At 36.6% G+C, this 247317-nt stretch overlaps 1 protein-coding gene across 1 annotated transcript; it reads right to left on the reverse strand.

Annotated features, from left to right (window-relative positions):
• Positions 1-61675: 61675 nt before the first annotated feature.
• On the reverse strand, positions 61676-174730 carry LOC150100480 (protein Wnt-11-like). Its single transcript, XM_090402663.1, has 6 exons — positions 174418-174730; positions 142066-142099; positions 114971-115209; positions 110641-110918; positions 101832-102124; positions 61676-62662 (listed from the first exon to the last, which is right to left on the reverse strand). Exons 1-6 carry the CDS (start codon positions 174728-174730, stop codon positions 62488-62490), a joined length of 1332 nt encoding a protein of 443 aa, XP_090258789.1. The 3' UTR covers positions 61676-62487.
• Between the last annotated feature and the right edge of the window lie 72587 nt (positions 174731-247317).

The raw sequence follows: 247317 nt of genomic DNA on the forward strand, positions 1-247317 counted from the left end.
TATCATATCTCCATTCTCCTTTTCTATCAAAACTTTTGTAACTTACAAATCTTCAGTCTCCCCTCATAGGGAGTATTCCATAGATTTTCTCATCTCATCTGTTTCCATAAAAAGGCTTATAAAGCAGTATAAGTGTAATACTTCAGTAATCAGATAACCCTGTGAGCACTTTTACAACCTGTCCTCTGAACTTCAGGCTCTGTCCACCAGCACCCCTCAGATCCCTAGCATTTATTTCCTGTAGTCCAATTCTATCACTTGTAGTACACAGCTAGTAATTGTTTTTATCCTAAAAATGCATAGCCTTACACATTGCCACACTAAACTGGCAGACATTTTTCTTTGCTCATCCTGCAAGATCTCCATCATCATTATTAACTAGTGCTTCATCGGCAAATGACTGAATATTTCCCTTCAGGTTATCTTTCTATTAAGGTACAACTTAGATAGTAATTGACTCACTTTTGAAGCTGAGCTACGATCTATCCTTCACAAAAGCATTCTGTACCCCATACAGTATCTTATTCCTATCCACCCATTTGGCCTTAACTTATCCAATCATTCCTGAAATGCTGATAGGTCTGTAATTTGCTACTTCTGTCTTGGAGCCTCCTTTACTAATAGAAGTATTTTGTCCTACTTCCACTCTCCTATGACTTTACCAGAACTGAGACTCATTAAACATCCTGGCCAGAGGTACTCAGTTTTCCTTGCATATTCTTGTAACATGCTGGTGACTATACCATCTAATCCCACAGTTATATTAGGATTCTGCAATATCATAAGCACTTCCAAATCATACTGTCTCTTAACTCACATCAGTTCCTGTCAGATCTCATTGCAGTATCTTTGCCTGGATGATACACCCTTGCAAAGTGATCACTCAAGTAACTCAACTTTTTCTTCTGCTTATGTCACCTCTTTACCATCAGCATTCATTAGTTATTCTTCCATCTTCATTTTTTCATTTAGCACACAGCAAAAGAATGGAATTTCCTTTGGCCTGCTCAGTTCTCCTCTCATATGATTTTGCTCTCCTCACTTTGGTCACCCTTTTTGCTTCTAATATAAATTAAAGATGCCAAAAAATTATATTCTTGGTTTAATCCTTTATCCAAGTGTAAGTATCTTGAATTGCATATGAAGTATCTTCATGACTGAGCAACTTGTATATAGAGGCTAATGACTTCACATCAATTGCTTTAGTATCCCTTAATGCAAAGCACATATCCTTTAAAGTGTGTATAATGCTATGCATTATGGGGAGGGCCACTACCCAGACCAGTTCACTACTTGTATATGGGAAATAGGGCTTCTGCATTACTTCAACCTTGGTATCCCTTCTGGTTGTGGCTTCCACTAATGAGACCTCAATAAAGGTTAAAACCTGTTAGTGGCCCTTCCCATAACGCATAGTATTATATGCATTATGGGAAGCATACACTTTAAAGGGTGTATGCTTTTCTTTATGGAATATTAAGGCACATGATGAGAAGTCAGTCCTCTTGATACAAGTAGCTCAGTCATGAAGATACTGCGTGTGCAAGCTTTCTTTGCCTGCACTTAAATAAAGGATTAAACCAGGGGGGGGGGACTTTAATTTTAAAAATATTATACATTTCCTAAATCTGTTGTTTTCTGATCACCCTGTATATTTCACCAAGTGAAATATACAGGGTGATCAAAATTAAAGAATCCCTGTTTAAGGCTGTATGCAGCGCCATCCAGTGACTGACATTCATTGCTCGAGTGCAGTTGGCCATGGATGATTTTGTCAGGAAATGAGGCTCACTTTCACCTGAACAGAGCTGTAAATATCCACAATTGCTAGGTATAGGCTACAGAAAACCCACATAAAATTTAACAAAGTCCTTTGCATTCACCCAAAATTACTGTCTGATGCAGATTTACAGCTTCATTTATCATTGGGCCATTCTCAAGGTGAATCATATGAACTGCTCACAATTTTGTTGTGCCACAGCTATGGCAGTACCTGTGCCATGGATTCAGTCATTCTCATGCATGATGGGGGCCCCTTCCCACATTGGTCAATCCAATTCGTATAGGAAATTCTTCGAGAATATTTCACAGAAGTCAGTAATCAACCATGCGTTTTCCACTGCATGGCTGCCTCATTCACTTGATCTGACCCTGTTACTTCTGGCTCTGGGGATTTTTCAAAGATGGGGTTTATTGAGATCATCCTGATAACTTGCCAGCACTGAAAGACGGCTTAATACAGCATGTGCACAACATCAGTCCTGACCCAGCTGCATTTTGCCATTGAATATACCAGTGATGGCGAACCTTTTTACCCAGGTGTGTCAAACTTTTTTTTTTTTTTAAATATTGACGTTAATGTGCCACTTGCATACATGTATTATAAATGTAACTACATAATCATAGATGGTCACTTATACGTATCATATTAGGCTATTTATTTAATAGGACATTGATATAAAATCTATGAATTCATATTATGCAATTAATTTAATAAACTGAAATTACAAACATACATTACATTTAATGACTTTTCTGTTGCTGACTACTGGTAGAAAGTTCTTTCAATGAGCAAACCTACCTTCGCCTTAACTAAGAGTGATCTTACATGATTGATCGCAGTTTTTTCACCAGAATACCAATATTTTTCAATATCCAGGGTGTGTCACCTGAAACCCTCAAGTGTGTCAGTGCTGATATGCGTGTCATAGGTTTGCCATCACTGGAATATACTGTGCAAAGTTTGTGACATACTGGGAAGAGCAATACATTGAACAGTATAGCATGTAAATGCATAATGGAAATTAATAAAAATATTATTTATGTTTGTGTTGCTTTCCTCCTTACAAACACAGAAAAATGATTTCATCTGTGTTCAGTACATCATAGTGCCCGTGGTGGTGAATTTTGGAACTCCGCCCTCCCCATCCTATATTTTGTCTCAGTCGTAGAGATGTCAATAGGAATACAATATTAAAATTGTGAACGCACACATAAAAAGACAAAACAATAGGTGAAAAAAGTTATGGAAGCCTAAAATCCCATTAGGGGGCACCCTCTTTGGATACTGTATAGCAGGAGGCCTAAAAATAAATGTCTTAATCTGGGGAAGTTTAGCACAACCATATTTATTAATATTTAGAACAAATTAACTGCTTCAAATACCTTGTTTATGCTTGTAATGTATGCAAAAGAAGCTGCAATTTACATCAAAATTTCAAACTTTCTAAAGATAACAAGAATAATCAATATTTTCAAACCTAACCAAGTTCAAAAGCATACAAGAATAAGAGTTTATAAAGTTTTAACAAGACCTCTGCTGTACAGAAGTGAATTATGGACCATAAAAACTGCAGAAGAAAAAAAGAATAGAAACTGGTGAAATTCCTGTAAAGGATAGCAGGCTATACTCTCTGGCACAAAAATAGACTCAATATTGGACAAAATATATGAATACCAAAAGAAATGGATTGACCATATTGAAAGAATGGACAGTTTATGACTACCCCCCCCCCAAAAAAAAATACTCCAATACTCTAAATACCTCCCCCCAAAAAAATACTCTAATCCTCCAATTGGAGGATATAGAAGCCAAGGACAACTAAGGAAAAGATAGAATGAGACCAGAACAGACCACGTGGCCTAAATCCCTGAAAGGATGATGATGAGGTTGGTTTTTTAAATTTGCTGTTGATTCTAAAAGAAGTTTATATTTGTTGCAGTGAAACAGTAATTTTTATTTGATTCTGTGCAAGGCATCCAAATTTGGCATTGGCAGCAGAAATATTTTTTATGTTCGTCTGGGCCTGTGATTAGAGTATCTAGAAAAGGCAGGATATTATTAGTTCACTATAGAAAAAGCAAAGGAGTTTCATGTATCTTAGCCGGATAGAAGGTTTGAGAATATCAGTATTAAGAGCATCTGATGTTAGAGGCTTAATGGAGTAAAACAGCACATAAAGGATTAAAAATAATATTTCATTCTTCCAATATTTCATCTCAGTCACAGAGATATCTTCAGGGAGTATAATATGACATCTGCAACACATACACACAAAGACAACACAAAACTTACTAAAACAATCTTAAATAGGTGAAGCCCCCCCCCCCATCCCCTGTGGACACCTGTTAACAGCCTATGTTGTAAACTGGGATCTCTTAGTATTAGTCTTTCCCATATTTTGGGAAATTCTATATTAGTATTTCCCAAATATGGGAATACTAATACTTCAAGATCCCAGTTAACATCCTAGCCTGCTATCAACATATATGTATACTGCTTAATTGATGCTGATTCTACCCAAACACAAAAAAGCACTCCAAAAACTATTAGACAAAGTTTGATCTTGGCTTGAAATACCCAAAAACTGACATAATGCTAGACCATCTGAGATTTATGAATTTCCAATCATATCCTGCAGAAATCTCAGGTGGTCTAGCATTATAATGTCAAAGTTGTTGGGTAGGTGTTGGTTAGATATAATATAATAGGCTTGTAGAATGGTCACTGGTATAATTGAGAAAATAGAGAATGAGGAGAAACACAAATGGAGGGACATGGACAAAGTGTGTGTGTCTGTGGGAATTTAAAGTAAGAATTAATAGAGAAAAGTAAGGGAAGAAGCATTTGAGTAGTCATAACAGGAAAGTGGATAGTTCAGTTGTATTACTCTCATCATATTCAGAGGATATTTATAAAGTGATGTAATCAGTTTGGAAGATTGGTTTATATATGATATATGATGCCCTCAGTGCATATTTACTTCTGATGGTTTGATGTTGGTTGCAATGGTTTGCAAGCACGTTAGCTTACATATATTGGGTATGTCAGTAATTTCAACATATTTGATATTTGGGAGAATTGTTTCCATTCTCTGGATCCCAGTACTTGCTGTGATTGTATTCCAGAAATTATGAGCATCCCTTTACTGAGCAACTGCACAGTAAAAGGATGCTGGGCAGCCGCTTATTTTTTTTTTTTTTTTGTACAGGCACTTCCATGGAGTCTGAAGACTCATTGCAGGAGACCCAAGCCATCCACACAATCTGTCGTACCTCTCCTTGAACCCATTAACAGACAAAGCACTCACAATTGACTCTGGCAACCCATTTCACTCATACACAACTCTCCAACCATACCTTTATTCAACTTCCAGGGATGCCCCCTTGTTCTGGTCTCTCTAGCCAAATGCTGAAACATTTCCCCTGCATCAATCCTAGGAAACCCTTTAAGCAACTTAAATGTTTCTATCATATCCCTTCTTTTTTTTTATTATTAACCAACTTCTCCAATCCACACACCCTCAATTTATCCTTATAGGGAACATTCCACAGATCACTTACCATCTTAGTTGCTTGTCTCTGAGTCTTCTCCACAGCTTCCTCATGCCCAAGAAACCTAGGTGACCAGACCTACACACTAATCGAGATGTGGACATCTCAAAATCTTATAAAGAGGAATATTAACTTTCTTATCTCTATTTGTTAATGTATTCCTCAATAGCCAAGTAATCTTATGGGCTACCTTAGCAATATGTCCTCTAAACTTGAACTCTCTACCACCATCACCTAAATCTCTAGCTTCATCTATTTCCTGGAGTACAGTTCCATCAGCGTGATACACAGCTTGTAATCTATTTATCCCAAAGTGCATAACTTTACATTTCTTCACATTAAACTAATACCCATTATCTTTTGCCCATACTAACAGCCTATTTAAATCGTCCTGCAAGTTCTCCACATTGCCTTGATTAACTATTACTCTACCTAATTTTGCATCATCAGCAAACAACTGAAAATTTCCTTTCAGATTATTTCCTATATTATGTACAAATTAAACAGTAGTGGTCCCAGCACTGAAACTTACAGCATACTACTAGCACCTGTTTTTTTTCCTTGATTCTGCCCCGTCCATATACCACTTTCTGATATCTGTCCAGCAGCCACCCTCTTATCCATATAACTGGTATCATATCCATCTCCATTTGTTCTAATTTGCATAATAGAGTTCCAGGTGATATTCTGTCAAATGCCTTGCAAAATCTAGCAGAATCATTATGAAGCCATTCTTTTATCCAACTTAGCTGTTACTCTATTATAAAAAGTTAATAAATTACTAAGTTATGACTACCTTTCACAAAGCCATGTTGCTTCAAGAAATTATTAGGTTTCTTCCCTATTAACTCCTGCACACATGCGCAATCAATTGGCTATAGGGCTCAGCAGCCAATGTAGAAAATTGACTAACATAATGTCACTACCACAATAACCTCTAAATATTTCTTTGAAAGGTCAGTTTGTTAGCAAGCATAAGCATTATCTCTATTCTGAAATAATTCTTACTTTAAACTGCTTCCCACTTTCATGCCATCCTTTTGTGTTTCCCTACATTTATATATTGAATATACCAACAAGCCAGTGACCTTTAAATAAGCCACTAGTTTACATGCATCTCAAAAACGAATATTTAAATATGTGTTGTGGGGGGGGGGACAAACTGAAGCCTTATCAAAGAAGAATGCTTTAAGCTTGCTATCCTACAAGGAATGTAAAGAATCAAGTAAAGTGGTTTATGGCCCAATGTCCAATCCTCATCTTCTCACAGTGTACCTTATTTATTTAATAACCACTTGCATAATGAATAATTTATTTATTTCATATCCAAACACAAGTGGTACAGTAGTAAGTAAGTGGTAACATTATTTACAACAAATTAGGATACATTACAAATGAGAATGGCTTAAATTTGGTAGGTGAATTATACAGGGAATAATAATTAAATATGAAAAAAGGAAACTATACATAACTTATATACAATAAATATGGTCAGACGTTCCTCCAGTATCTTGCACAATCAACTGCTCTTTCTGTGCAGGATATAAGATCCTCTTTTGTGCAAGGTGATGGAAGAAAGGGACAAGAAAGAAGGTGTTCCATGGACTGGGTTGCCTCACACTCAGTTATCTGGGCCAGTGAGGTAGCCCCATTTGATGAGGTTTTGTTTGCAGCGTCCTGTCGTTTGAAGTCTGTTGAGACTTTTCCAGGTATTCCAGTCAAATCTTCCAAGTGGGCACCATGTGGAAGATGTTCGGCTGTTGGAATACCAGTATTAATTTCAGGATATAGTGCAAGCCATTGTTAAAGTCTTATCTCTGGGAGATATTTAGGTGGTTCAACAGTTTCAGGAAGCTATGTCGGGACCTTAGTCTTTGGGGCACTGCAGTCTGGCCAAGTAGTGGGTGGAATTCATCATTCATTTGTCTGCTTCTTTCGTCAGCTGAGAATGCAGATCTTCGAATTGAAGCAGGTGCAATACCAGCCAAAGTATACAGGTCTTTTAATGGTGTTGGTTTCAGGCATCCTATAATTAAGCAGCAGCTTTCATTCAATGCTGGGTCAAGTTTTTCAGCATGGCAGGATCTGGACCATACTGGGCAGGCATATTCAGCAGAAGAATAGCAAAGGGCCAAGGCATATCTCAGTGTGCTAGGTTCTGCATCCCATTTGGAGGAGGTAAGCTTTCTTAGTATATTGTTTCTTGCATTCACTTTTGCCTTTGTTTTTTCTGTGTGTTTTATATGAGAGGGTGCGATCAAGAGTCACCGACGTAGATTGGGTTCCAGGAATGTTCTATATTAGAGTCTTCCCAAGAAATCTGTAGCTTCCTGTTGGCTTCCTTATTGTTAAGGTGGAAAAGGCCAGTTTGGGTTTTCAAGGGGTTTGGTTTTAGTTGATTGCGTCTATAATGTGGTTAGACTATTTAAGGCAAGTGATAGAGTAGTTTCAATGGACTTGAAATTTTTTGATTGAGTAGCTATGGCAAAGGTCATCAGCATATATAAAATTTCTAGTTCCTGGAAAAATGGGGAGATCACTGATGTAGATAACTTTTTAACAGCTTTTAGTGACCTCTGGGATAGGAAGAGCCGCTGGCATCTTAAAAAAAATGGCATCCCCCCTGATAACACACTTCCCTGGGGGAGGCCATTTTTTTTAAGGTGCCAGCGAGCCGCTGGTATCATATGCTGCAGTTAGGTCTACAAAGACTGCTCCTGTGGCTAGTTTTTGCTCATAACCATTTTCTATATATTTAGTGCAGTTGAGAATTTGTGATGTGCAGGATTTGCCTGGTCTAAAACCAGCCTCCTCAGCAATAAGATGGGATTCGATTAGGGGTTGTAGCCTATTCAAAATTAATCGGTCATAGAGTTTAAAGAGGTTGCTGAGTAATGATAAAGGTCTGTAATTTTTTGCTTCTGTTGGAGTTTTCACTGGTTTCAGAAAAGCCACCACTTTGGCATGCCTCCAGATAGTTGTTGAAAGTTTATTTTTCACTTGGTTGGACTATAATAAATTTAGTTTAATCCTTTATCAAAGTGTGAGCAAACAAAGTTTGCGCCTGAAAATATCTTCAGGACTGGGGCAAGGTAGTACAACACCGGGCAACTCATAACAAAGGTGGACGAAGCTAACGTCACTCCTATCTCGGTATCTCCCATAATGCAAAACACGTCTCCTTGCGGATATGTATAATAATGTTGTACTACCTTACCCCAGTCCTGAAGATATTTTCAGACGCAAACTTTGTTTGCTCACACTTGGATAAAGGATTAAATTAAATTTATTATAGTCTAACCAAGTGAAAAATAAACTTTCAACATCTTTCTCTAAATCCAGAGTAATTTAATAAAATGGTGGCACACCTTTTGGCAACTCCTATAGGTAAAGATGACCTCGCCATTGCTTCTGCCTGGTATCTCCACTTCTGGGCCTGGCTCCCACTGAAGAGACCTCAATAAAGGTCGAAACTAGTCTGGGTAGTGGCCCCTCCCTTAATGCATAGCATTATACATATCCCCAAGGAGATGTGTTTTGCATTATGGGAGATACCGAGATAGGAGTGATGTTAGCTTGGTCCACCTTTGCTACGAGTTGCCCGGTGTTGTACTACCTTACCCCAGTCCTGAAGATATTTTCAGGCGCAAACTTTGTTTGCTCACACTTGGATAAAGGATTAAACTAAATTTATTATACTCCAGATAGTTGGTATCCTTAGGGTTCTGAGGCAAGTGTTGTATAGGTTTAATAACCACTCTTTAGTCCTGGTTCCAAAATGTTTAATCTGTTCATTACAGATATCATCAAGGCTTGCAGATTTTCTAGGTTTATAGCAGCGTTGAGTTCGGTGATATCTGAGTTAATCACATTTTGTTCCTCACTTGGGGTTCTAAGCAGCTTATTTTTTGGGTGCTTCTTAGGGAATTTTCCATTTAGCAGCAGCTAAATGAAATTGATTTGATTAGCTGTTACCTCCGGATGCTCATATGGTTTAGTGAAATTCTTCCTAATTCTGTTGATAAAGTCCCATGCCTTTCTACTACTATGGGTCATATCAAGGGCTTCTATTTCTTTTTTCCATGAGGAATGCTTTTCCTCTGCCATCTTGGAGCATAATTTTTCTCCTGCTTGGATAGTCTCTTCTAAGAAGGGGTTGGTGTTGTAAAGCTGTAAGTAATCAGCATACTGGGCTTGTATGTCACTGGAAAGGCCTGGAATGTAGTTTGTGCAGCATCCTCGGGGGATGTGTTTGGTGGAGATTTTCCTCAGTATTATTATGAATTCAGGATACTCTTGAGGATTTGGAGGGACTTGTTCTATGGAGCAGTCGAGATCTTCCATGAAACCCTTCCAATTAGCTTTTTTGGAAATTAAATCGTCGTCTGTAAGGGACTGTGTTAGGCATAATGGCTGGGTCGAATCGAAGCATTATAGGTCTATGTTGAATGGATTTAAAACCTTTTTAACACAAATGTTGGATATTTTTGAGCTAACAAATATGAGGTCAGGGTTTCCTCGCATCCATCTGCCACTGTTGAAAGATTCAGGGAGTTTTGGATTATGTATTAGGTTTAGAGAAAGGTTTTCAGCCCATTTTTCAACAAATTTTCTATCTTTGTTGGACTTTGTGTAACCCCAGTTAACACTATGGCTGTTAAAGTCACCTAATACAATATTAGTCATGTATGCATTATTATTGAGGAGGATGTCAGGGAAGGAAAAAGCTTCTTCTGGTGGTTTATAGACTGAGGTGATTGAGATATTTTTAAATGTGATTGTAATAATCTCAATGTGTCTGTTGTTCGTTGAGTCAATGGACGATGGAATCAAGTTTTCTTTTTTAAATATTGCACTACAATATTTATCGTGGGGTATTTCTTTGATGAGTTTCATGCCATGGATGTACGGTCTTGTAGTACCTTCTCTGTGAGTTTCTTGTAGGCAGAGCTCATTGCAGTCATTATCTCTGCAAATATTTGCAATGAGATCTTACTTGACTGGAGACACCTTCAATATTAAATATTATTTTTAGTCCTGGCCCCAGGTGGGATCCTTTAGGGCAGGAATTTTGGAGCATTTTAGTTCAATCACTTGCATTTGGTTGATAGTAACTTTAGCTTCCCTAATGAGTACTAACAGGATTCAGGAATGAGAACCTAGCTGCTGCGCATCCTGAAAATGGATACAAAATAAATAATGAAGGTGGGCTGAAAATTTGAGATACAGTTGACCAAAGTACATTATCTGGTCTAAATGCATGCTTACATGAGGGAACCTTATGTTGATGTGTTTCTAGAACACCACCAGTTGTATTCCTTAGTGAAAAAACTATGGGGAACAACAGGTCTAAAGCACAGAGGGAGATGAGAAGTTGATTTTCAGTAGGCTTGAAACTAGATAAATGGATGTTGACTAGCAGATGTTTGTGTGTTCACATGTTTATGGAAAAGTGATGAAATTTAACCAAATAGTACTCATCTGTATTAGCAAAGCATTTGTAATTTGTTTTATTTATTTATTTATTTTTGTTGTGGGGGGTCATGTTTTAGCAGCCTACTTATGTTCTACATAGTGACAAATTCACTCCGTATCAGAGATTAATACTGAGTTGGAAGTATATGAGGAATTACATAAACTTCGCAACAATAAGGCATTATAACTTAAGATGTGTCCAAAAGGAATATGATTGTTAATGGCACACTTGGCATATCTATTTAACATGAGTCTTATATATAGAACAAAGTCCCAAAGGAATGGAAAGATGGTAAAATTGTTCCACTTCACAAATGGAGAGATAAGATTAAGGCTATGAATTATAGGCTTGTTTGTATAATTAAGATATTGGCGAGGGCTACAATTCAGAATTTCGTTAATAAGAACAGTGTTCTCTGTGAAAAGAATGGGTTTGTTGTGGGGGGGGGTCATGTTTTAGCAGCCTACTTATGTTCTACATAGTGACAAATTCATTGTATAAAGGAGATGCATATATACTTGGATTTTTCATAGGCCTTTGATACACTGCAACTCATCAAGCTGGTAACTAAATTGGAACAGATGAGATTGGATAGGTGATTGGTATTAGCAGGTTATGTATGGGGAGTGGATCCCAAAGGCCACTAACAGTGTGCTGCAGGGGGTCTGTTTTGGGAGCACTGTTGCTTAATTTGAATGCTAATGATATTGGGACAAACGTAACAAGAGATATGCAGCTGTTTGTAGATGATGCAAAGTTGGGAAGAAATAAGGAGTAGAGCAGATTTGTGGCCTTACAGAAAGATCTCAATAGACTCTGTAAGCAATCAAGTGGAGCTGCCAATTTAATGTTACAAAGCATAAGGTCTTGAAATTTGGTAAGCAAAAATATAATGCAGAGTATACAATTAATGGAGAAATTTTGAAGGAGGTGGAAGAGATTAGAGATCTGAGAGTGGTGGACATATGTGAACTTCATGGGTAACATTGCTAGAAGTGTAAGAACATTACAGTAGATTATGGCACTGATGAAGAGGACCTTGACATGCAGAAACATAGACGTTATGGTTCCCTTGTAAGGCCTTGATCAGGCTATATGCAGACTACTGTGTGCAGATCTGGTTGACTGGTTTTTTAAGAGGGTGAAGATATCTTAGTTTTTAGAAAAGATTCGCTGTTCAGTGCCTGATCTCTGACAGTGGGATATGACAACAGGTTAGGGGAATGTAAACTGCAGAAACTTGTGAATGGAAGGAGAGTGGATATGATTGATCCATATAAGTTGGTGAGGGGGTTGTCACCATATTGTGTGGAAGAGATTTTTCATATAGTAGAGGGAGAAAACAAGGACAGAAGAAGAGGCCATCCATGGAAGCTATATAAGAAAGGTATAAGAAAAGGAGTGTGTTTTTTGAATGGAAAGTGATTGATGAGTGAAACGTCTCAGAGTCTGGTGAGTGCAGAAACTGTGAATGGGTTGAAGGGATGATTCAATGATCTTTTTGCATGAGATTTTGGACCTACTGCAATGAGTCTTGGAATGGAGGTCTGATGATAATGTTTTATTTATTTCGTGTGCGAACTATAGAAAATGTGAGATCATACATACAAGTGATTAAAAGCATACATTAAAAGAAAGCGGATTAAAAGCATACATTAAAAGAAAGCGGATTAAAAGCATACATTAAGAGACAAAAATGCCACTCACATAAAATATTACACAAAAACATAAAATGTCAAATTTCACTCATCTAGTGATTAATATACTTTAAAGCGGTTTCATTACACTGCATTAAATCTTCTTGGGTACATATATTATTAATGTCTATTAGGCAGCATTGCAGAAGATGATCCATGGTTTGTGTTTCACCACATTGAGCAGCTGTCATTGTCTGTGTAGCCCCATCTGGCCATATTCTGCTTTGATCTGCCCATTCCAGAACAAAGTGTATTCAATATCTTCCATCTTTGCCAGTCTAGATGTAAGCCGGATGGAAGAGATTCGTTTAAGTTCAGAGCCTCTGGAGATTGTTCTTGCCACATTGTTGACCTTGTGGCTTTTATGGAATCAACCAGTGGTTCCACTGAGTGAATAAAACTTTTCCTCGAGTTTAGCCTCCTATTTACTGGAACATGTTCATACAAAGGATGCCATTCATCATTTAGTTGTTGTTTCCGCTCATATTTCTCTGTGTTTTTCTTATGATATGAGGAGGTGCAATACCAGACAGTGAGTATAGATGGTCAATTTTTGTAGGCTTAAGGCAGCCGGTAATGTGCCAACACATTTCATTTAGAACTTTGTCAATAATTTTGGCATGTGATGGGCTAGCATACTCGGCTGTTGAAAAGCAAAGTGCCAGTGCAGAGGCAGAGGTGTGCAGTACTTGTTTGCACCCCACCGAGATTATGTTAATCAGCACAGGATATTATTACGTGTTTGAATTTTAGCTGCTGTCTTCTCTATGTGTCGCTTATAATTTAAGGTCTTATCTAGTGTGACACCTAGGTAAGTTGGATTTTGATAATTGACCAATTTCGTGCCATTCCATTCTATATTCAACTCTCTCCTTGCCTCCCTATTATTGAGATGGAAAAAGTCACATTTGAAGTTTACTGGGATTTGGTTTCAGTTGGTTTTCCTTATAGTAAACTAAGCATTTCTAGTTCTTGTGTGACCTGCTTCTCGATGTTATAGTACCCCCACAGATTCGAGACCCTTCGACACTTCTGCACATGTGAAAAGAAGGAGAATCCATTCCGATTATAGGATAATCAATCCATCTTGTGGGATAGGTTGTTTATTACTACACTTCGGAAAATTAACTTCTCTTTTATGGTCATTGTAGTTTTTAAAGTGGTAACTATTTTGCTTATAACAGTTGGAAAATTTTACGTATAAAGCTAGTAAATACACTTGTTGGTGACCAATTTGTACATCGCCTTATTTCTTTTTCCCCTTTCAACATGAATGGACTCTTCTTGGCAGCTTGCCAGCGACAGCTCTCTATACCGTGGACAGACTGTATCAAAGGATTTTGCTTGATAAGCTATTGCCCAGTCATCTGCATATAAGAAGGTTCTTGAGTGTGGGTTTATGAGTTGGTCGTTAGTCTATATCTTGAAGAGGAGGGGAGAGAGCACACTTCCCTGAGGTAGACAATTTTTCTGAATACGCTATCTGCTCTTTTTTCCTTGAAAATCAACAAAGAATCTCCTGCTGAATATCTCCACTAACCAATAGCTGTTGTCATTCTGTAAATTTTGACTATAGGCTTTCTAAGATTTAGTGTCATATGCTGCTGTCAAATTTATAAATACAGCTCCTGTTGCTAACCCCCTTTTCAAAGCCATACTCAATAAAATGTGTTAAGTTTAATACTTGTCCAGTGCATGATATTCCTGGTCTAAATCCTGCCTGTTCTTTTATCAGAACCCCCTCTATTTCTGGGCTTAGTCTGTTTAAGATTAACCTCTCATACAGCTTCAGTGTTGTGCATAGGAGCTATAGGCCTGTAGCTTTTTGGATCCTCAGCAGGTTTAAACGGTTTCAGGATCGGTATTACTTTCGTTTGCCTCTATATGCTGGGTATTTTAGCAAATTTCTAACAAAAGTTGAAAAATTCTAACAACTACTCTTTTGTCTTTTTTCCCAGATTTCTTAGTATCTCATTTCTGATATCATCTATACCAGCAGCTTTTTCTGGTTTTAAGACTAGGGCATTTTCTAGTCCTTTTTAGTAAACGGTTCTTCGGAGAGATTATTTTCTGAATCCCTAATTTTTTTAATGTAATTTTTAGGCATTTTAACTTTGGTACTCAGTTTACCATTCAGAGATAGCTGAGCTGCAATTTGGTTTGCATTTATATTAACTTCAGTTGCTGCTGTTGTGGGGTCACCAGATAATTTTTTGAGTAAAAGCCAGGCTTTCCTGCTACTGTGTTTCATATCTAAGCTTTTAATTTTCTCTGCTCATTGTTGACTTCTTTTTTCAGACAGTGCTGCTGCTATAAGTTCCTCTTCTGCGTCAATTGTTTCTGATGAAAATGGATCTTTATCAAATAGGTCACAATATCTTTCATATATTTCCACATTGTGTTCTGTAAAACTTGGAATATAACATGTTCTACAACCTCTTGGGATGTGCCTGGTAGCAGACCGTCTAATAGCTTTGATGAACTTTCCGTAATTTTCTGGTATGGGTGAAATGTTGGAAAAGTTTATGTCTAATTCTCTGGAGAACTGTTCCCAGTTAGCTTTTTTAAAATTAAAGTGTCTTCTAAGTGGGATATCCTTAAGTCAGACTGTTTGGAAAACTTGCAGCATTATTGGTCTATGTTGTCAACTTGGGATTGGTGCAAATACCTGTTTAGTACACAGATTAACTATTCTATTACTAACAAATCTAAGGTCCGGGTTATATCCTCTTTTCCATTTTCCACTGTTAAATGATGATGGCTGTTTAGGATCATTTATAAGACTCGTTTGATTACTTTCAGCCCACTGTTCAACTAACTCTCCATCCTGATTTCACTATAACCCCTTTTCACTATGATAATATGTGAAACCATATAACACAGATTCAAGAATTTTCAACGTTTGGAGGTGTACAGATGAGAAAGGACACCTGGTTTCTGGAGGTAGAGGATGCTATTAATATGCTTATGCCAGGAGTGGTTGAAGATGTCAGTCCAGAAAGAGGTAATGTGAAAGAGATCCCAATATTATCAATGGTGAGAGGTGTAGTGTGGGCTTTCTTGTATGAAATAGGACAGGATTGTGTTCTGGTGGTATTGAAGTTCAACAAAGTTGTTCTAACCCCACTAAAATATGACAAGGCACCAATTTCAAGAAATCTTGCATACACTAAATTTTTCAAATATATTAATCATCTAGTGCTATCATAGTATTCTGAACACCCCTTGGGGATACATATCAGGAAATTAATGATGATATATAGGATTTGACATAGTAATAGAAGGTTATTTATGAATAGGAGAAAGAGCACGAATGAAAGTATGAAACGCTTAGAGCACTCCAGCACCGGTGGGGAAATTCTGAAGAAAGGAAGCCATATACTATGATACACAGTTAATAACCAGACAGAAAACTGGCAATCCAATTGCAAAGAGTGGATGGTAGATCATAAAATAGTAATTTAACAAGTAAACCCTTATGCTAGACTCAATCAAGTACCATGGAAATGGCAAAATGACTATATTGGTTTTATTAAACCTTTCCATAATTTAAGTATTGATAGGTGATGATGGCATGGAGACTTATGTATATGGTGGATTTCCAGCAGGTGGTGAGGGAATTAACTGTTAAAGACTTTCTTCATAGTACTATTTATGTTGACTTGCTTGGCTGTTTTATGGCAGGAAGGAGTTAGAGTTGAGTCATGTAATGTGGGTGAAAGACTTGGAGGCATGCCTGCTCCATAGAGCACTCTGTCTCCAATCCATTGCACACTCCAACATTTTCATCCTGCATACTATTATACTCAAAATGCCCTCCAGGCATTACCTAGCAATAAGTGGCAGCTTGATTTTTCACAAGGTGCTTGGGAAGTCTCCTTCTAAATACTGGCAGGTTTAATTTCATGTCATATTTAGTGGCCAGACTGTGGGAACACTGTACAACGTTCAATTGTACATTGAGGATGCTGCAGTTCCTACCAGCAAGTTTGGCATATCATCGAGGCTCTCATCCACATAACATCTAAGAAATTGGGGGGGGGGGGGGGATTAACTTCCTACCTTTTGGATCAAACACAGTAATGGCTAGTTCAGGCCTTCAATAAGGCTATATTTCACCATGTGATGAGAGCCATCTACTATCTAGTCTCGTTTCTCCCTCCCCCACTCTTTTTTTTTTTTTTTTTTTTTGTTTGCAGCAGTACTTGCCAGAGTAAGGTAGGTGTGGATTTGCTGGGAGGGGCTATATATATTATCTTTTAAAGACTGAATTATATTCTACTTGACAGGAAATCAAATTCCAGTTTTTCTTTTTTATCATATACATACTGGCAGATGACATCACTTCATATGAATTGTAAAACCACATCTATTGTTGTGGGGAGATGTGGGAGGGGGAGGGAATTGAAGGCTTTGGTAAGTTTGCTTTCCCCCCCCCACATTTAATTATTTTTTATTTGAGTTTTATGGTTGCTAATGTGGGGGAGGGGATACAAAATAGGTGTGATGGATTCCTCCTAAGCCACACCCAGAAAGAATTACACTCAACTCCTACTGTAAACCATGGTCTCAGCTGTGCTTCTCTCATATCATTACTTGAACTCGAGCCAGGCATACTAGGCAAAATAATAGCAGGAAGATTATGCTTTAGCTTGCCAAGAGAATATCTTCCTGTAGATGAATAAACCACAGAGATACAGCTTTAAAATAGTTATTCTGCAGAATAGATACATCTTAAAGCTGAACCCTTGACAAGAAAAATGTTGGGTAACTCAAAAAACATCATGCTGGAGAAAATAAGAAAAATCATATTTGAACATCAGTGTCTTGGCTAAAAATCATGCTGGGACTCCAAAGCAAACATACTGATGTTCAAACATGGTTTTTAGGTACCTTAAGTAAATTGGTTGGGGAGATCAGACTCCTACCAGGCGCATCCCTTGGGTGGCAGAGAGGGAAGCCCCAACGGGTTGCTCTGAATAAAGAATAAGAAGCTGTGGACCAGAGGAATAGCAAGCTGGCCACGCTAAAATGCCAAAAACTTCCATGGATTACACTATTGCATACAGGGTAGCCGATGAGCCTCACATAGTGTTGGTGAGAAATCTTCTATGTGGTCAGCATAATGTGACATTTACAGTATATAGCTACTGTAAATATCAGATCTCTATACAAAGCAAGAAAACTCTAAACTCTACAAGAGAATCTAAAAAGGATAAAGTGGGATATTATAGGAATCTCAGAAGATCATTGGACAGGAGAAGGATGCCTAAACATACCAGAGGACAAATTATTCTATTTGGAAAGAAGAGACAATGTACATAGAGAAGGAGTTGCAATTCTAATAAAACAAAATCTCACTGCAAGTATAACAGATATTAAGCCTATCTCCTCCAGAATAACAGGAATTAGACTAAAAGCCAAAGAAAAAGGACTACATATAAAGGTTATTCAGATTTATGCAGAGGACAAGTCACAATGAAGAAGACATCGAACTATTCTACAATGATCTCCAAAAAGTAACAGATAATATTAACTCCAGAGACATCTTATTCATAATCGGAGATTTCAACGTTAAGATCAGAACTTTCAGAGAAGAGCTGAAAGATGGGATGGGGAAATTTGTAATTGGAACTGAAAATGAAAGGGGAGAAACTATGCTCAATTTCTGCAAAGAAAACAACCTTGTCATCTCAAACACATTGTTTTACCATAGACCTAGTTTTACATACACCTGGACCTCACCAGATAGAGAAATTACAAAATTGTATAGATTATATCCTAATTAGAAATAAATGGGAAACCTCAATCAAAAATGTAAGAACACTCAAAAGCCTAGAGCTGGATACAGACCATGAACTCCTCTCTGCAACAATGTGAGTAAAACTCAAAATCAACTATAAAATAAATAGAATTAATAAACTCCACATGGAATTTATTAATTCTATGTTGATAAATTCCATGTGGAATTTATCAACACAGAATTAATCAAATAAGATTAGACTACATTAGGAAAATTGAAGAAATAAATAGGACTCAAACAGATGAAAGCGAAAACCTTTGGAAACAGGAAAATAAATATTAATTAGCTCAGCAAGGGAAACTTTAGGAATTTATAAGAGACCCAATAATAATGGATAACATCTGAAATTTTAGAAAAATGTGAAGAAAAAAGAAAACAAAAATAAACAGACATACCTCAGAAGAAAGCAAGAAGAAATACAAACAACTCAAAAACAAAATTGATAAACTCTGCAGACATGCTAAAGAAAACTGGCTAACAAAAAAGCAGAAAAATGCAATGAGGCATATAAACACTATAACTCAAAAACATTACATAACACAAAGAAATTACAAAAAACTTTTCACCACTACCTCTAACAATGATCAACCATCGAGGCGAGGAAACAGGAAATCCAAATGCAATAAAAGCAATATGGGTGGAACACTAACAAGAAACCTTTCAGAAAGAAAGCAATAACAAAGCCCTACACTAACTCAAGACATTGCATCTTAATGATCCTTCCATCAGAAGTGGAGAATATTCTAAAGCAAATGAAATATGACAAAGCACCTAGGATAGACCAAATTTTATCAGAACTCTGGAAAGAAGGAAACCAAACAACTTTAAAATTCCTTACCACACTTTTCAACAAAATCATTAAATCAGGAGATTTAATGCCAGAAGATTGGAGAACAGGAATTATCATACCAATTTACAAGAAAGGTGATAAGAACAATTGTAAAAATTACAGACTAATCACATTACTCGGCCATGCTTACAAAATATTTACAAGAGTATTACAGAACAGAATAAAGAGTGCATACAAGATCATTCTTAGTGAAGAACAGGCAGGCTTCGAAAGAATTACTTCACATTGGATCAAATCTTCATAATACAAAGATAGCAGAATTATATTGGGAACATAACAAAAGTATCTATTACTATTTTATAGATTTTAAACAGGCATTCGACTCAATAAACAGTAACTTTATTAAGTATATTAAAACAGAAACAAATCGATGAAGATACCCTAGACTTCTTAGAAAAATATTATAGTCTCACAGAAGCAATAATTAAATTCAACAGTATAATAACAGATAAAATAAACGTCAGTAAAGGAGTAGCCCAAGGATGTCCCATGTTCCCATGCCTTTTTAACATCTACCTAGGGGATATGGTTAACCAAACCTTGGAAGGAGAAAAAGGGGTCAACCTAAATGGTAATAACCTTAATAACATAATAAAATATGTATACAGATGACATTGTAATGATAGCGAACACAAAAGAAAAAATGGTGAACCTAATAACCAAACTAAACAATATGCTAAAGAATACAGCATGACCATAAATAGAGACAAAACAAAAATCTTGATAATTGGAAAAAATGAAGAAAAAATAAACTTCTCCTTGAATGGATCAACAATTGAACAGGTAAAACCCATAATTCAACTATTTAGGAACAGTAATAACAGAGCACTTAGATACCATGACCACTATTAAACATAGAATATTGACTGCAAGGTTGTCATTTAATAGGCTAATTAAAATCTGAAAAAATAAAATCTCTAAACCTCTAAAAATAAAATTATATAATGTAATGTATAATACCCACTGTGCTATATGCTTCAGAAACTTAGACACTCAAAAAGACAGATATGAAAACTGGAGGCTTTTGAGATGAAATGTCTCAGAAAAATAAATAAAACGAAATGGACAGAAAAGAAAACAAAGGAAACTACAAGACAAGACCTAAAATATACACTTTAATAGAAAATATCAAAGAAGACGACTTCAATGGTACGGACATGCCGAGAATGCCATCAAAAAAGGCTACCCAACCTTGCTCTGTATGCAAGATTAAAAGAAAAAAGGAAGAGCAAGAACTAAATGTATAACATCAATAACGGTCAACTACGGATTAAAAACATATAGACAGCTCACCAGCCACGCAAGAAACTGAGACTCCTGGAGGTTATTGTGGAAACATGGAAGACTTAACCCGTCCCCATAAGTAAATTGGTAAAATAGTGGAAATAACACCAAGCCATGAAACTCCTCTACTGCATAGTGGTTTGGCTTTGCCTCCATTCTGATTACTTAATGCTAACTTACTGAAGGATATACTCCAAGCTAATAACAGGTCCACCAACAGGTAGGTGTAGACAGTGGATTTAGTTGCTGTGAACTGAATGGACTTAACTGAAGTTTCATACACCATATTTTAGTGGGATATGAATATCAGTTCCATTAGCATTTTAGGCTTTCAACTTTTAGTCCTAGACCAGCGGTGGGGATAGGCACTGTAAGGCCACATATCACTTCATGGAGTCCTAAGGCACACTTCACATATATATATATATATATATATAGCAATTTGTAGTATTAACTCGGTACTGGGATATGTTCATATTTATATATACTGACTATAACTGAGACTAGAATAACAAATTAATTACGAGGGAGATGTTAAATCCCGTTTTATTTTATAGCCGGGTACGAAACGCGGGTCGAAATCCATCGACATCCATAGAGTTTCAATGCCGAAAAAACTACCGGCGGAACCATGTGTAAATGATCACTTGGATAGTAAAACAATATATTTACATCTCTTAGGAGCTGGGTTTTACATTATGAAAGAATATTAAAGTTAGTGAGGGAGCTCGCTCCACCTTTGCATGGAGTTGCCCTGATGTTGTACTATCCAAGTGATCATTTACACTTGGTTCCGCCGATTGTTTTTTCGGCATTATAACTCTATGGATGTCGATGGATTTCGATCCGAGTTTCGTACCCGGCTATAAAATAAAACGGGATTTAACATCTCCCTCTTAATTAACAAATTCGCCGGTAAAATAGCCTTTCGGCTTATTATCGTTGTAGTTAACAATTAAATTTATTCAAAACGCAACATGTTTCATCGGATTGTCCGACTTCTTCAGGCGTGGGAACATAGAAAGCAAGTAAACACTATAAGAAACATCGTATCACTATAAAACGACTATTACAAAATCAGTTAGCTTTGAATTGTAGCTACAGTCCGTGTTGAAGTTCTATTGTTAAGTAGCTGCGTGCGTCTGATTTCACGCGTGTGCCAATATCCATCCTCCTACGTCTAGAAGAACATCAGAGAGACATTGCCTACAAAAGAACTAGAACAAGTGCCCTGTCAAGCCATGTACTGTTTTCAGTAACCACAAATGATGAAGGCCGTCAACATGAGATAAACTGGATAACAACCTCAAACCTTCATAGATGCCGTGACGAGGTGGAGCGACGCATAGTCGAGTCTAAGGAAATTGTTATGGACCCTCATCACATAAATAATAACCTCAGCTATAATCTACCGGACTCTTTCAGCTCTGCTATCCAATATTGGCACACGCGTGAAATCAGACGCACGCAGCTACTTTTGAACTAAATTTGAACCATGTATGGAAATATCAATTCACAATAGGTTGTGCTGAAACAAGACAGCATGTTGATGCATGCTGGATAGTCAACAGCATTGTTCTGTATTTCAGCATGATCTTCCTTGCTGTCAAATAAAGATTTCAGAATATTGTCTTCTGAGAGCTCAATTAGCTCATTTGTAAATTTTCAGGTGCACTAGAGACATCAACCAGATGTGATTGGAATCACATCTGGTTGATGTCTGGATCCAGTTTAATCAGGATGGGATGCCTGGAATCACAGCTGGATCCAGTTTTAATGTGAGATCATGTTTCTCAAAATCTTTAAACCTGTCATTGTATTCTTCGATCAAAGTCTAAGACATCACAGTATTCGTTAAAACCACAGTTTTTTAGAGTTTTATTAGTGCGCTGTTCTTCAACCCCTTTTCCAGTTCAGGAAAATGTTCAGCTGAAATTTTACAGATTTTGAAAAAAAAATAGACTACAATCGAATCAGCTTAAATGCTCGAATACTCCGCCACATTTATATTGATTTAGTTTTGCCTTTTAGACAGTTTATGAATGCCACCCCCCCCTCCCCCATGAAAGGTTATTTGCAAATCTATGGTACAGATTATTATTATTATTATTATTATTATTATTACTGTGGGTGGGCTAAGTATTTTTTGCTATTTTCATCAATTATATATACAGTCGGGTCTCTTTTTATGCGGTAGATACGTCCCACAGAAAACCGCATATAGAAAATCGCACAAAAAAGACCTAACTTACATTGAAAAGAAATTAGGGATATGTTCCATAATTTTCTAAAACCGCAGCAATGAATTAAAATAAACCTAAAATCGCATAAAAAAAGTTTATAAAAATTCAGGAAAATAAGAATGCCTAAGTTTGTTTTAAAGCTTTATTCATTTAATTTTATTGAAAAGTAATTTTTTTTTTAATTTTTTCATCAGAATGCTATTAGACAATGTTCGCGAAGTGGAGCGAAATAATTTTCATCACCAGAAGATGTAGTCCGAACATCAAATCTGTATGGTAAAGGTAATGGTTCTTCACAAACAGAATTAGTTTCACCCTCGTTCTATGCTGATTTTTTTTCTTCTGACAATGTAATCAGTGATTAAACTTTGCGATGATGATTTTACTAATTTATTTTATACAGCTTGCGATATCCAGACATACAGTTCTTCAGCTCTGTTAGAATTTAATGGCTCGTTCAGAATTTGTGTCATTAACAAGAAAACGATTTTCCAATTTATTTCACAGTTCAAGACCTCGAATTATATTCGCAGTGAGGGAGGGGGACAGGTTTTTCTTCCGCTTCACTATCGTTTTCTAGATCCTCTACTATATCTAAAGTTAATCGATATCCAATAATATCGTTGTCACTTAAGGCATTATCCACAAGCAATTCGTCTACATCATTCTGGCTAAATGTATCAAAATCTTCTCCACCAATTTCATGTGCCAAAGTAATGATTTCAGCTGATAATGTAGATGTTTGGAATGTTTGCAACACATCCAGGCCAAGCTGCTTTCCAGCAGGCATTTAAAGTTTGTGGTCTTATTTCAGCAATAGCAGATGCAACATGATTTAAGCAGTCCAAAATAGAAATTTTTTTTCCAAACGTCAGTTACTGTTAATGATTCATTTTCTAGTTTATCCAATATAAATTGAAAAGTGTGCTTAACGTAATATTTTTTAAAAGTAGCAATTATGCCTTGATCTAATGGCTGAATAATGCTTGTTGTATTAAGTGAAAAAAACACTGGCTACACATTTGGATGTTCTAAATGCGGATGACTTGGTGCATTGTCAACAATTAATAAAACTTTTAAAACTGAAAGTTTTTTTGCTTCATATATGTTTCCACTTCTGGGACAAAGCAATTATTGAACCATTCAGTAAATACAGCAGTTGTTATCCAGGCCTTTGTATTAGCCATCCAATGTACCAACAGCTGTTTTAGATCTTTTCCTTTTAGAGCACGTGGTCTTAGAGATCAATTTACTAGGAGGTGTTTTAACATTCGATCCCCTGATGCATTGCTACAAAGTAACAACGTTACTCGATCTTTGCTTGCTTTAAACCCACTTGCTTTTTTCTCAGACTTTGCGATGTAAGTTCGACTAGGCATTTTCTTCCAAAACAATCCTGTTTCGTCAGCGTTAAACACTTGATCGGGACAATTTACTAGGAGGGGTTTCAACATTCGATCCCCTGATGCATTGCTACAAAGTAACAACGTTACTCGATCTTTGTTTGCTTTAAACCCACTTGCTTTTTTTTTTTCTCAGACTTTGCGATGTAAGTTCGACTAGGCATTTTCTTCCAAAACAATCCTGTTTCGTCAGCATTAAACATCGGGACAATATCCACCATCTCCAATAATTTTGACTAACTTCTCTTGAAAATTTTTGGCTGCTGCTGCAACCTTGCCTGTAATCTTCATGTTATGAAGTACATTCCATTTTTAAAAACCCGGTTAGCCATCCTTTGCTAGCCGAAAATTCTTTATCAGCCTGAGAAGCAGATGCTCTAATTCCTTCATCTGTTCAAAACCGAAGAACTTTTTATTTAATTAAATAACCACTTATAGGAATTCTTATTTGAGTTAATTCTTCAATCCAAATTACAAGCGCTTGTTCCGTTTTTTCTGATAAAGCATCTCTTGAGTAAGATGATAATTTGGCACTTAGTTTTGTGCCAGAAATGACAGATTTTCTTATTGTGACTTCATTCTTTTTTTAATTGCTCTTATAGTAGATTCGCTTAAATTAAAATGTTTACCAATTGCCGTAGATCCCTCTCCTTTTGCTAAGCAATCTAAAATTGCAATTTTCATTTCCAAAGAAATTGCTTTTCTTTGATGCTTTTTTTTTCTCCATTGAGCCAAATTAAATCTTTAAAATAAAAATTAGCAAAATTTAGACTTACGATAATGAAAAGACAAACACAAACTTACTCACATGCAAAATTAAGCTTCGCGGACACTCACTGTTTACACGTTAATCATGTTACCCCAGAATGTGCTGCAATATGCTGTTCATTATGTACAACAGTACATAACTTCAAAACTCCATAAAAAGAGACCCGAGTGTATATATATATATATATATTTTTTTTTTCCCACACAGTCTGGAAATTATGCTCTGGAGACCAAGCATGAAACTTTTTCAAGCCTCCAATAATCAGAAAAGTGGTCTCACACTGGGCAATTATATCCATGCCCATTACGGGATTTGAACCCACAGCCTGTTGGTTGGAGAGTGGGTATGCTAATTACTCAGTCAACCAGGCTGGTAAAGCTGGTTTTGTTTTGGCATTAAGTCATAGTATTTCTGCAGAAATTCTCTTTAGAAAATTCACAAGATTTATTTTGCTCCATGTAAAAATTTGTAACATATTTTCATAGTGCTAAAACATTTCTTTCCGACAACCAGCATACTTTAGAGTGTTAAAGAAGATCCACACTTAATGTTTCCTCATCAGTTTGAAGCACATTGCAAAACTGATGATTTCTTAAACATTTGCTCTAATATACTTAACAATATCAATAACTTTGCTTGTGTCTTTTAAAAGAGTAGATTTAGCACAAAATTTATGTTGAAATAATATACATTGAAATGAAATCAAGTTATCAGAATTTTTTATTTCATTTTGTAGCCATACAACAAATCCATCTTTTCTTCACATAGAAAGAGTACCATCAGTTCACACACTAATTTACATACATTAAGCTTTGCTTCCTATTTATTATTATCCTAAACACCATAGAGTGTCAAAGGCTCATCATTCTATGCCTTAAACACATTCAAATTCTCTGCAGACACCACACTCTCAGGCAAATGTATTGCAATCATTTACAACTCTCCATGCAAAAATCCTCCTCAAGCAAACAAACAAAAATATATTGTTAAAAATAAGAATGGCCATTCTCTTGGGAAGAACATGTGGAATTGACAAAGTTAGTAGTTCCTCATAACACTGAAAATCTGCAGTTATAATGCAAATATAAAATAAAACTTGTGCTGAGTCAGTAACATCAGTGGACTCATCTAGGACAATAAAAAAATAGTATCTTCATTTTGGCAAATTTCTTGAAGCTGTTCAGTAAAATTGACAAATTCAACACATATTAGGTTATAGTTCTTCATGAAAGAGGAAGTTTGTATTTATTAACTTTACCTGAATCCAGACATGCTACAACTTCGACATTGCATTGTTTTATGATTTCCACATCACTATGTGGCTTACCTTTTCTCCTGATTGTACACACTACTTTATAAGCTATTTCGGTAATTTCATTACTTCATCCTATCAACATATGATATAATCTGTTTTTTCAGCTTTATAAGTATAGATTTTCTTGATTCTCCCTTTCATGTCTGTGGTCCTTATGTGTACCATGATGCTAATGAGCATTGTATCTATTCACTGTTGAAATCACAAAGTAAACACACCATTTTATCTTTGACTGCAAGCAAGTAGTACTGCAGCTCCCATTCCTCATTAAATACTCTATTCTTCTCAATTGTTCTTTTCTTCATATTTGAAATAGCAAAGAAAATTTTAGAAAATTAATAAACAAACTTCTATTCGTTCAGCTTGTTATAAAACAACAACACATATGATAGCACTGCAATATAGCAACATGTACAAAATTAAACTGCTTTTTCAAATCAAGCTGACACAGTGCCGAGCTCGTAGTGGCCTCTAGTGACAAATTAATATATGATAGTGCACTAGCCATTGAACAATAGATAAGGATCAACTATAGAAGAATGGTCAGATAGATAATAGCAGTTGTATTTTTTTAACACTGTGCTTTAAAAATAGTGTTTTTTTTAAAATATAATTATATAATTAATTAAAATACATGTCATTTGAGAATGTACAAGTTGTAAACAATATGTGAAAAGGCCACACTGAACACCTCAAAGGCCACATGTGGCCTAAGGACAACAAGAACCCCCATCTCTGTTCTAGACACTGCAAGAGTGCACTCTATCTTACCTGCTCTGGAGGTAAGTCAAATAGCAGGGAGCTAGTCAAATTCTCCACAAGGAGAATTTGAGTAGCTCCCTGCCTTCATAGCAGAAAACCACTCCTCTATTTCCCCTTTGCTCCTTTCACTCAACTGGCTAAACATTTTAACAAGAAATCATTCTTGTTTTAATCCTTTATCCAAATGTGAGCAAACTAAGTTTCATATGAAGTATCTTCAAACCAGACTATTTTGCACATGGAGACAAATGGCTCCATGTCAAATTTCCCTAGTATCATATAATGCATAGCACACTTCCTTTAAACATGTATATTACTATGCATTATAGAAATTACATTGATCCATGATTTACACATTAATTTATCTCTTAGAATCTCCATTTATGGAGATTCTAAGAGATAAATCCAGCTCCTCACTAGTGAGACCTCAATATAGGTGGAATGAAACCAAACTAGAAGATATTCATAACTAGATTACCTGTTTAGTTATGAATATCTTCTTAACTAAACAGGTAGTCAAGTTATGAAGATGATTCACATGCAAAAAAACTTTTTTGCTCATGATTGAGTAAAGGATTAACATAAGAAAATAATTGCTTGTCTAGTATTGCACTCTTTGTACAGTTTACAGGAATGACCTTTCACTAACTTATACATCTCAATCATATCACTGCCTTCCTCCTATCTGCCAAGCCATGAAGACCACATTCCCTCAATCTGTTCTCATACTCTGTTTATCCCAGAGTCTTAGTTATTTGCCTCTGCACCCTCTCCGGGTTTTTTTTTTTTTAATCCCCAATATAGTTAACCAGATCTGAGCACAGAAATGATGCCCTGCACAGTGGAAGTATCACCTCCTCATCCATGTCAGCATTTTTTTGCATTTTAACAGCAATTTTCTAGGTATCCCTTACAGCTTTGCAAATGTATCCTCTAAATTTGAGTTCCCCTATCTACCAAGATTCCATTCACTTGCCTCCAGAATCAAATCTCATCTAAGATGGTAAACTTCATTCTATCTCTCTCTCTAATCAAAGCGCATAACTTTATACTTAGCAACGCTAAAATGACACTCCTGTTCTTGAGTCTAAAGCCAAATCCTTTTCTAACAACTTCACCTGAGAATTTCCTGACATTGCTCTTCCTAATTTAGTATCATCAGCAAACAACTGAATATCTCCTTTCACAGTGTGAATATGACAGCACTACATGAAGTTTACATTATTAACAGTTTCCTTCAAATTAGTCCATTACTTGCAACCACTCCAATACTGTCATATCTAACATTTTGTGCTTCCAAGGCCCTTCTGACTGAATCAATTCACATAGACCTTGATCTTCTGGGTCTCTTTCCTGCCATTTTGGCATCAAACACCAGGTTTGCTAACTGGACATCACCCATTTTATTTATGTGGGTGATGCATTCTTGAATGCTAACAACAAGTTCTTTATAATATTTTTCTTTTTAATATGATTCTGCTATTGCAGCTATCAGTTCACTCCCCTAATTTTTCTTAGAATCCTGATATCTGTGTCCTCTAGTCTTTGATCAGTTGCTTTATTTCTAACCCAACCCTCAGTTCCATAACACTGGTTTGAAAACTCTCTTGTGTACTACTAGTTTGGTGTTTTCATTAATCTGTTATTCCTCTCTTATTCCATATAAATTTATTCAGCTGGTTATCCACTATACCATCTTTGATTATTCTGTTGTCTATTTCCAGATTTAACCTGATATCTTAATTAAAAAACTGTTCCTAAATAGCTGAAATATTTTACTCGTTCTGGAGGATCTCCATTCAGAATGCAGCTGAAGTTTTCTACATACTTGGCTACTTTCATAGTTTTGGTCTTTTTATTGCTGATTTTTATGCCAAATTGGTTACTACTTTATTCAGTTTAGAGAATACTGAAGACTTTGCACTGGATGTGTTTAAGAGTACAACATCACCTATAGAGCAAAGAAGTAACTTTGACATGTTCAGTTCTAATATCAGGCCTAATGCCACTTTCTTTCATAATGTGATCCATATAGATGATGAATAAGAGTGAAGATAATATGCATCCTTGTCTTATCCCTGATTTACATCAAACTGTCTTCCTGTATTTCCTTCAATTCTAACTGCTGACTGACAATTTAAATATAAATTGTGTTGCACTGTATAATGTTTCATTTGCACCATATAATTGTAGTGTTTTGAAAAGCTTTTCTCTGGGCACCTTGTTGTATGCCTTTTCCAGATCAAGTACATATTCCTTGTCATATTCCCATGATTTCTCAACTGTTTGTCATAAAGTGGAAATCTCATCTTGAGAACCTCTATGTGGCCTGAACCAAGATTGTTCTTCTCCAAGTTTCTCATCCACAATCTTTCCCAACCTCTTTTCAAGTATGCTTGCATAAATCTTACCTGGAACACTTAGTAGAGAAATTCCTCTGTAATTCTCACATTCAGCTTTATTTTGTGGATGGGAATTATGAGAGTTCTACTCCAATTATCTGTTATTCGACCTTCTGACCAGGCCCTCTGAATTATGCAGTGTAGCCAATGCAAAAAACTTTTATACCTGCATACTCCATACCTTCTGATCAAATGTCATCTACTCCAGCTGCCTCTGCACATTTCAAGTTAAACAGAAGAACAGAATCCTGTGTTCCCCCACTTGTTACCTTCCTTTCTCAGGACTGCATCTCCATACACAACTCGCTGGCTCCTATCAGTCAATCATCCTTGTAATCAAGCTACAAAATGACCACCTATCCCCATCCTGTTCAATTTCAGCAGTAGTCCATCATGCAGTATTCGATCAAATGCTTTAGCTAAATCCAGATAAATCAGTATATAAGCATCTGCTCGGTCCAATACACTTGTCACTTCATTATAGCACGTAATCAAGTTATTAAGCATGACCTCCCTTTAAAAAACCCATAATGCTCTCTCTCTTGAAAGATTTCCATTCTCATAAATCAAGGTTTGCATTATAACCAGCCTGTCTAATCACTATACAGTAGTATCGCGCTAATCAGAACAAATAATAAAAACCGTGATTGTTCGGATTAGTGAAAAGTTCAGATTAGCGAATATCCCCCCAAGAGACAACAATAACTAGCATTTAAGACAAAAAATAATCAGATTCTAACGGTACATCAATTTAATTCTGTAAATAAATGAAGCAACTGATAGAAAAAAAGCTACTGTACTGTAATGTAAAACTTAAAAAATAATATAAGTTTATTTTAGTAAAAAATTTAGTTTGTATATATCTGTATTGTTGAGGATTTTGATTTAATAAAATTGCATAGTTCAGTACATAACTTAATTTGCATAAAAAATATCACTTTCTTGTACACAACACACAAAAAAAGTTTCACAAAATAACACAAAAAAGTTTTTTTTTATTTCTAATTTAAAAAAAGTCACTGATTTTCTTTTGCTTCTTGGAAGCTAAACTTTTTTCGAATGCGTCTTCTTGTAGCAATAAAATCAGCAATAAAATTTTGTGGAATGGCGTATCATTCTGCTTAGCCTTCTATTATATTCTATACACATATTAAATTGTCTACTGCCTCTCCATGTTTTACTTTTTTTTTCTTCGAGTTCTTTATCATCATCATCATCTTCTAATTCATTCTGTATCGTCATATTTATAATTTCAGCATCTGATTTGATTTCGAATTCACTTTCAGTTCTACCTGTAATCCATTCCTTAACATCTGTATTTATATTTTTAACTAAATTATGCACGTTTTGAATATTCTTTTTGTATATCACCATAGTTACTAGAAGGACACAGTTTTTTCCATGATGCTCAAATTGCTTCAGGTTCAAGACTTTCCAAGCAGCAGCAACTGAGAATGCTACATCCTTCAAATTTCTATTTGTTATTGATGTGGTAACATCATAATTTTGGGAAATTACATTTAAAAGCAGATCTTTACAATGTATTATGTTCTGATGCATTGGTTGCAACAATAGAGTACAGTTTGGAGGCAAAATAATAGTACACAAAATAATAATAATAATAATACGTAATAAATAATTTTTTTTTTTTTTTTCAAACCGCAGTTCGTATTACTGGAGAGTTCGGACTAAAGAGGTTCGGATTAGCAAGATACCACTGTACTTGATATACACACTGGTCTGTAGTTTGACATTACTGCCTTGGTGTCATTATTTTTCCTTCTGGGACTGTTCCTGTTGTCAGACTTCTGTTGAATAATCAAGTCAAGGGCAATACCAGCTCTTTTCCTGTGATACATGTGGTAATATACTATAGAGTCCCCCAGCCTTATTAATATCGAGTTGTTTAATATTCTAAACACTTCCCACTCACGAAGTCACTCTTCTGTCTTCCTTCCTATTGCTCTAATTTCAATAGGAAGGAAGACAGAAACTAGACTCTTAATCCCTCCCCCCCCCACACACAAAAAAAAACACTCACTAATGAAATGCTCATTGAACATTTCCATTATATTTTTAACAGATGTGACTCATGTTTCACCTCCAGCAACTAAAGTCAGTTCTTTCATATTCATTCTATTTTCTACTAGCAACATAACTAAAATTTTCTAGAGTTTTACTTTACTACTTCACTTCACCCAATCTCTTTTCATATCCCAATTTCTCTTTCCTTACTACACTCGTCACCTTCATAGCTTGCAGCACCTTATACTTCTCATGACACTAGGGGGGTATCCTGTTCTTTATATCTCCTCCCTCTTTCTCAGAAATTCCTGCATAATTCCATGATTCATCCATTTCACACCTACTTTATTTAGCCTCCAAACCTTTGAAATATAATCTGATATTGCCACAAGTAATTGATTCTGGATTAAGTCAGGCACTGCTGATTTCTCTCTGCAGGGAAGAAATCAGATTAAGCCATTGCACATCACAAATCAGTTTCCTGAATTTATCATAGTCCCCCTACAAAACCATGCAATTACATGCTTACTTCCCCATTGGTGTCATCATGATGAACATCTGTTATCATGATGACACCAATTGTTCCATGAAGCTTGTACCTGCCTGGCCACTCCCTCACTTCAAAACCACACAATTACATGCTCACTCTCCCCAATTGGTGTCATCGTGGTGAACATCTGTTATCACTGTATATGAGACAATATTATTAAATCTAACACTTTAATTCCACCTGTTGCTTCAACTACATGCTGCATAAGATGTTGCACCTAAGTAGCCCAAATAACTTGGCCTCCTTACAAAGATATCTCCTGCTTCCAGTCAATGGCTTCCATAGTTAAAGTCAACCGTTATTATCACCCTCCTGTCATTCACCAGTCACATCTGTCCTGAATGTTTCAAAATCATTTCCCTCTGCGTTCTCTGGCCTGCAGCAACATCCCACTAAATATCTAAAATTTGTGTTAACTTCATCTTCATACCAAATTGCCTCATTTCTGAGGCAATTTGGTATGAAGAAGATCTGAAATCATCAGTAATACCCAAATTCTCTTGTCTTTTCAAAAAATGCTATAACCATCACATTCTATTCCCATGATTATGTCATCCTCCGTTAAAGGCTGCATGACAACAATGAAATTTAACTGTAATAAATTGGCATGAAAATCAGCAATAAAAAGCCCTTACTATGAAAGAGGTAGGAAAAAACAAAAGTATACTAAAATATAGAACCTAAAGACTTCAGTTTTGCATTGCATAATTAAGATATTAACATGGAGAATATTATGGATCCAGCCATAGTTTATGGGCAAATATAAAAAGAAACTTAAGCTCTCTGGTAAATTTTCAAAACTTTATGAGAATATAACCTTTGGCATTGGAGTTGCCTTGGTATGCACTATTTAAAAGACACGAGTTCTGCCCAGGAGCTCATATGTTCATCTTGTTCATGCGTTCAGGTTTCTTCCAGGTCTTCTGTGAGATCCCACCAGTTTGACACAACTGTCAGTGCATTGAAACCTAATTGAAGCTAAATCTGATCTCAGCTTAGTCCACAATCAAAGTCACAGAAGTAATAAGGATATTTCAGTTTTTGTAAATGCGCAAAACATATACGGTAGCATGAGCTAGTCAAACATTAAATTAAACTGTGTAATAATAGAATATTTATATACAAATCAGCCAGTATAACAAACTCTGCAATAACATTATTTTCAGAATAACAATTTCTTGTATTTGAAAAAAAAAATTACTTACTCTGTAAAATTTATTAACACAACAGATCCCTTTATAACAAAAACAGAATTTCAGTATAACAAATATTTATCACTGATAAAAAAAAAAAAAATTGATTAATTAATTGCATACCTGTTAAAAGACAAACATTACATTCAGCTAGCTTTGGGCTTGACAGCATTGCCAAAAGTTGTTTAGGTGTTACTCAAAGTTCATAAGATTCAAGCTTTAGTGACTTTTAGCATGTAGTGTTTACCTCATCTGTCCTAATATGATGATATTAGGATAGATCAGATGGTGCATGTCATTGGTATTTGCATATGTTCTCTGGAGGCTGGTGATGTGAAAGTTTTTTTTCCTTGAATGAAATTTTGTTTATTTTTTGTTGCATTTCTGATGGCAGCATCACTATTATTTACTTTGTCTTCTTTCATGGCTGAAAAAGATGGGGGGAAGGGAGGGGGTTGCAGCAGAAGAGAATTTGTGCATGTACCTCCCACACAGGGAGTGCCCAGATTCCAGTCCAAGCATAACCTCAACAGTGTATCCTGCACACTTCTATACTACAACTCCCTCCAGCCATGATATCGCAAGAGTAAGCAAGCAGCAGCAGCAGGTTTATTTTCCAGTTGACTGGAAGTCTCCAGGTGCATTACTCTTATGTTCATTTCCATTACCAGGTCAAGACAATAACTCTCCTACTAATCCATGGCAAGTAGCTGCAGACAAGACAAAATAGAACATTTTGTATTTAACAAATAAAAAAACAACTTTCTGACCAAAATCTTTTTAACTTAAAGAAGACACAGATGCAACACCACTAATCACTTTATTTCAACTCCTATTGACTTATTAGAATGTAGGGATATATCAATGAAAAAATGGGGGAGGGTGTCTTCGGTATTTACTTTTTGCATGATGAATAAGTTTATTTATTCAAAATTAGTTGAGCCCTGTCCCTTATCGATAATCTTATGCAATAATTCACCTGTATCTATTTGATAGGCTGCTCTCACTAGAGCAGCTTATCAAATATGTCTCAATAATATTACCTTTCCTCTTATCTACCAAATGCTGCAGGACCATATTCCTTTAATCTGTTCTCACACTGAAGGTTTTTTGAGATACTTTCAGGTCATTTTTCTCTGTATACTCCTCAATGTTTCCCTATTGCCAATATAGCCAGATCTGTGCACAGTAATCCAAATGAGGCCAAATTACTGCATTATACATTGAAATTACCACCTCTTTATCCAATACTTGAATATTTTCATATTATAGCAACAACAATTTTATAGATAACCCTTGCAACTTTCCATTATGTCCCTGAACTTCAATTCTCTATCCAACAAGATCTGGAAATCTTATTGGATAGAGAATTTCCTTCTATACCTTCTGCAGCAAAGTTACTCCAATATGATAAACCCCATTCCATCTTTTCTGGCCAAAGTGCATAACTATATACTTAGCAACACTGAAGCGATATCCCCCTTCTTCAGCTCATAGCACCTACCTATTCAAATCTTGCAACAGCATCATGTCAGAACTTCCTGACATCGATGATAATGCTAAATTAGGAAGAGCACAAACATCTGAATATATCCTCTCACACCCTGAATATATCACCAGGGCCGATGCTACTGTTTAGGCAAACTAGGCAACCGCCTAGAGCGCAATCCATGAAGGGGCACAAAACTTCAAGCTATGCTTTATTCATACTTTACTAAAATATCAAAATTAAATAGTGATATATGATTTAGGTATTGATTCTTTTTCCTTATCCCTCACACATCACACTATTTTACTATTTAACTCTTGGTTCTTTTTTGTTCCTTACCTAAATGATTTGAACTTATTGCTATTTAAAATTCAGTTAAGATAAATATTTTAAAACGTTAACATTTTAAAATATTAAAGTTCGGTATTTTATAACTAACTTTTTTTTTTGTAAATGAATTATAACAGAGAATTTTCAAATTAATTAAAAAAGAAAAAAAAAAAGCCTTATTAATTATCTGTTAATTTAACCTGAAAGACAATTTTATTTTGTTTAATTAAATTTAAATGTTTCAATTAAATTAAATTAAAGTTTAAATGTTTCAATTAGAAACATTTTAATTTATGAAATAAGGGGTGCACTTGTAAACCTTGCCTAGGGTGCAAAATAATCTTGCACCGACACTGTATATCACTGATATAAAAATTAAGCAGAAGTGATCCCAGAACAGAACAATGTGGTACCCCACCTTCCTTTATGGGAGGCACTACATCCCCATACTCAACTTCTATCAGTCAACCGTCCCAGTAACTAAGTTATACCAAATGATTAATCATACCCATCCTGCTCAATTCCAACAGTTATCAGGTGGTACTCTATCAAATGCTTTATCAAAATCCAGATAAATAACTGTATAAGCATCTCCTCTGCCCAATTCACTAGTCATTCTATTATAATAGAACTGAGTTATTACTAAAGCAAGATCCACCCCTTAACAAACCCATGCTGCTCTCATGAAATATTTCATTCTCATCAATCCAGATTTGTATTCTTAACAAGATAAATAGGATAGTAAATGTTTGCTAATTTTGAATATTTTCCTGACATTGGTCACACAAATTGTGCTCTTTTCAATTCCTCCTAAACAAACCAATTTTAAAGTCCTAGCAAAGGTGAAGAAAAATTAAACAGCTTTATTCAAAATTAAGTTAAGCAGTTTCTTTATTATTTGAGCATCAAAATTTAGGAGGACATAAAGCCATTGCTAAAATAATATTAAAGCTTCCACCTGTAGCAACTGAATATCTTTGGCTCAGCAGGTACACATATATTACATACAAGGATTGAAGATGGCATGTTCTATACTTACCGTTAATTGTTCATATTTTATCCCATACTATTTTTGGATTGGTTATTGTGATCGGCAGATTGTGAGGAGTTTCTATAGCACAATTGGTTTAGCTGAGCCTTTTGGTTAGAAAGACCAAAGTTTGAATCCAGTCTATGACATGAGAACCCTTATCAGGTGTTTTCAATCAAACTGCAAGTTAGCTAACAGACAAATCAGCCCTATGACCACACATATCTACAGACATAGGATAGTATTTCCTAGATAGATAAAAGAGATGAGAGCCGACCATCTTCTCTTTCCACTGCACATTATAGATATGAAGTAGAGATCCATAATAGTTGACCTCCTGGGTGGAGATGACACAGGAGAAAGATGATGTAAATTGGATCTGAGTAGGTTTTTTTTGTTGTTGTTTTATGCCTAAGCATGCTTAAATGCTATTGGAATTTCATATAGTTGGATATATACAAAATATACCCTATGCTCTATTCTAATTTTTTCCCCTTGACACCAAGCATTATGATAAGATATTAGTTCAGTTTTTAGTTACAATTTGAATTTTTTCTACAGCTACTTTATTTCTTTTGTGTGACTCCTGCCCACAAAAGGTAAACCCATAATACATTAGTATGGAGTGGGCTGAGGATTTTTTTTATTTTTTTACATAATGCAGGACCATACTCGTGAGACCAAATGTGGAACTCATTTCAAGCCACTACAGGCCTCCAATAAGTATGGCAGTGAGTGGACAATGGGATTCAAAGCTGCATCGTTTTGGTTGAAAAGTGGATATGCTATGCTAACCAGGCTTTCAGAGCAGAGTGCTGTATGTTTTATTTTGAGTTGTGAAGATGCTGGCTGGAAATCTAGTGAACTTAATAAATTATATATTTATTTTATTCTTCTGGTGTTGTTCATAATGTGAAACTCTGCTATGAATGGACACAGCATTCCACAATGATTCTGAACAAAGTTGAAATCAAGAGAATGTTTTTGAAATTGAATTATCACTGCCTGCACAATATAGTCTGCTGCATACATCACTGCATCATACAGATGTTTAGATGACTGTCTCAGGACACAGGAGGTGTGTCCTGTGTAAAAAAAAAAAAAAAGTATTCCCATTCAGCCTGATCAATTTTCCACCTTGGCATCTGTGAAGGAGAACTATGTTCCCTGACAGTATACTGAAAAGCATAAGGGAGTGATACTTTCCATCAAGTGTTCTCTTCAGCATCTCAAACAGTGAATGAATAGCAGGTAGTATACAAGATCTATTGCAGAATATGAATGGGTATTACTTTATTACTTCATTTAGTATTCCAACAACATCCAGTCGTTGAAATACCAAACTTCAAGTGCTTGAAGAGAGCTTCTCAAATTGGTATAAATAATGCGCCTTTGGTATCGTTTCTATATTTATGTAATTTAACATATTTATGTAATTTAACACATGATCTGGTGTATGCTGCTCAGAAGTATAGTTGATAAATTATGGTTGACATGGGGAAGACAGTTACAGACCCCACCAGAGACCAATTTTGAACTGTTGGTATAGACAGGCACAAAATCAGAATATGTTGCTCCATGTGTTTGAAAGAGTTGCTTGTAGGCAGAAGTTGGGGTAAAATGTTTCATTAATCTGCACAAGGAATTCAGTTGTGCCCTGATGGTCATGCAGGATGGTCTGATACAGATTTTATTTTGGTTGAATATAATAAGAACAGTTGCCGACATCAAAGGTCACAGAGACAGTTCATATGCATCAATGTAAAGATCAGATATACAGTAGATGTTTGAAATGTGCCAAATGCAATTTTGATAGTTTGATGGTGGATTGGATCCTGCCATTAAAGCATACTCTCTCTCTCTTGCAGAAGCATAGACTTCAGACCTGTAATTTATTTCCTGATCTGATAAGTTTTCAATATAAATGAAGCAATGAACATCTGTCTACACTCCAAGAGGATGTAAAGGATCTCACAACATGTAAAAAATCTCACAACTGATTACATAAGGCAGAATATCAGTTTTTTTTTTTTTTTTATTGTTATCATCATGAAATATGAATTCCCAAAACCTAGCTTCTGTTATAACTGGGATTACAGTTTGTTCTAGTCTTAGTTTTGGATCAGGATGAAGACTGTGTTTGCTGTTTAAAAAAAAAAAAGCAAACATTTTTCTCTGGTAAAAATATGAATCCATTTGAAAGATGGTCAATGGCTTACTGCAGATTTACAAGCAGCGAGCTTAGAGATGTGCATGAAAAAAAGATGGTAAAGTCAACTAAATAGAAGGCGTTATTTACAGTTGGAGGAAATTATTTTGTTATTGAATTAACTTTGATAGCAAATAATGGGATACTTTAATACAGAACATTGTGGAACTCTCTTCTTGGAGGAAGGGTTGAGAGAAAGTTAGTCTCACTCAGATTTGGAAGACTCAGTTTTTTATGAAGAGAGGGAGATTCCCTCTAAGAGCTGTGGTCATCGATACAAACCTCAAAATTATGTTGTATGCTTTCTCCGTGTAAAAGAAAATCTATACAAAATGCTCACATTTTAAAAAAAGATGCTTCCTTCGTGAAATAATCCTGTGTATAATAATGATTTTGGGAGCCAAACTGCATCTTGGATGAAAGGTTTTTTCCCAAGATTTTGCATGAGCAGCTCGTCAGAGCAATTGGACAGTAATTTGTTAGCATTTTTGATCTTTACCTGGCTTTAAAAAGGATAATACTACTGCTTTTTGCTACAAATTCAAAAATTCATTCTTACAGAAAATTCTGCCAAATAAGTAAAACCAGTATGAAATGCTCAACCATTTCATAATGGATATCATCTGGTCCTACAGCAGTTGATCAACCTGGAAGTAGAGTAACTTCCATTCTTCTTTCTTGAAATGCCAGCTGTAGTCTTCCAGACTGTTCAGGATGTCCCCTATCCTGTCCATGCAGATGACAGCGGTGTATTGCAATGTAAGCTCCTCACCAGGTCTCACATCTCTTGCAGTCAAAATCACAGTGGTATTTATGTTTCTACAAGAGAACCTTGATGTCATGTGTATGTTTGATAGAATCTGCAAATCTGCCATTTCTGGTTGTTCAATTTGCTGTTATCAGTGTGGGAGTTTTCCTCTCTAGTAGGGAACTACTTCATATAGGGCACTTGGTTTTTTTTTTTTTTCTCTCTCTGAGAAGTGGATGGAAGAAGAATCCAACCCATCTATTATTAATGTATCTGGAGGCATGATTTGTTATATATATATATATATTTTTTTTTTTTTTAACCAGCAGATTTCAGTACAGTGGAACCCTTGATGATGTATACTTTAAAGCCATATTCATTTTATTCTATAATTCTCTCTATGGAGATTGCAACTAAATTATATCTCTCAGGAATGATTTACAAGAGTAAACATCCCCTTTGACACTGTCTTAACTGTTCCCTTCTCAACACAAGATGGCTTCCATTAGATGTTGTGGTATGCCTCTCGATATGGTATTTCCGCATCTTTGAATCTCCCTGTTATCAACCTTTGGCATGTTCAGAAGTAAGCAGATATTCTCTCTTGCAATTAGCACATTTGGGTGTTCTGCACTTATTCTTTATTCTCATGCTCTTTACTGCTACGCCGAGTACAGATAATTCTCGTAGACAAGCTTATACATTACTAAATCACTTAAGGAATTGACAACGTATATAAGAATATATGTATACGCATATAAGAAATATTGGAAATATTTATTAAAGTGTTATTTCATTTATATTCTTATATATGTTGTCACTTCCTTAAGTGATTTAGTAATGAGCACAGATAGTAGAGCCATGAGGAGCAGTCTGAGCATGGTTACATTTCTGAGATATCCTACTTTAGCTAATGATGGGGGTTTAGGGATATTAAATGTAAGGATAATATTCCTGTTTGATAATAGCAAACCATCCCTACATATGAGAATTCTGATAGCTAGTATCACTCCTTGGTCTTTTAATTTGGAATAAATCTCTTGATCAGGAACATCAAAGTATTACTTTCTGAGAAAAGTTGTTTAATGGGGATTACCATCCTTCAATGATGGTGCATGAAGGAGTTGCTCCAGATGTTTTGACACAAATGTTCCATGAACAGATTTTTTTCTTAGTTTGGTTAGGCTGTTTTTTCATTTTAATTTTCAAATCCTAACAACCTTTTCAAATTCTTCTGGATAAAGAAGGGCGACATTTTTTCTGTACTTAGTAATTGCATAATAAGAGAAAATGATACATTTGTATGTTTCCTTATCCTTTTTTTTTAGGGGGGGGGGTGCACCTACTCTACTACTCTCCATCTCTACCAACTGCATCTACCTTCATCATCTACACCAACGCCATTTACCACCACCATAATATTTTCACAGACAATCACAACCATCCATGCCCATGGCAGGATTCGAACCTGCAGCCTTTTGGCTGGAAAGCGGATACGCTAACCACTCGTCAAGCTCAAGTATTCTTGTTATTACTATTACTGACACTTCCAAGAAGTCCAAAGACTCGTCGAGGGAGGGCACCTACTCTGCAGCTCTTCATCTCCATCACTCAATGAACCATCTACACCAACGGCTAGTATTTTCACAGACAATCACAAACATCCATGTCCACAGCAGGATTCGAACCTGCAGCCTTTTGGATAGTGAGCAGATACGCTAACCACTCGGCCAACCAGGCCGGTTTAATTAAAGTTTAATTACCAACTTGTCATGTGGCATCCTATCAGAGGCCAGGCCCTTGCAAAATCTAAATATACCACTGTATGCATATCACTTGCCCAATGTATAATTTATTTTTACATGAAACTCCTGAAACAGCTACGAAGATCATTTTAGAGCCATTTCAGGAGTGAATGCAGTAATATTCCATGTTAATTAATGCACTCAAAAAAAAAAAAAAAAAAGCAGCATTCAAGATTAATGTTCAGGTAAGTTGGAATTATGGAACAGTAGGATACTCATTTAGATGTGTGTCTCTTTTGATATTTGCCACTCTCTCAGCATAAGGACTTCCAATACCATATCAGGTGTTATAGTAGTTGTGGCAAAATGCCTCTTTGCATTCCAATATGAGATGTTCTGGTTTGTTTTGATCTTTTGTATCTCTTTTTCATCCTTCTACATTTGGCATGCTCAAAAGTAAGTTGAATGTTTTCCTTCACAGTTGGTGCATTTAGGGTTTATTTTATTTATTCATTCAGAACAAGATTTATTATCACTCTTTACTGCAACATCAAGCACAGATGGTAAAGCAATGCAAGCAGTTTGAGCATGCCTATACTTGGAACATTTAAAGCATATAACTGGTTTAAGGATACAGAGCCTCAATGGATTGAGTTGCCCTGCTTCTGCTGATATAGGCAGGACTTCAAAAATTTTGTGTTAGTTCACTAGTGAAGCGGTTATTTCACTAGTCAGGTGTCAGCTTGGGTGATACTCCACTCAGGCTGACTAGCGAGATATTTGCTTAATATATCAGTCACATGTTCCTTTTTCAAACCTGGTCAATGATACCCTTTTGTTAATGCTATAACTACCTTTTACCTTGTGCATCTACCAATATTGAAGCAAATATATTAACTAATATGTTAATGTGTTTTTCAGTGTTTTGACACTGAAGGGGAAAAAACTAATTTCATCAGTGATATATTACTATTTATTATTCATTACTGGTACTTGATCATTTTCACACACATTTTCAGTTCTAATGCTTATATGTCTTGAATCATTCTTTTATGAAAAAAAAAGTTGGTTTCTTCTGTGCCATTGACAAATAATGAAGATAAAAAAAACATAAAAATACAACCCTTAAGTCTACACACATTGACTAAATTAACAGATTTAGTGAATTCAGACCAGTTTCAAAACACTGTCAGACAGACAGTGCCAGTGATGATATATAATGCAGCAGCGACTGACAGATCAACTGAAAAACATATAGGTTACGTTTATTTATAGAATCAATATAAACAGGGCTTGAAAATTACACTCATCTGCTTGTCCATGATGATTGAGAATTTTTAGTTAATGAGTAAGAAAAATCAGAAGAATTTTGGTTTAACCTTCAGTTTATTTTAATTTAATAACTGATATTAAAACTTGGAAAGTTGAAAAAAGTATTTATTTCTCCCAAATAGTTCATTGTATTCATTCTAAACTAAATGTTTCTCAGTTGTTTCTGCGTTGCCACTGTCTCACATAATCACTGGCCCTGTCAGTCCAACAATGTTTCAGAGCTACTCAAAATTCAGAAAAACGCGTGTGCGTTTGCCACATTTAAACAGGAAGATTTTTCATATGGTAGAACAAGTGAGCATCTCTTGAAATTGCGAAAGAAAGTAGTGAGAAAAAAAGAGTTTTTTTGCATGGAGAGTTGCAGGAGCATGGAAAGCATTGCCTGAGAGGATGGTGAAAGTGCAAATGGCTAATGAGTTTAAGGAGTGGTAATATATTCTTTATATATAGTACTAATCTCCCAAGATGAGTCTTTTGACCCCATGGAGGTCAAGAAAATAACAGCAAAGTTTGAGTATATACATCTTCTACCACTACAGTAGCATGCTGCCAGAGAGAAGACTGACAACCCAGTTGCAGTCAGAAGACTGACCAATAAAGCTAGAGGATCGATATGCCTTTGTTGCCACATCTGATCAAATGCCTTAGTAATAAAGAGCAATCATCACTTGAGTTTTTCCAAACATTTCTATGGTATTTGGGTGCCATAAGCAAGAAGATTACTATATGAAATTGCAATCCAAGGACTCAAAGATTTGTTCAAGAACAGCAACAGAATCTGTACTAACTATTCATTAGTTGCAAGTTCTTCAGGGATAGCATACCTAATCAGCTTTCTCAATTCATTACTTCAGAAATGTTTGATATGAGAGCAACAGGACAGTAAATATGATGGCAAAGATTTATTGCTCTTCTTAGGAAGCATTTCATATATATTATATATTTGATGCGACAGATTTACTTGGTTATATGACATAATTAAATCAATTTAATGACTAAAAGCTGAGAGATAGCAAAATAGAAAAAAGTATAGTATGCCCACAGATAAGATATCCTTCAACACTTCTGTGCATGTCAACAAAAGGAGAATCCATTCCGATAATAGAGTAATCAATCCATATTGTGGGATGAGTTGTTTATTGTTACACATCAAAAAATTAACTTCTCTTTTATGATTATTGTAGTTTTTAAAGTGGTAACTATTTTCCTTGTATAACAGTTGGAAAATTTTACCTACAAAGCACGTGATTTTGCGTGTTGGAGACCAATTCGTACATCCTTCATATCTTTCTCCCCTTTAGTATGAATAGGCTATTCTTGGCACAAAGCCAAGAGAAGCTCTAGAAAGTGTGGGCATACTATACTATTTATTATTTGAGTGCACAGCTAGTTTCGTCTTCTTAGAAAACTTCGTTGGGTGTTTAAAATGAAAACAGCAATATAAAAATATACATTACAAGAGAACAACAGTTATAAATCAACTTGCAAATGTATTTCTTTATTTTGGTATTTCTTTATTTTGGTCAGCTTCTAGTCATTTAATTACACACACACACTAGTGTCCAAAAACACAAAGACGAACACCATTTCTGAAGATTGCAACTGCAAATTCAGATGAATCAGCTTGTGGCAGTTTGTATAACTGACAATTTCAAGTAGAAAGTGGGTACACATTCAAGTTTTTGAATTGTGTGCAAAGGGGTGGTAGCACTCTCAACAGAATAAAAGTTAAAAGGCTGTGCTAAGTGAATTGTGTTTGAAAGAAGCTCTTTTCATGAAAGAATAAAGTCTGCAAACGTTAATGTCTTGTAATGTCTCAAAGACATCACCAGATGATTTCACGCAGGGAAGAATTATTGGAACGCATGAAGAAAGCTGCAGAATTACTGATATTGCCAGAAAGTTTGGAATCTCACATAGCATTGTATCCATGCTCTGGGTAGTGTTTCAAACCAATGGAATGTGTTATTCCTAACGTTTGCTAAGAGGTCATCCTCACTCTACCATGAAGCATGAAGACAAAATTGTGGTTATAACAGCAAAACGTAACCAATGCAAAATGGCAGGTCAGCTTGCAAGTCACCATTCAAGCACAGGCACATAGATACGTTAACAAAGTGGCAAGATGTTTGAAAAGTAGGCCTATATGCCCAAAGGCCATATTGCCCTGCTTAAAAGCCATACCTTGGTTTGGGAAGAACTTCTTAACAAAAAAGTCAGTAGTAATGGGGAGTTAGTTAAGAGATTTAATAATAAGAATGACAGTTTTATTCATTAGGTGAAGAGGATTTAACCTTCACTCCAACTTAGGTTTTGATTGAAATAGACGATTTTATGGCAGAGTTTAAACACGCAGATAAAGTGCAGTTGTGTGAAAAAGTTTTAATGCTTAAACCAGGAAGACGTGAAGCATATAAGAAAGGGAAAAATTAGAATCTGAGGAGTGCAGTGTTCTCCTCCTCAACTAGCTACATAATGAAAATCTGTGTACTTTCATTCATGTGGCTAGTAGGAAGAGGAGAGACAATGATCTTGCTGGATGAAGAACATGACTGGATGACATTGTAGAACTGTTTAATGATCACTATCAGAGTATTTCATTCTGGTGGAAGAGGTTTTATTCCTAGAGCGAGGATATGAGTGAAGAGATTAAGTGAATGAAATAGATGTATTTTGAAGATTAAGTTCTTTGGATGTCAATAAGACCAGGCAAAATTTAAGCACAAATTTTAAAGGACTCTACTAAAAAACTGACAAGGTCCTTTGTCTGTTTTTTGTTGTTTTTTTTAATGGAAAGTCTTGCAATCAGTCAACTCTCTAGGGAGTGGAAAGAGGATGAGATAATGCCATTGCATAAAGATGGTGTAAAATGGAAGCATATTTTAAACAACAGACCAGTTTTCATTTCTTCAGAGATAGTTAAGATTCTGGAAAAACTGGTAAGGGCTTCTATACAAAAATGGATGTGTGTGAGGGTAAAATTTTTTATAGAGGCTTGCATGGATTGGTTAAACATTAGTAATTTGGTTGCATTCTATAATAAGGTTACAGTCATAGATGAGGGGAATATATTATTATTATGTGACACCTCCAGGGAGTCCAAAGACTCAGTGCCAACAGCATCTAACAATTGAGTCCCTTCCAACTACTAACTGCACTCAAACTTGCTTAACTTTTTGGAGGAGCTATTAATAGCAGAGGCTCTACCAATCGACCAACATTTGCTGGCTGCATTAATATTTTTCAACTGCACAAAAGCATTTCATAAGTTGCCACATAAGTTGATATTTCAATTGCAACAAATGAATTTAGATGATCATTAAGTGATTTTGATTAGCAATCTGATTGTGCAAATGCAGCCATTATACTTTAACATGATATTGTGAATGGATTGCAGGAGAGGAGATAAGGAGAGCTAAGGAAAAATAGTGCTGCGCTCTTTAGGAAGTTTTTAATAGGCTGAATATTTTTCAACCTAATCAAAGCAAGGTTGATGTGGCTAGATGTAAAGTTTTAAACTTTACAATTCAGAGGTGGAAGGCTATTGTTCTCTTTGTAGGACTGAAGGAGATGAAAAATGCAAGGAACTGTAGGATAATTTGATAAGGTGGTTGAATTTCAAGACCTGCCTGATCAAAGATCGGGTAGGTCTTTATACCTGCTGATCTTTGATTTGACAAACTTTTCCAGAAATAATACCAACAGATATGGTTGGTATTATTTCTGGAAAAGTTTCCATGTTATTCCGCTAAATAAATATTAGTTTTTTGGCTATTTTGCCTATTTTTGTTTAGGAGTACCCTTCAAAGGGATATTCCTAAACAAAAAATAGCCAAAAAACTAACAGATAAGGTTGCTTGGATTTCAAGGGGATAAAGAAACTTTGGCAAGACAGAAAATAGATAGAATAGGCTTTGGCATGACACCCATAAGGACAGACTGAGGAAACTGCAATCCAGTTTAGTGGATATAAGTGGATATGACTGAGTCAATAAAAGTTTGGAAAATAAAGTACAACACAAGGAAAAGGCAGTGGGAAAGGGTTCATTCCTGAACGTTATGTAAACAGTGAATGTGTGTATGGGGGGATGATCAGTATAGGAATATCGGCGGTAGTTGAGTCTGCAGAGATATATGGGGTAAGTGTTGATAAAGGTGAGTGGGCAAGCGTGGTGTAGAAAATCACAACCAACAGATGGCTTGGGTAGGACTGATTATAGACTTAAAAGTGAACTGTTGTGATTATTTACAAATAATGGAGATGAATTTGTTTCACTAAATGATATCCAGGCAGAAATAGAAATGGAAAAGTACAATATTTAACTAAATAAATATTTAGTTTAACTAAATCGCACTTGCTGGGTGCGAAATTTAATGATGTAAGTGAGAGTATTAGAGTGCAAAAATAGAGGGTGAAAGAATTGATAGTTGTGGCGGGTATGAATGAATTGAAAGGAGATAAATTTTTTATGAGAGAGGACTTGAAAGTATTGTTAAAGGTAGCGAAAGAAAAGAGTGACAGAGTTAGGATGGTGAGTCTGTTGCTGCAGTATGACAGAGAGGAGTTTAGAAGGAGGGCCATAATCGCAAATGACATTATGCACAGGTTATGCAGACGGTGTGGTGTGGAATTTGTGGACATGTGGAATGAATTTGATGGGCAAAAGGATTTGTATAAGAAGGATGGCCTGCATTTAAATGGATTTGGTGTGCGGAGACTGGAAAAAGTGTTGCTGAATGAAGTGAAAATGGATGTGCAGAACCAGGGAAATTAGAACTATCAAGGAGGGGGGGGGAGTGGATATGCAGACATTAGTGAGACAGTTGAGTGTAAGAATGTATATAATGTTCCTGAGCCAGCACTAAGGACAAAAAATGGGAATGGGACATTTAGAATAACGCATCAAGATAGGGGTGGGACAAAGGGATCGCTGCATTTCATGTATACTAATGCCAGGAGTATTAGAAACAAGAAGGAAGAATTTTTGGCCTTGGTTGGCTCTTCCTGGCCACAGGTTATTGGCGTTAGTGAAACATGGCTGACGGAAGATGATATAGTTAGTGGGATAGAATGTGTAGGTTATAATGTGTTTAGGCGGGACAGAGAGAATAAAATGGGGGGGGGTGGAAGAGTGTTATTGAAGATAGCTGATGAACTGCAGCCAAGGAGAATAGAAGTTGTATTGCAGAATAGTGAAAAATACAGGAATGGATTGATGAAAATCAGATACTGTATGGGGAACAACATGGTTTTGTGAAGGGTAGATCATGCCTCAGTAACTTTCTCAAGTTTTATAACACAGTGACAGCTGAACTGGATAAGGGTAATGGGTTTACAGTGATACTGCTGGACCTGCTAAGGCCTTTGACAGGATACCACATGGAATTCTAATCCATAAACTGCAACATATGGGAATGGATAAAGGGTTGGTGAGATGGATAGGAGGGTGGTTGATGGAGAGATATCAGAGAGTAGTTTATTCAGGAGTAGAGTCCAAAAGATGGCCTATGACTAGTGCTGTGCCACAGGGTTCTGTTCTTGGACCACTGCTGTTTAATTTGTTCATTAACGATATAGGGAAGGATCTAAGAGGAACGGTTCGTTTGTTCGCTGACAATGCAAAGTTGGGTAGGGCAATAGTGAATGCAGAAGATGTCAAAATCTTGCAGGATGATTTGGATAGATTGGAGGTCTGGGATAAGGAGAATGGATGTCAATTTAATGTGACAAAATGTAAGGTTATGCATTTTGGGGTGAAAAGATTAGCAGCAGTATACCACATTGGTGGAACTGTACTCCAGGAGATTGATGAGGCCAGGGACTTGGGTGTGTTGGTGGATAGGGAGATGAAGTTTAGGGGGCACATTGCAAAAGTGGCTAAATCAGCTCATCAAATTACTTGGTTGCTGAAGAATACTTTGACGAGCAGAGATAAGCAAGTTATTGTTCCTCTGTACCGAGCCTTGATAAGACATGAGGTCTTATCAAGGCTCGACTACTGTGCCCAGATTTGGTCACCTAGGTTTCTTCTTGATGGGGAGGAGGTTGAGAGGATCCAGAGGTGAGTGACCAAGATGATAGCAGGTCTATGGAATGAACCTTATGAGAACAGGTTGAAGATTTGTGGGTTTACAGAAATTGGTTGATAGGTGGAAAAGAGGAGATATGATTGAGGCATTCAAATTGCTGAAGAGTTTCTATAGGATTAATTCAGAGGATATTTTTGAGATCAGGACTGGTGGTGGGAGAACTAGGGGACACCTATGGAAGCTGGGCAAGAATGTGGTTAGTAAGGGTATTAGAGTGGGTTCTTTACTTTTAGAGTGGTAAATGAGTGGAATAAGCTGCCAAAGTCTGTTGTGGGTGAATGAGTTCAAGGCAAGGTATGATAGATATGTGAGAATGTCGAATAGTTGTGTGTACATGATGTTTAGGGCCTCCCTTGATGAGTCTAAGGACTCCTTGGAGTTGCCCATAGTAATAATAATAATATTTTTTGCAAAGATAGAAATAAAACAAGAAAGCATATGTGGGGAGGGGCTCATGTTAGCAAAGTAATTATGTCCACATAAGATGCATTACAAGAGGGAAATAGTGGAAATGGTTTTCAGGCAGTATGATTCGATAGGATAAATATTTAGCTAGATGTTACTATAAGGCCAGGGAATGAGGAAGGTGGTGAGAAAATAATGTATAGGCTACTTGGCTGAGTGAACAGGAAAAGGGTGATCATTATAGGTGATTTTAATTATGGTACTATAGACTGAAATGAAGAGTAGGGAAAATGAATTTGAGTTCTTGAAAGACAACTATCTTATCAGTGTATAAAGGAAAGCACATGAGTAACAAGAGTTTTAAATCTGATCATTTTCATCAGAGGATGTGGTTATGAATAGGGTTAGGGTATTGCACTTCCCTCCAGTTCGTGCAAATGATCATGAATTGTGGCTAGCCATATGAAGACCTCTGTGAGGAAAAGATATGTGGAATTACAAGGTTGGTGATTATGAGAAGTTTAGAGCTATAACATGGAATGAGAAGTTATGTGGGAATGAAATAAATGCTGCTTGGGAACTTACAGAGATGCTCAACAGCATCAATATGTGAACATATTCTGAAGGTGAAATGGCTAAATAAGGTAAGCCAAATGGATGGTTTAAGCATGAAATTGGAAGACAAAGGTGCTCTGGAGACAACATAAGATAAACATGAAGAGAATAAAGAGCAGACCAGGAGGGTGACTCAGTTTGTAAGGATAGCAAAAGTGCAGTACAAGCAGAAATTAACAAATGAGGCCAAGAAAAATCTTAGGGAGTATTTTCAGTGGCAAAGAGAAAGACGAATGACTCTGGTAGCAGGAGAAACTAAAGTGTAGAAGAAATGGTATATCATATCATCATGTGTCTTAAGGGAATGTTCCAGAAAGTTAGCACCTGCTTAACAAGAGAGTCTTGCAACAGCTCAAGTCCCAAAGGAGGAAAGAAAGTAAAATTGTTCTCTCTTTCACAAAGGTGATGATGAAATTATAGTTAAGGTGTTGGAGAAGTTGGTAAGAATTAGGATACAATAGTGGGTTGATAACAATTGCATTCTCTGTGCTTGTTACATCATGGATTTGTTAAAAGGAAGTCATGTTTTACCTACTTATGTACTATGAGTGAATGTAGTGGTAGATTAGAGCTGTGCTAAAGAAGTATTTTTAATCAGTGTTTAGTATGTCTTTTTAACACAAGTTGTGCACCACTTTTTTAAGTTTGGATACAAATATCCTTCAATACTGTTATTGGAATTTTTTTGTTGTTTATTTTGTGTTTTCTTATTACTTCTGCTTCTGAAATAGACGTCCATAAAGAACCACACATCAGCGGCATGCAAAGCTTCATTACAAAGATTGAACTCTGCCTTCGATTTGGCAGTGAATGCATTGTCAAAATTGTTGTATGTACGCACCAAAAAATGTGAAACATTTGTGAACTGTTTGGGTAAACAAAAAGAAGGAAAGCATTAATGTACGTGAAAAGTGATAGTTACAGCTATTAGAAATGGGAGCAAGAGTTAGGACCATAGTAGAAGAGCACAGATAAAAGTAAGTGAAAATGAAAAGTGAAATGAAACATCTGGAAGAGGATATTAAACATCTAAAGTATAGATTGGCTGATGAGAATGAAGAAACTGTCAAAGGATAGTTGTATATCATTGTGTGGGGGACTCAATCATTAGAGGTGTGATGACAAATTTTTGACTGTGTTCAGCATGTGAAATTGCAGGAAGTAATGAAAAGAATGGGTTTTTCCTCAACACACTATCAGGTTGATGTCAACTTGTACAGGAAACAAGAAGCCACGGTAAGAACAGGGGCTGGATTGACTGATTGGCTTCAGGTTGAAAAAGGAGTTATGCAAGGATGTTTACTTTCTCCTCACTTGTTTAGTATATATGCTGAGAACATCATGCATGAAGCATTGGATAAGGTCAAGACAGGAATTAGGTGGTGGATTGATCAGTAATCTGTGGTATGCTGATGATACTATACTTCTCTGTAATGATAATGAAGAACTAGAACAAATTCTTGATAAAGTTAACAAGATCAGTAATAACATAGAACTTCAACTCAATCCTAGCAAGACAAAGATCATGGTTCTCAAAAGAAATACAAACAGGGAAGCTCTTGAGAAGCAAGTGTACCTTAATGGAGAAAGAATTGAGGAAGTGAGCAAGTTTGAATACTTGGATCCATCATTAATGCGAAGAATTGTTATTCAGAAGAGGATTACACAGATGGACAAGATATTGCAGTGAACTATATAAAAATCAACTAAATGATACTGCAACAAAAGTAATCAAAGAACAAAAAGCAATCTCTCCACCAGCAGAGATCTTTGAAAATGACATCTTGGAAGAGGAGGTGAATAAGGCTATAAAACATCTCAAGAACAACAAGAGTCCTGGAAATGACAACATAATAGGTGAGATGCTAAAATATGGGGGAGAATCAGTTGCAAAAGAAATATATAAGCTATGTAATGAAATATGGAGATCAGGGTATGCCCCTGAAGAGTGGAAAAAATCAGTCTTGGTTTGTCTTCATAAGAAAGGCAGTGCTTTAGAATGCACCAATTACAGAACTATTGCATTAATGAGTCATCTTGGCAAAGTGCTGATGAAAATACTAACAGAGCGGCATATGGAGGCACATCTTCCGGATGAGCAAGCCTAATTTCGACAAGATTAAGTACAGTGCAACAAATACTCGCACTAAAACTAATAGCAGAGAAAGCTCGAAGAAAGAACAAAAATATATATTGCTGTTTTGTGGACTTCCAAAAAGCATTTGATAATATTGACCAAAATATAACATGGGCTGTCTTAGAATCCTATGGTGTGGACAATAAATTGATCTGCCTGCTGAAAGATATAAACAGCCAAGCACAAGCAAAAATCAGAATAGTAGGCGAGACTGGAGACTGGTTTGCCACTAGTCAAGGCACAAGACAAGGGGACCCAATATCACCAATCATCTTCATCACACATCTGGGAAGAACACTAGATAAGATTAAAGAAGGAGGTGGAGGCATTTCAATAAATGGCATGAGAATAAACTACCTCTGCTTTGCAGATGACATCATCGTGATTGAAGAAGACGCAGCAAGGCTGGAACAGACATCGCAAACACTATACACAGAAGGAAAAAGATACGGACTAAATGTCAACTTTGAAAAAACTAAAACAATGATATTCGGACAACAGGAGTTACTGAACAGAGTTACGATAGACAGATTTACTGGAAAATGTGGAACACTTCACATATCTTGGAGGCCACATGATGCATGAGTTGGACCCCAAAAAAGAGATAAAAATTAGAATAGCCAGAGCAACAACTATTTTAAAACCCATGGACAAAATATGGAAGAGCCGCGCTATAAAGATGCAAACTAAACTGCGCATTGTAGAAACCTGTATCTTCAGCAGCATGCTCTATGGATGTGAGGCCTGGGTACTCCTGAGAGAATCTGAAAGGAGGAGATTGGCATTTGAGAGGAAGTGCTACAGATCTTGAGAATAAGCTGAATACAGAAAGTGAACAATGAGTAAATCTACAGATGAATACAACCAAAAGAAAACCCGATCCAGAAAATAATCAAAAGGAAACTACGTCTATTTGGCCACATATGTAGAATGAATGATGAGAGAAAATTAAAAACATTGCTGTTTGGAATGATTGAAGGAAAGACCAAACAGAGAATGGGGCAATGACATCATCAAATGGTGTGGAAACTCTATACACAAATTGAGTCATCTTGCACAAAACAGAATGCAATGGAAGAATCATATCAAGATGGCAGCAGACACCTACAGGCACTGTACCCATGGTTGTTGTTGATGATGAAAACAACAGTCAGAGACTTGTCTAAAATCCAGAAGGATGGATCTATCTCCATGGGAACAAATTTGGATGCAGTTGTTTTTCCAACAGCAACTTAGAACCTAAAGAAGTCAGATAAGAAAAGGATAGCTGCTTTCGAGATGTGGTGTTACAGAAGGCTGTTGAGGATATCATACACTGAAAGGCGTACAAATTAATGAGTGTTAGAAAAGATCAGTAGCACTTTAAGGCTCCTTTAGGATATTGACAGAAGAAAGTTAAAATATTTTGGATACATTGAAAGGATCGAAGGAGGACTTCTCAAAACAGTAATAGAAGGTAAAGTTCCTGGTAAAAGAGGAAGGGGTAGACCGTCAATAAGGTGGATGATGGTGTGCGGAGTGACTGATCTGCAGAGAGTTGAAGCCTCCAGAAAAAGCACACAGCAGGACTTCATGATGAAGCCTAGTGTGGCTGATCACGAAGCAAAGGAGTGACCATACAGCATCTGTGGATGCCCGGTGATCTTATGATGACAAATAAAGTGCACAAAACATGCTTTCCTGGTGGAACAATGAAAGAAATAACTGATGCAGTGCAGAAAAGGAAAGACTGGGTGTCAAAATTAGTGGTAGCTATGGGCACAAATGACTTAGTTGGAGGAAAGAAATGTCAATAGGGACTTGATGAAGTTCTTGCAGCAGGTAAAGAATAATATTGTTGTTGGAAAAGTCATTAAGTGTGTTGCCCAGATACAACAATAGTTAAAGGAGAAGGAGAGCAGAGATAATGAATAGTAAGATGGCTGAGTTGTGCAAGATAAAGAGGGTTCAATTTGTAAATCTATGGAGTGAATTTGAACGAAAGTGGTTTAAAGTTGATGAGTTATGTTTGAATGGTTTGGTGTTGGGCATTTAGAAAGGCTATTATTTTCTGAGAAGGCACAGAGTCAAGACGTTAATGTAGTAAATGATGAGAACCTACTTGTTAAGCAGGATAGCACAACTAAATGGATTGTACAACAAGAGGAAGATGGATATGAGGTTTTAAGATGTGGTTGCAGCAGCACAAGGTGATGGAATGCATAAAGGTGAGGATGAGACAGATAGGAATGGAAATGAGAGTGGTCAGACTACAGAGAGAGAGAGAACGAGAGAGGTGTGTTGTATAGCAACTAGAATAGAAAATGTTGGTACTGGTAGAATGTCCTCTAAGACAGGGAATGTTATGTTTGACCAAAAATGTAAGGAGTATTCGAAACAAGAGAGCTGAGATTGTCACATTGATTGAGTCAGCGTGCACAAAGATAACTAGAATAAGTGAAACTTGGTTGTCTGAGGAGGATGTGCTGTTGGGAATACAAGTTGATAGTGCATGCACAAATTTTGAATCTGTGTGGCGTGAAGTTGAAATAAACAGGATAGTATATCTGATAGGATGCTGTTATAATCCAGGGAATGTAAAGAATACTGATTGTGAAATATTTAGGCAAATTGGTTGGGCATGTAAAAAAGTGGTGATCCTGATCAAAGACTTTCATTACAGGAATACAGAATGAAAGGAGATAGTGTATGGGAACATGGAGAGTTTGTTGAGTTTCTGAGATAGATATCTTGAGCAGCATGTGACTGAAGCAACTAAAGGCGTTAATGTTTTGGATTTATTGATAACTACACAATGATACCAGTTGTTAATGGGGTGTTGACACTGCTGCCAGTTGGTGAGAGCGATCATGACAGTAGTGCACTCAGGATTTAATCTTGGGAGGGGTGGGGGGGGAGTTGAGTAGACAATTCGAGAATACACACTACACATCACATACGCCCTATGACTGAGCATCTTCAACAATCGCTAATTCATAAGTAGTATAGAAATAGAAGACATGACATTAAAAAAAAAAATTTAATTTGAAAATTTTCTAGTGTTTTTTCCCCCTTTTTTTCTTAGGGGGAAGGGCCCCTTGTCCCCCCTTTGGATGCACCACGGGATCATGAGATACTTGTTTGAGAATTGGCAAAACAAGAAAAGGTTACTGCCAAAAATGGCTATATGTGTAAGTGGAAATATAAAGCAGGTGATTATAAGAAGCTCTGTAGTCAGTTAGTATCAGTTAGGGGGAAGGGCCCCTTGTCCCCCCTTTGGATGCACCACGGGATCATGAGATACTTGTTTGGGAATTGGCAAAACAAGAAAAGGTTACTGCCAAAAATGGCTATATGTGTAAGTGGAAATATAAAGCAGGTGATTATAAGAAGCTCTGTAGTCAGTATCAGTACATTGGGTAGATGACCTGAGCAGAAAAGATGTTGACAGTGCATGGAAATGCACAAGGCAGTATCTGACAAAAGCAATGTATAACTGGATACCAAGGGTTAAGCAAGTGAATAGAGCAGGAGCAAAATAAAGTAACAGTGAAATCAAGCAAGCTGGTGTTAGAAAAGAAAATGCTATGGAAGAGGTACAAGACAGTTGGTAGTGATCGGATCCATGAAGAGTATATCTTCATGGATCCATGAAATGCAGGCTAGGAAGGTGATGAGCATGGTAAAGAAAGAAAAGGTGCAGTATGAGAGGAGATTGGCTGGTCAGGCCAAGGTTAGCTGAAGGGAATTTTTCTGCTATATGGCAAGCAAGAGAAAGAATTTTGGCAGCAGAATAACAGTTGCAAAGGATTTAGTGGAATTATTGAATGAGCACTTCATCATACTGTGTATATCATACTGGTGTAAATGATGCTGTGCAACATATACAAGAGAGGCAAACATTAAGAGAATTGGAGGTGAAAATAACAGAGGTGTATCATGTGTTTATTGGATTAGATGTTAATAAGCCTGTGGGAATGGATGACATATCATCAAGTATTCTTAAGGAATGGGCACAACAGTTGCTTATGCCCTTGACCTGGTTATTTAATGAATGCAGTGAGTACAGTTCCTAAGGAGTGGTAAGAAGGCAAAATAGTACCATTCCACAAGTATGGTTCTAGGACAGAAGTTTCCAATTATAGACCAGTCTGCATAATTGCAGTTGTCAAGTTGTTGGAAAGATTGGTTAGGAATAAAATACTGGATTGGATTAATGGACATAGCATTCTTTATGATCAGCATGGATTTGTAAAGGGTAGGTCCTGTTTTAGCAATTTACTTGCATTTTATGATAGGGTAACAAGTATGTTAAATAAGGGAGAATCATATACAGTGATATTCTTGGAATTTGCAAAAGCATTTGATAAATTAACACAAGTTGGTGTGCAAGCTACAGAGGATGGTTAGATGGATCAGAGATTGGCTCTCTGAATGATACCAGTAAGTTGTGTGTGTGATGTAGCAGTTTCAAAACAGAAGGGTAACCAGTGGGATGCCTCAGTGTTCTCTTTTTGGAGCCCCTATTACTAGGTTACTGTGGGAGAAAGGAGTAGAACAAGGAGGGGTCCATCCCTGGAAACTGTATAAGGATATTCTTTACAAGGAGTGTGGTTAGTGAGTCGAATGCATTGCCTGACAGTATGGTGAATGTAGCAACAGTGAATGAGTGTAAAGCATGGTTCGATGGATTTTGTGTGTAATATATAAAATATATTATTATTATTAACATCTGATCTCCATGGAGTCAGCGACTCATCTTGGGAGGTACACACTATCGCACACAATGTTCATTCAACTATGCCTTAAACTGATTCAATGTATCTACATTCACAACACACTCGGGCAATTCATTCCATTCATCAATCACTCTCCATGCAAAGAACCTGCTCTTCACTCCTCTGCTCACACCCCTCATACAATTTCCAGTGATGGCCTGTTGTTCTACCCCCCCCCCTCATTCTATGAAAAAACTCCTCTTTGTCAACCCAATAACAACCCCTGACTAGCTTATATAGTCTCAATCATATCCCCTCCCTTCTCCTCCTATTCATTCTTTCTTTCTTTCACTATGCGTTATTCCTGCTTCCTATGTAGGGTCCGCGTGTTACTTAGATGCGACTACTTGTTAGTACCACTCCCAACCGACCTGTCGCTTGGGGGGGGGATATATTTTTGGCTGTAGAAGTGTATGTTCGGGGGGGGGCAGTTTGCCTGCTTGCAGGATGAAAAAAGACAGATAAAATGGCAGAAAAAACCCTACTGCCCAAGACCGGCTCGCTTGGCTATGGCTATGCCTGAGGAAGATAATTAAGTTCCTCACGTCTTCGATGGGAATCGAACCTGAGACACTCCTTCCCCAGGCATACGGTTGCGAAGCGCAAATTCTCTCAATCTGTCCTTGCAATCTACATTCCAAAGACCACTGGCCACCTTTGTGAATCTTCTCTGAATCCTTTCCTACATATCCTCATCGCCATGAAAACCCGGCGACCAAATCTGCACAATAATCCATACAGGGCCTGATCAAAGGTTTATATGATCATAACCTGTTTCTGAATGTCAGAGTTCTCCACATCATTGCCATTATCCAATGTGACGTCTTCACAACTTTTGCAATATGTCCCCTGAATTTCAGGTCCTGTCATCCACCACCATTCCCAGATCTCTCATCTCTCTCTCTCTATTTATTTATTTAATTTTTTCTTTTTGTGGTTCCCACACACAAAAGCTTATTAGTAAACCTATAGTACATTCATTCCATGAGTGGGCTAAGGATTCACCCCTCTTTTTTTTGTAATTTTTTTTTTATTTACATTGTCTGAAAACCCTGCTCTAGAGACCAAACACAGAACTTTTTCAAGCTACTTCAGGCCTCAAATAAGCAGGGAGGTGGTCTCATGCTGGGCAATGAAATTCATCTTCCACCTAAAGACAATCACAAACATCCATGCTCACAGCAGGATTCTGCGACCTGGTGGTTGGAGAGTAGTTGAGCTAACTACTTGGCCAATCAGACCAGCACATATGTATGGTCTAAATCAATACAAAACACAATTTACACAATTTCATCAGTTATATGTCCCACATCAGTCAGGATCCAGTTAGATACTCACCAGCAGAAGTACACCACAGGAGGACGATACTATCACAAGTCCTGGTTATTTGCATTCTTTACAGGCTCGGTGGAGGTCTACTCCCAGCTTTTACTCATAAGCAACACAAAAAAGTTATTCATAAATCAGTTCCTCTGTGAGAAATGCTACTTGGGAACTGACAAAAAAAATATAGAAGAGCATCAATATGTGAATGTATTCTGAAGGTTAAAAGGCTGAATAAGGTAAGTGTTAAATGGATGAATGAGGGGATTGAGCATGAAATTTGGAAGAAGAAGAAGCCACTCTGGAGGCAGCACAAGATGAATAATGGTAATAATCAGTTACACGAAGAGTGTAAAGAGCAGGCCAGGAGAATGACTCAGTTAGCAGGGACAACAAAAGTGCAGTACGAGCAGAAATTGGCAAATCAGGCCAAGAAAAACCTTTGCGAGTTTTCTGATATGTAACAAGTAGAAAGAAGAATGATTAAGATCATCTTACTATAATAATTATTATTATTATTATTATTATTTCGTGACACCTCCAAAGAGTCCAAAGATTCATCGAGGGAGGGTACCTACTCTTCTACTCTGTCTCTACCAGTTCCATCCTTCTCCATCATTTACACCAATGCTATCTACTGCCCACCACCACCACTAGTATTTTTATTATTTTTTTGTCTGTAAATTGCATGCGTCCTGAAGGCCGATTTGTCTGCATGCAGCATGAAAAATGAGTTTCTGGGAGAAAAAAACCCTGCTATCTCCATATGAGATTGGCTAACCCATTAAAAAACCCATATAAAGATTCTTCCTGTCATGACAAGAATCAAACTTAGGCCTTTTCCAATGAAAGGGCACAACATACTATCATTCTTCCAATTGTGCTACAATAATCATTACGATCAAAGTGGAGATTGGTAACTGCTGAATACCTTTACTGCTGTAAAGGTATTCAGTGCATATCACCACGTCTTAAGGGAATGTTCCAAGTTAACATCAGCTTTGGCTATCTGGTTAAAAAGAATCTTGCAACAGCAGAAATCCCCAAGGAGTAGAAAGAAGACAAAATTGCTCCACTTCACAAAAGTGGTGATAAGGCTAAGGAAAGAAATTATAGGCCCATCTGTATATCTGAAGTTGTAGTGTTAAGATACTGGAGAGATTGGTGAAAGATAGGATACAAAAGTGGGCTGATAACGCTGCTATTCTTTGTGCTTTTCAGTACAAGTTTGTTAAAGGGAAGTCGTGTTTTACCAACTTGCTTATTATAACAAGATGACGAATGTTTTAGATAAGAGAAATGCATATACAGTGATATATAGTAAAACCCCGAAGTTACGCGGTAGGTAGGAGCAACAAAAAACGCGTAAGTCGAATTCGTGTAACTCGGGGTATAATTTTGCATGTAATTTATATATACAAACATACAATTGGGACCAAAGGTTTACAAAAACACGTATATTTTTTAAGAAATATAATCATAATTGTAGTTTTTCGTACATAAAAAAAAAGTTATTTCGATGTCAATGGTTTCATAAAATCTAATAGATTCGTCTGACGGCATAATGTCTTTTTCTTGTCACGCAAAATTTCTTCATAGCAAGCTAATGATTTTTTTATTCCTTGCCTTGTGGCAACAATTCATTCCTCGTTAGAATCTATGTCCTCCAAAATCTGTAAACCTTTCTTTTATGATTGTTTGTACTGTGGATCGAACTTCTTTGCTAGCTCACAAATTTTCATTCCGCCTTCAAAATCCTTAATAATGTTGAGTTTTGTTTCCAAAGTCAATGTTTTCTTTTCTTGCTAGCTGTAGAAGAATCGGACTTGCTTCTTTTGGATGACATTATTATTTTTTTACGGGATAAAATTTTTTATCAAGAACATAACATTAAACAATCGCAAGGTTAGTAGACTATAAAAATCGTGTATGAATGGAGACCGTGTGAAACACGTCAGTGCTTGTTCACAGCATGTGCGACACTGGCGAATGCAGCCGGTGCCTGAAAGATACGACTAGTGGTGAGGCGTGAAATGGGATGGGAATATGTACATAAAAGAAACCATGTAACTCCAGATTCGTGTAAATCGGGGTAGCGTAAGTCAAGGTATGACTGTACTTAGATTTTGCAAAAGCTTTTGATAGATTGCCACATGGCAAGCTTTTAAATAAATTGAAATGGATGCCATTATATGATAGACTAGTGAGTTGGATAGGTGACTGACTATCAGATAGGTATCAGCAAGTTATAGGGGAGGAGGATTACCTCCAAAGAGAAAAGTCACTAGTGGCATGCGACAAGAATTAGTTTTAGGACCATTGTTATTTAATTTGTATATTAATGATATTGGGATGGATTTAACTGCCGATATACAGCTGTTTACAGATGATGCAAAACTGGAGAATGATGAGAATTAAGCAGATGTAGCCTTACAGAGGACCAATAGATTGTATGAGTGGGCAACAGTATAACTCTCAATTGAGATATAGTGCCAAAATGAGTGAAGATGAACTGAATGCTGCTGGTACAAGTTATGGTAATAATAAATGAAAATTAATGTTTGTGAATATTTTTATATAATAATATATTTTTTCTAAATTGTCTCATAAATTCGGGGTGCATCTTGTCGTCTGAAAAATATGGTATACACTTCGCAGGGAAATTTTTGAGGAAGTTGAGATCTTGAAATGGTGGTGCCACATATGGATTATTGTACACGGATTTGGTTCCCTGGTTTTCATGGTGATGAGGATATAATGCAAAGTGTCCAGAGAAAACTGACTAGGGTTGTAACTAGTCTTTGGAATATGAACACAGATTGAGACATACCTCAAAGCTACATAAGGAGGATGTGAGCAGGAACATATTACAGGAGCAGGTTCTTTGCATGGAGTGGTTGGCAAGTGGAATGTGTTGCCTGACATGTGGTGAATGCAGATACATTGAATGAGTTTAAAGCACAGTTCAGTGGGCTTTGTGTGTAACAGTGTTGGCCACCCGTGATGAGTCTAGCCTCCATTTAGGTCTAGTGTTAATAATAATAATATAAGGTGGGTGTGAGCAAGGGGATGAGAAGTAGATTTTTTGCATGAATGGTTTTGAGTGGTGGATGATAGGAATGCATTGCCTGAGAGTGTGGTGGGTGCAGAGACAGTGAATGCATTTTAAGTTGAGGTATGATGAGGTGTGCATATAAGAGTGGGACCACCCACAAATAGTCTCTTGACTCCATAGAAGTCTGGTAATAATAAAATAATAAACTGTTCTGCATGCATGACTCAAGAACATAATTTAAAATTTTTTCACTATTTCTTTACATAAAGACTTTGATCACACCTCATCTTCATGAATGTGCACATACATTTGGCCATTTAGATTATTGGACCATCATGATACTATGGAAAGGTTGATGTATAGATAATCATACTAATATCCAATAAGTAGCACAATTATTTTGCACTTCAGTTAAATCAGTGAGGGGATTCTGTGTTACAGAATTTAAACTAAAGAAGAATAAGAAATGTAGAGTTAGAGATCAGTATGGATTATCATCATCAGACCTCCATAGAGATCACTTAATGAATGTATTGATACAACAAATTTAAGAAAAAGGGAAAGCATGAGTCTTGGAACCATGTAGGGCTTACGAATCATCCAAGTATAGAAATACTGTTGTTTGTTTATGCTTAGGTAAAGGATTAAAACAACATATAACTTATTTTGCAACCAAATAGAAAAAACTTCTTACAACTATTTTCAAAAGTAATGTATTATTAAAATCCGGAAGGTGTTTTAATAACATGGGGATTTCTGTACTAGCAAAATACAGAATTGTAACATTTTATTATATATGGGGGAAGGCAAATATGGTTAAGGATACAGAAAGAACTTGTAATATGGAGGATATTAAATGTAATTGGTCTTCCCCCCATCTCTCATATGGAATGGTTAGGTGGGAGATAGCATGTTGTTCTCAAGGGTCACCATATTCTGCATAATTCTGCTTTCTTGCATCATATTAATACTAATACTCCTGTATAATACACACAACTTCTATTTCATTCTACTATCAAAGAGCAGCTTTTTCCATCAGTAGTATTGCCTATCTGCTAGGAGTTACCAAATTATGCCTCATTTATATCTAAGTTCTGAAAGTCCTTTATCTTAATATAATATAATTTATTATCCTTTAAAACTGATAAATGATAAGCACACTGTATTCACAGATACAAACTCAAATAGCACTAGGGATGCTCCTTCAATGAATATTTTATGCTCTACACCCAAAAAACATTTTTGTTAAGTTTTTATCATTATTAATTAATCTTAACCAAAAACCAAAGTGATCATATTTTATTCAATAACATGAAATTAGCTGATCCATAATAATCACTAATAATGTCATGATTGCTGTCTCTGACAAATAAAGGGCAGGTGCTCATCAGTAAATTCCCATACTGGGCGTGGTAGCTGACTAGTTCAATTAGCCAACCTAGCCAGATCTCAACGAGATCAGAAAAATGAATAACTGAAATGTTTTTGAAAAAGAAACAGAAAAATTGTTACTGCTGTCTTCAGTTTATAAACAGTTTTTATCATTTGATTTATTTTGCTTTGTTACTGCAATCTAAAATCTGAAAAGAAAAATACAGCAAATATACAAAATTAAAACATAACTTTCTTGCCCTCAGGAACTGACCATACACCAAGTAACCTGTATTTACAAATATAGTCTTAAGCACTTACCAGTTCTTATTCATTCACATAATTATATTCAAAAATTCAGTCAAACCTCAAATCCTTTTTTGCTATGCTGCTGTATGTGAATTCTTGCTTACATAATGGAATGTCAGGTAAATGATGAATGAATAAAAATACAAATAAATGAGTAATGCAATGTTGTCACAACCAAGCCTTGAAAAATTTCAAAAGGCTGTAGTACTAGTTTGAAATGTGATTTCCTGAATGTATATATATATATTTTTCCTTGTATCACACATAGAATAAAATTAAAAGTTCAAGAAATCATTCTGTCCTTTAATGCAGTTCACTACCTGAGGTTTCCGTGTTTAAACCACTTTTCTAAAGAGCACAATATAATTTTCAGTTCACCATAAATAGTATTCAGTTTCATTCATACTGCTACATTGCTGTATTTTGTTAAGTCAGTTTAGTTACATTCGTGTATATCCACCCACCTCTGACATGTTTTGCACTTGACATAGCAACACCAGTAATATTTACAGTGACATCGATCTAAATGTTCCACAGTGTATGTGCTGTATCCTCGGCCACAACACATAGAATCACAGCTATCTGTGCCTTGAGAACTTGCATTGCATGACCTATATTTAAATTAAAGAAATGTTAATATTTGTTCTCTATCTTAATAAAAAAAAAAATAGAACTTGTGCAAGTAAACTTGAGGTTACACAAATATAGTGAAAACAGTGACTTCATTATAATATAGGTGGGCGTGTATTTTTATTGACTACTTAACATACTAACAATGTGATGACAATAGAGAGAGAGAGAGAGAGATGGAGCAGAGGAAGATTAGTATATATCTGCAATGTAGGATAACAAAAAAGATATATGATGATTCAACTTTCTGGGAAATGTGGTCAAGGATTGTTTACCAAGAGGATAATAGAAAGGTTCATGCTGGTGGGTATGAAAAAAAAAAAGTTCTTTTTTCCCCCCTATTTGTGAGTAAAAGGAAGAATTATGGAAGGATACCAAGTGCCAATGGTAGAGAGAGGTAACAGAAGCAAACAGCTGAGTTACTGCACGATCATTTTGCAAGTGGGTACCATCCAGATTGAGATATTGTAGTGCCAGATGCAACACTGACCAATGTGATAATAGATAAACTGAAGGTGCCTGAGATATTACAAAATCTTAATGCAATACATCCATGGGATAAGATGGGATATAAGCCCACATGTTATATGAATGTGCAAGGGAATTTGTAGCTCTGCTGACTTGTTCTGAGAAAGTTCAGGGGAATAAAAAGAGAACAAAACAGTTCCATTGCATAAATGAGGCTCCAAGACAGGGGTAGAAAATAAGACCAATCACTATATTGAGTAAAGTGGTGTTTAAGATAATGGAAAAGTTGGTAACAAGCAAAATTCAGAATTAGGAAAGGGTGAACAGGACTATGGTGCTCAATAGGGACAGTATATAGAATTGTAAAAGATAGATCTTGCCTTGGTAATTTGCTCACTTTTTGTAATAAAGGGACAATTGAGTTGAATAAAAAAATGGTTACTTTGTGATACTGTCAGGCTTTGCTGAAGCTTTTGAAAGAATACTACACAGAACTCTGTTACAAATAGGTGATACAGATAAGAGAATGGCTGATGGATAGACATCAAAGAGAAGAGGGAAATGAATCCAGAAGAGAACAAATAACTAGCAATGTACCACAGGGTTCTGTACTTGGGCTACTGCTATTAATAATTTGTACAGAAATGATACAGGAAATGGTTTGAGGAGACATAACTATTAATTTGCCAATAATGATGATGCACAACTGGGAAGAGTGACAGTTAATGAAGATGATAGAGATCTTAGAATGACTTAAATAGGCTGGTAGGCATGGACAGATGTAAACAATGACTGAAAGTCTCTAAGTTACAGTTACTTGATAAGCAGAAATGAAAGACATTGATAGAAACATAAATTGTATTAGAAAGGTTTCACAGAAGTGACAAGAAGGCTTCCTGCCATGTTGTGGTAACAATCATGGCTGGAAGTAAGAGATCTCAGAGCCAAGCCACCCATGGAAATTATGAAAGATTGTGATTAGCAAAGGTGTGGGGACTAGATGTTTCTTGCTTAGAGGGTAGTGAATGCTTTGTCAGTAAATGAGTTCAAAAAAAAAAAAAAAATGCGATGGGTACTGTGTGAATCATAGTGCAGATCACCCACAATAAGTCTTGAAGACCCCATGATGATGCCCGAGAAAAAATAAATAATTTAAGAGATAATTAAAAGTTAGTCACATGACATTTTAAGAACGATTTATGGTGCAGCTGAAGGATGAGAAGCTGAGGATTGGTTGGTTGACTGATTTGTGGTATATTCAATATTCAGCAGAATTTCCATAGAAATTGACTATGCAGTTCAGTATAGCACTCCAGCACAACCCTTCATGGTTATGATTGCACTGAATCTTCTTGAAAGAATCCATTTAAACATGACAGTTCATGCACAATTCTTTTAAACACTCTAATATCCCTTTCTGTCAGTTGGTTATTATTATATCAGCGCCTCCATGGAATCCAAAAACTTATTATAGGCAGCCCAAACTTATACCATTATCAAAATACTTATCATACCTGTACTTGATCACTGACAAAGCACTCAAACCCACCATCAATGGTAATCAATGGTAACCCATTTTAGTAATTCACCACTTCCCAAGTAACAAAATAGCCCTTCACACCTTACCATATTCTTACAAAATCACTAGCAGTGATACCCTGCCCTCTACCTACTTGTCACATATTATAAACTTTCTTCTCTATCAATCCTATAAACATCATGAATAGCTTCCTGTAATATCCCTTTTATTCCTATCAACAGAACTTCGAAACTCAATCAACTTCACCCAAACTTTTGCATCTTCAATCCTTTGAAATTCACCCTATCCTCATGGAAAGCATTCCACAGATCTTGGTCACACACTTCTGGATAATCTACCTGTTTGCATCCTATGAGAAACTGAGACTACTAAAGCTGCATTCTGTCAAGATGTAGCCACATCAAATCTTATAAAGAGGGGTAAAAACTTCCTTATCAGTATTTATCAAGCTTGTTCTTCAACTTCCAAATACTCTAGTCAATTATTGTGCCCAAACTTTTGCATCTTCAATCCTTTGAAATTCAACTCTCTGTCTACCACAGCTTCCCCCTTTCCTTCAGTCCAGTACGTCCAGAGTGTTACTCTTTTTGCCACATTAAACTAACTAAACAAGTCACTACCAATCTATATAATTTCTCTTTCAGGATTTCTACATCATCTTTATTAACTACACCCCCTCCCAGTTCTGCATCATCATCAGCTATTAGTTACAGTTACTAGTAGCTATTTCTAATGTTTTGTCCATTGAGTGTATGTCTGAGAGTGAGAGTTCTCTAAATGCATCTAAGTGAAGTACTAGTGACCTAAATTTAACTTCAGAACCAACAAGGAAAATGAAGAATGAACAACTTTTAAGTTTTTAATCCCATGCACTAAAACAAATACTTATAAGAGCTTATTTATCTGAAAGTGAATCATATTGAGGTTTTTACAGTAGTTAAAAAAAAAAAAAAAAGTGGTTTTCCCATTTCACAGTAGTAAACCAGAGGAAAAAACAGTCAAAAAAGTCATACAACTAATAGACATAACAAAACTAACTAGCAGCTTTAATGCCTTGCGTCATGCCATATCACATCATATTAAACAACATCCAGGCCAACACTCTGTACCATTTTGGTGAGCAAAATTGTCAACTTAGTGGGAATATTCACTAAATTCAATCAGCATAACGGCTCTTCAGAGAGTAATACAGTAGTGCCTCGCAATTCGACATCCCACAATTTGACAGTTGAATTTTGCAGGCCGGCACATGCGCGTGCATGGAATTGTGCGATGTCATTTGTTATTTGTCATTTCTTGTTGGGCTGTGTTGATGTTTGCTCGTATTGTTTGTGCTAATTTTCAATTCTGCATTTTTTAGAAAGTAAAAATTTTGTGCACCTGTGTTATTATTTTTTTTAATGAAATTTAAGAATGGGTCCAAAGAGAAGTGAATGAACAGAGGAATAATTCAGGAAAGAAGCACACTTGTTTGAGCATAAAGAAGAAAGAAATTGTAGATAAAGTGCAGAAAGGTAGAACAATTACAGATGTAGCTCAAGAGTATGGCGTTCCTAGGTCAACTGTGGCAACTTTTTGGCAACAGAGAGAGAGAGAAGATTATGGGTGCTATGGTGTCTGCTGGTGCAATGAAGATTTCTGACAAGAATCGATCTCCACTCAATGAAGGGATGGAAAAGCAGCTTATCACCTGAATTAGAGAAAGACAGATCAAGGGAGATCCAATAACTCGGGCAATGATCTATGAGAAGGCTAGGTTAATTTTTGAAGAATTGCAGAAGAAAACTCCAGGTTGTATCTCAGATCAAACTGAGGAATTCAAAGCAAGTCGAGGCTGGTTTCACAGATTCCAAGGTAGAACAAGCATCCATAGTGTTCTCAGACAGGTGGGAAGCTGCTAGTGCAGATAAAGAGGCTGCAGAAGTTTGTGAAAAAATTTGAAGATTTAATTAGGAAGGAAAGCTACCTACTACAGCAAATTTTTAACGGGGATGAAACTGGGTTATTTTGGAAGTGCTTGCCAAATCGAACTTACATCACACAAGAAGAAGTGAAGCTCCCAGGACATAAGCCTATTGTTGCCTATTATTGGCAGCAAATGCAAGCGAAGACTAAACTAAGGCCATTTCTGGTCTACCACTCAGAAAATCCTTGGTGCTTTGGGAAGAAAATCATAAAGTCCAAACTGCCAGTGATGTGGAAATCCAGTGCAAAAGCCTGGGTAGACCAACAACTTTTCAAAGATTGGATTTTTGAGGTGTTTGCCCCAAGCGTGAAGAAGTTCCTCACTGACAACAATTTACCTTTTAAAGCACTGCTGATCCTCGACAATGCTAGTACCCACCCTCAAGACTTAGAGGACATTCTTGAAATTGACTTATAAGTCCAGTTCTTACCTCCAAACACAATGTCACTGATCCAACCCATGGATCAAGAAGTGACTGCATGTTTTAAAAAACTTTATGCCAAGGCTTTGTTCTCATGGCATTTCGACGTGACTCAGTCTTCTGACAAGACACTGAAGGACTTCTGGAAGACCGAGTTCAACATTCTCCACAGCATTTCCTTTATTAAAACTGCCTGAGATGGAGTGACAGAGAACCCTTCATGCATTGTGGAAGAAACTCATTCCTAATTTTTCTCAGGATGACAACGTGCAGACCAAGCAGCTGGAGAATCAGAAGCAGCTGCAGCCATGCAAGAGATCATTTCGACGGCAGAGAATCTCGACATTGAAGAGGTTGATGAGGCTGATGTAGAAGAGCTTGTGGAGGATCACGATGACGAACTGACCGTGGAAGAACTCAGAGCACTCAGCAAACAAAGGAGAGAGAGAGAGGAATTTCACCTGAAGAAGAGAATGGCAGGGAAAAAGAGCTGATGCCAACAGCTGCCATTAAAGAAGTTTTATTCCATTGGGAGAAGACGTAGTCTGTTTGTTTGGAATCATGCATCACTTCAAAACCATCTTGAAAAAGAGGGAGAGATAGTCCACCCTTGATCCGTTCCTCATCCTTGTTCAAGCAAAGAGGAGATGAGAAGAGGCAGAACAGGAGAAAGAAGACTCCCTTCCAACATCTAAAGCTCAATAGATTGTATGTATTGTGTATATAATAGTGTATTTTATAATTTAGTGTGTTATACAATAGTAAAATACATAAAGTAAATAATATGGTGTATTATTTAATTTACACCTAATTTACACCATATTAATTCGTTGTCAGACCCCTTGACCCCCTATTCAGTCATAGGGGTCTGACAACGAATTAATCAATTTTCCATAGACTTATATAGGAAATATTGTCCCGCAATTCGACATTAGTTCGGCGACGGATTAGTGTCGAATTGCGACAAATCTCGACCAATAGTTCTGCTAGAAAGCTGTACATGTTTTACATTTTTACCAGAAAATGGTATATCAAATGATCCATCAACTACAAAATACATGTAGCTAGTTGTTGTAGTCTTTTTTTTTAAGAATAATAATAAGATAAAATATTTACTGTATGAACTTTCATTGTATTTTACAATGAAGGTTTAGTACAGAAGGATATCCGTGTTTTGAAATTTCTTCCAAACAACTTCAAACCACAAAAATAAGGAGAATGAATTTCTTGAGTTCTCAAGGGACAACAACCTTAGGTGGTATGTAACCAAGGGCACACAACGATTACAAGTCTTAGATATAGTTACAGGGTGTTCGGGATAAATTTGACAGTTTCGTAAGGAAAAAGAAAATCTTCTTTGTATCTATTAAATTTAATGAATTGACAAAAAAACATTACAGGCAGAGTTAATTACAATACTCTCAACAAGATTTACTCAAAATAACCACCATTAGCATCGATCACAGCTTCAATTCTGCTTCGGAACCTCGAACAAGCTGATGCTACAGTCTCCCTGGGAAGGGCCGCAAAAACTGTTTTAATTTTATCCATTAACTGGGCTTTTGTATTACTGGAAGTGCGATTGGTGTCTTTTTCAACTGCGCCCCATACAAAATAATCCATGGGGTTAAGGTCTGGGGAGTTTGGAGGCCAAACATTTGGACTGGTGAAGTCGTAGAAATTTTCAGACAACCATTTTTGACTTTTCCCAGAGGTGGCAAGGGGCCGAATCCTGCCTACCATTGGCTACCCTTGTTATCCAGGGCTTGACTACAGTTAGCAACTCCACGAACAAAGCCCGAATTCCAATGCCAGGGTTCTTCAACACCTGTTCCTGCAGATTTGCGAGGAATTCTGCTGTACGAACGCAATCAGATCGTCTGCTAGGGATCTTTCTTCTTGCTACATCCTCGTAGTCACCATTGCAGGTCTCTAGTTCATGCCTGATTGTTTTTACTGTATTCAGGGAGCATTGGGCAGCAGTCGTAATATCCTTATTTTGATGGCGGGCACGAATCATCATGATACAAGTTATTCTCTTCCATGATTCAGGTGGGTTCCAGCTATCCATCCTTTCTGACATCTTGTATATGAATGAAGAAGGGTCCAAACTTTTAAATGAAGAGAAGTGTGTGTTAATACATGTAACTTACGGAAAAATATAATTAATTATAAATATGTCAAATTTATCCCGAACACCCTGTATATCATCAGAGAATGTGATTTTTGAATGGGAAATGCACAAATCACATCCCTGGTTGGTGAGAGTGACTCATCTTCCTAACCCCAGTTGGTGAGAGTGACCATGGAACGATTGCCTGGTCAACTTCTGTTGATATGTGGAACTACAAGGCTGGTGATTATGAAAAGCAACTAAGAGCTATAGCAGAAAGAGGAGTCGAATGGAAAGGAGAGAGATTCTGCTAGGCACTGATCAAGAGCTCTTTAGCAGCAATCATGTTTGAGTGTATTCCAAAGGTGAAATGGCTAAATAAGGCAGAAGTAAAATGGATGAATAAAAAAATTAAACATGAAATCTGGAAGATGGCACTGTGGTGGAAACGCAAAATGAATGTTGATAACACAGTCCAACACAATTTTTGCTGACTTTTATATGAGACTTGTTTTTTTACTAATTTGGGTGCGCTCATTTCAAATAGCAAACCCATTTTTCTCTACCACGTCAGGGGCATTTTCTTTTTGCTAATTTGTAAGTTTTTGATAGTTTTAAGGAGGCAGTACTATTCAGAGGTCAAAAAAATCGATTTTTTTTAAATATTATTTTCGGAAAGTATGTACTTTTAAAAATCTGTTCCTAACTTTTTATCAAGAAATTCGAAAAATTCCCGAAGATATAGCCTATTATTCAGAGCGGTGCGCAGATCAGAATCGGAGCGCTCACCGCTCTCGCTTGTTAGTAAACGAATAAATGCGTACAAACCTGCCGTTGCAGGTTCTTACGCATTTATTCGTTTACTAACAAGCGAGAGCGGTGAGCGCTCCCATTCTGTACACGTACTGGCGCTTTGAATGCGAGAGAGGCCGATAATTAGATACATAACTACTTAACAATATTCATTAAAAATTACAAGAATATTTATTAAAAAAATAACAATTTTACTTACACATGAGTTTCAGAGAATAAATTTTTGTTTGTAGCAATTTCTGCTGTGTGTTCTGTTTTGCCAATCCCTTTGAATACTCCAACAGTAGTCGGCCATCATGTGAGAATCCCATCTTCCTTGGTACCGATCTTCCATAGTTTTTGAGTCTTGATGAAATCTTTCGCCTTGTTCATCGCTTACAGTACCTAAATTCTCGGGAAATCTATCAAGATGATTGTATAACCTAGGCGCTGGAAATTTTCAAGCATTGTTTCCACTAGATCTTTGTAATTGCACGCTTTTTTGTTTCCAATAAAATTATTCGCAAATGAAGTCCATGCCTCTTTCTCAATTTCGTTCATAGAGTTGATGAAATTTGGGTCTCTCATTAAAGTTCTAACTTGCAGTCCATCAAATACACCAGCTTTACTTTTTTCATAACTAAGTCGTGGAAATTTTTCACATATGTATTGGAAACAGTCACCTTGTAAATCTAAAGCTTTAACATACTGCTTCATAAGACCTAGTTTGATGTGTAGAGGTGGAAAAAAGATTTTTTTCTCTGTCGATTAGAGGTTGATTTATAACATTCTGTTCTCCAACATTTAAGGATATTCTAAGAGGCCAATGTTTCTGACTCTAGTGTTGGTTTCTAGCTCGACTATCCCAGAAGCATAGAAAACACGGAAACTTTGTATATCGTCTTTGAAAGCCAAGTAAAAAGTTCACCATTTTAAGATCCACACAGATGATCCAGTTATGGTCTGTATATTTTAATAACTTCAGAACCTTTTTAATGTCCTCATATGTTTCCTTTAACTGGACCGAATTGCCAATAGGAATTGAGCCATATACATTCCCATTGTGTAGTAAGACACACTTGAGACTTCTGCTTGAACTGTCGATAAATAAACGCCACTCATTTGGATGATATTGTACAACACTCATTTCAGTTAGTAAACCTGACCCATTGTTACAGTAAACAAACCCACACTCGTGTTTAAAATATTGTACAAGATGACTTTCCCTGCTACGATAAAAAGTTATCTTCGTATCTTGCTCCAGTAAGTTTTTGTCATTTAATCTTCAAGCTAACAATTCCGATGATTCCTTTGATAGGCCTAAATCTCTTACTAAGTCATTCAATTCCGCTTGAGTAAAACGTTGCGGTCCAGAACTAGAAATTAAATTTTCATTGTCTAAATCAACATCCGGGTCTTGCTCCTCAAGAACATCTGGCATATCCCGATCATGCTCGTTCTCAAGTAAAGGAAGCCCTTTAAAAATTGGCACGGCTATTTCATTGGAATGAGCAACTGGCCTTGCTGAGTCGAGATTTGGATACACAATTTTTTTTCTTATTCTTCTTATTATAACCAGAAGTCTGAACTAAACAAAACTAGCAATCATCTACGTGATTTTTCGGTTCACGCCAAATCACTGGAATGCCAAAAGCTAATTTTTGGCGTTTTCCCTTGCTCCACTGTCGTAAATTTGCTACACATGACTTACACACTTTATTTGGAGCCCATGAATTGTCCTGATCTGCAAGTTTTACGTCAAAGTATGTAAAGTACACTTTCTTAACGAAATCAGTGATATTTGACCTTTGACTGGGAACAGTAAAGCTGCCACAAATGTAGCAGAAGGAATCTACACTATTGACACATTTTCGAGTAGTAGACATGATGTATTTTCTTCACTGCCGACTAACATGCAATTAACAAGACAAAAAAAAAAACAGAGACTTTATTTAAACGTTATAAGCACTCATCATACTTTCACGATCGATTAACTGATTTCGATCGTTCTTTGTTCGCTATGACGATAGTATTCATTTGTTTTAGGCAGTTGTCATCGCCTACTTTTCATCACCTAAATGTATTAGGTCGGTAAATGTATTATCGGCCTCTCTTGCATTCAAAGCGCCAGTACGTACCGTTGCAGGTTCTTAGGCATTTATTCGTTTACTAACAAGCGAGAGCGGTGAGCACTCCGATTCTGATCTGCGCACCGCTTTGAATAATAGGCTATATCTTGGAATTTTTCGAATTTCTTGATAAAAAGTTAGGAACAGATTTTTAAAAGTACATACTTTCCGAAAATAATATTAAAAAATCGATTTTTTGATCCTCTAAATGGTACTGCCTCCTTAAAACTATCAAAAACTTACAAATTAGCAAAAAGAAAATGCCATAGAGGAAAAACCTGACGTGATAGAGAAAAATGGGTTTGATATTTGAAATCAGCGCACTCAAATTAGTAAAAAACAAGTGTCAGATCATAATCAGCAGAAATTTTTTTTTTTTTGTTGGCCAGTGTAATAATCAGTTGCATGAAGAGTACAAAGTGCAGGCCAGGAAGGCTATTCAGTTAGCAAAGACAGCAAAAATGCAGCATGAGAAGAAATCAGACACTCAAGCTCAGAAAAATCCTAGTGAGATCTTTCAATATGTGGCAAGTCGAAGAAAAATGACCATGAAAGAATGATGCTAGTCGACACTGGCAGACTGGTAACGAACACAGAGGATATATTCAGTGAGCAGTTAGTGTATTTCATTCTTATGAAAGCATCATGAGAAGCTGAGTAGAGGGTATAGTGGAGGAGGAACTGATGGTGAATGAGCAGGAGGTATATGAGGAATTAAGTGAACAGGGTGTTAATAAGCTAGTAGAAATTGACAATATATCACTGCAGGTCTCGAAAGGAATGCTCTAGAGAATTAATTGTGCCTTTCACACACCTGTTTAAATGGAGTCTTTCAACATGGCGAGTTCTAAGCAAATGGAAGATGGGAAAAATTGTTCCACTTCAATGATAACAGTATTGTTCGTGATGGGATGGTCAGCATGTGATTGTTGGGGGGGAGGAGAAGGTCATGCTTTAGTAATCTGCTTATGTATTAAAGTGACAAATTCACTGTATAAACAAGATGTATATACAGTGGTATACTTGGATTTTTTCAAAGGCCTTTTGATAGACTACCACATGACACGCTATTAAATTGAAACGGATGAGATTAGCCAACAGACTAATCTCAACAGACTAATAGTTGGATAGTTGATTGGCTGTCAAACAGGCATCAGCAGGTTGTGTATGGAGGAGTGGGATCCCAAAAAAGGAAGGTCATTAGTGGAGTGCCACAGGGATCTGTTTGGAGTCCATTATTGTTTAATTTGTACATTTACAACATTGGGACAGGCTTATCTGGAGATATGCAGCTGTTTGCTGATGATGCAAAGTTGAGAAGAACCACAAGAAATAGAGCAGATGTTATGGTCTTGTAGGAGGATCTCAATAGACTATATGAGTAGGAAAAGGATTGAATCTATCAGTTTCATGTTGCATGCAAGGTTTTGAAATTGGAATGCAGAGTATACCATTAATGGGGAAATTTTGAAGGAGGTGGGAGAAATCTGGGGGTGATGGCAGACAGTTTAGGGTTATATTGTTAAAATATCAGAATGGATTGTGGCAATAATGAGGAGGATACTGACATGCAGAAACAAAGAGGATAAGATTAGGCCACATATGAACTACTGTAAACAAATTTGGTTTGCTGGTTTTCAAGGGGGATGAGGATGTATTGGAGAGGTTCAGAGAATTTACGGTCAGTGTAAAGTCTATGAAACATCAGATACAAGGAGAGATTGAAGGAATGCGAGTTGCAGAGCCTTGTGAATAGAAGGAGAGGAAATGGAACTGACACAAATAAGCTGATGAGAGGTTGTTACCAGATGAATGTGGAGAATTTTCATCGAGTAGGAGGTAGAACAAGAGGCCATCTCTGGTGTATAAGGAAGGAGTGAGAGGTAGGTTCATTGCATGAAGAGCAATTGGTGAGTGCAGAAACTGTGAATGGGTTTAAGGCATGGTTCAATGATTTTTTTTAAATTTTTGCATGAGAGAATATGGACCTCCAGTAATGAGTCTTTTGACTCCATGGAGGTGAGATTTTAATAATAATCTCAATCTAAAAAGGTTAGGTTATCTAGAATTATGGTGGAAGGAACTCTATATATGAGGCTAGCATATGTGTGTGTGTGTGTTCTAGCTGTTCTGTAGGATGAAACCCATTTCTAGGGGGGGGGGGAGGCTACCACCACTTGAGACCAGCTAACTTATCTTCAGTTGAAAATCCTTATAATGTTCTTTGCATCCTAGGTGGGATTCAAACAATGTCTTTTGTCCTGGGTTTGAAATAAATACCTTTCCAACCAAATGGCATCTATAGTTCATTCTATCAACTTCATAAAAGCCACTATCAGAAAACTCTTCTCTTGTCCAAATGTTAGCCGTGCCTTCTGGTTCCTCGCAAAAGCCATCAGATGCAACTTCTGCTTACCTGCACTTCCGCCTCTCTCTCTGGCATGACTTTTACAACACCCAAAGAAAAAGCTGACGTCCTAGTATCACTCTTTTCCTCTAACTCCTTCATAGATGACAAAGGCACATCAATTGAACCAATACCAGCAACTGAGCACCATATGTCTCCTGTGGCCTTTCAGCAGAAAAACATAAGAAGAATATTAAACAACCTGAACACTACAAAGTCGTCTGGTCCCAATGGTATATCTCCTACTGTACTCAGATTGTGCTTCAGAGTTAACACCTGTCCTCTATCATTTCTTCAATATTCAGTTGGCACCTATCTCATCTCATGAAAACTAACATACATCCAACTCATTCCAAAAAACGAGTGACAAAAGCCTACCATCCAAATACTGACCAAATGCCATCACCTCAGTCCTCCCCAAAATAATGGATAGAGTTATCAACAGTCAATATCTTCACTAACTAGAAGCTCACAAGTTAATCAGTGACCACCAGTATGGATTCTGCCAATCCAGATCCATGGCCTACATCACTCACCACTGGACATGTGCTATGGAAAGGGTTGGAGAAAATGTGTGCTATTGCCCTTGACATTTTCCAAGGCTTTTGATCATGTTTGGCAACAAGGCCTGCATTTCAAACTGCCTTCCTTCCTTCAATCTACCCACCACCTTCTATAACTGAATAGCCAGCCTTTCTCTCTGGTCATTTACTGCATGGTGAACATGCAGGAGTACCTCAGGGCTCTGTTCTCTCACATACCCTCTTTCTCTTATACATAAATGACCTACCCTCTCAGTCACTACAAATTCTATCTATAGTTCTGTAAAGTAGCACTCTCAACTCCTTTGACACACTATGTAGTTCCCAGACATCCTTATATTAAGATCAGTATTTAAGGAATTGGTTGCAGATGATCTCCATACCATCATTCAGTGGAGCAAGGATAACCTAGGAACTGTCAATGCCACCAAGCTGAGATCCCTTTGAGATCCAAAGGGATCTCAGCTTGCTTTCTGTCATCCTCAGTAACACACACACATCACCAGACATGAGGTAAATGTTGGAGGTAAATGTCAGTCCTTTCCTTGGACTGACATTTACCTCCAACTTCTTGTAGCACAAATCATATCACAATAGCTTTCTCAACTTCTAAAACTAGGCAACATTTTACACTCATCCAGCTCCTAACACTATATAAATCCAAAATATAAAACCCATCATTAGAATGCTACACACACATTTGGGGTGATGATGCACCTAAAACAAAAATTCGATGATGCTGTCAAGAGGAGAGCAATTTAGCTCATAGATGACCCTTCCCTCACAGGCTTACTTCAACCTTCATCTCGCAGATGCTGTGTTTCCAACTCTGTCTCTTCTACAGGCACTTCCATAGTCACTGCTCCAGTGAATTGGCAAACATCATTCCTCCAACTGTTGTTATGCCTGTTAAAACAAGCGAGGCTGCTGTCCAACAAACCTTTACAGTACAGCTGCAAACTCATTGAACCATTACTTCTCCTCTTCCTCATTTATTCCATCTACCTTTGTCCTCTGGACAGCCTTCCTCATGATGTGTTTCCGAAAAATTTCAACCTATAGATCTTTAAGAAGAATGGTAATAGGTTTCTTCTTTCTTAACCCTCATCTGCATCTCACACATGGCACTGATAGGCTACAGATTCCTGTACCTCTGTGTGTGGGATGTGTATATAAAGTTTTTTACCTTGGGTGTAAAATACATTAAAGATACCAAGAAATTTTAACTTGGTTTTAATCCTTTTCCCAAGTAAGCAAAACAAAGTTTTGTGCGTGAAATATATTCATGTATGAGCTACTTGTACATAGAGGCTAATGACTTCATATCACTTGTCTTGGTATGTATCCCATAATGCAAAGCACACTCTCTTTCAGGCATGTATAATGCAATGCATACACATTTTGCATTATGGGATACATACTAAGGCAAGTGATATGAAGTCATTATCGTCATTAAAGGAGTATTTTTTGTTTACTTGGGAAAACGATTAAAACCAAGTATAAAATTTCTTGGTATCTTTAACACACACACACACACACACACACACACACACACACACACACACACACACATATATATATATATATATATATATGAGCCATGAAGAGTAGAGAAGATATTGTGGCCTTACAAGAAGACTTGAATAAACTGAGTGATTAGGCACAGAAATGGGGGTGTGAGTTCAATGTTGCAAAATGTAAGGTTTTAAAATTTAGAAAACAGAGATAGGATGCAGAATTTATGCTTGGTGAGGATATATTGTTGGAGGTGGAAGAAATAAGACCTCTAGGGTTGATAGTGGATAAGGATCTGAAATTTAGGGGACACATAACCAAAATTGTGAATACAACACAAAGGCTTCTGGGAATGATGCAGAGGACACTGACTTCCATTGTATAAGGCTTTGATTAGGCCACACATGGACTATTGTGCCAAGATTTGGTCACCTGGTTTTCAGAAGGATGAAGAGATGTTAGAAAGGGTCCAAAGGCGACTGACTAAGGTAGTTTCTGACCTCTGGAATGTCAAGTATGAGGAAAGATTGAAAAGATGTAATTTGCAGTCTGGTGGACAGGAGGAAGAGGGGGAGATATAATAGAGACCTACAAGTTGATAAGGGGTTGTTATAGGATCAATGCTGGAGAAGTTCTACAGAAAATAGTGGGAGATTGGGGGAGAACCAGAGGTCATCCCTAGAAACTGTATAAAGAGGGTGTGAGTAGGGGAGTGAGAGGCAGGTTTTTTTCGTGCAGAGTTGTAAATGATTGGAATGCCTTGGCTGAGAGTGTGGTGTCTGCAGGGAGTTTGAGTGTGATGATGAGCTGTGTGTGTGATAAAAGGACCTTCCAGATGAGTCTTTGACTCCATGAGGTCTTCGGGTAATAATAATGATAATAATATATATATATCTTATCTAGCTGATGATGCTATCAAGAGTAAAGCGATAAGGTATAAAGGCCTCGCCTACTCCCTATAAGGAAATAAAAGGCTTTAACAGAATTGCAGAGTCTTGTTGAAAGAAAGCAAAGGAAAACAAATGTTTTCAAGAGGAGGAGGATTAGCCATCTTGCCAGGAATTTCCTGGCAATATTGTTTTGCATATGTGACACAGACACTGTAGGTATTATTAGAATTATGTTCCTCCATGAACTCAGAAGACTCATTGCTGGAGGCCCATCTTAGACAACACATAGACAAGTCTCTCATACCACTTCTTAAACCCATTCACCGCCATATCAGGCAATGAATTCCATGGGCCAACTATCCCCATGCAAAAAAGCCACTTCGTGCCCTCCTACTCACCATTCCTTTTGCACCTAGGAATGACCTCCTGTTCCAACTTTCCTCTTTCTGCCCCATGGCACATAAAGCCAAGATCCATTTCTTCCAAAGAGATAATGGGATACAGAGGAATCCCAGTATTTCCTTCTTCTACTATGTGAAAAATCATGTAAATACCTCTCAACAGTTGTCTCAATCATGTCATCCCTGCATCTTCTATCCATCAACCTCTGTAGTTTGCACAACCTCAGTCTACTATACTCATAACATTGTTGAGTCCTGATATTATTTTTGTTATCTGCCTCTGTGCCCTCTCCAAGGTTAGTTTATCCTCTTCAAATCCCATTGACAAAATCTGAGCACAATAATCCAGATTTGCCTGATCAGGGCTTAATACAATGGAATCACCACTCTTAATGCGACTGATCAAATTACTCAGTTTTTCAGTAATCCTCTGAGTTACCTTTGCCATGTTAGCAATGTCCCCTAAACTTCAAATTTTTTTTTATCAACTATCAACTCAAGATCCCGTGCCTCCTCCATTTCCTTTAGAATAGATCCACCAATAGAATATGCAGTTCCCTATTGGTGGATCCTAAATTTCAAATCTTGACATTTAATTGCTATCCCATTCATTCATTCATTCATTCATTCATTCAGTCCATCTGTCCAGCTTATTTAAATCATCCTTAAAGGCACATCAACATTATTACTAATAACATTGCAAGCATCACATCATTTGTAAATAACTGAACATCCTCTGCAACCCAGTGACAATATCAATGACATAAATGTAAAAAAAGCAAAGGTCTCAGTACTGCTTCTTAATGCAGCTTCCTTCCTATATACAACTCTGATACCTGTCAGACAGCCAATTTCAATTCTAACCCCATGTGCAGCATATTGTATATCAACTTATCATGTGGCACCCTATCAAATGCCTTTGCAAAAAAGCAGTATATGACTGCTCTCTTCATGCTTATTATAAAAGGCAAGCAAAGTACTGAAAGAAGAGTGCCCTATATTATCCTCATCTGTCCAGTTTTTGTATACAATCTCTCACTGATTTCTCCAAAGTCTTAATTACAAAAGAAATACAAACTGGTCTGGCACATGGCACTTGCATTTTACCACCCTCTTGTACAGTGGTGCTATCTTACTGAACAGTTTCCCAGTAGCTAGATTGTCATTTTCATCCAGATCAATAGAAGTTTTATATGAGATTATAGAAATCTGTAGATATACCATAAAATCGTTAATTTTAAGGCAATCATACTGAGAGTTTTTGTATGTATAAAAATAAAAAAGTAAGACGGACTATTCCTGTTATCCAACTGGAAAAATTGTTAAATCTGAGATTTTTTTTTCTTTCCTTTCTGCATGTATGTATGAATGACTTTTTGAAGTCCTGTAGTACATTATAAAAGCTACATTAATAAAGTATAGGTGTATTTAATAATGCCTCCGTAGCACAATGGAATAACGGAACATTGTGCACTTCAGTTAGAAAATGCCTCTGTTTGATTCTCATCATGACAATATCTTTATATGGGCTTTTTCAAATGAAGATAATCAAATAGCTGATCTCATACAGAGGAAGTAATGTTTTTCTCCAGGAAACTTGTTTTTCATCTCACGTATAAGGAAATTGGCCATGAAAGCATATGCAATTTATAGACAAAAAAATACTATTGTTGTGGTGGTGGTGTGGTGGGGGTGGTGGGTGCTAGATGGCATTGATGGTAGTTGTGTTGAAATTGGAGAATTAAGTAGTAGGAGAGATGGCGAGATGTATGTAGCAGAGTACAGTAGAGTGCCCTCCCAAGAATCGTTCTTGGAGGTGTCACAATTTAATAATAATATCTACAAATCTGTTAATTTGCATAAACCTCGAAATGGTTATATTTAATACAACTTACTATCAAAAGAATATTTTTGTTTTGCTTGGTTATAAAGTATATTATACTTGACAAGAAAGTTATGCTCTTGTTTTAATCCTTTTCCTAAACATAAGTAAACAAAATTTTTGTGTGACATATCTTTACAAGTGATCTACTTGTATATACAAACAGTTTGTTGACTTTACATCAACTGCCTTGGTCTCCCATAGTGCAAAGCATACTTTCTTTCAGACATGTGTATCCATATTATTAAAATACTTTGGATCAGAGATAATTGTAAAGGTTTTTCCACACTTAGTTAAAAAGCATATTACTTGACAATCGGTATTTGCCATGTTTTAATAGTTAGAAAAACATTTTATTACTTGTGCATGGAAAATAGATGACTTCTTCATTTATTTAACCTAAATATCTTTATGGATTTAGTTCCCACTTATGAGACATCAAGTAAAGGTCAGAATGTTCTGGATAATGATAATGTAAAAAACAAATACGTGCACCTGGCTATAAGGCTATAATACTATAGACAGGTATAAACCAACATTTGCCTTTGAAACTTTCAGTGATCAAGAACTTAGAAGAATACAATTTTTTGCATAAAAGTTGTCTTGGTATTAACAGTAATTAAAAAAAAAACATCTGCTCAGGATATTTATCAATTTCTTTAAATAATTTTTGAAGCCAAAAGAAGTCCTTCAGGCTTGATTTATGCACCAATTGAGAATAGCATATGAGAAAACAGCTTTCACCTCTGGTATTCATTTTTGCATGGACTCTGATAACCAGCTGTCAGGACAATAAAGCTGCTAAAAGAAAAAGTGGATATACAGGCTTCTAAATCAAATTCATTAAGTAGTTCAATAACAAGATAATTCTTTGGCCAAAAGTGGTATCATATGCTCAATCACTTTCAAAACTTTTAACCTTCATAGGCCAACATTATGTTGGAAATTTTTCCACTTGGTTATACTATAAATTTAAGATGTCAAGAAATTATATTCTTGGTTCAATCCTTTATCCAAGTGTATGCACACAAAGTTTGCACCTGAAGTAGTTTCAGGACTGGGCAAATGGTGACTTCACATTACTTGCCTTAGTGTCCATAATGCAAAGCAGGTCTGGCTCCTACTGAGACCTCAATAAAGGTTGAAAACCAGTCTGGGTGGTGACCTTTCCCATAATGCATAATGTTATATATGTCTGTAAGGATGTACGCTTTGCATTATGGGATACTAAGGCAAGTGAAGTGAGGTCATTAGCTTCTCTATATTTGATGTCTTTCCTTTGTGCAACTCTGCTCTCTGGTTTTTAATATTAGCACACTAATAGTGTCATGTCAACTTATTGCAACTAGAAAGCACTAATAGTTGAAGTGCATCTATTTTTCCCAAGACACTAATTTCATATTTGCTAAATCACTATACTATAGCATAGTACCAGGTTTAGCAGTTCTTGTTTTATAACTAACATGATAATGAGATCAGGTATTTCATCCTAGTTCTGAACAAGTCTGTTTTTCACAGTGAAATTATTCATTATTTGCCTTTCTTTAGATGGGCCATAAAGCAACTTGCCAAAAGAAGCCCAGTACTGGAAAGGACCTCAGAGATTATTATTATTATTACCCAAGACCCCATTGGAGTCAAAGACTCATCTAAGGTCCTTTTATCATATACACAGCTCATCATACCATGCTTTAAGCACACTCTCAGGCAAGGCATTCCAATCATTCACAACTCTGCATGAAAAAAACCTGCTTCTCACTTCTAGGTAAATTAATTTTTTTCTTTAAGCAAGACATCCAAATCAGTCAGAGCATCAAAAAAATACTTGCATTTAGTACCAGGATTCCATGTGATAATGAGATCTTGAAGTTTTTTGTTTCAGGTTTCATTATCACATACTCACACCCTCTTGATACAGGGATGACTGGTTCTCCCCTGATCTCCCACTATTTTCTGTAGAACCTCTCCAACATTGATCCTATAACAACCCCTTACTAACTTGTAGGTCTCTATCATATCTCCCCTCTTCCTCCTGTCCAGACTCTGCAAGTTGCATCTTCTCAATCTTTCCTCATACTTGACATTCCAGAGGTTAGAAACTACCTTAGTCAGTCACCTCTGGACCCTTTCCAATATCTCTTCATCCTTCTGAAAACCAGGTGACCAAATCTGGGCACAATAGTCCATGTGTGGCCTAATCAAAGCCTAATCACTGATCTTAAACTGGTTCAATAAATTCTGCTCACTAACCACTTTCCATGCAAGTAAGTCATGCCACACACACACTCTTATGCGCCACACCTTTATACAACTTCAAAGAATGACCTCTTGTCTCTATCCCCTTCCTTCCTTCAACTGTTTGAAAAATATCCTGGGTGCCTATTTGGTAAGCACCACAATTTATATATGTCTCAATCATATCATCCTTCTTCCACCTATTGACCAAAGTCAAATTTATATTCTCTCAACCTGTCTACATAGTCAGTATTCCACAATCTAGATACTGCTTTTGTTATTCACCTCTGAACCTTTTCCAGAACTTGCTTTTCACCTAGGAATGCAGGCGACCAAATCAAAAGCCCAGATCAGTTTACTGGTAATAAACTGACATCCCCACTTGTTAGCCCACACAGTCACTTATCCAAATCGCTCTGAAGCACCAGTACATCTGCATCATTTCTAATAACTTTTCCCCAGCTTATCATCTGCAAACAGCTGAATATCAGCTTGCAGACCACTCGCAATATCATTAACAAACAAATTAAACGGCAATGGTCCTAGAACAGAAACCTATGGGACTTCACTGGCAACTTTCCTCCAGAGAAACATGGCACCTCTATACACCACCGTTTGATATCGATTAGAAAGTCAGTTTGCTATCCAATCAACCAACTGAATTTCCGATCCCAATTGCCGTAACTTATACACCAGCTTATTATGTGGTAGCCTGTCAAATGCCTTTCTAGAAGGTGAAACATTTTCCCAAAGCATATATCTTAAATATACCAGGATCTGTTGCCAGTTTCTCACTGAATGCCATTTCCCACTGAATATAACGCAAAATACGAAAAAAATACAAGTATCGGAAACAAAAAAATACGCTAGGACATGTCTTGTTTCGGGGGGTGGGGAGCTGTTCCCGAAAATCAGGAACGAATGGCCACCATAAATTAACATCAAGTATGGTAAAGGTTGACTGGTGCCTTAGAAAAAAAAAAAAAAAAAAAACTATTATGCTACTTTCAGATAAAAATGATACAGGTATAATTCTCACCGAAGGTGTTTACATATATATCACAAAGTATTTAAGTCTGAATACTTTGTACTAACTCTAGATATCAAGCTTCAAACAAATTTCATGAGCACACATCGATGAGAAGGAAATCAGAAGAATATGTGTTGTACTTCCCTGCGTATAATTACTGGCATGTAATGGCTTTATGGAGGGCAAGGAAACGTTTATTTTAACGCCGATTCCTGTTGGATAGTCGTGTCTTACGCATCAAGGACAAAAAACTTAGTCACGCACTGCATGTTTTCAACAGGTGGGGCTGCCTGCTACCTTTAGCCTTTTATTAAGAAACAAAAATACTAATCACAGCGCCCCCAGCACGGAACTCTGCCTTGAAATGACCTTTGACTTTTCTATCACAGCCTGGGTGGTAAATGGTTCTCTAATACAGCACCTCTCCTCTGTGTTCCATTTGTCTCAATTTTTCTGGGCGCTCACTCGACGCCCTATGTTGGGACTGTTTCGTACCCTTAGGCAGCAACGCTTCTGTAGCAAGTTCTCCAGCAGGGTCAACAGTTGTGGAAACGACAATCACTGGTTTCAATAACTCATTATATATATATATATATATATATATATATATATATATATATATATATATATATAATACCTATCTAAAGGAAATATTTCCTTTCTACAAACCGAAGCTTATTTCACTTAACAAAAATGTAAGGTGTTTGGGTAATTCTCTGATGATTCTATAAATTCGCGCTTGTCAGTTCACTATCCTCACTATAGGCAAAGCAGGGGAATTGCCTACAGTATGTAATACAGCCAAGATTAAAAGCTATCCTTTCTTCGGCCATATGTTAACAAAATTCCATTACTTATTTCTTTAGATTTATCGACTAATTTCTCTGGAGTGCACACAATTTCAAATAACATACATAAAATAATGCCGATGAGATTTATGGGATTTTTTTATTTATTTTTATTTTTTATTAGTAATAGTCCATACTATTATCTGAAAGATTCGTTTATATTAAATTATAAGTTTAATAAAATAAATAAATTATATTTCAGATGGTTGCAGGAGCTCAAACCCTGCCATCATCCGAAATTAGTGATATGTATCCTTTTAGGAAATCTTTCAGACGCTTGTGATAACCGCACTACACAAGCAAATGACCATTTTTAAGTCCAACATATTAATACTAAGAAAATGAAAGTGTGCATAATATTTTTTTCAGTTTCAATAAAATATTCTTAAGTTAGTGCACTTACTCCAAAGATGATAACTGAACAAAGTGCTGCACTATAGCCTCTGAGTCAGTTACTATGCTTCTTACGACGAAGAGGACAATCCGATCAAACGTGTCGTTAATTCTGGAGCATTACAGATTCCTTGATAGGAAAATCACGAAATCCAGAATTCAACGAGGCATTCGCTATGAGACGTCTTACATTATCCGTTACAGCAATTTTATTCTTTCCCACGAATTCTACAACTCTGTTGGTGTATCTTGAAAGAAACATGAAAAGGTGGCATCAAATGCAAGCATCTACAAGCAAAAATAATTCCAGGACGAAACGTGTTTGTTAGGAATGCATGCAGTAACCAAAAGCTTATTTATAATATCAAAGCGACAGTAATTTCTGCACAATTGCGTCGAAAAGCTTCTTAGCTCGCTCCAAGTAGGTATCTAATGCCTAGTTGCTTTCCTCTTCAATCCAGAACCATTTTTCCAACAACTGGTTATACCACATGGCTCAGTTGGATGCGCATTTTTTTCTCTGTTTCCTTTCCATAATAAATGGAACTGAGTTCAACATTATACTGTGAGCAGTTCTCATTTTGACACTTGCTCTTTGTCCCCATAAAATGAAGCGAGTTTCTACATTCGTAAATGAAAACTCAATAATGCTTTTGCGTTAATTTACAAAATAACTTTGCTATCGGTAATAATTCTGTAGGTCTCGCTGTTTCGTGAGAAGTAGTTATCCTCTAATTCAAACAAGAAAAACATTACTGTATAAATGGAATGCATACAACTAATATATAATCAGTAAGGGGGTACACATAACTAAAGAGGCTTAAAATATGGACTCGTTGAATTAAGCAATAGGACAATAGGAAAAAAAGGTAAATTACGCAGGCACCTCAGTAGTGCCTGGTCCTCCTTTAGCCCCGATCACATTTTCTCCACAACTAAATCTGCGGTCGACCAGTGTAATAAGTATTTTGGATCATTCTATTTGAAGTGTGACCATAACCCATTGGTAATTCGGTTATGCACCAGACATTTTAAAGCTGGTCGACCTCCCTCAAATGAGTGTCGGTGGCCTCCCAGGACGTTATCCTGCTGTGGTGGCACCAGGGTCGGCGCTACCATTTAGGCAAAGGGCGCAAGCCTTCAAGCTATGCTTTATTCATACTTTACTAAAATATCAAAATTAAATAGTGATATATGATTTAGGTATCGATTCTTTTTCCTTATCCTTCACACATCACACTATTTTACTATTTAACTCTTGGTTCTTTTTTGTTCCTTACCTAAATGATTTGAACTTACCGCTATTAAAAATTCAGTTAAGATAAATATTTCAAAACGTTAGAATTTTAAAATATTAAATTTCGGTATTTTATAACTTTTTTTTTTTTGTAAATGAATTATAACAGAGAATTTTCAAATTAATTAAAAAAGAAAATAAAAAGCCCTATTAATTTAACCTGAAAGACAATTTTATTTTGTTTAATGTCAATTAGAAACATTTTAGTTTATGAAATAAGGGGCGCACTTGTAAACTTTGCCTAGGACGCTAAATAACCTGGCACCATCAACTTTTCATCTAAGAATGACATAAGATGGTGGATTTCGGTACACTGAGCCGAGTAGCAATGTCACGGACAAAAAGACCACTGATGTGACACCCAACTACCGACCCATATTGGAAATTTTCAGTTCAGCTGAAAATTTTATTATTATTATCAGACTTACGCCGACACTCCCTGAATGGGACGTAAGATGTCCAAATACTTTTGTCAACATGATGTACGTATATAATCTTATCTATAAATTGCGTATGTTATCCTAACTGATTTGCCCGGTTTCCAGCTGAAAACCTTTCTACCACCGTGAGAGACCGACTAACTCACCTTCCATTAAAAAAACCTAGTCCTAAGTTTTTTGCAACTTTACTTATAACTAGTCCCAGGCCAAAGGACTGTTTATAAAGATCTGGGTCTTTATAACCATCTCATTAGTCTAAGTACTTCCGTTGGCTGTAGCTGCAAAAGCAATGCTGGCCAAGTGGACAGTTTGTTGGTTCGAATCCCGCTACGGGCATGGATGTTTGTAAATGTCTTCAGGTGGGAGAATTTCATTTTCCGGAGTCAGACGACCGTCTCGCTTATTGAAGACCTGAAATAACGTGTAAAAATTCTGTTCCTAGAGGTGAGTTTCCGGATTGTTTTGGAAAAAAAAAAAAAAAAATCTTTACCCTACGGCACTAACCAAGGCATTGGCGCACCCAGGGAGAGGGCCAAGGGGTCCTGCCCCCCTCCCCCCACCAAAAAAAAAAGAAAAAGGAAAAAATACTAGAAAATTTTCCAAAAATCTTTTCCTAATTAAAATTCTTTATTTTTTAATTTATGTTGTGTCGTGTCTTCTATTTCTATACTACTTATGAATTAGCGGTCACATAAGGGGAATACCCTCTGGCTCTCGGGGAATCACGGCCGTTGTGAACGCAAAGCGAACGAAGTTGTGCTCGGGCAATACTTTGCCCGAGTCGGGCCAGAGATCACGGGTATCATGTATTGGCTATCACTGCAGATGCTCAGTCATAGGTCGTATGCAATGCGTTGTGTGTACTCTCAAATCCTCTACTCAAATCGTTCCCACCCCCCCAAGATTAAATCATGAGTGCTCTTCCCCCCTCCCCCCAAGATTAAATCTTGAGTACTCGGCCGCCTCCAAGATTAAATCCCGAGTGCGCCACTGAACCAAGGTTTACAAACTTTAGTGAGTCACAAAGCACTTAATGCACGATATCCATTTATAATGATCACAACTATTATTTTCATTCAAATTAATGGCTTACGGAAGCAATTTTAGATTCTGAGAAAACACTGTTAGAGATCGAGATAAACAGTGACTAAGAAAAAACAGGAGAATCAAATTATTTCAAAAATTTGTTCTGTTTCGATTGACAACTCTGCGCATAAACAGACATATCTATCACTTCTTATCAGTTTGATAATATCGCACCCTAAGATGCAAAACAGATGTCAGCGTTTCCTATTTTTCAGTAATTTCTAAGATAGGCGATATAGTATGGCCTTTTGATTATAAAAACCATTTTCTTTATGGTTATTTTAAATTAATTGAAGTTCCCTCATGTATACTTATGCGTACTGCGTGGCACAGTTAACAGACTTAATACGACGTCGATAAGTTGTGATAGCAAGGATGTATGAGAAATTAATTGAAGTAAGCAACGATTATATTCACTTTACTGTAATGAACTGAGCCCAACGTCATGTTCTCAATGTGAATATTTTGCCCTATATTATCACTCTACACTGCACTATTCAATGTCTGTACAAAACCATCCACTGCACTGTATTTATTATTAAGTGTGTGTGTGTGTTCATTTGGTTTGGCAGGATAATGTGCTACTTCGTAAGAGATGGGCTAAATCACAATAAGTCGTAAAGCCCATATACGAATCCTCTCATCATACCAAGAATTGAACTCAAATCTTTTCCAGTCGAAAGGGACATGTTCATTGTTTCTTTCAACTGTCCTACAGGAATATCGTGAGTGCGAAAATAGCCGTTATTACTTGCCGGGTGGCTAACCGTACTTCTTGCCATTTGTCACGCGTCCCGGAATTAATTAAGCGAGGAATTTAAAAAAAAAAAAAAAAAAATTCGTAAGCCAGAACCTGTAAATAAAGTATTAATTCGTTTTTGGGTCACTGTTGCTACTCTGTTTTTGGTTGTTACATTACAGCAATGGACAGATCATCTTTATAAAAGTCCAAGTGATTCATTCAATTTGGGTTCTAATTTCGCAGACCGATCGAAGGGCTTCTGACTTAATTTCCAATCCTCACCTTTTCGTGGTACACCCTGTTAGGTATCTACCTGGATACTGAACGAACAAGGACGGACTGACAATTTGGGATTTAGCCGACCGAATTATATTCTTATTGGCTTAAACCACAATATAAAATTATGGTACAACATGACAGAATTTCATACCAGCTGGGGCATCGCCCGGTTAAAAGCCCCCCAGTTGTTTTTGCCAGGGAACCAGGACGAACAGCTAAAATCAGCTAGTGGAACAAATCCTGAAACACACCCCAACTCAACACTAGAGTTCAAGATTGGCACTATCAACATAACAAGCCTGAATGGCAAAGAAATGGCGCTAGCTGATGAATTGGAAAGTACCAGATCGACATAATAGGGATGACTGAAACAAAAACAAAAAAAAAAAAAAAAAAAAATGGGAATATAACAAAGATCTTTATTTAAGTTTCATAGATCTGGAAAAGGCATATGACAAGGTGCCAAGAGAGAAGCTGTTCAAAATGCTACATTTGTATGGTGCCAATGGGGCATTTTATCAAGCAATACTTAGTCTTTATTTGATTCGTAAGTCAGCAGTTAGAATTAAAGCACGTACAGGAAGGTGGTTTAATATTAAATCTGGTGTCAGACAAGGATGTACATTATCTCCTCTGTTATTCATTATCTATATGAAACACATTACGAAGGAAAGTGGTATTAAACGTGATATCAAAATTGGAAATGTTAATCTCAGCTCTTTGTTTTATGCGGATGATGTTATACTCATAAATAAATCCACTACAAGTCTGCAAGATTCCCTGACTAAAGTGAATAACTGTTGTAATAGATAATGTATGAAGGTCAGAAATAACACGACAAAGACAATGAAAATAGGCAGAAGCATTGAAAATATCAACTGCATTGTGAATGGAAAGTCTATAGAACAAGTGAAAATATTTCAGCTACTTAGGCAGGATTTTTAATGAAGATGGTAAATTAAATATCGAAATAGACAACAGAATCAACAAAGCTGGTATGGTAGGAAGTCAACTGAATAAAAGAGAAATTAGCTGTATACAAGTCAGTGTTCAAGCCAATTTTAATTCATGGATCTGAGGACTGGGTTAGAAATAAAACACTTGACGAAAGACTAGACACCACAGATATATATGAGTCCTGAGAAAGATTGGGGTTGAGGGGGGTGAACAGATGACATAAATGTCAGTTATCATATTCAAAAATAGGATATTAGGAAAGAACCTGACATTAGCATCTAGGAATATGTGTGTGTTAGCAGAGCTAATCTCAGATGGTATGATCACTTAAACAGAATGGAAGAGGAAAGATTAGCAAAACAAGTGTTCTCTGCCAGGTTTGCAGGAAAAAGACCCAGAGAAAGACCAAGATATAGGTGGATTGATACAGTAAAAAGTGCCTTAGAAGATAGAAATATAAAATCTGATAATGTTGGAGGTTTGACAGGTAACAGATTGATTTGGAGTAAAATGATAGACAGGAAGTTAGTAATGATGTAACTTTTCATGTAGTACTATCATAATATCCTGTACCCATTGAGGGTACATGTCAGGAATTTGATGATGATGATTGCACTTAAAAATCCTTACAAGAATGTGTCAAACTTCCTCAATCTAGATTCAAATCGGGTCGTTTAGTGGCAAAACGCTTTGATACATTTTATTATTTGATTTTATTACACAGAGTAATAAGTCCGCCCCAGGTTCCTATCTAGAATCTGCCGAGTCATCTCAATTTTTATTTCAATCGAATGATTTTTATTGTCTGAACTAGATGGAACGATATAAAAGAATACTAAATGAATTGCGTCCAGTTTAAAAGACAACAAAGGGTGGAAGACTTGTGTAGTAGTATTCTTGTATGCATTTGCCAAAAAACTGTACTTTTTTTTCCTCCGGTTAAAAAAAAAAAAAAAAGAGAGAGAGAGAGAGTAAGGAATGGATGCATTTCTTCTTCAGCAAATGAAAGAAAATAAGGTTATCTAGACTATTTTGAAACCCGTACGCAGCGGGTACACGACAACTGGGTGATTCACAATGGGCGACGGTTAACTGGGTGACCGTCATGTGGGCGACATCAACTTACAAATTTTTGCACGCTTAGCAGGTATACGATTTGGCGGATTTTTTTTTTTTTTTGTAAAATATATATAAATATAAATATGGTTAAGACTTATGAGGTATGAACTATGAGTTATGTGTTATTTCCACATAATTGAAAAAAAAAAAAGACTAAAAATAATCCAGACCTAACAAAAATTTGAGCAAAAGAGGGAGAGAGAGTAAAAATGTGCCATCCACAAATAATTCATTCATTCTTTGGCTCCACATTGCATGCTTTTCACGACCAAAAATTAATAGTCATTATGATATTAAACAAAAATATTTATTAACTAGCGAACTCATTTTTTGCATGGGAAATTTAATATAACTTTTATACAAGTTCGTAATTCTACACAATAAAAATAAACTTAATTATATGCGAGAATTTTATGTTTATACCGTTCTTTTAACTCGTTTCTCAAAAAAAAAAAAATTATTTAAATTTACTGGGTAGTAGATCAATAGAATAGCATTGCATATTTGTCTACTATTTTATCGCCCAGATGTCCGGCGTCCACTTCGCCATTGCCCGGTTGACCGTGTCCCTACGCGGCTGGAGTGTTATTTCAAAAAATAGGATGCTTCATCGACTGTGTTTTGCATCGCAACATAGTTTTATTAGTCCTCCAAAAATCGCTTGCCAGTTATTTTTCATGGGGAGATTTGTTATTATTATTTTAACGGTGTCTCCATGGAGTCAAAAGACTCATCGCAGGAGACCCGACATCGACACACTAACCATTATTTACACAATACTTGTCATACCTCTCCTTAAATTCATTCACAGTTGAAGCATTCACAACCACCTCTGGCAAAGCGCAAAGCATTCCACCCATTCACAACCCTCCAAGTAAAAAATCTAGTCTAACACCCTTGTTAACCACACTCTTACACAATCTCCAGGGATGGTCCCTCCTTCTCTCACATCTTGCACTGGTCTTAAAAATATCATCAGTATCAATCCTGTAAAATCCCTTTAACGATTTGAATACCTCTATCATATCTCCTCTCCTACGTCTATCAGCTGGTTTTTGGAGCCCACAGATCGTCAATCTATCCTCATAGGGAACATCCCACAGACCTGCAACAATCTTTGTAACCCGCCTCTGAATCCTCTCCACCACTTCCGCATCACCAAGAAATCCTGGCGACCAGATCTGTGCACAATAGTCCAAATGCGGCCTTATTAATGCCTTATAGAGTGGAACAATAACTTCCCTATCCCTGCTTGTTAGTATGTTCCTCAACAACCATGTAATTTGATATGATGTTTTGGCAATCTTTGCAATATGCCCTTTAAACTTAAGTTCTCTGTCCGCAATAACTCCCAAGTCTCTTGTCTCATCAACTTCCTGCAGTTCAGTTCCGTTAATATAGTAAACAGCATGCGATGTCATCCTCCCGAAGTGCACCACCTTACACTTAGCCACTTGAACTGACAGCCATTTACCTCAGTCCATACCGTCAGCCTATTTAAGTCATCCTGTAAAATATTTACATCATTTGAATTGATTATCGCTCTTCCCAATTTTGCATCATCAGCAAACAAGTGGATATTTTCATTCAAGGTATTTCCAATATCACTGATGTACAAATTAAACAATAGAGGACCAAGCACTGAGCCCTCAGGTACACCACTAGTCACTTGCCTTTTCCTGGACTCAGCTTCCCCGTAAACCACTCTTTGATATCTGTCCACTAGCCATCCTTTAATCCAAATCACTATCTTCGGATCCATACCCATTTGCTCTAATTTATGTAACAGAGTTCCATGTGGAATCCTGTCAAAAGCTTTTGCAAAGTCAAGCAGTATCACTGAGTAAGGATTTCCTTTATCCAACTCCACTGTTACTTTATTATAGAAAGTAAGCAAATTACTTAGGCAAGACCTACCCTTCACAAAACCATGTTGCCCCTTATAAAGTATCATATTGCTGTCCACCCAGTCCTGAATTCTAATTTTAACCAATTTCTCCAAAATCTTTACCACCACTCCAGATATATTGATTGGTCTATAATTTGCAACCTCAGTCTTAGAGCCGCCCTTGTGCAACGGAACTATTTCCCCCTCTTTCCACTCTTTTGGTACTTTACCACTACTGAGGCTTAAATTAAACATCCTGGTTAGAGGAGTTGCTAATTCTCTTGCACATTTAGTTCTGCATTTTGCTTATCTTCATTTTATAATGGGGTTTCGAGGGGCTTGATCACAACTATTGCTTGTATGCACGTGGGGAGAAGCAATCCTAGTATGGATATTGCTATCGTGTATATTCAAGGGAATTACGTTCATTTATTATGAATATCCTTAATTAAAAAAAAAAGTTGCATAAGATAGGAGTTTTCTCCTCCCCCTCTCCCGCCAAGCTCCGTAGCAAAGTTTATTTTCGGGTATCACTCATTCAAATACGAAACGAAATTTTGTAATAACTCTTCCAAGCCATGGATACCCGTCAACGTTTAAGTACACCAGATGTTTGGCACTAATTCTTCAAATCATTGTTGCATTACAATGACGGGAGCTGGAGGAAACGAATTCACCAAAAAAAAAAAATTATTTTTTGTTTTATTTTGTTCTTCGACTTAACTGTAGCGAGGAAGGGAGTACCTGTAAAGTGTAGAGATGTCGGGTGAAATTCTTATTCTTCGAAATTTTTCTTTCTACGTGAGCAGCTTCTGCAAGTATACATTTGTAAAGAGAAATACTTAGGAGCTAACAGCATCTGCAATTGGATGGACTACTTCAGTTTTTAAATTTTGGTGCCCCATACACGAGTGGGGTTAGATGATGTTTTGGCGTAAATCCGTAAAGCAAAGGCGGGATCCGTCAGCATGTACACAACTACTGTGGCGATGGCAGTCAAAACGAGTTTATGAGGTGCTTTAACAGCATGCGATGGTCTCGTATTTGTTTTCTCTCAAAGTAGGGAATTGAATCAGAAGCAATTATGTGCGTTTTTCAACAGAATTCTTCTATAAAAAATCCTCTATTATAGGAAGTAAACTTAAAAGCTGTTTCTGAGTAAGTACCTATTACATTGGTTTTGTTCGACTATCATTATGCAATTAATTTAAATTGGGCATCCTTTAAAGAGTTGTCACTTTCGTTATTGTTGTTTGGAATTAAAGCTGAAACAGCTAACTATGAAACCGTGTACAGTGTTAAGTGATGTGTTCTTCTGGTTTGCAGGATAAAAAAGGAGGAATCTCCTAAGGGAAAACCCTCCACTTACTTATGAGAACGACTAACTCACCTTCAGATGAAAGCCATTATTAAAGTTTTAAGAGTCCTAGACGAGATTCGAATCCACGTCTTTCCAACCAAGGACATCGTCGATATCGACAGACAAGATGTGGTTTAATTTTGGAGGCGTAATATTAACAATTCAGACTAGCTGGAAATTGCCTTTTTATGCGAATTCTATCATTGAAATGTTAGTAGGGGTTCATATTTAAAAAAAAAAAATAAAAATACAGTAGGTGGCTAAGGATTAGATAATTGGAGAACTGTGCAGAGACGCCAAATGGACGCCTTTTTCAAGCCTATAATAAGTAGGATAACGGTCTCACACAGTGTGAGGCAATTCGTCTTTCATCTAAAAGCATTCCCAAACATCCATGCCCATGATTGGATTTGAGCTCACACCTTGCTAGTCAGGATACTGTTCACCCGTACAAATCTGTTAAGTCATTTTCATCTGCTCTCTTATGGGGTGGAGGGGAGAGAAAAGCGCGATGAATTTTGATGCATTTCATTGGTATTACCACACAATAGAGTTCGTTGAAAATAACATGTATCACTGACTAATGGTGATTCTCACGAAAAGAAATATAGACAATCCAAAATTCAACTCCGAACAAATTGACTGTGTGTGTAAACGTTATAAAAGCGTAAATTTAAGCCTAATCTTTAATTCCGTTTTTACGAGGGTGGTCTGAAAAGTTCTCGGCCTAAGAATAAAAATTTAAAAAAAACTTTAATTTTTAATTTCAAAATTATTTTTATTTTTCAATATAATCTCCCTTATGACTAATGCATTTATTCCAGCGATGCTCCAGCGCCATTATCCCATTTCTGTAGTGGTTCTCAGTAAGACCTGCAATCACCTCTTGATTCGAAGAAAAACGCCGACCAGCGAGGAAGAGTTTTAGTGTTGGGAAGAGACAGAAGTCTGAGGGAGCCAAATCTGGGGAATAGGGTGGATGTTCCAACAATTCGTAGTGCAGATCCCTTAATTTTCCCCATTGCCAAAACACCTTTGTGGGCAGGTGCATTGTCCTGATGAAAGATTATTTTTTCCCCTGCAAACCCAGCTTTACTCACGAATTTTTTCGTCTAATCTGGTTAAAAGATCGGAATAATATTCCCCGGTTATTGTTTTACCCTTTTCAAGATAATTAATAAACAAAATTCCGATGCCATTACCTTTACTGCTGATGGAACCGACTTTGTCTTCTTTGGCGCTGAACAACCGGCTCTTCTGTCCACTGTTTTGATTCTGGTGGATCCAAGTCTCATCAATAGATTCTCATCTCATCAATTCATACAAAATATATCCTACACGTTCTTTTGAAATGCCTATAGTCTCAGCAATTTCACGCACTTTGACTCGTCGGTCATCCAATACAATATCGTGCACTTAATCAATGATTTCTGTTGTTGTTACACTTTTTGGACATCCTTCAACTCGGCAGCCCATTTCTTAATTGTCGAAAACGAAGAAGAAGAGTGGCCCATAAACTTTTATGAACTTCAATTAATTTCTTTTGGCGCCAAACCTTCTTTTACAAAGAATTTTTATAACTGCACGATCAGGGGCGGCTCGTGCATAGGCACTGCGGAACTGCAGCACCTCCCAATTTTTCTCGATATGTAAATATATATATGTAAATATATATATATATATATATATATATATATAAATTTATTTATTTATATTTGCTTTTAATATTTAATTTTATCATCAACAATCCTATACAATTCAATTTATTTTGTATAAAAAATAATAAAAATCCATCTTGTAGCACTTAGGAGGGCGAAGGACGCTAGCAGCACTGTGTTTACCACAGTGTCATATTGCTACGCGCGCAAGCATATGCACGTCATAGTGAGATGCGAGCTATTAGCATAATGCGGCACTGTCCGTCGCGCAGTTCCACTGTTGTTTATATGCAGTTTGCGCCAGTAGTAGAGGGTTCGTAGTGCTTATCGTGTTTACTCTGTCTCTTTAAATATTGGGACATTACAATTAAATGATTTAATTGTAATGTCCAAAAATTGTAAATCCATTCCTTTATTACAATTAAAGGAATGGATTTTATTTTTAAGTAATTTGAAGTATACCAAACTGTATAATTTTATCGATAATAAACAATATTTTTTCATGCTTAATTTTTTTTTAAAATTTTACCATAATTTTGATATTTTATCCAAACACGTATACACTGTATTTACAGTGTGTATGTATATTTCGAAAGTTGCAGCATCCCCACGATTTCAAGCCACGAGCCGCTACTGTGCACGATACTCAATTCTATCCATTTCAAGGGATACAGACAACACTTTTGCTTCAGTAGCTGTATAAAACAAACTACAGTACTTGATAGAATGACTTGCAATTTCACATGGATTATTATGACAGATGTACCAACTTAGAAAAAAAAAATCTTGCCGAGATAGTATTGTCGAGGCCAAGAACATGTCAGACCACCCTCGTACTGGTAAAACGATTTTCTAATCGTTTCAGCTGATACCATTTTAATAGCAAAACCATGTCTGCAGTATTTTTGTGCTACAAACGGCTCTGGATTGTGAAAATCTTAATTGTTTCTTTACTTGGGACATAATTTTATCTTTCCAAATTCCTGTCACTGAAAGTGATATGACTCCAAAAATATTCGTAGAAATTTTTAAATACCAAATCGCATGAAATTCCATTTAACTAGATATTATTATTAAATTTTCCGTGCAAAATAAATATCGTCCGACTGAAATTAAAAGACAACTCATTTGTGTCAAAGTCTAGTAGATAATCTAAATACTAAATTTAATTAAATCTCGTACTTTCGGAATGTTTTGCTAAAACGTTCAGTGTCATTGAGCTACTAATTTTTGTAGAGATCCTAAATATTTATTTTTAACATAATATACGTCCAGCTAAACCCGGAAGGATAACAAACGCGAGGGCGGACGATTAATTTTTTATTGTACATTTTTCAAAACACACATTTAATCATGATGTAAAACGAAGAGATTCTGAAGTATCAACAACAAAGAATTACACTGACAGAACTTGGTAAGAAACTCAGCTTCAAATCATTGAAATTGAAAGAGAATGGCTGATTAGTTCACGTAATTATTTCTAATTAGTTCAATATTTTGGCTATAACAAAGCGATCAATTGATCACACGGAATGCAGAATCACCGATGAAAGAGTATTCCACCAAACTACACTTCCGAAATCCGGATAAGGTTTACTAGTGTTTATTTGCCATACTGCTTGTCACACTCTTACAATACACACCTGACCCAGTTTTATTACCGATGGTTTGAAAATAACTCCCGCCTTGTTGATTTGTTTATGATTCTTCGGTCTACTCACTCCAGTAATTAGCTACATATAAAACGAGTTTTTGTCGTTAATAGCCAAACATTTCTCTGAGGAATTTTAAGATAAAATAATTCCTAGATAATTATTTATACGGCAATTTTAGCCTGTTTTCGTTTAGGAGTGTCCCTTATTTTAAATACATTGGCTTTTTACTCAAGAATTTTTTTAGGGCATTATAAGTGTCTTTTAGAGGTAAATATATGCAGACCAATAGAAGGAAGAAATTTTGCGCATACCTTGTTTGGATGTCTTCGTTCTCCATACTTCAGCTGTTAGGCCGTTAAGGGGGGGGGGGAGAGTAGGAAACGTGGAGGGGTTGTTTGAGGCAAGGTGAGAAATATATATATATTATATTTAAGGGCGCTTCTTTGGAAAAAGGAAAGGATTTATGTGAAACAGGGCACAGCATACCATTTTTAGCCAAAATGATATTTTTCTATCAGATTAAGCAGATATAAACTAAAACAAAAAATATCAGGGTATTAATTTTCACTTTTCCTTCTTGAATTTTGGAATCTGTAATATTTTCCGGTATGGAATTAATAGTTTTCTAAAGGCTTTATCTCTACTTCTGAAAACAGTTGACACTCAGAACTAACTTTCTTTGTCATGTTTAATTTTAATTCCCTATATGCTGATGAAATCAAACCGCCACTCGTATTTTTTGAAAAGACAACCTCCAGCAGGTATTTTCCATCTCACATAATCTTTTCATTAACATGTTGAGTTTCATCAATTGCAAGTTAAGATCGAGCAGTTTGGCTGTCTGCCAATGGCGAGGGATGAAAGTTTCCGAAAGAAAAGCCTCGCCTGGATGAGGAATGGGACCTTCAATACGGGCTAAGTGACCAACTAAGGTTGTGTTCTTTTTTTTTTTTTTTTTAATACTTCTTACTTGGCATCCAAGGAGGGGGTTGTTTTTCGAATGCAAGTCTTCCCTAAGGTCGTGGTCGCAAGAAGCTTCCATTTTTCTATATTTTTGAAAAATTGGGAATAAAATCCTATAGTATCTTGATGAAAGATGCCTGCATACCCTCGTTAGGTCGGAAGAAAGGAGAAAACTATTATTGGTTCGATTCTAGTCCCGGACTAGAGAAATTTTTCTATGCCAGTTCCCAAATTAGTACATCACTGGAGCAGATTAGCGGTGTTTTCTTTCTCTCAGACACTCGGCGTTTTAATCTTGCAACTTCCTAAAAATGTATCATAGAACTCACAATGCTTTACACAATAATATTATTTAGGTTTAAGGAGCACAAGATGATGGCAATTATTCGTGTTTTCGTCTAAGCACGCCTGCTACAAATATCAAGTACTCTGCTAGCGATGACTGGATGTCAACTAATCTACAAGTTAGGGATAAAGTGTGTGGCCTATTTTCCGTGTGCCATTAAAAGGCAGATTTATTTTATTTTTGTTGATCTTAAAAAAATCTCGAGCTAATTTCGCTAGTTACCATTAATTAATTAATCAATAGTAATAAATAAATTAATATTAATTACATCATTTCAACAAAATAGCAGAAGTTTGTTCTGATGTCCTTCAGTAAATGAGTGAACTCCTAGTGAGAGTTATTTGTAGGTGTGATTATGATGTTAATCGCGCCTGCAAGGAGAAACAACTACGATCATAAATGGGGATAAGAATAAATAATAGTTAATATAATTATTAATTAATAATTAGTTAGCTGGAAATGCAAAAATGAACTTCTGCAGTTTGAGCGCGTGAATTATCAGCGAGCGTTCTATCTTCATTCTTACATGGTAAGAGGAATCTTTAGATGTTTTTTTTTTTTCCCCAATTGAAGACGATATTGCCGATCTCATACAAAGAGCAGGGTTTTCCAACTCACCTACAGGCAAATCGGCTAGAAAACTAAAGCAGTTGACAGACAAAAATATTGGTGGGTGGTAGATGGGTGATTAAGTAGTGAGATGGCGAGTTGTGTAGTGTTTTTCCGCGATGGATTCTTGCAAATGTCATATAACAAAATCATAACGAAATCAGGAAGTGATGATTCTTTTTACTGAGTTTTTACACCTGGAATGGCGAATTAAAAGATTGGTAACATCCCATTTCAAATTAAGAGGAATAACTTCAGTAGGTAACTAATCAAACTGTACTCTGAAATCCAAGACAGCAAGCCTTGCACTTTTATTTTTACGTTTACATCGTAGTTCAGCAGCACAAGATTTCAGTTAAAATGCATAACAAATAAAGACTTATCAAAAACCGCGTTCATGATGAAGATTGGCACAAACGATTAAAAAAAAAAGAAGAAGAAGAAAGAAATGGTTCAGTAACATAAAATGAAATTAAAAATCAAACAATAATAATAATAAAAATATTTCACAAAATTATCTACTCGAGGAGAAGCAAAAATTTAGGATTTTGCGAGATGTGATACATCGGTTGCTGGGAATAGCGAAACAATACTAATCGCGACACATGAATTGAAACACAGATTTTCTCAAACGAGTACGGGCAATAGCAGGAGATAAACCTTATTAAACATTTTCATGAGATTTGAAATATTACGATCTCGAAATGTATTTGCTGAGGACATTATGAAGTACTAGGTTGAGTTCTACAGCTTTGAGTCGCCAGTAAACCAATGTTCAACCTTGCAGTATAACAGACAAACATTAAACTAGCATAAATCCCGCCCTGGTTCCTGTTAGACTGACACTTTTCTGGTGATTTTTTTTTTTTTTTGTTAACTTCTGTTAGAAAAGTTTTCTCGTTAAAACGTTAAAATGATTGGTCTACATTCAACAGTAAACTATAAAATATCTTGTATCATGTAATATTCATGTTATGCATGCACAATGAGCTGTTTTCAGTTCTGAAAAAAAAAAAGTTACTGTCATCTCACTTTTTTTTTCTTTTCTTTTTTGCAACATGCAGATTAATACCTTTCTTCCCAAGGCCTACTGACGAAAGAAACAAGCGAAATCAGATGCAAGATCCCTAAGCAATTCATAGACCCAGCGCGACTAATCGTTAACGCCAAGGCTGGAAGACCTGGCTTCAAATCATGGAGAATTTAATTGAAACTAAATCAGGATATATGAAATTGACAGATATAGCAGGTTAGATGGATATGATTAATTTCCCTCTACTAGCACTAATTAGGTTTCTATGAAAAACTTAATTAGTGCTATAAGGGCAGTTTCATGCTCTCTCCCCCATTAAATCACGACGTCAATGTTTGCACATTCATATTTCTGAATAACGTTACTTTATTATACATCTATCATACATCTGCATGCAAAAACAAATGAGAGATAACTTGTTATATTCTGTGAACCATATTTTAAATTACGAAATTTGATCTGTAATAGTTGATAGTTCTACTTGTTGTAGCAGTGCAATCTTTTAGTTAGCAAGCAAAACAGCAATAGAAGACTACAACAAGTAGAACTATCAACTATTACAGATCAAATTTCGTAATTTAAAATATGGTTCACAGAATATAACAAGTTATCTCTCATTTGTTTTTGCATACAGATGTATGATAGATGTATAATAGTCTTTGTGGATAAATGTGCTTAATAAAATTCCTTCATACATTTCTGTTTCGACTTCATTTGGGTTAAATGAAGGCCGTCAATATATCAGTACGCTTACAACAGGGTAGTCTTGGTATGTTAGAATTTTCACAATGGTTTTGAGATCTTTGCTAAAAATTGCGTAATCAGTTTTAATTTAATTTATAGAATTAAAACCAAGTAATTCATGAAGGCAGACTGGAGATTTCTTGATATTTTTATTCTGTTCTTGAGACATTATTTTGCCTTTTCACGATACAAAAAACCAAGCGAAACGGGTAGAAATATCAAACCAGACGAGGGCATTCAAATTCAATAATATTAGTAGAATTATGTGAATTTATATTCACATAATTCTACTAATATTATTAATTAGAAGAGCCTCCAGTCGGTATAGGCTGAGCTACCGACCCTTTGGTCGGTAAGACCTGGGTTTGATTCCCGTCCATGACGTGAGAAACCTTTATCTGGTCTATTTCGACTAAAGGTGAGTTAGCCGGTCTCAATACGATGGTAGAGGATTCTTTCTTTCACCAGAAAACTCTTGTTTTTTCGTCCCTCAGAACAGGCAAACCGGTTCAGTGGACACACACGGACTTGGTCATAAGGTACATATACATATTAATCCCACATTGTGTGGACTCAACCTACCCCCCCCCCTAATGGGACGGAGAAGAAAGAGGGGGGAGGAACCCCATACGAATAAAATAAAATAAATGAGTATTATCGATAAAATATACGATGTTAAAAGCATTAAAATGTATTACTTCATAATGTTCCTCAATATGAAACCTAAGCTAAAATTAAACTTAAAAATAACATCAGCCTTTTTGCCATTTAACTGATCATGTTTTATTCTAACATCAACCACTACGACTGTTGTGTTTATCTAAATTTAAAAAAAATAATAATAATCAATTAAATATAAGTTGCAATGGAACAGTCAAATATATCCAATGAGAATGTTACGTTAAATAGATAACGTATGCAATGAAATAAATGTTAAGTCAAACTATGATTGTTAATAAGTAATACAGAAATGATCCAAGAATTATAACACAATGGATCCCGAATCCCGTTCACTGTTTCTTTCTACTGCAAATTCCAATCCCATCTAAGGGACGTATCCTTATAAAGTCTTCTTTCTCTAGGCGAGTTATAGACTCAAAGCGTTGTACAACTTTATACACAGCATTCAAATAGGACAAAATAAACGAAAACCGAGTGATAGTCAAAGTAAAGTGGCACTGATTTTATTAAAATATGGAAACCTGTGGCCTAAAGACATCAACTCTGGATGATGTAATGAGCTGATTAAACAGAAGTTCTAACTAGTGCAAGATACGGCAAGAATAATCCCCCCCCCCCCCAATACACACAATTTTCCCTTTTTGTGAAAAGGAGTGTATAACTCACCCTAAGAAAATATACTGAAAGTGAATTTGGCCAAATACATATAAAAATAGCTTACCTGCCATACGTGCCAAGAGATCCTACCCTTGGGTCTAGCATACAATAATCTGGAGATTTTGTGACGTAAATTAAATCATCTTTCTGGTACATACTTTGTTGACTGTTGGCTGGCATGAGCTTACGTCGCATCCCAGCGTGTCGAGCTACTACTTCCGTAGCAATATAGTACTTTCGTTTCAATCGCTCAGCTACTACGCGGAGATCGGGTAGGGCTCTCCAACATGTCTTGATGTTACAGGCTCCTGACACGCCATGGCATTTGCACTCTGTCTGGAGACTATTTCGAATTGCCTGAAAAAAACATGAAAACACATTTTGAGTGTGACGTAATTCATAAGAATGAAATGGCGCGCGCATATTTTAATGCTAAAGTTTTCCAATAAGATAGTGTTGAAATATCTACCGATATAAGCCTTCCGATATCTACAACTTTGGAGAAGGCTGAAAAAATGAAATGATTCAAAGCAACTGCCTCTGCTGACGCAATATGCTCTAATATGATTTGGCTTTTCACTTATTGGGAAGAGGAAACAAATTCTGGAAGTGTTCGAAGTCCCCCGAAATCATCCTCACTGATCTTCCAATTACAAGATCGAACAAACCATAACTGGTACATTGACAGCATGAATAGGTTCCCGGAACAAACATTCTTTGCAGGAGACTTCAAAGGGTAGAATGATATAGGAATAGCTTTTTATTGCTATATATCTGCCACCCATTAACCCAGCCATGCTTAGTGAAAACTTGACATAACGGTCCCAAGCCCGGATAAATGGGAAAGGTTGAGCGCAGGGTTAGCAACCCAGTCTCAGAAAAAAACCTTTGCTATACAAACTGAAACCTTCCAAAATGTGATAGCGGATGAAGAAAATAGAACACGAACTGCCACGAACACGAGGCACCTCCGTGAAAGCCCTTCTGAGGAAGCAGAGGTGTGGAAGAAAGTGACAGACACCTCACCAAAAGACAAGCTTAGACTGGGATGTTGGAATGTTTGAAACTGGGAAGACGTACCAAGTCTCAAGAGTCCTAGACAATACAGATTAGAAATAATGGGATTAAGCGAAACGAAATGGATAGGAACTGGAAAAATCAAATTAAACTCTGGTCACTACTTAATCTACTCTGGGAACCAAAATACGTTGCACTAATGATGACAAAGAAAGCTCACGGAGTGGAACCCAATATCCGAAAGAACACTAAACGCTAGATTTAAAGCCGGCAAGCAGAACATCCCAATAACTGCTATATATGCACCAACAAATGATGCGATCCAGGAAGAAAAGGATGATTTTTATAACATGCTACAGAGAAGTATAGAAACAACAAATAAAAAAGATGTGCAACTTATAATTGGAGACTTTAATACTAAGGTTGGAAATGATAATACGAATAAAGAAACTGTTATGGTAAAGTATGCAGAAGGAGAAATAAATGAAAATGGAGTGTTACTTGTAGACTTTTGTATGTTCAATCAGCTTGTAATAGGAGGGAGTCTCTTCCAACATAAAAAAATACACAAGTGCACATGGACAGCACCAGACAGAAAGACAAAGAACCAAATAGACCATGTACTTATATCAAGGAATTGGAGAAAATCACTCCTGGATGTCAGAGTTAAAAGAGGAGCCGGGGCATATTCAGATCACTTTCTCCTAACAGCTACTATGAAAGTAAAAATATTTAAAAATAAACAAACAGTGCACAATTGGAAGAGGTTTAGAATTAAAAAACTCAAAAACAAAGAGATTAGAAATAAACTTATAACAACTCTATGGGATAAACTCGAAAAAAGAGAAGGAGATAACATTAGTACTGATATATTGTACTAATACAGACAAGGAATGGATATCAGAAAGCATCAAATTAAAAATAGAGGAGAGAGATAGAATAAAAGAGAAACTGTTACAGATTGGCGAAAATGTTGAACAAGAACAAGCAGAAAGATATAAAGAATTAACAAAGAAATAAAAAGAAGTGCAAGAAATGATCAAGGAAAATACACAGAGAATCTAGCACAAGAGGCAGAGGATGCTGCATATATAAATGATACTAGAAAGTTGTATGATATTACAAGGAAATTAAGTGGAAAAAGAAACAAATGGATAGTTCCTATATACAATAAAGAAGGAAAACTATTATTAAATGAAAAAGAATAGATAAATAGATGGGTGGAATTCTTCTCGGAGAAATTTCAAGAAATGACTGATGGTGACCAGAGCCTAGAATTAAATGAACAAAATGTATCATTAGATATAAATTTCAACGAAATAACAAAAATAGAAATTACAAAGGCAATAACCCAGATCAAAACAGGTAAAGAACCGGGAGTAGACAACATACCAGGCGATATACTAAAAGCAAATCCAAAACTTAGAGCAGAGATATTATATCCCTTACTAAACGAGATATGGTGGAAAGAAGAATAGCCTATGGAATGGAATACTGGATTACTGGTTAAATTACCCAAAAAAGGGAACCTATCTGAATGCAAAAATTGGAGAGGTATCACATTGCTGAGTGTTATAAGTAAAATACTAGCAAGGATAATACTAGAAAGAATCAAAATAGAAAAACAACTAAGACCAGAACAGGCAGGATTTAGAGCCAATAGATCATGCACCGACCACATTGCTATTTTACGAATTATCATAGAACAATCATTTGAATGGCAGGCAAGCTTATATTTAAATTTTATCGATTTTGAACAAGCTTTCGACAGTATAAAAACATCTTCCCTATGGAAGTTACTTAGAAATTATGGACTCCCAGAAAAAATAATAAGAATAATTTAAAAAACGTATGAAGATTTTGAAATTAAAGTAATACATGGAAATACCCTCTCAGAACCATTTAAAACAAAGACAGGAGTAAGGCAAGATTGTATACTCTCCCTACTATGTTTTTAATTGTCGTAGACTAGGTGATGAGAAAAGTATCTCATGGAAATACAGGATTACTTCAATGGTTACTTCAAAACCAACTCCACGATCTTGAAAGTAAGCAAAATCTAGATCGTGGAGTTAGGATAAATAAAACAATGTTGATGAAAATAAATGCAAGGCAAAATAAACAAATAACAATAGAAGAAATACCGCTTAAAGAAGTAGAACAATTCATATACCTTGGTTCAACAGTATCAATAAAAGGAGGAACTACTGAAGATATAAATACAAGGAAACAGCTGGCTTATTCAACTTTCAACCAACTTAGAAATATTTGGAAAAACAAGAATTTGTCTATAAAAACTAAAATGAGAATATTTAACTCAAATGTAAAGGCAATACTAATGTATGGATCAGAAACTTGGATGTTAAACAAAAAGATAGTTAACAGTGCCCAGATCTTCCTAAACAAATGTTTAAGAATGATTCTGGGAATATATTGGCCAAAACAAATATCAAACGAAGAACTATGGTAGAGAACAAACCAGAAACCCATGTTGCAACAGATACGCGAAAGGTTGGGACATGTGTTGAGGAAAGAAGATAAAATAATAGTAAAGCAGGCTCTAGATTGGAACCCACAGGGTAAAAGAAGGCGAGAAAGTCCAAGAGAAACATGGAAAAGAATAATACTGAAAGAAACAACAAATATTAATATTAATAAAAACTGGAACCAAATAAAAGCAGAAGCAAAAAACAGAGTCCGGTGGAAAATGGTGGTGGAAGACCTATGCTCCCAGGTGGAGTGAAGAGGATTAAGTTAAGTACAGTAAATATCTGCCACCCATTAAAACTGCGAGGTCATATATTTAGGTGCTTAGAAGTACTGGTGTGTGTGTGTGTTGCACTTAATTTGGAGCAATTAGCCAGAATAGTTTAATGGTTCTTGTGCTTATCAAGTAGCGGGTGTTACTGTCTTTCTAGACAGAAAAGCGAGATTGGTCTGTCGCTTATGAGATGCGTCCCCAAAGTGTGAATCATATTTACTTGCGGTATTTGTAGTTCAAGGTAAAGGAAATATCAACAAATTTGTCATACACGTGCACTGGAAGTAATGTATAAAAAATCATAATAAATAAATAAAAAATAATTAAACCCCATATTTCTAAATATGAATGCAAGAATTTCTTTCGAATAAAAAAAAAAAATAAGCATGTGGATGCCTTCGCCAAGATTCCATCGCCATTCAGTGTAATAAATTTCTTACAATATGTTAAATCACAGTTACATTATGGATATAAAACTTTCGGCTTTCTCTACTGCAAAATGCAACTATCCTCGTTTTGTGTAATAGAACTACATTTCAGTTATTCGAATCGAACTAATTTTCAGTTTCTATTCGACCAATATGAATTAGTTATTTTCATTAATTCTGCAGAGATTTGAAATTACATTTATTATGCGAAAATCAACTAAAATTTGATTTGCTGGGTCATTTCCTTTTCTCCCGACTGAATGCTTTGTGGCAAATACCACTACGACGTAGGTAATGCGAGTCATGCAAGTGGATGTGTTATCTTCGTATCAGAAAACTTGGGCTGACCATTAAAGGGAGGAGAGCAACACCTGAGCTTGGGCTTCCGTCAAGAACCAGACCACCCAGCTCAGAAATAAAAGACACACTCAAGCTGGTCACAAGTGTGTGTGGTCTGCGTGGCCTGGTGATCGATCCGTTCTGCCTGGAGGCAAACTTAATTAGTACAGTTTGCTGGGCCTCATCTATAATTTCACTACAGCACTAACATGATAATTTACTCCTCGAATATGTCGCGCAGCGTTCTTGGCGCTAATCGGTCTCCGACTGATTTACACCAACTACAGGGTTTGTCCGCATCGCTGCGTTGTGGGTGGTGAGGTCTGTCTGCCCGGAGAGATGTTCACAACGAAATTAACTGAAACTATTACAGCAGTTCCCGACAGTTTTTTCAAGCCGTGACTAACAACAATGATGCACATAAGGTTGTCAAAAGCGCCACCTAGTGATCTTTCTCTCTCTTGGAATGTATGTACTGATACCAGCTTATTGTCTCTTATACTCGATCAATATTCGAAAAGAATTTGTAATCGTTCATCGAAGAGAAAACCAAGCAATACCCCCAGGAAAAGAATTTGTTGCACCAAACACGTTAATCATCAAAGCGGCTTTAATTAGCCGCTCCGAGATTAGGATGTGTAGATGTTCAGATTTATTCTAGAAATCAACGATAAGCAAGGAGGGAATTGGGGTACGGATGCTCGAAAGTTGATGTTAAATGTACATAATTGTGTGCTTAATTAAAAATAAGTAATTTGAGAGCCTGATTGTAAAACAATAATTCAAACAATGAAGGCATCGTAATAAAGCTAATTGGCTTTTTAATAAGAACAATTTGGAAAGATTATCTTCTGTATATTTTTGGAAAGAAAAGATGACATTTATCTATCGATAGACATTATGGTGGGTTTCATTAGATGCCACTGGAGACAAGATCCGAGTTAAAATCCGTCGACGCTAGTAGGAAGTATTTTCTTCCCTTCTTTAAGGCACAAACACCTAAGCTGGCCTTTTCTTAATGAAGATCCACTCCCGGAACGGACAATTGGCAAACTAGTATATAAAATAGCACCTTATCATCGCAAAAATTATTCTTAAGAAATTAAGTTATCTAGTGAAGAGCTCAATGGGCATGGAAAGTGATGGATGACATTGCTTCAAATAATTGCTTAGGAAGCATTATTTCGTCACGCTTCAATTCATTGAAAAGACTCGCATTCGTGCTATAAATGCGAAAAAATATCTAGCAAAGCAGTTCTGTCTCAGAAAAGCAGTGGAGTGCTTCTTCCTGCGACTGTTTTCGGGAAAGAGCCATAAACTACTGTTTAGCCCGCCACTAACTGCTAGATACAGGCTCTAGCAGTTAGTGGCGGGTTAACTTGACATATCAGTTTCGAAATAGACGTGGTATATAAAGGCCTCGCCTACTCCCTATAAGGGAATAAAAGGCGTTAGCTGATTTATTTTTTTTTTATATAACCGATAAAAAGCAGCTTCAAATATAACAACGAAATTGAACACATATTCTGGCTTCTTGAAATCAATAGCGACATGCAAAAACTAACCGCTTATACGTAATTTTGAAGGGGGGGGGAATACCAGTCACTGCGCCATTGGTGTCATGAGGAATAAACTTCGAACCCAATTTATTCTAACAGCATACAAATGTCGTGCTAATTTACATCCTCTGTCCAAAAAGAAACCAAACTTTTCGAAAATAGAAGAAACTAGTGGCGCCACCTGTTGTATCTTTTTGTTGTCCAAAGCGGCAACCTTTTTTAGTGTTGTGTCAACTGTTTATGACATTTGTTTCATTAGAAGCCGAGTTATAGTGCCAAGAGTGACTGTGTTTTTGACGAATGGTCGGAAAACGAGTTTCAAACAGAGAGCTGCGATTGACTTTTGTGTTAAACTTAACACAAAAGTTAAACTACTGAAACGCATCAAATGCTTCAAAAAGCATACGGTGATGAATGCTTACCCCGTACTCAAGTTTAAGAGTGGTTTAAGTGATTTCAAAGTGGTCGTGAGACACTTGAAGACGACGAAAAGCCGAGCAGTTCCAAAAACTGGACTGGGCAAAGTTAACCTTCAAAAAGTGCGTAATTTCATCAAAGAAAACCCGAAATCGTCCGTGAGATTGAAGATGAATTGGGGATTCCGAAATCAACTTTGCACAACATTTTGATCGAGAGTTTGAGCCTTCGTAAATTGAATTATCGATTTGTTCCTTGAAACAATCGTTATTGGTGACAGAACGTAGTGTTTTAAGTATGAGCCTGAAAGAAAGCGCTGGGTGGAGACCACCAGAAGAAGGGCATCCGAAAAAAAGTTGCTTGGAGAAGTCAAAAAGTAAAGACAATGCTGATTTGTTTCTACGATCACAAGGGTATTATCCACAAAGAATTCGTTCCGCCTGGTGGAAGGTCAATGGTGAGTTTTATCTCGAAGTTTTGAAGCGATTGATAGCGAGAATTCGTCGCATACGGAATGGCGACGAATAGACGGAATGGCGCGTATCGGGTCATTAAAAAGTTCTTGAATTACAGCGCCAATTATTTCATAAGAAAATCACTGGGAATTATTAAAACGGAAAAGTATGAAGTCAGATGGCCTGCCTGACATAGGCTGATCTTAAATATATTCTCCCATACTTAAGCCTATTTCTTGATTGGCCAATACTACATGCAATGAATAGTTTCTGATGAATAATTTTTTTTCCTAATTTGGACGGGAATTCAGATGACCGATGATCGTATTCAAGCAATTTAATAATAGGTACTACTTTGTTTTTTGATGTACTTATTTTAGATAAGTGTGGTAAGAAATATAAATACAGGTATTCGAGTTTGTAGAGCAAGGTGGCGTAATTTCCTTCTAGTGAGCGCTATAATTTATTATTTGTCAAACAGCTAAGAGCAGTGGCACACTCAGGATTTAATCTTGGGGGAAGGGGAGGCGAGTTGATTAGACGATTTGAGAATACACACTACGCATTGCGTACGACCTATGACTGAGCATCTGCAGTGATCGCCAATACATGATACCACGATCTCCTCTGGCCCGGCTCGGGCAAACGAAGTAGCGCTCGGTTCACCCGAGCACTACCTCGTTCGCCTTGCGTTCACAGCAGCGTGATTCCGAGAGCTACAGGGTATTCCCATCTTATGTGACCGCTAATTCATAAGTAGTATAGAAATAGAAGACACGACACAACATAAATAAAAAAATTAATTTTAATTAGGAAAAGATTTTTGGAAATTTTTCTAGTGTTTTTTCCTTTTTTTGGGGGGGGGGGATCCTGGCCCCTTGGTCCCCCCAGGGTGCGCCACTGGCTAGAGGAACCCTTGCCGTAGACCGGACCTAAAGAAAAATAAACCATCAGGGCGTTGTCCCCTCCGCAGTTTAAAAAGTATGATTTAGTGAACGATTAATTATAATTAACTAAAAACATACGATTTTAAAATATACTAAAATGAAAATATAAATTACCAAAACTATTCATGTAGAATAGTTCAAAGGTATTTTAAGAACAAAAATGTTTCAAACCAAACTGCTGAATCATCGGATTATTCACCTTCTCAAAAAGTTAAACATAAAAACTCCGTCTAATGTAAGTACTTAAAATATGAGACGGCGATTAATGTGCAACAAGAATTCAAGCGAACTATGAGGCTTATCTATCTGATAGTAAAAAAGCAGCAGGTAATATCGAGAAACTTATATCGATTGTCCGAATACGTGATTGGAAAGAATAAAATGAATTTTCTGGTCGTCTTGCAATTCCATCCTGGCCTCATGGATTTTTTCTCCCTTTTCTGTAAAAATGATTAAGCGTACACATCAAAAGTGATTTCAGGATTTGCAGGAATTAAAGAAAATTTGAAGCTCTGTAATTAGTTACCTCGGAAATGTTGACTAGGCGAGGCCATTTTAGCACTAACTTTTTGAAGATCGAAAGTCAGCCAACTTCAATCGTCATTGACAGGTGGCTCAAGGCTATCGATGATTTCATGGATATCCCTGGAGGACAGTACGAAAACAACTGCCACACTATTTCGTGGTCCTAAAGTAGCACTATTTATCCAAATTTGCTGGAGAAAAACCATACTTGCCTGTGGCAGAGATCGACCGACTCGGGAACCGGTTTCAAAACCCAGAAAAAGTTCCTCTCATCGGCGATGAGAGTCGCACTTATAACGGTGTTTCTTTTGGTGGTATGGTCTACCGCTATGGAAGAAACGTCATTTCCACAGAGCTAATAATAATCAATAAAACATCAATAAAAATCAATAAAAATAAATCAATAATTATCGAGGCGTGCTTACTCGTCTGCCGGCTTTGCTGTTGTGTTTGTTGACCATCGCTTCCACTGTCTTCCGTACAGCTTTTTGTTTCCATGGAGCGTCCGTGAAGGATCTCGTGAACTTGATACCGTAACGCACGTTGTGGGCGCAACCGCCCCATTTGAAGTCTCCGTGCGGTGGTTCGTGTGGAACCTGGCCACAGCGGCAAGACAGTAGCGTGCCTTCGCTGCAGGCACGTGCGATGATGTGGGTGACAGACGCAGAAGATAAGGCGTACACAAACGCTTGCTCTCGTGTACCTGAAAGTGAAAGAAGATAACAAAATTATCTCACGATGGGGATCTGTGCAGGAAATTCTAAATTTGTCGGAAATGTTTCCGCTAATTCTTGTAGATAAGATTATACGTTGGTTAAACATAGCTTTTAATTTTTCAGAAAATAACGAATGCTAGAATATTAATTATAAAAAACTTTAATTAATACCTTTCTATCAGTAGAGTTACACCTGCCATCATCAAGGATCACAAAAACCAATGATATGTACATGCAGAAACTAACACTGGACAAATGAGGCCGAAGAAAGGCAACAGAAGTCGGGCCTAGAGTGCTAAAGGGAGCCCCTAGTGGGCTAAATTGGGTTGTCTTGGCCGTTAGGCTGACGATCTTAAACTGTAAGCTTCCCAAATTTGGGGCAGTCTCAGGCACCCAAATTTGTTGAGGTTTGGAAAGTTTTTTCAGAACTGAGGCAGATTCGAGGAACAGTCTTTCATACTTGTATTTACTGCAGTGTAATAGAGTGGTCTTCTTTCAGTGTATCCTCTGGTGGATGTCTAAAGCATGGTCAGTAAGTCTGAGTGGCTGTATTGGTGGAACTGGATGTAGTCCTTGTGTTCAGATATCCTGATATTGTTGGCTGTCCTGCCTGTTTGGACGTAGTAAGATAGCTTGCAACTGCAAGGGACCAGTTATACTCCTGGTAAGTCTAGAGGATGCGGCTGGTCTTTGGTGAAGCAGATAAGAGATGCCAATTTCTTATGTGTTTTGTAACTGATTGTAAGGTCACATTTCCTTAGGTTTTTGTAATTTTTCGGATGTGCCCCGGATATATGGAATGGTGATAGTTTTGAGTAATCGCTGCTTTAAAGCAGAGACTTCTCCACCAAACAGATTCCCTAGACCCACCAGAGGTATAACTGGTCCCTTGCAGTTGCAAGCGGGCTTACTACGTTCAAACAGGCAGGACAACCAATATCAGGATATCCGAACACAAGAACTACATCCGGTTCCAACTACAGCCACTCAGGACTTGCTGACATGCTTTAGATACCCACAACACGATATTCTGGAAGGCCACTATTCCACCAGAGCAAATACAAGTATGAAAGACTATTCCTCGAATCCGCCTCAGCTCTGAAGAACTTTCCAAACATCAACAAATTTGGGCACATGTGACTGCCCCAAATTTGGGAAGCTTATAGTTTAAGATCGTCAGCCCAACGTCCAAGACAACCCAATTTAGCCCACTAGGGGACTCTATTAAGAACTCTAGCTCCGACTTCAGTTGCTTTTCTTCAGCCTCATTTGCCCAGTATTAGATCCTACCGCACACATCATTGGTTTTTGCGATCCTTGATGATTGCAATGTAACGTTGCTGAAATATAGGAAGGTATTAATTTAAAGTTTTTTTTTATTTTTTATAATCAATATTCTAGTATACGTTATTTCCTGAAAAATTAAAAGCTAAGTTTCCGCTAATGATGAGCTAAGCCTTCCGTAATAAAATAAAAGTTTGTTTAAAGTTTTTCACTTGGTTGGTATCTTAATTTAAAATAAAAGTTTGGCTAACCTCTATGAAAAGTAAATTGAAAGTCCTGCTAGTAAAGACAGGGTGACAAACATTCTCAAGAATTAAAAAAAAAAGTTTATTTCTTATGTATTTTAAAAACAAAAAAGGTTAAAACTTGTTTGCTAGTTGCTAACTTGGCATAGAATGGTATGTAATAGGGTAAGTGATTTCGCTTCAAACATATCGTAACTGTAAATCAATAACTGAACACAGTTCCAATAATCAGGATATTTCATCTTCAGTGTATCCTTAAAGACTTTTTTTTTCCCTTCCTTCCTTCCTATGGTGAAGATTATAGCAACCGTGCTGACAGTCCCTACCTTAAGCATTTTGGTTACAAACATGGACAAAGAATAATATATGTGACAGTTGAAAAGGAAGTAGTGAGCAGATTCTGTTTGTGTCATTGTTACTGTGTACTTTCAGAGCCTATTTCTATAGCGTAATCTTTTCCCAAATGTGTAGTTCCCAAGAAATTCCTTCATGGTACTTTCTGAATATTCAGAACGATTCGTACGATGTTGCTCGGTGCTCCGGAATGTTTTATTTTAGTGGAGGAATAAAGTCGCGGGGACTTAAGTTACAATGGGGTCTCATCTTCCGGTTCCACTTTCCGTTTCTCAACAGCGAAGACCACTACAAAAACCATCGATCCTATTCGTTATAGTCGTAAAAGTCATTCGGACAGCTACGAAAGGCTTTCACTGCCAGCATTCTGGGTATATCGCCCCACGAGTGACTTCAGTCTTCGATTCATCAGTGATGGGTCCCTATCAACACCACAACTGTGTCATAATAAGGACTGAACCATGCCACAATTGCTGCCATCAACATGACAAAAGCGCTGACTCGGTCGACAATGAAAGTGCATGGAATACCCGTAGTTGCTACAGCCCGGAAAGCAAAATCTACTCAAGCACTGGAAATATGTTGCTGTGTATGGTTGAAAAGCTAGAAGAGAAACATAGTAACAGACTATTCTTTTCTCTCAGGTCTAAACCTATGAAAAAATACGATTTTAAGCCCGTGAAAGTTTCTCTATATTATGAAGTTGCGATGTGATGATAGCTATATAATTACTAAGAGTTAGCCAACAATCAGCACAAGCAGGGGCGCGCCAGTAGTGTCCGGCGCCTGTGTGCAAAACTTTAGTTGGCGCCCTCCCCCTTCCAATAAAAAAATCACTTTAAAAAAACGTTTTTTTTTTAAAAAGTATTTCCTCCTCTTTGGGGCCTTTACTATCCTGCACGATTGCACATATAGCCGGCGCACCCCTGAACACAAGATACCTTTGGCCTATATACTGATCTCAGAGTGGAGAGCAACAGGACACAGTTATCATAATATCGAAACTCCAGTTTTTTAAAACTCAATCTTTTAATTGACTTAGTATAAATTCAACCTTGTATTCTCCCTCCCCCCCACCCAAGACATACACATATGCAACAGACGACTGCATGGTTTCAGTCACTTCTGTGATACCAAAAAGCCAGAAGAAAGATTTATAAGTCTGAATTCTATTCAGAGAATTCGAACATCTTTTAGGTCTTCTTTCAGCTTGTTTTCGCGTTAGCCCATCTTTGGCTCAGGCACTTTATTAACGAAAGAACTGAATTTTAGCCTCGAAAGTGAAAAACGTGTAGAACAAATACACAGTGTAGTACTAGTAAGAAACACAAGATGGCAGTAGTTGTCAGCCATATTATCGTATATTCCTTATGTTTTTCCACTACACGGCTAGAAATGCACTCTGCTTACAAGATGAAAAGTAGAAACTGGCAAAAATTCTGGTTAAAAGGGTACCACCTACTCCCTTTGGGAATTAAATGGCATATAAGGATTTATATTTGTTTTATATATAAATTAATGACGCAGAGTCTTTGATTTCAAAGACCTAAGTCGGAATCTCCCTGAAGCACGCGATGAATCCTTATCAGGGCTTTTCTATTGGAGGTGAGTTAGCCGGTCTCATGAACAGAATCAGAAATTTTCCTTTTCGGAAACTCGAATTTTTCATCCCTCAGGCAACCTGACCAGAAGAATACACGAAATGTATAGACAAATAGGATTATCCACCCTGTTAATAAGATGGAATTACTTGGCGGTGACAGGTCACCGAGCCTAACACGAAAGAAAATGTTAAATGGGATGGAAAGTAAACGTGTGTTCATTCCTCGTGTGTTGCTAGACAACTCAGTTAAACTGCTTCAATATGTAAATGAGAATAAATTGGTGAGTGGCGAAATTGGTGAAGCTGTATGGGATAGTTTTTTAATTCAGCTAAGATTATAATGCTGGCGTACCATGTTAATGGCACGTGTTCTCCGTTCAGTTTGCTGGATGGAAATAATTGCTACATTGTGTAAGACCAGTTAGTTTAATAAGCAACAGTGTAAGACTTTTTTTTGTAAAAAAAACTCTTTAAGGATTTCAAAAAAAAAAAAAATTAACAAAAACGAAGTTAATTACTTAACAGGAACGACATTACTGTGCAGCAGGCCCACCTTTGGTTAAATCAGCTGTAAAGTTGGGTGCGAAAGCGATGCTCGAGCAGTTCCAACGACGGTCCGCGAAAGTTTTCTGGCACGTGGAGATAGCATCCCTCGTTGCTTGTACTAGATGAGGCATTGTGTCCAGATGGCGCTGGCAGAGCTTAATCTGTCGTCCCTGTAAACCTAGATACTTCCGGGCGTGTAAACAGCTGGACGTCTTATTCCACGGCAAATCTGACTTCGACAGACCTCTAAAGAAAAGATTTTTCTCTCAATTTAATACATATAATTTTGTGTGAAACAGCATCAATATTCTTTCTCTGAATGATTATCAAGATAAACAAGCATAGCTACAAGAGGCCTAGATGAAAAAACGTATTTTTAATAGCATTTATAATTATGGAATTCGCGCTAAAGATGCTTTAGTGTTTTCTCAAAATTAGAAGGGAGGGGGGAAAAGACGTCTGATAAACGTAGTCCAACCAATTCAGTATATACAAAGTCAAAACTGAAATCAATGGATCCGCTGAATTAAAAGTCATCATACTTGGATGACTTTCCCTAATATAATAATAATAGCAAATACATGAAATGGCAATTATTCTTCAGCTTGCGAGGGTACAGCCAGCCATAATAGTCTAATTTGAGGAACTCACAGAGCGCGCACATAATTCATACGCTAATAAATTATAAAAGCGAAAAGGGTTAACTTCATTTCATATAGGTATTTTATTGTAAAGCGTTTTTTTTATTTTATTTATTTATTTATTTTTTTTTTTTTTAGGGGTAAGAAGTCCGCCAAGAGAAACTGGTTGGGCGCATCTACTCTCTCCTGGAAGATTACTCGTAATTCATGCTCTCCGCTAAAATCGACCCACCCACCTAACACACGCACAGCAGCATTTTAACACTTTGAGGCCATCAAGTTCTGCGCTGCCTTTCACCTATGAAACATCTAGCACACAGAAAGGCCTAGTGTGCGGGATGAGATGTGGCGGGACCGAGGTGTGGCATCTGCGCACCTGCTCGGCTGGAAAATGAGATGAGACGGAGTTTCAGTGGTACTAACATTAAATAGTAAATGAATATCACCAAGTGGCGTTTCGCCCATCTCCTTGGCTATTGGAAAAATGAAATGGTTAAATCACTGTTTTACAGCTCCAGGGTAAAGTTCCATCTTCTTCTTCTCCTCCCCACTTTATAATCGCAATATGGATCGTGTTAGCAAAAGCCAACTTAGCTCACTTTTTTAACCAATGATTTTTTTATTATTTTTTTTTTTAGATTTCTATATATACTAAGAAACGGAGGGCCCTCCTATTTCTCTATGGTGTTTTGACGGATTTCTTCAGTGAATTATTGTTACTAATTTTATGAATTAGTAGCTCCGATGCATTTACCAGTAGGTAAACAATTAATAAAAAAACCATAAGTTAATCATCTCAGCAAAATAGAAATCGAAACCATAGCTCTTTCTTAGGAAACTCCTGCACATGCATTTCTGATATAGCGAAAAAACACCCCCCCCCCAAAAAAAAAAAAAAAAACTATTAGTTCGAATGCGAATATGAGGTATAGCATTCGTTTCTAATCGTTTAAATAATGATAAATTATCGTTTAAACATTAATAAAATATTCAAGTTTCAGTGTATAAATCCGTACAGCAGTGAATACATCTACCTACTCTCTCTCTCTCTCTCTCTCTCTCTCTCCCCTGCATTTTCTTTTGATTTTCATCACCCCTTAATCCCAAAACAAAGTATTATGTTTCCTCGATTGTTGATAATTTCCTACTATTTCGATTTTACGTGAACTTTCTAGTTATTAAGAAAAAGATAAAACATGGGAGGTGGGGGGGAGGACTACGATTATCCGGCTGAAGAATCGATAATAGAAAATACTTTAACATATTTTATTATTAAGTCTGTATAACTGCAAAATAAATCTCATGGCCAACTAGCTTCAACTAAAAGAAAGCATCATTAAAAGTAATAAAATAAAGTCAAAAGTTCAGAAAAAATGGTGGAATAAATTTATGGTATAAGCATTTATGACTCAAACGATTGGAGCATAATTCCTGCAATGCTACACATCATTCAAGATGTCTCTTTTGCTACCGATCTGCCATTTTGTTTTGCTGTGGTTTGGTAATTTGTCTGGCAATAATCCTCGTAGTCATTACCTTTCTGCGGAAGGAAAAAATCTATCAAGAATGACCAACATCTTTACTTGCATAGAATAGAATATTCCCTTAGCAGTGAACCGCTGAAATTTCAACAACTCATTCATTCAATCTTTCAACAACTACCAAAGATGAATTCCAAGAAACTTGATCTGTTGTTTTTTGATATCTGCTAGTTATTTGCTTCTATTTGGATAAAACCTTTCGAAGTGATGGCCATTTTCCTCTCACCTTATGGTGTTTCTGCTTTTGAAGATTTCCCATCTAGCCGCACTGTACGCTACGTGCGATTACGTTCCAATATTATTATTAAGGAGACCTCCAGGGAGTCAGGGACTCATCGAGGGAGGCCACAATCTACAAGCACCAGCTATCATACTTATTCTTGGACCTTATTCAGGGCCTTGTAAAGCGGCAAAATGACATCCTTATCTTTACACGTGAAAGTTCGTTTCAGCATTGAGTTATCTTTTGAGTTGTATTTGCAATCTTTGCTACATGGCCCGTGAACTTCAACATCTCCTATCTACTAATACTCCAAGATCCCCAGCCTAATCAGCAGTACCGTCGACAGGGTGTACCATAGAGGCAGCCTGCTTCACGGAGCGGCTTAATAAGGGCGCTCGTTCAGCCATATTGCGCTAGGCACCGTCGCTACGCTAACAGGAATTGTTAGCGTAGCAAGTGCGGAAAGAAATTTTTCCAAGCTAAAACTGATTAAAAATTATTTCCGAACAGCAATGACCCAAGAAATATTGGTTGGTCTATCAACTATATCGATACAGGCGAACATAGCTTATAATTTAAATTTAGAAGAACTAATAAACAATTTTATTGTGCGATATCCTTGTAGAGCAAACATTTAATTAATATTATTATGTAACCGTTTTGCATTAATGTTTCCCTTGTAATAAAAACAAAATAGCAATTGGAGATTTTCTTATATTTTTGTCTTATGATCCATCAGGGGCGATATTTAATTGTTTGCCTCAGGGCGCGATCTAATCTAGCGACAGCCCTGCTAATCAGTTTCTTCTAGCATATCTAGAAATCTAGCATCTATACCTCCAATTTCTCTAAGCAGTGTTGGGGTGCTTTGTATTCTATTCTTTTGTCTGCCCTCTTCACTGAGTGCAAATCCAATTCACAGTTTTATGATAGCACACTTCACTACTCTCATTTCTCCTATCCAAGCCAGCAAGAACTTCAAGGCGTCTGTGCTACCTACTGTATATTTAAATCAAAATCGATCTCGTACGAAAGTAGGGGAAAACCATTTTTTTAATATATATATATATATATATATTCATGTAAAAATATGACCTCTAGAGGCCATTAACTGAAATGTGATTCTCTTTAGCAGTTAAAGTAAGAGGAGATTTATGTTCCGCTTCATGTTTGTTTATTGTTCTTTTGGCATTCAGCTAACAGTGAGTGTAGCAATATTATTCTAGATTTCAAGGCAAACTTGTATGGAAACAGTTTTACACGTGCAGCATTTTATTTCAAAGAAACGATAGATATTAACAATGAAACTGAATTATGGAGATCTTTGTACTCACGGGATTCTTAAACCCTTTAGACAGATACAATTCACAGTTGTATCGTTCTAAAGGTTTAACTTATGTTTCGCACTTCAAGCCGAGGACCACTGCCCACAATTTTGCACCAACTCTGACAGCGGGTTGGATAGCTACTGGCCTAGTGAACTTTCATGCTAATACATCACTGAATCCAGTCTTATTTTTCTTTAAAAAGGAACAAAATACGATTTTTTCCCTTTTTTCCTTACTTATAATAACTTTAATCATGGCCATTTCCTTTAAATCTTAGTCCCTAAATCTCAGTTCAGTTTTTAGAACCAAAAATTGCAGTAAAAGGAATAACTCAGAAATTAATCCAATTTTTTTCTACCATTTTGTAAAAAAAAAAAAAAAAAAAAAAAAAAAAAAAAAAAAAAAATTACATTCTCCAAATATACACACGTTAATAAAGCTAATTCGTTTCCACTCTTCCATCATTTATGTCTCTAATCTATTCATAGCTTCGCCCTTTCAATCTTTTTTCATCTGAGATCACCATAAAACATATCTCGAATCTGGTGAGAGAAATGCTTTTCAGAACATTGTATATGATGCCTCATTTAATTCATAATAATTAACAGTGGAACGAAGGGGTAAGCGGCCATATAATTCCCTATTGAGAAACCGTATATACCTTGTTCCCTTACAGTAATATGACAGTTTTACGAATTAGAAGAACAGAAAAAAATCATCAAATCCCCAATCACACTATGATCAAAATAGCGATATGCTCTGGTCAAAGTGGCCAGTTAGCATTGGATAAGATCGTGCAACACTGCTGCGATAACTTCTTGAATAAGATGTCAGAGCTGGTGTGCGTCAGTCACGGCCATGTCCTTGTAAAATCATGTTCGTGATGACAATACTGAATGTTGGCAATCAATACCGTGATGGTATCGCTTCTAGAATAGTATATTACGGTCACATATTTGGAATAACGGTGGTAGCGAACTCTTTGGAGACATCGGCGCCAAAGTAGTATTTAATTTGCTCTAAAAGAAAACGAAATATAAATGGAAAGATAATTCCAATGAAAAAGGCAATAAAGTACAGTATTTTAGAGGTAAACGGAATCAAAAATGCTGATTGTCATGTTGGCTTAGTAATCATTGAAAGTAATACATACTACAAGGGGGGGGGCATATCACAGAAAAAAATACTGAAATAATTCTGAATTACTTGTTTCAGGCGTTCCGGTTCCGTTCAATCCTTCATTTGCATGCGGTATTTATTTTTTTCTGACATCCTACACCTTAAATATTCATTCAGTAATATATTACCGAAACTGCAAAAATAGTCTACGTTCAACGACCTTTAATGTTTGTTATTATTGCCTCGTAAAACAAAATTTAAAAAAGGTAGGCCTGTAAATTCTTGTCTTTTTCAGGTCTGGGATGGGGTGTGCACACTTCGCGAAGTGCGAAGGACAAATTACTTGTCTCGATAGCACTCTATACTCAGCAAACTTTTGCTGAGAGGTTTTCAACGAAAATGTAGAGATGCAATTTGCGGGTACGATCCGGAAATGAATTTCGTAACTTAAGCAAATCGCAGCAGTGCCGCCTTACGCTCTCTGATCTGCTACTACCGAATAAATAAATAAATATATTTAAAAAAAAATAATCAATCAGAATCGAAGCCTTTTTTATTGACTGTCTCCGGGTAAACTCCCTAATGCTAGCATCACCCTTAGACTGCTAGGAACTAATATTAAGTGGAAGAATAAGTCACTTTTAAAATAATTTTCTTAAATATGAGATAACCACCACTTTCTTCAAAATAAAAAAAAAAAAAGAAAGAAAGCAGTACCAGGTCGGTTAGAATCTCATTAACATTTAAAAGGTACTGATTTATTTACACCTTAATAAACGTTTTAAAAGACAGAAGTAATAAGAAAATAATCCCATATTTCCACAATTATTTGTTGGGACTTTAGTTGTCCACTCAGCATGGCACTGAAAGTTTTTAGCCATTATTCGCACCAATGTCAAAGCAAATTTTATTTGCTCATAAGTGATATTGTTATGTAAATCACACGTGAAAACTCGCTCTGAAAAGGTTTTCAGAAAGAGCAAGGATGTTGGAGTCGCCATACGTCCCGACAAATCGTGGAGGAACGATTTTTGCACTTTAAAGCCGCATCTACGAAAAACAAACAAAATGCGAAAACAAATCTAGTTTTTAAGTGCTGAAAATTCTTAAGATACAAATTAAAATCTTATACCACTCGATACTTTCTAATAATAGCATGTTCCTTTGTGCCTCATTTAATCTAAACACACAGCGTTAAGGCAATTGTGAAGGTTCCAACACAAGAAAAATGGAATCAAAAAATAATTTACTATTATCATCATTTTGTGGTTTGTGTTGGTTTTTTTTTTTTTTTATAAACTATCAATTTAAATAATAACTAATTCTAGGGACACAGACTAAAAGTAATATCATATGGATTATACCGTTGCTGAAGGTTTTCGTGTGAATGAGGGCGTTCTTGGGGATTAAGACCGTTCGATCTGGTAATAGCATCGAGATAACAATGAATATTTCACGTGATTTTATCATTCTTGGAACAGAGGCACAAAGAAGATACCAGAAGAAACAGCACAAAATATAAACAAATAAATTCTTAATGCCTTTTAATTCCCTTTTGGAGAATTAAAATGAAAAAATTTACCCGTAACTTTTTCGGAATGTGGAGCAGCCGGTCTCCATCATTCATTATCACCTCACAGTTGAATGATTTCTGCAGATGCTAGAATGAAGGTTCACAAGTATTTGTTTTGTGTGCGTGTGTTCTACAGTCAGTTGTGCTCGAGTACATCATGGAAATCATCAAGATACACAAGAGAATTATGAAATAATGATTCGAAAAATTGCATGACGTTAATTTAGAAAAACAGATGTAAATGACACAGGAAGAGGAATTTCTGGAGAACGCGGGGAAATGAGTATCCGCTTAAAAATTATTACGTGTGAAATAAGTTAAATTGACCTCTGATCAAAGTACAGAATAATTAGTTCAGAAACGTTAATGATCTCACAGGTAATGATTCGAGCTATAAAAGTAAATTACAAAACAAATACATTGTAAAAATTATAAAACAAAAATTCTGGGCTTGTAAAGGTTTACAAAAAGAAAAAAAAATCCTCTCATTGAGTTACTATTGACGATCTCACATTAAAGAGGACATCAACGAAAATTGGGTAGAAAACTCAGAAAATTAAAGTTATGTACTGCAACATGCATTCCCTAAAATCGCTTTTTGTTATCGATACCTATTACTAATTTAACAAACCAACTGAAAATTGCTGACTGCACCGACCGATACTGTCTTGTTAGTATCGGTAGAATTTCGGATGACGTCATAGTTTTCTGACTCCTGGAACATCTTCCAGGAGTCAGAAATAATAAGGATAATAATAAGGATATGCATTCCCACTATATTCTGTGATTTTTTAACACGGCATTCTACGAATTATTATTACCCAAATTTTCTATACGTGGAATGGTAGATTCAGTGTTACACTCATGGGTTGAGCCACGATGATACCTAGTAGATGTTCGCTTTTTCTGTTGTTGTACACCTCGCTTCTTTCCGGCGTTGAATTGGTTGATGTTGGAATGTACTTGTGGGGATTGCTTTGCTTCTGGGTCTACTCTTTTATCTCCCTAACCATAAAACACATTTGGTAGTACACATTGTCAAATTATAACAGGGGCGAATGCTGGTCTTGAAATTCACGCTTGCTCTTGTTATCATTCAGGGAATGAGAGGTGTGATTGAAGTCTGATTAGCGGAATAATGAATTACTGACCATTTTAAACTATGTACAGGTAACCCTCGTATAACGCGGATGTTAGGTTCCGCAGAAATGCCGCGTTATATAAATCGCGTTATGCAAGCCTCAGATCACATAGAAAAAGTAGGGTTATGTTCCGAAATCGTTTTTTTTTAATTATATAAACAACAATGACATATCCAACAAAAATATTTTTTTATTTAATTCAGGTAATTCACGTAAGTTAAGAAAACATAAACTATGAAACAAATACATAGTATAAAAGTATAAAAATTACAAATTGTACTTAAACTTCATTGCACATAAGATGTTTTAGGCAAAATAAAATAATGCATATTTTAATCTTTCATAGCACGAGGATTTGAGGATTGGTTAATAAACACTGGTTTTGTCATGTAATCACCTGATGCATTACTACAAAACAGTAGAGTAATTCTATCTTTGGAAACTTTGGATCCAGGAGATTTCATTTTTCTAAATATAGGTGCGTTTTTGCATTTTTTTTCTCGGATTCATCCGCATTAAACACTTGGTCTGCACTATAAATGTTTATAAACTTTGAGAGCTTTTTGTTTAATAAGATTTCCATCCATAGGAATTTTCTTTTGAGGTGCAATCTTCTATCGAAATCATTAGAGATTTTTCAATTTTCCCATTAGAATATCGCGTACACGAGCAATGCGCTTTGCACTTATCGTTGACCTAGCAATAAACGCTTTCTCGGATTTCCAAGTCCATACAAAAACTCTTGGTTTTTCTCCATTTTTCAACCGATCCAAGATTTTGAATTTTTTTTCTTTGAGAGAAATTAATTTTGTTTTCAATGTTGGTTTTCCCCTTTCGTTGCAGTTTGTGGCCATTACTATATAAATATTTTTTTACACGAAAAAAGCAAGCATCACATATTGTATGTAACTCACCAGAAAATACAGTGCTCAGCTTGAGATGAGAAAAATCACTTATGATTTTTAATGCACTTTCCTGGCAAAAACGAGGACAATTTTCAACAATAAACATTTTATACGGTAAACAATTGACGTACATGCGTGCTAAAGGGTATTTCCCCTAATATAAATAAATTCGCTACTTATAATTACATGCGTGATACAGGCAGACACAAATTTAACGAAGATAAAATTTGATTTTTAAGTCGCGCGGTGAAAAACATGAAAAGATAAAGGGTTACTACAATTTGTAGACCGCGTTATATCGAAATGAGATGTATAAGTACCGCGTTCAACAAGGGTTACTACAATTTTAGACCGCGTTATATCGAAACCGTGTTGTATAAGTACCGCGTTATACGAGGGTTGCCTGTATTTAGAAATTTATGCACAGTTAATCATACAAATATAACATTTATTTTGCAAATGATATTCTATCTTTTTCAATTTAGCTACTTGAATACAAATTCTCCCTACAGTTCTTCTTTATGAACTGGTCAATAACATCGTCATAAAAAGTTGGTTGTAACTTAATTTTCCCAAGCAACACTCAACACTTGTAAAGGCTGACTGAAGCTCACTGGCTAGAGCTACTTTGACTGCGTATGGCCAGTGTTTAAGCAACAGGGTGAGATGACGTGGGGGGAGCGGAAATGGCTATGCGCGCGCATGAAATCGCAGTGCTGAAGCGAGGACTTGGGTGCTCCCACAACCGAGCAAGCCAAGGTAGCTTGTGACTAGCGTTGGCCTTCGATACACGATGCAAAGCTCAATTATTGCCGAGCAAGCTTAAAACGTCTTCTGTCTACAAAAATAAAAGCCTAAATGGTATAAATGCATGCATTTATTAACAAATAAATAGTACTTCTTTCTCAATTAATGAGCTTGCGCAGCACGTATGGAGAATTCGCCACTGAATTATAATGATCTTGAGTAACGTGCGGGATTCGTGCTCATGTCATTCTTGATGGACCCATTTTTTCCAGAAGATGGCGGATAATAATAAGGATATGCATTTGCACTATATTCTGTGATTTTTTTTTAAATTCATATGATCGCATAACGATGCCTCAGTTCTTTATGTTTCCATAATTAAACGAATACTGTTGAGTATCATAACTGACAGCGACCATTAATCCACTTCACTGTGCTATGTACTTTTTTCATCCCAAATATTTGGGATGAAAACATAACCAATACGTAATTTAGTTTAGTTTGAGAACCGAACCAATATTCATATGTGTTCGATGCAAGGAGAATAGTTACTTCGCGTTGCGACCATCGAACTGCTTCTAAAATGAGAAATTGTTAAGACCAAATCAGTGAAGCCCTACGATTTTTCTTACCGCAAATAATGTTCCTTTCAGCTTACAGTTTTTGTCTGAGATAAAGCAGTCTGAAAGCACACGCAGATATGAACAAAGGAAATTAAATTCAAATAATGAAAACAATATCAGCTAAGTAGCCACTTCTAAATTGATTAACGTTCCTCCTGGCTTCTTAGTACTTGGCTAAACTTTTTCGTATAGAAAATTTATTTTAGATGAATTAGGTGAAAAAGAAGAACAACTGGTGGAATTATGAAATCGATGGAACAATGGGATTCGTGTCCTCTCTCTATCTGCCTTCAGAACTCCCCCCCCTCCTCTCCATTTTGACTTTGGCCTAAATGTGCCGAAATCCCCCAGAAAGCAACGTTAGAAACAACCACATACCAAAATTCCTCAAAATTGGTTGGATGATGTGTTTCATTGATTACAGTCATCGAATAAAAGTAGGAAATTGATACTACTGAACTTAGAAACCGAGTTACAGCAATTTAAAACTGAGTCGTAATAATCCTTGTAGTGGGTAGTCAGACATTTCTACAATATAAATGTGTCTAAGGTTCTTTTATGAAAAAAGTTGTTCTGCAATTATAGGCTCTACTTGTATTTTTATTTATTTTCATTCTCACATGCTGCATCCATGCGATGAGCATTTATCGAAACCAACATGAAAATGGACGAAATAAAAGCACTGAAGTTCCACCCATCCCCCCGCCGCCGCCACCACCACCACCACACACACACACACACACACACACACACACACACACAGCGAGATACGAAAAAAAAAAAAAAAACCTTCAGATGTACGTTTCACAATTTCAAGCGTACATTTTAAAGAACTTTTCCTTCCACTGTGTCAAAATTCCCTTGTCAGGAGTTCTTAAAGACGTCGCTAGGGGTTGCATCGTTTGATTAGTTTCGACCAATTAATATTCTTCGAGAGGCTTACCTACTTAATTTTGTAAAATAAGTAATCTTATAAAGCATTGCATATTGTTAAAAAAAAAGTGAGTTAAGTATTAAAGAAAGATGAGGGAGATTGTTCAGAGAGGTGATTGCTACTCGACAAAAGGTTGTGAAAACCTAGCATGAATTAGTACTCGTGGATGAGGTTTTTTATTATACCTCTAACATTTACTTTTTATGATCAATTAATTGTGAAGAATGTAAATTAGCCTCTGAAATTATAGTGCAATGCCAGCATCAAGAGCAACAAATATATACCATATTGGTAGCTGGCTTTCGGTTTTCTTCAGCACTTTTTAGAAACGTCTTCTTCTTCCTAACATGGACTTTAGGCCAGGTGGCCTATTCCGGTCTCATGCCATCTCTTTCTTGGTTTTCCGATTTTTTTTTTTTTTTTTTTTTTTAGAAACGTATCATACATTCTTCTTTTCGATGAGATAATATTACTAATGGATTTACTGGACATCGCTAACGAATTCTTTAACTTAATAGGTGGATGTAGCTACGCAGCTATTAGAAGTTGGGAAGCAATTTTAATATGCCAGTCAAAAGTTTAGAACATATCACTATATATTCTAAACTATAGTTGGAAAGGAACTGATTTTTTTTTCTGGAAAGTTAAGGATTCAAGTTTAATTTCTTGTAGGTATCAAGAGTTTATTACTAAGGGAGAAAACCTCCACAGTTCTTTGGTGGAATTTTTTCACAAAAGTTACTTCTTCGCAAGATTTTATGATAACACCGACAACAAGTATTGCGTAAAGAAAAAAAAAAAGCCAGCTCGGCAGATTTTTGTTGGCAGCTTGCCTTAGAAGCTACAGTCGGTCATTCGACAATCTCGAGAGAGGTTTGGTTAGTTTATTTGGATTTATGGCCAAAGCAACTCAAGGTTATGAGGACAGTATATTATGTCTTAATTGCGTGTGTTCTAATGGCCGGTTTGCCGGCTTTTCAGGATGAAAACGCCAAACTTCGAAGAGAATAAATCCTTCCACCCCCGTGTGAGATCGGCTTACTCACCATCTCGGAAGAGAAGTGAAGTAGAGCAAGGTTTGGTTCCCGACACTTCTTGCTAAAGTGGAGCCCTAAAGCAAGCAAAATTTTTTTGCGGAGCCCTCACAACTCAATCTTTAAAATAAACATGACAAAAGCAATAAACACTCACCATTTTACAATTTAGTGCTCCGTAAATTTAAAAAATTTAAGTTCATGTTAATGACTACAGTGCAATTTTTTCGAACTGCAAAGTTTTTCAAGGCATCATTACTGTAACATCATATCATCTTCTGCATTTAGCCTGTTTCCATATTTAGTTATTGTAGCTGCATAATGAGAACATCTTTTCACAGAGATATGTTGTTGGAAAACGTATCAAAACCTTCAAAAGCTTGAATAGAAATTTCTGAGTATTTCTCATATAAGTCAATCCAAAAGGTTTCGCGGAGTCTTAGAATTTCAGTTGTGGAACCTTAGGGCTCCACGGAGCCTGCTTTGGGAAACCCTGAAAAGTAGAGTATCGAGTATAAGGCTCGAATAGATGGGAATGGAAAAGCACGCACTCTACAATTCAGTATCGCGTCTTTAGTTGTGGAGCTAATCTCTCTCTCATATATATACACACACACACACACACACACACACAGTGGTGAGCTAAGGAAATTTTAACAAAGAGCTCGCATCGTCGAGGGAAAAAATATATATATATATTTTACACAAAAACTTTTATTAATTGATTGGCTACCAGAAGGGAGAAGGGTAAAGTTAGCGCATGCGCTTATTTTATTTTGAAACTTGGGCGCATTCGTTATAGAGGAATTTAAACAATAATTTCAAATAATCTATACACTGCCGAAGAGACTAATTTTTGTATGAGATTGTCGCTTAATGTGTTAAAAAAAAAATAATAATAAAGTAAACCAGAAGAACAAGGGGCTCACAAATTTGAGAAAAATTTAACAAAGGGCTCGCGCGAGCCCCTTATAGCTCACCACTGTGTGTGTGTGTGTGTGTGTGTGTGTGTGTGTGTGTGTGTATATATATATATATATATATATATATATTATAAAGTACGTTTTTTTACGTTATCCAGAAATGTCAAAGCGAAAAACGTCACATAAACAGGGCATACACATAATATTCATTTAATATATATAATAAAAAATTACAATAAGCGTGAAAAAAAAAAAAGAAGTGATATCCCGCTAAATAGAAAAGCTCACGAAATTTTCTGCCTTACATTCAGTATTAGGAACGTGCTAGTTCTAATCGGAACTGCCCTTCAATGGGAGAGTAAGATAGCAATATTTGTATTGATATTAACCGTTGCTATCGCAACGGTTAATATCAATAGCAAATCTGCGTAGTGACAGATTTTTTTTTTTTTTCCTCGATTAAGAACACTCGGTATCTTGTGCAGTCTTTTAATGCCGTTTTTGGATGGGGGCGACTTTTGAAAATGCATTCAACAATTGTCACACTGAATGCCTTATTTTTTATTCCGAAGAACCAAAAATCGAAAGCTCTCCGCTGTGGCTTCTTTGTCACGTGATGTTCCATGATTCCTGCTCTCTGCAGACATCAAAGGACTGTAGGGAAAACTTGATTCCGAGAACAGCTTTTTTTTTTATTTTTTTTTTAGTGATTTTATATTAAGGGGCTTTGATCCACCACGTTCGTTTTTGGTATTTAGATATTTACTCATGGAAGTGAAACATGGACCGTAAAAAAGAAGATTGAAAGACGGATTCAAACAGCAAAAATGATATTTCTCAGAAAAACAGATGAATATACCAAGATTGAAGAAATTTTGCAATCTGAATATAAAAATCAGTTAACGACTATATAAGTGAATATTTTTTAAAAAATGGATACAACATCTAAATGGAATGGACAATAACAGAATTGCCAAAAATATTATACGGAAATGGAAAAAGAAAAACTGGAAGCCCAAGAAGGATGCATGAGACCGGAACAGACCACTTAGCCAAAAATCCATGATAGGAACAAGAAGTTACCTAGTTATGAGTAATGTATGGCACAAAAAAAACAAAGGATGTGTTGGTTTGTTTATGTATCATTTCACTGTACAGCGTTTACTAATGTAATTTTCTTTCACGTTGCTGCTTCCAGTAAATCAAAAGTAATTCAGTAGGATTAGGCTCCCCGACGTAAAACTGTTATACAGGTGACACTCCCTCTACCACTGAATAGCGTGTGCGAAACCCAGTTTGTTGGAGGCAGCTTTAAAGCGTACCACCAACAAAATTTCCAGCTAGTATTTTAATCCCGATACTTCTAAGTCAGTCATTAAAAGTGAGATCAGGTTTCCTCGGTGTTGAAAGGTGGGCTTAATTCTGTTTTCATCATAAAAATTACATCATTTGTTATGAATAAGAATTAGTTGTAGCATTTTTATTGCCTCACCAAGTTTATTGAATATTAATTATTCAATGAAATTTAAAATCACCCAACAAATTCTTTGGCCAAGAATGGGAAAAAGAAAAAAAGTTTTACTCTTTTTGCGGGTGATGCATATTTGTATGCCATCAGCAGGCTTTGATATCCAGAAATACTACTCTAGAGACCTAACACGAAACTTATTTTCAAGCCATTTCATGCCGCCATGATCTCCCAAATAAAGACATCCACAACCATCTATGTCAACAGTGAAATTCAAACCAACAGCCAAACAGGTTGTCGGTTTGAATTTCATAAGACAGATTAAGCACACAATAATTAACAATATGCGCATATAAGCAAAATATAATTCCTGTGGTATTTTAGAATTTTTTGAAACATACCTCGATTTACATTTCTGTGTATCAAAGACCGCAGAGAAGAGGAGAGGAATATGAATTCGCCTCAGATAGACCCATTTAAAAATTATTTCTCCCTGTGTGACGAAACGACTCGACCACCCACAAGAAATAAGTTTTTATGGCTTTAAAAGGGAATAAAATTACTTTCCTTCCTCTTGATTTCCGCCAACCTATTGCTAATTAGCCTACTTCTCACCGTTTACGTTCACTCCTCCCCCTTGAGCATCTATCGTGATGACGGTCTTACACCTTTACTCTCCTCTTGGATCTGGGTCAGCTACATCTCGCGAGCGTGCGATAGTGAGGCGAAAGTATGCGGCCGAGAGGATGGGTATGTGCGTGCTCGCTTCTTTGTGCACCCTTGTACGATGGGAACGGAAGGGAAACACTCTTTGGATCAGTCGGGAGAGTCATGATTAGTTGCGGTCGTCGTGAATGACCCTGTGCCGAGGGGCGCCGACAATGCACACCATTGCGTGAAACCATGTGACTGAAAAGTGAAACACGGACACAAAGCCTTTCTTAGACGCACGTTGGACGTGAAATGAAGCAGAAAATATTTCTTACATGAATTACCTCTCGACTTTTCTATACGGCCTGCCGAAACACAAAAGCATATCTTTACAGTCTCTCGGCTATACGAACTGTTAGCCACATATCGGCGATTTCAGATTTATTACAAATATTTATAATAGGAGCCATCCGAAATAAAAGATGAGTTCTGCACAGTTATCCAATGTTTGGAATCTCGATGAGAAAAATGCAATGTGGTCTGTGAGAATCAATATTAAAGAAGTTAATCATTCGATTTTCCTAAAAATAATTCTTCTTCTTCAACCTTCTGGTTCTGTCCACTGCTGGACGAAGGTCTCCCCCATGATTTTCCAGATCACTCGGTTTTTTGCTTCTCCCTTCCATCTGACTCCTGCAATTTGTTCCAGTTCATCTCTCCACCTTCTTCTCGGTCTTCCTCCATCCATTGGCCTCCACTCTGTTGTTTATCTAGTCCATCTCCCGTCACTGCATCTGGCCAGCCCATCTCCACTCAGCCTGTTTAATGTATTTTACAATATCCATGACACCTGTTTGGGATCTTATCCAGGTATTTATCTTCCTATCTCTTAATGTTATTTTTAGCATACTTCTTTCCATTCGATGTTGTGTTGTTCTCAGCTTTTTGTTTAGGGCTTCTGTTAAAGTCCATGTTTCTCCTCCATATGTTAGGACAGGAAGTTAGGACTTCTGATCAAGACACTGGTCGAAAGCTTTCCTTTTTAGACTCATAGGGATGTCACTTCTGAATATATGTCTCTCATTTTCTCATAAGCCATCCATCCAAGATGAATTCTTCGTGCAATCTCTTTTCTTTGGCACTCCTCAAAGGATAACAATTGGCCCAAATATACAAATGAAGTAACTTGTTCTATTTTTTTACGGTTTTCAACTTTGATAGTTCTACGGTTTATGTATTTATTCATCATTATTTTTGTTTTTTCTCTATTTATTTTTAATCCAATTTCTCTAGAGGCTTCATTTAGCTGATTAACCTTTCTTCCAGATCTTCAAGATTATCTGCTACCAGGACAATATCATCTGTGCAAATTTCAGATGATGCAGCCTTTCTCCATTTATGTTTATTCCTTTTGTTTCCCAATCAAGGCTTCTAAAGACTTCCTCTAGTGCAGCTGTAAATAATTTGGGAGACATGGTGTCGCCTTGCCGGATGCCTTTTTGTATTGGGAACTTTTCACTGTTTTTATATAATTTAATTACAGAAGTTGCATTACTGTAAATATGTTTTAGCGTTTCAATATATGTTTCTCAGTTCCCTGGGTTTCAAGTGCTTTTAGTGTTGCAGATGTTTTAACTGAATCAAATGCTTTTCCATAGTCTATATAGGCCAGACATAAGGGTTTATTGTATTCAATTGATTTTTCAATGAGCTGTCTTAATGTGTGAATATGGTCCAAAGTATTGTAATTCTTTCTAAATCCAGCTTGTTCATAGAATTGCATTCCCTCTAGTTTAGATTTTATTCTATTATTTATAATTTTTGTGAAGACTTTATATATGGTGGGGAGTAGGCTTATAGGTCTGTAGTTTTTAATTTCTTTCTAATAATTTGGTAATAATTATTACCAAAGTTTATTTGCAGTTCTAAAAACAATACTAATCTAAATTCTAAAATTAATGCTAAAATAATATTCAAGATATTTTAGAATTATAATCGTGTCCGTTAAAATAAAAAGAGGTTTTTAAATCCACACCTTTTCATAATAAACTGATTAAATACAGATTGAAAGAGAAAGCTATGCAACTATACTGCCGAAAAAAAATTTATTGCATTCAATATCAACTGCACGAAGTATTTCGGATAAACGAAAATGATACCCCCCCTCTCTCTCTCACACACACACACGTTTGTAGGCTATCCTTAAACTCACTATTTGAACGCTTGCGATTTAATCGCATTTTCGCACTCTTGATAGCGCTTCGTATATCTGCCCCTGTATAAACATTAATTTCAGTAAGTCAATTCCCAATACCTTTGCGATTTGCTGATTGTGACGAAAAACGCTACCGGCATTGGATACTATCGATTAAAAATGGAAGGGCGCTTAAGATCATATACTTTTGGTGGCAATCTCTTCGTTTTGCGCTAATCACCTCGAAATCTAAGCAATTTTTGTGCACCGTTTAATGATAATGCATAGTTTCGTGTTAGCGCGATGCATAATTCCTCAGATGTATGATGCAACCACAAATCGATGAGTGGATTCACGAGAAGGCATTTATTACCATAGTAATGCTTTTTGCATAAACAATTCTTCCACATCGGCTATCATCAACACTTTTCTACATTTCCTCGATCGGAAAGATTCTGACTAATGAAATGACTGACAGTTTTACGAGCCATAACCGACTGTTACTCGAAAAATGCATTATGTGTAACATACTTTGGATAATTTTTATAAATTAGAATAATTTAAGTTTCTTCAGTTTAAAAGACGATGCGAACAAAATCATCCAAATAAATTTCTGGAAATAGAAAAGACAAAGTTTTAAAAAAGTACGCATTAAATAAAAAGATATATTATTACTGTATTTCGAAATTTCCTAGAATCGAAACTTCGATTGGCTAGACAACGTTATCCTAGTTATAATAATAATGCCACTACAATTAGGAATAACAGCGTATGCGCGATATTCAATTATGCAGACTTGGCATCCTTTTTTGCCATTATTGGAAATGTTAACCGTTCTCGTAATGTCGAAAAGCATCTTCTTCAAATTCGTTGACATTTATCAAGTGTGCGACCTTTAAAATTTCCATGTTCGGCACTTGTTAATTTGAGTCACACGATCCTATGGAAACTCCACCCGCTTCCGCTATTTCGGGAACAGGTAATCGATGATCATTTAAAAGGAAATTACATACTTTACTTCAGCTTCATTTCTCGACAAACAGAATATTACTTTTTGAAGTCGTTTTTGTTAAACAATACAAAAAAATATATCGCATCGCATACACATTCTGTAAAATATTTGACAGTAATAAGTATTCATTTTTATTCACTCATCCGATTCTTTTCTCATTTTCATTAATCATCTGAAAAAATCTCGTATAAAAGCCATATAACAGACCGACTACAATTTAGGAGAATATACATGCCTCAACATAAGCTGTTGATAAACACACTTTTATTCGCGAATTTGTTGTATTCCTAAAATGGCACATTCTCAGCAATTAAATTGCAACCACCCATCAATGCTCATTCGCCAATTTTTCTGCATCTGAAATGTTTACGGTATCCGGTGAATAAATGTGGAGGATCAATCAAACTCCACCTGGATTTGTAATTACAATATTTCCAACTTCGGTCTTAGCGATTCTTGAAATAACTCAAATACTTTGCTAGCGGTCACTCACTGACTGTCTTATCTCTTGATACACATAATCAAGTATCATTGCACTATGTTACGCAGCCAGTTAAGCATTTTGCCGTTGTGGCTGTGATCTTCTAGGCATACATATTAGATTCTTAGCGCATCCAATGAAGTTCGCAATTCTTTAGGTTTCACTGCATTCCCACCTCAGTCAACATTTGCTGCCCATAAATGTGACGACCGACATTCTAGGACTCGAGCCTTTTCTTCCTCTCCCCAACGAAATGATGCAGCACAAGAACCTAGGGCACACTGCTATATCGATCGGACAAGATTCGTTTCTTTGAATATTATTGTGTTTTACATTCTTGTTTCAGAACAGACTTGAAGGTGTAAGTATATGCATCAACTTTCATTCCACGGTCATGTGGCAAATGTTTGACAATTCTGTAAGACTAATCTCTTCGGAACATATATCCCACCAAAAAAACTTCATATAGAAGAAATGTTAAGAAATGGCATATGTTTATTATCAGTCCACTCTATAAGTGGAGGATACCATTCACTTTACACTGTATAATACATAATAGAGAGTAAATTTATATTTGTATAAACATATACAAAGGATAAATAAATGTTAATCTCCCATCCCCTAGTTTTATGTCTAGTTTATCAACTTGACCAACTCTACATTCAGGTTTGCAAAATATCAATTCGTACTGTATCTTCTGTCCACTTCGTCAGAAGTGGGGTCAGTATGTAAAGGCAATAAAGTAGAAGAAACCGTTGACTTCATTCACTTACAGATTGAAAGTCAGGAGCAAGTGCTTTCTAAATATCTAAACGATAATTGCTGTTTTTAAGGATACACCAGGACATGTGAATACCAATCAAGTGAGTATTTATTTTTGCATTGCTAAGATAACTGCAATGCCGACATGAAAAAAGAGGGAGGAGATGTGGGTGTAGTTGGTCATGTGTAATATGCGTTACGACTGGTTCGTTGAAATAAAGCGTTGTACTATTTGCTTGTGAAGTCATCCGTGGAATGTCACGTGATAAGAAAATGCATCAAACAGGGTGAGAGAAGAATCGCAGGTCAAGTTAATCGCAACTCGGTGGAATATGCAGACTTTCTCCTCTAAGAGTGAATAGAATCATATGCATTTTTAAATTACTAATGCACAGTAAAGCATGGCGATATTAATACGATTTTAATTATTTTTCTCTATTCGCTGTTATTTTTCTGCTGACTTATTCTCGTAAGTGTTGTTTTTCTGAACAACATTGAAATTCTCTTTAAAATGCATAACAGTAACTGCAAGGTTGTTAAATTTAGTGCGCTATCTCTCAATATTCTGTGAGGGGGGGGGGGGATATATCCACGAAATGTTGAAAACTGTAGATGAGGTAAAGTGCTTGATAATTCGGGACTCCTACTTTAAAGATAAACGAAAATATATTGGTCTTTAAAGCAGGAACTTGAAATTCTTTTTTCGAACCGCTTCAGAGCTCTAAGCAAGGCGGTTAGTAACTTCGCAGGAGACAACAAAAGATCATCCGCTGCCTAAAAACATTCACCGTCATATTGGGGATTCGAACCCACAGTCGTGAGCATGGTCGTAGATCAGAAACGCTATGACGTCAATATGAAAAGACTGACGTTGTTTCAGCAGTACATCAAAAATATCATTCAGGTTTTGCTTGAACAGTCAATAAAAAGGCAGGATTAAATTTTACGGACAGGACCTACAAAACATAAACAACAAAAGATTTACTGTTTGCTCTAAATAACAAATTATAGCGATTCAAGTACTAAATAAAATTGTCACTTTCGAGAAATGGACGTTTGCATAACAACAGCGCTTTCTGTCATCCATAAGATAAACACCATGAGAGTTTGCAAAAGATTCGAGAAAATCACAAAAATGCACTAAACGTTCTTGGATAGTTATGCCATTCACATCATGTCATCAACTGATCCAAGAGCTAGTTTAGGCTTATATAGTTTGCATTCAAATCAATGTTGTCATTTGTAACATAACAAAATTTAATCCAAAAATATTTTGTGCGGCTCAAAATTTTACCATTATAAATTCGCCTCGGATGGTCGCACACACAATCTAGCCAATGCGTAGTTGGAGTATGTGCAGAGGCAGAGGACAACTGTTTGGTTATAGGCTGGTTGGTTGTTTTTATCCAAATAACTATGTTCCTCAAGTTGAATACCTTGGATGTAACTCACAATGATTCTCATTCCTTCTTCTTCCTCCTTTCACGAATCTAGACCAGGTGGCCTCTTTCGGTCTCGGCCCAGCGTTTAATCAGTCTGCCTCTGTTTCTATGACATTCTGGATTGTAGTTCATCTTCCTGGTATTCTCTCATATGCCAATCTTTCTGGATGGGCTTTCCATTTGTTCCTGTACTGTTCGATGTTTTTCATTACTGGTGTTTGATTTAGTTCTTTCAGTGTGTGTTCCTTTCTCTTTTTATCTAGTATTGTATAGCTTTGCTCCTCTCATATATTTCACTTCTGCTCCAATGATTCTTTTATCATTTTCTCTTATAGTCCGTGCTTCACTGCCATATAATAATGTTAGTTTTGATATAATGTTATACATTCTTAGTCTGCTTTTTTTTTTTTTGGTAACAATTGCTAGCCTTAATGTTTTATTATTCCATTTACTTTGGCATTTCTAACAAAATTTGTTAATTTTGTTAGAAATGTCAAAATCCTCATTGTAACTTCACTTATAGCCCAAAGAATTAAAAGCGTTCAATTGCTAGATTATTTTATTGTCTTATGCTATTTTAGTTCAAATAAATATTTTTCGTCCACGTGGTTAGCCTAGTGGCTGTGCGCTTCGCAACCATATGCCTGGAGAAGGAGTGTCCTAGGTTCGATTCCCGTCGGTGACGTGAGGAGCTGAAGGATCTTCCTTAGCCAAGTTAGCTGGTCTTGGGTGTGGACAGTAGAGTTTTCCCCCCAGTTTTTCATCCCCCAAAGCAGGCAAATGGGCCTTGAGAACTCAACACCGGGGCGTAGGGCTGACCACCTTATCCTGTGAACGGCTTGAGGTCCGATGATTAACAAACCCTCGACATCGCCAGGTAAAAGGAAGATGAGATGATGATAAGATAAATATTTTTCCTGTGAATGCCAGTTTGTTTGTTACACGGTTTCAGTTCATACACAGTTTTTTGTAGATTGTCCTCGTTGTTCCAAATATCACTTGGTCATCTGCTGCGAAAAGGATGATATCTAACGTAACATTATTGTCCCCTTTCTCTAATAATATTAGAGAAAGGGGACAATCTTTGTCTAAGACCTCATGTTACTTCAAATCTTTTGGTTCAGAGTGGTTTTAATAAAATTATAAACAATTGATTTTTAGCATATCACGGAGTTTATATCTTTCTCTCTTTTCAAAAGTTTTATATATATACTCTATGAATGTTAGATACGTTTTTAAGTTTTATTCTCTTCTTTTATCAATTAGTAGTTTGAGGCCGACTAATAGAATCTATGCAGGATCTTTTTCTAAAGCCATTCTATTCTTCATTTTTTTTTTTTTCCTGGTACCGGTTGATTCTGTTCTTCAGTATTTTGACATATATCGTATAACTTATGTTTAACAAACTTATTCCTCTGTAGTTGCCACAGTCTCCACGGTTCAAATTTCACTATCCTTAATCTAGAGTCTCTGATTAGGAAAAAAGATTCCTAAATATAAACTGTCTATCAAACGATATGAATGAACAGAAATTAGCAAACAGCATTACTTTGCAGCTATTCAAATAGTGTCTCTACGAAAAAACATGCTACATGCAGAGTGGGAAAAAAATAAAAATAAATAAAAAGTTACCAGCATACATACAAAGCGGAAACTAGTGACATTATTTATGTAGTCCTTACTTAATTGCATCTTATTATTAATAGATTGTGTGACAGTCTGTTGTGAGGTCATTCTATGTAGTGAAAGACTGGTGATTATAATCGTACCAATAGAATAACGATCGTCCTCAGTGAATGCAATCCAACGTGTTTAAACAGATGGTGTTAATACAGCCGGTTTTCCTCCGTGATAATTTTTGCTGGAAAGCATTCCTGTAATAGAAAAAATGATTTTTTTTTGTAATTTTCTTTTGTTAATTTTTGTTCCTGAAAATTGGATGCTTTCGTTTTTAATCAGAAATTAGTTTATTTTTATTTTTTAATTACATCATATTATTTTGCGAAATACATATTGTAATGTTATGCCAAATATTGGATAAAGTTCAAATGGAACAAAAATTAAAAATCTTAATTTGATTATTTTGTTCTTACTATTGGCAATTTCATTCGTTTATTTTTAATAAAAATAATTGAGCTTATTGGAAAAATGTCTACTCCACGTTATACAAAAATCGGGTGATAATGGAAAAGAGCACAGTTGCTTTAGTAAGAATGCGCATTCTCTAAAGCACATATTTCAAAAAAAGACAAATGTCTAGGTGCAGAATATTCTGTTCTTCTTAATGATTATCAGAATTATATTATAGATTAAAAAAATGCAGCATAATTGACACTATCGCTTTCAAACGGAAGGCAATAACTTAAGTGTGTGCTAGATGATGTTGAGTCTGAGTGATTAAAATTTGTCCCTACACGTTTCATCGGAAGCGTCTCATTCAGTTACAGAATAATCGTAGTGATAATCATCGCAGATGAAGAGCAAGACACATTTCTATTGATCCGTTTATGCCGCTCAATACAAAACTTTCCGTGAAGTCGGAAACAGATTATTACAATTCGTTAATTTTTCACTGAAAGTAGCTGATCGTCCAATTAAAAAATAAACCATGGTAGAAATTCGGTAAAAACGATATAATTTAAACCATCGCTTTCAACCATAATGCAATAATATGAATCATGCTCACTAGGCGCATTATTTGGCTACTCGAATAATGTAGTCTGTTATTAATACTAACAAAATACACATGCAGAATATCGCAACATATGAAATAATCGACTGAAAAGCAAAAACCAATAACGTTTCCAAAATGTATTGTTCTTCTTCATCATCCCTATCAAGGGTTTAGCCTGTTCCGGCCTTAGAAGTCATCGTTGAATCTTCTAAGAGGCTTGTTTTGGTAATCTTTCTGTTTTCATTCTTTGAACTTGTTCCATCCATCTATGTTTATATTTTTTAAATTTTTCTATTGCTGGTTCTTGGTTTAATTCTTTCATAATTTCTTCATTTCTTTTGTGATCGAATAGGGTATACTTTGCAGCTTTTCTCATAACCTTCATTTCTGCTGTTGTTAATCTTTGTTTGTCTTTTTGTTTTATTGTCCAGATTTCGCTTCCATACATTAAGACCGGTAGGGCTAATGTATTGTATACTTTTAGTCTGGTTTGTTTTTGAACTAGGTTTGGTTTAAATATAGAGTTAATTACACCTGTTATTTTTAAATATTTTGCAATTTTTAGGTTTATATCTTTTTCATTTTCATATGTGATCATACATCCTAGGTAGTTAAATGAATTCACCTGTTCTAAAATCTTGTTATCTATTACTATTTTAGTTCTTACTGACTCTTGTCCTTTAAAGACTACAGTTTTTGATTTTTCTGTTGATATTATCATACCATAATCTTTGGCTATCTCATTTAGATCTAAAATTGCTTTCTGTAACTTATCTTAAGAATTTGTAATTATTATTTGGTCGTCGGCAAAAAGGAGAGTGTTTAAGTTCACAGTAGGAGAAAGTTTAATGCCTTGATGGAAATTTTTATTCCATTTTGGTAAATATTAAAAAGAGTTGCTGAGAGGGGACATCCCTGTCAGACGTATTGTTCTTCAGGTTGTACATATACACAAAGAGAAAATGTTTTCTCTGCACTCTTCATATTGCAATGGGCTAACACAATATGTATAATTAATAGAGAGAGAGAGATCCTATCATTGCCAAAATTAGTTTTATAAAAAATCTATTTCATCTTAACAGACCACCGGCCCTAACACGTCAAGTAAAATGTGATGGCAGTTTACATTTTAGTATATGACCGACGGACCACATTAACGACACGCACACACTTGATTCTAGTTATAAAATTTACAAAATTTAGTTCCCATCTAGTACGGGAACTTTTATAAGGACTTTTTAAAAAATTAAAGGTGAGTAACCTGATGTCATATGGCGGTGGATTTCTCCCCCCCCCCTCAAAACACAGTTTACGGATGTCATATACTGACCTGATAGTCTTAACTGTTTTGACAGTAATTATAACCAACTAACCTAGTAAGTAATACCGTTTCTGTTCGTCCATAAATTATAGAATACTTAATGTCACAAAACACAGACTTTCTTTTCCTAAAAAGTATGATTGCAGTTTATGGGCGAGCCCGTGGCGATAGCACAGCGATAGTTTCTGTATTAATACTACTGTTACTAAGACAGTGTACCTAACTTACAAAAACATGCCGTTTTTACGTTATATGCGTAAATGATCAAGTGATATTCGCGCTGCATAGAATGGGAGTACCACTGATTACTTCTCTCATTTTGGATTAGCTATTCCAAATAAAGATAGCAGAATCCCAAATTTCCAAATGACAAGATCATTGGAATTAAGTGATCCAACCAATTATTTTAACGCAAAGAACGTTTAGTTACAATTAAAACCTACTGACTATAAATCCACAGACAACGAAAAAATGTACAAAATTTTCGATAAAATAAATTATTTATTTTTTTCGATAAAGTGGACCTCCCAGGATGAGTCTTTGACTCCATGGAGGGTTTTTTATAATAATAATAATAACAATAAAGTTACGTACCTCCATTTATAACACTCGGCAGACGAAATTACCAGGATCCAGTGCCCTCAGGTGATTTTGTAGCCCCTAACTAGCATTAACATAATTTGTAATGCACTTTAATTGGAAACTACACTGCTGTTTAACATAAACATCAGCAGGGACCACAGACAATTGGGAAATATGTAAGATGTGAAAACAAAGAAAGAGCAATACAAGCCCAGCTAAGCACAAGATAACTTTGGGAATATTCACGCAGAAGAAGAAGAATCAGGTTATGATTACATTAAAAGGACTAAATTTGTGTGGCATGAATGGCAGAAAAAAAAAATCAATAGAAATTTAGTAATGTGATGAGATATGTAGTTTGATTTTTTAACTAGATAAATAAAAAATTTAAAATGGCTTATCAGGCAGGTTGAAAAGAATAAGAATCCAAGGGTCTTCCGCATTTTCGCGTATATCAACTGTAATATACGCGAAAAAGGTGGCGCTTCTTTGCATCACTCGAGGTGACGTCACTTTGTATTATTTCAGATACGGAAACAATATAAAATTAAATAATTTAATAACGTTTTTGTTAACGCGATTCTTAATATTCTCAAAAAGCATTCTGATGTTGGTAATGCTGAAGAAAACCTGAAGAAAACAACTATGCCGATCCATTATGGTCTGAACAACAATTTGGCACAGTTTTTCCTTCAAAGTAGTTATGTCAACATTCGAAGTTGGATGTATTTGCCTTTCCCCAAACAGGCGTTCAAGTTCAACTTCTACAACTTCGTTCACTTTAAATCAAACACTGACAAATCTCACTTTGTGACTAGGAACATTAACGTGGGGTGATATAAAATTACCAGAACGCAGTAAATATGAAATTGTCCAAAATTTCAGTTATATGATACGTATCGAAAAATATTTTTTTGGCAGTCTGCACCAACGATAATAGTCAAGAAGTAACAGCAAGAAGCATTTGCACATCACCTCATTGGGGACTTCAGTGTTATACATATGCACTGAAATGGTATCGGTATTCTCCACACCCAAACTTGACCATCCCACCTATTTTGGACATTGCAGAACGATGTTTAACGCTGTTGTCGTCACGAGTTTAAAAGCCGAACAACCTCTCACGACCAATTAATAAACATATGAAACATAAACGTGATTAAGTTAATTAAAATTATTCGTTATCAACCTTTATATCTTTCGTGGAGAATTATCCATCCGCATTTCTTTAGTTCACATCGCCTCGTTTCTTTGCGATCTATAACACAAAGATGTCATAACCGTAGTAAATGGATGAAAAGACGCGGAAAAGGAAGAAAATCATAGCGTAATAATTGACACAGTTATCAAATCAAGCACTGCACGATGATATCCGGGATTAAATGGATAATAAGAGTGTCGTATTCATCAGTAATGTTAACGCGCGATCCGAACACAAACGTGAAATATAATGAAGAAAACACATTATTACAGCGGAGGCGAGCAAAAGAAAAAAAAAAGGGGGAAGCTTCTAGAATGATAAATAATTAAAAAGCTAAAGCGATTACTGGTATATTTTCCTTGTCACGTAGTCGCTATTACAGACGACCTCTTCACACCGCAGCGATAGACAGAAAGTGAGAGCGGGGAGAAAATGAAACCTGCTAATCTGACCCTTTTACCTTGAGTTTCGAGATGCCGACAAGCCATGACACGATCACGAACAGTCTGGGGTTTATGCGATGGGCTTAATCACATTTGACAGCTGTTTTATTATTAAAACAACCACCGGGACTCACATACATTTGCATAATGCTGTGTCTTAAACTTCCACGGACTGCAAAAGAAAAAAAAACTAAAATATGGAAGCAAGTATAAAGATGTCAATGGGTAAATAACTCCACGAAAAAGTCAGTCACGTCATAAAATAATCTTTTACTGTCGTCATATACTAATGACTACTGTTACGACGACTTCCATGATGGATGTTCCGTTCCTACACATCTCTAAAACATGCCATTTACATGAGCGAACTGTGAATAGTCCCCTGCATATATTAGCACCGAGTACTTTGCTCTCCTAACTCCTGGTATTACTCCCGTTGCTTCAACTCCCTCCGAACATCAGCTTAAATAACAGCTCGAATATCTCAAGTTTTATGAGTCTTCGTTGTCAGTTGCACTCTTGGGCACATAAACTCTTCAATTCCTGCAATTAAATTGTGAATTTCATATTTATTGTTCATCTTGTCACATACATCTAAGTTTAAATCAAAATTTTTGCCATTCACACAGACACTCGCATTTCACCACCAAATTTTGTTATCTCGACTTTAAAAATATGGGATATAAAAATCCCGAGTAAAATCTCTTTGTCGTCAATAACACGAATGCATAAGTGTTGTGATCCATAAATTTGAATTAATCACAGAATTCATTGATTCCGGTGTAAAGACATCATTTCATTTAATCTGCCTGAAAAGAATGTTTGCTTCGATGGTATGTTACATAATTATAACAGCATGATAAATCTATTTCTGTAGATAGGCTTTTGTAAAAATTCTGCAACTCGAAAACAGCTGAAGAACACAATGCGATGACTTGCTCTTCCTCATCTCGAAACACTATAGAGAATGCCTCATTATGTAAGCTCTACATACTAGATTTCGCGATATGCGAATAGCTGCTGTATAAATAATTTAAATGTGGAATATTCTGTGCTAATCTAATAAGTAGGTAAAAAATATTAAAACTAAAACGGGAATATAACGAAAAGTGGGATGGGTCATTCTTCTGCCATTGAAAACGTACTTCTCCAATTAATCCAGAACAACACCTGACCGTTCTCAAGAAACACATGATTAATATGTAAATTGTGTACCTTCAGAAAGATGGATCCAAAAAGGCATCACTTCAATATAATCCCAAAAAAGGAGAGGAATGTTAAATAGCGAAACTTAGATTTAGAGAATGTGTCTGAGCAAAGGAACATGGATTGGGGAATGGGGTGAATACTTTAGAGCTATATCTGAACGGAATACTCGTCATAAAAAAATTAAGCAGTTCGTTTCGACTTAATACTATTAGAACAATGTCACGATAAGAATCTTAAAAACGACTCTGCAATAAAAAAAATAAACAAATAAAGTGATATATGACCCCCTATATCCAGCTTCATCCACATAACTGAGTAATAAGAACAATGAAAAACACTGAGCACTAATTCGCGACAAGAGGGCGACTGAAGTAGCAAATCAGCTACAGATTAGGCTTAAGCACGTGGACACTCTGCATACGCAAAACGGTAAGAAGATGGGGGAGACCATGATGAGAAACTCCTATTAAGCATATTACTAATTTAAATAATTTGATACCTTGACTTACTGCTTTGAGGAATTTAAATAGTCGGTTTGTAAAATTTAATGTAGTGCTACTGATTCTGAAAGTGCCAAACACAATCGACGGCCAAGATGGTTTCGCAATATTGAATTAAACGTGATATCCAGAATTATAAATCAAATATAAGCAACTACAGACCCATAAGTCTCATCTCACATAATTATGAAATATTTATTAGGATTATCCAAAATAGAATTACAAGTCAACTAAGATCAGAACCAACCATATGAACAAGCAGGATTTAGAAAAGGTTTTGTAACTATTGATCAACTACATACTATCAAGAATATAATAAGCCTCTATGCATAGCATTCATCAACTTTCAGAAAGCATTCGACTCGATTCTAACACAGGTTCCTGGGACTCCAAAATCAAGGTATAGAAAATAAATATATCAGAATATTAAAAAATAGTTATAATAGTAGCACAGCAGAAATCAAACTTGAGACAACAGGTCATCCTGAAGGATGGCCATCCTTCAGCCTAGGAAGAGGAGTTAAACAGAGGGACATGATAGCACCCAAGCTATTCACTTAATTATTGGAAAACTGAACTGGGATAATTATGGTTTAAACATCTTAGGCAAAATTTAAGCAATCTTAGATTTGCCGACGCCATAGCACTCTTCTCCGAAAACAGCTCAGAACCGGAAACAATGATTACAGATCTAAGTAATAAAAAGTAAAGCATATGGATTAAACATAAACTAAAGCAAATCTAAACTGATGACTAACCACATGAAATTCCAATAACTGTCGAAAACAGAAGAGTAAGTTACGAAGAAGATTTTAATATTTAGGCCACATATTATCATTTTAAAACAGGATAGAAAAAGAAACAGATGTCAGAATCACCAATTCTTGGAGGAGCTACTGGAGTTTAAAATAGCGGATGAAGGGAGACCTGCTAATCAGCCTTAAACGCAAACTTCTCAATATGATCATACTACCCATTCTAACCAATGTGTCACAAACATGGTCACTAACAACTAAACAAGCAACCAATTTAAGAACATACCAAGGAGCAATGGAAAGAATTATGTTAAACATCAGAAGTATAGAAAAAAAATAAGAGCCCTAGAAATAAGACAGAAGACAAGTCACTGACGTCATAAGGACAGTAAAATCCCTAAAATGGAAATGGGAAGGACACTTGATGAGAAAACAAGATGGCACAAGGAATAAACTCACCACTCGCTGGATACCTGGAGAGGGAAAGAGAAGTGGGGGGGGGGGTAAACAAAAGACAAGATGAACTTACTTTAACAGCAGGTCCAACCTCGTCGAGAACAGCCCAAAATCGAGCCAAATGGAATAACATGGGGGAGGTCTTTGCCCGGTAGTGGGATTCTATAGGCTGACAACATCTAGAATTAAGATCGTTCGTGATTACACTTCGATGCATTTATCGGCCATCTTCTAATCCCGACTACTGTGCATTATTGGCATCGCAGAATATGAGTGGAATATTTGCCTGGGAGCAGCTAATTTTGAAGGTTACGTTTAGCTCTGTGTATTGCTAGCGCACGTTCTTCCGATTCAACCATGTCAATAAAGGTTTGCGCCGAGAGTGGTAATTTGTTGACCGCTAGCTAATGACCTGTCATAATCGTACGTTAACCGAATAATTTATTTGACGATGCCATGAAATTTTTTAGGTATTCAATGAATAGATAATTTTGAGGTATTAACTCCTTATTGTTGTCATTATGGATTTTAACTTCATGTACGATTAAAAATGGGGAAATATTCTGTTGAAAAAAACATCATTATGATCTGACTAGATCAAGCTCATTTAAATTTTATTTATGTCATAAAAATGAAAACAAGAGTATCTTTCAATGATTTTAAAATCAGCAGTTTTTATATATTAAGGCCGAGAATTACAGAGAAGGGTATATAAAGGATACCTGGAAAAGGTTATCCTATTACTGATGAAGTAAACAAATATATAAGTAGAAGGAAAAGTCCGTTTTAACTGAGTGTTATATCTTATCCAAAACGATAGTGTAGACGGAAACTTAAAAATAAAATTTCCGTCTACAACGCTGTTTCTTGGAAGTGTATTGTGCAATTGTGTTAAGATTACACTATGACTAATAATTAAAAATGATTTTATCAATTAAAAACAGAAACTCTGATCAGCGATTCAATTAAAAAATTCACTGACAGATGTTAATTATTTGTAATCCTACGTCGTATAGCCAGAATACAAATACAACCGAAAATCATCCAGTGGCTGAAGTAATGAATAACACCATTGCCCAATTGTACTGTTATCCACTGAATTAACGAAATCAATCTGAAGTAACAAAACGATGACAGAATTAAAAATAGTAGAGCATATTACAAATAGTAGAGTTCTAGGTGGCTGCTTTGATTATTATGCTTGTTACTTGACTTGCAGACAGTCCGCAGTCATCAAGGTTAGTGTCAGTCTCAATGCTAATGAGGACATAACAATGTCCGTTTTGTTTACTTGTCCGTACGCATATAACATAGCGTTGGGTCAAGATTTAAAAACCATTTGATATTCGGGACAATTATTAAAATTTGTCGAGTGATTTGAATTTTACTTTAAATGCGAACTTTTATGCAAACAAAATGCTGCAAAATTATATGATGCACTATTACACCGAACTATTTGGTTGAAATAGTCTGCGATAATAAAAATCAGTTCTAAAAGAATACTAATTGCATTGAATGAAACGATCAAATTAACCCTATTTAATAAGCATGTTATAAGCATGTCATGGGCATCTTCATATGACCTCACATCGTCATTAAATATCTGATGCACGCCAGGGTCGGTCTACTACTACTTAAGCTGCAGACAACCCATGGATGCAACGAATATAGGAATACCGAATTCTGAGACGTGAAAATAAAATCACCTGGTCCGACGAATCCCGGTTCCTATGGATATGGCACCATCGGTATTTTTTTATTTATTTATTTTTATTATTATTTTTTTTTTGGCACAAATGTCACTAAATACAGCAGAGTCTGAATGCGACAGCGTACTTGAATAGTCAACCAAATGCATCCACTCATATTCACAGTGTGAATCTACTAACAGTGAGTTCCGCAAGGCAATGAGCCATGTTACAAGAAACAATGGCAACGGGATGCCATCAACTTGATCTGCATTCTGTTGCCACAGTTTGCATTAGAAAACGAATGCTTTGGGTATTATTCTTTACTTATGCAACATTTTCGCTAATCTGCTTGTTTTGTGGGTAACCTTTCTCATTAATCCACGGTATTTGCATACTAGAGGTGATTCCAAACTGCATACGTTTGAGATCATAGTAAAAAGCGCGAGTCTTTTAAAGCTAGAATGAGAATCGGAAGCATTCAGATTTTTGCTTACTGATTTTGTTTTTACCGTGTGCGCTTTTTTAGCCCTGCTCCAAACGATTTGAGCCATATAAGTAAATTTTCTTTTGCGAATTCTGTTGTTCGCTAAATCAATTAATTACCCATGCAAAAGTTTAGCTCAAAAAAATCGTTTCCCGTTGTATATAGATTGCTTAAGCTATTAGATTAGTTATGATAGCTGATTGCTTATGGCGAGTTCAATTCAATAGGTTTTTTTTTTTTTTTTACATAAATTAACAAAAAATATTCATTTGCTTACTCAATAGTAAGGTGGTACAGATTCTTTGAAATCGTTTATTGATTTAAAAAAAAAGTTGAGGCTAGGAGAAATATTTTCCCCATATCCAACATCAGAATAGCTCTAAAGACAAGACGTGATTCACTGCTTCAGAAAAAAATACAGCGTAACGAATAAGAATTTTGTTTAGGTAACGAAAAATACAAAATTCACCCTGAACTGAATTTGGTATTTCACATATTTGAAATGCGGCAGTTTCTAAACCTTCCGAGATTGTTAACACCGTGCACATCCAATTTATTCGGCATTTAAAAATGGGCCCCTCAAACACCAATCTGAAACGAGTTTTTTCGTACTCGCCTTTAAACCTCATATACGCAGGCGTTGCAATCAGAAATGAGGACAAATGCTGCTACGCAGTGGCCTTAGGTGTGGAATTAGTTTTTGCCCCCAGCGAAACTTCAGTGACTGACAAAGGCAATTTTTTAGAAACCAGAGGAGGAAAAAAAAAGAAAAAAGCTAACTTCACACTTTCACGCTGTAATAGATGGATTAAAATGTGCTAATGAGTCGAAGTTTTCGTGAGTATCACGTGACGTTTTTTCGCCAGCATGTTTGTTATTCTTTGGTCAGCCAGAAGATGTAAGTCAGTAATTGAGTACATAATCACAAATTGTAAGTCAGCTGATGTAGAATACACCAAGTCATTGAATTAAACTTTGATCATTATATGGTATTGGCGGAAATTTGATTTAAACCAAAACGGCTAAAAATAAAGTGGAAAAATAACTATCAACTGAGTTAGAAACTTATTTTTTCATTACACGATCCCCACACCAGGCAACAGTATCAGAAATATGCTGATTTAAAAACAGAAACCATGCATGAATCAAATGACATAGGAGAAGAATGGGAAAATCTAAAACGAATGTTGACAAAAGCAGCAAGAGAAAGCTTGGGAATAAAGAGTAAATGGAATAGAAAAAGAGGACCACGAAAGCGAGACAAAGAAATAGAAAAGACAAAAAAAAAAAAAATACTACAAATGATGAAATTTCAAAGGCAGTAGAAGCAAAAATAAAGTACAAAAGAAACTGCACAATTACAGCAGGAACTAGAAAAGTATGAAATAAACACACACAGAGAGAGAGATGGAACAATATTTTTGATCAGAACTAGAAAAGAACATATCTAAGCCACAACCAAAAAAATAAGAAAATAAAATAAAAAGACAAAAAAAATAGGTAAAAATACAAACAATGGATTTAGAAAAATGGGTAATATTTTCAAAATCTCTGAACTGATGATAAGGAGGTAAAATTTTATACAACAAACAATGATCTACCAAAAATATTACATGTCAGAACTAAAAAATACAATAAGATGAAAAAGGAAAACACCAGGAGAAGACAATATAAACAGGGAACTGCACAAAAATGTAGGTGAAAAAAAAAATTAACGGAAGACTTCTGAAATTCATTAACATGGTCTGGATTTTTGCAAAAACTGAACTATTTGAAAAAAAAAAAAAAAAGGCACTGTATCTCAGTTTATGAAAAAAAAGGAAATCAAGATGACCGAATAACTATAGGAGAATTAGTCTGCTAAATGCAAAATATATGCAGGAATATTAAAAAAACTAAACAGTATTGTAGAGAACAAACTACTAGAAAAACAGAATGGATTCGAAAAGGCCCGATCTTGCATAAACTCAATTGTCACTTAAAATTATTAACCGAAAAGACAAGAAAATTTCAACCTTGGCCTTCGCCTTTAAAGAAATTAATCGACAAAAGTTATTTAAAATATTAACCGATCTAAATATACCAAACCAGCTGCTACAGTCTATTCAAGAAATACACACAGGAAACAAAATGGCAGTCAAGTTAGAACAAATATCAGAATGGAACGACGTATCAAGAGGAGTACAGCAAAAATGTCCCCTATCACGTATGCTCTTTAATAGTATATATATTAAATTACCGCAATCTGGAAACAGCATGACCTATTTGGTATAGAAATAAACCCACAAATAGATACATTATTATTTGCAGATGATCAAAGCTACGTCAGAAAATAATCTCCAGAGATTAGTAAAATCATTAAATGAAACTTCAAAATATAATACGAGAATATCAAAACTAAAGGCAAAAATAACGGCTTTCAAAGGTAAAAAAACCCAATAAAATGTAAAAAACTGATTGAAAATAAAATATCAGAACAAGTAAATACTTTCAAATACCTGGGATATTTGAAAATATCAAATTTTCAAAAATATCATTAAAATTTGTTTAGGTAAATGGCATAATAACTAATATATTTAAGCCGTCTCTGGTACAAAAAAACACCAGAATCAGACTCTATAACGTCTTGTCCAAACCATCTTGATTATATGGAAGTGAAACATTGACCATAAAAAAGAAGAATAAAAAAAACCTGGGGTGGCTGAAAGATTCATTAAGGGTCCACATTACTATAATATTGATTATAGTAATGGCCATTAATTTGGTATGTTACATACCCTGCAGGAAAGCTGCGGATTCCAGGGTTTAAAAACATTTAAAAAGCTACTACGAACATAAAAAAATAAATTAAATAAAATAAAAACTCAAAGAACTATACTATACTGGACATTGTTCCCATGCACTCATAGATTGCGTTAGAAAAAAATTGTTTTTTTTTATATATAAATGTGGGGGAAAACACGTTATATACCGTCCATCGTCGTGAATGGTAAAAAATAGCACAGGTTATTTTATTCTTGCACTCCTAGAAATGAGTACATTTTTTTTAATAACCAGGAATGCAAAAATAGGAAATTTATACGAATAAAATGTAGCTTAAATAAAAACAGTTTATTTGTTTTCATGACGATATCTGTAACTCGATCATAAAGTTATATAATTAAAGAACCTTAACAATATTATTCATATGGTATACACTGAACAATATATGAAATCGGTGGCTATTTACAGAAGTGATAGCTCAAAGCGAGTGAAACATTAGCATCTAGAATAAATACACAGGCTAGAAAGGAGAAAACTAAACAAGTCCTCAATTCAGTATTTGGAAATAGCGCCGAAGGTAGCACTATTTATCGGCACCTCGCCTTTCTACGGAATACGTAACAACGGCCTCTTCTATCCCTGAATATAATCATTAATTTGCTGAAGCTAAGTCTGCCAGTGTAAGGATTGTGTGTGTTGCTGCAAGAATCCCCTTCGACGCATTTTTACGAAACTGGCATCGCAAAAGAGTGGTCTGTGGCAGCTCTTCCATAACTAAGAATTTGAGAAAGTCAGTAATTTGACTTATGACAGATAAATTGAATAGTTGAATTAATGAAATTGCTTTTAATATTTTATCTCGACTTCGCAACAGGACGAAAGGATCATTCTGAGACAACAGGAAGGATATGCGATGGGAAGAGACCAAATAAGACAAATGATATTTCAGTATTCCTCTCCTAAAACAGACAAACCAGCCGCTTTTTTATTATTATTATCGATAATCTGCGCTTCCGATAAAAGAAACACGCAGTCTTTTTTGCTGTTGGCATAAAAGCCTGGTCTCCAAAACGTGCATCGTTTGACTGCACGTTCATTCAAAGAAACAAAACTGTACGACATGAAATGCGTTCGTTTCGCAATCGCAGTAAAAATTAAGGAAGCTTGGTTTATTTATTTGTTAACTATTTATTTAAAAGTATACTGTCTTACAAAATGCTTGCTTTTTCTGTCTATTTACCTACTGATTGATTTAAATTTCAACATTTCCCACCTGAATCCAGAGTGACTGACCCAAATACTCAAAGGTTGACATTCATTATCCCGTGTCCAGGTATTTAAATCATGCAGGAAATGTTAAAACAGCGGTTCAGATGTTATCGCCTTTCAATCCTAAGCAGTCGAATACTGAGCTTGCTTTGTTTGTTTCATTAACAGACGATCAATTTTAATCACTCAATTTTTTTTTTTCATGTCACGACTTTCAGAAGCCTGAATACAGCTAATGCTCAAGAATACTGACATAATATATGCAACACGTGCAATGGTGACGTCATACTTTTCAACACTGTTGCGCTGATAACAAGCTATCAACAGCTGAGCGACAAATTTGGTCTTTCAGAAGTTTATTAAAACTAACACAACCGACAAAAAAAATGTCCAACGATAGACAGACGGTAAAGTAACTTATTCGCACGTTCCGAAACTGAAATATTAATGGCAAAATAAAATGTTGCGGAATGTTAGTAGTCCGAACGTTTTGTATGGAGTTACCTTTTAAAAATTTTAGCAATAAATCAAAGCTTATTTCCTTGACGAAACGAAGATGTAATCAACCCAGGCGACGAGTCTTCGGAGTGTCGGAAGCATGTAAACGGCAGGTCTTAATGATGAAGCGCATTAGGAAGGAACCCCGTACGGTCCATTACTGCAAGGCGCCTGAAACTGAGACAGGCCAACGAAAGAACAACAAATGAGCTGAGAACGTGCACCTGAGAAATCCCAAAGACAAAAGAGACATTGTGAGAACCGAAAGGTGTTACTGTGGGAAAGTAGCAATGCCGAATGTCTCAATTTCCTGGATATTCGTGTTTCAAGAGTCATTAAGTTGTTGAGCGCATGAAAGTTGAACATGTCCCTTCCCCTATAGATACACCACACACACACACACACACACACATTCAAGGTCTTTCTTTTTCAAATGATGGACGATGACAACTGCGCATTTCAGAATCTCGATATCTATTTACAATCAAAATTATTGTAAACATAACCATCACTCGATAGTTATCTTTCCAAACGTCTTCGTTTGGAAAGACTTAAGTTCGAATTCTATCTAGACGCGAATATTTTTTATAAGAGCTTCTGATATCCCTTATGTATGTGCATGAATGACTTCGCAGAGCATTATATGCCTGTGAAAGAGGTTTCTTCGAAATCAGGAAAGCTAGCTCAAGAACACGCACATTTCACAAATATAAACACACACGAAAAATGTCCCTAAATAGCTTAGCGCAGCAAGTGACTAAACACTGAGCGGATCACTCAGGAATAGTTGACCAGGCTGAGTGGAGGACGATATTCCCAAGTTGCTTTTTTATATATTTTTATGGTTCGAGAAAACTGATATATGCCATTGTTGATTAAGATCATTTATTTCACTTTTTACCATTTTAAGAGATTAAACGATATTCAGCAAACCGACATGAAAAGAATAATTTGGGCACGCCACGTGCAAAGATATACTTATCTTTGTCTGTTTAATTGATAATTGTGAGTACCAATGATTTATCTTACGTAATCATACCAACATGCTTATGTGCAAGGTATTCCCCCCCCCCCCTCAACCACTCAATGATATCAAATGAAAATCATTTTTCTTTCATGCAATGGTAGCGTGCATTTCATTTTGGCTCGTCTCCGCATCATACGGGTTCAACACGTGCACCTCCATCTGTAGCAGGTCATACGTTATCTGATGTCCGGAGCTCCTCTCAAACAGTCGCATTCAGATCGGAAAACGAGCGAGTGATTCGGACGGCTGCAGTGAACAAAGTAGCCATGTCCAAAAGAAATAATCTGCCTTGAGTGCTTTACCAATACGCGGAGGGATACCATTTGTCATGAATATGGTGATGGTCATTGCAGCATAAAATTGACAATTATCAGCATAATGGGAAATTGCTGAAAAGTATGCACATCCGATAAAGGATAAGTTGTTTATTAAGCACAGTGGTCTGTGCTTGCGTACTAGATAACATTTGCATTTTAGACAGGAAACGGGCTACCTGTCCATTTTTTTGCCATTTTTAAAGAAAGCTAAGCGAGCAAATTAACTGGGATGCGAAATCGAGATTACGTTGTTGCAGTGTGGTGTAGCGCAAGAATTCCTTTCCTTTTGATGTATCTGTAGCTAAGTATTTGTGCAGTTTTCATTAAAAATTTACAAAACTAAATTCAGCAAGCCATCAACAAAGGACACTTGGGCCATTATTTCTATGGTGGTACAGTTGGGCCAATATTAACATATTGGCAAACAGTAAAGAAAAAGGGAACTATTGAAATAAGGTAGCTTCATCTGACTTTTAAGCTTTAAATGGTTATAAATTGAGGTCAAGATATTCAATACTGTAGTTATTCAAATCTTACCACAATCAGTGAAACAAACCTCTTTCGGGTATAAAATCTTCGTGTCGGGCTTAGATCTTAGACGTTTCTTCCTATTTAGAATTCCAATTAAGTTTGGCTGCTCGGTGATTCAAAAATATTCTCGTTTTTTTCCATTCAAATCAGCACAATTTCCACAAAGAGCTCGTATTTTTGTATCTGCGTTTAAAAGCAACATACTTCGATTGACTTACTGAACTTCTTAGCGTGTATGGCCACATACACAGACGGAGACAAGGCCTCTACCGACGGTGCATTACGTAGGGCGGCAAAATTGGCATAAACTATACAAAAAATAAGGGGGAAGGGGCGTCCCTGGATGGAGAAACATGCCGAATTGGTTATAGAGCATTTCAATGCTAACTGCATATTGCTTCCTGTTATCAACAGTTAAAGGTTGGTATAATTTAGAACTCATTTCAATTTAAACTAAAATTTGCATTAAAGCTTTATTCTATGGTTCATTTGGACTTTCTGGTAGTACACGGGTGGTATTCATTGAACCCAGGTATTTACTCGCGAATTATATATGAAATTAAAAAAAACACACCTTGACGTGAATTGAAAACGGCAGTGCAAAGATAAGATACATTTAGAATGTATTTTTAATATTCGCATTTCTGTCTGGTAACAGTGTGTGAGTACCCAAGAACGAACGGACCCTTCGTTCTTGAGTACTCACACACTGCGCTTCGACTACACGACTTTTGCGAATGTAATCATCAACTATAATACGATGTATTATGATATCAACAGAGAATTCAACTCTTTATAAAACCAGAATATCCCATGCAGTAAAACTATTTTTTCTTTCTTTTTCATTCTTCTGTATATTAATATAAAGCTGGTTTAAATCCTATCGTTTTATTATCCTTCTTCTGGCAATTATTCTTTTGTAAACCGTTCGGTGATTTGTATACAAACCACAGCCGTTCACAAACAGACCAACAAACAAGCCGACCCAAACCCTGCCTCCAATTGTGAATAGCCCGCCGCCAGTTGCGTACCCCACTAGAATGATGATATTGTACTTGAAATGACCGCAGTCTGACCTAAAGTGTGCCAAGTTCTTTACTACCCCCATTCCCCTGCACTCGTTCGGCGATAGCTCCACTATTTAACCAAGTTTTATAGTAGTTCGCAACAGCTTTGTGCGTCTTTGAAGTTGACGGAAATCCGATTGCATTTCACATAAAATGACGATGGAGTATGAGCACAAGAAAAGATTGCCTACACCCTGGCCTAGACTACCAACAAATTACAGTCACAACAAGCTGCCCGAAGGGCTTTAAAATGAAATTAAAAATTAGATTGTACACTATAATATTAACTTCCTTTGCCAAAATTAGACGAATCGAAGTTGGGATGCGTTTCAATCATCTTTTATTCCCGAGTTGAACTGTCGGAAAATCCCAATTGTAAATACCCAAACAAAATAAAATATTCATCGGGATTGCTCGTGTTATATGAATTCTCAATAGCACCGTGACCCTAGTATAAACTAGATCTAGTGTGTCATGATATTATTTACTTGCAAAGAAGGTACTTTTTTTTTTCCATAAATCTAGAGTGACATCTTTATTCAGTGCTGAAGTCAATTCATTGTATAGCAATGAATATCTTGTGTGCTCCCCCCCCCCATACACATTTCGGCAAGAGAACTGCACCAATTTTGTGTAGCATTATATTTATTTCGCCAAAAATGCGAACAACGATCATACTTGAGATAAAGAATAAAATAATCTTCATATTCGCAATTCAAGAGTATAGAAAATACAGAAGCTATGAGCTTATCGAAGAAGGTGTTGAAAAAAAAATATGTTTAATAACTCGGTTATTGTCTATAATTACGCTGAAGCAACTAAAGCCACAGTCGAGTGAATTCGTTTGTCAATACTTGTGTTAACAAAAATCAAGTGAAAGAGTCCTGGTAAAGTTCTTCGTGGGATTCGAACCCTCGTTCCACTCAAAGGGCACCGAACTGACAGCTACGGAGCCTAGAATCTTCTCCCAGTTACGTCATCCATCCCTTATCTCTTCTGTACTACGCAATTCCTTGCATGTGTTTGAGGAGTGAATCAGGATTATGGAGGCTTATCCGCCCAGCTTAACCTTTTAATCAATCAGAATTCTTTCATTGGCCGTTTGCACCTGTGGTTGGTTCCTTCATGTGCTGATTACTTTACAAGCCTTTCGTAAATCTGCATACCTCCCCCTTCGAAATAGCTACTCTTGAAATAATTACGGGAATATAGTATACAGTACATAAAGCCAGGTCGGCGAAAAATCCGCTATGGTCCATCTCAGAAAAAATATCCTAATCTTGCTAACCAAGAAAAAAGAATAATCCTTTTTGGGTTATATTACAACATCCGAGCGTCTATTCCACTTTTATTAATGTTTATACGAATCTCACATAATCGTACTTTTGTCGTGGGTTAATGATATGTAAAACTGATAGAGAACAACTCGTTTTGTTTATAAGAGACTTCAAAATAGGCATGAAGTGGATTGTAGAGGTTCCAAGTTTGGTATCTAGAACTGAATTTCAAGATTATAATCTTCACGCCATCACCCAAACCAAACACATAACATTTCGTGAATGGGATTTCACATAAAAAAAAAAGCAACTAATGCTGGGAAATAAAAAGTTACGAACTTTTGAAAGTACCTGCGATGGGTTTTTCATCCTCCCTAGTTTTTTTGTTAGTTTTTGTTTTGTTTCGAAATTGAACAGTTCTTTAAGTATCGGCTTTATGCATGGCATGGATTGTTACGATTTTCGGCAAGCACGTCAGACGGAAAGTAATTTTAATGTCCCAAGCGCCTTACATAAAACTGTGTGCTGTCTGGATTTGTTAATTCTAGTAATTTAACCAATTTTGAAATTTTTCGCCGTATTATTCATTAAAATTGGGGGAAAATGTACAGATTAAGCATGGGCCGGGTTCTAAGCGTCCTTAAAAACAAAAAAGGAGGTTCTATTTTGCCACATTTTTATTTAAATAGAAATATATTAGTTTTATTAGGGGATTTCCACGAACCCCCACTCCCTGCCTTTCAAGTGTACATCGCCTTCAGTGTAGTAAGATCACTCCAATCCATGACGCTCCAATTCAAATTCGAGTACGCTTGTATTATGAAATGTTTAGATCTCTATTTTGTACGAAGGGTGTGAAAGATTAGGTTATAAAGGGCCATATATCTTAAAAAACAGGGAAGACCCTCCTTTTACGGAAGAATAAACATTATATCTAAAGAATCAGACTGGAAGTAAAGGCTGTCGAATATCCGATATTATTTCTTCAGTATTTGCTCATAATCCAAAATAGCCCAAAGGAATTGTGATTTCTAAAAAAGGCATCATAAATTGACAAATATATTTATGCGCGCTCCAACAAACGCCTTTATTGCTGGTCCAAGTCCCTTAGTTTTAAGGTCATCCTCTACAAACCTATGAAAATGCCGCTACGACCAAAGGGCTCTATTTACTTTCCGACAAAGTAACAATCTGCAGTTTGGAGACGGCGGTGGTGCAGCACTTCGCAGGCAGTCAAAATCACGTGCAGGTGACAAACTGGGATTACAGCATTTGACGGAAGGGCATTGGTATTGCGATACTTCGCCGCATATGTTACGGAAGGGCGCTCTCTCTATCTTCGAGTACGGCGAGATGACAGCAATATAGCTAACACCTGTGAAATGAAAACTTTAGAGAGGCAAGCCCATTTTTACCTTCCGTTATGTTTTTTCCCAACCCAAATAGTGTCGCCCGTACGAAGGTTACTGCGGGAATGCTCACAAAAGGCTCGTGACTAGAGGCCAACAACAAATGAAAAAAGTCAATAAGAATTCTTCCCATGCGTTTTTGCCTTCCAGTGTGCACTGCAAGAACGTCTTTGTCTTAGCCCTCTAAAGGAAGATGTGGAGCAGTTTTTAAGGGGTGTGGTGGCAACGTTGTGTGGCCAGACTGCGGCGGTGGTCCGGTGCAGGGTTGCCAGTGGTAATTAGCACCTACCTCAAAGCATGTGATCAAGCCTAGGGGATAATCTTTTGTGCTGGATGAGCCCGGGGTAGAAAGATGGGTGGACCGACGTTCTCGAGCTCTTAATAACTGCCGTGTCGGCTCATGTTGGCGGTGGTATCTATATTTGGGCGGAAAGAACATATGACCCAAACCACCCGTAGGTCTATTTCGCGTCTGCCTGACGTCACAAAGGTCACGCAAAGCGTGTTAAGGGTCGTGTGGTATAGCAGACATCGGTGGTTCCCTAAAACTCCCCCCCCCCCCCTACGTTCCCAGCCCGCCACAAATTCGATGACACGGGAGAAACAAGCTCACACGTCGGGCGCCAAAATAACCAGTTCTAGCGGCTACTAAATGAGATATTAAAGCCGTTTCGATCCCGCTTCGCATAGGGTTAGTCATTGTGAGACAACCACTGCCGACACCCAAGTTCAGGAAAGTGCGTATACGAAGAGGGTGGCCAGCAGGTGTGCCCGATTTTGTAAAATGCTCTGCGTTTAAAAAAAAAAAATAATAATAATAAAAATTTGCAGACGACAATAAAGTACGGAACACTGGTTTGTTTATTCAACTGATGAAATTTGCCTCCACCTATCGCATTATTACAGTGGATAGAGGGAACTATCTGGTCACATTTTTTGGCTATTGGCAACAAGAACTTTTTTAGATATACACACCTCGATTAACTACGTTTATACCTAAAGAAAGATAAACAGGCTCTACACTAAGATCATGGTTACACCTCGTAAAGCGTTTTTTTTTTTTTTTTCATGAGTGGACCCAAGGTTCGTGTTTATTAAAACACTTCATTTTGTACGCTAGAAATTAAAAATACAATTTGAATAAAGAAGAATTAAGGCCAAATATACTAAATGGAAGCCCACCATCTTAGATCACCGATTTAAGTTGTCTCATCATCATTATTAGCCAACGTCATGTGAAATAAACAGGTAAGGAAATACTTTCCATGTGAAACGGTTGAAATAACTGCACAGAATGAATGCAGAAACAACCCAGACCAGGTAGACTGATTTCTGTTTTGCAAGAAATACAAGCCGTAATTTTGCGCCGTGCCATTTGGAAGGCATGTGAGGCAAACCATTTACAAAGAGAAAGTGGTAACTCGGATAACGTGAAATACATCGAACGTAGACTTTCAAAGTTTATTAAATTTATGTGCGTGAGGATTTTGTTATCGAATTCCTATTATTAATATATATCTGTCAGTTTTATTGTGCTTTTTTTAAAAAAATTCTTTTCCTTGGTTGGATCATTCCGTACAGGCCTAAATAATATACAGATTTTGTTTATTTAAAGTGTCATGAATATTGGACGAGGACGTTTCAGCTGTTTTTTCTCTTCACTATACAGAAACTTTCACATACCCTTCAATATAATAAAACTGATCTATATTTTTACTGTGATACTCAAGACTATTGTCAATCCATTTGTTTGTACAAGTAAACCTACTCAGTCCCGGCAGTAGCAAATTAGTAAAAGATGGTAGGAAAAAACGGATGCAGAAAATGCTCTCAGTCATAGCGTGTATCTGATAAAGAGTCAAAACCAACGTTAAAAAATAACTTATAAGCACATTTACTGCAAGTTATGAAATAATTATAATTATCTCAATAAATAAACACTCATTTCTGCATCGCCGTTACTGTCGATGACTTAAGTAAAAGTGTATCCAATGTCGAAAAATGTCCTACCTCCAAAAAATAAAACACTGTCACAGCATTTTTAGCTAGAAAGAAAAATCAACGTCAGGCCTTCATCGTCGAGAATTTTGTCACAGTTTACATTTACGGGTAAGAGAGCAAGGAAAAATAATTCACTGAAAATGACACTCTACAAAACAGATCGCTCAACATTTCGCTTATTGATGGAATCTTTTAAAAATAAACTACCGAAAGACTTCAATAAAAAAAAAAAGAAAGAAAACTAACGCAATGATGTCCAAGGAGAAAAATAGCGACTGTGGCCGTACACTCTGTAGTGGAAGTTTTCTGCAAGTACTTGATTTTCATCGCTGGGTGTGACAAAATTAACTTGCCAGACGCCTGAAATGACATCAAATCGTACATTTTTTTAAAAATTTTTTCAGTATATATCTTTCTTCCCAAGAATAAATGTGAATAAATGTTCTAGCTTAAAATTAGGAATGTGAGAGATCGCTCGGAATTGATATTGATCCAGGACAGTCCTTTTCAGGGATGCCTACACAAGATAAATCTGTTATTTGTATTATTTTGGATAAAATGTCTTCACAAAATTAGCATCATGAGCTATCGAACCTTCCCCCCCCCCCACCCACACACACACACACCGGCGAATTTCTCAGTGGTCCCTCTTAGGGAAAGATAGCCGGCGCAGGGCTTTAAGTCCTAAGAAATAGCATAGACATCGTAAATTTCTTAAATTCCAAGCTAAAACCAGACTAGAGGATACTAGAAGAAAGGATGAGTCTTCTTTTTTTTTTTTTCTTTTTTGGGGAGTCAAACTTGAAAGAAACCACTTTTACCCCAGGAAGAAGTACTTATTCATAAAGACTGTCAAATGGCAAAGTATCCATCTCAATTGCACTACAGATAAATGGAAATGATCACTATTGCCAGAGTGAACCATGGACCTACAGGCAGTAGATGTGATATGCGTCCATTGGTGAGCAGCTGAGATAAGTTACAAGAAAGAGTCTAGAACAAGGACGCATGCATCCAATGCCTAGAGATAGATAGTATGTAGTATAAAGCATCGCGGAAAGAACTTCCACGTATGTGAAGGCCCTCCAAAATCCTCATCCATATGCTCATCTATTATTATCGAAACTATTTCTGTGCTTCAAGATGGCAATGTTCTGTTGCAAAGGAAAAGCTACATCAATTAGCATGCAGCGCTATGTAACAGTAAGACAATAGTTTAATTGATTTCGTTTAACAGACTTTTTTTTCCTTCCAAATCATCACCATGTAAAATATTTCATTTTTAACCGAATCGTGCATCGCCACCGGCGTTTTCCCAACCTTGTCTTATTAGAAGATTTACAGAACTCGATGTGATGCAGCGAAAATGGTCATGTTGACCTAAGGCCACGTTCGGAAAACTAGCTCCGGCCATCTAACTCGTTGGCGAAAAGGTAATTTGCGTTTTTGATGAAAATTGTGGCTGTTTTCTTAATTATTATTATAACGTGTTTAACGAAAATTAATTTTAAAAAAAAATCATCACTTAATAGGTAAATATGACCAGGTTTTCGCTCCCCAAATTAGACAAACCAAACCACTCTGGGGAAAATTACGTAAGCGGACATAATATAAAGCCTCATTGTCTTTTCATAATCTAAACAGCGAACCACGCTCTCTATAAAATCCGTCTCTCATCTCAAAAAAAAAATTAAATTATTTTAAAACACTACAGAAATACACAACGTTGGATACATTTTTATGGACGCAGGTAAGAAAGTTTACTAAGAAAAAATTACCAAAGATTCTGGTTATCTTGTAGATCATATAACGGAGTGATAAAAAGAAAAGAAAAGATAAAAGTTTATCATGAACTTATTCAATATTTGATTAGAAGCCTTCAAAATACATCAATCAGAAAACGTACTTGCATCGCATTTCATTTATAACTGACTGCTTTTCCCAGGGTGCATTTTTACTTCTGCGTACATAACGATTCCCAGGAAACAATCGCAAATGTATTCACACCCAAGTTATCTATAAATGGTAGATTTTGGCAGCAACCTAAATTGCTTCGCAGATGGAATTAAAAAAAAAACTTCGATTTATAAATTACCGAGTTTTTTCTTCGTAAACTTCACAAAACTTAGCATTGTCCTTAAGTTTGCAAAACGCATACTTTTATTACTTTACCAATGTTGTTAAGCAAGAATGTGTTAAGCACACCTGAACCACAGCAACAGTCGTAATTTGTCTTTTTGCATAATAATATAATGGCCAACTGGAATAGCTGAGAAAACCCCAAACCGGATTCCGCCTAGAAATCCGGCATCTTAATGAAACACATCATGCTATAATAGCAATGAGAAAACACTTAACGAATGCTGCAGTAATACTTGAAGTCTTCGGATCTGGTACCAAATACTTATTTCCGCAAAAATCCACCCAGTCAAAACTGCTGTTATATGCAATACTAATATTAAAATGCCTGCACGTACTTAAATACACAGAAATGCATCTACAAAAGTGTGAAAACCCCGGTCTTCATATAATTTTCCTTCCGATAAGTTAAATGTTATCGTGAAGTTGCAGTGGCGAGATTTGTGGCAAAACTTCAAGAAAAGAATCAGAAAGACTTTTTTGAGAATATCGGCACGTTTCGAAACTGATCTGCATGGTTAAAAAAAGTTTATTTGATACTGGGAAACAAGAGATTTCCACTACTTAAAAGTTGGCTGTGGTGCTGCTACTTGTAATCTCATATACAAATTCTTCTTGTCACGATGAGAAGGTCTTTTTGTTTTACAGTTAAAGGACGCAATGTCCCGTTAACTGCGCTAGTTCTAGAATAGTCGAGTGTGGCGGACCAAAAAAAAAGCCGAGTGTGAAGAACCAATAGCTCAAATATCCGCGAATCCTGTTCTAAAGATTCAGGCTTCCAAATGAGCAGGGATTGTCTCACACAAAACGATGAAAATCTAAAACTGATGGAAAAAATAGGTCAAGATAAATTCAAAATTAAATATAAACGAAATTAGTGTACAATTTCACACTGCGACAAGGAGTGACGTGGTTCTATCTCTATGCTATTTGATTTGTACACTAAACCACGACAAATAACGTAGAAAATGGAGCAGTTACCACCGCCTTTTTGCGCATGAATAAATAGATTACTTAAGGAATCGATAAAGATTCGAAACTGTTCTGAACAACGCAATTGTCGGCATGCTTAACGCACATTAATTAATGTTGAAAGCAAACGGAGAGCGAAGAATTAAAAAAAAAAAAACATTCTTGATGTCAAATACTGCACGCCGGCGAATGGTCAAATGAAGGTCTGAAAGCTTCTCAACGTCACAACTGAATTTCAATTTGAACAAATTAAACTTTGATGAGTGTAGCAACACAATGTCGTTTTTAAGTGGGACCGATTTATGGGCGTTTGCTCTAGACACGGTGATACTGATAACTGAGGTCCCTGTGACGGGCGAGTTAGGATAATGCAAAGATCAGGGAAAATTGACAGAAAGAGAGAAGATGGAAATGAACTCGCTGAACGCTGCTGGATGTTCAAAGTCAGGAAGATGACTGCGTGAATGGTGGCAGCAAATCTCACGGATTCCTAACCCAGTCAAGTAGTGAGAATCACATTAACGAGAAATTAAAAACCATTTAAAATGAGCGGGGGAAATGGGTAAAAAGAAAACGTAAAGTTAGGTTGTAGGGTCAGATATATTATTACGCCTCATAACTGTGTGCGCCTTCTGACTCGTCTGTTTAGCAAAATGAAAAATTCTCCTCCACCGTATGAGACGGGCTAACTCAGATCAGCTGCTTATAAGGGCCTTTAAAAATATTCTTCGCATTCTACACGGGATTCGAACCTACGTCTTTCGAATCCACATATCTAGCAAATGTCTGATGTCGGGTATATCTAGGACGCTTCCGAGTTAAGAAATAGTTCAGATATTTTTTTAAGAAAAATTTAGATTTTCGAAGAAATGAAGAATTGAAAAAAAAAGTGAAATTTTCAGATTAGAAACACCTTATTCAAAACAAAATTTCAACAGTTAATGGTAGTTGGAAGCAATACGAATTAACTCCCCATTCATTTAATTTAAATCTAGTAATTTATTCCGAAATATGGTTCTTATAATAATCGTTGAAGTTACAAAAATCATCTGCACTTTTTTTTTAAACCTGACATTACATGGGGAGATAGGAGGGCTAAATCTCAAACTATGTGCACTTCTCTGACAAAGGGAGGTGGAAAAACCCCAAATAGTATCACATGGCGAACGAACATCTAATCCCCAAAGACATTTCGCTAACTTCTATGCCAGATTGAAATTTGAATCCCGCTTGGCAAAGCGACGAGTTTCAGTTAAGCGAGACTTGTTCTCGGTGGCAGCAGATCAAGTAGTCCGCTAGAAAAGCAGAACCTTGTTTAAAAATATTATGACACATTCAGACACCCGACAATCTCTTGTGATTATGTCTCTGAAGAAGGAGTTATTGTCCTTGAGGAATACCTAATTACTCTTCAGATTTTATTATTATCGTCCTCAAACTTCATACAGCTTGTATTCATCCCTAGAAGCTCAACTCAATAACAAAGCACAGCAAATAAAATAAATCTGAGTTGGAATAATTCATTTTAGATCAATGTTGTTGTCATATCCTGTCATACTCATCTGTAACTATGACTTGTGATGTAAACGAACTCCTTCCATCCATATTCATAGGATATCGTGAAATTTTCAAAACTGTAACGAGGCGTAACTCATGGTGCTTAGACATTCCAAATGGCTAGAACTGAATACAATCTGAACTGTTGCTCGCTTTTCTCTATTCAGTCAGTATTACCACCCATTGCCGACCTGTTGACCGATATGAATGTCCTGTAGCATGGACATCCGAGAATGTTTTTAAAATGGGAGATAATTTTTAATAGCCAGTATGAGACTACCACAATGCCTATTGGAGACCTGAAGTGGCCTTGAAAAAAAGTGAGTGATCATCTCTGGAGCACATTTTAACAATTTTCTAGCACTTGCAGCTGACCGAACCATTTCTTTCAAATGGTCTTTACCATATTTCTCCAATTATAATAGGCTGGTTAAGAGGTACTACAGTTATCAAAAGGAACACAATCGCCTTAGCTGGCCTGTTTGGCCGTTTGGTTAGCGTAGCCGCTATCCAACCAACAGGTCGCGGATTCAAATCCCGCTGCGGGCATAGATGTTTGTGATTGTCTTACTTCGTGTATTGCTACAACGTTTGTTATGACACTTTTGCTGTCCTTGCGCCGTTAAAGTCATCACACACACGCAGTCGCGTTAAGTCATATTAAAAAATAATTAAAAATTGAAATTACATTAATTGTTACTATTATTTTTGTATACGACTTTTTTTTAAAATTTTTCTGTACCAAAAAAATACTGATGCTTGGATTAAATGTCATTTTCTCGTTTATATAATCGTTCCAAATGTGATTGTAGCCCAAATAACGTCCAAGCCTTAACACTCGGGAGACCGACCGTCCCGATAAATTTAAAGGATTGGACTGACAGAGTAAATGTAATCACATAACGGACTTTATAATCCAAAGAAGCGAGAGTTAATATTTTGGTAATAGGTTTTAAACTTTTTTTAAACCTGAACTAGGTTTTAAAAAAAAAATTATCCGGTTCGTGATGATTTCATGAGTAGTGTCATTGTGGATGGAATTTAACTTGGAGGCAGTTCACTTTATTTGTAACAAGTATGCGTCGCCTCCACTGATCGCTTTTAGTGAAAATAAATTACCGTTTGTGGCTTTAGAACATCAATAATGCTTTAAATTCATTAAAAGATACTGGATTTTCTCATATATAGCTAGTAATTCGGTTGGAAAGACTGAGTTCGAATCCTGTCTAGGATGCAAAGAATCTTTATCAGGTCTTTTTCATTTAATTGATCTCATGCAGAAGTAAAGGATTTTCATCCTTCATGACAGACAAACCGAGCTTTGAAATCTGGCTGAAGATACAAATATCTAAGCCAGATTGGATTACAGAAGCGCGATTTACAGACAAAATACAATTACTTCACACCCTTAGGCTGCAATTTTAAAATCAACCAAACATATTAAATATGTTTACATGTGGTAACGGGATTCGGATATATGATAAATTTGAATATTTACAGAATGATGCTTCTAATTTATGGGATTTCCTTTCCCACAGCAATCTCGCTGTCACAAGATGGGATATCTCATGAGCACAGAGTGATCTTCATATCCACAAATTAAAAACTAAATAAAAAGACACGCTGAGTACCTTTAATTTTCCTTCCTGATCTTAATATTTACTGTCATGTCCATACGTGTCTTAGTACTGATAGGCGATTTATACTTAGATATAATTAGTTCTGAAAATAGATATAATTTTGATAATACCTGTTGATCCTCGGAACAAACTGTTTTAAATCTTTCTACTCTGATGGGAATTCGTAAACATTCAGAAAACTCCAACACACGAAACAAAATGTTTCGTTATTCACAAGCAATGCCCCCCCCCTCTCACACACACACAAATATAATTTATTTTACACTAGATTTGAAGTGGATTAATCCCGTCTTAACCAAGGATTCTGTCATTTCTCAGGAAAGTGTCTCCATATTCTATATACTTCTGCCATCACTGAATAAGACTGATCCAGTAAAGTCTTTACTCCGCTGTTGCAGCTCATCACGAATACTTTTGTTTTAACTGCTAGTCGTACTCCATTTTGAATTGGAGTGAACACTTTTTCAGGGCATTACAAACACATGAACTTTCCAATATATTATTTCAGAACTGATCTTCGTAGCGTAATTCGTATCGACGAGGCCCTCTGACTGGATCTAGGAAGCGAAAACGTTTTTTTTAGGTGGGGGGGGGGGGGCTTTAAATTGAAATCGCGAGTTAGCCGATCTCATACGAAGGTAGCAAGGTTTTTCCTGTTTGCTGCTTGCCGTGATACCGTACACAGTGCCGTTATGGGAATAAAAAGCAAACCATCTTATTCTCGTGGAGTCTGGCTCGGTTTAGGCCTACTAGCAAGCATAAATGGACGATCATGTTGTATTGATCTTACAGTCATTTAACTTATGCACATCATAAATCTGTGCTTGATAAGGAGTTGTCAGAATCTGGAGCAGCCAAATGCAGTGAAAGAAAGAGCGGACAATTCTTTAAATAATAACATTTCTTTATCTCAGTCTTAAAGACTAGAGCGTGAAGTTTTTTATTTTTGCTTTCTGTAGGACACTTCTTAATTGCATCTTTCAACTTCCTCATCCACTTCGTATCCACTGGATCACGCGCGTTTTCGACAAGCTCGTCAGTGGCAACAGCAGCGAAAAGCCCTTGGAACTAAATTTTCGACAATCATCATCTCGATTTCACGTATTCATAAAGGTTGGCGGAAAAAGGAGCAACTAGCGATTTTGTTATTTTTAAGTTAATATTACAAAAAAAAAAAAATCGTGCCTACTAGATGTTTGGAGCGTAGAAAGCTAAATTTTCATTCATTTCGCTGTATAAAACGGGGTCCTCTTTATGGCATGAATTGGACTCGATGGAAACATTGTGAAGTAATAGTAAGCGTCTTATCTCTGAGTTTAAGACGATTGTGGATTCGAAGTATCCGAAAGGTAGCCTCGCCATATTGTGATGAAAGTGTACATTCCATGAAGAAAATTAAATTGAGTAGACGACTTATTTGATATAGTTTATTTACGAAAACACTTTGTGGTCGCCATTTTTCGATTAAGTTGGCAGCAACTCAACTTTGCTCCTTCAGGTATTTTAATGCGTTAATTAGAATGCTCTAATAAGCATCCCTTCCCGTTTTTAAAAGTTTTGTACTCCACCACATACCCTAGTTGGCTAATTTGTTTAGACTGTGGCACAAACCTCCCCAATTATGCATTGGCTAAGTGACTTATATCTCAATGACTTTTCGTAGCATCATGTACCATTTCTTCACTCTGTAGTACTGGAATTAAGTTATTCTTAACAATTAAAAATGAACTCGTTACCTTTGTGTTCTATACTAGCTGTCCATGGCAGAGATATTTATTTTCTCCTTTATTTTAAGTACACTGATTGTGTGTGTTGCAACGGACCAGACCTAAGCCATTCGACAACGTCGAGGCAAAAAATCTGCTTTTGTTTACGGCCACAACTTATTTTGCTTCATTCATTAACTGCATTAAATTGGATCTCTTTCAGTTGGTCTGCTTTAATACATTCGCTCTATAATTGATTCCCTGGATTGGGTATCCAATTATGCACTTGAATCACTAATATTCTCACTTTGAAAATCATCTAGCTGATGCGATCGGCGTTTTCCTATTTCGTCAGGCTAAAGGCGTTTTTTTTAACATTTTCCATTTTGAGTAATTTTTTCGAATTAGTTTTCCCAATGAGTTTAGATAGTCCACTGAACAACTGACGCAATGTATTAGAAATTAAAGCCCCACATTCACGATACTGCTGCCGCTGTTTTTAACGGAAGCGGCCAACGCTCCCATTCGGGAGAAATAGCACGCGGATCCGTAAAGCTGCTCTCGAGATGCTATCTCCTTTATGAAATAAGAGACCAAATTCATTCACCGAGTCACAAATCACAACCACTTGCTACAAACTGTCTACTGACGCATCTTAAGAAATGAAGTGCAGAGCAAGAGATTCATGTTGAAAAACACGTCACATATAGGATATTTCCGCCGACCGTGACCTCGAGATAACGTGCAGGTAACGAGTTCTGCACCACGCCGCTGCTCTTTCGAGCCAGTTATGAGACTGACTGGTCAACATCAATATTTGGGCCGCAGAGAACAGCCTCGTTTCAAAGCGTTCGTGCTACTGACCAACTGCCTTTCTTCTGGTCAAGGGTTTCAAATTAATGACGACAAAACTCGAGCCTCGGAGACGACGGATATTACGGAGGTAAATACTGAAGATTAATTTTAAATACGAAACAGGTTGTATCAGACAAACGCTGTCAGTTACAAAATGAGCAGCTGTCATCTTCCTGAATTCGTGGAAAAAATAAAAGCATAACTCAAATAAATTATCATAATCAGGCATAAAATTGTCTTTTTTTATTTCAAATTGCGGAGTTCTAAGAATGTAAACTTCTTTTTTCGGTTGAAATATTCATTGAGAAAAACATAACTGTATTTCAATCAAGAAACCTCCATTATTACCTCAACCAAACACCGTCACAAGAACCGCGTGTCATATGCCTAACTGCAAGTTCAAGAAACAAACTTATCCACAATTAGGGTCATTTGCATTCGCAGATTTGCATTCTATTGCTCCAATAAAGACGGCAACGCATCAACAGTTGTAAAAAGTTCTCCGCAGTAAACAGTATTCGCCCATCTGGAATATTAGTGGACTTGTTAACCATATGGATGCATAGATGGGACGTCAACAAAAGATTGCTTTGTGGTTTCGGATGGGCTGGCATAGAAGATGTGGTCTGCACAGGTGGCTACATAAGCGTAAGTTGCATGTGAACACGCACCAATCCAGATGTTAATGTTCAGATTGTAAATCTAAGGGAGGAAGAATAAAGAAAAGATGGACCAGGAATTTTCTAAGAGAAACGAAGAGAACGGGGAGGTCTAGTAATTCTGTTTCCTTTACTGTTATTTATTTCCATTATAAATGAAATCACTGCGTTCAAAAGAAAAAAAAAAAAAAGAAAAAGGCCTGCCTTCTCTTTCTCTCAATACGTTAGTATTATCTTTAACGTTTAAAAGGAAGAAACAACGCTAAGTCTCGTTATATTCACCAAAACAAGGAAGAGTAAGCAAGATATGGGGGGGGCGGCGGAAATGACATTATCGTCCTTAAAACTGCTTTTGAAAAATTAATTAAGAATTTAGTGCAACAAATTCCGAGAATAATTTTATTCATAAAATAATTTAATTAAATTTCGATGATATGTGAAAGGTCGCAGTAATCAGCTTCTAACTTGCACGGGTAGTTGAGATCTTCAAACTTCGCGAAAACGTGAATTATAATGCCGTACAGATTCGCCTAAATTCTCGTTGTGTATGAATAATTGACTCAAATAAATTACTGAAATTTTGCTGACTGCAAAAACCTTTTTTTTTTTTTTTTTTTTGTCATTGTTGAACTTCGCCATCTTGACACCTACCTATCAGAAAATGGAATGGGCGAGCATGCGCAGAAAAGTTAGTTGAACAGCTGTCTTAGGTTAGATAACCATCAACATTTTGGTTTGAAAAATATTTGCATTTTAAAATACGGGCATTCTTTTATAGAAACCCCGTGCAGTAATTACCGTAATGTTTGATTTACAACAATAGTGCATTATGTTAGTTTTCGGTTTCGCCTAGCTTCACCAGAAGCTAGGCGAAACCAAATTGCGTACAATTTATATCAACATAAAAATACCCTCGTTAATATTACACAAATTTCCGCTCATGTAAATAGCACAGTTTATCAAGGTAAACTCCATCACGAAGTAAATAAACCTTTCACCTTCTACTTTCCTTATTCAATAAATTAAAAGAAAAACGTTTACACCAGTTCCTTGCATTAATTCAAATACAATCATTCTTGAAGAAAGATAAAGAAACGGCTATACAAGCATTCATAGTATGGTTTCGCTAAATTCCTGTGGAAGGACACCCCTCTAATTAATTATAAAGAATTAAATATTATTTCTATTCACAACTATTTTTCTGTAATTGTGAATATTTCGTAATATAAGCGGAAGGAAAGTAGAAACAAACATCGTCTGTTGTTGCGATATATAAAGTAACGAGAAAATTGAAAGCAAGTTAGTGCTGATTTACCAAACGAGAAAGAATGCAAACAGATTTTCTACTTAATGTAAAAGTACTTTATTAGTGAGATCTCCCAGTTTCAATTCTCTGCGTTGCAACTTATCAAAATACCAAATGAAATTTATTGTTTTATTTAGTTAGAAGTAATTTTATACGTTTCCGAAATGTTCAAATAATCTTTAAAATAGTTCTAAGCGTTTTCGCAACGATTCTGCTGAAAAGTTTTAATTGAACCAACAGATAAGGGGAGATTTTGGTCGATAACATTTTCGCTCTACAAGCTGCATGTAGTGGGTTCGAATCCTACTGTGACATGGATGTGTGTAAATAACTGCCTTTAGATGATAAATGAATTTCATATTTGAGACCAACTTGTGTGTGTGGGGGGGGGGGATCTTTTGTTTAGTGTTGGTTAGAATTGATTGTTTATTAGCACTGGTATCAGATGCTGATCATTTATAATTACAGCAAAATTCCGATATGTTTTTTGAAAAATTAACACGTTTGTTTCAAGACAATATTCATTCATTAAAATCCATATTCTGAAGGAAATTCTGTGTATTTTATTACGGTAATAAACATTAATGTTGCTTTTTTTTTTTTTTTATTTCTTAACTATGTAGTCGATTCTTGAATCTACGAGGGAATCTCGACTACGATGAATCTCGCATTAAAATATACAAAAGATATCAAAAAGCAAGGATAGGTGGCGCTTTGTATGATTTATTTTCTTTTATATTTTAGCGAATATGCAAACCAAAATGTGCTTTTTTTATTATAATTTATCATATAAGCCACTCGTAGTATTAATGGATTATGCAGAACCAATTAGCAAAATAAATAAAAATAAATTAAAGAGATACAGCAAATAAAAATTCTTCAATTTTTTCTCCCATTCCCAAATGCGGTTGGTAACCTTGCTAACAGAAAGCGATCGAGATCTAGTATTCCACACGAAATAATAAGCGCGTGGTTGCGATGACAACACTTTTAAAATTAGTAAAAGCGCAATTAGTAAAGGCGGACGAGCATATTCGTCAGGCATTATAATTTGTGCTGATTAAAGGATGTGTTTAATGTCTCTGTGCTGATAACAAAAGAAAGATCAAATGGGTTCAAATGTTTGGATAAAATTATATTTAGCAACAGTTTGTTTTTCAGTAAAGAGACTTATCAGCACTTTGTAAAACACGCTAAATCAGTGAAGTGATAAACAAAAGAAATTACATCAATAAACGTGGCTTAGCAGAACGATCGAAAAATAAAATCAAATTTCACAAATGGAAGAAATATTTCCAATTGAATGCACAGCGATTTGCATTCTTGCTACTGCATTCCTGGTAGTTTGAGATTATTTGCATATGAATAGGCACTTGAAAGTAATCCCAAAGATTAGTAGGAAAGAAAATTCTTGCTTGACAACTTATTAACCGATTTAAAAGATTTTGATCCTGCATGAGCAGAAAAGCATGCAAGATTTCAGTGCAAAATATTACTTTCGTATGTAAATTTATATGAACAGTTTTTTTTTCCTCTTTCTTTTAATTTCGTTTGACTGGAAGTCATGGTTGGATCCTACTACGTTGCACTATGCAGAAGCCGTTGGTGGGGGAAAAAAATTTAGAAAAACTGAAATATTTTTATCATTGAAAAAGCATATTTTTTTTTTGTTTTTCAGCAATGAAAACAGGGGCATAAGAATAAATGGTCCTTTTCTTTTCTCTCTCTCAACACTTTTTACAATTTATAGAATAAAGCACTTAACACCTAAACCGTCTGCCAAATTTGAAGATTAATCAATTACAAACATTTTAAACTGCTAAATATATTGATAACTTACTGGATTTAATTTATATTTGAAATTATGTGACGCATTTTGTGATTTACAGTACAAACGAATGTGCTATAAACACCAATTTAAAGTGACTTTGAATCTGTAATATGCAAGGGACTGCGAGCAAATACAAAAAGACCAGTGGTTGTTTAAGAAACGAGCGGAATGCCTTACACTGAAGTGCAGTAAGAGGCAACAAGATGAAGGTAACAAGAAAAAAGTATCGTAAATGAGTGCAAACTTTCAGTTCGAAATACAACTCCTTCAAAACTACGTTTTCATTAATGGAAAAAAATCCTTCGCCTGGTTTGATTAACTTATGCCTGAAATCAATTATAGAAGTTCATAAAAATCGAACAAAAAACGCTCCAAGAGGCGATGGCATCAGTGGAAACGATGATGGGTTAGTTGTTCTTCTGCCTTGCAGGGAGCACCTCATTCCCACTGTGCCTTACAAAAACGAAATGTTAACCCAGTTGAATTCCTTACAAAAGGAGTTTCATGCCCTTTAATATTTGGTTCTTTGCAAATAAACGGAATGTTATCTATAATCAATACCAACTTTGCATGCAACACAATGAAAAGCTACAGTAGTCTCCACTGGTTCAGTCAAACCGCTTAAATTATTTTTATAAATTATTTTTATAGGGTTAATTTTTAAATACTCTAACAATTGGTCTGACTGAAGCAGTGGAGACCACTCCCATTCAATCTCACAATCAAGGTTTTTTTTTTTTTTTTTTTTTTTTTTAAATAAAGACATTTTGTATTTATTGTTTCTGGTGTCTGCTTACTTAAACTGTTGGGAACGTTGTTTAGCCCGTCACGTGTCTCTTATTTATCATCGTCGGCAACATACAAAAAACCGAGTACCGTTGCAATCTAGTTTACAATATGATAAAAACAAATTTCTCTGTTGAAGTATTATATTTAGGAGCATTTAAGAACTCGTAATTATGATCTTTCTCGGTAGAGTTAAAAAAAAAAAAAAGTGACAGTGCCGTACGGTTTCATGATATTTCCTGACCCAGTTTTTCCATACATTGGAAAAACTGGGTCACGTTGCCTTATAGCTTTCAGTACCAATAGTGCAAATTATTACTGTAATGTAAAAAAAAAAACATCTCTTTTAAAGTCACGATAGTCATGACTAGTACTTAACAGCAGACTTAAGAAACGGATATGCAGTGTAATAGTTCCGTTCAGAACAGGAAAAAAACCTGCCGTTGAAATCGAATATTAATTTAACCAAATTGCAATTGTCTACGAAATTGTCAAAGGAAGCATTTATTTGGACGAAATGTGTGATTTTTAGTCAAAATGCAAGCGAGTCTTTCTGACGTATGCGGCATTTCTTTGTTTAAAAGTTGCTTACGACTAACAATGAACATGTGGATTTAACTCTCGACACAAGTTCACTTTTCTGTCAATACCGATAAAAAGAAAGATTCTGATGAACAAAAAGCAAGAAAAATTACTGTATATTTTTTTCCAAAAAAGTATAATCAATAAATATATAATTTAATTTTTAATATGTTACTAGCATATATTCTCGATACCAAATTACTTTAAATTAGGATTTCACTAAAATTATCCCAATTGGGGTCCGCATTTGCTACGGCTGCACACACTTGCACCTTCGACGGGTAGTACAATCTTAAAATACTTAATTAAAAAAAAATCTTTCATACGAGAGAATCCATATCGAGGAAAACTGTTGCAAAGGAGGAACAAGCAAATTACGAATGCCCTCATTAGCCGAAATTTTTCCCCCTTTGCCTTCACTGAATGTGTGGCAATACCGACCAAGACACATTTCACTGGAAATGACAATACTAATTAAATCCGTTTCGCATTTTTTAAGTCTTAAACCCCCTCCCCATCCCACTTTGTCGCTCATATTCCGATTATTCCATTTCGCTCAATGATAACTTCAAACTAATTCATTTCGGAATTAGGCGACTGTTCTCAGTGGAATGTGCCGATGAACGACTTATTTCAATGGCACCAATTTCATCGTCTAATTAAAAAATCGAATGTAAGGCAAGAAAAGTATTCTTCGCACGCACCCTCCAAGCAGTTCAGTTTCTCCGTTGATGCTGATAAGAATGAGGGAAAAAGAAAAACTACTTACAACCACTCTATTGCTGCCACGTGACAGAAGAAGAGGAACGGGACGATGCTCAGGCTGGAGGTCTGCATAGTAGCCCGCCAGTCCTTAGCCGGCCGGGCAGAGACCGACGTAGTCCAGTGAAGACGACTGATTGACCCCTTGCTGCTTCTCGACGGGATATCCCCAGCAGGAGAAGGTAAGCTCCCCGCGTCTTTTCGGCTACAGTTCGCAAATCATCGCCCACATCTCTATAACTGTCGTAAAGCGGTGCAGTGACTTGTCTCGAGACTGCACGGAAGCGCGCGCTATTTCTGTGTCGCTGGGAAATTGTCTCCTTCTGACCGCGCTCGAAACATTTTTCCTGTGTGGAGCTTTCACGCGCCGCTACTGCTGACGTCAGCGATCGGTAAGTCGGGCCAGTAATTTACGCCCCGCGCGCTGGAGGTGTAATATACCTTCGCCAGCACACGAGCGGCCAAAAAACTTCGTCACGCACGGCAGCAGACAGCGCCGCACGTGACATGCGCAGACAACGCTCCAATCCCACGTGCAACCGGTGGGAGTGTCACCAATGGTGTTAACCCCCACGGGCCGACACCGTTCGCAGTCGTCTGTGGTCCGGCGATCACTTGTCGGCAGCCCTTCGATCAGACGAGTGGACAAACGGTCGCATGCGACGGCAGACCCTGACCGACCACGAGGAACCGTAAACAGAGCTTTCACTTTCTCCGCTGACAACGATCGACATCCAGCAGCGACCGTAATCATTTATCCGAGTTCCGAAACGTTTCCCCTTTGGCTACCCGAGGAGGATTCGAAAGGAATGACGAACTCGTTCGCATCCCATTCCCGTTCGCGCCAGTGACAAATGCGTGCGGTTCAAAGGCGACCAGAACACAACCGAGCATCTTTCGGTAATGGGCCCTCCATTAGTGGCGATGCGATCACCTTGTGATCGGAGTGCTACCGGAAACATCCAACGCCGCAGAGCTTGTCCGTGCAAGACTCGACATGCGCTGTCACGCTCTTGTTTCGATTCCTTTCGATAATCGGGAGACGCGCTTGTCGACAGACGCCAGTTATTCGCTTTAACTGAGCGCTCCCACACCGGCTGCCGCTACCGATTTCTTCCTGCCGACGGTCAGCATAACCCTTTGAATGCCGTGCATCTTACGATCACTTCCCCGAGCCAAGAGATGCGGGGCATGATTGGAGCTGTCAGAGACGGACGGCATGGCAGTGGCCGGGGCATGCCAGCTGTCAGACCAGTTCGCAGTCACGCCTCCCCTCCTAATGGACGGTGAACCCGAAGGAGCGAAGCCACCGGGTGAGACCTCAATTACGAAACGATTCTTTTTTGTTCCTGACTCATTATCTGTGGTCCTCACACCGTGACTTAGCGCTGATCAGTGCGTCACACGCGCGCGCCAGTGGGCGGGTCGCCCCTCCAACGTCGCCTGATACTGGTGACCTTCGTTGGCTGGCTGACGGAGAAGTTAACGCATTTCGCGCCTAGATCCGTTCTCCGGTCACAAGGTTGCCGGGCTTCTCTTGAACCTTATTGGGTTATATCGTCGAAGCCCAGCCATGCAAGGTGAATCTACGTCTGACCCAAAGAGGCGAGCTAACGGGCATCGGAAAATATCTGGTGACGGAAAGCGAGAGACCAGCTGAGACGGGAACGCGTTAAAATTGTTTATTGCGCTAATTAGGAAAGAAAGCGCTTCTTTGATTTATCGATTTCTTTATTATTGACGCGAAATGAAATCTTAGAAAATAAGGAAGGTGAGAAGAGTTCACGACTTGAGAATTCGCACGTAATTTGGCCATCCATCGAGAACTCGAATGTACAGAAAGAAAGAGGGGGAGGAGAGGTTTCGTCTTCTCAACATACCTGAAGAAGTATAGGTGACCAAAAGGTCGCGGTTGGCATTAAGAGAACCCTCTTTATACCCCCCCCCCACTTCTAGGGAGAAATTTATTCCTGTTGATTAACTCGAGTTTAATTTGATTCCAAAAGGCAAATCTTTCGTTTTATAGTAGAAGAATGATTTATACGTAGAGGATAGAAATATGCTGTACTAGTTCCATTTCAAGGACAACACCAATCACCCATTGAAAAATGAAAGGTAATAATAACGCGCAGTATTAAGTGATGTAATAAAAACATCATAAATATTTTTGCAATTCAAAAAGAATATTTGGGTTGCATCAACAGATCTAAAAAATATCCATGAAAAGATAAATAAATGTCAGAAAATCTGTGATACAATTAAAAGAACACTCAGTAAAAAATAATAAAGACGAAAAAGTCATCGTAAATTGCATAATATAATAGCCACTCCCGGTATTATATGGTTCCGAAATATGGACTGTTGAAAGAAAAGATCAAAGTCAATTGCAGGGAGCAGAAATGAAGATTTTAAGAACAATTAAACGATGCACAAAATTAGACCAAAAAAATGACGACATTAGAAGAGAACTGCATATTTCCAACTTAAATGAAGAGATCAAGGAACAAGAGAAATGGAAGTAGCATTTATGAAGAATGGAAACACGACAGAAGGATAAAGTGCAAGATGGAAAGACTAGCGAATCCGCAAGAAGGCATATGCCTAATCCTTGATGATGCAGGCTTCCAAATTAAAATATCCATCCTGCAAAACGCTCGCTGATCGTAGGCTATTATAATCATAAGAAAGTGGGCCATATAAATGACGCCCTTACCCCAAGTACTTGTATGTATTAAAATCAGCACTCCAGGAACAACAATCCAGAATTTCGACTGTCGCAACTTTAAAAAATATTTCTGCTGCTAATATTACGAAGAAATTTAATAATCCTACTGAACTTAGTAAACTACAATATCTGTATTTCATTCGATTTGAACATATGATGATCAGAACAGTGCTCATGGGTTCTATTGATTGTAGGGGGGGGGGGAAGGCTAACTTAAAATATCATGTGCATACACAGTGTTCTATGTTATGCACGTGATATATAGATTTTGAAAAAGCTTTTGACTTTGTAAAATGGGATAAGATGGTGGAAATAATAGAAAAGATTGGAAAGACAGAAGGCTAATTATTTCACTATATATATTTTAAAAACTGCCATGGTGAGAGACATATATGGTACAACAGAACCAGGTATCATCGGACGAGGAGTAAGACAAGGCTGTTCTCTGTCACCAGTTTTGTTTAGCATGTATTCTGAAGCAATGTTAAAAGAAGCACTGGAGAATTCGGAAGAAGGAATAAAGATTGGAGGTAGACAGATATTTGCAATAAGATACGCAGATGATAAGGCATTATTATCAAATACTGAAACAGGACTACAACATCCGTTGAACAGATTACTGAAATCCTGTATCAATTATGGAATGAAAATTAACATCAGAAAAACAAAAGGTAATGAAAATAGCAAGGAAAGAGGCAAATATGGATATCAGAATAAATGGGGATCAAGTAAAGACGTTTAAATATCTAGGAAGTGTGATTAGCAGTGATAGAAGATGTAAAAGTGACATAAAAGCAAAAATAGTGATGGAAAGAGATGCCTTGAATAGAAAATGGAATTTATTCAGAAGCAAAATAGATAGAAACCTAAAGAAAAGACTAATAAAATGTTATGTGTGGAGTGTTGTCTTATATGCAGCTGAAACTTGGACATTGAAGAAAGAAGAAATTAAGATTTTGAAACGCTTTGAGATGTGGATTTGGAGAAAGATGGAAAAAATCAAATGGACAGATAAAATAACTAACGAAGAGGTCTGAAAAAGAGTAGAAGAAATAAGTCTGTTAAAGAGGGTAAAAAGAAGAAAGGGAAACTGGATCGGACATATTCTGAGAGGGAATGGAATCATCAGAGATGCCATCGAAGGAAAAACAGACGGAAAAAGATCCAGAGGAAGAGTAAGGAAAACAATGCTAGATGACATGCTCAATGGAGACACAACCTTGAAAGAGAAGGCTCAGAACAGAAGAGGGTGGAAGGAAAGGTTTTGCTACTAAAAGGAGAACCTGCTCAATTGCAGAATACTCAAGAAGAGAAGAACACGGTGTTCATGTACTCAGTTTTGTATACGCATGCGCACCCGTCGCGTTCCAATCAGCACGTGTCAAGATAGTGACGATTCAACAACAAATCTCTTTTTATGTTCGTCAAATCTGAATTGGAAGTACAACCGAATTAACTACGGCTACGAATGATAATCGCGCATAATATAGCGGTCTGTAAATATGTGTATTGAAACCTGGAAGAGCCGTTCATCTTAGGTTACACATAAGGTTATTCAAGAATGCGAGTTATAATATGAAATTTAGAATAAAATGGTTTTATGGATTTAAAAAACATTTATTTCTTACTGAAGAGAAAACATCGCGACTGCGCAGTCAAGAATCAAAAGACAAACTTAGAAAATGTTGCAGCTCACATGCAGAGTTACACAACGAATGAATGCCCCGAGCTATTTTACAACAATTTTATTAGTTTTGTAATATTATTGCAAAGTTTACAACGCAATATTATTGCAATTATATCCTATCGCAGGTGGGATTCACATTTAAAAAAAAAACATGTACTGGAAAAGAGCGTCAAATCTATGAATAGAACGATTTTGAATTAACCTTACAGTACGCGAATTCATAACTTAAATACAATACTTCCCTATTTAGTCAACTGCAGATTTTATTTCTAAGTGGACAGTACATTCGGACAAGAAACTGTATTAACAAGCAAAGTCTACGAATGTATTTTTAAGGACGCGTCCGTAAATTAATATTTTCCGGACTTTAAGCTGCGTTTCAAATATTGGAAAGGTAGGAATAAATTTATCGAAACAAATTCCTCCTGGTGACGTCATTTTGTTTCTATATTTTCCTAAGGAGCAATAATTACCATGATCTTCAGGTAACACGTGATCTGAAATTCAGTTAACGCGTTTGCTATTTTAACGTGTTAACTGTGTGTTGGTGTTTGTTTCTATTTTTTTTTTTTTTTTTAATGTAGAAGTTGATATTCCAAATTTCATTTCCTTGATTCTGTTTAGGAATCAAATTATTCACTTACTTTAGGTTCTGGAAGTTCAGACTTGAAACTTCATGACACATTGGACTATTTAAGTAGTTGTATCACCTTCATCTTAATATTCTCCTACAGATTCAAGTGTTTTAAACAACAAACATCAGAATCGTTTTCATTTCGAAGTAATTTATGGGCGAGCAGTGAGTGACATTGTCACGAGTTAAATATGCATTTTCATTTCGTTTTCGCATTATTTTATCATGGAGTATTTAACGATTTTTGAAACAAATTATTTGCAAATATCAAAAAAAGGGAAATAAACGCGTTTCAGTAAAACTTCAGTTTTAATAAAGTAGAATACCAAACTTCACTGGAGTTTATGAAGAAAGGAGTTGTGCACCCGAAAATTTAACTCGCTATGCTAATCAAGAAAGGACAATCGCAGCAGCCTAAACTAGGGGAAGTGTGAAAATCAAATAAGGAAAATTTCAAGAAACATTAAAACCTCAGATTGAGATTTTATTCCTAATTCACTCACTTCTCGCTCAAGAGAGATTTGTTCATTTAGAAAAACTATCCGTAGATACTCCTCAATAATATTCACCCCCCCCCCCCCCCAACCGTACTGCTTAGAAAAATTAGTTTTTCTCTTGCAATATCGGCAACTCCCAAATTAAGTGCGAAGGCATCAGGAATTTTTGATACGGACTGAAAAAAAGAGAGAATTTCAGGATATAAAATATCCCTCGAATCCGAAATTTTCTTAATTACAGTCCCCCCCCCAAAAAAAAAAAGAGCAGCGAACAGTGATTCTCACTGGTAATTGACTGTTCACCTCCTGGATATTTTTGTACACTATATGGGGTCTAGTACCGCGTCATTTTTATTCAATTTTCACGCGCTACCTGTACAGCCGCTTGATGAGGGAGTAGAGCTGGCATGGAGATGTGATGAACCAGTTTTGGGTGTTTTCAAGTGACGCGCTCTTGAGTGCGAGAGAAAAAAAGAGACGCCTCTCGGCGTTTTCGAGTTCTAGTCCTACATGATTCGGTCCACAGAAGAGAATTAAAAAAAAAATTTTTTTTACAAAAAATAATTCCGTCGTAGTTATAGTAAATGAAACCGTGCCCATAGTTTCACTTCCTTTTGTTCACCTTTCCTGGTTTCTTTTCTTCGAGTGAAATATATTCCTCCAAGTTACGTAATGGCTGACAATATGATTCAGTATCAGCTAAGTCGTAGGATTGGATATATTTTGGAATTAATTCTCTAAAACGTAGATAAACAATACAAAATTCACATAACAGTAATGTGTATCCTTATCACTGAGGAAGACGCCTAATCCCCCTCCCCCTCATCTCCGTTGACATAGGTAAATGTGTGCTGCATTTTTAGCTTGGCCTAAGAGTCACTGCCGTGTCCAAGCAGGGACGCTTAGGTCAATAAATGAGGTCTAGACCCGCATTCAACTTGGTGTAATTGCGCTTCTAGGTTAAATATGATCTGAGAGGCAATTTCAACACTTAACGAAACACAACATGCCGAACTCGAAGGCTCATTAGGTATCTCAAACAGACCGTTCACAACTCAACAGCAATGGCACGCACTTCTACAAGTCTAATACATTACGGACGATATTAATAGAGGATTAGCTAAATCGGAATAAAAATAGACGAATAAGTAAGGGTACTTTTTCTATTTTAGAAAATAACCTCTCACACACTCAATCCTTTTATTTATGTTACATCAATCGTGAAATACAATGGATAATATCCAGTTATCTAGATGTATGAATGTGTAACTTCACGGTTAGTTTGGAAACGAGGGGAGAGGCTGAAAAGTTCTGATAAACACCTAGAACAAAAAAACGATATTAAAGCAACTGATAACCACAGAAACAACATATCTTAAACCCTTTAACTCCCATGTTTCATCAGATTGTAAAGATTTGTTTTTATTCTTTTCGGATATATATGTTAGAGATTCTGAAGAAATTTGAAGACGAAGAGGTGCGGGCCGTCGTCATAGTTTTTCGTGCTGCATGAAAAATCCACAGCTGAGATTCGCCAAACTTTATGTGAGACTATAGGAGACTGTCCCCCAGCATATCCAACAGTTGCCAGATGGGTGACCAAGTTTAAAACTGGGCATCCTAAGAGTACAGTTGCCCCCAGGTCAGTAAGACCTTCCACGGCGATCACACCTGAAAACATCGATGCAGAGCATGTCATGATCCTTGATAATAAACGAATACCCTCCAAAAACATTGCAAAGGCTCTGGGGATATCCAGGGAACGATTTGGGGTGATAATCTACCACCGCTCTCAGCGAAGTGGGTCCCCAAATGTTTCAATGCCGACCAAAAGAGAGAATGTGTACTGTCATCTTAAGGGATTTTAGGTCATTTTGAGAAAGAAATCAGGCGCAAAATGTTTGGCTCGTATTGTGACTGTTGATGAGACATGGCTTCGTCACTATGACTCAGAGACCAAACACCAGAAGTGGACACACAAATTTCTCCACGGCCAAAGAGGTTCCGAACCCAAAGGTCAGCAGGGAAGGTTTTTGCCACTGTCTTTTGGGATATAGATGGCGCAATTCTTACCAAGTACCTCAAAGAATGTGAAACTGTTACAGAAGCAGTTTATTCAACTGCTCCGAAGGAAAAACGCCACGGAAAAGAGAGCAGAGGCGTGTTGCTTTTGCGGGACAAGCACCTGGTCACACTGTTCATGAAACCCAACAGACAATACACAACTTTGGCTTTCGATCTCTGCCTCACCCATCCTATTCGCCAGACCTGGCCTCATGTGACTATTTCCTGTTCCCAAATTTAAAGTAATACTTGAACGGAACAAAATTTACCACAGATGAAGTCATATCTGCAGCTGATGACTGGTTTGTGCAACAAGGGAAATACATTTTTCTCAGAGGATTGCAAATGATGCAGCAGCGTTGCAACAAGTGCATAACACTTCGTGAGGAATATGTAGAATAATGTGCATGTTACATGAGTCTATCTCAATTCCTTCGTGGTGATTTTCAGCACATTCTCATATTTGAAGAGCGTTTCTGCAATTTATCCCAAAAAAAAAAAAAAAAAAATGCGGGATTTCCATCCTACTGTGGCAATCAGTGTCTCCGCTCATCTACTTCGAGGACTGAAGTGGCTTGAAAAAAAAAATCCATCTTTGGTCTCCGAAGCATTTCCGAATTATGTAAACCCTTAGCTACTTATGTTACTAAATGTGATCCGTGAGTTATTTATGAGAATTGTAAACTTACTTTTAATAGAAACATTTAATAATTGAACTTTCCTTGTTAAAACATTAAGTTTCCACCTCAGAGTTGGCGTCTCAGGTGCAATACCGCCATGTTGTAAATTCATCTACCTAATTAGTAAAGGGAAATTAAGTTTCAGGCTGAAAGTTGATTCTGGTTAACTGAAACAGTTAACTAGAATAACGGGATTCAATAAAATAGTTAACTTTCTGTTGTAATTTGGATCCACTGCATACTGATTGAGTTACTGAACAAGGCAATATCGATACTGGAGCGAGGTGGCATTGGCACTAACAAAAATCCTGGAAATCTCCGAAAGGCTTGTAGCCTAAATCAGTTTCTCCGTTATAAACATTAGTCACGATTTTTTTTTTTAAACAATTTATTTCAGTTGTCTGCTAATACCCCAAATGTTCGAACCACATACACTTACTGCTACAGTGCAGAACGATCAGAAAGTCTTCGAAATAAACAGTTCCTGAATGATAAATGCACGTAAACACAAGAAAGATATTTAATTAACCAAATATTTCGGTCTGGAAATAGCAGACCATCTTCAGTGGTATTACAAGAACAGTTTTAAAAAATACAAGCTAGAATACTAACAATAGATCGTTAAAAATAGAACACGCCGCGTGATGATATATCACTAAGTATAAAACGGAACATTTTGAAGTAGAGACATGATTGTAAAAAAAAAAAAAAAAAATTAATGAGTAATCTTGATTAGACTTTCCCAGATTTTTGATATAGATATACAGTCATTACGCTTCAGGTTGGGACGATGGAGTAAGGCCTCCACGCTTTCCTTGAACAAACGTTCGAACCTATAACGGGATCTATGTAAGAGGCGAGTCCTGGACCAAAATTTTTTTTTTTTTTGTATATATGTATGTGTGTGTGTGTGGATTGTCCAGATTCACATTCAATGTTTGACACTTCTCTTGTACCTTGATAAGTTAGTTTTAAAATTTTAATTGTGACCGACTGATGTACTGACCTGTAAAACTGAATCGCCGATAGAGGAAACAAAAATACAGAATTGCGAGCTACAGTGGAGTCATTTGATCTCGAACCGGCTCCAATTAGAACCGTCTGTACCAATAGACAATGTGTTCTAAAACAATTACATTCTTATAACTATGATCGATGCAAAAAAAAACTATGGCTGAATAGGCAACGACTGCTACTGTTCTCCTGGTTAGGAAGTTAAAAATAAGAATGCTGAAACGATCCTTTTCGGTCTAGCATAAGGAACAGCTAACATATCGAACAGCACTTCTGCAGCATACCCATTCATTTGGCACTCCTCACCACCATATAAAACTGCTTTACACCATCATTTGCTTACTTCCGGTCTGCGCAGCCTTCCACTAGTTGACCACATGTGGCTGTGTAACACTCGCTATTGCTAATAATAAAAAATCTTAATAAATGATCACAAGCCACCGACTGGTGCACCGTCTTGTTACGAGCATAGGTGCCTACCTTTGTGCCTAAGTGCCGACTAGCCTATTATTTCTCTTAATAATTTTCCGGACTACTGTTTTCTGTGTTTTACACAAGTACCGACTATTTGCTCTTGCGACAATAAAACCCAGGCAGTAATTCTTTAACCTAACGATAAAAACCGGTACTAAGTGTTGCTTGCAGACAGGAAGCGTTTCAAATTTGAGTAAATGGAAATCCCCAAGTTTTTCTCCTTTTCTGTTTGTGTCGTATAACGTATGTACTGCATAAAATAGCTAAATGAAAGTTGCATTTGAAATGGAGGGGGGGGGGAATCTATAAGATGAATACTCTGACGCACAAATTATAAAATGATGAAGTATTTTAAAGAATCAAAAGGGAGATAAAAAGAACGAGTGATGTGAAATTTAAGAATTACAGAACTTGCTGAAAATAACTGGCTGTGAAATGAAGAATATTCGTAAACTCAGCTTACTTTGAAGAGAGATTACTGGACACCCAAATCAACCGGTCAGATATTTTAGCTAGTTTGCGTGTGATGTCATATTCACCATCTTATGGAAGAATCCGTCCGTCTCATTGAAGATATTTCCACAAGACATGAGTCTTTTCCACAATTGCCTTCAATCATTTCTTTCCAGAAGTGCGGTTTAGCGATGGGATCCCCACTATCGCCAGTTTACATATGGAAATACTGGAAGTTCTGTCACATGCTACCTTAAAACCACACATTTTAGTGGTGATACTTCGATGATACTTTTGTTGTTCAGAAATTTACTCTTAAGAGACCTGGAAGATTATTTCTTTTACAACCATCATCCTAAAATGAAATTTAATCTGGAAACTGAAACGGATAAAAACTTTCCTTCTTAGATATTGTAATAAAATAAAAATGGTGGGAGAATATCGTTCAAGTCTATAGGAAACTGAGCTCATAAGGGAACTCCTTTATCATCCTAAACAAAAGCTAATTGCGTGAACCGTGCTTCAAAAATGATGAAACAAAATAAAGATGTTCTTCTAATCCATAATTCCTTCAAAAATGGCTACTCGAATAAATTAATGAATGACTTCTCTGAGAAATCAACTCGTACGATCGCAAAAATAGAGTAAGGATACCATTTGTTGCAGTGTACTTTTGAACCTATTCACGCTCTTAAGAATTTTTTTACTCGCGGCAGAAGGTAGCGTACCTTTAGAAAAAAACATTCGGAAACACTTGTACATCGGACAGAAGTTTTGATATCCGCGGTTTGCATCCAATATAAAAAGAAATGAAAAAGTGACGACGTTTTCTCAGAGAAATGAATTGGTCCTCTGCCTCCATTGGTTCGTTGTTTTGTATTTACTGCCGGAGCAACTCGGGCTATGAGGCCAATGTATCATGAAACATTAGGGAAAAAAAGAAACTATCGTAAGAGCCCGGCTAATTCAGCTTCACTTGAAAAATCCCTGATAAAGTTCTTCGCGTCGGACGGGATTCGAACCCAGATCTATCCAGCCAAAGGACTTCAAAGCCGACTGATTGTATGGAGACTCTTCTTCTTCCCTTCATATTAGGCCTAGTCGCCTGTTAGTTTCCATGGTACCTTAGCTCTTCTAAGCCGTACCCGTCCCGAGGATAAGGTGGCTAGCACTATGTAGACTCCTTTTACCTAAATGACCGACGTATACAATCTATTTTTATGGGCGTTTAAGGAATCTTCTGAAGTGACGATCGCTTGACATCTTCAACATAACCGGGACCTCATACCTCTTGGAAGTCATGTTTAATTAACTTAGACAGCCACTTATCCTTCATTTAATTCAAATGATGCGCGTGATTAACCTACGCATTATTAATGTTATACTTTCCAAAATAACTGTCGTGAAGGTTATTTATTTTTTATTTTTTTTTTTTTTTAAATTCTGAACCCGATAAGCCTTCCAAGTTTGTAGCATTTGAGGTTTTTTTTTTTTTTTAAATTCTAAATTGGCGCCATCTATTGTTGTTACAACTTCAATATAATCAACTGTGTTATAAACGTAGACATTTTATGCATTTCAGCGTTTTATTTTTATTGATCGCTTGTAATTATAAATATTATAAGACAAAGTAGCCGTAACATGATACAAAGGAGGTTGCTTACTTCTACCTTCAGTATGTCAAAGGTTAATTTAAAATCCCATAACAGCAAGCCATTTTTAGTTGATCAATACGTTCTGAAATTTTAATTTCAAATATTTCGTGTAAAATTTTTCTTTCTTTCTTTTTTTTTTTTTATTTTTATTTTATTTTATTTATTTTTTTTTTACATTTTCGTTACACATTACTTAATCGCAAGGTAGGTCATGCCAGCATTATTCAATTTTAATTTGTAATAACTTCGTTGAAGTTTCAGAGGCTCACTTGGTTTCGTTTTGACACCTTTGGTCGGAAAGATCCGAGTTCGAATTCCGTGTATGACGCGAAGAACCTTCATCATGACTTTTCGACTAAAAGTGAGTTAGCCGGTATCATATGAAGATGGGTTTTTATCCTGGAAACTCGGGATTTTCGTCCCTGAAAACACACAACTTGCCTTGTGGACTCAAGCCCATCTACAGATATAAAATACTCACCCTTAGGGGATACAACAAAGGAATGGCAAGTCAGCTGCATTAATTACCTAAAACCCCTAAAAATTAGGGGACGTCTCGGACGGACGAGAAATAAACGGATAGAATGACTTTGTCATAAAATATAAAAGCCGAAACTTAATAAAATTAAAAGCACATTTGATAACAAGAGGGAGTGAAATGGTGACATACAAGAAAGAATTTGTGTGTTTGGGTTAGACGATGTTTATAACATGACCTACTTACTGCCTGACAATTCATTTATTGGGGGCAGTTTTTTTTTTTTTTTAATTTTTAATGATTAGGAGCGGGATACTCTGGGGTTTGGTGTCAAACCTTATTGTTCAGTATATTCATAAATGATTTTAGTTCAGAGTCGAAATTCTCTTTTTGCTAATATGACGCTAGTATATTAAAAAAAATAATAAAAATTGACCAATTTTAAAAAAAAAATTTTTTTTAGTCATTTTTTATTATGATTTTTCTTTTAATTATGAGAATCGATCGACGAGCTGCAATCCGATGAATTTATCAAACAGGAGACGGAGCGGACGTTTAATTGAAGCTTATAAGTTAATTAGGGCATATAACGATAGGAGCTTGACGCATTTGGTTGAACATGCTCTTTATTATGTTACTGGACTCTGTTCGGGTCGTGTTCATCTTTCATAGGTTCGTATTTTGGGTATTTTTATACATTAAATTTCTTTCGTTTTTTTTTAATTCCGTAAAAAAAAAATGGACAATTTCTACTGAAATAATTTTTTATGTTAATCTCAACCTGCGAGAGGGTTATCCTATAGCACATGAGTACATTGGGATAACAATGGACACCCGTACTCTACGGAGACCGAACATTTGATCCATTTCAGGGGTTCAAATAAGGTGCGCTTGCACCGGGTGATAAACATCATCCAATATCTAGTGATATTCTGAGACACGCATGACCGTCACGGATTCACTAATTAGAAAAACAAAAAGTATAATCACCGACATTTCGATATCAAATAATGTTAATGATTGCCATTACATTGCGAATATCAACAAGCAAACTTAGATAAAGACATTCATGTTTGGTATTATGGATGGTGTAAACATACAAAGAATGGATGGACGACATAGAGGATCGGTGTGAAATGGAGTTACAGAAAATGGAAAATGTGCACTGCACAAAGAAAGGTGGAAGAAAATAGTGAAGGAGGCATCGGACACCGACGGGAAGTGTGCAAATGGTTCGCAATGATGAAAAAGGAGCGTGTTTAAGTTCACAGAAGGAGAAAGTTTAAAACCTTGATGGAAATTTTTATTCCATTTTATTATTTCATTTAAATAAATATTAAAAAGAGATGCTGAAAGAGGACGTCTCTGTCGGACTGCTTGGTTTATCTCTCTCTCTCGTATATGATAGCTCGTGATTTAATCTTATTTGTATTTGGTTATTTTCATATACACTTGGATAGCTTTTAGGATATTATTTGGTATTTGTCTTTCTTTTAATATGTTAAGTAATGTTTCTTTTAACTTTGTGATATGCTTTTTCAAACTCAATAATTGTAATATGTATTTCTAGATTGTATTCTCTTCTTTTCTCTATTATTTATTTTAGGCAAAAGGCTGGGTCTATACATGGTCCTCCTTTTCTAAATCTATTTCGTAGTTCTAAATAAAGCCTTCAGAATACTTTATTAGTTTGTCATTTAAAATTCTGCTATATATTTTGTAAAAGGAATTCAGAATACCTCTCTAATTTTAGGATCATCTCTACTACTATTTTTTTAAAGGATGGGGATCACTATTGCTTTTTTCTCGTTGGTGGGTTACTTCTTGAATAGATTTTATTTAAAAATAGTAAGTCTTTCTTTAAATTTTATTCTTGCATATTTCTATAATTCTGAACCTAACTTATCTTCTCCAGGTGATTTTTCATTTCTTGTTTCTAATTCTTCTTTAGTTATTTCCTTTTCATTAAATGTTGGCCAGTTATCTTTTTTAATATATTTATCTGTCAACAATTCTGTGTAGAAATTCTTCTAATTTCAATTTGGTGTTTAATTTTGCGTTTTCTTTAGTATCTGTACTTAAGACCCAATGAATATAAGATTTTGAAAAGTTTTATATAAATCATATTCAGGGGAGGCTCGTGCATAGTCACTGCGGAACTCCTCCCAATTTTTCTCGATATTTAAATATATTTATATTTGCTTGTAATATTCAATATATCATCAATTAAAAAATATAAACATAAATGGATGGAACACGTTCAAAGAATGAAAACAGAAAGATTACCAAAACAAACCTTAAAGTACAAGCCATTAGGAAAAAGAAAACCAGGACGTCCTCGTAAACGATCCAACGATGACTTCTAAGGCCGGAACAGGCCATGCTAGGCCTAACTCCTTGATAATACACATGATTATCAACAATCCTATGCAATTCTCTTATTCTGTATAAAAAATAATAAAAATTCATCTTGTAGCACTTAGGAGGGTGAAGGACGCTAACAGCACTGTGTTTACCACAGTGTCATATTTCTACGCGCGCAAGCATATGCACGTCCTAGTGACATGCGAGCTATTAGCGTAATACGGCACTGTCCGTCGCGCAGTTCTACTATTGTTTATAGTGACGCACTCAGGATTTAATCTTGGGGGGGGGGGTTGAGTAGACGATTGGAGAGTACACACTACGCATTGCATACGAGCTATGACTGAGCATCTGCAGTGATCGCCAACACATGATATCCGTGATCTTCTCTGGTCCGGCTAGGGCAAACGAAGTAGCGCCCGAACACTACTTCGTTTGCATTGCGTTCACAGCGGCCAGGATTCCCGAGAGCTATAGAGTATTCCCACCTTATGTGACCTCTAATTCATAAGTAGTATAGAAATAGAAGACACGACACAACATAAATTAAAAAAAAAAAAAAATTAATTAGGAAAAGATTTTTGGAAATTTTTCTAGTGTTTTTTGGGGGGGAGAAGGCCCCCCCCTCCCTGGGTGCGCCAATGGTTGTTTATATGCAGTTTGCGCCAGTAGTAATGTTCGTAGTGCTTATCGTGTTTACTCCATTTCTTTAAATATTTGGATATTACCATTTGATAGTAATGTCCAAAAATTGTAAATCCATTCCTTTAATTACAATTAAAGGAATGGATTTTATTTTTAAGTAATTCTGAATTATACTAAACTGTATAATTTTATCGATAATAAACAATTTTTTTATGTTTATTTTATTTATCATAATTTTGATATTTTATCCAAACACGTATCTGTACGTGTATATGTATATTTCGAAAGTTGCAGCATCCCCACAATGTCAAGCCACGAGCCACTGATCATGTTCTAAATTAGAAATGATTCTGTCTTTTTCTGACTTCTCTTTTAGCTATGGCTCTTATTCTTTTATATTTAATTTCATCTTCTAAATCAATCTTTTACTACTTAATCATTTATGATATGTTTCTTTTTGCATGTTGATTATTTCGTTAATTGTATTGTCCCATATCTTCAGTTTCTTTTTTTTTTCCTTTTGAATTTTTTGGTCTTTCCTAAGCTTTCATTTGCTGCTGGATTTAGTATCATTTTTAAATTAAGCCATTCTATTTCTTCATTTTGTTTTATTTTATATAGATATCGGTTAATTCTTTGTTCATATAGCCATTGTATTTGTGTCATTTAATAATCTAGTTTTATAAACAAATGTTTTAAATTTTCTTTGTGTTCTTGTTATTTGTACCCATTTAGGTGGTAATCTTAATTTTATTTTAACGAGGAAGTGGTCACTGCTTATTTCGTATCCTCTGTGGAATAACATCTAAAGAAAAACTTGGATGTCTTTTCATTTAAGATAAAGTAGTCTAACATTGATTTTCATCCTCTTGCTGCCCAAGTATATTTATGTATGTCTGTGTTTATAAAAAGAATTCATTTATTTTAAGGTTATTAATAAACTACAAAGTCGATCAATTTTTTACCAATCCTCTATATATGTAAATATATGGAGAACATACATTTTTATATTAGTATTAATTCTCATGTTTCCAATTATTGCATTTAAGTCTCCTGCTAAATACTGCATAATTATTTTTATTCATTGTATTATGTATATTTTGTAATTGATTATAAAATTCAATATCATCCTGTTCTCTTCCTTCTTCTGGAGCATATAAACAAATTATTGAACATATAAACAAATAACATCTATTTTTATTCGAGCTTCTATTATTCGTTCATTCCGTAATGATATTTAATTAAACATTAAATCATATTTAAATATGGCTCAAATTGCACACGATATGATGCATTATTTGTGAATGCTGCTGATTATCACAGTCTAGTCTTTGTGCTCTTCTGTGTCTGACTTGGAAACAAAATTTTTTGACAAGTGTGTGTTGTCTACAGTATTATAATGGAGATGCACGTAAATCCCGAACTCTTCCGAACTGTAAACGTCTAATGTAGATGGGTGTAAAAGATAATTTATTAAATTCACTTGATATAATACTGTTTTCAAGTTCATTTCAATCGCTGTATTTAAAATAGAGTTCAATCGAATGTTGAGGAAAGTACTGATAAGCCTTACATAATAACTCTACAATTAAATGCAGTCAATACGTCACCTGCTAGTGAAACAATTCTCTTTATGCAAGAGAAACGGCAATGTGAATAAAAAATAAATAAATAACGGAAGAACAATCAATAGAAAAGCAAAATCCTTTTGGTTTTTTTATTGTTAAATATCTTGTGATACCCCATGACCAAATTTTCATTAAATTTATGACTGCTGTACCTTGATTTCATTTTTTGAATAAATTGAAATTAAAGAGAAGTTGAAGTTTTGATGCATCACTCCGTATGTTCATACACATGACTTGAATATATTGTAACACATCACTGCCATAATCGTAACACTGTTTAAAAAAAAAAAAAAAAAAAAAAAAAACGCTCGCCACAGTGAAAGGCATTTGGGATATGCGAATGTCCCATTATTTATGAATCTCTTCTTAGCAGCAATGATTGTTTATTGAAATTATTTAGACATCATAATTATTGATTTTTCTTTCTTTCTCGGGGTAGCACGTGTAGGAACACATCGACACAAAGTGGCAATCCCTCTCCTTCGTACGATTAATAATACTTTCGTGATTTATACTGTTAATTTACATAAAAGGTTATAATAATTAGATTTCCACCAATAAATAAAAGGAATGCAAATATACCAGAATGGAGTATCAAAACGCACTTGATATAATCAGATGGAGTCATTTTTCTTTAAAATGTGACCATTTCTTGGAAACCAAACTATTTAAAGCAAAATTAAAAACTTGTCTTTATTTATCACATTTGCCGTCAACAGACGCAATATGGTGACCTGCTGAACAGAAGTTTTTGAGAGCGAAGCCTTCTACTAGAAGAAATGGTAAGGTCGCAGAATCCCTTTCCACAAAGAGTTAGTACGACAATCGCAAACACGGAATGCCGACGACGCAGTGGCGGATTAAGGATAGTTGGGGCCCCTAGGCAAATTATATTTGCCCCCCCCCCCCCCAAAAAAAATAATAATAATAAAAAAATAAAAAATAAATAAAAGTTAGGTGACAAATAAATGATATTTTGTACTTTTGAATTTTTTGAACTTCTGGATTTTTCTGCTTGTTAAAGGATGATAAATAATAAAACTTCATATTTTTCAATTTTTTTACATTTTTACGAAGTTTTTTTTTACTTGCACTACACTCAAATAATGAAACCTTGAAAAATCACACTAAAAAGTTATTTTTGAAACAAACACCTCAATCGTACACGATTCAATAACAAATGAAGTTAAGGAGCAACGAGGCGAAACTTCCTATCTCGGCAATGCAATCAGTTTTTCTTGACCTCGAAGCTCTCAACAGCGCCGTGCGCCGTCATTGGTAATGCGGTTTAATTTAAAGCGTAGATAGTGCGCGCTGTTCAAAATACGTATTAAAACGTAATAATTGTTTTGAAAAAATTTTCGCTTAAAATAATCAAGATTTTTATGATGTTTCATAAATGTTTCAGTAAACATAAATGTTTACCCCCCCCCCCAAAGCTTGAGGTCCCTAGGCACGTGCCTCATTGCCTTAATGGGTAATCCGCCACTGCGACGACGGGATTCGAATCCGCAGCCTTTCCGTCGGAAAGCAGATAAGCTAACCACTAAGGCAATGAGGCACGTGCCTAGGACCAGAACTCTACAAGAGGAATTTTTTAAAACACATTTCTGAGCGATGGCTTTAGGAGAATCATTTGAAATAGTTAATAGATTGTGACATCAGGCGACTGTGGTTATGACTGGACAATACTGCACTGTCCAACGCGTTTAATGAAGATATGCCAAATATGCACCAACTTACTATTTTCTTCTTAATGACATATTTATTTTTAGCCTTCTCTTAGCTCTGCAAACAAACGCATATTAAATTTCGTTACTAACTATAGGTTAAAACTGGGAGAATCATTGATTCTTGGTGTAGACCACACCCAACCCATCCAATAACCAAAGTTTTTTTTTTAAGATGAAAAACAGGATAAAGGTATGTTGGATTCTTCATTCAAGTTCGCGAACCCGTAAGCAATATATTTAAGTTTGTATACGATTTTGTTTTATATCTCTCTTTTTTCAGTAAGATTACGTTAAAATATGACTAACACTTACCGCAATTATAATTTAGAATTCCACCACTATTATTAACCAGATGTTCCGGTTTCTTTAGTTAAGAGTGTGGTATCATTGCGAGTTCATCCATCATTCGGAGGAAATTAAGCAGAATAGTAATAAACTGGATGCTTCAAACTAAAGTTTTCATTCACTGATATCTACTTTCATCATTTTCTGTCAAAAGCAAAACGCTAAAATTAATGTCTTTGGTACTTTTCGATACCACACATAATGAAATCGAAAATTCTGCGCGTAGTGATAAATGTGTTTTTCTGTTCTGATGTTTTCATCTTGTCCGTAAGTCATGAATAAAAAGAAAAACCTCGCCACAATAAAACAAAACAAAACAAAAAAACTGCCAAGTGGGCAATGAATCTGATGATTACCAGTAAAGAAAAGTAACCACGTCTGTCTAGTCCCACCTGTTACCTGAAATCGCATGAAAAAAGCTTTAATAATATTGGGCTTTCCTCCTCTGTCACTTCTTCCATAATCTCTTCTTTTAAGGCGTCATTTTTATCGCCTGCACTGTAATCAGGATCTTTATAAATCGTTAAACTGTTCTTCACATATGTCAGCCGAGGTGGAAAAATTGCGGTTTAAACATGTTTGGACTGTCAGTTGATGTCTCCAAGCAGCGATTTCGCGATGCATTTCAAACGTTTTTTGAAGAATTAAGATTGATAACAAAAGAAACGCTCCTGCTAGCGTTTGGCGATGGCTAACTGTCAATAACCTCGAACCAGTATGAAATAATTAATTTAAAAAAGCGAGGTGTGTTAATGTGGTTATTTATGACATCGGTGTAATAACTGTTTTAATTACAGAGTTGAGTGATTAGGCCATTAGACGCAATTAACTCTTTAGTTAATAACATGTCGCTTAACCTCTAGGCCAGAGCGGGCAAAAAAACTCGGCAGACATATTCTGGTTTTGTTGTAGGCCAACGAGTTAGAATTATGCAAAAGAGCACACTTTGAATGATAAAAAAGGAAATAATACTTCTCGTGTCGCCAAATTACCGTAATATATAACTGACCCATCAATATAAGAACGGCAAGTCCCGTGTTCGGCATAATTAAGTGAAACCTGACGGTGTTTAGTTCTTAAGACAAACTGCGCATTTCAATTTAAAAAAAAGTAAATTCGCAGCGATTTGAAACATTTTAAAAACATACGTTAGGTTAATTTTTTATTCTCGTTTTTATTATTTACGATTTATGAGGGCCCCGACAGTGTCAGAATTAATTGCATTTAAGAATCCGTGCAATTCATTGTTTTCAATCAATTACGAAGAACGAGGCTTTTCCCCGCGCGAAACGAGGACAGATTGCCTCGAGTTCGATGAAGGTCACATAAAAACTGGTCATTACATCTTTTTATCGTAGTATTTGCTGTCCATTAGTACTTCCTTGAATGAATTTATCCTCCTCCCTCCACGCTATCCTCCATAGTAACTTCTCGGCCTGTATAACGTGTGATGAATTTATTTAAAAATAGAGTATGTTGAAGCAGAAGAAATTCGTGTCCAAAAGCGTCTGTAAAATGAATCATTTGCCAGTAGCGGCAATGCGATGAATACATCCAAAGAAACTAGCGACAAGTTTGCTTGTCACTAGTTTCTTGGACTTACATTTCCAGTGGCGGTGAGCTTATTAATTTTTCCTTCTTTTAGTCTCGCACAAATGGGCGAATATTAAGATATAGTACGCCCACAGATACGAGACCCTTCGACAGTGTCGGATTGTGGAATGAGGTGTTTATTATTATGACAGAATTGTGGAATGAGTTGTTTATTATTATACGTCGGAAAATTGACTTCTCTTTTATGCTCATTGTAGTTTTCAAAGTGTAACTATTTTGCTTGTATAACAGTTGGAAAATTTTACGTAAAAAGCACGTGATTTCGCGTGTTGTTGACCAATTCGTTCATCGCCTAATTTCTATCTCCCTTTCAACATGAATCGACTCTTCTTGGCAGTCTGCCAACGAGAGCTCTCGCTTATATTGTCGGACTATACCAACTTCATTGCGTTTAATGCTAAACAAGAACATTCAAACCAAGATTATCGCATTGCTATAGAAATTGATAATTGTATGAGGCATAACAAGAAGTCACCACAAAGTTATTTGTTAATTGTATTGTGGTGACTTCTTGCTAAAACTTTTTATAGAACCATCTGCGACTTACTTAAGGAAAAAATTCTGTTACAGAAGCTGTGTAATAAACAAAAACGGAAATAGTGCGATACAATATAAGGAGACTGGGGTTCACACAATAGTACTCTCGTATCGTCTTCCACGCACCAGCAAAATTATACAGGTGCTTGAAATAAACATGCACGCATGCACATACACAATGCAATTATATTCCACTTTAGTAAAAAAAAAAAAAAAAAAAAAATCTTATATTCTCATTTTACCTAGTCTAGCCATAAATACTGTTACAACTTGAACAGTGTATAAACCTTTACTCTATCAGTAAATTATTTGCAGTTTTCGGTACATGCAAACCACATGTATAATGTGCATATAGCAACATTTAATGTTCGAAATTATTTCCCCCCCCCCCTCTTCTTTTGCCTTTACACACGCCTGAAGTCTGCTAGGCCACACATCGATGGCGACACGCACAACATCCAACGGGAACGCTACCACTGCTTGCTCCAAATTCACCTTCAGGCTGGCGATACTGGGGTGTCGTTTCTTGCAGGCAGAAACGACAAACTCTGAACACAATTTAAGTCCAACGGATTTAAATCAGGCCTTCCAGACGGTGATATGTGGTTGGGCACATTCGCCTCCAACCACTGTTGTGTGGCTCTCACCTGGTGTGCAGGGGTTGAGTCCTGCTGGAAGGTCCACTGCCTACTGTGAAACAAGGTGTTATTCAAGGTCCATACCACAGGTTCCAAGCACGATGGACACTGTGGTACGCACGCGGTGGAACCTCTGCCAGTCTTGACACACTTTGGCAGAGGTTTTGACCCCTTTCTCGCAGAAACGCAACTTTGATACCCCCCCCCCGATATGGTATCCCCCACCAAAAACATCACGGACGCGGGGTGATGACCTCTCTGAATCCTGGATGCTATGGCATGTGCTGTGCGACCATCCGGAACATATACCCGATCATTTGGGGGGGGGGGGAGTTAAACGACTCTTCAATAGTGAAAATCTCATCTGTGAAGAGGATACCTCTGTATCTGTTGTTCGCGTACGCTGGAGACGTGCCTTTGATTTTCATCACCCTCTGCCGCATAAGTTGTTGTTAGGAAGTGTCCAGTAGAATGACAGTAGGTTGATCCCCCTCCGTCCCCAGATCATTCTCTTGATGGTTTTTGTTTCATATCCATTCTGTTGGAGGATTTGTGTTAAGTATTTTAGTTCTTCGTCACATCTTTCTTGTGTGCTGGAGATATTGTATGCTCTGTCTCGAAGAGATTTAATTAAGCTTAATTAAATCTCTTCGAGACAGAGCATACAATATCTCCAGCACACAAGAAAGATGTGACGAAGAACTAAAATACTTAACACAAATCCTCCAACAGAATGGATATGAAACAAAAACCATCAAGAGAATCCTTAAAATGCCTCCAACTAACAACACAATAAAACTGGATTACAAAAACGCAATCTCGCTTCCTTATATCAAAGATGTTACAGATAAGCTAGCCAAATTAATGAACAAACACAACATAAAAGTTGCCTTCCTTCCTATGGAAAAAAATCTCAAGATTCCTACATCCACCAAAATCACCTCATCATCCTCTTAAAAAACCAGGAGTCCACAAAATCCATTGCTCTTGCGGGATTTGCTACGTAGGACAGACAGGAAGATCTGGAGAAATACGCATGGCTGAACACCAAAAAGACGTACAGTACAAAAGAGAACAAAAAACGGGTCTTGCTTTCCATACCACTTCCACTGGACACGATGTACTCTGACAAAAAACGACGATGTCATACATAGAAAACAACAGTTATATAAGAAAATTTAAAGAAGCTGCTAATATGCTAAAAAACCCAACCCAATGCAATAAAAATCAAGGTTTAATTCTCCATCAACTGTGGTCAGCTCTAATAAAAAATCTACCTCAATCTGAGCTCGGACTGTATGAAAATGAACAAGAACACGTGACATCGTCCAGTATTGTTCAACGTCAATAACGTTTTACATCTGCATTCTGTTATTTGAGTTTAAGAATTGCCAGACGGTTATGATTTGTATTTATTAATTGTCTTGTTTAAACTTTAAGTTATACTATTTACCCCCTGAAGATGTAAATCCTACGATTTACGAAACTTGTCGGGAACTATTATTATTTCAGTATATTGTATAACTGAATAATAATAAAAAAAATGTGGTGTAATCACCGAAATATATCATTTAAACCAATCAGCCACAGAAGTCTACTCCTGCAGTCTGATTTTTTTTTTTTTTTTTTTTTTTTTTTTTTTTAGCGTGTTGAAAATAACAGGTGGCTGCATTCCAACCTTGTGAAGTACTATTACAGCTACACGGTTTTCATTATCTTCTGATTGCTCGCGAATTTAGTAGGCAGTGCGGAAGTTGTAACAGTATTTATGGCAAGACTCTGTAGTTAAGTAAATATCTGTTATCAATTTAAGACATGGTGGATTGGATTTTCGTTTTATTTTTCCAAAACCATACCATATTCTTTCTTGGATTCCTGGAGAAACAGGAAATTAGAGTACAATTCATCTTGTTGGTAACGAGTAAGCAAAATATTCGTTATTGTAAAATTTGCAAAAGGAAAAATTAAAGATTTTCGTAGGCTGACAATTGAACGATACTATTAGCAATAACAATAAATAAACAGCGACATCATCTTTTTATATCATTTTGCTACCAACACAATCCTACTGAAACCAAAATTAGGAAGACTCGATAGATTTCAGTAGATACTAATAAAATAAAAACTATTAGTCGCAGTCTCAAATTTTGGGACTGAAAAGTGATTTGTTTAACTGAAACCCAAACTGAGTGGATTTAATAACTCTTAGTATGGATCCCAAATACTGACTCATCAATGAAGTCTCTCTAGCGAATAGCAAAAATAACTGAGGAAATGACATGCGTATACAACGGACTTATGTTGTAATGTGTGTGTGTGTAAACAACAGTCAAATTTTCCATGGAACTCTGGAGCTCTTGCTTTGTGTGCTTGCCAATCAAAAGGTTACGAACCAGTTAGTGATTAGGTTTTACCAAACTGATTTACGTACGTGATCTTTTGTAGCAAAACACTAAGAACCTCGGATAAATCTTGATACGAAGCAATGCAAAAATATCACAGAAAATGAAAGGAGATCGTAGGACGTTTGCTCCATATAAAGTCTCATAATGAAGGAATGCAAGCATACTCAAATGGCAATGAACATAGACAAAAATATTTCAATATTTTTGTGATGAAATGTTTATCACCTCTTATTTCATGAAAAGAATGAAAAGTTTTGTTAGCATCTGACACACAAAAGAGTAAAATAAAATATTAATCCCACATGAGAAGTTGCGAAGCCATCGGTGTGGAACTTACGTTGATAAGAAAGAACCCTTTCATAGTTTAACTGTTGGAGTCATGGGGCACACGATGTGAGGAAGCAGTTTCCAGTATAATAGATAGAATTCAGCAGGAGAATGAGAAGTGTGAAGTTGGACTGCAAATCGCTGTTGTTGGAAGTTGCTTTGTTTGCACAAGCTGGGAGGAGGAAGAGTGGGGGAATGATAATAGACAGTTCAGCAGACCAGCGTCCATGAAAATAGAACGCCTTCAGAATGTGATGAGAACCCGAGCGGGGCGTAATCAGTTAACCCGATTTCGCTCTTCTAGAGTTAACAGTTTTCTAAATTTGGGTCTACTATTTCAAATGAGAAAATAGTATTCCAAGGTTAGATAGATTTGTAATTGGTATCGGCTGGCAGTTGCAAGGTGAATGACTTCTGTCGTTAAACGAGTTTCATTGCCCTGTGAAACATCAATGGCCTGCTCAGTGGAGGAGTGAAGTGGCTATTGCCATATTTCTTCACTCTAGTAGGATCCCGGTTTCTGTCCCCACCTTTTCTTCGCAAATGCAGTTCGGGTGGTGATCTCGGCAAGCTCTCCACAACTGAACTAATTAACTTGGGTGCTAACATCTCTTCTATTTCAGGATACAGCAATAAAGCGGTTTCTGCAGGCCGGATGCTAAATAGCTACACGAGACCAAACCAATTGGAAACGCTTTCCAGTTAGCTGGAGGAATAATTCTTCTGCTGTTTTTACTTTCTCCACCAGATTGTGCCCAGCGAAAGTCCAAAAATAGCAGCATCAGGAGGGGGGGGGTGAAGGGGAAGGCACATCGAAGCCAAGTTTGAATTGGAGTCCTGGGTACTTCCTATATAGAAGTCGTACCCGCAATTCATTCACTTCTGCTGCAGATTCTTACTCTATAAATGTTCCTAATAGTCTACAACAACGGATAACATAGCAAAATATGGTGTCACCTTATTAAAAAATTAAATCCTTACAAAAATTCAACAAAAAAGAACAAAATTCTATGTGGGAAAAAAAAAAAACTTCGACATCGTATTCAATAATATCTGGATCTCCGTACTTAGGAGCATGACCGTCGCCAGATTAGATCGCGCCCTGAGGCAAAAAATTATATATCGCCCCTTATGGATTATAAAACAAAAATATAAAAAAATCTCCAATTGCTATTTTGTTTTTATTACAAGAGAAACATTAATGCAAAACGATTACATAATGATATTAATTCAATGTTTGCTCTGCGGGGATATCGCACAATAAAACTGTTCATAAGCTCTTCTAAATTTAAATTATAAGCTATTATATGTCTGCCATTATCGATATAGTTGCTAGACCAACCAATCTCTCTTGGGTCATTGCTGTTCGCAGATAATTTGTAATCAGTTTAAGCTGGGAAAAACTCCTTTGCACACTTTCTGCGCTACCAGGAATTGTTAGCGTAGCGACAGCGCCTATCGCAATATGGCTGAACGAGCGCGCTTATTAAGCCGCGCCGTGAGGCAGACTGCCTCTATGCTACACCCTGTCGACTGTACTGCTTATGATCATCAAGCCTAATCTCCTTTCCCTCGCCGATCCTTAACTGACGTCCTTTACGAATACCTCTACTTTCCATATTGCATCATGCGCTCTGTCTTTCATAAGAGCGAAATATGTGCTTTCATCAGGCCTAATATCCCGTGCCAAAACTTATCACCTGGAATCTCTTTTGGCACAAGATTCCCTTGTATAATTTTGTTGCTCTCTCCTGATTCGGATGACTATGCTGATCCCTTTCATTATCCATCTCAGAACGCCCATAATTCTTAACTAGCTTTCCCTCAGTATACACCAACGTTAGCTCTCCTCTCGGCAAGTCTGACCATAACCTTTGTTCATTTTTTGCCTCCTTAATCATATAGTCATTTCAGTAATCTCATCTTCGGATCCTATGACACTACAAGAATGACAATAGAGGTGACTTACGGGATGATTTCTATGCCTCTTTACCACGGTTTGGATTATTCTTTCCAATCTCCTCATTCAAGAACATGCTCACATCAAAAAAATGAAATTATTCTTTCTAGAATGAGTACCTTTATTTCATTCAAGACCCCGCACTTTCTATCCAAACCCTAGTTTCTATCCAAACGAGAGCTTGGATAGAAACTAGGGCTCTGACCTTTTGCCGGAAGGACGTCAAAAAGGAATACTCAATAGCGTAGATGCTATTAAGTTCCTCTGTCCAGAGGATCTCTCAAGTTGCACTAAAAACCTTTACTCCAGAAATGACACTCATCTGTTTCGCGTTTATAAGCTATCATATTCCTCTGTCATCAAGTGAACAGCATGGAAGCAAGCTTTTATCCAGCATGTCCTTAAAACGGGAGATAAGTCAGCCAAACTCTCGCTCCATTGTTCCCACTCAATACGCTTGAAAGTGACATTGTTAAATGCCAACTTCTAAACCACTCTGAGCTCACCAGTTAATAAGCGACTAATGTGAATTCCACGTCTCTTAGTCCACAGTAAACCTTATTCATGTTTGGACACCAGCCAAAGAAACGTTTGGCGAAAAAACTCGTATGATTGCTGTTCAATATCTCCAAAGTGTCTGGTGTTCATTACGCATGATGGATGGGTTCTCTTATTAGATTATCCCATCAATGCTGAAGTATCTCAGGGCTCTGTGCTTTCACCTCACTCATTCAACTATACACTTCTTTCACCAACATGCAATCCTATTCGCAGTTTTGTTTGATAGTACACTCGAGTCTTCATTTGCAAAATCTTTCAGTGCTTCAGCAATTCAAACTATAAAATCATCTATGGTCAATGCCTTAAACATATTCAAGTGAACACTTAACATCCATCTTCAGAAGAAAACAGAGAATATAAGGACGTAAGGTACATTCTTAACTCTACTACTAGTATGTCCTTTCTTGTGGTTATATCAGTTGCTTTAATGTCAGTTTCATTCTAGGTGTTTATCAGAACTTTCCAGCTTCACCCCTCGTATTCTGTTAAGAGATTACCCGCTACCCCCAGTCTCCAGCTGCTTTCCCAAACAACCCCGTTTCAGTACTATCTTTTCTGTAGGTATTTACATGGGCGTTACTCCACCGAGGTGGTCACCACCACCATTCCTCCTCTCTTCTCGAATCACGCGCGAAAACTGCTCCTTAACATCCAACCACGATTTACCTGCAAACTTACAGAATCAAACTTCTCATCTTCCTCCTTTATTCCATCTATCTCTTCTTTGGAATCGTCTTTCCCATATTTTTCCAACGAGTATATCTGCAGCTTTTCAAGAGACACATTACCAGATTCCTTCCTTTTCTCCATCTTTCTTTCTCTTTCTTTCCTCTGTCTATCCCTTTCTTTATCTCAATCACTTGCTTAAACGTCATTGTCGAGTTAGAGGTCTTAAAAGAGCTCGTGTGTGAGGTTGATAAACACTGAAAAAACTAAATGAAAGAAGATCGTTCAAGTATAGAATGAGGAAAGGGAAATACCAGATCTAGCAGAAAGTGGGAAATATCTCTCCATACCAGATCAGATCAAATACCCTCATGTCATTAGAAACTACATCAGTTTTTTCAAAACATTCTCATGGATTGTCCAAAAGTAGCGTTAATGCTAGTCAGTAAATCAGTTTCGGACTATCATGGACTCCGACGCTCTCGCTGGCAAAATCCTCATGAATTATCGTCTCCATCTGAACTTTAAAAAAAACAAAAAAAAAAAAAAACATAAATAAAGCTTTAGAGGTAAATTGGAGTGATCATCAGAATTTGCAGAGCAATAAAGAGAGCAGAGAAATGCGACTAACTGAGGAAAGAAAATTTTGAGAGAGAGCAGAAGCAGATCACAAAGAGGGGGGGAATTCTGGGTTTGTCATTCATTGATATGGACGTCATCTTTCACAAATGTACCGGTGTATTCTTGTAACAAAGCATTATTTCTCTGTGCTACAGATAATCGAGGCGGACAGTAGTTATTCAGACGGACAGTTGATGTTCTAAGAGAAATGAAAGGTCAGGTTTAGTCGACTAAGTGGCAGCGGCGCACATAATTAGTCCTAAAGCCACGAATGTTGGTGATGGATGTTGAGGCATTTATCACATTTTTCAAGTTTTTGAAATAGAATTTTGATATGTTTAGTGGATGATTGGATATTATCCACGGTAATATTGATATATTATTCTTGATAAGACATCAAGAATAATAATTATCCAGGGAGAAAAGACAAGAATGGGAAATACAATATGGAAATGAAAAATTTGCGAATGTCTCGCACAAGGAGAGAGTATTCAGTTCTACTGAGCGGAATCATGCATAATATTGAACAGTTTCGTCCACATATCACTATACTTGATGCGATGCTCGATTTGGCAGACTAAGTTGTAACAGAATCATTCGCTAGCTGGTAGTGAATCTCCTGATGCGCCATTCATGTCAAGAACGATTACTAGTTCTCACCTTAAAATGCCTCGCACATGCGGACCTCGAAGGCACACCTACAAACTAGCCATGATGATAAGGTGAGACTATGAAAACCGAACAATCTTGGTCAAAATCGGATGTACAATAAGTCTGTTCAGAATGACCGAAAAATAGGAGTATATGCTGTCTACATCGTAGTTTCCTATCGAAAATACAGACGCTAGAAATGAATCAATCGCAACGGGAAATTATTTTGAAAATTCAGAATTAGAATTAACTGAATTCTAAAATTGCTGAAATGCTTTACGAGGTACGATGGATATCTAAAATTAAAAATGTGAGAAGTGGCCCTGGAAATGCGTTATTAAAAGAGTTGAATAACTATAAAATAAAGGAAAAAAAAGGTGCAAAGATATTTGTGAAAAGAAAAAAAATATATCATGAGTTTTATTTGTCAACCTATAGTACATTTGTACCATGGATGTACCGTGGTTAATATTTCATATTATGTATGTATTTCTTACACACGAGGTCCTACACACACAAAAAAAAAAATAGTCCAACCCTATAGCTTGAGAACGGAGAGTGGGAGGAGAGTGAGACAAACAGGTGGTTATTGAGCATGTTCTAACCTGCCACCGTGAGACAAGGCACAACTCCATCGCTTTATTCAGTACTAGTAGACGGTTGTTAAAATACGACGTTTTCTTACCCTCTGTCGGAAAATGTTGGAGTGCAAGAGTGAACAGCGAGTTAACATCGGCAAGTCTCTTGTGAAACTGAAGAAATCCGCGACGGAAACTTTTCCATTATTGACTTAGGCATACGGTGAAGAGTGCATGTCTCGTACACGTGTTTTTGAATGGCACAAACGATTTTCGGAATGCAGAGAAAGCGTAAAAGATGATGATCTCCCAGGCCGCCCACACACACACAGCAGTTACCGATGCCAACATTAAACGAGTGCGAGATGGGATTCGAAAAGACAGTAAGGTGGGTGTTCGAGTTGTAGCTGAGCAAGTTCATTTGGACAGGGAAAGTGTTCGAAACATTTTAACGGAAGAATTGAACAGGAAAAGGTTTGTGCAAAAATGGTTCCAAAAATGTTGTCAGATGAACAAAAAAGAACGTCGCAAGGAACTGTTTGGACCTTTTTGCAAAGTATTAAGGATGACCCAGATTTGTTGAATTCGGTAGTTACTTGTGATGAAACTTTGATATTTACGTATGATCCGGAAACCAAGCAACAATCAAATGCAGTGGAAATCAGCAACATCTCCAAGACCAAAAAAAGCATGCATGAGTCATTCGAAGTTGAAGGTCATTTTGATTGTTTTCTTCGATATCCAGGGTTTTGTAATGCCAGAGTGGGCTTCCAGTAGCCAGACGGTAAATCAACAGTATTGTCTTGGAGTCTTGACGAAATTGCGAGAACGCGTGAGAAGAAAACGACCAGAATTGTGGAGAAACAGTTGGATTTTGCACGAAGACCACGCGCCAGCCCACAACGCTTTGTCTGTGAAGCAGTTTTTAGCTAATCACAACATCAACTGTGCTTGAGCATCCACCCTATTCGCCAGATCTGGCTCCCTGCGACTTCTGCCTCTTCCAAAAATCAAGTCAATACTCAAAAGGAACCCATTTTTTGTCGGTAGAAGATGTGAAAGCAAAAACGACGGAGATCCTCAACAGCCTTTCAGAACATGATCTGCAGAATTGCTTTGAACGTTGGCAGCGTCGTATGCAGCTGTGTGTCAACTCTTAAGCGAACTATTTTGAAAGAGATCATAGTTGATTTTCTCAATTCACAGGCAAGTTTTTTCTGTGTCAGACCTCGTAGTCTGGAAACCATTTTTTGTCGGTAGAAGATGAAAAGTGATTTTTCAAACCACTTCAGGTCTCCAATAAGAGGTTTTTGTGTGTGTGGGGGGGGGGAAACCGTTTTATTACAGTGTTGCCATGACAACCCAATTAGTGGTAGCAAGATTCTTCGCAAAATATTGCTTTCACGTTTCTGTGTTACAGGCAATATCTCTTCTTGATTTAATAATACGGTTTAAATATTAGATAAAGACAAGAATTTGTTACGTCGTAAGTAAGAAATGCTGTATATGAAATGTGAGAAATTGGATTGCGGAGTGATTTTTGTCAAAAAGTTATGGATTGCTCGTGTGATCCTGGGAAAGGGCGAATAAACGACGTAGGATAAATTTCCAAGGTGATGATTACAAAAAAGATGTTCCTGGTACTTGGGATTTGCTGCATATCAAACGATATTTCAGTTGGTAAAACTCTGGTTCTGATCCCTGGTATGCGAAGGATCTTTATAAGAGCAATGCTGTGGAAGATAAGTTAGCGGGCCTCTATTCGGCAGGCATGTTTTCATCTCCAATGAAAACAAGCGCTCGTCTTGGATGCCTCAGCACGAGAACAGTGAGTCAAGAAAGACCTTCCTCCGAGAGCTGCAACACAACGGATATCATGGTCAATAACAGTGGTTGCAATGACACGTATACTACAATAACTGTATCGTGTGGTGTATTATGGTCAGAGATGACACCCTCCTCTCTCTCTACACATATACAAAGACATTATTTGGTGAAGCAGTTTAACGATGACTTTAACTATGGATTTCAAAATTTCACTTTGAAATGTGTTATTTTTCGTTCAAATTAGACGGTAAAATATTTTTGTAAGTGTAGCTTGAAAACAACAAAATCGTTATAGCAATAACATCGCCGACTGTAGTTGTATAACTTTTTTCTTCTTTTATTACTATATTTTAATCTCTAACTTAAACTCTTACCAGCGAATATCTTTGTGAGTGGTGGGTGCCTAGAAAATCAATACAACCCATACAGTTGATGTACTCGCTGGTACATACTTTAATTATAGATATAACTAACATCTGCGGCAATTTGCACTAGCATTCCAGCTTACGGTTATGTTACCGATCGGATCGCAAAACCCGATGAAATCAGACATAAATTTTGCTTATACCACCGTATTAAATTTGAAGCGCAGCTTTATGCTATAAAACGATTGTCCCATTATTGCTCAATGAAAGCAAAATAGGCAATAAACCTCTCCACAGCTTACTGATGTCGAAATAATTGTGCACATATCTTGCTTCTGATGAAAAGCACAGCACATATTAATAAAAGCAGATTTAGAGTCTTGCTTAATTGATCTTGAAGACTCGCTGCATTTCACTTGAATCATTTTAAACAAAATATTCTGAACATCAATACTTAACGCGAGAGAAGAGCTGATTTGATTTAACTACACATCACATCATTGTTAAATGCGATACTAATTTTGGTCAAATTTATTTTATTATAAGTACAAATGCGAGGGCGGTCTGAAAAGTTCTTGGCCTAACAATGAAAAACCGAACTGATAATTTCAAAATTATTTTTATTTTTTAACATAATCTCCCTTAAGACTAATACATTTATTCCAGTGATGCTCCAGCTCCATTATCCCGTCCCTGTAGTGGTTCTCAGTAAGACGGCAAAATACCCCTCTACAGCTGCAATCCCCTCATGATTCGAAGAAAAACGCTGACCAGCGAGGAAGAGTTTTCGTTTTGGGAAGAGATAGAAGTCAGAGGGAGCCAAATCTGGGAAATAGGGTGGATGTTCCAACAATTCGTAGTGCAGATCCCTTAATTTTACCATTGCCAAAACACCTTTGTGGGCAGGTGCATTGTCCTGATGAAAGATGATTTTTTTCCCCTGCAAACCCAGTCTTTACTCACGAATTTTTTCGTCTAGTCTGGTTAAAAGATCGGAATAATATTTCCCGGTTATTGTTTCACCCTTTTCAAGATAATTAATAAACAAAACACCGATGCCATGGCCTTTCCTGCTGATGGAACCTACTTTGTCTTCATTGGCGCTGAACAACCGGCTTCTGTCCACTGTTTTAACTGCCGTTTGGATTCTGGTATGTAATAGTAAATCCAAGTTTCATCCATAGTAACAAATCGATGCAAAAAATCAGTTTTATTCTTGTTAAAACGCTCCAAGCACTGTTCAGAGATTTTCATGCGAGTGCGTTTTTGATCTGCTGTGAGTAAGCGCGGTACCCATCTTGCGCAAAGCGTTTTCATTTGCAATTCTTCATGCAAAATGTATCCTACTCGCTCTTTTGAAATGCACATAATCTCAGCAATTTCACGAACTTTAACCGGCTGGTCATCCAATACCATATCGTGTACTTAGTCAATGATTTCTGGTGTTGTTACACTTTTTGGACTTCCTTCACGTTGGATCATCTTCAAGGCAGGGCTGATACGGTCACGTTTAAACTCAGCAGTCCATTTCTTAATTGTAGAAAACGAAGGAGGAGAGTGTCCATAAACTTTTATGAACTTTGAATAAATTTCTTTTGGCGTTAAACCTTCTTTTACAAAAAATTTTATAACCGCACGATACTTAAATTTTATCCATTTCATGGGATACAGACAACACTTTTGCTTCAGACAGCTGTAAAAAACAAACTACTTGTAATTTCACATGGATGCTTATGACAGATGTACCAACTTGGAAAATAAATTTTTGCCAATAGTGTTGCGATCTATGGTCGAGGCTGAGAACGTTTCAGACCACCTTCGTGTAAACTTTTAAAGTGTAACGTGTAGAGGATTAAAACCAAGTTTATATATATAAAATAGCTTGGTATCTTCAGCGTATATTATACCCAAGGTAAAAAAAAATTCTACATCTATCTCTCATCCTGAGATTTTTACTTAATAAGTGTCAAAGCACCTTATGGCAACTTGTTTTGGTAAAATTTATAAGCTTTGTATTACTTAAACCTTGGTATTTCTAAGCCTGCCTCCCACTGATGAGACCTCAATAAAGGTCGAAACCGGTCTGGGTAGTGGCCCTTGCATTTAATGCATAGCATCATACATCTCCGCAAGGGGATGTGCTTTGCATCAGGGGAAAATACTAAGAATAGTGATCAAAGCTTATTCTACCTTTACCACGAGTTGCCTCAGACTTGCACTACGTGAAGGCGCAAACTTGACTTACTTGTCTCTTTCGGCATTTATACGTTTTCATATTTATACAAGTCAACTAAAAACATACGATAAATACACCCTCCAGTTATATTAATTGAAATGTTACGTTAATTGAATGATTCAAATGTTGTGCCTCATCAGGAGCCTCAGAAGTGCAACTCGATGGTCAACACAGAATGCAAGTTGACGTGGAAAACGTGTACTAATTAGCAAACGCATGCTTTTGAGATTTTTGAAATTTTCGAGAATTTCCCTATAAAATAAAATAATTCGAAGATGAAAATGAATTAGTTCTACAATTTTTTACTAGTTCTTCGGGAGAATTTGTAAATATCTGTTAATTGATAAAGGGACCTCTAATGTAATAGAATCAACGGCTGAAAACGGAATAACAATGGCCGAGTAATAGCATATGTACCAACTGAAATAATCACGCTAAAAAATAAAAAAGATAAAAAAAAAAAGTGCATCATATCCAAGTTGTGTGCATGAGATTCTTAGTGAACAACGATCAAATTTGCTGCATAATACGTTGGTTTGTATGCATTGAGTACGTGTACGTATCGTTTCCAAAGCTTCCCTCAATTTTCTGACAAAGCAGTTATGATCGGTATATAGCATTTGTTTTTTGCTAAAAAAACTGGCTGACCTTCGTTAGTTCTATGATAGGCTAATCCGGATTAGCTTATTTTCCATATCATTGACATGTTCTTACATGCGGATCGCTGTGGATCATCCCGTTTGCCCTATATACAATATGCCACATAAACAGTTGATTTTTTAATTTCCTCGATTTTTTTTTTAATGGGATAAAAGCTACTTTCATTTAGGTCATGCTGTCGAAAAAGTTTTGCTGTTACATGTTGGATATGAGGAAGACTTACCGCAACATTATTCTTATTTTTTCTTATTTTTTTTTCCCCATTGATTTCCAAACTGAAATCAGTACAAGACGATCACAAGATATTGCAGTCTCCTGGACTGTTTTGAGGGACAGAAATTCCCTGTTTCCCACACGAAAAACTTTGCGTGTGTGAATGCCACCCATGGCAGTTAAACCCGCTAAAACTTATTAGCACATTTACTAGCATGGGATAAGATGAAGGTTAAATAATTTGGAAATATAGCGCCAGAAACGAAGCGCAGCCATTTCCAATCACTCACTAAGCAGAGCAGTGTTCTCACACTAGGTGACAGAAACTCCTTACTACCTAAAGCCATTCACATACATCCGTGCCAACAGTACCGTCAACGGAGTGGAGCATAGAGGCAGCTTGCCTCATGGCGCGGCTTAATTAGGGCGCTCGTTCAGCCATATTGCGATAGGTGCCATCGCTACATTAACAATTCTTGTTAGCGTAGCAAGTGCAGATAGAAGTGTTTCCAAGCTTAAAGCAATTAAAAATTATTTGCGAACAGCAATGACCCAAGAAAGATTGGTTGGTCTAACAACTACGAGTATATCGATAGAGGCGGACATAGCTTATAATTTAAATTTAGAAGAGCTTATAAAAACAGTTTTATTGTGCGATATCCCTGTAGAGAAAACAAAAAAATAAAATAAAAATCAGCTAACGCCTTTTTTTTCCCTGTATAGGGAGTAGGCGAGACCGTCTTTCAGCCCTAGCAAACTTTTGGAGACTGACTATGCAGTTCAATATCCACTAGTAGCCAATCAGGGATAGCTGGCCCAAGGCTATCACTAATTAATCGGTACGCAGTGAAGGCGGCGGCTAGTAAGTGCCGCCATCTGGTGGTCCCTAACACAATATATTTAATGTCTGAAAATAGTGTAGGTTCGACGGCCGATTTTCTCGAGTTTATGGGACGAAAAACCCGAGTTTCCGGAAGGAAAAACCCGCTATCCCGTGCCAGAGATCGACTTAGTCTGGAACCGGTCGAGAAAAGGCTTAGAAAAAGTTCCTCTAGTCGGCGACTAGATTCGAACGCCTTTCGTCGTGCGCTGTAGAGTGCAAACGCCACTGAGCTACACAGGCGTAGAGCAAACATTTAATTAATATTATTATGCAATCGTTTTGCATTAATGCTTCTCTTGTAATAAAAATAAACTAACAATTCGAGATTTTCTTACATTTTTGTCTTATAATCCATCAGGGTCGATATTTAATTGTTTGCCTCAGGGCACGATCTAATCTGGCGACGGCCCTGCCTGTCAAAGTAGAATGTAAACACACCTGTTGAGTCAGAGAAACAGACTGTCCAGTCAGATAGGTTCTGTTATTAGAACCAACAGGAAAGTTTTTTTTTTTACCTTCAATTTCTAATAACAATTTTAGGGAATTTCAGGTTAATACGCGTGGTAAAAAAAAAAAAAGTATCTAAATTGAACTTAATAAATATTTATAATAGTTAAGGAGTAGTTCTATCGAGTGATGAAGACTAAGCACCGATTCCGAATAATAAGATTCTCTCAGTATCCTACAGAAAAAAACTCAGGAAACCATTTCTTGAGCTAGTGCGAGATGCTGGCGAGAGTAATGGCCCATCAGAATGCAGCAAAATAATATACAGCCAACTGTGTTAGAAGAGGGCTTTTTTTCCCTGAGCAGGGAGGGTCATCGTTCTACATGAGAATACGACACTAAACGCTCCCCCCCCGTCAAAAAAAAAAAAAAAGCCAAGTGGCTGGCATGAGAAATTCTGAGGCATCCCATTCTCATGCTATCCTGATCAATCGCTCCGACAACCTCGACTTGCTTGGATCTCTTAAAACCAGTGATTTTTCGCTTTCAGATGTCAGCGTCAGGTTTCTTTATAATCCATGCTAGTATGAATGATTTGATCTCACTTTGTGATTGATGTCTCAGCTACTAAGTGGACTACATGAAAAAAAAAAAAAAACTGCTCTTTTAATTTCATTTCAAGTGTGCTTTGTAATCAATCACATTCAAATAAAAACATCTGCGGTTTTTAGAACCCTACTTCCTGGATCCTTCTTCCTGTATCAATTACAGTATCAGAACTTCGATGAAGAACTGTCAAAATACTGCTCGATTTTCCCCCCTCCCACACACACACACACACACACACACACTGAATTTTTTCCCCTTGCTTTGTAAAAGACGTATGGATAGACTCTTCCAATATTGAATGCTGCTTATTAGGGTTTGCTCTAAATTAAAATGTCTTGCTTATAAATTAAAATGGTAACGGAGTCGATGATATTTAGGTCTTGTTATCCTGTCGGCATAATGCTAAAATGAGGTCTGACCAAAAGCTTATTTATTAAATGGCCAATGATAATTTTGTGATGCCTTGCAGTTAAAATGACACACAACGATCGATATAATGATGCAATGAATATTAAAAATTTTAGAGTGCCTAAGAAAACATGAATCCAAAAAAAAAAAAAAAAAAAAACAATTCCAGAAAGAGAGAAAAACTTGGAAGAAGGACAAAAAGTAATGCATGCCCCCATTGAGGTTGCTCTTTGGATAGCTGGCATTTGCCTTTCATAAAACTTAAGACGACAGCATCTAATTACCGTGAAAATGTGCTACTTGAAACAACAAACTGCGATCCATGTTTTGTAGCTGTCAATATATCCATTGAGATAATAACTGGGTTTATCGTGTCAGTGCCGATGACTAGTCGAGCAATCCAGAGTGGCCAGCGAGGCATGTTGTGAAGCCAGCTACTCGCATTGTACACCGTATGATGGGGGGGGTCATATCTCACTTGACCCACTCACCCATTCAGATGCAGAGGGGATAACATTGTTTCAAGCTAATTTGTGTTCGAAGGAAGGAGAGGTTAATGCTACACATAGCGGTTCGCGACTAATCAATTATTGTGAAGGGATAATTTCTACTTCGCTTTCCTTAGCCTGTTAACTTACATAAGCTGCCTTCATCAAGGTATATTCGAGATATTCAAGACTTACAATGTCAACTGACATAAATCGTTTATACGGAGAGAGTGAGAGGGAGAGAGAGATGAAAAGAATGCCTGTTTGAAGTTTTTTTTTTTTTTTTTCATTGCATTTTCTTAAAACACACTGCATGCTATTTTGCTGGTAATCTGAGTTTAAACAGATGGGGAAAAGGTCGGCCTGGAGTATTTTTGGAAAGCAAAGTCAGAAACAAGTTACAAACCAGTAAAGGAAGAGGGGGGGGAATAAAAAAACAGTAAAGACCATTTTATTCTCCATTCAAATTAAAGCAAATGGGGTCTAAAAAGTTAATAATTCTTAGACTCCAATTGCTTTAATTTTTGACTTCCCCTCTTACTAAAAGAATGACAGATTGCCTTAACAATATGAAGGGCAGTTCTGAATTGATTAAAACATAATCGCCAACGGAGCTAACATTGTCACGGACAATGTTAGCTAACATAGCTAGAATGAGATACAATTAATTAAAGGACTGATACACTTTGATAATAGAAATATATCTCAGCGGGAGCTTCCGTAACTCAGTCGGTGAAGCAAAAGCCCTTTGGTGGGAAAGACCTGTCTAAGATTCGAAGAACCTTTATTAGGGTTTTTCAACTGGAGGTGAGTTAGCCGGTCTCATGCGGAGGAGGGAAAGGTTTGCCTTCTCGAAACTTGAATTTTTCGTCCCGCAATCAGGAAAACCGGCTAGTAGAATACACGCAAAAGAATACTTATAGGCATAAATAAGACTAACCAGTCGGTGTATAAGATCTTCCACTTTATCTTCGAATTACTGTTACAAAATCCAAAGATCCATGGAAGGTCGAGGGTGCTTAAGTACATGTTTTAACCACTGATGAATTTCAGCACACTCGAATCAAAATGGAGGAGACACAAAGCAAAATCGGCAGAACTTTATACAGTTTTATTATTATTATCATCATCATCAGTCTTACAACAAGAGACTTGCGTCCATTTAGGGTGGCAAGAGCATGAACTAAAATCAAAATTTGTTGAAATTCGGTTACATGTTTGTAAGGGAAAATCGGAGCATGGGGAAATCAATCCCACATCCACAGTCAGCCCGACTAACTCAATCCTGGGGATAAAAACAACAACGAACAGTAGGTGGACCATATATTGACTAATCGCCACTGTGACTAAATATGCTTGTCTCGAATATCACTATTGGCGTATAAGATGACTTTTGCAATTTTACTTGTAGCTTATCTTCCTATTACCAAACATTTTTTAAATTTTTTTTATTTATTGTACCATATACTTAAATTATAATTTAAGCTAGTCTCTAGAGAGAACTGTTATCTAAATTCTGCTTTAAAGTGACACAAATTAACCGATTCTACAACCCGCTAATGAAGTCATTCCACACGTTTTCTATCCTAACAATAATAATCATAAATTAAATTCTTCGAACTCTTTTTCATTATTATTATATTCTCTAGAGCCTGATTCAAGCAATCTTCTGCCAGATACATTCAGATTGCAACTGATCAGTCCTTTCTCATATTATCCTGAAAACAATCCCTCTACACACTTACAGAATCTTCTCTGAATACCCTCGGTTTTCTACAAGTGAAGATTGGACTATCAACCAAAATATCCAAGTATTTATATTCATCAACTTGTATTTTTTTTCTAAAGCCTATCCATACAAACTTATATCCAGCTACTATCTTCTTACCAAATAGCATTTGGTAAGATACCCGCTTGCATTTGTTACATTTAATTTTCAACTCAACTTCTCCCTCCACTCTTCCAGCGTTATATGATCGTCCTGTATCTGAACAACTGAAACTTATCTTTAGTAAAAAGAAAAATTTTAAAGTTAATATTTGAATTTAAACAAGGATGCTAACAGCGAATATTGTGTTTCCCTACTCCAAGCAATGCTTTATCGATCAACCAATTCTCAACTCATCTAACTAGATGGTCATCAGCATCTGTTTGATTGTGTATTGATTTAAACATACCAAACACTTCACTAAAATCCAAATAAACCACATCATGGCCATTATCTTATTCTATTTCCCTCGTAACCTTTTCATAAAAAGCAAATTTTTTCAAAACTGATCTTCCCTTCACGAAACCTTGCTGTGCCTGTGCAACAAGTGATTTTTGTCCATAATATCATGCTTACGATTCCTAGTTGTTGTGCATGTAGATTTTTTTTTAATTTTTTTTTTATTTAAGAATTACGGTTCGAATCCTAAGTGCTGTTAATAACTCTGGTTTAAAGATAAATATTACTGATCTTCCATTTTTGAGAGAAAGAAGTATTATTCAACAAAACTGCGTGCACTAAAATAGAATTAATAAATGCCGACCAATAAATGAAAATTCAAAACATCCTCTCAAAAGAACAGGCATTCCGATTTTTTGTTTACACTCTAGAACAATGGTGATTGACTTCACTCCCAGACTTGCCCAACACATGCGTGAGACAATTTTCCCATCATGCCGCAACCGCATCTAATTTTTATCAAGTCCAACGTGTTTGTAGATGGAATGGGCAAGTCGTCAATGAAAGCAAATACGATCTTACACTGTTGATGGATTTGCATGTCACATTGACGTCATGACTCCGAAGAATTGCTGCTGCAATGAGTTGCGAGGCCTCTCTTGAATAGGGCAGGGGAACTACATCCTGCATTGTGTGTTGTCACTGGAGGTGGGGACGTTTTTTCTTGTTTGTTTTCTACTGGCTGTAACCACTCAGTAGAAAGTCAAGTACTTCGCGTTCAAAACTTAAGGGATCTTATACTATGGAATCAACTATATTCGAGTTTTTAAGATTCCTAATTTCTCATGCCCAGTGTAATAAGACGAGAATTTTTTTAAGAATATGCGGGGAAAGGTGGTTCTTCGTTATTGTCACTATGAAGTGGACGTGCTGTTCAGAGGAAGTAATCCAACTGAGACACCATCAACATATTGGATTCTCTTAACAGGTTTCAAAATGTTGTTGGCCATAGGCAAGTCCAAAAATGTGTTTTTGTATCTAACACGCCACTTGAAAGCAGTAGTTGTTATGCATATTACAGGACAAGGCTGAGCCGCCCGGAAAGAATAGATCACTCAGATAAACTTCCCACACAGGATGCATCTTTCCTGTCCTATGTAGGAGGAATCTCTTAACACATTGATATATCAAAAGTTTTATTGCAAAGTGATATTCAAGCCCACAAACTTTTAAGAATGGGGTTTCGTTTGCCAAACACTGCCTATCCATTGTGCAATACTGTGGACTTTAAGATGTGGTTGTACTATCTGCACATCGTCACATGAAATATGCCAAAAGAACACTAGTGACATCACGAACTACATATGGGAAAAATCAGGTCTCCCAGTACATGCTTTGAACACGAATGGAAAGGATCCACATCCTACGAGCAACCTAAAAAAATTGAACCCACTTCTTAAAGTAGTTCTTGTGAAAAGACTGCATACTAATTAACCAGAATGTTGGCTTAAATTTACACTTGAATTTAGGCCTATTGTAAAATTAAGAATATGGTTTTGACAATCAACGCATGACATAGAATATAGAGCATCGATTTAAGCATAAACAAGTGACAGCACTTCGACAAAAGTCTGTCAGTTGGGTCTGCATTTTGGAAGTAATTTTTGCGCTTTCTATAGGCAGTTCCGTTGATGACAAGCTGCGAGATAGTATCGAAATTGTCATATAATTTAATTATAAGTATTATATGCAACGTAATAAATCAAGTTCTGAAATAAAAATTTCAACAAAGCAGTCGCTTCTAATTGCTGTCAAACTTCTGACAAAGCTGAATGGTTTACACCGATCGTCGAGCTACTTCTAACAGGTTTTGGAAGGAGTTGGAATCTGTTGCAGATGCTAAGGATGAGCAGTGTTGTTCAAAAAACCATTGAAAAAATGGGGTATGCAAGCCATAATCGTCTGAGTGATAGAATTACTGATTAACTTAACGGCTCAGAAGACAAAGATTAACGGTCGCTTAGAAATGCCATCCGAAATGAGGAAACGTCATTCTACAGCAGAAAGAATTTGTCGGTATATATTACTCGGCAGAATAATTTCTTGACTGCATTCTTTTTTCATTTTGTAAGATGAGAAAGAGCTCTTCTAAACCAGTTTTCTTCAGATTGCGTTAGAGACCCTTGTCAACCTTACAAGTTTTCCCTCCTATGAAAAGAATAAAAGATGGGAGAGATCTTTTAACTATTGTATACCTTTCATCCTCGTCATTCTAAAAAAATAATAAATAAAAAAAAATAAAAAGGCACGTATAATAATCAGAGCTTTTTTTTTAAACGCAGGCCAAGGGAACCGGACAAAATGAAATCATGATTCTCTCTTCCTGTGTCCTCGCGACTCTAATTAGTCTTCATTTCTACTCTCCCTTAAAAACAACATCCCATTTAAAAGCAATCTCCGATTACACACTGCAAGTTTTTTTTTAATTATTTCTAAATTTCCCTCTACTTTTTCCCCCTCTAATTTATCCCTTCTGTTTGTTCCTTTACTTTCTTCTTTCTGTTGTTCGTGTTATTATTACCATCATTATCGTTAATTGCAACGACTTGGACAGCTTCCAAGGTCAAAGAGACAATGAGTAGTCTATAACTTTACACGCTGACAAGACATGTGTACCTCATTCATCATATTCACTGCTCCGACGAATTAATTACGGCGTTGAGCGTGAAGGGTTGCGATGTCTGACGGCGATGTATAGCGTATTCATTTTTACCTGGTGGACGAGACTATTCCCCCTTCGACCGAAAAAGGCAAACGTGCCTTATCCTTTTCGCAATAATAAAAAAAAAAGGGGTGCAGAAGAACAGAACAAGGAGATGGTGAGAAGACTTGTTCTTAATTGCAGCCACCACGGTATCCACCTTGTCTTGCATAAAATTATAACCCTAGTCTGTTCGTCGGATCAGAACTTTCGTATTCCCTGCGCATGACAACTGCGGTGCTAAATACCCTGTTTTAGAGTCATTGCGTGTCTGAGATTACTGGCGCATATTATTTATTACGTTGGGGTGTTTGTTCGAAGAGGGGAAAAGATAATTGATTGAATGGGTATTTTTTTAAGCGATGCCTTACACATGCAAAATTGTAACACTGTGCAGAGTGATTTTAAAAATGAAGGTTCTTTCATCAGGTTTTTAAATATTCGATCAATTAAAAAGAGTTAACAAAACAAATATCGTTATATATTCTAACAAGTAAGCTATTCTTGAGAGAAAAAAGAAATAGCCATCATCATGGATTAAAGAACCGGGATGATTATCCAGGAAAAGATAAAGATCGCATTAGCCACCCTACGGGGCCGGCTAACTTCACCTCCAATTAAAAAACCTGATAGATTTTTTTTTTTTTTTTGCGTTCTAGACAGGATTTGAACTCGTGTCTTTGCAGCCATCGTTGTTACCGACTAATATTGTGCAATGACTTCAGTAACTTCGGTGGAAGTGACAACCCTAATCATTCAATCTGCGCTTGGAAAAATGCTTAATTTTGTGTGGGGATGGCAGAAATGAATAATATTATCTTGTGTTTAAATAGCAAATATAAATTAATACTTTACCGTTGCTTTCCCACTTGAATGCGTTAAGGGCATGCAAACTCTTAGGGTGCACTATATTCAGCTTGTTCGTACAAATTCAGTAAACCCCTCCACCAACAAAAGTGCCCAGTGATGCGAGATGCCTCCCCTTTCACCGTATAAGATTTTGAAAATTCAAGAACTGTACTAGTCTTTCTGAGCTGCCTGTCGAATTATAACTGATTACAATGCCCATAATGAATAGGAGGAATGAACATTATCTGTTTTTGATAATTATTTAGGTACTTCCAATTTATATTTAATAGGAAACGTCCCTTCTTTTCACAGGATTCAAGTTATTATAATTCACTTTCTTTGTTCCTTCTGCATATGCAGTACGGTTATCTAGTCTTCTACGCTTTGATATATATATATACACATACACACACACACACATTTTTTTTTCTTCTTCTGTCTAGAACGATGTCAGTTTCATACACACAAGAGAAATATCCATTTTCAAACTGTAAAAAAAAAAAACCCTCCAAACTCCCTTAAGTATCGTATTTGTCTCAAGAGGTCTGAATCATTTGTCTATGGCACTTCCTTTGGCTATCTAGAGAAGTTCAACTAATGACCGTCCTTCCCCCCCCCCCCCCCAATAGTCAGGCCACTCAAAGTGTCGCATGCTACCTGAAGGTACTGTACGTTCTCGAAGTGAACTTCCTTGCTGACACCTGCGTAGGTGGCCCTCCCCTAAAATCTGTCCCAGGGAGTAACAGAGACCGACATGTTAAGAACCTGTGACTACCTCTGGGGCGGCAGTTTCCTGTGATCATCAGCATAGGGGTGGCCAAGGTTAATAACAGCGTTTTGAGGCATCGGTAGTATTCTTACAACAAACAGATGAAAATCGTTGGTTGCTACTGACCCCAAAAGGGGATTTACGGGATGGGGAGAACACCAGCTGTACACCAATTGGTTTCGGTCAAAGACCATGAAGTATAGTTAAAGTAGCTATAGAGGAAACAATAGGCCACCTTCTGGGAACTATAAACAACACTATAAAATGAAATTTCATGAGAAGTCGAACAGCAACGACTTCAGCTGTCTCCATCTGGTGGATACTGCATGCATCAGCTGCTACACGAAACAGCCGATCCAGTAAAAGAAACTAGTTCTTCCTCGTCTTACTGCTGGATGTTTTCCTAGATGTTAGAAATACATTAAGATATCAAATCTATGCAGTAACTTTAATGTCTTATTTTTGCTTGGTTGTGCAAACAAAAAGATGAACAAATAAAATTAAAACTATCGGCTCATAAACATAAGAATGTAAAAATATGAAATTCGAAAAAATAAAGCCGCTGGCTGATCCCGGGGAAAGTATTACGGTTCCTCTCTCAATAACATGAGACGTAAATGCACTTTCTTGAATTGTAAGACTTAAACTTGGAAACAAAATGTTAGTAATTATACAATACGAAGCAAATTATATCTGTAAAGGACAAACTTGCATCTCTCATAATACCGAAATTTAAAATCGGGATTCAGTTTGATCTACCATCGGCTTAAATTTCTCAATATATTACAGGAAAGCAAAGGAAGTAGTATCTGATATGGAATTAATTCTGGTCATTAATTCCTTGTGTATCATTTATTTATCTTCAACCAGCAAAATCGATAACAAAAATACTTCACTGGCGCACCCTCCTGTATGTCATTAACTGCGGAAGCAAGAAAAACTAACGAGGCCTGCATATTTCACGTCTGTTTACTCAGGATTCATTTTCCCTAGTGGGTTTGCCTCTTTTGCTGAATGCGGAAACCGAGTTCCCGAGATTAAAAACCCTGCCGCCACCACCACCACCACAGAATAAGACCGATTAATTCCCCTACAGATGAAACCACTCTTATAGACTCTTCGTATTGGAGAAGTGATTTGAATCAAGCTCTTTCCAGCCCAGCACATTTCCTCCTCTACTTATCGATTTTTTTTTTTACGAATTTTGGTATAATACTGAAATTTAAAATCGGGATTCAATTTGGTCGCTAATGGACCGTTTCATCTACTAATATTATATGTCAGCTATAGTTCAAAATATTAACTTTACTTGAATATACTTACTCTTCAAAACACTCTTACTTGGAACTGTGCCATTCTTGAATAGGAGGGCAATTTAGTGTAATGTGGACAACTTTCAAAGTGGGAAATTGGAGAATGAGACTTATTTGGGCATATGTTCCTACGGAAGGAAAAGTATAGAAAAAAAAGTAGTGGATGTTTTGAATCATTAGAGAAGGTAAGCGACAAAGGAAAAGTTGGTTCTTGTTACAGATCTGAACAGAGTTGGAAATGTTTTGGGAAAATTTGGAGAAAAGGGCAAATATAATAATAATGGCAATTATCTACTGGATTTCTGTTAGGACACGAACTAGTCATCATAAAACTCCATGCTCAAACAAATATGTGCATAAATTCCTATGATTGAAAAAAAAATGTAAATGTTTTAAAAAGAAAAGTCCAGAGGCTTATGGAGGTGAACTGCAATAATACAAGCAGAGAGAAAAAGCGAAAGCATGAACGAAACCTCAGAAACCAACAGAAAAATCTAGAGAAAACATTCGTTGACTAACAAGGCGAGAAATATAAAAACTTCATGGAGGGTTCAAGATCAAGAGGCAGTCCTGGAAAGGAAAAAAAAATACATCGAAAGTACTTGCAAGTCAGCCATCAGCTGTCCTTAGAGAATACAAATCGAAATGTAAAGCTACGTGTAAAAGTAGTTAAAGAAAATTATAATTTTTAGTGGGAGAATTTATAATGGGAGAAGTACATAAAATAAATAACGCAAAAGCTTTGAAATGGGAAAATTTGTGCAAAAGGAATCCTATGAAGGTGACAACAAACCGAAGAGAAGCCCCTCCCCCATCTTAATTTCTTCCACATTCAACACGAGTTATTTTTTGCAGAATTGCATCAAAGAATCTCAAATATTTCTTATTCTCTTCTCGATAGTACAGCTTTAACCACGCTGCCAGTCATGACGTGAATTTACATTAATCAAAAGATGGATACGAAGTCCAAGTTGGTTGTTATACTGTAAGCTAATATTTGTAAAATATAAAACTATTAATAAAATTGAATAAAACACGTTAATAAATGATCTAAACTTAACTGGTTAAAAAATGTGTTTTACCGGTCATGTTAATGATTTGTTTTTCTGCAGCACCAGAAAAAACTTCGCATTTTGAATGAGATAAGAGAGAAAAAATGTAATGAATTATTGAAATGCCATAATAATTACGTACGAATTAAACTGGGCAGCCTGCTAATTTATGTGTTTGAATCGATAGTCCTTACAGAACAGATTTTTGTTTTATAAGGACTTTGGGATATCAAAATAGTCTTCTATAAGGACTAAGAAGACTGTATTTTGATACCCCAAAGAAAGCTCATTAAGGAACTTGGTTTTTAATTTTTGTGGCATCCTTGGTGGAACCTCGAGGCCTTGCTTAACATGGCCTGGGATATCAATCCTCATTTTAGGTTTATAAGAGAACAATTACGTCAGCGGTACAATTTATCGGCAGGATTATCTCCTCCTCCTATCGGTCAGTGTTCCCAGGCTAGGAAATCATTTAATCCAACGTGGTGACTACACAACGTGAAAATGTCGCATAATGTCGCATTTCTTTCTAAAAAGATTCTTTTGGGTGAAGAGCCTCTCATTTTTGAGGCTCAAATACGAAAAGTGCTTGAAAAATGTTACCACATAATATAATAATCATTGAAAAGCTAAACTTCGTGCAATCTAAAAAAAGGTTTTACGTTCAAAGCAAAAGTGGAGAAGCATTCGATAAAAATAATAGTCGAGGAAAATAAAGATAGTCAGTGCTTTTAGGTAGTAATAAAATATGCTTAAACAGAACAAAAAGGTGTCTATTAGCCTCGCAGGAAAATTTCATCGTTGAACGACGCATTTCGTATTTTAATAAACTTACGCAACAAACTTGACCTTCAAGTGCATTCGTGATAGATGCAAGCTATATTTGGCCAGATAATGGAGAGGAATTCAGTTGCTACACATAATTTCTAGTGACCGTTGGCTTTTCCAAAGCATCGCACTCGTCTTCCGTCCCCTCCCCCATCCTTCTTATTTTGTTGCTTTGCAATTAGACAAAAGATTTTTTCACTTGAGGGTGAAAGAAATGACAGCTTCAATAAATTGGCATTTCCGCTCTCGTAGGTAAATTCAGGGTAGAGGTGTGAACAAGTTTGGAACAGGAAACTGTTTTGGGGCGAGGAGGCATGCGGCAACGCTGCTATTAGACCGCATTGCATCATGCGAAGGTGGTCCACGTATACTTTTAATTCTTCATGGGTGTCGAAGAAAAAAGGGAACTGTAGTAGCGGGTTAATTGAATGTTACGCACTCAAAAACGAAAATCTCTTTATGTACACAGAATCTCCCCCCCTCAAAATTTTTTTTTTTTCATTTCTACCCACGAAAGGTTAATACTGTGGGCAGTTAGGGATTTTTTATAATTTATTTTACATTTTCCGTAAACTCCACTCTAAAAGATCAGCATGAAACTTTTTCCAGCCAATTTAGGCTTCGAACAACAAGCGGGACGGTGATCTCACACTGGGCATTGAAATTCATCTACCACTTTAAGGCAATCACAAACATTCATGTGGACGGCGGTATGAACCTGCAGCCTGTTGGTTGGAAAGCAGATCCGTTAACCTCTTGGTTAACCAGGCCAGCATTTTGCATCTTAATACATGCAGGATGTATTAACACAGTCAAATTAGTTATGGGTATTTGCATGAATTTACTTCGGGTTTCAGAGGAAAAAAGGGCGGTACTTGCATCCCATTCCCCTTTCTATCTAGCCAGTACTTTTATTTTAATCTGCTTCCTCGTGCATTTCTAAAAAGGATTCCTAAAGCGGCTGGTTAAACCAATCATATACTGCCTAGTTCACTTAATTGATATCAGACAACATGCTTTGAACCTCCCCATTTCACACGAATGATCCAACACCTCTCAATCCCGTTTGACGGATTTGTTCCTGAAATAAGTAAAAACCATGCACTGTCATGAAAAACAGTCGTTGATTCAGATAGTTTCGAAGGGAAACTGATACAAAACAGTTAAGACTAACAAAAGTGAAACCATTATGTAGTTGTAGAAAAAACTGCTGTTATTGTAAAGTATTTCTAATCATATGTTTCATTGTTCAGAACGTTGTGCGTGTTTATGAATTCGTACGCATGTGTGTTTGGCTAATGAAGGCTAGGATATATTCAGGCAAGTTGATACTTGGTTGATATTTAGATGTTCAGGATCTAATGCCATTTCCAAAGACTCGGATTTTTCTCTCGTTCCGTCATAGCAACGGTGTAATAATTCCGATTTATCCCATAACACTCGATGTCTCATTTGCGAAGAGTGTTGTGGGTCAGCTGAAGAGAGCATATATGATGAAAACGCTGAGCCCTGACCTCTTTGGTATTCTCGGGCGTGGCCTTCAATACGTTGTTCAATTCGTCGTTTTTCTGTCTTAAGGTGTTTGTAAAGTGTCAGTAAGGTGATCGGGAATCGCACCATAGCCGATAAACACCCGGATACTGAAGTGGCTATAGCGAGATTTTGTGGATCGGAATATTGATCTCATCTTGATAAAAGAGGGTGCATAGTGCTTTGAATTTATATTCCTTAATATTTTTGCCAGTTTTGTGGAAAGAGAGATAATATATGGGAGAGTGATGAATCCTCTATTTTCTTCTTCATTAGAAATTTCTCTGGTCTCCTGTCCGTTGAGTAGTCTGGAGGTGATGTGGTCATTATCCATTAGCCATTTTGAAAAAAAGAGTTTTTAAATATTGAAGTTCTTTGGCTAGTTCATCCCTGTCAGTGGGCTCTTCCTCCTAGTGTGGAAATAGCCAATTTTTGAAATCTATAATGATGGGAAGAAGCATGTGCACATCTGTGAGTATGTGCAGGCTTTCGAAATATAGAGACTTTTAATTTTCCGATTCTTTATAGTTAGTCGAAGGTCCAGAAACGGAAGAATACCATTAGATTCTAATTCATAGGCGAATTTTATGTTAGGGTATTGGCGATTCAGATAGCCGTGAAAAAGTAGAAGTAAAGGTAGTCCATGGTTTCAGACTAAGAATATATCGTCAACGTACTTTCTGTTGAGACACACACACACACTTACATAATCATGCAGCCATCAAAAATAGGCACCCCAAGAAGTTCACGAGTCATCTTTCTTGTAACCACTCACGTTCACATGTTAAATCATCCAGGAAAGAGATTTGTTATAATTTTTAATAGCAGTCTACTCATAAAATATTGACAAACTTGTATCAGTGGCGGGCCAGGTGTTAGGTAATTCTGAAACCCTGCTCTAGGGACAAGTTTTCTTCTTTTTTTTTTTTTCCCATTCACTCTACTTTGGAAGTTAAATCCGAAGAAAAGTAAGCAGAGATTAATGCACTCTAAACAATAAGACTGGCAAGATTTAAGACAGAAGAGGAACTGGAATATAAATACACCATACAGTCCACACCTCTTTCTCTGTCTCTCAGGAGGGACTATTTTGCATCTTCTTAAACTCAACCTCAAAAGGCAGCATTTCCATTTGGACGCTAAAGAAGTGGATCAAGCAGTGCGGGTTGATATAACGAGTTTCCTAAGAAATTCTTCTAAAAAGCATTCCTCGTCAGATAAATCGATGGGATAAACAAAAAATATTACCTTGTATAAGAAAAGCTAAGTACAGGATATTAGCTTTTGCAATTTAGAAGCGATTACTTTGCGGATATTTTCATAGAGGTGATGATGTGCTGCTGCTCCTCAAATTCTCGAGGAAAATAAACATTATCAGCGAGTAACCTTCAGAATTGTAGCATTTGGTTCACTTTTTAAACATATTATAAAAATGTCACATTTTTATGAAATAGATAAGAGGAGGGCCTCCAGAAGTCCAGCAAGAAAAGGAGGAGAGGGATAGGCAAAACAGGGGAGGAATAACAGTTAAAATCCTTTCCACGATGCAACCTACATCGATGTCTGCAGCATTCTCTTTTCCCTCCTTTAAAACCTCACTTCCATTCTGGTCCGATTCTGCAGAAATTTGTAAAAGTAAAATAACATAAGAAACAATAACATTCTGAAATAGGATGAAAACAGATTAAAGATGCAACTTGTAGTCACAGCACAATCGCCTCTTCATTTTATATTTCCGAGGCCAAACTTTTCAGAAAACATTGAATAGCGTACGAAACAATTACTCGTATGTTCTAAATTTGGTTGAAATCCATTGAAGAAAGCGACTTGTAGAGGAGGCTCTCACTCCATATTTTATTCGAGATGCATTTCTCGTAAATATTATGGAACATAACATACCACCGAAATATTTAACACAGCGACAAGTACAATCAGCAGACCACGAGGAGAAAAAAAATAACTGACCGTTTTTCTCCAGTTTAAAACTGTTTTTTTTTTTTATCAAATGGACTTTACAATTTCAATTTGCAGGCATTCAATAGTGAGAATTCCCAAATAAGTGATAAATCAATATTCCACAACAGGTCGAATTTGCAAAGTAATAGATTGTTGTAATAAGAGCCATCTGATTCTGTACAATACTACGATTGAGTCATTGCTCTCATTATTTGATATATCTCGCTACTGGTGCGTGCGATTAAAATGAACCTCTAAATCTGCTTCTGTTGTTTCTTTTGTAGTCTTACATGCATCAATACACTAAATGGTGCAAAGTCCATAGTCCAGCACCATGGATGGCCTCAAGGATTCGATTGAATGACAAAAATGTAAACTTATTTCTAGAAACGGATCTGGACAGAGGGAAACAGATCAATGATGAGTAGCGTTAGTATGACGAGTTTAAAGTTACATTGCGAATTGCAGATGGTGAAGGGTTTATGTTTGTTTTAAAAAAGATTTTGAAGGAATATTGGAATTGAAAATTTTAGTCCAGTGAATAATAACCAAAAAAGATATCCAGCGACAGAGTACAAACAGAATATCTATGATAAAATCTGAAGTCAGCAACACTACACAGTTTACATACAACTATGTCGAAACAGAATACAATACTTTCAGGTGGTTTTGGAAGCAACTTCCTAAACTTTGGAAGAGTACTCCATCAATGGATGAATCTAAATTTTGTAAAAGTTAAGCAAACATTCAAGTGGGGAGGGGGAAGAAACTAACAGTTCTTGCGTTGTTGAGGTAGTTAGAAAGCTGGTTCTTGAGCTATACGCTGAATGATATATTTATCATGTGCACTGAGCTCGTATGAGTTGCACTCCTTTTATTTCTTCGGGACTTTATTCCCATAAGTGCCCAGGAAAATACTACAGAAACGTTGTGAAAAGCGATTACAGCGAGTCTGGATTACACCAAGCATTTTCAAGGAAGATTTTGGTAGACTATTAGGATGCACAGTATTAGAAGATATAGAGGACAAATAGCGTCTTGAATGGACGAAGACACTTTTTTTTTTTTTTTTTTTGAAGCTATGAATATATGCTTGTCATAGAAAGCTAGAGATGTAATCCACAAGGAGAGAGAGAGATTAGTATCTACAAAAGGTAAGAAGAGAAAAAGTGTCATCGTTCTTGCACTGAAAAAAAAAGTAGCACTTGTTTCCATAGCGCTAAAGTAGTGTCAAATCACCCCAATGGAAATATGCGATATGAGAAAGGGCATTGTGTTGAAGTGTGTTTACTAAATATTTTATAATAATGTAATCTGGGAATTACACAGAATTAGCAACTGTTCAGGCAAGATTTCTTGGATTTGGTCCTTCAGAATTATTGTCTAGATATCTAGGACTATGAAGCGTTAAGTGAACTAAGTCAAAAGCGTTATACGTCCATAGCGTCTTTTTTGTTATAGAAGAGAAAAACAAAAATTCACATTTAACGCCATATGGTCACTCCCGTACCTCACATGGTTTTGGGAGTGGAGTGTTCTGCTAGAATAAGTGGTAGGGTCGTAGATTCCCTTTCCACACAAAGTTTGTAGGACAATCACAAACATCCATGCCCGTGACGGGATTCGAACCCGCTTGGTTGCAGAACGAACACGCTAACCACTCGGCCAAAACCTAAGATCTCACCGAGATTGAACTCGGATCGCTGGATTCAGAGTTCAGAGTGCTAACCATTACACCATGAGACCACCTATTATAGAACAGAACAGAACAGAAAAAAGTTCAAGTTATACCCAAGACAAACCTTTGCTACACTTCCTTTTCCGCGAATGAACAGAAAAGTTCCTATATACGAGGGTGGTCTGAAAAGTTCTCGGCTTTGACCATATAAGCAACACTACCAGCAAGATTTTTTTTCTAAGTTGGTACATCTGTCATAAGCATCCATGTGAAATTGTAAGTCATTCTATCAAGTAGTTTGTGTTGTCTGTATCCCTTGAAATGGATAAAATTAAGTATCGTGCGGTTATAAAATTCTTTGTAAAAGAAGGTTTAACGCCAAAAGAAATTCATTCGAATTCATAAAAGTTTATGGGCATTCTTCTCCTTCGTTTTCTACGATTAAGAAATGGCCGTACCAGCCCAGCCTTGAAGATGATCCACGTGAAGGACATCCAAAACGTGTAACAACACCAAAAATCATTGATCAAGTGCACGATATGGTACTGGATGACCGGCGAGTCAAAGTGCATGGAATCGCTGAGACTATAGGTATTTCAAAAGAACGTATAGGATATATTTTGCATGAAGAATTGCAAATGAAAAAGTTTTGCGCAAGATGGGTGCCGCGCTTGCTCACAGCAGATCAAAAACGCACTCGCATGAAAATCTCTGAACAGTACTTGGAGCGTTTTAACAAGAATAAAACTGATTTTTTGCATCGATTTGTTACTATGGATGACACTTGGATTTACTATTACATAGCAGAATCCAAACGGCAGTTAAAACAGTGGACAGAAGCCGGCTGTTCAGCGCCAAAAAAGACAAAGTCGGTTCCATCAGCAGGAAAAGTCATGGCATCGGTGTTTTGTTTATTAATTATCTTGAAAAGGGTAAAACAATAACCGGGGAATATTATTCCGATCTTTTAACCAGACTAGACGGGGTTTACAGAAGAAAAAATCATCTTTCATCAAGACAATGCACCTGCTCACAAAAGGTGTTTTGACAACGGAATCATTAAGGGATCTGCATTATGAATTGTTGGAACATCCACCTAAAAACTCTTCCTCGCTGGTCAGCGTTTTTCTTCGAATCAAGAGGTGATTGGAGCTGTAGAGGGGTATTTTGAAGATCTTACTGAGAATCATTAGAGGGACGGGATAATGAGCTGGAGCATCGCTGGAATAAATGTATTACTCTTAAGGTGGGATTATGTTGAAAAACAAAAATACTTTTGAAATTATAAATTCGTTTTTTTTTTTTTTTTCCATTGTTAGGCCGAGAACCTTTCAGCCCACCCTCGTATATACACTAGGAACTTTCATGTAAAAGTATATCCACCACATAATATCTGAACTGGCATTCAATCTCACGCCCGCTTCAGCAACAATCACATTATTCTGACGCTGAAGAATATCAATTCCTAGAAGCCACCATACATTCACATCTGAGGCATTCTGCAAGAGGAACTCTGATTAGAGCCCGACATAGGCACAAACACAGATACACTCACTGAAGTATTTCTTTTCGTTAGGGAAAAAAAAAAAGTCAAGATTCCACCAGCATTTCCGCTATTGCAACAGATAGTGGAAGCACTGCAGAAGATTACAAATCTTCCTATATAGCGTACAATATCTATCGATGCAATTAGTAAAATTCTTTGATATGAAAAAACTTTCACCCTCGATGTAGCATAAAACTGAGCTTCCCATCATGCCACACGATTTGATAACAGCCTAATTCTCTATCAAATCATAAATCTCCTGGGACCTGTTCTTCATAGAATAGGAGCATATATCGAAGCAACTACTAGCAGCCTCCCACTTAGTATAACGACATATGTCATTCCAAAGAAAAGCGACCTTACCAAACTAGGAAACTGGCTAACCCATCTCCATTATAAACACTGACTTTATGATATTATCAAAAGCCATTGCCAACAGACTCAAGTCATCTTTGAACGAAATAATAGACAGGCACCAGAGAAATTCTATCCCAAGACGATCCATATATGAAAACCTGCACCTGATAAGAGGTTCTGATGAGTATAGCTAACAAAAACAGTGAAATTATAGGCCTTGACCAAGAAAAAGTTTTTGACCGCATTGAACATGAAGATAAACAACATGCTCACTGTTCAGCAGAGGTATTAAACAAGGTTATACACTTTCTGGTCTCCTTTACATAATAGCTATAGAACCCTTTCTGTGTCGAGTAAACGTGCTGTTTAGCCTAACACGACCCGAACTTTCTTACCTAGCTGTAACTCTGACGGTATATGCTGATGTTGATCTTATAGCTCGCCGTGATAAGAATTTCTATAAAGCAGAAGCGGCATACCATGAATATCAAGCAGCATCAGGAACCAAACCGAATACACATAAAACCACAGGACTGTGGTGTAACAAAACGCAGAAGCCGAACCAACGCCTCTGTCTGGGCAGTGGTCTGCTGAAGGAAACAAACCTCTAAGAATTCAGTTAGGAAACGAAACACACCCTCTTATGTGGATAAGAAGAGGAAAATAATTATCAAAAAGTTTCAAGCAAGTACTAGGAAAGTGTATGTGGGGGGGGGGGGGAATACGAGCCGATGCCAGTGTCCTTTGGTGTACTTTAAAAATTCTAGCTCCTCAAAAACTATATAAAAATTAAAAATCAGAAATCTACCGTTCATATGGAACAAAACCAACTCGCTCTCCTATAACAAGTTGTCTTACTCTTCATACGAGAGAGCAGGGCTTGGCATCAGTCAACCACAAGATAACCTTTCTTACTTTATTTTACATCAACAGTCATAGTCATGAAACTCAATATAAACAGGCCGCAGAATATATCTTTTCTTCTACCAGCAGAGATCCCCCTCTTTCTGCTGGTAGAAGACACCGCTTACCACCTTTTACAGAGATTCCCCCTCAAAGGTCTCAAAATCTAGACTACAGCACAGCAAAAACGCTGTGTTGTAGTCTAGTCCACTATAAATAATCAGTTCTTCCTTCCTGCATGAAGTTGGCGTGTGTCAGAGTAGTAGGAGGCATCCTATCCACAAATCGCCCTCCCTCTGCTGGTAGAAGACACCGCTTACCACCTTTTACAGAGATCGCCCCCCCCCCTCAAAGGTCTCAAAATCTAGACTACAACAGCGCAAAAACAGCCTCACTACCTAAAATTTTCAAGTAGCCTATCTTCCACAAAAGAATAAGAAATCCCACTATAAACAATCAGTTCTTTCCTGCATGAAGTTGGCGTGTGTCAGAGTTATTAAACTCTGACACATATGATAGGATGCTTCCATTTGTGGAAGCATCCTATCCACAAATCTCACATTGCGCTTTACCCAGTCAATAGCAACACTAGATTATGGGAATCTAGTTGAACAGATAGACAACTTCAGATGTGATTTCTTATGCTAGAAATCACACCCGAAGCCGACTTTCCACAGCCAACAGCAGAAGACTTGACACCTACATACGTCTTACAAACCGGTATTACTACGGTTGCAACTAGTCCAACATTCTCCAGGTATATGCAACCCTAATTCAACAGCAAACACCTTCATCAGAGAATTTTCCATTACTGCAACAAGCATCCATCAAGTAGGATACACCTTCTCGGAGTAGAGCCAGTAACCCGATGCAGACATACAATGGAGAATGTGGAACAATGCCCTTCCAACTCCTACTAAACCACACAAATTAATCTAATTTGGATTTGTGGGAAAAAACTGTCACTTCTGCGACAGATTTGGAACAGTCCGGCATGTCTGTCTAGAGTGCCTGCCCAGCTAAGAGTCGATTGATCCAGTCGTCTAGGAAAACTGCAGCTTTAACTGACAGCCGTCTACACTCGGAAAATGAATACCTCAACCTTATTCACAAGAAACTACACAATCTGCAGTTATCTTTTCATCACTGGAAAGCAGCGATATACAACTTTTACCTTCGACGCACAAGAACAGATAGCGCAACACTTTCACCGAGAGAGAACTAATCACCTTCTTGCAGTCTTCAAACGAAAAAAAGTAAGCAGTTGCCGTCTCCATAAACTCAATATAAACAAAGTTGATTAAATTCAAATACTTAATATTTTATAGTATTATTTAGCCTACGTTTTCAAGCCATGGGGAGCGATGTGATGCCCGATCCCTAATTGGAATTATTCAAGGGCAAAAGTCTAAAGGTTTACAATTCAGGACAGTAGAACTGGTGTACTACATTTCTAAGATGATGATAATAAAAACAAATATATTAAAAAACTTCATATCTCATTCCTCTTAAAGTGATTAACAAGAAAATCTTCAGTGAAGTAGTAAAATCCATTTGGCATCACTTGTTTTTTTAAAGATAACAATGCCGATCATGCTACGGAAAGTCAATTTAATTTTAAAATATCACTTACAGGCCTGGCAATAAATATTCTCAGTTATACAAGTATTGTGATCAAACAATCTCAGGTTATGAAAAGACTGCCAACAAATGATACCACAAAAAGGCCAAATAAATCCTCAAGGAGTTAGACAGTCTCATACCGTGGTGATAGGGTTTTTCTCCTCCGACAAGGCAAGTTGATCGGAAAAAATACGAGAGAATAATTAACAGATATAATACGCTACCTCATGGCCTTGGTTATTTCGGCCGTCATTTAAACTAGCCTAAAGAGTAACAAATTTTAATTTGTATAGGATTCTTAAATCATATGTAAATTAGATGTTGAATTTGACCGATCTCTTTGTTCAAAGAAAGAATTGGATTTCAAAATGCAAGTAAACATGAAATTAATAAATGTAGGATATATGCAAAACAAATGTTGGTAGCACTGTTAACAATGTGGTCTACTAACATTTTGGAGTAGATGCGATACACACAATGTTGCAAATATTAATACGGATACACAAGTTGTTTCAAGTTACAGCCCAAACAATTAAGGTTATGAAGACACTGTTGTATCTGTTTTTCTGGCACTATTTTCATCACCCTCAAACACAACAGTGGTGTGTCTTTGCTCACAATTACAGAAGCAACTCCACTGTGCAGACTTTCTGCTAAATTTAGATAAACAGAAGGTTATTAAGCTCATTTTCCATCAGAATGGCAGTCAGCTAGCTCCTGCAGAGATGATGGATGTTCTTACCTAGCTTGTCTTCTTTAGGTAGGGTAAAACGTCTATTGGGGTGGGGGGTTATGGCATCATAATGAATCAACAGTTCCGCATATGTAATTAATTATTTTTAAGCAAAATTTTCATTAAACTATTTGATTATCTTCAGTGCATTATGCTTAACGAGAATCTACACGAGAAAATAAAATTAAACTTACACACAAGACCATTATTTTGTTAACTGGTATTTAACAAGGCTTAGAATTGGAATATTCAGAATTGGACCAGGTTTTTCAATTTCTATTTAGTTATTATTTATTTATTTATTTATTTTTGTCGCTATTGTAGTAACCTATGATAACATCTTGATGGAATTATATTCCTAAACGACTTCCCATTTCTAGTTCTCAACGACAATTATTTAGAATATGCCCCTGTTTTCAAACATTTGCGCATGGTTTTCAGTGGCATTTTAGAAAAATGAAAGGTCTATATGATTTTTGCAACGCAGGGTAAAATGAATGCTCATATCTAAACCGTTTTTTTTTCTTGGGGGAGGGACATGCAAGAAAGCGAAGAACGGCACTCAAAAAGGCAGAGGAAAGATTAGTCTATGTTAAAATTAAAAGGCATTAATTTAGATTATTATTATTAACAGGTTTCTCCATGGAGTCTAAAGATTCATCGAGGAAGGCCCACAAGACAGATCACAATATACTTATCAATGCAACCAGAATTTCACCATAGGAGGTAGAAGTCAACAATTATCCACACAGCACAGTACCAATCATACTTATCATGATTCAGACGAAGAACTAATAACCACTGTGGGCAACTCATTCCACTGATTCACTACCTGGCAGCAAAAAATCTGGACTTCACATCCTTGCTAACTGAAAGTTATTCAACTTACAACGATGACCTCTTGTTCTATTCCCACCCCATATACTGAAAAATTTCTCCCATTTTCAAAGTCCTTTAACAATTTGAATGTTTATCATGTCACCGCTCTTCGTTCTATCTGCCAATTTTGTAACCTGCAAATCTTCAATCTCTTCATACGAACATTGCACAGGTCAAAAACCATTCTGGTTACCGGCCTCTGAATCCTCTCAACCACCTGCGCATCAAGAAACCCAAGCGACCAAGTCTGAATGCAGTCCAGATGCGGACGTATCGGTGACTAATAAAGAGAAATAATGACTTTTTTTTGTCTCTACTGTTACAGGAATTTAATCAGGATTTTTGAACACCTAGAAAAGATATTACAAGGTATCAACAGAACGCTCTACTTCTGCACCCTACAATTTGGTGTAAATGGGATATTATACAGAGAAACAATGCCTACATTTGAGTTGTATGTAAACGTACAGAAGATGGTTTGATATAAGATCAGGTGTAACACAAGGTCCCATATCTCTGCTATTATTCATCACTATATGGATCACATTATGAAGGAAAGTGGCATTAAACCTGCTATTAGAATTTGAGATGTTAATTTTAACGTTTTGCTTTATGTTGATGATGTTAGACTTCTAAATAAATCCAATACAAATCTTCAGGATGCTAACTAAATTTAATAACTGCTATAACAAATTTGGGATGAAAAATCAGCAATAAAAATGCAAAAATTATCAAGAATGTAAAATATCATCATCATCTACATTTCGAATAGAAAACCTGCAGAACGAATTAAAACATTACACCTATTTACGCTAAAGTTTTAGCAACGACTAGCAAATTAAATATAAAATTAAACCACAGAATAATTGCAAGAAGCAAACCGGAATAAGAGACATATTAGCCATAAGAATATTTAAACCAATGTCACGAGTTAAACTGATTTTTATTTATATATATCTGAAATTTGAGTTAAGAAGCCACGGACAATAACTCACGAGGAAAAATTAGCAGAATGAACAAATGACAATCATATAAAAAAAGGCATTTCGCACTGTCAGTATCCAATGTGAGTGGAGCTAATATCCCAGATGATACCATCACTTAAACAGAAAGGTAAAGAAATGGTTAGCAAAACAGATATTCGATTGCAGGAAAAACACCCACATAACTGCCAAGAGATAGGTGGATTAATGCAGCGCTTCCCAAACTGTGAGCCGCGACCCCCTTGGGGGCCGTAGGTTTTGTTGAGGGGGGCCGTGATATAATGAAAACAAAATTTAAAATGTTTCAAGACTAAGTAGATTTTTTTATTTTAAAAGAAACATAATAAATAATAAAAGTTGAATACTTCTTTTTTGTTATTTTTTATATTTTAATGGAAAAATTCACACATTGGTGTTGGTTCACAAACTTTGCTTCCTGCGTATTTCGGCGCTTAATGAATATTAGTAAATATTTATTGAAATGAAACATATCAATACAGTGGTTAATTGTATTTACTTCGAATGCTCTCCAGGGAAGCCTCCAAAATCTTCCCGTCCCTTTCATCACGCGTTCGTAATCAGGGACTTAGACAGTTTTGATATTGACTTTATATACATATCAAAACTCGTTTTATGTTATCACTGTCATCCGAGATAGTTTTCTGTTACCAATAAAAGTTTCGCATATACTTCACACATGAAAAAAAGCTTAAACAAGTTCATGTGGAGAGATAGTAACTCGCTTGCATTGGTAAACAACACCCCTCCCTAATAGTCACTATACTGCCGAGGCAATAAAAACAAGTACTTTTATTATGCCAGTGAATAAGGTATGAGAAGTCTGTGTAATATATTTCTCAACAAATAGTGCAATTAGAGACAACTGGGATAAAAACACTAATTAATGAATCACATGTCCCCTCATACAGAAACTATGCTGTATAGACTGAAACAAAACCATATGTTGCATGGGCAAACACAGTATCTAACTAAAAACTATTGTTATTAATTAGATGTGTGTGAGTTCGATTTCCCAAGGCAGCAATAAAATTCAACCGAAAGTGTTAAAATTCGTAAAAGTGTTAAAACTAAGAAATATATATATATATATATATATATATATATATGTTACCGCTAAAGTGCAGAAATCAGTTATTCTGCAGATTAACTACGGTGATCCGTTAATGTGCGGAAAATTGTTTCATTTCTCAAATTACCTAGGTAATCTGCACATTACTTACTGGGCACTCGTTAAAGTGAAAATAAGATCTTTGCTGGAACAACAGCAACGTCTCTTAATGTTTAAATTAAGATAATGTTATTTATTTATTTTTTGATATCTAAAGAATCAAGTTAATACAATCAAACAATCAACAAATTAGTTGATAGAATCAATCAATTAATATAATACAAGGAATCAAACGGTTTAAAATATTATTACAATTAAGAAAAAAAAAACATATGATAAAATTATGTTTACTTATTAAAAAACCAAACTAAAAGTGGAGGGAGAGGGGGAAGGAGTAGGGAAAGGAAATGAGAGAAACAAACTTTTGAACTTGAACGATACGGAAGCCGTTAATGTGCACATTACCTAGGTAAAATGCGGAAAACTCTCGATTCCGCACGTTAACTGAGCAAATCAGTTAATCTGCAGATTAGCTAGGTAATGTGCACATTAACGGTTTTCGCACTTTAGCGGTAACACATATATAATGAATGTTATGGCAGTTTCACATATGGAATTCAGTTGAAGAGAGTTAGCATTTCAACTCAATTGTCAGCTATGCTTTTATCTTTCGGTTGCGCGATCTTTTGTTAATACCGCACCAATCATATGCACGTTTTAATAACCTGCCTTTGCTGTCTGTTTAACGTTAGGCTTAATTACCATAAAGGGAGAAAAGTCACAAAAGAGAAAAATGTTCCTGGTCCGGAGATTCCCTTATTCAGGTAATATTCACTAATTTCATGTTATCAGTCTGTGGTGTGCCACTATCGGTAAGTGGTGATATTATTTGATCTATTCTACGTTAAAAAATTTAACCCTGAGATGGATAAGTGGCTGATAAAAAATAAAAAAAAAATCCCGCGAACAATCAGAAGACGCAGAAACAGACTCAAAAAAAAAAATGACAGTATTTCATGTTTTCCAGAACAGCCCGCATCGTCTTCAGAACCAACCGGTAAGAGGCAAAAAATGTAATATATGCATTTGATTTTTGCAATATTCGCTGTGTATGTTTTGTATTGAATATAAATACAATAACTATTATAATAATATATCTCTCTATTACGATTTTTTTTTAGGGAGAACGTGAAATATTTTAATTTTTGCAAAGGGGGCCCTGACATCCAGAAGTTTGGGAAGCACTGGATTAATGGAGTTAGTAGCGGTGTTCTAGAACATCGCTACAAACCTTTTTCCGCTTGTGTCAGAACTCAGTCTAGTCTTTGGTCAAGTGTTTTACTTCTGACCCAGCTCTCAGATCCATAAGTGAAAACTGGTTTGAGCACTGTCTTGTATACAGCTAATTTAGTGTTCCGACTAATTTCTCTCTTATTCCATATGAATTTATTCAGTTGACTTCCTACAATACCAGCTTTGTTGATTCTGTTGTCTATTTCCATATTTAATTTACCATCTTCACTAAAAATTGTGCTTAAGTAGCTGACATGTTTTACTTGTTCTATAATTTCTCCATTCACAAGGCAGTTGACATTTTCAATGCTTCTGCCTATTTTCATTATCTTTGTCTTGTTATTGCTGACCTTCATACCATATCTATTACAACAGTTATTCAATTTAGTCAGAGAATCTTGCAGACTTGTAGCAGATTTATTTAGAAGTATAACATCATCTGCATATAGCAAACAGCTAAGATTAACAACTCCAATTTTGATATCAGGTTTAATACCACTTTCCTTCATAATGTGATCCATATAAATAATTAATAACAGAGGGGATAATGTACATCCTTGTCTCACACCAGATTTAACATTAAACCATCTTCCTGTACTTCCTTCAATTCTAACTGCTGACTCACAACTCAAATAAAGACTAAGTATTGCTTGATATAATGCCCCATTGACCATATAACTGCAGCGTATTGAATAGTTTCTCTCTTGGCACCTTGTCATAGGCCTTTTCCAGATCTACAAAACTTAAATACAGATCTTTATTATATTCCTTGGATTTCTCAACTATTTGTCGTAAAGTGAAGATCTGATCCTGACAGCCTCTATTTGGCCTGAATCCAGCTTGTTCTTCACCAAGCTTTTCTTCCACAATTCTTCTCAACCGTTTCTCAAGTATACTTGCACAAATCTTACCAGGACCACTCAGTAGAGAAATACCTCTGTAATTCTCACATTCAGTTTTATTTCCCTTTTTATATATGGGTACTATGAGAGCTCTACTCCAATCATCGGGAATTCGTCCCTCTGTCCAGGCATTCTGGACTATGCAGTGCAGCCACTGTACGACTTTTATACCTCCATATTTCAGCATTTCTGGTCGAATATCATCTACTCCTGCTGCCTTTCCACATTTCAAGCCTTTGATGGCTTTTTCTACTTCAAGTATGGATATGTATCCTGACTGCATGCCTGGTCAGTGTTTTTTTACTACTGTGCTATCACTGCTTGTTTCATTTAGCAATTTTTCAAAGTAATTACTTCATACTTCAAGGATATCTTTTTCTCTCGTTTTCATGTCACCTTTATCATCTCTAATTCCTTTTACAGCACTCTTTCCTCCATTTGGGAGCTTCTTCAACAACTTCCAGAATATCTTGTGACCCCTCTTGATATTTATTTTCTATGTTCTTACCAAAGTCCTCCTATGACTTTTATTTAGCTAGTTTTACCCAGTGTTTAGCTTTCTTACATTTGTCTCTGTATTCTGTAAGGGTAAAAGCTGACTTATTTGCCAGGAACTTTTGATATGCTTTCTTCTTTTCCTTCACTGCCTCTTTAACTTCCTGTGTCCACCATGGAGTTCTGATCTTTCTATCTCCTTGCAGACAACTTCACTACAACTTCTCTGGCTGAATCAATCAATGTTTTCTTCAAGGCTTTTTTTCAATAAATTATACACTATGTATGAATTCTCCTACTGCAATTACAAGTTACTATCGCCACGACATTCACGTCCTGGCGATAGTAACTCGCTCCCTGTGGTAAACAACACGCCCTCCCCAACAGCGTCACTATATTGAAGACAAGAAAAATAAGTAGTTTTATTATATTGCTGAATAAGGTACAGAGACATTTGCAGTCTGTGTAATATATTTCTCAACAAATAGTGCAATTAGACACAACTGGGATAAAAAACGGCACTAACCAATAAATCTCCCCTCTAACAGAAACTGCTGTATAAACTCAACCAAAACCATATGTTACCGGTGCAACTTCGGTTGAAGAGAATTAGCATTTCAACTCAACTGTTGGCTTGCCTTTGTCTTTGGTTCGCGCGATCATAGGCACTTCTTCACAGCTGCTGTATCTCTACAGGCTTACCATTGCTGTCTGTTTCGCGCTCTGCTTTTACTTCTCATTAGTCATTTGTAAAGGAATGTTCATTATGTATCTGAAGTCTTGTAAATTACTGGTAATTTTTGCTTGAAATAATGAGAAAGAAGATGAAGCTATTTGGGTAGATGACTTTGACGATGCACACAAGGAAACTGTTCTCGATTATTTCGATAAGGGGGTACTTAGTAATAATGAAAATTTAATTACGGGTACACAGATGTCTGAAGTTTGAGAAACACTGTTCTAGAAGACTGAAGTGCAAGATTTGACAATGTTGAAGATTGAAAAATAACAGATTAATCTGGAAGAAAACTTTATTGGAAGCCATTAGTAATAACGTACATTTCATTACGAAAGCTCTGTCACAGTATCCTGCCTATCCTTTGAGAGTAGCACAAAAAATGTTGATGCTCTGATGTCTTTCATTCCCCAAAGTTAGTAATCGTCACTCTTAGGGGTGCAAGCTCTGGTTGCATCGACTGTAATCCCAACTAAACCAATCTAGAAGCCATCGAACAAAGTTACTCTAGTCTGTTGAAGCTAGGGCTTTTTTTCTGCATACAGATCTCGTGAAGTCGGTACGATATAAGCAGATGCATTTTTACTTATTGTAGTTTAATATCACTGAGCTAACACAGGGCCTTTGGGAGAGAAATGAAACCGTTTGTGCGTGTGACAGAGCTGGCTCCTCAAGTGAAATAACTCTGGTTTGAGGAACGGAGATTCTTCCACTACACATTACGAGCGGTTAATTCAGGCTTAAAGCTGAAGAATGTTCCTCGAAGGAATTTGAACCGTTGTTTCCAATCAAAGGATGTCATTTGATAACTGACGTCTTTGATCACGTAATCAAATAGGAATATTTGAAAGAAAAAGCTTATTGTTTCTCGGTAGCCCTTCAGGATGCATTCCTTGCGATGCATCTTTTTGTCCACCAACATAAACGCTACGCAAGTTTCGCTTCCTACCACCTAATTATTTCTACTAATACCACATGCACACCGAAAAGGCCTTCTGGGTTTCTATTGTGCCAACCGTCCATTCTGTTCCCACTCCGTGAGGTGTGGCAAATAAATCAGAAACCTTTCTTTATATGGAGACTGCTATAAAGATACAACCTTCCTGAAAGTTGTCTAATTGTCCTATTAACTGAACTTCGTGCCTCAGCACCCTTTCGACGACGAGGTAAGTCCACTTCCTCGCCACGTTCTTTAACGACCGATCTAAGCACTCTTTAATCAGTAAACGCGAAAAGTCTTCGCCCAGCCAAAACCTCCATAAAGGAGACTCAGTCTCCGGACACGATTCTTGCAGACATGCACTAAGAAGTAGAATGCGGGGTTCACCTGAACTGAGATAAAAATAAATAAATAAATAAAAAGTCTAATCTATTTCGTTGCAGACAGAGTACACTGTACTTAGCTTTCGTACTGGGGAGTCGTAAAACTTTCTATACGAGCTACCCTTGTGTAATCCCCCCAGATGGCGTGGCGCCAAAAGCAGGTCGTCCGACTCGATGTGTGTGTGCGTGGCCTTGTCTTTTAACAGCACGTGTTATTCACACGCTACAAAACGCAAGTTTTTGCGCTGTTGCTACTGTAACCGTAATTAACGAGGGGAACAAAATATTATCTGCTATGACGTAATGGAGGACTCGGCGTGCACGGAATGTCAGTGCTTATTAGCTATGTGAGTCACGCCTCTGTCACACACGTGATTCTCGACATTCTTGCCTCTAACGCTGTAGTTTCCAATCGCCGGTTAGTATCCTGCTTCCCTTGTACTAAAAAAAAAGTGTTGCATTTTCGGATCCTATAAGTTCATGCACCACCAGTTATCACCGAATCTCAATCGTGACAGGTTTTTTTTTTTTTTTAAATTAACGAAACAAAACTGGAAAAGCTAATCTTGAGAAATTTGTCATTCGAAAAATTTTCTTAAAAAACGAAAATGCAAATTTAAATATTTGTTATTATACAGAGAGTATTCGTCACTCTCATTGAACTAATAAGTTGGCGCTTACCTGCACCACTTCCTTTACTAGGAAAGGTGGAGTAGCATTTTTGTGATCCGGCCTAAAGGCAGATCTTTGGAACGTTTGTGTTCTTACAGGAAGCCAACCTACCATAAATACTAGTTTTCGTGTAAAATAATGGAAGGATTTTGTGTGTGTGCGCGCGCGCGATCGTCATTTTATTAAATTTATGATGTTAGTAATGAAGGCGTTAAAACCATCAGATGGAAAGAAGAATTGTTCAGTGGTGCTGCCAACTGAAGGATCGGCTGTTTCACTGCATTGTTGGCACAATCCAAAAATGCACTGCCATCATTAGAGTTTAACTGGAACTCAACTGCAATCACAGACTGGTCAATCGTTTCCGCAGAGAGATTTTTCTCATCTGGATAACATTGCTATAGTAAGGAGACAGACTAAAAGGGCAGAAAATTGTAGAATTCGATGAAAGCAAATTTGCACAAGAAAGAACAATCAAAAGAACAGAAAAAAGAAGCGTAGAAATTCCTGAAAGGGTGATTTATAATCGTGCTTTCAGAAACCACAATCGTGTCTGACTGTTGGTAGGTTTGCGACTACTTAAGCGGCAACAGCGTGGTTTGGATTGAGACCAAATCAGTTGAAGCTATGAGTCGGCATATTACTCCTGCCAACTCCAGGGCCGACTCTACCGATGGTGCAGGAGTGCATTTAAACGAGGCCGCAAGTTTTTTGGGGCGGCAAAATTTGCATAAACTATACGAAAAATAAGGGGCGGCAAAATATGCTACTGCACGGGGAGGGCGACAAAATTCCTAGGGGCTACCCTGGCCAACTCCATGAACAGGGTAGAGAATACGTTATGCAGGATTAAGAAAGTTTCCATGAAGAAACTCGGCTACTTCCGTACTATGAGAGGGGTAAATCAAAGTCCTTATAAAGGTTCCTCGCGTCCGACAAGGGCAGGGTCTTTTGAACAGAATATTAGGTCGTTTTTACGTCTGCGCTACGGAGACGCTTAAATGTGGGAATAGAGCGTAATTGATCCTTCGACTAACTATTAATTTCATTAGTCAGAAGCTATCCTAACACGGGCAACCATTCAATAAAAACCGAAATGCGCTACTATTTGAAGTAAATTCCTTTGACATATAATCGAGTATAACCGACTTCTGCGTTGGAATGGTAATACGTAATTCCTTTAAATAAAAGCCAATAAAAGACTACCATTGAAATAAGAATCGTAAAAATGTACATCGCAATTGGTAAATCACGATTGCCGATATTCGTTTCGCAGAGTTATTGAAGTAAAAACTGCAAATTTAAGTAAAAAAAAACAACAAACAAACTTAAAATCCGAACTATTTTGACCCCAGCGAAAGTTGTTACTGCAAGATTACAATGGTTGGTTTCAAATGTAGAAGTTTTTTTTTTTTTTTTTTTTCATTTTTAATTATATTATACACTTACTGCACGATGCGATTTTTATTTGCATTATCGTATTTCTTAAATTGTACTGTTCTCGTTTCTTGATCAAGTTCTTGCGTTTTAAAACAAAAAAAAAAATAATAAGTACGGTTTTATTATTAAACCTAAAAACGTGTGTGTGTGTGTGTGTGTGTGTGTGTGTGTGTGTGTGTGTGTGTGTGTGTGTATATATATATATATATATATATATATATATATAAAACGTCTTCTAATGTCGAATTTTAAAACATGAATGTGAATTAACAGTATGACACGCTGTAAAGTGGGTGGATATGTAAATATACTTAAAAAATAAACTTCTTTAGCGAGAGTATTCAGAACTGGGACCGAAGCAACTACATAACTGTAGTTGCTTCGTATTTGTTAACCGGGTATTCTTCCGGTCAGTCTGCCTGTTTATGGCATGAGAAATCCATTCCCCTTCCTATCCCAGTGTGAAACCGGTTCGCATCCTTGAATTCGAACCCAGGTCTTCCCAACCAAAGGGTATCTGTCGATACCGAATAGAGCTATGAGGTAATGTATTTTATGTTTGATTTGTGTTCAAGAGGTTTTTTTACACTGGATTAAGAACATAAAATTTTAAGTACCCTTATAAATGTTCTTGGGCAGCGAGTCTACAAATTAAGATCACGCATCAATTTCCAGACTGCACTACATCGATTTCCAAACGTCTCTTTTTGGTTAAGACCTGCTTGGTTGGATTCCGATGCGTATCATAAATTTTGTCTGCGGTTGCAGCACCGAATCTTTTTTTTTTTTCTCCTCGTTCTCGACAGCTGTACTGAAGGGTCATCATTGTGTTGACACATGAAAATCATTAAGATAAACTACAAGCATGTAAGCAAAAAAAAAAAAAAGGTTTTTTTTTAAATTTAAATAATGTCAAAATTTTGCGTCAATAAATAGTCCGCTGTTATACTAAAATTTTTCAACACTCATAAAATCTTATTTTTTCATCAACCAATCTTTTTACATAAAAAATCGTTTTTTAAGGGCTTGAACTGACAACCCGGTGCTCTGGGCGGTATTGGTTATTGATTGTGGAGGGGGGGGGGGGTTTTCTACGACAAAAACACCCTCAAAGTGCAAAGTAGGGCAAAGCCCCTTTTTTCTATTTTTTCAGATTTTAACAGAAAACATAATCCATTCTTCTGTTAATATTATAGCATATATAATAATATAATGAATTAAATATTTAATTTATTGTAATAGAAGTAAATTTAATAACGAATTAATCCTGAAAAATAATCGAGATCAATGTGGCGCTCAAGTTACTACTTTAGTGAACATGTGACCTGGGGAGAGCAAGTCGGGTGCGTATATGGAATTTCTAAGATGTAGTCCGAGGCATCAGTTCCCCTTCAGCCACCACGATATTAACTGTGGAAACATACTGTTGCGACGTTTGTAGTGTTTTTAAAATGTTGTTACATTCTCGGAGTAGTCAGGGGGAAAAAATCCATCATCAGCCACCATAGACATGGTTTATCAAGAAAAAAGAGGAAGGTAATATGGAAGGAAGTCTACTTATAATGCACCGAGAAAAGCCTCAAATAGTACACAATGGGAATGTTCTCAGAGCAATCCACTTTTTTTCTTTTTTTTTTTTTGCAAAAAGGTAGTGCTCATACAGATTTGGGGACGAAGCAAATTGTCAAATACGCGATGATGGAATGTCCGTCACCGCATATTTAGCTGAGACATTACCCAGATCTTAAGATTCAAGCAGCCAGAGTAAAGAATAGCATAAAACTGCAGCTGCTTTGACCTACAGATCCAGATCTGCACATGTTGTTGCATACGTAATATATCAACAGCCAATTGTAGTCTGTTGTGCCATTGGTCAATTCGACCATTCGAAACCTGATGTTCTCAGTCTACAGAAAGGAGTACTGCCGATAGATTCAACATCCCTACGAGAATTAGAGTTCATAAGTGGTGAAAGAAAGAGCCTCTAAAGCTCAGTCAGTATAGACGGAAGACCTTTGGAAGGAAAAACCTGGTTTCGCTTCTCTTCAGTGATGAGGAATCTTTATCTGGTCTCTTTCGACTAAAGGTGAGTTAGTCTCATACAGAGGTACAGGGTTTTTCGTCTCTCAAAACAGACAAACCAGCCAGTTGAACTAACGAAATTTACTGAGAAGAATACTTAGAGGCATAGGGGACAACAGCCCTATCCTCGTGTTACGACTGGGAAGTCCAATGATACTTGAAAGGTCGTGGGGCTTCAGCGTCTGTTAAAGCCACTGATGGATGAATGGATTGATGGAAGTGATGAAAGGAAAACCACAAGAGCTTTATCTGGAATACCAGGATTTCGGAATTATGAAAAAGGATACGAGTCAACAGAGAATTAGTGTTTGCAACAAACCAGGTACTTGAATATTTGGCCTGCAACAACTAATGGTTTATGGATGGAACTTCTGGAACTACGAAGAACTCCAGGCAATCAAATCTGGGATTCAATCGAGATCAGACCGTTATCGATTTTGAACATGCTTTGATCAAATGCTATTTCTACCGTCCTTAGACCATCTCGTGGTTGTTTCTACTACCTTTCCCAAAGTAAGCATGGAAAAAGGTGCAACGTTAACGGCTAACTGCTGCATAAAATGACGATCGAGTAAAATATTTTTATGAAATATTTGATGGACTGGCTCTACCTATAGATGAAGTGGCCAATGGGATGGATTAGCTGATGAATAATAAACCTAATGTTTAAGGACTGCAAGCCTTTGTGGACTATTCAATACCAACTATGTGTTCGCACTTGTCGCATCCAGCCACCGAATTCCTGATGGAATTCTTCTTTCAGTATGTACGAGAAAGATTCCCCTCTTGTTCCCACCAGAGTTATAGAATGTTCATCAGGCAACAACTGATTAAGGGAAATTGCTCCAATATGCGTTAATTTGAATTTTGCTTTCCACGGGCTTGTGCGACATGACCATCGAACTCTCTGGAAGGCCGTTGAAAGTATTAGAAAAGATAAGGCTCTTGTATCAAAGTCCTGAGTGCGAGCCTCTAAGAAAACGAGTCAAACATGCCTCAAAAGGAACATCAACAGTATGTGAAGAACCCATATGTGAACTATGTGAATAGAAGAAATTTCTGAATGGAATTCCTGTACCTTTGGAGAAATTTCTGAATGGTGAAGGTCACAGCATCAGGTGGAAGTAACATGAACTCCGACACAATGAGCTTTTCAATATTGTGTTTTGTTCGTTTCATTAGATACAGTGTGATGTACCTTTTTGCGTGTTGGTCACCAAAACGCAAAATCACGTAACATTTTCAAACTGTTATACAAGCAAAAAAGTTGCTACTTTAAAAACTACAATGTTCATAAAAGAAAAGTTACTTTTCCGGCCTGTAATAATAAACTCATCCCACAATTCGGATTGATTACCCTATTTTCGGAACGGATTCTCCTTTTGACATGCGCAGACGTGTCGAAGGGTCTCGTATCTGTAGGCGTACAGTATCTACGCTATAACATGGGTAAATTCATAATTGAAACATTTTAATGTGCAAATGTTCGTTACGTGTATAGACACTGAACGTTCAATTACCAAATTTAAATAATCATAAAGTCGTAGTTCCAAAATAAATATCAATAAAACCCAAGTAGACAACTTTGAAAACGAACAATTAAGACTAAGTTATATTACAATAATCTCATTAGTAATTATTAACAGGAAAATATTCACCATTTATAAAAGCTATTTATCATATTTAATTATAAATATGATAACGTCTCAGAAAATCAGGAATATCCGTAATACCTTATAACTTACGAAAACTACTTACCCGATTTCGAAATGAAGTAATCAGGTAGCCGATTCCTGTCGCCATTAAACTTAGGCATTAGTCTCACACTTGCAAATAATTATTATGCTCTCTTCCATGACGTACATTTCAAGTGAATTGTCTGCTTTTCCAAGCTGTTATCTCATAAATCAACTCGATGCACACATCAAAATTCTCACGGTATAACGACTTCACTCATAACAAATTATGCTTTGGAAACTAAAGTCAGGATTTAGAAGTGCAGGTAAGGGGGAAAAGTATGCATTCGAATTGAAGGTGGAGGAGGGAAGAACAGAGATGAGCAGTAATGAAATAGATTTCGAAACGAGATATTTCACAGCAGGGAGAGAAGGTTAGCATGGAGGGGAGAAAAATAAATTTAAGTTAAGAGTGAACGACAGCGCATGCGCGATGGGTATAAGATAATGTTAATTGTAGGGACAAAGAACGCAAAAAGAAATGTGACAAGTAATCATCACGTGAAGATGCAACAAATTCAAAACACATGAAATATTAATATACAATATTTTCTCATCCTAGTTAATTATGTAATTACGATAATGTCCAATACAGACGAAATATGACCCTTAGCTGTCCTTGGGCGAATAAACCACAAACCATTTAGTAAAATGGAATATTTGCATTTTGAAAAGTAACACTTAACTAACAGCGTTCACGTATTAAAATTTATACTGCTGAAATGCAGAAGTGGTGTTCACAGTTTAAAGAATAAAAACGTTATCACACTTTTAAAGGTGTCGCTTTTAAATTTATTTCGATGAGATGAATTCACATTTTAGCAGAATTACTCGGTATCCAGGAGCCGCACATATTTCATCCTTATTCTTTGCTACTCCTGTTAATACGTTACATTCGACCAGTCTTGCTGAATGGGGGAGGGGAGAGAACAGAAGAGCTCGAGCAACAGAGGAGAAAAAAAATCTTTCACCCCGCGCTAATTAACCATGCACTGGTTGATTTTTTTTTTTTTTTTTCATATGCCAAAGCCACCAGTAGACTATATTTTTAGTAGGAATTTAATTCAATATATTTGCAACTTATATATTTGATACAAGCAAAAAATTTTATTTTTTTTCGTTATCTTCATATTTTTATGAATATTTTGCAAGTTAAGTGTAGTACAAGTAGGTACATCCAATCCACTTACCGCCTTCCTTCGAAAGAGTTTTTTTTCCCTCTTATTTTGTGATATTGCCTCAAAGCTTTCCTTTTAGTACAGCGAGTGTTATTAAGATACGTCTAGTATTTTGCCTTAGGCATCGCAACCCAAGTAATGTATAAAAAATAGAGGCATTGGTCATTGTATACAAATGTTTAACGGATTATGCTGTCACAGCAAGGTGATTACTTTTATTGTCTGGTGTGCTACCAACCCTCAAATGGCATAAAATCATGTTCTCTCTCCAGAGCAAGTTGCCAGATTTTTAGAGCTTCAAGCCCCCCCCCCCCTTATGAAGCTCTTTTAAATGACTAGTTCTTCTCTCCATTTATTAATTATAAAAATTAAATGCAAGCAATCTAACTATAATTAACATTTTAATAGGTTACTTTCTGATGACATAGTAGAAGAGCTTCTGATAAAACTGTGACAAAGATCCATGAAAGTATTCTACTGCATTGACCTTGCTACGAATTTTCTTTCGAAAAATTCACGGTTTGTTTTTAATGTCAAAATATTGAGCTTGGAGGTGAAATGTTAGCTGGACTGTTCCGCAATACTAGTGCATCCGCAGTCCAGTTAATTGGTTTTTCTTCTCTGAAACTTGGATATTTTCATTCCTTGAAGCAGTTAA

This window comes from Typopeltis vanoorti, chromosome 13, assembly GCF_054136105.1.
Source record: "Typopeltis vanoorti isolate ZY-2024b chromosome 13, IOZ_Tvanoo_1.0, whole genome shotgun sequence".
In the NCBI taxonomy this organism is placed as follows: domain Eukaryota; kingdom Metazoa; phylum Arthropoda; class Arachnida; order Uropygi; family Thelyphonidae; genus Typopeltis; species Typopeltis vanoorti.

What these genes read in the sequence shown, in the direction of transcription:
- LOC150100480 (XM_090402663.1), bottom strand. Translation starts at nt 174,730, where the DNA reads ATGATTACGGTCGCTGCTGGATGTCGATCGTTGTCAGCGGAGAAAGTG. An exon ending in CCGCTCGTGTGCTGGCGAAG is followed by an intron (nt 142,100 to 174,417) that starts GTATATTACACC and finishes TTTCTTTTGCAG; the next exon opens with TCCGTGGAAGTTTAAGACAC. An exon ending in TCTCTTGGCACGTATGGCAG is followed by an intron (nt 62,663 to 101,831) that starts GTAAGCTATTTT and finishes ATTTAAATATAG; the next exon opens with GTCATGCAATGCAAGTTCTC.